Source organism: Dromaius novaehollandiae, chromosome 2, assembly GCF_036370855.1.
Source record: "Dromaius novaehollandiae isolate bDroNov1 chromosome 2, bDroNov1.hap1, whole genome shotgun sequence".
Classification (NCBI taxonomy): domain Eukaryota; kingdom Metazoa; phylum Chordata; class Aves; order Casuariiformes; family Dromaiidae; genus Dromaius; species Dromaius novaehollandiae.
The window spans coordinates 70747370-71035727 of NC_088099.1; the positions used below are offsets into that span (position 1 = coordinate 70747370).

Sequence of the window (288358 nt, forward strand, 5' to 3'; positions counted from 1 at the left end):
TAATCTCAGGAGACAATCATTTTAAATCTTAATTGGCTGCCTTTTAAATATCATTTAAGGTCTCGTTTTCCCAGCCTCTCTCTCTCTAGTTAAGAAGATGGTGTGTCAAAGTCTATTACCTTGCTGGACGTCTCCCCTTTAAGTTTTTTTTAAAAAATAGAACCATCAGCAGAGGTTTGAGAGGTCGATAAAGCTTTTAGATTTGGAGATGTTTTCAGGGAGCCCATTTCCTGCGGCTAAGAGTTGTTAATGGAGCTTAAGGAATTATCTTATGACTCGGGCTGGGAGAGCCGTATATTTCTTCGCTCCTGTTCCCTTGTCGAGGCTGAATATGCTGCTGTCAAACTCGCTTAATGAAAAGTAACGCGTCGCTGATTACAGTTTTATTTGGGCTCTATGTAAAAAGCACTGTTAATTTAGCATCCCCTCCTTTGTGTGTTTGAATTTGCCATGGCTGAATGATTTAGAGTCTCTCAGTTTCAAGCCCTTTCTCTATGATTTTTTTTTCTTTCTCCTCTCTTTCTTTCTCATTCTCCCTTTATATTTCTGTTTTGCACTGCCATGCAAGCTGTGTGGCTCTCCCTTTCAGCCCCGTAGCCTCCTCCAAAGCTGCCGAGCCTGATCTTTGACTTGTGCTATTGAATCAAATGGCAAAATTAATTTCTCACACTCTTTTGTTCATACTTTTAAAAAACCCTTTTGAAAGATCGCTGTGTTTGACTGCTGATCTATAGGCAAGGTTCTTGTACCAAAGCAAGAAACTATCTTCCCTCCCCCATAATTTATACAGCCTCATCTCCGTATAGATAATGTTTTGGTGCCTGTGAGTGCACACACACACACGCGGGCATACACGCATATCTAGAAGATTCAATATGCAGTCAGTCCGACAGTCCACGGGGATCTGGTCTTAAGACACAAACTTACTAAAACTTGTTTTATAATGATACAAAATAAAGAGATGGAGGTTTGATCCTATTTTTTTAGGGCTTACGATATTTCAGTGTGCCTGCATTTTACCCACAGTTTTATTACCTTAATTTGAAGTTCGCGGGGTGGAGGTGGGGATTTGCTCCCAAACCGTCGTGAAAGCCAATGCCGGTGAGCAGTGATTTATAACCGCGGGTGGCATCATCTGTAAAACGCCTGCCATCGGGCGGCGTGGAGGGGCTTAGTACCCCTCGGAGGTCAGGGCGCTTCAGGTTTTTGGCTGCTCGGCGGAGGAGCCCTCTCCTTACACCCAGGGAGGGCGATTCTTATTTGTGCGGCAGGTCCATGCCCGCTTTCGGAGCCCTGCTCGCTGCTCAGCGCCTCTCTCCCTGCTGGATGTGTCTCCCCATGCCTCCCCCACACGCACACGCACACACACACACACACACACACACTTAGCTATTACTGTGTTGGGAGCAAAAAAATGAAGTCCCCTCCCACGCCGCTGAGCCTCGGTTACATGGAGGTTGAAACCCTCAGGAAAACCCACCCTGTACTTTCACACATTGCACACACGCAGACCTCCCTTTGCTTTAAAACTACCACCGCAGCAGGCTGCTTCCCCCCCGCGCCCTTCCCCGGGGTCTCTCTTGCCTCCGCCTATGGTTTTAGGGTAGCCTAAACCCTCGCCTTTCCTCCCTTCCCTCTTCCTCACCTCTTTCCTCCCCACCTCCTTAGTTTGGCTGAAAATGATTTGCTTTGTTTAAAGGGTTTCAGAGGCAAAGCTCGCCGGCCGCCCCGGCTGCATTAAAATTCCTGCCGGCCCAGCCTTTAGCTGAGATCGCGGCTCCCCGGAGACTCCACTTTCGCTATTACTGTCAAGTACCCTTGACTCTTTATTTTTGCCCTTTTATCTATTACAACTAATTCGAGTTCTTTTGCCCTTTTCAGTTTAAGACGTGGCTTTCTGTAAAGCCTCCCCCCTGCCACCGAGCTCTCCGGGTGCAGAGCCTGTAGAAATTGAGGGGTTTACTGTCAAAATGAAAATTTCACTTCAAATTATCTTGGCTGATGCACGTTTTCCAGGCCGGGGGCTCCTGTCTGAGCCTTTTGACAGCCAGATCAGCAGAGGGGTTCAGTGATCTCGATAATATCATCCAAGAGAGCGAAAGTCAATACAATGACAGGGAATATGACTGGATACAATCCAATTACGGCTGCCCTCGGAGAGGGGAAGGGCTTGATCTGATCTCCGCACCCGAATTCCTGTATGCGGTCCTTGCACTAACAGGTCTCGCCAGAAACTTTGCGGGCTGGAGTGTGTTATATTTGAGCTGAGCGCTCTCTCGCTTGCGTTTGTCGTTGCCTTTGGAAAAATTATATATCGCCCGCGGATGTATTCTTATGTATTTATTTATGGAGGGGCCGGCGGGGAGCTGAAGGGACGGGGTAGCCGAGGAGGAAGGAAAGACTCTTCTTGTCCTGTGGCAGCTCGGTCCCAGCAGCGCCGGTCGCCGGGGTTTAGGCCGGCCACGGTCTGTGTCATTGCCTCGCAGCTCCTCTTCCAGCAGTTCTCCCTCTCTCCTGGTCCAAAGAACAGGAAAGTTTGTTCCCGTTCCGGGGAAGTATGGAAAATCTTTTAAACGCTTGTTATCTAAATGGTAAATTGGCTTCGAGTGCTTCTGAATCACACGGCGAGAGAGCTCTCTCTCTCTCTCTCGCTCTCTCTTTCTTTCTCGGCTGCACTCTATTTAATGTCAAAACGGTAAAGCATCTGTCCTGAAGTGCTGAAATATTCATGGAGGATCAGCGATTCTCCATACTGGCGGAGGAGCTGGAAGCTAAAACGGTTGTTTAAAAGATCAGATTTTCCATGTGAATCAATTGCTCAGCACACCGACGGAGAGCCGCGGCGGCAGCGCCCGGCTCTTGGGGGGCAGCCCCCAGCCGCCCGCCGGCGGCGGCTCCGCGGGCCCTTCGCTGCCGCTGGGCTCGGGCGCCCGCGCTTCCCCAGCGCTCCGCTCTCCCGGGGCACACTGCCCGCCCGGCCGCTGCTTAGCGCCTTGCCCGCCGGCACCCCCTGCCCGCCCCCGCCTCCAGACCTCCGCCGCTGGTTTGCAGGGTGCCCGCTCGGCTCCAGGGCTCCAGCTCCTGCTGTTCTTCCCCCTCACCCCCCGCCCCCTTTTCCATAGGTGACAACCGTCAAACCCCACAAAGGCAGTGACGAGCCGCCCTGCGCTTCCCCGGCGGGGGACGGCGCTCCGGAGCGCCGCGGCAGCTCCCGCAGGGCGGGCGTGGAGCCGCGGGCGCCCCGGGGCCGCCCCGCCGCGGAGCTCTCGGGCGCCCAGGGACCCGAAAGCGCGGAGAACAACGCGGGTATCCTGCAGCTTCGCCTGCTGGCAAGAGCGATCCCCGCTCCCGGCAGCCTGTTGACAGTCCTTTGAGTGACCGGGACAGCTCCGCTCGGGAATTTTAAGACCTTAAAATATGCTTGCTGTGCAATGCAAAACGCCACCACCGGTGTTACCTCTGAAACAGACAATTTATTGGAGTGAACATACCTTTTAACATATCTTTGTCAAGATAAATTTGTGCAGTAGGTGTAAACTTAGTAGAAGTGCTGTTTGTGAATTATATGCTAACAAGGAAATTAGAAGGAAAAACTCTCGAAAAGTCTTTATAACTAATGCTGGCATGCCTTAAATTAAATCTGAATTAAAATTTCTCTTTTGTAAACTTTGGGATGTAAACGTTTTAAGTAGGTCTACACTATAGTACGTGCTTTCGGACATGGAATTAAATAACTCTCACGACATTGATCCCTTAGAGTCATAGCCAGGAGAAATTCTTCAGAACAGCGATGGGTAAAGCAGTCTGTCCGTTGAACCGAGCAAACTGAACTTTAAATCCTTGTTTCTGTTGCTTAAAAAAAGTTTTATATTTAAATTTAAACTCTCGCCAGTCTCTTTTCAGTGTAGCTGACTCTTCAAGTGTTAGCAAGTCCTCTCGCCCGCGGTGGGCCGTTAGGAACAAAACATTTTGCTTCCTGATTTGGGAAATGCAACAAATTCTTTGCTTGAGTCCTGGTGGGCCAAGTTTGAGAGCTGCCCCTTGAGCGCGCTGGCGCCGCTGCCCACCGAGCGTCCCAAGGCTCCCGTTTCCAGGATGGCCCCTTTGGTGGTGGCCCAGGAAACGGTGGTGCTGCCCAAGGCTTGGTTCAAAGTACTGTGCCTGAAGAGGGGGTCGTGAAACACCCCATCCACCCAGTTCCTGAGGCTGGTGACCGGCGAGTCCTGGTGCCGGTCGATGACACCGAGCGGGGCAGAGACGGCGGAGGCGGCGGCCGCCCCTTGGCGCTTGAGCATGCAGGAGGGGTACTCGGCCTGGCTGAGGGAGGTGGCGGTGTGCGCCAGGGACCAGATCCGCGGCTTGGCCTCCAGCAGCTGCTGCCCCGGCTGGAAGCACGCCTTGGCCTCGCAGGCGCGCGGCCGGGCGCCCAGCAGCTCCGGCGCGCTGCCCTCCGCCGCCTTGAGGCAGCTCTTGGCCCGCTCGCCGTCCGGCTCCGGGGCAGCGGGCGGCAGCGGCGCCTTGGCGGGGGGCTCCCGGCGGGGGGCGGCCCGCAGCTGCTGGCCGCCGCCGCCCGGGGGCTGCGGCGCGAAGGGGACCTTCAGCTCGCACTCGGAGCTCTCCGACTCCAGCGCTTCCAGCTCCTCCAGGTCGCTGAGCTCCAGCTCCTTCTCCTCCTTGCCCGGGGGCTCTGCGGGGGAGAGGGACAGCAAGAACAGACACGCGGTCACTGCCGGCGCCGCGCTGCCCCGCGGCGGCCCCGGCCCGGCCCGGCCCGGCCCGCCCCGGGCGCCGGCTGGCTGCCCCAGCCCCGCCGCCCCCTCGCTAGGTGCTTGGGCTTAGCGGGTACCCTCGGCTTTCTCGCTCTTCAGCGCGTCTTCCTGCGAGCCCTCCTCCTCCTCCTCGTCCTCGTCCTCGTAGGGCCGCTTCTCGTCCGAGCACTTGTTCCGCGGCGGCCAGGTCATCTTGTTCTCCTTCTTGAGGCGCCGGCGGGCGTTGGCAAACCAGGTGGAGACCTGCGTGAGGGTCATCTTGGTGATGATGGCCAGCATGATCTTCTCGCCCTTGGTGGGGTAGGGGTTCTTGCGATGCTCCTGCAGCCAGGCCTTGAGGGTGCTGGTGGTCTCCCGGGTGGCGTTCTTCCGCCGCGTCCCGCCGTCCATCGTGCCGTACCTGCGGGCACCGAGAGCAGCCGCCGTGTGACACAGCTACCTCGCCCCCCACGGCCCCAAGGGCACCCCCCGCGGGGCCGAGGGCTCCCCGGGTCCCGGCACCGGGCGCTTACGGGCAGCATCCACTCGGGGACTGGACCAGAGAAGGGGGGAGATGGGCAAGGACAGCTCGGCTTTTAGAGCCGGCCTGGCTCCAGAGCCCAGGCCAGGGAGGAAGCAAGGACGGAGGAGGCCTGCTTAGCAAGGAGCAGCGCCGGGCAAGGCAAATTCCCACCGTGCACTGGCGTTCGGGTCGGAAAGAGGGGAGAAAACGCCTGCCTCTACTCACGACAAACTCTATCCCAACGTTTCGGGGAGCAGGAAAATCCCAATTAATAAGAACACATTTCCTCTTACTCCTTTGCTTAGTAAACTCGCCTACCCTTTTGTTCCTGAAATTGTAACGCAGATGACGCCGGGCTGCACCTGAATATTTAATGCACATCCTCCAGGAAAGGTCACCGGCGCCCAGTGGGCCTCAGAGGGGGAAATGGTGTAAGTGCTGCTTTAAAACTGACAAACATACCAAAGACACAAGCCCGACTCCGCGCGGGAAAAGCTACTTAAAGCACACGTCGGCCGGGACACAGCCTCCCCGCTCGTCCAGAAGGCCGCGGCCTTGCCCCGCTCATTTCCCCGGTAATCCCAGTTAACTCCCAGCCCGCCCTCCCCGACGGGCCTCGCCCGCTCACGGCGCGGGCCGCAGAGCCCCCCTCGCTGCCGAGGGGCGCGGCCCTGCGCGCCTCACCTGTCATACTGGTACTGGCCGAGGGTGTGATCGTAGGGATAGTAGGCAGCGGCCGGGGCGATGCCCGCATGCGCAGACCCGCTCCCCTCCTTGGCCTCGAAGCTGTTCTGCAAGAGAGACCCGCCGCGCCCTGAGCCGCGGGCCCGCGCCGCGTGACGCCACCGCCCCGCCGCCTGCGTCAGCGCCCGCCGCCGTGAGGTCAGACCGCCGCGGCTGGGCGCGGGGTGCAGGGGGGGACCCGGCGGCCCCGCTGCGCGGCGCTCGGCCCGAGCGAGCTGCCAGGGGGAGAAAAGGAGTTGAGTGTGATGCCTCGCCCCGGCCTCTGCGCAGCCGGCGAGATCAATAGGTGCATTAACTCGCGCTGTTATGATGCCCCCCCCCCCCCCAAAAAAAAAAAGAAAAGGAAAGGAAAAAAAGCTCATCGGGAAGAGCGCATCGATTATCGCGAGCCGGGGACGTGCCGCTGTGAGCCATCCACCCGGCTCGGTCCTTCGCGCTGAGTCGTCGCGCTGGCAGGCGCGACTTTTAGTTGCCTTGTCACGGGAATGGTAGCGGGCTTTAATACCGAGCAGCCACGGACCTCAGCGCGCCTCGGTTCGGCGCCCGCGGCCGGAAAGAGGCCGCCAGGGCGGGCGTTTGGAAACGGGGGCGAGCGGAGCCGTGCTGCCCGGCCGGCCGGAGGCTCCGGTTCCCACGGCCGCTCCGGTTTCGGGGTTTCTTACCAAAGAGTAGAAGGCGGAGGCTTCGGTGCCGTAGGCGACGTAGTTGCCGTAGCCCTGGGTGCCGGTGTAGGGGCTGCCGTAGACGCCCAGGGCGGCGGCCGAATTGAGCTCGTGGCGGGCGGTGGCCAGCAGCCGGCTTTCGTACACCGGGCAGTAGACGGGGGTCTGCGCCGGGGCGGCCGCCCCCGAGTCGGCCAGCGGCCGCCCGCCCGACTCGCAGCACGTCGTCAAGGAGTTGGTGGTCATCAGGAACTGCGGGGAGACACGGGGCGCTCAGGGGGGCCCCCGCGCCGCCGCCGGGTTCCCGGGCGGGAGCCTGCCCCCCCCCCCCCCCCCGGCCTCCCCTCCGGCTCTTGCTTCGGGTCCGAGAAACGCAGAGGCGCCAAGATTTGGTCACGTCGGTGGCCCCAGACCCTCGCTTTTTAAAAAAGTAACTTTTTGGGTGTATTCTTACGAGACTGGACTGACACCCTTTTTCTCCTCTTGCAGCGCAATGCTTCCCATCTGCGTTTTTAAACCTCTCTCTCGCTCTTTTTTTTTTTTTTCTAAATCACTCATGCATATTTATTTTGACTGCAGGTTTGTAACAGCCGTACGTGCATCTGTTATTAACCCGCTGTTTTAAATACATCCCATTGTGTGTCTACAGCTAAGACCTTAGTACTTTCCTGTTTAATTGGGTAAACAGTAATTTTAATCGGAAAAGAGAAAAGACTGCTCGGGGGGAGAGAGCGGGTGGGGGCTGGGAGATACCTTACTCTCCTTCTCACCTCCCTCGTCTCTGTCATCCTCCCCCACCCATCATTATCACCCAAAACACCCTAAATCCCGGGTGTTCCTTCCCATTTAAAAATATGTGCCCGAGATATAACTCAAGCATCTTGCAAACATGCTGAGTGAGTAACCGGTTTCACGCTTTCACATGCTAGAAAGGATCGCTGCAGCTTTTAGCACTGAACGGAAGTAATCAATAATGACTGAAATTCAATCAATTAACGTTTGTAGACAAAAGTCTTACCTGGGGTGCAGAGGAGTAAGGGTAGCCAAACTGAGGATATGACATGGTACAGAGGCTCCCAGTTATCTAGAAACAAGGCGAGACGTCTGATCTGCACGCTATTGCAGCCTTGCTCTGCTCTATTGTACCAATTGATTGGTAACCACAGGTCCCTAGATGCTTATAGGACGAAGCAGAAAGCCACATTTAATTTATTTACATGAAATCCTAAACTTTTTTTTTATCGAAGGAAAAAAAGATATATAGTGATTTTAGCACGTTCCCCTCTACAGCTACGAAACAGAAATAATTGTTACGTGTGGGCTCTGAGGCTGGCAAACGTGATGGCAGCAATACCTATTTTGCACCCACTGAAGAAGAAAGGGGGGAGCAAGGCGGGGGGGAGAAAAGTAGTTCAAATACATCAAGTCAGAAGCGCGTTGTTTTAAAAGTCGAGCCTCTGACGTCACGTAAAACCTATTCAAATTAACCTGCCTGTAAGTTTAACATGCATTTTCGGGAGCCTTTGTGTTGGCGTGGAAAATAGAGTACAGCATCTCTCTCTCTCTAACAGGAGCGAAAGTTTGAAAGCTCTCCGACACTGGCTGCGCCCGTTTGCAACATTTCTATACATTTCTGTGGGGAAGGAAATGAATGCTTTTAAGCTGAAGAATCAATGTTGTATCAGCTAAGATTCCCCCCTCCCTTCGTCACTGAAAGGCTGGTAAGCACTTTTAATTAGAAATTAATTAATGAGCAGCTGCTTCTTCCCACCGCACAGTAATAATTAGTCTCAATTACAAACAAGACATATGAAGGGACACACGACTGAGTCTTCATTTAAGATTTAATCAACAGTTAAAATCAGCACTAATGCTGACAATAAAGCACATGACATGCAATTCTGCTTTTCTTTTCAGCTTTTATTCCAGACGTGTGATTACAGGTAGAAAAACCCTACCAGCACATTCTGGGGAATGACTGAAGGACGTGACTTTTCACGTTAAAACGACTTTGATCCCATGGCAAACCTTTGCTGGAAAAGCCAGCCTTTCCCGGGGTGGAGGGCCGCACGCAGCCCGCTCGTGCTCCGAGGTGAGCACAGCTCGGGGGCGGCGGGGGGCGGGGGGGGAATGCTTACATGCAGGGGGGCGGCGGTGGCGGTCGGGTTGCAACCCAGCCGTGCCAAGTGCCATTTCTCACCCAACGGCAAACGCCTCCTGGCCGGTGGGGCTTTGGGGCACCCGGCCCCCTCCTCCCCAGAGCCCGGGCTGCGTTTGGGGGCGGTTTGAGGCGGTCGCAGGGAATGTTGCGGAGGGACCTGGGCAGCGTGCGGGGCCGCGGGCGGGCCGGGCCCCGCTGCCGGTACCGCCGCGCTGGGGTTTGGCCCGGCGAGGCCTGGGGCGGCGGGGCCGCAGGACTGCGCCCCCGGGGGGCCTCGGACGCGGCCCCGGCGCGTAGGCGCCGCCGTCGGGCTCTGCGCCGGCAGCCGAGCGAGCTCGGCGGGACCCCGGGTAGCGGTAGTAACCCCCCCTCCCCCGCAGCAGGCTGCGGCCCCCTGGGGGCCTCCCGCCCCGCGGAGGCCGCTGCAGCCCGCCAGCCGCCGGGGCAGCGCGGGCGCGGGGAGCGCGGGGCACCGCGGCCAGGCTGGGCTGGGGCGGCCGAGCGCTGCGCGGCAGTGTGCAGACTTGCTCAGAGAGATTCCTGGGTTCAGACATGTGAATAGCCCCAGGGTCACACTCTAATTAATGATGATGTTCTCTTCTTCTCCCCAGCTGGAAGACTGCCTCCCAGAAACGAATCTGCCCACACTGACAGCTCGATTGAGGGTGATTGATGACTATCTGGAGACCACGGTACACATAATATAATATCTGCTGCGTAATTGCTTTAATTTACAGATGAAAATACTAGTTCTCGGATTGAGTTAGACTACAGCGAGCAGCGTTTTATGGCGCTTTAGAGTATTTGCAAATAAAAGATATCAGATGCAGTACATGCAAATTATCCTGACAGCTTGGTATCTGTAGCCGGCAGAAATGTATAAAGAACAGGAATCAAATGACATTAATAATCGGATTTGAATTCTCTATTGATTTTGGGGGGAAGAAAGTGTTTATTCTTTTCTCACCTGAAAAGCTAATATCTTCTTTCAGGGAATATTAATAACTTAGCCATGGGGTTCTGTTACAGTCCTGAAACACTTCTCTATTTCTTCCGATACCCCAGCGCTTCCAGGATATAATGGCACTTTCAGCTACTATTTACAAGCAGCCTTCTTCTATGCAGCGTGATGACGGGCTCGACGCTTTTGTTTTGCATTGTTTTGGCAGAAAAAGCACCCAATGTTTACACAATGGTCCCCATGCAGGGTTTTGTACTGCTCCCTCTGCCTCCTATGCCGATTACACTGGGGATTGTTTATTTAAGCCCCGGAGTATAACTCCCCGGTGCTGGGGAGGAAAACAGTTGCACTTATCTCAAGAGTGGTTCCGTGTAAAGCACTATAATTAGTCGATACAGCTAGAGAACTGTCTTGAGAAGTCCTAGCAGGTTTCCAAGCCACAGTTTGGGAGATTTTTTTTTTTTTTTTAACTCTTGATACTACTGCAGATGTCAACCTCGCACTGGCCCCAGAACACTCCAGGTTTTGATATTTAGATGAGTCTATTAAACTTTAAAATACAAGGTGAAATTCAATATTTATAGTCCTTGTCTATTTATATATCGCAGTTGTCTTTCACTGTCCTGCACCATGCAAATACGCCGGTGCCCATTTTTGCATTGAACTTTCCTGTATCAATCATTGTAATTATTTGTCATTTTTCTTTGCAGCTTGCCTGATCTATTCCTTTACCAGTCAGCATTGTGCCAATTCCAATCTGTATTCCCTAGAAACAGTCATTGAGGGGGGGACCCTTAATATTTATAGCACAAAACAGTCAGTTTCTACAAGCTGACATTACATCTTCCCCAAACGTTCACGACTTGTTTCATTTACAATCTACAAATAACGGCCCTTTGTTAATAAAAAACTCGAAGTTGTATTTCGTCGTGAATTTCTGGTGCCAGAGCACAAACATGCAATAAGCCCCACAATGATTTAAAATAATCTTTGTGGTTCTCGCACATTAACAACGTAACACTGTTCAAATCCAAGTAAACACGCTTCATGCTGTGGGCTATATCCTTAAGCATTTGGAAAATGTAAGTATTTGCTGTGCAATAAAAATTGATCCTTGCCAAGCCCCTTGCCTGTGCAAAACAGTTAACAGCATTCGAGAAACATAAACAAGCAGTGCTTTCTCCAAAGTTTAAGAAAGTAAAACCCTCTCGATCAATAGGAAACACTGGAGAGTTTCCCTCGTGTAAGAGTAAGCTCGCACACACAGAAGAACAGCTATTCTGGAACCAAAGCCAAACTAAGTATATCTTCGAGGGTTATGTGTTCCTTCTCCGAGAAACTGGAGCCAACGTTCATACAAGTTTTATCATAAAAACATGAAACACGAAGGAAACATTGTGATACTGGAACAGGCCACAGCAGGTAAAACAGAAAACCTCTTCAGGACTAATGCTTTGATGGACGTCTTCAGGGACGTGATCTAGAGGCAGTTAACGCAGCTCCAGTTTTACTATCTGCATTTTCATCGCCTCCTCTTTTGGAGGGGTTATTGCCACTCCTGGAAATATTTCAGTGACGGAATTTGCTTATGGGCTAAACAGACTTTATCAAGCTCTTTCAGTCGAGTTTGCTTTGTTTCCACGTTAAAGACTTAAAGCAACCCTGACACTGCCTGACAAACGCTGTGAAGCTCTACACGTTGCCCATTTGGGATCTGACATGGAACTGGGGGCAGTCTGCAACATTTTCAAGTAGATTAGCTCCCATAAAGTCGGTATTGACAGTAAATACGATTTTTTCAAAGCTCATCTGAGGTGCAATTGCATATACTGCATTGTAAACCGAGGGACGGCCAGTTCCTATGGCGTACCTCCACAAACTTATGTGTGCCTTGTGATCACTAGAGCTATAATGACAAACATAACAGTTGCCTAACGCCGCTAATTAATTTACTCAGATTACAACTACACGTAAAACCAGTTGTTTAAAGCTAACCATTTGAACCCTTTCGTTTTGCGGACTTCAATCCTCTTCGCAAACATTCTAGATTAAAGCAGAAAGGCCTCACATGCTCATGCAGTTCTTTCTATTTATTAACTTTTAACACTTAGGAGCTGGTGTCAAAGCACACACACACACACACACACACACACACACACACACACAGACACACAGAGGAAACTTATCAGCATGAGAAGCAAATGCTGCGATCCGGGCAGCTGCTATATAGCCATACGGATAGACCCTGCAACACATTGACATCTACCTGCCCAGTGCTGAGAATACACCTACGCTTTCACTAGCAAAGGCAGCATTAAAAAAGGTTGCCTCTTCAGCTCCTGCACCCCAAACACCGCGGACTCGTAGACATTCAAATGCCCCCGGCTTTGGCAGCGGACAGCTTGAGCATACTTCTACGCGACGATAAAACTTTCCCACTTGCAAGGTCAAATCCTATTCCTTTTAAAGTTTGCCTTAAAATCCAGAAAGTCTGACTCGATACCTTACCTTAGCGCTCGCTGAGTATCATATCCACACCCCCTTCCCAAGAAATAACACATAAGTTAAATTACATCTGCCCTGTGTCCTAGGTAAAGACTGCACAAAGCCAAATGATTCATCATAGATAGTTTCTCTCCCCTCCAGCCGCTCGTTTTCAGCTGGCTTGCTGCTACAGCAGGCTCTGAAGGGGACCCCCCCACCGCTCCCTTTTCCTCCCCTCCCTTCCGTAGAGACACACTCGCACACACACAGGCATCATCATCAAAACAAGGAGAAAAATTTTACCTGCGATCACGCCAGGCTTCGACTAAAACCTTGCAGCGAGAGCTTTTCCATGGCAGGGGTTCTCTCCTCTTGTCCGCGCCGGCTCACTTGGCAGGGAGCTATGGAGAACTAATGTAGACATTTCTCAGTGTATAATACCTGCCTGGAGTGGTATAGTGCCTTCGGTCCCCAGGCGCCACAATCACTTCACTAACCCCTGTACTCGAGTGACGTCCAAGTGAATAGCTCCACTGATCACACTCTTTCCTACTGATTAACACTTTCCAACACGAGCAGACACTCAGGTCCCAACTTCTCTTTCCTTTTAAAACAGAAGCAGCCAGCGCTGCTTGCTTCCTTGGGTTATAAAAGCCGTCTGGGGCGTGGGGGACACCATAATTAATAGCAGATTAGGAAAATTAGTGCTGCCACCCCAGTTACTGTCCCTGTTGCGAACAATAATTGCTTTGATTTTGGAAGGACACGAGCGTCCTCCATTTAACCTAATGATCTGCGGGCTGTGAGGCAGCCCCGGCGCTGATTAACTGCTCGCGCCTCCGGACGGGCATTTCTCTCCACAAGTGCGGAGAGAGATACGCGAAACTTACAGACAACTCTGCCTGCCTCTGCGCTGCCTTTGCTCCCCCCCCGCTCGCGGAGGTGGGCTGGGATGCAGGCGCTGACAGGGCAAGCAGGGAGCGGGTACCTCCACCTGTCCGCCTATCGGCCTCGGCCGCCTCGCTGCGGCGGCCCCGGGCGGGAGGCAGCGCGGCGCGGCGCGGCGCGGCGCATCCGCGCCGGGGCCCCGCTCCGGCCGCGCCCCGGGGCCCCGCTCAGGCCCCGGCACCGGCGAGCGGCCACCGCGGGCAGCCCCGGCTAGGAGGGCCCGCTCCGCTCCCCCTGCCCGCGTCTGTCCGTCTGTCTGTCCCGCAGCGTCCCAGCCGCAGGCTGCCGCATGCTGAAAGCAGGCTCCTCGCTAGGCAGAAGTTGTCTGGGGCCGAGGCTGGGCGTGCTGGCAGCTTGATCCCCCTTATGTGAAATCCCTTTCCTCAAGGCTAGTGCCCCTCCGCTCCGGCAGCCCGGGGCCGGGGTGCGCCGGCCCCTTGCCGAAGGGCCGCTCAGCGCGCAGGCGGCTCCGCGGTGGCCTATTGTATGCTAAGTTTTACAGCTCTGTCTGTACTTTCTTTTCTTAATTGTTTGTTCAGCACTAAAGGGACAAATCGAGATTGACAGAAGGGAGAGGAGGGATCAATATCATCTCAGTTTAAAGGCATGAGCTTGGGTAGACGTCTCAGTAAGACGGAGGAGAAAAGGGGAATATTCTACCCTACCTAATTAAGTGAAGACAAAGAGGTGTGGGGAGAAAGGTTAGGGAGAGGTGGGGTGGAAAGGAGATTTTTTTAATCCGGTGTCTTGCCGCCGTAACCACGAGGGCTGAACAATAACGTTAATAGGGAACATCTGTACATCGACAGATTTACTCTTGCCAGGGCTTTTTCGTGCCTGTGTCATTTGCACGGACCCACGCTCGTAATGTTCGACACACGTTGCACCTTGTAGTGCAGTGACAGGGGAAAGCTGCTGAATGCTGAAACCGGGGAATCCTCTTCCTTTTCCCCCCTCTCCCTCATCGGGTTGCCCGGGCAGCTTCCAAGGCGGGGAAACCCGCGCGGAGAGAGAAAACGAGAGTCTTCTCCCCATTCGCACTTGTAAACAGAAAGCCAATCACGCGGCGAGCCTTTGCATTTTAAACCAGAGCACCAAATGGGGCTGCCCCCCGGCGAGTCTGCGGGCGCCGAGCAGCGCGCCGAAGCGCGGCCGCGGGCCACCCGGCTGCCGCCCAGCGAAGGTCCCGCAGCCGCGGGGCGCGCTGCCGGCGCGACAACGCCCTCCCGGGCAGCCGCTGCCCCCTCGGCTCCTGCCGGCGGAGGGGGCACACAGCCGGGGAGGGGGTGCTGTGGGCGCCGGGTCCCCCTTTCCCTCGTTTAGCGTATTAATAACCACCACCAGTACCAGCAGAGAGCGGCCCATCCAGGCAGGAGGGGGACCAAGCCGGGTCGAAGCCCACCACCGTGGCCTGAAGGACACATCTACTGACGCAATGATGGTCACCAATGAGTCCAGGAAGGGGCCTGCAGCCAGAGCTAAAGCTAAAGATTTTGGGGAGCGCTCCCGACATAGCAGGCGGCAAGGCTGGTGGGCCAGCGGGCAGCCTTACCGCATGCCTGATGTTGTTCATGATGTTCCAGATTTTCTCTCCCTCTCTTTTTTTCAGTGACCAACGATGATGAAGTTTGAAACACTTTTAATAGTTAAACTATTAAAAGGCGCTCTTTTCACAATAGAAATGGTGTTGGCCTTGTCTATCCAGGCATCCTTTACCATTTCTGTGAGTGGATCAATGCCCTTCCTGTTGTGAAAAGGCAATCATTTAATGATTCCAAGTGGTTAAAAACCTTAATTTTCCATGTCATTAGACAAACAGCACTGGTGCTAGCACCATATACTTCCATTTGAAAAGGGAATGTTATTTAATTGCCAGTGTCAGCTCCTGCAGCACAATGTCTGTTCTTTGAAGACCTACTTTCTGAGAGATCTGATAGGAGAAAACATCAGTTTGATTGCTTACTTTTTGGCCTTTATTTTACTATAGAGGTTATTAAATCACATTTAGTCGAGGAATAAAACACCAACCCTTGTCTCATAACTCATGCACACTATGAAGGTCCTAGAAACACGTTAACTTTATCATGAAACCCCTGAGACCATTTACATAACTGCAATAATTGCACAATAAAGACAATATAATTCAGAATGTAATAAATACATGGATAAGATTTTCATTGAAATTATTTTTGCCCTTGTCTGGTTTTGGTGCACAGTTTTATCTCAACCTCATAACAGCAAGGTTTATCTTTATGTGCAGGCATCTGTACAGGTACATTTCTTTTCATTTTCTCACATTAAATTCATCATGAAATGTTCAAAAGACTGATACACATTAGAAAATCTTTAGGCATTTCAGTGTAAAAGGAATGGGTTATTAAAAGGATGGGTTATTATTCTGAACAATGGCTTCAGTGTGTACATTTAAATGTGAAATGTTTATATGGTACTGACCTGCATTGGTCAGAATCTGTACTATCATACTTTTATTCAAAAATATGTGCCTAAACTGATAAAAAGCAGCCCTTTTTCAGATCCTGCATGGTCATTTGTAGGTCTCCCGTAGTTCATAAAGATATACATTTATAATTACCATTTCAATACTTTTCTAAGCAAGTGCTACAAAGGCGCCCTAGATTTTGAGAAGATATTTCATATGTATCTTTTGAGACGATATTGCTCTAGTAGGAAAAAAAATTGTTGATGTGGTCAGGGAAGCCATTAAGGCTCCCTTACTGTATTTAGTATATGAACAGGTGGAGAGAGTTACTTTTTAGCAGGGAAACAGCAGCGTTTTACATGCCTAAAAGCTTAGCCATTTCAGCTCTCCTTGAACACCCTTAGAAGGCAGAAGGTCTGAAAAGAGTCAGTGGCACCCAGCTCTCTTTGCTGCCCTGGAATCTTTGCCTGGGCAAGGAGGGCAGCCTGACCCCACAGACCTTGCTCAGGGGAGCAAGGTGGAGCTCCAGGGAAGCGGGGCAGGAGTAAGTTCCTGTCCCTGTATTACCAAGCTAAATGAGAAGTGCAACGTGGGTCCAATTGCACAGATCTTTCCCTGCTGTGTGAGCAGCTCCATAGGACGTTACTCATGTGAGCGATCACCTCTTGCACAAAGGGGAGAGCTGCATGCCTCAGAAAACAATGACACAATTAAAGAAACATTTATAGTTTTCCAGTTAGGGTTATCTTTCAATGAAGGATGAACCATCATTTTTTTTCCCTGCTAATTATTTTCATTAGCTGTTTTAACTCTTCCTCAGAGCTCTCAATAATTGCTTCGGAGAAGAATGTGTAAAACTGAAAATTATTTATGGCGCTGATTAGAACTATAGAATACTAATACGGGTAGTCAGGAATAATCTACCATAGCAGGAAAAGCATTATTTAATTGTTTAATATAGAAGTTTAATTGTGCTTGCATATAATTATCATGTAAATATCACTGTGATCACTTCAAGAGGTGATTTATAAGTGTGCCAAAATTCTGAAGCAATCTGAAAAGAATTAATTTTTTTTCTGTCTTCCTTCACAAGTCTCTCAAGAGCACTATATGTTTTAACTTAAACCAAAATATAGCCAAAGGCAGACAGGAGTTCCAACACTGACCAGTGTAATACTCAGTGCTTTTAATTACTGTAACAATAAATCACACAGGAATGTCCTCCAGGAACTAAATGATTTTCTAAAAACATTTGAGAATATTTTTGAAATTCAATTAATTGAAGGCACCAGATAAAAGGTACACACTCTTAATGGCTATAAAATAACCCTAAGGGATGTAACTGAGCTCCAAGCTTAACTTCAAAGTGTGACAGAAATACTTACTGTATTACTTTAAAAGTATTCAGATCAATGAATCAGTTAAAATTACTTATACGTTTACCAACCTTTTCATTTTCTTTCTCAATATGATAGAAAGAATTGCTCTCATTTCCCAGGATACAAAAAGCAGTTGAGACCTGTAAAAGAAATTGTAATTAAAGCCAGCCTTCAGTCAGAACTGGTATTATGAATTTTTAGTTGACACAAGATAAAGGGGCCAGGAAAACATAAAAGTGGCTTGATGAAACAGACATTTAGACGTTTTATACTCAAATTTAACAGGTTTGTATAAATATTTCAGGTTCTGGGATGAATCTGTCCCTAGTAAAGCCAGAAAGCATTTTTTTCTATTGACTGAAGTAGAACCAGAATTTCACCCTGCATGTTTTGCTTGCTTGTGTACCTGAACATTTATCTGATTACGACCCCAAATCTGTTTTCTTTCCTCTTTGGACTAGTCATGCTGACTTGAGCATGCTCATGGCTGTGCAAGGTGCTGGACATCCCACATCACACTATCACGCAGCTTTTGTGGGTAACAGTCTGGGGTGGCAGGCAAATTAATGGTCAGTAGGATCTGGCCCTTAGTATTTGGTTTGCAGCACATAGGCAAAAAAGGAAAAGTGGGTAAACCACCACAATTTTCTGATTTGCCAGGTGTTTTTATAAAGCTGCATGATGCACCAACACAAAAGTGTTACAAAATATGTAAAAGCTGAGCTGTCACTACCAATATGTTGTTTAACAGAGGTGCTCTGCTCTGAGCAGCTCTTCTCCCCTTATAGCCATGCTCGCGATTGTATACCCAGGCAATGAACCCAAATCATAGTTTTATAGAAGTCATGGAACTGTGGAGATAAGAGTTAACTTCCAAGCTTTGCAGAATGGCTACTTATCACAAATAGTGATTGATAAGAAATAACTAAACTACACATATATTATTTCTCTGTGCAGAAAGTTTAGAAATAGTTCAGTCAGAACTATGCACACATGTACATTCACGCACATCGATGTCTGTGCACTCGTGCACACACACACACACACACACACACACACACACACACACGTACATAGAGTAGAAAGGATGCAGAAATGTCTCTTCTATATAAAAAGATTATATTTCAAGAAAAGACTGAAAATACCTCATGGAAGATTAATTAGGGTATTTTCCAGTGGCTACCTACTTTCAATACTCACTGAGAAATTTCTCAGTAGCACATTAACGTTTTCTCTGTTTAAAATGCCTTAAACTGAGACAGTAGAAGACAACAATAATCCTGCATAAATAAGTGCATTTTTATCCCTTCCTCTCTCTTTTCCTTGATCATTCAAAATCATAAACATAATAAAAAACTTTAAGCATCTAATATTGATGTTATGTCATAAAAACGTAACCATTTTTTATAGCTGCATGCAGTAAACCTGCAGCCTGGAGGTGAGGAGTGAGTGGGAGGGTTACCGAAAATGGAAAGCACTGGAGTACATTACAGTCACAAAATCAGCTCATTGCAAATACATGTATTACATAATAAATATTTTAAAACTGCATATAATAAAATATCATATAAGACTAATAACACTAATGAGACTCAGGATTTGTCAAAACATTGCGGTCAAGAAAGGTAATAGTCTAGCCATGGTGCTCACTTCATCAAAGACTGTAGAAGACAGTTTGATAGATTTATTTTGATGGGCAAATACCGGTAATATTCACAACAGATTCATATCTACCAAATCATCACATCTGTGACCTGCAGCCATATTCAAATCAATTCTATAGAAAAAAGCCAGAACTTTCCATTAGATATGTGTTTCAATCATTACTCCAAACCATTGTTCACAAGCTTTTAAACACTATTTTTTCTGAGGACTTTGCAGTCAAAAGATCGTCTTTCTAGAATAGTTAGCTCATGTCTCTCAGAAGAGCTGTTTGTCTGATAAAGGAAAACAGGGATTTATGATTATGTCATATCTCCATAAATTCTGAGAAACTGTAGCACATTCCCGCATTTCTCCCTCTTGTCCTTTTTTGGGGAGGGAGAATCAATAAATATCTGAATTAGAAATGATTCTTTCTTTATTCTTTTTTAACTGTGATGAAACAGTTGAACTGCTGTAATATAGAAGAGCTGAAGTAAAAAACAACTCAGAATATTGGCTTCAGATTAAAGGTGGGTAAACCCGGGATAACTTGTCCAGAAAGTAGAATCATTTTGTTGAAAAATTCGGGCTAATACATGTCAGGCAAGGTGAACTATGATTAGCAAAGGAAAAATTACACTCATTTGTCTAATTTTTAGGTTTGCAAAAAGTCAGTTCAGTCAAGCTATGAAATGTAGTCATGTCTGTCATAATGTGATATGTCTCATCAGCATTAATGTTGAAGGAAGAGACGTTCTTGGGAGGAAACTCCCATTTCTTGTCTTTGCCCAGAGTCAACAGTGGAAGGTAAGAGATAAAGTGCAAAACCCTGCAGTGCCACTGTGTTGATAGTGAGCAAGTCCTGTCTGACATTTCAGCCAGCAGTGTTCACTAGTCCTGTGCTATCTTTCAGGTGGAAAAGGGGCAGAAGGGGATGACAGCTGCTAATGCTGGAACCAAGGAAACTTGCTCAAATCCACAGTGGCCGGGGATGCAGCAGGTCCAGCGGCGACACCAGTGAAGCAGTCCTGGGGCTGACCATGCCTAACCAAGGGGAAATTTCAGCTGGAACAGCACAATGGAACCAAAGGTTGATGGTGCCCCTTGGTACCACAGCCACCTTCAAAATACTCCAGCTCTCACCCAAGCTGCCAAAGGATGCCTGTTGCAAGTTTTGCCAGATGAAGCCCGTGGTCAGTCAAATTAACATGTCTGAGTGGGACAAATGTAGGACTACTTGTTCTTCCACAGCATCTCCATAATGCAGACAGTCCCTGGGCTTGTCTGGGTTCAACGGCAGGAGCTCAGCTGAAACCTTGCCTTTTTGCCCACTGTCACTTCTAGCTTCAACTAATAATGCAAACCTTGAGTTGTTGAATTTTTTTGTGCTTCTCCATGGGACCATTTTTGGCTTGCAGCTTTGCATGAACTTGTATTACCAAAAGGCATTTAGCCATCACTAATGCATAAAGAAAGATCTAACTTGGTCAGCTCCTGGGCCTCAGACAGGGCTTTCTAATCTCCCCCAGTGTTTGTGAGGAGAGCTTTCTGGAATCAGTCATCTCAGCTGACTGCTCTTAAAGATTTGAAGCAGAGTGGTGGAGTAAAACATGAGCTGCTATACAAAAAAAAAAAAAAAAAAAAAAAAAAAAAAAGCTACAGACAGCTGTGGAGGACTCCATAAATGTAAGTAAGACTTATGAGCCTGAATTTTTTCTTTTTAGACTATTTTATGTGAATTACACTGATTGCAGATGTAGGCACTGCAACTGCCCTTGAAAGTGGACTGGGCCACAGGTGCACCAAGAGGACAGCTTGTTTCTTTGGTCTGTGTTATGCTGGTCCATGCTGTAATGTGTGGCCTGACTTTGGGTTTTTTTTGGGCAAATTGTGAGTCATGTGACTCTAGTGGCTGACCTTTGTGTGAAATAAGAAAAAAACAAAGGCAAAATCTTTTTGCCCATTCACAGCAATGCATTTACTTTCAAGAAACCTAGATTAATCTGTGTTTCAGTAATCACTAATAAATTTATAAGGCTCTCTAACCTGTCCTTTTCTGGAATTATAAAATACTGTGGCTTGCTAGCTAGACAATACCCGGCAATGCTCACCTGCAGTTTAGAGTAATTTAAACCACTCAAACCAGCTTTGTAAGAGCACTTCAGGATTACCAAAAGAGACAGGTAGGGAGAACTGCTATAAATTTATAAAAGTGCAGTAATTAAAAGTGTAGTTTGGGAGCCCAGTCCCAATTCCCTCTTCATTTTCTTTCTTTCAGCACATCATATGAGTTTATTCTTGGCTTGCTGCAGACATATTAAAAAATCCGCACGAAATTCAGTCTGAGAAATGAAATACTGATAAAAACTTTCCTACTTTGAATGCCACCTTTCCTTGCTGCAGTTTTCTTGTTCTTTGTGGAAGCGCACGTGCCAAGGTAAATTTATAGTACAATTTACAATAGTACAATTTACAACTGAATATTTTATGGATAGAGCCAGGAGAAATGAAATCAATACAATACAAATGACAAACAAATCTTGTGTTACATACAAATCACGTAATTAGTGAATTCCATTCAGGATGGTAATTGTTCATTACCTCTGAAAGGTATTTTGAAATGCTCTGGAAAGTTGACTAAGAGGAAGGATACTGTTTATCTCTCAAATTAAGTTCAAAGAACTTACCTTCAAGCAAACGACAGCATCCCCAAGTAGATACCACACCACAGGGTAGATGCTAAGGGGAGCTAGACTTACAGCAACCTCAGAGAGAAGCTTGGCAGAACTAAAACATGGAACGAGTTTCTCAGAAGATGATTGGAAAAGAAGGTTAAGGGAGGAAAAAAGCAAGGTTGCTGAAGGCCTAGGACAACCACACCAGCACTTTTACTTCCACTTTTACATGTGCATTGCAGAACCATGTCCTAGTGCAGCTGAATCCCATCAAGGGTCCCATATAAGTCTAACTAATTTATTTCATTTCCTTCAGAAGAAAAGTTGATGCTAGTACCATATGGATCTGTATAAGCGGTATAGGTTCTGTGTAAATAATCATTTTCATTTTATTTTCTCTACTGTGCTGTAACTTCATAAATCATGTTTCCCCTGGACAAAGTGAGTAAAACTGTGTGGTAAAATTGCCTGCCTCAAAATACTTTTAAACACATAAATAGCAGCCTAGGTTTGATGCCTAAATACTTAGGAGCTTATTTTAGCAGGATTCCAAAAGAGAAAGGCAATTCTATGGGTAGATAAAATACTCAGCATCTTTCCTCCTCCTTTGTCTGCCCTTCAGATTTGCAAAGCCATAAACCACCATGTCTTAGGGCATGGGCAAACTGCTGAAAGTTGAACTGTTTTAGTACTTTTTTTTAGCCTTTCTCTGCAGCAGATGGTACTGGTCAGTCTTAGAAATAGGATACTTGATGGATAGACTGTACTTCTGTTTCACAATAGCCATTCCCATATTTCCTCCAGATTTGGCTTTTCTTTCTCCTTCCCTGACTGCCAAGCTTATCAGGGATATTTACCCCTGACACATCGCTCATGGTCTTGTTTTTAAAAGTTTCATTAAAGACAGATTTATTTGGACTTCTGTTAAGCAGTTTAGAGGAAATTGTCCTTCTGGCAGCAATACCTCCTTGGGAATCTGTCAGTGTTAATTCTTTCTTCAGCTTCAGAGCCAAACCAGGAGTCAAAATACATATTTAGGAACCTAAATAAGATTTTCAGAGTTTCTGAGCATCAGCAGCTTCCACCCTGGCCAGTAACAGCTGATGCTCAGCATCTCTTTGACTAGGTCACTTTTTGGAGAGCGCTCTTAACTCTTATGTATCAAGGCATGGAACTCATTTCCTCAAGCCAATGTTTGAAGAAAGTCACGTTTAGGAAGGAAATTTCATTTAAAGATTTAACAGTTGTCACAAAAATAAAGTAAGAATTGGTCTACTTACTGACAAAGACACAGGATTTAGAAACAAAAAACTCTTGCAGTATGTTCCCTGATGTGTATAAGTTAGTGCAATTTGCAATGAAAAATTCAGCTCTAAAGAAACAGAATAGGGATTTAAACTCAAGTCTCTTATGAGTCAGATTGAACACATGCAAATATTCCTCAGTCAAAACACTTGGATTGCATTTCCAAAATGGAAATTCTGGAAGCATTTCATTTTTGTGAACATAACATAAAATCTTGGGGATAGAGATGAAACAGAACGGCTCCCTTCAGTGAACTTTTTGTTTAAATCCATATACATGCAGCTTGATTTTCAATGGTTAAATTGAGCATGCAGGCACTCTGCAGACATCTATAGAGCCTGGAGATGGATGGAAGAATGGCAGGGGGTAGAGGAGTGTGGTGGAAAGGTTGTCTTTTCTGAAATCCAGGCACACTGAGAGATTTTATGTATATGTATACATATATGTATGTGTGGGAAAGACTAGTTTATGTTCCTTCTCTTTGAAAATATTGATCTAAAGGATTTAGAATACAACTGACTTGAAAACAGTTTAAATTTAACAACTTTTTATTGAAAGTCTCAGAAAAATTTTAATCTTTCCATGAAAATATAATCTGCCCAAAACTGGAAAAACAAACAAGCGTGGCTTGCAGCTCCTAAAAGCTGACATTGTTTAGCTGAAAATGCTTCAATACTGAGAAATACCTGGTAAGTAGCCATGAGCAAAAAGAAGAAAAATTTCAAATACTTCTTCTGAACCTTTAAGTTTTGAGCACCTAATCGATAACTTACTGGTAGTAGTGGGAATGGAAACAAATGAGATTATGTTAATAGTATGCATCTAACAAGAAGGCTGAAAAGTAGAAATTGGATTCTTGTCTCTTGTAACCCTTGACGCTTTTATGTTTTGTTTGTGCCCTCTAAATCTTTGTCATGAATCTGAATCCAATACTTTAGAGGGAGATCTATCATTTGCCCACTTCAGAGGTAATGGAGAACTCCTAGAAAGGAAGTTAAGAAAATCTCTTGACTGCTTACTGCAGTTTAGTTCATTTTCACATGCTATAGTATCATGGAAATAGATCTATACCGCTCTAACAAATAGAATAGGTAAAGGTGGAGTTTCTGACTACTTTCACTTCCACTCACATTCTTCAACTCAGGATTTGTACAAACAGTGGAGGCTCATTCTCAACCCCTGACCCAAGCATAGTTATGGGTCATTTGGTTATGTAGTTTGTGACCATTAGAACCTTAATTTCTCTAGACCCAGATATACTAATCTATAGATTCCAGTTTCTCTCAACAAGGAAATTCTGATTTCCATGGCTGTTTCTTTAATCTGCTTTTATTCACTGATGCTTTCCAAGCATATGTATTACATTACACCGTATATAATTTTCACAGTGCTATTTCGTCTTTTGCATGTTTATTAAGAGCTGTTAAACCATTTTTGCAGAAAGTAACATTCTACTTTAAGACTGCTAGAGAAAAGCAAAGCACGAGAAGGTTTAAATCCATCTAGATGTTTTTTCGAATTGCTATTCGAAAGATCTCATTAAGAATATCTAACATCAGGTTACCTAGCATCTATGTTTACAGCTTTAAAATAATATTTTATGAATGACTTTTCAAAGTTTATGTTACAACAAGACTATTTGGACCCTAAGAATCTAGCTGAGGAGTAGGCCAGATACATGGTCCTTTTTGGGTAAGGGCACATTCAGTTCCACTACTGGAATATGGCTTAGTATCTTCTCCAGAGCTGTTACCATCAAAAGAAGAAAGTCGTTCAATATGATTTGGATAAGCTATCCATAGAATTTTTGGCACTAAGTCTCTGCTCACTGAGTGAGATAAACAGTTCCCAAACCTGCTCTCAAGGTTTTGATAGGAAAAATACATTCCACTCTCACAGCCAAGGGATATTTTGTTGTTCACAACCAGACCAGACTTTGCAATCAAGACTTCCTTTTCATCAGAATTCTTAGATTCCCTACGATCCTGAGGAACATCAAACTAACCTGCTCCTGTTCACCACTCCCTTCCTGGTCAGACAGTCTCTGTCCTTTCTTTGGAAAGCTCAGTCTATAATTTCTAGGTTCTCACTGTCATTAGAAAAGACAACTCTGAAAACTACTTGCTAACATTCAGTCCTCCTGGTTAAGGACATGTTATGATCCCTTCTCACCTTTTGGATATCAAGAAACAGATTTTGAGATATTGGCATTATTAGCCAAGTAAGACATTAGAATTATCAACCTGGAAGCACAGAGCTGGTTCTGCTCTATTCTGGTTACTTTACTTTGTAGCAGAAGGTAAGTTTCAATGCCCTGGAGACCAGCAACCCCTCAAAAACAAAGTATGAAGTTTACCTTCTCTGTGAAAGTTCCCATACGAGCACAAATGACAGGCATTTGCTCAGCCTCAGGGTGCCAGGATTAAGCTGGACTCAAAACACACACTTGTCCCTCTCATTGAAGGACTGTTCCATTTAGGTTATGAAACAGTTGGGAGAAATATATTTAGAAATTGCCTTGATCCACTTTTCCTAGGAACAGTTCTGGAACACAAGAGTTATTTCTCTATGATTACTTCAGAGTATTCTCTGGAAGTGATTTTTCTTCCCCTACCTCCCGCAAGGCTTTCTGAAGACTTTCAAAAGGTGGCTGCTAAAATACCTACAAACATAAACATTCTGTGAGGGGAAGATGATGTTACACTAGAGATAACGTTCAGATACCACAGATAGCACAGCCTTTTCATTTTCTAATTATATAATGGAGATATTGGCTTTAGATATGGCTGCCTTGCTACTTACTGCTACTTTAGCTTAATGTAGCAGCTCATTAGTGTCATTTGTTTATTTTGGTGCCTGTTTGGGGCTGGGGAAAAGACATGTCTTTTTCTTTTTTCTTTTTTCTTTTTTTTTGAGGTAAGAAAGGTAAGAGAGGTCTTTAAATGAGAAGGTGCTTGCTAATCATCTTGTGGTAGTTACCTCCTGTTTCCCGTTCTACATCCCTTCCTCTTTCTTTTCCTTCCTCAGACCAGACAGTTGGTTTTGGACACTCTGGTCTGAAGGTGGTGGTTGTGGACTTGCTCTGGATAGACCTGAGAGTCATTTATATGCCCTCTCTCCTGACCCCTGGACTGTTATTTACCTAACGTGAGGAATAGGCAGGGCCTGTTTACAGATGGACTTCGGAAAGGAGGAGGAGATTATGACAGACGGAGTTAGCCATAAATAATTTTTTCCATAGAAAAGTACATACAGTCATCTCACTGAGTTACTAATCTGTTTACCTTAAAATAAAATGATACCTCTAGAGCCAGGGAATTTTTATACTGAAGTGTGAAAGAGCTGCCCTATGTGGCAATGTGATGGATAACTTCATTATACAACTTAAGAAGCTTTTCTTCCCTTTCTTGTAGCTTTTCACCCTCTAGTTAATCACCTCACCCTGGTTAATCCAACTGACTATTTCAGCATTAAAAATATGCAAAAATAACATTTCACTGCACCAGTACTAGATAAAGGGAGTCTTTTACAACTGGAAAAGGGAGAGACCTGTTTAAATAGTTTGGGCTGCTCTGTCTGATAGGTTGTCCAGTTGATGCTGCTCCCAGTCACAAGGAATAAAGCCATGCTCTCAACCTCTGTACCATCTCCATCTTCTTTCCTGATAACACTATAATATAAGGATGGCTGTACATGGCTGCGTGGCCCAACCAGATACCAGTGCCCACCCTGGGAACCTGCTGGCCTGCATGGCACCTGACATCTGATGGGCTGGGGTGAAATTCTTCTCTTTGAATTTATCCTTCGGAAGTTGATCCTTCCCTGGTATACCCCTTGGTTTTCATAGCTCCCACAGCCAGGATCTCCATAGGTCAACTATGAGTTATGAACCATCATCTCCATCAGTCAATTTTGACCCTGAGAGCTGCCTGTTTTGTCTAGTGTCTCTCAGCTCTTCTACTGAGAGAGACAGTGAGCAGTTGTCCTCTGTTCACCTTCTCCATGCCATTCAGTTATTTTATAGACATCTGTCATATCCTCTTTCTGCTTTCCTCTTTCCAGGTGAATTGTATCTAATATAGAATGACTTTGATGATCCTTTTATCTTGCTATGTACATTTTCTGTCTTTCTTGAGATGGAGAGCAGAATCAGACCTGGCCAGTGTTCAACATGTTGGTCCACTTTGGGTTTATACAGTGATATTACAAGATTTTTTGCTTATTTTTATTTCTTTTCTAATAAACCCTGTAAATAAAATTTTGGATCATTGCAAAACACTGATGCTTTCACAGAATATATATTATAACCTCAAAAGCTTATTCTTAAGTGATAACAGACACCACCAGACCCATTAATGACCTGTTGCTGTGGTATCTGAGCATTTCACAAAAAATGATAATGATAATTTTCAAAATCATCAAATGAATGGGAAAGCAATTTTATGGCAAAAATAGATAAACAGAACACCTAAATTCTGATGCTCCATACCTTCTGGGTACTTGGACTGCAATCTTAAAAGACATTATTTAAAAGGGTTAGTATACAGTATAATATATCTGCATGTAGAATACATTTGATTCTTTACTGCTTGATTAATAAATACTTATGAGAAATGGTATAAATCAATTCATTCCTATGCTTTTTATATCAGTTCTCCAAATTTTGTAGAAGTATCACATACCATAGGTGCAAGACTAAAATAAATCTTGAAATGTAAAATGAATACTAATTTTTGCCAATTTTTGTTTCTGTCTTATTGATTTTTAAAGATTAAGATATCAAATCATTATTAAAAATTATGTGCTTTTTGTGTACAAATAACTGGGTTTTCACTAGCCACATTTTGACCATTTCTATAACAATAAATTTCAGCACAGTTTTCAAGTTTAAAAGTATTAAAATTTGGAAAAATGGTCTGAAATGTAATTGTTCAATACTAGGTTATCAGAAAAGATTTCAAATGTGGATTGAACTGAAACATTTTCATAATTATAATTTTAAATTTGTGGTTTCATAAACCTGGGTGAAAATTGTTTTCTTCCTGGGGGCCTAAATCATGTATGAGCCATTTACAGAAATTGCTGCAATTTTTAATTAAAAAAAAAAAAAATCTGTTTGAGAAGCTGTTCCCAACCAATAAGAATGTCAGGCTTTCCAGTTTGTTGAAGTCTTCATTACAGCATAGATTTGTACCTATAAAAGCATGTGTATGTATAGGAGCAGATGCCTTTGCTGTAATGATATAGAGATGGAGTCTCCCATTGCAAAACTTTGTTGGGCAAAATTCACTCTATTTTCTCGTTGTAAGCAGTGCTTAGCATCTCTCCCTTAACTCTGGGATTCTGTTACCAGAAATAAGAAAAACTCTGCAGCACTGTTTTGAGATGATTGTTAAAAGACTCTTTTTCTTTTTTCTTTCGAAACAGAACATTTTCCTCAAAGCTCTTGCATGAACACTTCACAGCATGAAAAAGAAACCCAATATGACATCACATTTTGTCACCATCAATCATTTGCTATGCAAATTGAGATGCCTAGAGGACTTCAGAGCGTTCAAGGCCTGCTTGCACACAGGGCTTGTGCAAACAATTAAAGGTTTACAATCTGAGCAATAAGTACTTTCAGGAAGAAACCAAATAAATATCAAAATATAGTAGGATATGTATAGAAAAAGAGAAAAAGGTCAGTCTTGATCACAAAAGGAAAATAAAGGGACTAGTGGGCACATCTGGTTAAATGGATTTATCAAACACTTTTATTTGAAAAATAGAGCTTAAATTCTTTTGCCTGAAACTTGTGCTTACCTTCCAAATTCTGAGCCACTTTGAACAATTAAATGTTTCAAAAATAAACAACAGAGGTGTGGCAGGAGATCAAAGGTCCACCCTCATCTTGTTTCTGACAGGTTCACAGAGAATGCATATCCCAAAATAAAGCACCAGGGCAAGAATGCAGTGATGGTCTCCCAAGCTCCAGCAATTCTCAGGTCAGGGCCTGTGATAAGGGTATCATCTTTGCGTAAGTGGCTTTTGATGAATTTTTTCCTGCATGAATTTTTCTCATTGCTTTTTTAGCTGCTGTGAATTTTAGCACTGGCAGCATCCTGTGGCAAGGGGTTCCAATGCTTGTGCAATTGCCATATGAAGCATTATCTTCTTTTGTTTGTTTTGAACTTTCCACATGCTACTTTCATGCTGTGAGTCTTGCCTACGGGCTTTCATTAGAAAAGAACACTCAGTATCTAATAACAAAAGGATCAAGCTACTGTATCAGGACAAATCAAGATGGTAATATATTTTCTATCAAAACAGGATAGGCCAGACTGCAGTCATGTTAAATGGAAGTCCCAAAGCTGCCACACTGCCCCAAAGACAGAAAATGTCATTGCTCTTTCTGTTGGACTACTCCCCAGTGGCCTTCCCCAAAGCTGCTTCTGAAAGGATTTTTCAGCTCCTTTGAAGCCAATGTCAAGGTAAGATTATAGATAGACCTCAAGTGCAAAAATAGAAGAGGCTTTGGGTGCACAAGTATAGGTTGGGTTGAACATAGAAGATAATATCTGTTATCAATATTAGTGAATGGTATCCTGAGGGGAAAAAATACTCAAAATTACCTCCCATTTTAATGTCTGATATTGCAATCAGAGAAGCAGCATATGGCTTCTTTACAGGCAATTTCCTCCAGCCTTCTCTTCTGTTTTGCGTGCCTTGATGAGTCATAATGAATTCTATCCAGGCTTTGGACTGAGCAAAATCTGCAGGGAAAAAACTTACTTCCAATATTCAACCTATCACATGATGGGGGACTAAGAATTTAAGATGCCAGTCTCCAAGATATGTCTGTATGTGCAATCAATGGCATCAAATCATATCTGCAATCTCATATAAACAATAATAACAAAAAAGAGCATGTGAGACACTTTGTTATCTGAGATTGAAGTTTCTCCCTTAACTTTTAAGCCTCTGTTGTAGTAAGAACCTAAAGGTAGTGATGTAGGATAATCGGTTTCATTTTGACCCAGTCTTTGAAAAGAGATCTGCACCCAAATCCTTGATGGCAACATTAAATTAACTCTCCTTTTGGAAAAATAACTCTCATTTGCTGTCAGCAAACTGGGCACAATCATACAGTGTAGTATAATGAGCAATAAAGGCCAGCTCAGTTTTGAGCTACTCATACAGGGGTATAGTGGCAAACCCAAGAAATGACATATCATAGTACCTTGCTACTACAAGAGTAATCTATTTATGGAACCAGCCAGTACCTATCAAATTAGAGTATACCTGTAAGAGTAACCTACTTTGAAGGTAATTATTTATCTTAATTTCCATCAAACATTTGTTAGCTTATGCATTGGAGAATGTAGGTTTCTATCCTTAAGGAATTTTTATTCTATGGAGATGTCCTGAGTGTCCCAGTGGGTCTCTATCTGCCTTCAGAAAGGTGCATGTCTCCTGTAGGTTTTGTCGTATTTGCCACATGGACATCTTGTGATACTTTGGGGCATGTTAAATGACTATGTGCTGCATTTAGGCAGCTAAATTCCACCCTTCCATCCTGCTCATTTTTTGAGTCTTGCTATGCTGTTGGACTCAGTCGTATGCTGTCATGGTAAATTCTTCTGCTTCCCTTCCCATAATGAGAAAAAAGAAGTCATTTCATAGGTTGTTGATTTTCCTTTAATCTTATTGGCTGTTTCCTTGTTTTTCTGCTTTGAAGAAATGATTAAGAGTTTACAATTTCCTCTTCCTTTAGCATTCATTATTTTATTTGTCACTTAGGTGTTTCCTCTCTGAAGGAAAGAATCCTGATCTTTAAAAGCTTTCTTTTCATGAATATCTGTTGTTATTATATTTGCATTTATGTTCTGCGAATGCTTTCCATTTGTAATCTATTATTTATTTCAAATGACTAGAATTAAGCACAACATTCAAAATGAAAGCACACTACTGATCTGTAGTAGCGTGTGTGTTAATTTGTAGTGTGTTGGTGTCCATAAACCTCCAGACTGCACAAGGTTCCTTTTGGTTGTATACTGCATAAATGCAGAGCTTTTGCCCTGAAGATCTTACAGTCAAATTTTAAAACAGACATTAAAAGGTGAATAAATTATAGAAATGAGAATGGAACAGTGTGAAGGGAATAACATGGTTTATGAGCAGTTAACACAAGCCTCACTAATCTGATTACATAATGGCATTATATCATTTTTCAGGTATTATTTTAATCCAATTTTTTATATATTTTAGAATTTAGCCCCCAAATCCACAAATAATTAATAGATATCTTAATGGAGCTGCCAACAATGACTTGTTGTCTCCTGTTCCTAATTCCCAAATGCTTACAGTTCTCTTAGAGCTCATAAAGGTGTTCCAGCAGCTCAGACTCTATTGAGTGTTTTACCTTCCACTGTACATTAACATGCCTTTGTTAACATGGAGTTTTAACTGCAGTCAGACTGCACAGCTGTCTATCTTTTTAAGTGCCTCTGGAATTCCACACAATATTTCCTAGTTTTCAGTAACCTAAATTATTTTGACATCTGTGAATACGCCACCATGGCATTCACCTTTTTCCAAATAATTAATAGACACATTAATTAATCATTTTCCTACATTTTTAAAAATGTTCCAATATTAGCTCTGTTGTTTACTTGAGAAACACAATACAGAAATAATCACAGAGCCAACATGGTAACATGTTTCTTGTGTCATTGCCTTTAAAAAATAATCATCAGCCGATATTTTTTGAAATTAGAACTTCCTTCCTGAAATAGAAGGAAGTTACAGTCCCTGGTTATTCTAGGCCAACTGAGGATATTAATTCCAAAGTGAAGTTATCTTTGAAGAGAAAATGCTGACTGTACCTCTTCTGTTTTAAATTGAAAGTATCCACAGGTCTTAAATGCAGAATAATGCCCTGGGACAAGATATAGTGTCTCAGGTAGAAAAGACAGATTAGGGCTGCCCAGATGAAAAGAGATGCCTTAAGTTCCACCCAGAAGTAGACCCTGAAGCCCAATGACAAGAACAGGGATGGCATTTAAAAATAAATCTCTAAGCTGTGCGTTCATCTCAGCCTGAGGACAAGTTTTAAGACGTGGCTCTAGACAGAGTCTACTGCAATATTCTGGTCTAGAAATAACTCACAAAGTATCACAATCTTCATTTTAGAGGTAAGGTAGTTGCATCTCATACAAATATAGATAGGAAAGAAGGAAAAGACACGATAACTTCTTTTATGTAATCAAATTAGCAGAGAATATCTATTTCTGAAATAGCAAACTTGTCACACAAAAGGTGGTACCATACATTAGAATATGGGGTTCTTAGGACTTGCTGGGTTTTTCAAAAGCTTGTAGGTACTGAACTCTCAAGAAAAGCAATATGAGCATCTGTTTGCTTGTTTCTATTATCGAATACGGGCAGTGTCATATTCACTTCTGATCATGTGGATTTGGTTTCTAAGATATTTAGATGCGTTTTAAAATTTTACCTTTGATACTTTGCATATCACTGGGCAATGACTGAATACAGTCTTTTTGCCATGCCAGATAATTCCAGTTTTTGAGAGGGAAAGAAACTAAGGGAAACTGTGAAAGTTGTCTCAGCATAAAATAGAGATTAATTAATGGATTTCCCACAGACAGTAGATGCAAGTTGCTTTTAAGGCAATTTATTATTCTGAAGAATGACAATGAGTTTCTTATAGACCTTCCAAGTTTGGAAAGACAAAGATTCAAAGCACAAATAGTTGTAATACAGTTGGCACACCAGCTACTATTAGGCTTTTGCCACTTCATATTCCTGCATTTTGTTTTCTTCCCTGGAAGAGTTCCCAGTCATAAAGAACAGTTTACACAGCTTTTTTGGCCACAGCTGATATTGTTTCAGTTCTGAATTTCATACTACTAAAAAGACCCTGGGAGAAAATTAGAGAAGAACAACAAAAATAATCTGGATGGAGACAATGGGAGACAAAATTGGTTTTATGAGGAAGGAGTATAAAAGTAAGCACAGCTTTGTCAAGACGTAACTGTGGAGCAAAGGTGGTAAGGAAGACAGAGCAGTATGCTAACAGTATGTAGTGGTTGAAGGGTTTTTAATCTCAGGAAACTGGTGCTGGCTTAAGAAAGTTTAATTGTGAGTAATAAGAAGAAAGTGAGAAAAAAATTCAAATATAAAAAGATAACATCAAGATTCTTTAGGTTGTGAAGCAGTTTAGCAAATAGTTTCTCTTGGAACATTTGGAATTAAAAGTTAAAGTTAGACAGGAGACCATGCCTCCTAAGGAATAGCTATGGTACATGTGCTGGGTGAGGCTATGGGTGAGATTCAGCTCCAGATTCAGACAACTGAATGTCGATGCTTACTTGTGAGCTAGCATCTAAACTCCTATTAGAGTTAATGGGGCTCTAGGAAGTTGCGTAAATGTAACCATCTACTGTCATTGGAGTTGCTGTGGGCATTGTATTTATCTAATAGCATTGGCAGATCTAGAGCAGGTTGTAGAGGAGACTCGTGCCCTTCTGGAGCAGCAGCTGGAGGCCAGGCAGGTTACAGCAGTAGAAACCTACCCTGGGTCTCTAGACTCCATCGGCTGTATTGGCTAAATCTGCATTGACTCCAGGGGGATCCTAACCCCCTCCTCAGCTCACATATAGATGCCACTGCAAACACCTAAAGCTAAGTATCAGAATCCAGAGTTGAATCCCCCTTAGCTGCAATTTCCATTTAGTATTTCTAGGACAAGGTAACTTCTGCAGTTAAACCATAAAGTCTTCTACCAAATTATAAATACATAGAATGAAATAACCTCAGCTAAAAGGAACCGGAAATTAATTTTGATGCATAATTAAACCATATGCTGTCTTTTCTGCTATCATATTCTTGGAATAACATGATAAAATTTCAATATTTAATTAAATGAAACTTTAGCAGTTTTGAAAATGATTTGTGTGTTTCTGACTTCTTTTGTGAAATTTTTAGGAATTGTAAAAATCTAAGCAAAAGTATTCCAAATCCTTTCCTATTATCATCTCTGTTTACTTTCTTAATGTCACAAGTTCCTAGATTCTAAATAACTTAATTATTTAGCATTATCTGAATAATATGTAATAAAAAGAGACAAATCATCATGTTTTTTTCAGTAGCAAGTGCATCATACCTGAGTAAATGACCTGACTTTTCCATTAGAGATGACACAGTGTGCTCAGAGTACTCACACTCAAATGAAATGAAGATTTATTTTTAACAGTTTGATGAACATTTAGATACAGAAATGGTTCAGCAAATCTTTCCAACAGTTTTCCTCTTTTTGTATCTAGTTCACGTTATAAATACAAAGCACACAATTTTGACTTTAAAAAGTATTCTGATATTTTAACACTCAGAATATGTGTGTGCCTCAGAGATCAGTACATGCTATACTTCTGTCAAATAATCTTTCACTGCTATTATTTTTTATGGAAAAAAAGTTTTACTACAATTTTGAGACCTGGTGGGAAAAAAGCCAACAAAATCACACCTGGTTTACTTATTTTAAACATCCAAATACATTTTAATGAAATATGATTTGATATATTTTACAATCTAATTGACATGCAATTAAATCAATTCACTCTTTTCTTTAGAATTTAGTCTGTTTCCCTAAGTCATGAACAGCCATTATATAACAATACATTACCAGAAAAAGTCTTGCTTATGGCGAATCTTAGCAGCTGTTCATAAAACCACTGTTCAGAAAGATGATAAAACTGAGATAAACTATCATTCATAATGTAAAAATAAAGCAAAGAGTTCAAGCCTGAAAACCATATGTTTTATTGTTTGAAATGGAAAGAATTGACATGTTGTTAATACACTGCATTGTGCTTTGCTCTGTCCTTTATCTTCAACAAAGGATGGCAGTGTTACAAACTTCTGAAAGAGGTCAAGCACTGTCACTTTTATCAAATATGATATCAGCATTTTTCTTTAGTGGTTTTGGAACAATGCTAACTGCTCTACCTTCTTTTAGTTGACTACTTGGTTTAGTCAACTGCTTGGTTTGTATGAGCATTTTGATTCTCACAATTAATTTTGATGGAGCACGCAGGAAACCTATTAACATGCAGAAGATCGGGATAGGGTTAGTATAAAGTGAAAAGAGTCATTGACTTTGGATGTATTTTGTTATTTGGTTGCCTTGTTTATTAGTATATCCCATTTCCAAGCTCTGAATCACTGTGTAGGTTTTAACTCCACAGCTCCCAGAGCAATTCTTTAGTATTGGTAAAATGAAGGGCTAGCCTAGTAGATAAATAATAAGCCCGTATATTTGACTCTATGATAGATTACCCTCTATCTGAAGCTCTTCTTTAAGTTGCATGTAATATTACTGTTTAATGTAACTTGCTTGCCACTTAAAATAAAGATCTTAAGATGAAAAATTCATATATTGAATGATGAAGCCATAAATTCTGTCTGTATAACACCTGTCAATAAAGCAACCCTGTGAAGGAGGAATTATGTGTACATCCCAGCTATGTATACTAGCTGGGGATATACGACCTGTTTTTCTGTGATTAGGTAGCTGTCTTAATATAACTCATGTACAGTAAGTATCAGGCTTTGTTTTGCACAGAGATCTTTACAGCTAATTTCACATAGCAGCAAGATTATGCAGCTTGATGCATAGTAACAACATTGAAAAAAACGGGTCGGATTTTATTTTCTGATCTGTAGGTTAGAAGAGTAACAAATGTCTAAACATAGGACCCTATAATATATATTTCTGGAATATAAATGAATGTTGAATCTCTGGATATTTGTGGAAAATTCATTACAAAGCAAACTAAAAATGCTAGTAACCTTTGAATTATTGAGTGGTTTGATGGATGCAATTGACTGTCATATTCTTTTAAGTTCATATACAGACCCAGGAAAAACACCATAATTTGGTATATTACATTGTAAAACATAACTTTAGAGGTACTGGACTGATATATATTCTGATATAATGCTTCCAAAAGGGGAGACATGTTGCAGATGCAATCAGCCAAATAAATTTGTATTTTGTGCCAATGCACTAAGGAAGTCTCTAATGACTGTCAGTGAAAAAAAAATGTAAAAGAGCTTGTTTTACAGTGATTGTACCTATTAGGGGAACATAGTAGATTCGATTGGAAATAAGATACCCAAAGCACTTGTGTATTTAAGTTTGAAGACAGGCTTATGATGTGATGACTCCCCAAAGTCTTCATTTAGGTAAGCAGGAGCTGAATGAATAACAGCATAAGTGGGATGCCATGGGTTAAGCAGATTTTCAACTCAAAAATATTCAGCAAGTAAGAATTGGGGAAGCAATGATGAAGGTGGTGGGGGAGGGGAAAAAGTGCACGGGAAATTTAATGCTTCCTTTGATAGAACATACCCTCTTATTGATCAAAAAGTTGCAGATTTACTGGAGACACTCAGATGGAATTTTGGCTTACTATACAGTAAGAAGGAATGCAATTTCTTTTGCTTTTTAGACCATATATGTTTAAGTTTAGACCTTAAATCTGGTGCTCGTTCACAGGATTACTGACGTCAGGATATTTCAGGTAAGTAAGGCTATGATTCAGTTCTTCTTCTTCCCAAAACATTCATAAGAAAACAACAAAATCAATCTGTGCATTTGCAGCACAGAAACTGAGATTCAATAGCATAAAACTAGACACAGCAAGTGCAGTGGGAAGCAGAGTAGAAAAGGAAGCGTAGCTCTCTCAATCAATAGTCCTCCCTGTACCTATTGTACATGCTTCAGTAGTTCTCCTTCCATTCTTCTCTATTAAACCACTTTGTAGGATTAGGACAGATGAATGATTATAGCTAAAATCTAAACCCCACTGGGGCTGGGTCAAAACTTTCCTAATCTCTTTCTACTCCTTCAGTAACAATACTTCCTACCTTAGTGTTGCCTGGCATTTTTGCTTGAAGTATCCCAGGGCAGGGTTACAGATCTATACAGGTCTGCCATAGCTCTGTGTGTACCTGGGGCTCTATAGGCCCCACCTCAGCATATTCAACAAGATTGTTCCCTTATTTAATTGCTTATTCTTCACGGGGATTCTAGTAGGATTATAGCCACTCTAGCAACTTTGAAACAGCTGCACTTCTGGTGAGTGCTGGCCTTCGATATTTGAGCCAAGAACTCTGCAAATAATACTCATTAGTAGGACACAGTTTGGTTGCAAGCCATAGTCTGTAATATTTTTTTTTCCCACAGCCAGGATAATTTGAAAAGGTCTTTGTGCAAATAGAAAACATTCTATCTAAACACTTTTCAAAGGTAGATACAAAGAGAATATCTTGCAGCATATATTTGGTAGGTCACAGAAACGCTGGTCATCTAATACCAGATCCTGCTAACTCTTCTGTGTGTATAACACATCTTACACCATAGATAGTTCCAGTGATTTCAAATAAGTAATTATGTTTATTAATATAATTACGTTAGCACAAGAGCTCTCTCTAGTGGAGCCAATGATGCTTTACTGGTTGTGTTGCTCAAATACTGAAAAATAGTAGAAATACTTAATCCTGCTGTCTCCCAAATACACCTAATGCCAGAATGGCATTACAGTCAAACATCATCTCAAAAAGGAACTCTTTTGTTGTATATATGAGATACTTGAAAAAAATCATATACAAAAAGAGCTGGAATGAAATCCTTGACACTGACTGACATCATTGCCCTCAGCAGAGTTGGGATTTTGTGAAGGTCCTCATGGCCTGTTCAAGAAGAAGACGAGATTTCTTTTGAGCATCTAATTATATTTGTCAGGGCTTTTCTTCTGCTAGTCTTTTCTGAGCTGGGGCAGCTGGAACTGGGTGACATGGAGAATGCATTGATGCTGTGCCTGTTCCACAGGAAGACCATGGTATTACATTACCCTTCTGTTGCCCATCTTGCTCCTTTAAGAATAGCTCAAACCTTGCTGTTGTGGTGGGTGCAGCAGTTTTCAACAGAACATTTTAGCAGGTAGAGAAGTTCAGGAAGCAAATGGCCCATCTAAAGAGCCTTTCCCCCAACCATGTGGCTGGCTTTTATGTGAGAAGAAAGCAGGCACTGAGAGAAGACGCTTAGAGCTGTGTTCATCTAATAGCTCTTCTTGCATTAATTTAATACTGGTTATATAGACTTTCTGGTTGATTTGCACCTACTGGGTCTGGGTAAGGAGAAGAAAAGATTCAAGACAGTGCTCTTGGAGAGAACAAGCACTGATATATGTTATATGATCTCTCATTTCTTGTGAGTTTTCAGATTCTGGTGCGTTTTGCTTTTACAGCTGCAGGTATTCTTCCCTTAGCATTTCAGAGGTCCCTTACAAGCAGCTGCTAAAGAAAGAAACTAGTTGCACTACAAAAACTGTATTGCTTGGTTTGGAAAAGAGCTAAACAGACTAGTAAAAATAGCAACTTTCCATGACAGTGCAAGGTTAACAGGGAAGTGCCTCGGGGTTTTATTCAATGATCAGTGCTGTTTTAACACATTTGTTAATGTACTTAAGAGGCTGGTGAGTAGTCGAGTTAGTGAGGAGATGACAAAATTTGTATGAGACAATTATCTAGATTACTCAGCCTCAGAAAAGATTATGAAAACATAGGTAAGCTCTGAGGTGTAGAGCAGTGGAGGAAATTGAGGTAAACCACACTGGGAGGAATCTGAATGCTCCTATAGCTTGGCTACTCCATTATTTTCCTTTCAGAGTAAGCAAAGATATATGTCAGGATCCTAAAAGAGGTACAAATTTAAGGGGGAGCAGTTAAAAGAAGGTCTGCCGCATGTGTAAAGGAGATACTTACGGAGGCTGATGCTGAAGGCAGAAAATGTGGAGGACTGAGGGCCCTCTGGTGTCTTTGTGCCACCAGAAGTACTGGCAGATATTCCACAAAGGATTTGCAGCCTGGAAACCTGTCCTAAATGTCAGTACTCATGCCCTTTTCTTAAAAGCGGGCAATGCTTTTGTTTTAAAAGGTAGCAGAAAGAGCATCAGTCTTTCTAGGCAGTAGTCTGGTTAAAAACCAGGCACACTCAGAGAATGTGGGAGCCTGGAGTTCAGTTCCCTCCTTTCTTTCCAGAAGTCAAGCCTTTCGGAAGAGAAACTCTTCTCTCTCTCCCTTGTGGGTTCTCCCACATCCTCCTCATGTGCCTGCCCCATGATGGGACCTTCTCTGAAGCAGCCATGTAATAATGGCAAGCAATTTTCCTCAGGAGCCTGTCTGGGGTGGCATCACTGGTGAGTCTTTGAAAGTCTTAACGTATTCTGCAAAACGGTGTTTCCTTGTCTCCAGCTTCTGCCTGCTCCATGTTGTAGCTAATGATCTTTATTACTCTGTGTGCTTGTTTTTGATGGTCCTCCTGATTAGTCTTTTTCATTTCAAATCCTTCAGTGCTTGTTTTTGAATGAGTCATCCTGCTTGGATGTCATCAGTGGCAAATGGAGTGATATTTGCCTGATCAAACGTAAGCATCAGAGCTAGTCACCTTTGGCTCCTCTTACAGTTAAAGGAGAGAAATGGGCACCTCTAGGGGCTCAGACCATGTCCTTTAAAAATGACATAAAAAAAAGGGTCATGTGAATCATGCCCTAAAAATGCCTATTTTTCTTAGTTTGAGTATAGAAAGAAAAGGGAACTGACAGTCCACTATTATCTTCAGGACCAACACAAAAGTCTTCTTTCCTTTTATGTGTGATTGCTTCAAAAAGCAATTGACCCAAAGGCGTTACCAGGAATCTAAATAGAAAACAATTTGGGCAGCTGAAAAAATGTAACCGAGAGTAACTTGGAGCATTATGTTCAGGGAGAAAGGAGAAGAATGTGACCTGCCCATCCACCTCAGTTTGAATTTGGCAGGGCTGACAGGTGGAAGGTTGTATTTTTTTCTGTAAGACTGAACATGTTGATAAGATAGTCACTTAAAGATGAAACTTGAGGTGTCCAAATGATTATTTTTACACATTTGCTTCTTAAAATAGATGTTCATGTCAATTTTAAATATTTTTGTTGACATTTGAAGAAAAGCAAGCTTCCTTCTTTCCTTCCTTCTTTCCTTCCTTTTCTTCTTTGTTTGGTACAATACAGAATCACAGTCCCTAACAATGACAGATAAATTTCAAATTCTGGGTTGAGCAGGTCTCAGGTGTTTTATTCATGGGTACCATATGCAAAATGTGAGTAGTTTTTCCTATCATGGGAAAGTAATGTTATGTTCAGAACTGCCAAGGTTATTTGAATTTGACTTAGCTGTTTTTTCAGGTGAATCTAGAAATAAACGGAATGTTGAAAAAGGCAGCTACATGTTAAATACACAGAATACCTGCAGTTTTAATTCTTTTAGGTCAAAAAATATTCAAATGCATTCACAGTATTTTTGATTGAAAGAATTTGTAATTGGATTTCCAAACATGCTGCTTTCATCTTGGGCAGTACAATGTGCACTTTGATAATAACATGGCTATGTCATTAGAAAGAAGTCCATTTACTAGTTTAGGCATAAAATGAGATACAGAAGAAGACAATAAAATGCTTTCTAACATAATGCACCTTATTTTTTATTGTATTCAATAGAGGCATGATGAATAAGTAATCTTATAAGTGCATCAGAAGTACACCTTGGCTGATCTCTTAGAGGTGTGAGATTTCACTGCTATCAAGATTATTCATAATACCACATTAATTTCTAATAAAGTATATAAAACTTTATAATGGATCAAAATATGTGCCCACAAGCTGTTTAGATCATCTGCTAGAAGGGGCAAACTTCCACACTGTGAAAGTAATCTAAGATAGAAGGAAAAGAAATTATGTGAAGATGAAGAGTAACATTTTCAAAATGTCTTTTTTAAAATAAAGTCCTTAAATAATAATTTACTTACTTTCCGTATGCACACTCTTTTAGTGGTAGTTGAGCTATATATCTATAAGCTGTTCTGGGCATTAGTTACATTTTCTGCTGTTTAATGTTATCTCATGCAAATTAGATTTGCAGCAAACTAATCTGGTCCAGGTAGTAAACGTCACTGCTTGAGTTATTTTATTCATCCGTTCCTTTTTTTCTGTGGCATTTATGCAATTACCAGTGCTAGTGGGATTCTCCCCTCCCTCCCGCCATGAAATCAGAAAAAATTAAATGCAAGGAACCTAAATAAGGTTTACAATTTTTCTACCTTTTTCTTTTTTTCTAGGAGAAAGAGAAAAGAGATTTATTTGCTTTTAAGACATCCACAATTGAAAATTGAATATCAGAACATAAGTCATTTTCCTGATAATAACACTTATTATATACATAGGAAATTCTTGAAACTGGCTGATTTTTACAACCTCAATGACAATAATACCAGTTGGGTAGTTCTTTGTCAAAGCTTTGTGGCTCCATCTTTGGACACTAAGCATTTCACGGCAGCTCTGCAAAACTAGTAATAAAGACACTCTTTTGGCTACAAGAGTACCTAAACTGATTTCGTATGCTATTCCTCATACATTTTGTTGTTCACAAGGAGAAAAGGATGCTTTTGAATTGACCGTCATGTCTTTCTAAAAGTACACTTGAATAGTTCATTGGAAAAAAATTCACAAAACAAAACAAACCTGGCTATTATTCTTGTTCTTGAAAGGAGGCTTCTGTATTAATGTTTTTGATGTAAGTAATATTCTTTCTCTAGAACTGATAAAACATTGAAATTGATAGGGAATTCATTTTGTATACTGAGCCTTCATATTTTAAATCTCACTTCAGGTTCAAAATTGTACCTACTAAAATGCAGAGCTTTTTGAAAGCCACAGCTTCTCTTGAAAATAACTCTTTCAAAACCTTAAGGAGTCAGGCAGGGATTTGTTCTACCACCTATTGCCAAATATAGTCTCTGACAGCTTTTTTTTTGTTACGTAAAAAGCTAGATATGAGTCCAGTCTTAGAATACAAAGAAACCCATGCATGATGTATGACAAGAATTTAAAGAGGAAAATATCAGCTACTATCATGGCTCATTAATAGTAATTTATTACTCATAGCCAACATACATCATCAATGGATTTCAACGCCCTCACCCCAGTTGTTGCTATAGTGAGTTGGGTACTATTCAAACAGAGTGCCAGGGTTTTCCAACACACAACCCTTTTAAAGTAATAAAAAGTACCATAGATTTTGAGTCCAGTTTGGGGAATAATTATTATTCACAAAAATGATTTATTTAAAAATCAAAGGTGTCATTCCAATGCTTTCAGGAAAACTTTGTTTTCCATGTTCAAACCAGAAAATTGCCAAAACTGAATGAAAGAGAGGCAGTGAAGAGGTCATTAAAAACCTAACCAGCAGCATTGAACAATTAATTTAGAATCTGAAAGTTCTTCAGTAAAGTACATTTTTAACTAATGTTATGAAAGAAACAGAAATTTTATCCTTTTTTTATCTTGCTTTGTGGGTAAAGATAAATACATCTACAGTAGTTTGCAGGACCAGGACCAGTGCTGTTAGTAACTGACTAACTTTGCCATCGCAAGTAGCTTTCTCTATTTTTGCTAGTCTGCTCCTGATGTTGAAGTCAAACTTATGCGAACTGAGTCTTCTGCAGGGATCAGAATCTGAAGTATGTAAAACAGACGTAGACTGCAAGAAAGAGAAATAATCTGCAAGTAAGTTAGCTTTGTTTGGTTGCATTTATTTTCTATATTTTTTTAAAAAAATCTTAATTTATGATAGTAACATATTGACTATTGTGGCTCTGCTTCCATTTGTTAGAGGGAGAGAGAAGGAATCCAATAATCACTCATTTTGCTTTGTTCCTTTTTGTATTAGATCTGTGAAGCATGTTACTGAGAGGATGGACTTTTTTTTTTCCTCACCCGTTTCCATGGCAGATGACCTTACCTGTAGAAATAGTTCAGGCATTTTTTATAATATTGCTCATAGTTTGCTAGACTAAGTAAATTTTATTATGAAAACCAGCTTAGGTACTTTGATAGACCAGAGTATAAAAAATGATGCACTGTGACTTATGTTATGATCTGTAACCAAGAAGGGTAAAGATCTTCTGCCAAGGATAAAAATAAGATAATCCCATCAGACTGCCTGAACCTTCATGCAAGTGTCCTGAAAGCTCAAGCTAAGGAATTCTGTGCCCTAGCTTTGTTTGCTTCAAATACATTTTATACTACTGGGGAAAACTCCAGGACAAAAGAATGCTGCTCACGTTACATGGAGACTCTAAAAGGCCATGTGAGAAGGCCTGGGAAATGCTAGGCTGGATTTCATGCCATGATTAATTAAAAAAACACCCAGAGGAGGATCCACTTCATAAAAGACCAAAAAGGTAAGACTAGAATTAATACTGTCCAGCATGATTTCATGGAAAATAGATCTTTGTTAAACAAGCTTGCTTTCATTCTTTGATGATGATAAATTTGGCTGATATGCTAAAAGAGTAGATGTGGTACATTGAGACATTTAAAAAGCATTTGACTTTGTACAATGTTCTATTCTGACTTAAAAAACTAACACTATACCATGTCAATAAAACACATGTTAAATAGATTAAAATCTGGCTAGTTGACACGTAAGACAGGTAGTTGTCAATGGGGATTCATCACCAAGTGCAGGTGTTTCTCATGGGGTTCTGCAGGGACAGATACTGTGTTCAGCACACTACAGCACTTTGCTTGGTGTTCATGAAGTTAATATAAAATCATGGCTAATAGATTAACAGAACGGTAAATAATTATGAGGCCAATGCAGTCTTGTGTAGAGACTCTGCCCTTTGCCAAGCACTTCATCTTGATTTTTTTTCCCTCCACAGGGAGCTATGTATTTGAATTGTAGTGGGCTATGATATACACACATATTCACAGAAGGGCAGAGTAACTAATCAGTCAGGATCTTCTGGCCTTAAACTCTGTGAATCTAAAAACTGGTGGTGTCTCTCTGTGTTAGAAAATGTAGTGGAATAAGATTAATGGATTTGTGGGAAGATTTGGTGAAATTCACAGGGAAACTAAAGATTTTGATTTGTTGTTGTGGAACACAAAGGGTAGGAAAATGCTCACATTTATCATTGGGATAGGCTGGTTATACACCTGATTGAGTCAGATTGTGAAAAGTGTGGACTAGAGGGCAGATATCATGTCTATGTCATCAAGGGAATGTGATGTAGAGAGTGCTAAGCTGATGGCCTGAGTCATTGCTGTCCTCATGACGCAGAGGCAGCAGCACCTGGTGGAGTTCCTCACCTGGGTCTAGGTCCACCTTAGCCCAGCATTGCACCTTCCCAAGTTAACCTGCCTCAAACCAGTCAGTCCTGACTTTTGGTGGGTTTTATGTCATCCGTTCATACTGGGACCAGACACCATTTATATCAAACCAGCTCAGGGAACTCTGTGCTCCCAGTTTGGGTGTGAACACGGCAGGTCACATGTGGATACGACCAGAAGAGGCTTTCATGTTCACCAGACAGTTTATCTCTGAGATGAAGGAGACAGATCTGTGGCTCTTGCTGGGACATTTGTGGACTTTGCAAATATAATGACAAGAAATAAATTCTGATCAGAGACATCAACTGGCAATTATAGTCCTTTGGGCAAGACTTCACAGCGGTGGTCCTTACTTTTTAGTGTCCAAGATTGCTGCTGGACGAATAACATGCAACAGAGAGTATCAGACTTTGTTTCTTCTATTGGCCTTAATCTTAACCTTTTATTTCTCGGGACTGTGAACAATACCGGCAGGGCTTGTGGGCAACATCTTGCCCCTCTCCCCTCCAAAAGGCTAGACATCGTTACAGTGAAGCAGTATACTGACTGCACTCTTCCTATATCTGCACCATCATACACAAACCCATTTTGCAGTAAGGCTTCCAGTTTTCTACAGGATTAGTGTTAGCAAGTATAAGTCCTGCATTAGCTTCACTTATATAGAGATAGATAGATATACATAGCTACTTTAAAGGAAGATTTTACTAAATTAAAATAAAAGAATACAGGAATGTATTAAGTGTCAGTTCCTAGAAGGAGGAAGGATATACCCCTTAAGGCTTTGGGGTAGCTGAAATTGAACTTGCGAGCCAGCATACAGAAAAATTCAACCCCAAGGTATTTTCAAAACTCGATGCCAGTCTGATTCAAAATAGTTTCTTTTCTGGCAAAAAAAATCTGTTTTTGAGAAGGTAGTGGGGAACTAAAACATTCCCCTTATAGGAGGGGAACTTTTTGTTTGCTAATTTGAGGACTAGGAAATTTTTTTTTGTCTTACTTATTTCTTTGGAAATCTTTCCCTTGCCTGAAAGGGAGGGCAGTATTTTGCCTCTGCTGATATAGCTTTCACTATTACCAAAAGACACAGAAGCTTAGGAAAGACATTCTTTCACTCTAATATATTAATACATTTCAACATTTCAGATTTATGTTTATTTACTTACTCTATTTTCCTCTTTCACTGACACTTATCTAATACTTCATCCTATCTTTTTCCTGAAACAGAGCTCACTAAAGGCCATCAGGATATTCAGCACATACAACAGGTGTTTTTCAGCAAAATCTTATATGTCTAATTAAAAATGCAAAACCACAAAAGACATGAACTGGAGTATAGCTATGCATGTTTCCAAGCCATATCGACAGTTACTGATTCATGTTTCCTCGCTTTGTAGATACTGCAGCATTTATGTCTCCATTTATTTCTTGTTATATGTTATTCTTGGTGAACATAGGGTATGTCACATTACCTAAAAGACTGTCCTATCTGCTTTTTTTGAGTAGTTACAGTAGCAAATGAATTGTCTGTAAGCTCAGAAGTTATTGCTTCTATCAGATCACATTCATAATCTACTGTTAAGTTCTGCAACTCACTTTCCCTGCCAACGATGAACCTTCGGAAAGCTCACAAAGCGACATTTGAAAGCCTCTTGTCCCTGCAAATTCTATTTCCTGGTCAAAGGTGCAAAAGTGTATTACGCAGGTGCTCAGTGTGGGAAAAGAGAACAAATTCTGCTTGAAACATTCCTTGTGCTGTCCCACCAAAGTTTATGTGTTGAAGGAGGGTATTCAATCAAGGCAGCACCTTGTTCTGCTTGTCAGATTCAGACTGTGGACAAGCACTTGCATTAGGGGTACACTAATAAATGAATTTAGAAAAGATCAGCACAAACTGCTAGAATTTCTTGCAGGTAATCACTCTGTTTTCTAAAACATCAACAAAACCACCAATTTACCAAAAATATAAGATTTAAAAAAAATTTTTTTAGAAGGTTGAACAGATATACATCAAGAAATCCCAAAAGAGAGGCCATAGAAGATACCTTTGTTCAACAGTAAAAATTACCATTGATTCTCTCATTGTGCCATCCACTTTCTAACATATTTGGAGCAAGCTGAGAGGAGTCTACTTTCAGGAAGATTGTGGGTACAGTTGGACAGTAGACAAACAATTTGGAATTTTCCTTTTGGCAGGAATCACTGTTCATATCTGTAATGCTATGTGTGTATGTATAGACATTATTATGTGATTTTCTTGCTACTTACCTGTAGTTAAGCAGCCATTTCTTTGGATGGATGTATTGTTATGTTTATTAATGTCTAATTATCAGTGATTTTTTTGCTGTTGCTTTCCCAACATTTGTCTTATAGCAACAACATCATGGATTTAATTAATGACTAATGGATGTGTTTAAATATCTCCAGAGCCTTGTTCCATAAAACTTGTACCGACTGTAATTCATCAGAAGTCCCTGATATATAAAAAAATAGGTGTACCTATTAATGCTTGCTTTTAAGTTTTTTTTTTTTTTTTTTTTTTTTTTTTGTGAGAGCACAGAGTTTATTGAAGGAGTTAACCTTTACGCATTTTTGGAGCTAGTCACAAAACAAAAAGAAAGAGATAAGTTGCAGAAACAGAAAGGTAAAATCACTTGTTATATCTATTAGGTGTACATGGTTGCACTGAGAAAAATGATGCTAAAATAACAACATTTACAATAAATGCTAATAAAAAGGTCTGTCTTTTGTATCCAGTTGTGGCTTTTGTATCCATGTACTCTTATTTATATTTTTGGTTCAAAATCAAAAGCACCATGGAAAAGACAACAGAACTCCAATTTCCTTTCAATCCATTCATTTTCCATTGTGCTTTCCCCCCGGGACTATTTTCATATGTTCCTCTCACAGCATTAAAAGATGCCTGCAACAATCTCAAGTGATCTCAACAGTCACTTCTTACTCAGGAGTTAGTTCCTTGGATTTGTTAGTATGGGCTTAGACTTAGTTCCACCAGCTAAGCAGTTAAACATTTTGCATGCATACCAAATCTGAGCCTCCCTCTTAATATGTCAGAAAAAATGCTATTAGGTGAATAGGAACTTTGCCTACAAACATATAGGAAAAAAGCTTCCCAGTGCATAAAGGACTGGAGATTAAGCAAACAGGGCAAATAAGAGCCAGAAAGGTACTTAGAGGTGTCATTTCCATTGGTCTGCAGTCAGCATCCTGAGGAACGTGAGTGCTTTTGTGGGTCTGGCCCTAGGGTTCAGCCTGACAAAAGGACTCCTGTCCTTTGGGGCTCCTGGCTGTGATGCCCAGCACCAGGTTCCTGACTGGAGAAGTGGAATTTGATATGCAGAGTTGTGTATTAGGAGATGCCTCGTCCTAGAAAAAAAAAGAAAAATAAATCCAGCTGGTTTGTGTGTTTCAGTAGTGGCTGTGATATTGAGCACTAGAGTTAATGCTTCTAGCTTATGAGTACTGGTTTGAGAGACTAAAATTTTCTTCATTATTTTCACTGAGTGGTGTTTAGCAGCAGCATTTATCTCATAAAGTTCAGATTTCACCACAGTAATTTGCTGCCCTTGGACTCTGCTATGGAAGATCAGAGTTTGGACACAGTCATGGTGGAAGTCAGAAGTGCTTCCTCCCTCCCATGCCAGGCTGCAGACTTCAGCTGTTTTGGGGTTCAATGGCAGCTCAGATCCTCCCAGCTTCTCTTTCTGTCCACCTCTTGCATCCCTCGGGAGAGATGAGACAAATGCTAGGAGAGAAACTAGGCACGCAAGCTGACAGAAAAGCTTCCTTGTGGTAAAGACAAAGGAATAAACTGGCTGAGGAGGTTGTATGTAAAGATCTCCAATGATGAAAATGCCAGAGCCTAGACAATATTTGTCAGGAATGACATAAATGTAGTTGATTTTGCTTTAGGGAATGAGGCTGGACAAGATGACCTCTTGAGGTATTTTCCAGACCTTTGGCTCCGTAAACTGTATTTGAACTGACAAGGAAACTATAGGCAGAATGTTTTAAAAGAAACACATTATCTGACCTGTCTGGGGATCACGTGCCCCCTTGCTTATTTCCTGTAACAACTCTGGACTCATCTATATAAGATACTATGTTGTCTGCGCACTGATTGCCTGAGGCCAACCCATTTTATGCAGGGATACCTGGCATTCGTTGTAAGGTAGTTGACTCAACAGAGCTTTGATTTTTAACCATCTAAAAGCTAAAAGGTCTTACTTGAGGGTCTTGATGCTAGACCCTAATGTCCAAAGAGAATTTAGATTTACCAAACACTTTCAGGGGGGTTCAAATATCTCCTGCTTAAGGCACTGCTGAAACTTCATTAACAAGTGTTTGGACTGGAGTGGGTCATTAGGGATGGAAATTAAAATGTTCAGTAAAGTTTTGTAGATGTGCTGCAGGACAGGACAAAGCATATGTTTATAACCTGGGAAATAAAATGTGAAAGAAAATAAAGATTACAACAAGCCTGTCAGAAATACAAAGAATTTGTATCTGCAGTATTGTTTGTCCTGTGAAGGAAACCATGGCATGTATTTCTTAGTAATGTCAGCTGATGGAGCTGAGACCATAAAATGTTCCTTGCCACTAGCAGAACATTTCTATTGCTAGTTATTGATCATATTGCTAGTTATTGTGGAAACATATATTATAAATTGCATTCCTTTTTTTTTTGTTTTTCCTTATGTGGAAAAAGTTGCTCTGTGGTGATGCAGAGGAAGCTACTGCCACAGAAATTCTCTGGAGAAACAGGAGGGCACATTTCCTTTCCATAGCATATGTTTCATGTGCCAAATGACAGGCAGGCAAACAGGCTTGTCAAACGTCTTGCTTTTTCAAGAATCCTTGTTTGTATGTGATGACCCGCTTCTGGCTCATGGTCCGCAAGTCTCAGACCAGTTGAAATAGCATGCTATTCAATGATGGTGTGTTGGTACTGCAGATGATAGATGGGTGCATAAGGAAGTAGACAGAATTGCATATGCTTTGAAACAGTGTTCAAAATCACTGGCTAAACTCAACTGTTAACACGGCAGGGAAGACAGTCAGGCATTTAAAACTATCTTTAAGTGCACAGGAAAATAAAATCAGAAACTGGAAAATGCCAAGAGGTTGACAAAAGCTGGTCACGACTTGTCACAAATCAAAATGCTCCAGACACAAGAAGTCTTTGTCTTGCTTTTGATACTATGATAATTTAATTTGTAGCCTTCAGTTCCATAACACTTTATTTCTACATTTATACTCCTGATTGGGTTAAGTGATTGTTGTCGTTTTTGTTTTTTTTCAATCTGCAGGAGAAATAACAAAATGCCACCTCCACACCTCATCTCATCTGAGGGATGCATCTGGCCCCCAATTTTTATCATTGTAAGGGTCTTCCCTTCCTTTCAGCTCCCTGACTTTTGTTTTTTTAGTACAATAATGCAGAAACATTAATAATTCATGTTCTTGTCTTGCTTTCATTTTCCTCCTCCAAGGCTCTGTCACAGCTAAGCCATAAGCTCTGAGCAAAATGTTGTGCACGGTTCCATCGAGAGCCTTGATGCGTTCTTTGGTTTCTTTTCAAGGAGAAGCACCTTTGGAAGGGTTGGTGCAATGTTTCACCTGGCAGCCAGGTGTGGGTAGTCCAGGTGGCACACTAGGAGTGGGGGAGGTGGGATGTGTGGAGTCATTTCCCACCTGCTGCCTCCTTGGCCCCATATCGCAGGTCTTGCTGGCTTGAATGTGGCGGGGTGATGTGAAGCCTCCTCCTTGTGCAAGGGCCAAGAGCCAGGAAGGGGCTGTCAGTGCTCCATTTCCACTGCTGCTCAAAACTTCAGTTGTCATTTCTCCCCTCTCAAACACTTCTTGTAGCTACAAGTGTGACCATCATTCCTCAGTCCTTTGGAATTTCTCTTTTTTTTTGGTATCTGCAATTTATCACTTTTTCTTTTTGCCTTTCCCCACATGCACTCACTCTTTTTCTGTTCCATTTTTCAGCATTCATCCCATCACCCCAGCTCTGCCCAGTACCTTCTCCTGGGCCCTCCCATCGTTACCAGTTTCCCTTTTAGTCCTCCGTCATCACTACAGCAACACCTCTCTCATGCTCTCATCCAGCTTTTCCTGACTTTTGGACCTGTTGTTCAGTCATCTCTCTTACTGCAGGGATGTCCAGCTGCAGCTGGCTTCTTATTACAAACCTATTTGCTAACAGCGAATTCTTGCTACTGCATTGTCTCAGTGTGCTCTCTCTCGCCTCCTCTTTCTCTCTCGGCCGTCTGCCTTTTCCACTGACTTTTTTTGCAAAGACTTGTTGCTACAGTCTCTGTTCGTCAGTGGTCGTCCATCTCTATAGAAAAGCAAAATGCGACATTAAGATTACTGTTTTGTTTAGATAAGAGCATTTCAAGCACTGGTTTACACTACTGATTAAATGCTTTCCATACTGAAATACCAAAATATGCTTTCAAACTGGATGGCTTATATTTTAAATTAAAAAAAAAAACAAAAAACCACCCTTGTTTTTCCTCAAAACAGTAACAAGAGCTCAACAGCAGATATTACTGTTTATTATATGAAAATGTATTTTTTAATGTTTTCCAGCATAGGGCAGTAGTCAACTAGTATTCTCCCCCCCAAACAGATCAGACTGAAATTTCTTGAGCTTACTTTCTCCTGAATTTTGCTATAGTAATACAGATGGAGGACAAAAGGAGTTTTCTATTGAAATGCTTTCCTGGCAGAAAGCGAAGAGTCTGCAATATCACTGTATTAAATGGAAAGCATTCCATTTTGCAACAAAAGAAAAAATAATAATGGATTTTTTGTGGAAGTAAAATAAATATTCATTTTGAATCACTTTGCAGTATCTAATTTTGAGGGACCAGCCTGTAATGTTTCATTTCAATCACTTCAATATTGAGCTCTACTTCCCTATCCCAGTATCTTGTTCCTGCTACCTGCAGTTTCTACTGATAGAGTCTATGTGAAAATACAGTGTTCCTCTCCTCCACAGTACAGAGCTCCAGCAGTCTCCTGCAGTATAGTGGCTGTGCACTGTTAGCTTGCTGACTCTAAAGATATTTAAATATACAGAGAAGACACAGCTTTAAACAAGATTTTTAGTGGCTCTGTAACTGAGCAGTAAAAAGCTCTTTATAATCAGTGCATTTGATTTTAAATCTTAGTAGACTAAGAATATTTTGTTTTATTTTTGTTTTATTTTTGTTTTTCAAGATGCTTTCATTGTTCAGTTGTTTCTGAACAGAAAAAAATAAGGACATAGATATAGAAAGATAAATTTATCTATGAAAAAAAGACCCAGATCAGTGAAAGGTTAGGAAGCAAAGTCAAAGTTACAAAGCCTAAGGTTATTATACTTTACAAATTTCTCTTCTCCCTGAAGTATTGTATTTCATATACTGTATTTTAAGTGACTCCAAGAAGAGAATATTAAAAGATATGCTGACTAGAAAACTGTGCCAGTAATAAGTGATCTTGAATCCTGGAAGCCTTATACGTGATGATTTCCCCCTGTGCTGGGAACATTGTTCTGAAAATAAATGATTAGCCAAAATCTTTCTTTAGCTAGAATTTTGATTAGCATCTCAAATTTCTTCCAAGTAGCCTACAGACAGGGAAAGCATTAGAAGCTTCTTTTTCCTAGTTTTTAAATTGACCCTTCCTTCCAAGATGTATATTCGAGTCAAAGTAAATGTCTCTATTAAAGAGGTCAAAATGAATTGTTTCATGTTTGGGGAGTAAGCAGAACCAAATATGACGTTTGTTCTGTGTGCAGCTAACAGCATCTTCAATTTTGTCCAGTCTTTTGGCACTTCCATTCCACCCGCTCACTATCCAGCACCACTTCATTGATCTTCACCTGGTGCTTTGCAGCACTGAGAGAGCAGCTCTGCAGTCAACTGAGAGTACTGACAATCTCTTCCAGCCACAGATTGAACTCTGATAATACCCCAAATTTCCAACAGATATATTACTTGAAAGACATGTGCCTCTACTCAGTAGAATTAAAATCTTCCCACAGGATAATCGCCATTTACCCTCCCCCATGGCGTGCCCACTGCTCCACTCCAGTGTCACACTGTGCAAGCATGACTGTTCGGCTAAGCTTACTGGTGCCTCTCTCCCTGCTTGCGAGTAACCCTTGTTTACTTCTAGGGGTGCAGCACTGTGGGGTCCTTCCATGTCAGCCATTCACAGGGTAACTGAAACTATAGGTCTTAGAGGAAGTTTTATTTTTATTTTTAGCAATGGGAGATGCAAGTGGAATGTATGGAAGATAAAGCCATTGAGTGTTTTTGCATGCACCAGGTGCTCAGAGAGTATTCGGGGGAAGCCTCACTGCATACTTGACAATAAATGACTGTCATCAGAGGCTAGATCCTGCGTCACTCGTCGGACCCGTAGTCTGACTTAACACAGTCACTCTTTATGTTCCTGCTGTGTACACGGTTCACATGGTCTTTCTCAAGCAGCTACTGCCAGGAACAAGATGCTGGAATAAATGATGCTTTGGTCAGATCCAGCAGCAGGTTTCTTGCCTCAGAATATATATCATCACTCTTTTTGCTTTTGTTTCACTAGGAAACACTGGAAGCGTTATGATATTACACAGAATGGTGTATTTTCTGTCTTCTCCAACTTTTTTCCATTCTCTGTGTAACAGTCAGCTGCAATGTCTGAGACCTCACAAGACATTTTGAAGATACTTTTTTAAGCCTCACAGCAAAGTTTGCCTTCCTCCTCACATCAGGTAGCACTTTATTTTTATGCTTCCGGGCTTTCAGATTATTCCCCCTGTAGTAGAAATGTGTATGAAGTCAGGTACTGTTCACTGAGCTGTTATTTTGTTTTTTATTAGCAGAATATTATAAAGCCCTTTAAAAAAAAAAGCTGTAAAAATATCAGAAAGCTTTAACTTTGCAAAAATTATTGAGATTAATCATCTTCTATCTATTATTTTCAATGAACATGGGGTAATTAAACAAGTATGAAAAGGCATAAAGAAGATGGAGAATCTGGTCCCTCAGTTTTGACTCTCAGAATGGTCTGTCACAACAATGTAATCTCCTACCTTTAATGGTCAATTACACTGCCCTTTAAGCTGATTTTCATTTTTTCCAGCTTGTGCAAACAAAAGAGATGGGCTTCACAGTATCATGTCTATCTTGGTTATGATACAAAACCAAAATTAATCTTCTTGATTCTAGTTACTTACAAAATGCACCTTACATTAGAAACAGCAGCCAACTGCATGTTAAGTCATTTTTTGGGAAAAACGGCAAGTTTTTTACCAAGTGATGTATTTGTTTAATCCACCTTTCCATTAGGGCACCTGGATCTATAACTTCATGTGATAAAATAAGTGTTATTCATATATGAGTGAACATAGTATACTGTTCCTTCTTGTGGGACTTACCACTGTTACTAGGGGACTCTTTTCTTTTACTGGAAGCAGTTAGGAAAATCTCAGCAGGCCTTGGTACAATTATCGTGGCCTCTGGTTTCCATCTAGTGCACTTCCAGCTTTGCTCTTCCTAGCCAGTGGGAATTTAGCAAACTACTTGGAAGGAGATCTGGTCACTGAGGCATCAAAATCTACCTTCTTCTCGCACACAAGAAGGTCTGGACATGGCCTGAGAGCTGCACTGTGCCTTTTCACACAGTGATCTCATCAGGGAAAGAGTCCCAGGGATGGGACACGGCATCCAAAAATAAACACCTCTCAGTACTTTCATTGCAAGGGTTTATTCTCTTTTCTCCCTTTGTCTAGGCTCAGGAAATTGGGTAAGGTATCTTGCTTGCTTGGCCATGTTTAGGAAAAAGTGATAATTTTAATGGATGCTCCAAGTTTATTAACTTTTCCCTAGCTACCATGAGCAAAGGCAGGGAGCGAGCTCTTGAAACATCTCTCTTCCTAGTAGATCAAACCTACAGATGCCTGTGACAGAAATATTTGAAAGCATGATTAAATGAAGTCGTCTGAGCCAGGCGCATTTTGAAAAATAAGCACTATATTGCTTCAATTTGCTGTAAATAGTAATTTACTTTGGTTATTTCCTCTAATTACAGTGTTCCATCTTTACACAAGGCTGTATTTAGGAACAAAGGGACCAGTGTCACTGTAAGGTGTATGCTATAATAGACACATTTGTATTAGGCTTCAATAGAAGTCTACTGTGTATCCAGCAATTCTATGGCTCTTTTGACCACCGACCTGTTTCTGTTAATGTATTTTTTTAATACATGCTCATTTAGGCTGAATAGTTATCTTTCTGGTTCTGCTATGAAGTTCGTTAGACACTTCAGCTATTACCATACAGTCTTCTCACTGTTCTCATAAACAATATCATGATAAAACAGAATTAGAATAGCCTCTGCTCTGTTATGTAAAATTCTAGGGAAAACACTACAAAAGCAAATTTTTAACCTAACAAGCATTATAAATTAGCCAATTGTTCCAATTTTTTTTTTTATGAAGAAACAGGAAATAAAGTTATCTAGCAAACCTATTTATACACAGTAGGTAACCCTGGGTTGCAGGCAGTGCTAATAAACAAAGAGTGACAAGCTATTTCTTTTAATGACAAGCTGACATATTTATTTTTATTATTTCACAAAAGTATTCACCAGACTCATCTGTCACAATAAAACCTTATTCTCCCTCCCTGCAGCTTGTAACCTTACCAAGAGCCAGGTTGAGAAAAAAAACAAAACTAAACAAAACAAAAACCCTTTAAAACAACCTTCTTGGAATCAAAAAAGATATTTGAGGGCCTGCAGTTTACTGAAACAGAACACAAAATTTAAGATTTTTCCTTATGAATAAAGGTGCATATTGCTTGGTTTTGCAAAGTTAAATTACAGCCACATAAAGTGATTTTTATATTAAAAATCAACTTTATGTTATGCTGTAGTTACCTTTCTATTTCTCCAGGAATGGGAATGCTGATTTCTTTGGAATCTGACTGATCTTTTTACCTGAAAAAGACACTTCACAACTTATAAATCAAACAGTTCCTTTAGAAGTGATAGAGCCTCTCATAGTGTTTAAAAACTGCAATACTGTATTTTAGCTGTAAACTAAGTTACCATAAAATGGGCTTATTTTTCTGTATTTAGTGTGATGTTTTCCAGTAATAGTATTTTCTACAACAAAAATGAAAATTCAGTTTTGATCAAAGAAATAATTGTCTTAGTTTTGTTAAATGCATATTTTTGCTATTTGTCAATTGGGTAATGCTGACATGGCTGTATAAAATAATTTTGAATGGCATGAACTAGAATTTTGAGGAGTTACAGATCAAGGTTTTACTATCTAGAAAAGAGGTAGATTTCTGCTTTCTGAGACTGAGCATGCAGATATTGTGTATGCAAATGTCACACTGGAAAAGAATGAATATCTGTTTTGCAAGCCACTTAATGGAAAGCCTATTTATTAATTCAGTCCTCTAAATGAAATTGCATTAAACCATGGAACTATTTAGTTGACAAAAGATTTTCTTTTCGGTGTCCGTTTTTTTGGAATTATTTTACATAGGTGTTTGATACAGCGTATTCTGAACACTCAAAAAATCCCTAGAAATGTAATGGTAGTTTGAAATATGCAAGAAATTCAGGGCTAGATCTAAAAAGGGAAATAGAATGATAGTGTAATGTGACAAGAGTGAGGCTTTTGTATGTTCATGGGTATGTATTTGCTTTCTGCCACTTATAACAGTTGTTTGGTCATGGGAAATACGTTACTAAGAAAGGAAGTTTGATATTTATTGAAAGAATTATGTTGTAACAACTAGAGATACAATAAGGACTTTTAGCCTCATAAGGTTGTCATTGGTGTAACCACAAATTTATATACTATAAAAAAATTCAGTTGCAGTGAAGATAAATAGGAAAAATACTTCTTAAATGCTCCAAATCCCATGTATTAATTTCATTGTACAGCATAACCCATGAGCCACACAGTAAATAGATCTTTCAGTTTCACAGAAGAGCTGCTTACTTTGAAGAAGTATCCAACTGACTAAACGTTTAAGAGTCCTGGGGATTATATAACCTCAGCATTACATATAAGCCTTTCTGAGAGTTTATAACAATTTTGCTAACACAAAAGCAAAGGTAACCAATCCGTTTGAAAAATTATGACACCAACATCCATTTTATTAAATGCTTGAAAGCATTTTATATCATGTCCATACTACTTTCTTGAAAATGTGCTATTTTTGAATGTGAGCTAATATAAAAATACTGTCACAGTCTCTTGTGTGAAATCAAACTTTGTGGAAAATCCATTGTCTTCTTTTTGTCATTGCTTTTATTAAAAATAAAAAAACACACACTTTTTTAGATGTCCTGAATCCTGCCAGTTCCATGTGAAGTGTTTTATGATACCTGCATTTTATGGGTTAAAAAAAAAAAAAAAAACATAGTTTTTGCATTAACATGGATATACTAGAAAAGTGCTGTTGTTGAGTGAGCTACCTATTCCAGTCCATTCATGAATGAATAATGTTAGAATTAACATGAGCTATAGTGCATTATTTATTATTTCTCTGGATTTGATGCTTAACAGAGGTGTTAAAGGTCTAATGCCTTTTAAATGTAATTCATTTCCCTTCATTATGTATTTTGCTGACTGAAAGAGACCCTTCACTTTTCTATTCTTCTGCCTTTGTGGTTTTTTTCTTTTTTTGGAAATACTTCTTAAAATTAGAGCACTATTAACATTATTTTAAAGTTATTAGTTAAAGAATTAGAACAATTAGTTAAAAGCATGTGATTATTTACTTTAGTGAAGACCTGAAGTAAATTTGAAATGCAAGTATTTGGTTAGTGTCTGCAATTGCATCATTAAAGTGAAAAACAAAATTCTGCTCTTTTGCCGTGAATTCTATTTCTGAAAGTTCAAGACTAGCAGTAAAGCAACCAGGCTGAAAGCCTGGCACTATTGAAGTAATGGGAATTTCACTCACAGTAGCATAACCCCATTCAATGATTGTTTGTTCGTGTTTAAACAAGATTCTTATTTGTGTTGCTAAAGACTCATGATTAATATTTTATGATTCATAATACACAGTGCTGAAACTTGGTGAACCAGGCAGTAAAATAAGTATTTCCTAAGAAGCATTTTCAGTATGAGCAAAACTGTCTAAGTATTGCTCAGAAGAGGCTATTCAAATGCATTTGCACTCCAGAGGGATCCATATAGCAATTAAGAGTATCAGTTACATGCTGGGAAAACTCCCTTTTCAATTGTAAAAATCTAGGTATTGTTTATCGAGAGCAAATTGAACAGTGAAAGCCTCCAGATTTTTACAAGCTCTGTAAGAATGCTTTCTCACCTGTGGGTTTATCTGATTATCACTCTTAGAGCCATGAGGCTTTTGGCAAGACTTACAAATTCCTGCCATGACTTCTGTGTACTAAAAACAAACTGCTGGCAAGTACTCTTGGCAAGCTTCGCGTTCACAGTGAGTCTTCTGCAAAAAATGTTTCGGTCCTTAATCATTTTGGAGAACAATTGCTTCCCCAAGGCTTTTGTCTGCAATTTGAGTTGATGTGTCTCTTCTACAGAGATGCCCTGTGACAAGTCCCACTTCACTTTAATTTGGAATGAAGTATTCACTTAATCTCTAATTCTCAAAACACGTTTTCAAGAGTTTCCACAATTTCTCCGAAGTTCCTTATATATCTCTTTGTAACTCTCCAAATTATAGCTCTCCAGTATCCACACAATAGCCTGGAATCAGAGTCATAATCCTGAAAAGAAAACCCAAAGCAACCAAAACTACAGGTACCCAACCTGCAGGGGATAAGAAAAGGTGCAGAGTGAGAAGGAACTGTGAACTGTGAAGCTCTGTGCATATTTCTAAGACATGTGATGACAGGATAGAGCAAGACTAAGTACCACCAGGTACCCCAGGTTTTCCTTAGATATTGAGTTAATGGGTATTCTGGCTCACATTATGTTTCATATTATTATTGCCATTGACAAACATTCTGAATGCAAACAGGAATTGTGACATTTCAGGCCTTCTGTAGCAGTGGATGTTGCTGTGAAAAGACAGATTGCTAGGTAATGAGGCTGGCTGATGAGACTAACCAGGCTTCGTCTCCTGTTCTTCATTGTAAGCAAACTCTGGTACTGCAGCTAACTGTCATGGCTCTCCAAGCTCTGCTTGCAGTATTTGCTTTTGAAGCTTAGCTGGGCATTTTGCATCTTGAAATCTGTATTTCAGGATCTGAATACTCATTTTTGCTGTCTTATCAATATTAGAGGGTAGTGCATAAATTAATAGTTATTAAATCCACTGAAGGATCCATAGCAAGACTAATCTGAATCTTTCTTCTGCAACAGGAGGTACAAGAAGGCAAAGCACATTTCATAGTCATTTAATGTCTGCTAGCTTTGTATAGCTAACCTGAGGAGGAAGGATAAGGAGGGAAAAGAATAGGAGGAGCCACAACTCAGATTCAGACAGTTTCATTCCCCCTTTTTTATAGCAGACTAATGTTTAGATCTACATAGCTTTATTTAACACCTGTTTATTCTGATGGTAATTAAGAACACAAGTAGGAGCTAGACAATAAAGTTTATATCTTTAGGAAACTTGGTCTATGTGATTTGAATAGTATTGGGCTGCAACTTGTTTCCCTAACGCTTCTGAATGCCTTTCAGCTAAAACTGAAAGGTAAAATATGAAACTGTAAAAAATAAATGAGGTAATAAGCTAATTGAGCATTAATAAACTACTTAATTAATTAAAATTTGGGAAAATCCATACTAAAATCGCATTCCTTGCAATAGTAAGACTATTTACAGCTACTTTCTATTTTGTATGAAAACCATAAGCTGCTTTAATTTGGAAAATGCACTTCTCTTAAAGTGTTTTAATTGTGTTGCATTGGAATGATTGCACAGAACTGGAAAAACACAGTTTTTTTTGAAAACCTATGTGATGTTTTTGTGTGTTTGTGCATGTTTACGATTTTCTTTTTTCTTGTTTTCTGAAATATGGAGGTGCAGAGTGTGTTTCTGGAGATTACCAAAAATCCCAAGCAAAAAACCCCCAAGCAACCTCCAAAATGCTCCGAGTTAAAAAATAAATGGCCTTGTAGCTAACACCCATTAACAAAACAAACAAACAAACCAAGGACTAAGCAGCAGAGGGCTGGAGTCAGCATCCAAAAGCATATTTGCGTGCCCTGGATCTGGTCATGACTGATGCATTGCACTCATCTGGCATTTGACAAACACTCTTTTGCAGGTACTTAACGTGATGACAAATTAACAAATGGAATAAATGGATTACAAAGCATTTACACAGTCATTTATGCCTTTTCCACATGCAGTCTGGACTACTACAAAGTGATCTGAGGCTAGCTACTAAGAGATATACAAGCTATACGAGGTGCAGCATGCAGCAGAGTGATTAATGCAGAAAGATTAATGAAGAGAATTTTGAAACAGTACCTTTTGTCTTATGCTATTTCCCCATTTTGCTATTAATAGGCACTGAAATCATAACCCTTATTTTATAAATCCTCAAAGGGCTGGCACTGGACTGCCACAGATAGCATTCTCTAAGCATCTCTGAAACAGCCTCTGATAAACGGGGACAAAAGAGATGATCATCCCAGAGCAAACATCTAAGAAGCAGGGTAAATTAGCCTGCGTGATGGTCTACTCTTATCATGCAGCAGTGCTTGTGGCTTCTCCATATCTTACTGCTTTGGCACTGTGTAAATCTTGGTGGGCTATTGCTGACGTGGCCTCAGTCCTTAGTGGACTGTCTCCAAAAATATTCGTGGTGGGGAAATGACTAAAGTCATTTTTCATATAGGTTCTCCCTTGAGCAAGATGACTGCTAAGCAGTGAAGCTGCATTTGCAGACAGTGACCAAAATTGCTCCTTTCAGGGAGAGCCTGCATGCGATCTTGGTCTTTCTGCTAGCCTGCAGTGGCTTCTGCTTGGGTGTTGTGCTGTGAGCCACAGCACCCAGATGTTCCTCCATGGAGATGTTCCTCGCCTTGCAAGGGTGCCATGACTACACTGTGCTGCGCTGCTGCAGCTGCTGCCATGCTGCACTCTTGCAGTCTCTCTTATTCTGCGATAAACTTGTTAAAACTTGGTTTGTCCTCTCCACTTAACACCACAAAAGGCAGAGATCATGATCTGAAAAATACTGCATGGATGCTTTCCTTTGTCCTGTTTTGGGCAAGTAAACAGAAAGGCAATTTGTACCAAAAATGTACCGGGTTCATTCTTTCTATAAATTTCAATCTGATTATTTAAATGATGCATGGTAATTTGTGATGTGTAGTATTATAAGATAAAGAAAACCTTTGATCTTGCACATTCAGCTTCACATGCTACCACATGTCAGCTGAGCTGTGGTAACTACCCAATTTTGTGTTCTTTGCCTGTGGCAGCTATATAATGGTTCAATTTAGTTGGCCCTCAGAGAAAGCACCTGCAGAGCTTCAGTGTACCAAAGCCTGTCTCACCCCTTACAGGCATGCAAAACAGTGAGTTTCTGAGTTTGGCCACAGTTGACAGTGTACTTGTGCTACTACAGGGTATGCATTTGGGGGGGACATACTGAAAGCCAGCTCAAAGGCTCTCCCCAGATATGAAAGACTGAACACTGCTCACCTACCGGGAGAATGTATTCACCTCCACTGCCCATATAACTACTGGAATGGACCTTTTCTAGTGGTGGCCAGTTTGCACACTCGTGGTCCCTGAGGTGACAGGGTTGAAAGCCCAAGGCTGGAGAGCTGTGGAGGCAACTGGCATGAGCTATAGAATAATGAAGTCTGGCACTGCACACTCTCAATCCATTTCAGGAATGCGAAGATGCACTATTTTTGAAGGCATTTGCTATGGAAATGCACCACACCCTGTCTATGGTGCAAAGAGGGAAGAGAAAAGAGAGAGTGTGAAATACTAGATGAGGGAGTGACAGCAATTAAAGAATTGCAACAGAACCCTTGTGCCTTGGAGAGGCATGGGGGGCATGAAGAGGGCTGAGGAAGGGAAGGAAGGAGGGTTTAAAGGAGATGTATTAAGCTGTATGTAAGAGCTGTGATTCTTAGATTAAGCCAGCAGCTAAAAATTAATATGTTAAATGAAACTCAGCTACCAAGCCACTTGCACGCACTAAAATTTAGCAAAGATTCAGTAAAAATAATGATGAAATAATGCTAGTAATAACAACATGGTGCTTACATGTGACATATGTTCTAGAAAGCCAGCTCTGGTGGTCACAAAGTAGAAAATGGGAAAGTACATCTGTGTGGTCATCTCTTCCCATTTCAAGAAAATGTTTGGTAGAAAATGCAAAACAGATTGACAGATACAATCAGTCACAGAAAGAACTAAAGAAAATCTGGTTCATATAAGAACAGACACATAGACCAGTATTCAATGCATGTTGGGATCTCATGGTAGGATCATGACAACAGCAAGTGCTGTATACTTTGGAATTTGATTTTATTATGAGAACAAGCTCCTTCAGTAAGCAGAACTGATTAGCCCTCTAAAATAATGAAAAGTGAGAGTATTTTAAACTCACTGATGTACTGTATGTTAAATTCACTGTTGTACTACTGTGTTAGACTTCTGTTAATAATTGTGTTCTCCCCAAGATTATGTCTTGTGCTGAACAAAGTAGGAATTGCATTTTAAAATAGAACATTATTTGGAACTGGAAGTGGCAAACTAATTTACAAATTGAATACCATTTTTGAAATATGAAACTTAATAAAACATCTGATTTGCGGAATTAAGTAGCATTCAGAAGAATGTCACCTCTCTCTACCAGCAGAACTTTTAGGACATTGTTTCTTGCAAAGTGGCTTTCTACATGCCAGATTTCATCTGGGAAGTTATATATTCTGCAGGATTTAAAGATGGATTGTGAGGAAAAAAAGCCCTGTGTTAAAGGCAGCGATCTAGTTGATATACATAGGGATGAGGAAGGTGCATAACTATTCCTATTCCATTCATTTGGTGAGAAAATATATTAGACCTAGCTTCAGACTTGTGCTCAGTCTCTGCCCTTTCTTGGAGCACAGATGGGAGCTTTGGGTCTCCGCATCCCACATGCCTGGAAAGGGCTAGTTCTAGATAGGCCACCTCTTTTGACATGCTGGTTGTTTTGACTCATAGGCTGACACACCTAACACTCCCTGTGCATCACGTAGTTCTGGATGTCATTTGAGATGATGCAGCTATCCTGTGTTGCAATGATGACCTTTTACTTTCACACTGTCAAGGCTTTGAGGCCAGTGTTGACCAAACTATTCCCAGTCCAGGAAGTAGTATATCCATGCTAACCGAGAGGAAAAGGCATGTAGCCAGGGTGCAGAACTACACTTATGCTCTGTTGCTCTAATGCCCAAGCCAGAACATCCCATGCATGGTGCCTATGCTGCTTATAGCTTACATCTCTGTTCCCCCTATAGACTGAACATAAGTAGTTCAGTTAATTAACTTAATTAATTATAAAAAGCAGAGAAGCATTGCATTCAGTCAGAAGGAAAGAAGGAAAAAGAATGAAGGCTGTGAGACCTTCAAGAGCTTAGACTGGTGGCCCATGGGATTGCGTGGGTTTCCAGAGGAGGGGCCCTTGGATAGTTTCTGAGTTTACTGAAGCCTTTGAAAAGCTGCCTTGACCATACTGGAGTAATTAATGGGACTTGGCATTTCTGTCTATACTTAACTGCAGATTTATGCATAGTAAACTCACCACTGTCCAAATGTACCTGTAGGGCCTCAGTTTAAGCCTTTGAAGTCAATATCAGTTTTTCTACTGAAGTGAATGAGAGGTGGATCATGCCCTTAAACAAATACTTCTGGAAAGCCCACCATGCATATGGAGAAATATTTTCTTGCTAAGCTGACATTTTAAAATTAAATAAGTTTTGGCTCCAGGCCCTAAAGGAAATGGGACAACTTTCATTTTACTTATTATTTTTTAATGATGTAAAATTTTTTAAAGCTTCTTTTTATTATAAAGTGACTATGAATGGTTTTTTCAGACTTTTCTAAACAACCCACCCCAGCACCAAAAATACCCCAGACCCACTGATGGATGAGAAAGCATCAGAAATTATTGCTCTAAAATGTTTTTGAAAGGTATACGTTCAGAAAGTGAGGAATAAATGGAAACTCCTTTGCAATCACAATAACTTTTTTGCACTGTATGCCAGTCTGTGGGTGTTTGCATGTGTCAGAGCTTGTCAGATAGCTATTGGGATTATATTTTCCATCTATGCTTATGAATCACTCAGAAATGGATCCAGGTTTCTGCTATTGCTTTGTTATTTGTAAGCATAAATTGAATAATTTGGGTGATTAATTTTCAGACTACAGGATATCCATAAACCAATTGCTATACTGTGTCACTATTGGCTGCTCACATCAAGTGATTGATTAACTATATTACAGTGTAAGCTTTCAGCTTCCTCTTTGGAGAACGAAGACTTTCAAAAAGTCTGAATAATGAATATCAAATTAAGCCACTTCAGAATTTAATAATAGTTAAAGAATCTGACTTTCAATTCCTGTTGTTAGTCTTCATCTTGATGTAAGGAAGTAAGTGTTGCTAAGTTTTTGTAATGTGAATAGACTTTTGTTCATGTGAATTGTGCTACTGAATCAAAAAAAATCACTTCTGAGGAACTACTCACTATAACTCAAGCAGGACTCCTGTGAGTTTAGCACATAATGGTCAGAAGTCATTTTTTGGTACAATTTAGTTAATAAGTTATCTTGGATGTAGAATGAGAACCTCTGGAAGAACATGGGTGTTCCTCCTGCTATTATTCTGTTATAAGCAATTGTTGCTTGCCCAATAATACTATAACCAAATGGCACTATTAAAATATTTGGGCAATAGATACCAAAGGACCTTTGGAGTAGGTTCGTCTTTGCATGCCCGGCCTTTATGTATTGTTAACACCTGGGTGATGCCTGAGGCATGCCAGCCAATAATTATGTACCTTCATATTTCTTTCCTGACAGTCTGTCATCATTAGTTTTAACTATGAGTTAAAGAAAGATTCTTTATGTCTACCCATTCTCCCTGTCCCAAATTCTACAGTATCTTTTGAAAATCATATTTATTTCACCAGTAGATTACATAATGGGGTTTGTTACAACTCTTTTGCATACAAAAGAAAAATAACACAACACTGTATCCGTGACAGCTGCAGAACAGATTATCTGAGCAAATGTATTGCAGAAAGTCATTTGTAATTAAAATCTTTTAAACTAAATTCATAATGACCATTACATCAGTTATTTTGATCTTACTTTAAAACAGGACCATCATGGTTTGCACCTCAGCTAAAGGCAATAACATATCTTGAAACAGAGTTTACATGCAATTTATGTGTGGTCATATCAGCAGTGGGCCTTCTGTGGGAAGCAAGGAGGTATGGTGACACCCATGTGTCAGTACTGCATGAAAGGTGGGTCAGATGAGGGATTTTCAATCATCACATGAAACTCTAGAGTTGAAGGTCAGAAGGAATCATTAGATCATCTAGTCTGACCTCTTGTATAATGTGAGTGTCAACCATTCATCTCTGTAATGAGCTTAATCATTTGCTATTAATTGGTGCATATGTTGCATTTGACTTATGCAGAAAAAAATCCAATCTTTTTTCTGAAAGGCATCAAGATGTGAGGAAGCTACATGTTCATTGGTCATTGCTCCAATGATTAATCATACTTTTTCATACATTTTTTCCTGTTTTAATTTCTGTTTGCTTAGCTTTCACTCACTGTTTTTTGTTATGCCTTTCCTGATTTATTAAAATTAAAACATGGTCACTATTTTCTTACTATGTAGATATTTTGTATGTTGTAAGCAAACCAGCTCTCACTATTATTTTTGAAAAGCTGAGCAGATTCCTTGATTCTATCCATGCAAGACATTTTTTTGCGCTCTTAGATAATTGGGGTGACACTTCTTGTGCACCTTCAACATCTTGCTTAAAACAAGAACATCAAAGTTGGAGGAAGTGTTCCAGTACTAGTCTCACCAGTGCTACAGAGGGTAGCTAAAATCACCATGGCTCCTCCCCATTTATTGCTCTTTGTTCATATATCTGAGGATCATCAAAGCCTCTTTTGCTAGGTCATCATATGGAAACTTACCTTCACACATTCATGCACTTAGATGCCTTTACAGTATTTTTTTCCCTCTGGATACAATTCCCTGGTCTGTGGCTATGGATTCCTTTTTCCTAGATGTATGACTTTGCAAATGGCTGCATAGCTGATTACATCTAGAATTTAGCAGTGGATCTAGGGCGCCCTCTTCTCAACAACATTTGCCATTCTGCCAGGATCTGTGACAGATAAAGATCTGATTAAAATGCTTAGCATCAAGCTAAATACTGAGCCCACTAGAAATATCCTCAGCTGTAGTTGATTCCCAATTTTTTGAAATCTGTCTGTGAGCCATTATCCTCAAAGAATGAAATCAGATTTTTTGACAAGATGTACTTTCTAATATACTCTGATGACTGGCGACAGTGTTATTATTCTTATCCTTTAATTCTTTGTGACCTGAACTGTACATGACTTTTTCATTAATCTATCCTGGATTAATACCCGGATTCCTGATCTCTAGTTACACAGGGCTGTATGCTTGCCCTTCTACCAAGAACTGTCACAAAACTAATGCTCTCAAGGCATTGGAAATCTTTCTGCTATTGTAAGATGCAATGGAGATGAGTATCAGCAAGCAAGGAATTTCAACTAACTCTCAAAATTCTTGGCTGAAATTTTTTTGAATCTTCTGTTTTTAAGATATTTCTCTCTTGTGGGTGTTGTTCAACATCCTTCTTAATTACTAATGGACTGCAAAGTACTGCATTGTCCTGCAGTCTAATGCATCATCTTTTTTATTTTCCCAGTAGCTGCTTTTCTCAGTGACAAGGTCTTAGCTCTGGTCTAGGTACAAGAGCTGGTGACTGTAGTGAGCACTGCTCATTTGTTTCCATTCTGATTCACAAATACTGTGGGAACAGTCTGTCCCCTGACCAGCAGGTGTAACTGTCATTGACTTCAGAAGAACTTGTGGTAAAAGCAGTAAATGCGGAAAGAGTTGTAGAGGGGGATGCTACCCTTTATTTGATGAGTTGGCTGAATAAACGAGATCTCCACAAAACCTACTTCATTCTGATGGGACTTGCACGTATAGCCTGAACACAGCAGTCATTTCTTAAACATGTATTTTCTGAATGACTATATGTTGAGACATCACTGGTATGTGTATTATACTAGAGCCACTATAATCAGTGTCTTTCAGAAAGCTAGTCATGCACTACTTGGTCTTAATATTAATCTAACACAATTAAATGCGGTTCCTAAAATTAGATCTATACATGAGTTCAATGCGAAAAGAAAGATAGACTCAGTAATTATTACTGAAAACAGTCTGTAGCACATTCGGGAATGAACAGAGTAGTACAAGTTCATAGAAAAGTATTTTGTAGTACTACTTGTAATGTTTTTGTAATTTCTTTATAAGTCTAGAAGCATGCATGTTTTTCAAATGTCAGGTTATTTAGAAACAATTATGTCCAACTATTATAAACACTTTTTCTTGAAGTATATAGAAAGCTGTTAAATTAGTGTTTGTTGAAAAAATGATTCAACCAAAATGATAAGAATTAACATGAGTCTAGTTCCTATTTTGAATGCACTGGCAGTTAAAGACCTAGCAAATAGCCCGGAGTTATTCTTTGGAGGAAAGACACTTCACACAAGAATAGAAAAGGATATGAAGAAAACCCATGCAATTAAATGAAAGCCATATGAAAAATAATCTAGGTTAAGGCACCTTTCAAAGAAAGGATATGCTTTCTGGCTCTGAGTAAAACAGCGCTGACTCATCCAGGTTATGAAAAATATTGTACTAAAGCACCCTGTAATAGCAGGGCAACAGTGGTAACCATAGATGTGCACAAATATAAATAGATGAACTTCTGTATGTCCACATGTACAGAATGACAAACAATAGCAATCCTAAACACTACTAATTTCAGTGTACTCCCTGAAAAATATTTTGTCCAAGATGCACTGAAATTGGCTGGGCAACTTTATACTGATTATTTCCTGTACTGACATGTTTCACGAAAAAACACAGGAAATTGTATATATCTTCTTCATGCCTACAGTCAGAAAGGACAAAAGACTCAACTTGCAGCTTGAAAAACCTCAGAAATGTAGAATCAAATGACATTCCATCACCCATTATATACACTTTCTGTGCTGAACGGCCTATATTTGAAACAGCAGGTACTAGAAAATACTGGCATGTTATTTCTTTCTTGATAGATTTCAGAAAAGTTTTATGTAAGTATTTTACATAGGGCGATGAATAAGACTAAAATAGACCCTAATATGGTACCTTCTGGATTAAAAGTAATGTAGATTTGTTTGGATTATTTTTACTCCAGAATAAAATCATCCACTGTCAGTACCTAATATCTAGACATGTAAACAAAAGAGGTGTTTAAAAACGGTTGAACAGAAAATGAAATTTAAGAACACTACATTTCATAATCAAAGACAACTATATAAGTTATAAAGCAGAGTATAAATATGTTAGGAAAGAGAATTAAAAAAGTAAAATAAGTGATCACTATGAATATGAATGACAGAAAATTAATAATTAGAAACTCTTGATGTCATTGAAATATCTTTTGCCAGTTCCTTTAAGGAAAATAGAGAGGTTTGTTACGAGTTATACCAGAGTTTGAAAAAGCATAACAGTGGCCAAAAAATATGAACCCAGCTAATATCAGCCAATCAGTTGGATGTTAATCCTGGACAAAACATGACGATGGCTAAAATACCACTTAAGAAATGGGAATGTGAGGCAGTGACACTTAGTTAACTTCTAGAGACATCAAGGAATATGGTAATATTTTAATATTACCAGAAACAAGGTCGTACATCTAGAATATGACTACATTTGGTCCATGGCACCTTCCTCCCTTGGACAAGAGTTCCTAATACACCTGTAACTAGTCACTCATAAGGAGGGACATAGGGAAGATGTAGGATCCAGTATTTTTTCTGAAATCTAACTTCTAGTTCAGCCAGGACTTTTGGATCTGAAACAAGTAACATTAGGTAATTCGGGGTCTGATGTAAGTAACATGAGATAAAATTGTGTTACTTGCTCTATGCAGGCAGATAGACTAGAAAATCTAAGTGCTATGACAACCAATGTAAACGGTACCTAGCAGCAGCCATCCTTTCTGTTGTAACATTCATAAAATCTCCAGAACGTACCCCATGATAAAGAACATATCAGACTTGAACTTGCTTGTCAACGGCCACAGAACATCTCCCTGACTTTGAAGACAGGCTTTATCACCGATCAAAATCACTTAACTAGGACAAGATACTTTGTACAGAGAGATCTCTGATCTGCCAAGTGACCCATACCACATTAGAAGGTTTGAAAACAAATCCCCATACTCCCCTCTCCTGACCACTGTATGCCCCACCTCATTTGCCTTCCAGACCAGAAACAGCCAGTGGCCCCCCAGTTTGCTCAAATCGCTCATTGTGCCCAAGGAAGTTGTTTTTTTCTGTCCTGCCTGAGGGAGGTCTGCTGGTCTCCTCCTTGTGCCAAATCTTTCCTTCTTCAGCTGGCTTCCTTATGATGTCTCACCCTTCCTGCCCATACTCTGGAAGTGTTTTGTGGTGGGACATGTCCAGGAAGGGTCCAATTCTCCTTCCTCAAGGGGATCCCTAGCAGCCCAGAGACAGCAAGCAGGACAAGCTCAACAGCCTGCTTTCATTCTGCCTGCCCAGCCACAGTCTCTTTAACCAAAACATAATAAAGAGTACTCCCAGAATAAACAGAAAGCAAACTTGTTAAGTGCTTGCACCATTGTTCGCAATGACATTAAGAATTTTTTTAGAATGCTTCTTGGAATAATCCAACATTTAGCACTAATTATTTTGACAGGAATAAGACCCCATTGCTACGTCATGTATATAATATATTTCATAAAATTTTGTTCTGGCTGGCTGGACTTGCTGCATCATGTCTGATTCAGAATCCTGAGAAAAGATATTTCAGAAAGTCATGACTGCAAATGTTTCAGGCATTAAAGTGAAGAGGATGCAAGATAAAAGGTGAAAGTGTCCAGCAGAATCAACCAAATTAAAAAAACAGAGAACAAATATCGTAAGTGAAAATGAATCTAAACAAACAAATAAAAGGTCTCTGCAGCATATAGACTGAGGAAATATTGAAACCATTGTTTTAAAACCATTCATATTTTTTAATGTGAATTATTTTCTACATTGCATTGGCATTTTCTTAATATTCTAAAATATATGTTGAATAGCAATAATACTGACAAAATAGTGAACATTCACTGAAAATAAGACTCTAATTCATAATTGCCATTTTCACCCATAGAAGAAATATGGAGAAAAGTTACCTGAGAAAGATAAATCTATAGGGACTCTATAGGGAGTTTAGTGGAGTAGACTCCAAACCTGGGCACTTTGATGCTATGGGTAGGTCCTAAGGATACTCTCCACTCTTCCTGGCAGGAGTGGCTGCTTTCTGCTGTGCAAACTATGTATTACGTTGGTAGATGCATCCTTCTGCCAGACATGGTACTGTTTGTCAGAGACTCATTATAGTTGTCTTCTCCACAGCAGCTTTAAGGGAAGAGGAACGCTATAACTTCTCTGCCCTGTCCTTCTCTCAAGTTGAAAGGAAGATAAAACTGGATTTTAGATTTTATCATTTTTCTTCTTATGCATCCTGCATTGCACATACAAGAATTGCATTAGATTTCCATATTGCACTTCTGTGATTTATATTCAGTGAAAAACGAAATGTCCTACATGCTTCTGCTGATATGATAAATAGTTGCTGTTGCTTCTTTTTGGATGAGGAAGGGTGGAATTTGATCATTCAACTATCTATTAAAATTTCCCTGATATTCATAATACTAGGAATTCTTTCACTTGCATCCACAGCTGATTTTTACATTCTGAATGGCCAGATAAGACATGCAACTTTTGAATGTAGTAATCAAATATTAAGCACACCTTCATCTGTATTTTGCATAGACACTACCTGAGTTTTAAGAAAAATAGATTCAATGTATGGAAAAACTTATTCATCCCTTTCTGTTTTGGCATGATTCTGAGTTGTGAAGGAAAAAAGTAGTTAAAAAGCTCATCTGTGATTTGAACTTGCAGCCATCCTGCTTGGGCCATGACCTTACCCATGAGCAATGGGCATGTATAGCGGTCTAATTCACTTGACTGTGGCAAGAACGCCCCTCACTGTCGCTGTGAAAACTAATCATCCCCACAGGCAGAGAGAGGGCATTGCTCCATTTAGGCCATGTATTTCTGCCTAGCAAGTGGCTGGATAGGCATTCAATGTATACCAGGACAACACCTGTGCTAAGTGGCATTGGATGTTGGTTCATGGTGTGACACCTCTGAGGTCCTACCTGGCCAAAGGAGGGGAACCCCAATGGCATGAGCGCCAGCCCCTGCTAGGAGGTAAGTTTGTGGCAGGCTGGTGTGGGTGGATGGTGCCTTGTCCTTCACCGCAGCTGGAACAATGGGCACTTTGGGCAACTGCATGTTCACCGTCAAACTGGTGCCAGAAGATGCCTCCTTGCCGCCGCTGTCTGCTCCTAATCAGCCCAACGTCCTGGAGTGTCATTTGAGGCTACAGATTGCACACACCATACTCAGTGTGTGGAGGATAGAGGTTTGCCAAATATCTCTGCTAAAATAACCTCTGTAGTCACTGAAGGAATGGAGGTTGACTGGATGGTTGGCAAATTTAAATAGAAAGGTTAAAAATTATGTTTTGGTCTTAACAAGAAGCTAAGGCTAATGTTAGTGAGTATATAGCATTTAGTAGTAGAAAAGATTAGGTACAGCAAAGGAGTGCATAGACTGGAGGTAGAAAATTAACAGTAATAAAATTAATCATTTTTACTGTGTTGCACCAATGAAGGCAATTGAAAGTTTAATGCAGAAGGGATTCTCTAAAACTTTTAGCTGTTTTTGTGATGTTGGTGTTGCTCACTACATGCATATTGAAAACAATTAAAAACAAAGTCTGAATAATGCCTGTGTCCTGACCTCTGCAGTGTTTATAGGGAGTGTTGCAGATGTTATGAGGCATCAGCCATGGCAGACACTTAACAAACTCATTACAAGTTTAGAATTTTAAACTACAGGAGCAGTGAATCACCCCCTAGAATACCTCTGTCATTTTTCAAGACAGTTCTTAATTGTTTAAATAATGATGGGAAACCATTTTATTTCTAGAGACATAATGTGAGCCTGAGACATATTCTGTGACTATCACACTCTTTTAATTGTCCATTATTATTTCTAATACCAGGGTCTGCTCCAGAACAGCAAATGGGGTCTATTATTCCACTGAAAGAAATGGAATATATTTCAAAATAATGTTAATAGAATTATCCTCAAATAATTCTCGATCCATGAAAATTTCTTTACCATTCTGAAAGCTTGTGAATGTTCTCCTTTTCAATCCATGCTATATTGACTATCAAAGTTTTTAACCGGCATCTTCCTATGACATCTTGCTAACTGATTTGCCTCTCACTAACATAAAACAGCAAATGTACAGCATCTGTAAATGGTCATGAAGACCAAGTAGGTAGAAAAATGATCACTGCAATACTTCATTTCTCAGTACTTTCTCTGTGGATGACAGTCATGTTTGGAGGGGAAGAATGAGTTAAAGGCTTGTCTTTCTGTTAATTCTCGTGGCTCCATCCAGTGTGATAATAATGAACTATGGAATTTAATTGTCCAGAGAAAGACTTTAGCCACTGTCTGGTATGAACCGAATTCTTGCTGCAAAAATAAGTAAGGATTGGATCAATGAGGCAAATTTGGGATTAGGAAAATAATATTGTGCTTGATGGAGCATTAAGATATCTTTAGATTAATCGTGGATTAACACTGTAAAAACTGAATACCTGTTGTTGCTAATCTCTTTGAACTAGACTGAACATTCATGCCAACACTGAACAAAGTTTTCATGTGTGGAATGGGGCAGAAGTTTTCAAATTTTCTTTTACTAAAATGCAGATTGAAAAAAAAATGCTGCCAATGTATTTGTTCCAGCAAAGCTTTCCTCAGGGCTTGGGTAGAATTTCATGTCAAGGGAGGCAGAAGAAAAAAAAGAGTCCAACTCTGAGATAATCGAAGTGAGGGAATGCATCTGGAAAGTGGGCAGGAAGGTAACATTCTGTGCTTTTTACTGGGATAAAATATAGGGGATAGTGTAACGCCATCTGCTTAAACTGAGGTTGTATCCGCCCCTGAATATACTAGGCAAACAAACCTATATTTTGAAATTAATGGATAAATTGGTTTAGTGGAAGCACTGCATGCAAAACTTCATTTTTTTTTTCTGAAAGAGGGGTGAGAACTGAATTCTCTGACTCCTGAATTTTTTGCACTTTTATAGCACAAACACTGCTGATCGAATCACCAAATGACATTTAAAAAGCAGTGGCATTTAAGTAAAACAGTTTCACAATGAGAAATCACAATACATATATCCAGACTTTCTAATAGTACTGGGTCAATACAGTCAATAAAGTTGCTGCATGCAGCAGAAAGAAAGATGCTACAATTGTTCACTTAATAGGTACGTATAGCCTACTGACACAAGCTTTCCTACAGTCTAAACAATAATCATGTCAATTAGATACAACAACAATAATAACACAGCTGAGTTACAACCCATTTTTTGAACAGAGCCTATTTGCAAGAGATTTACTAATTTTGAATAATTTGCATGTTTCAAATATCCATATTATTCTGTTGTTTAAGTAAATTAGAACAAAGATAAGACCAAACTGAATGTACAGCTCTGGAAGCCCTCAGTTCTAACTCTAAGTGATTTATTTATTAAGTAAATCCACTAAACTGAAAGGAAGAAAGATAGGAACATAAAGATACCTCTGTCCTCCCCCCTTTTCCTTGTGACTCTGGATGGTAATCAGCAAGAATTATTAGTACTCTCAAACTCTCTCAGGTTCCTATTCTGTTAGAAGGACTCATTCAAAGTTCCTAATTTCTCCCATTGAATTTTTATGGCCAAAAATGATATCTGGCAGTAACCATGAGGACATAAACTACTATTTGAAAGGACTGGCAACCACAGATGTCAGAGTTAGGAAAGCGGTATGACAAGCCTGGAGGATGGAAATAGGAAGGAAGAAGTGAGATAATATCTTAGTAATAATTTGTAGTTGGAAATCACACACAGCTGTTTGCTTTTTTTTGCTTGTTTGGGTTTTTTTGTTATCTTCCTTATCTTTCTGCCTCATTTTACTAGGAATATTTTTCTTATAAAGTTGACCTACCTTGCCCCATGTACCATACACACCCACCCACCCACCCACACACGCACGCACACCCACACACAAGCATCTTAGAAAAGGTCTTTTTAAAAAGTAAATTATAGAAGCATAGTCTAGCAGTAATAACAGTTGTCACCCACAAACTGTGCATTGACTAAATCCTGGGCACAGAAGCCATCCAGCCCCTAGCCTCATGAGGAAAATGTCCCTGGGCTGCGCTATAGCAGTTTACTCCAGTGCTGCTTATTCCTATGCCTGGAAGCAGCGGAGATGAAAGACTAACCTTAAGACAATAGTGCTTGTCAATAGTAAGGGGCTGAATGAAGTGGGAGACACAGTGCTTACAGTCCCTGCTGGACAGCAGTCAGTACCAAACATCACACTTAAACCGTCACAATTTGACCTGACAATCCTTTTTCAGGAGGACCAGAAATAGAGCTAGCCAGGTTACCTTGCATTTCTAAAGAAGGTCATGTGCAGGTCATTGACAGATGGAAGTGTGTATTAAAGATGTCTAGTATGAGTATAAGCATGAATGTTTCTTGCCTGCATAAATACAAATATTAAGATGCAAAATGGATTGCTACTGCTTAGCTGGAACAGGAACTCACCTAAAAGACCTTTATAAGGAACAAAGAGAGATGTTTGCTCTGTTTGTGTGGAAAAAAAAAATACCAAAAGAAAAAAAGGAGACTTATATAGTCAGCAATATATGTTCTAAAAATGCAATTTCCGGATTAATAACAAAGATGCTGTTCTAGTTCACTAGTTCCTTTAGGACGTGCGCTTTTGACCCATGCAACATATTGCGCCCCATGGCTCTTAGCTGAACTGTGACTTAACTGTGCCTATTTTTTTTTAAATGTGTGATGTCTATTAAAACTAGCTGATGCTTGTACCAGTACCCCAGTGGAAATGAAAGAGATGTCTTGGTGGACTGTCCATTGGTTAAATATTAAAGGATCAAACTTTAATATTTAAGTGTGTATGTAGTATATTATATAAAACAAATTCCCATCTGAATATTTTAAGTTTTCTCTTTAATCTAGGGAAAGCCAGTATTTCCTCCCTCTAACTCTAATTAAACAGATAAAACTATTTCAAGGATATATCTCCTACAAAAAGAGTCAGGTTTTTCTGTGATTATATATATTTTTGCTCCAAGGCACTTATTAATTTGCTTAAAAGTCTGTGCATCATTTCACAGATTGTTTTAGCACTTGTCATCTTATCAGTATATGTCTGAGTAAGGCGCGCTTGAAAAAAATGGAGTGAAAGATTAAGTATTCCAGCATGCTCTACATTATAAATATAACTGTCTTTATTTTATAAATGAGTTACCAAAAAAATGGAGCAACAGAGTAGGGTGAGAGGTGATGGAGCACTGTGAAAGATGGCAAGTCTGGCAGATGCCACCAGGGGAGGGAACTGCAGGTGGTAGCAGGAGAGAGAGAGAGCAGGAAATCTTTTAGCCCTCTGCAGTAGTGATAATCCTCCACTCTGCTATTTTGCAGAGTTTGGCAAGGCCTGTGCCAGGGAGCTGCAACAGTAGGCTGCTTGGCAAGGGCTGTGGGTGGCAGCAGGACTGGCAGCCGTGGCGGCCCCACAGACACAGACTGCAGCCCTGCAGTACCTGAGCAAGAAGGGTGGAGCGGGTCTGGTGACAGCAACCAGGTTGAGCCAACAGTTCAAATCACTCAGGCAAGTCCATAGTGACAAGGCAGGTCCATGTTCATGATCAGGATGGCTGGTCAGAGGTCAAGATCAGGGTCTGGATCATCGAGCTACATGGTCAGGCATGGGCAGGGCTGCAATGCAGCTTGGGCAGGGACCAAAGGTAAGCATCTGACCTTAAATGTATCTCATGTACTAAATGCTCTTAAGTGAAGCAGTGGAGGCTCCCAGCAAGACTTCCCACAGCTCTTTTCCAGGGCGCGACAGATACCATTTGACTGGATGGATGTTTAAATCCTATCGTTGCCTAATCAGTGACCACAAGACAGCTTAAATGCTGGGGCCAACCACAAGATAACAGTGGCTTAGGCCCCTGCCACCACCTGTAACTGGATTCTCAAACTACCTCTGTTTTTGTCCAATGCTTCTCTCACTGACATATCCAGACTACACCTAAGCCAGGACTTGCAAAAAAGTCACGCAGCTACTCTGAGGCAAAGGCTTGAGTTTCACTCTCCTGCATGTCAAGCGGATTCTTTAATTGTGGGTTCTCTGCCATCCTCCCGTCAACATACAATAATTTGTTGACAGTGGAAGAGCTTCAGTGTGAAACCTGGTGGGTTGAAAAGAGTGGTACAGCTCTACAGACAGGTATGTAACTTGACTCTGGCAAATTGGGTCCAGAAACAACATACCTGCATCAGAGCTCCATTTCACTCAAATGAATTAGCCCTGTGTGCTGAGATGGCTGCACAGGTTCTGGCAGCTAACCGCCTTTTCGACTTATTGGTTCCTTTGGAGTCAGATCAGGCATATTTCAGTTATTGCTACACATACACAACTGTCTCTTCCCATTTATGCCCCCAAATAACCAGTATTTGGGTGGAGAGGACTGGCATTTAGGACACTTAGAGTCTAGGCAGAAGCAGATGACTATGCTTAGTCCTATTTCTCTGCTTCTCACTCATGGCTGACTTAGGCAGATCCTTGCTCACCTGATTTCTAATTTTTTTTTCCTTCAGCACTTCATTCTCGCCATTCATTGTCTGGGAAGTTGTCTCCAGGCTGAGAAATCCACAAGGTTACAGGGGGAATAAAAGTTAGCTTTGCAACATGTAAGTACCTTTGAGGATCCGGGCCCAAAGGCTCAATGCTACACCATCAAAGTCAATAGGAGCTTCCCCAAGTTAGAATGGGAAATTGAGGTAAGAATGTGAATATGTTCTTTTATCATTTCTTTTTTATAGTTTCTGTTGATAAAAAGCCTTGGAGTAGCAATTCTTCTTTGGTGCTTCTGCTGTAAAATCAGAGTTCAAAGGGGCTGGTTTGGATCTCTACTATACTCTGACATTTTATCCTTTTTCTTCAGCTGCACAATCATATGAGCAAATTGAGCAATAAAGTGAATTAACAAGAAGTGCTATGAAAATCTTATTAATTTTCCTGTCTGTTTTGCTTACCACTGAAAGTTAGCTAGCTGCAGAATCAGAATTTGTCAGTTTGAGCAAAGAAGGAGAGAAGGCAATTGCACTGTGCAGGCAGAGGTGTAGAGAGGCAGAAAAGGCAAAGTGTATAAAAAAAGGAAGCAGGTGGAAGAAATACAATGTAATAGTAGCTCTTTTCAGCAAAGAAGAAGGATGTTGATCTGAAAAAATCAGGATGAATATTCCTTTGTGATTTTTCCTAATGTAAATGAAATAACTATGTGTGATCTAATATGATGCTAGTTTGCCTAGAGCTAAAGGAGATAAACTCAAGCTATTAATGCAGTCTACTACCCTTTCTATGTACCTGTTTGAATTGCCAGATGATTCATAAAAACGTTCAGAAACTTTTACTATGGGTAATTACAAAATAATTTGTTGTTAGGAAAGTTTCATCCTGGTCTGACACTGGTGGATTAGATAACAGGCATTTAAACCCTGAACTGTAATCTGTCTAATGTAACTGGATGTTCATACTGTCTGTAAAAATGGCTGTACTTCTCTGTATTGCTCTAAGCTCTTGGTCTCAATGCTATCCTATTCCAAGGAGCACTATTCATGGAATATTTTCTGTATTTCTTTTTATCAGGTTTCAAATTGTTGCCTCCCAGGTTTATGGCAGTTCCCTTTACTCTTATATCAAGTTAACAACAATTTTGCCCACTTAACTATAGCAGAATTATACTACTGAGAGGTCAGGGAGTGACAGGGGCTAACAGTGAGACTCATTACTCACTCAGTTTGGTGAAATGGGTTCTGCCTGCAGACAGGTTGTCCCCAAAAGACATTTTGATTAAGCTACTTCTGCAGGTTTTCCTACTCGATTTTTGGAAAATATCTGCTTGAGCAGGTTTTTTTTTCCATGTGTCTGGAAAACAGGAATACCAAATTGCAGATTTTTAAAAAAATTGATTTTTTCACTGAAGAAGCAGATAGACCAGAGAGGAAAAATGGAACTAGAGAGATAATGGAAGGAAACATCAGATGGAAAAGAGAGAAAATGAAGAAAGCAGGAGCATCAGGATGAAGAACAGTAAGGGAGTCAGGGCTAAGAGAATTCATATGGCGTTGAATGGAAGACAGAGTCTCTATAGCTGAGAGAAATAAATGTCCCAAAGCACTAACAGAAGAGGCTTTTAATAGGCAAATTCCTAAAATTTCCTTATGGTCCCATTCAGTAGGACACATTTCCTGGCAATGAAGCAGAGCTGTTCCTTCTTTTTAGGTGTGGGCTAGGTGCTCAGAAAATGTGAGTTAGAAGCAGGGAGCTATCACACTAGAAAGCATGGGAATACACAATCTTGACACTACTGAGTTTTGCCTGACTCCTAGCCAATTATTTTCTACACTGTTCTTCTAGTGGAACAAGTTTCATTGCTAGTGATTGTTTTAAGGACTTAATACACAACATGAGCAATTCTTCCTGTGACAATGCCTAAAATTCCATCTGCTTGGGAGACTATGACTAAATTTGTATGGCGAAAAGTGCCCTAGACTTTTGTGTGAAATCTTGTCTTTTTTAGTTAATAAATGACCAGATTCTTCAAGAAGGGACATTTTTCCAGAAAATAGATGATGACGATACTTGTGTACTTCAGTCCAAACTATACTGTGGACTACACTGCACACAAGTGCTAACAGCAAATATGAAAGAGTGTAGCTCAGCCATGCTATCATCTTTAGGATTACTCTTTTACAAATGCTGAGCTGAGAAAACTTGCATTGTTAGGAGATAGGTCATATAAGAAAGGCTTTGAATAATTATACAGTTCAATACTAGCCCTTCAAGATTTATTAAAAGTACTGTTAACTTTCATCAAGATCATAATCCAACATAATAAAAATGTGGAATTCCTGTTTTGAGATATGGCACATGTTAAAAATATAAGGAACATGTCAAAGGTTTAAATTAAATTCTTTTGGAGAAAAAACATTTTTAAAATGCATTGTCTCAGACATTCAGTTGTGGTGCAAGATCAGTTCTTTGAAATTTTGGGACATATTGCTCTTGCGAAGACAGTGAGACATCAGACTGTAAGTATAAGCCGTGCTTCTTATTTATGAATTGAAGAGCTTCATCCCTTAACTAAATAATATATTATCAATATATTATAAATATTGAACTTTAATTTTGCCTTCCTGAACTTGTGATAACATTTCCAGAAGGAAAAAAGAAGAGAATTTTAATGAGACTTCCCAAGCTTTTCCATCAATAGGAAAAGTATCATTAGCAGATTAATAGCTGGAATGCAGTTGGAAGTTCCCTGTGTCCATCAGTAATTTAACTGGGATCCTTACTAATCTTTAGCAGTTTTAAACTACTATGTAGCCAATAGTACACAGCTAGAATTAGTAAGACCCACGAAGAAATTCCACACTGTGTGATACACATAATAAGCTTACACAGATTTGGCTTAGAATAAGTTGTTAATTGACAGCATATGACTGCCTAAAATCACACAGCTGCTTTGCAAACCATTCAGACAAGCAGTTCTAAATTAATACACATCTAATTCATTATTTATGTAACAAATTATCTCCTTTCACAGTTAACAATAAGGAACAGCATTTCCAAATGGGTCATCACCGTAGCTGGCCATGGACTTACGTGGGATGCCATTTTCAAGGACTGGAGAGAATTGGCAACTGCTTAGAAAACTGAGTTCATATTTGAGCTGGCCCTCATCTCACATCTCAAAAGGCAAGGAACATAAATAAATAAATATTTCTCCAACTGCTTAGCTATATTTATTTTCTGCTACCTCCCTGCCTACAGCAACACGGATGTCCCCAGAGCTCTTGAACCTGTTTATTTCCCATCCGCTACCTGTCCAATTGAAGCAGCACTAATTATCCCAGAAGGCTTTGCTCCTGTCAGTTACAGCAGAAAAAGCACTCAAAGCCTTCTGGAGATGCATCAGGGCCATGGCAGGCAACAGGTTGTGGAGCTCACAGTGAAACACATCTAAAACCTGGAGTCACAGCCTGGAGATCAGGAGGAGCATCCAAGTGGAGGAGCAGTAGTACTCAACAGACTTAATAAGCAGCTACCTCTGAGAGGATCATTATTACAGACATGTGCACTTTTGACCTAATTACAATTAGACTGATTTCTCTTCTACGTATATTGCTGTGTTCCTAGTGTTGCAAACCTAAAAGGAGGTACCCTCCCTAATAATTTGTACCTATCCCTGAAGATTGCTTTCTGCAGGTATGCTCTTTTATTAAGGCCTATTTCCATAGATGATAGGTTTTCCTGTTCTCTGCAGAAAGTCTTCCTAATCTGTAGTTTCGGAGAAGAATCCTGCAATTCGAATGGGAGCAGTTCAGATGTACAGTCACTCCGCGCTACGAAGGACCAGTCTGAGATCTCAGAGGTTGCTGGTGACAACGCACCCCCACTAGCGCTCTGAACAATAAATCAGATAATTTTAGAGGAATAGGCAAAAACATTTTACATAACAGAGAGGAAAAATAAAATAAAATAATAAAAGCCTCCTTCCCATTTAGGTATTCATGGAAATATAAAGGGTACTCCATTTACTCTCTCTGTAGCCACACAGAACCTATATATATCATAGCATGGAGTTCAGGCAAATGGGGCCCATGTGCCAAAGTTCATCCCACCCATGAGCTAAAACGTGAAGAATGAAGAAATCTTTCCATCTTCCCTACTTGACTGCAAGCACAGGGACAGGACGCATACAAAGTGGGTAATAAAACACTCCCACTATAACAATGTTGTATTTTTACCTCTTCTGGGCTTTGGAAAAAAAAAGGGGAAGAGCAGATGCGCTTATTGGGGCAGTCTAACTATGCAGCGACTCTGGGCCTTCGCTCTCAATCTGACAAGAACCAAATATGGAATGAAGTGTGTGACAAATGAGAGGCACAAAAGTATTCATGCAGTAAACTTGCAATGTTCTGGGATTCACTCCCTTCATATAAATAATTCATTCTGCAGCTAGAGACTCTGCTTATGACATGTGTAAGATTGGCACTAAAATATCAGACGGACCATGTGATTGTAGAGCTAGTTGGAAAATGAGAATTCAAGTTCAGGAAAAAAGAGGAAGATTTGGAAATTTGTTTTCATTCTGTGCTGGAACAATCAAGAGCTTTCATAACATTTTCCTTGGTAAAAATCCTACAGAACAGCTATCCTCAGAATAGCAATACCGGAAGCATTCATGTGAGATGAAATCCTTGCTCCACATTGCAATTCTTTCTGTCTGGTATAGACAAGAACTTAGATCTGTGGCTTCCACTTCTCAGCCCAACAGTCACTCAGGGACTAGCTTCTGCTTCTCTCTCTCTCACTTGGATCAGGAATTTAATTTCAAGTCCAAGGGAAAAATGTTGAAATGAAAACACTTCTGGAAGAAGTTTTGGTTGTGATGAATTTTGTATTTCTGAATGGAAAAAAAAAAAAGAATCTTTTGTTTATATTGCCTGTGCAACTCCACATGTGAGTTCAGTGCTCAGTCTAGCTCAAAGAGATTATTAACACTTGGTAACATCTGCTCCTAGGATAAAATTAATAATAAATTTAAGATTTTTTTCTTAGTTGTTGAAGTTGTTGTTTCGATAGTGCCATACTATTTTCCTTCCTCATGTGGGCTTTGTTTTAAATCCTATTTCTCAAAATCAAACTTGTACTAAATCTGGACAAAGGACTAGTGTTAAGAACAAGCCCTTTCAGAATTGTTTTGCTGTAGATGACTAGCTGTTAGAAAGTATATGGTGTCCTTAAAGGAATATTATGAATTCCTTACTCTGCCAGGTATATCTCTTCTAGTAAAGACAGGTTTTTTGATGTTGCCCACTGTATGATGCTGTGGTTCAGGTTTAATTTTCCAACCCATACAAAGCTTCGTCTTTACAACAAAATGAATACCACTTCACTAATGGTGTTGGACACTAAAGAAGTATAGAGGGAGATACTTTAGGTCTGGTATTTAAGATGCTACAGTGCTCCTCTGTCCATTCCACCTACCCTCTTTGTTCTATAAGAGGTGCAAAAAAATGGGAAATATGTTCACAGCTCAGCTGCCCCAGTTTACACTCTTAGCTCTGATCAGAGAGTTAAACTAATACCCTGGGCAGGATACAGAGGCATCCACAGCATCGGCCTTTGAACCTGATTCCACTACAGTGGTGACACCCTTGGCCAAGGGATGGACAGAAAAAAGGAGGAAGCTATCTGAGGAAGCTATCTGCAGGCAAAGGTATAGTAAATAGGAGATGGCTCCCTCCCATAGATCAGCAGGCCAAGGAACCAGTGCAGATTCCCAAGTGAAGGAAAAGTTATCCTACAGGATAGACTCATACATGCTGAGGAATGCCAGATATCTTCCATGACAAAGTGATGGGAAAATACACTTCAGTGCTGAATGTTGATAGTTACCTGACTGATACATGAGACGATCCTGCATGATTGCCTTGATACACTTGTCCAAAGCTTGACAATGCACAGGAGTACTCAGCCTTTTGTTACAAACATAGTTGTATGATGATCCATGCAGAATCAGTCTGTAATGCTGCATGATCTCCTTACCTGAACAAGTTGACAAATTGGTTCAGTCTGATGAAACACCGAGTTCTCTCTAGTATGTAGAATAAGGTAACAGTGACTGTAGTATCAGGATTTAGGATAGTAATGAAAAGTGAGTATTTAACAGGAAAACAGCCCTTAAAAACTGATCAGATTGGTGGTATTAGCATGGAAGGTGTTAGAGCACAAACTGTACTTGACTTCCAGGCAAAAATACAAGCAGAAATAGAGAAGTAAAGCACATTCTGAGTATAGAACAACCTTGACATTGGGGAATAAAGGTGTGATCATAAAGGAAAACTTTTCATTTTCTTGCTGAGAAGACAGTGAGAAAATTTTATCAGGAATAGTGTCTGAAACACTAGGACAGCTGATAAAAAAACCCTCTTTCCTGACAAGCACTGAAGCTCCACTGAGAATGAGAAATTAGAAAAATACTTTCTTTAAACCAAGAACCAAGATGCTGAAGATGGCACAGAAACTAATATCACAGAGCTGAGACTCACAGTACCCACATTTAACTTTGGAACCAGGGTTAAATAAAGACAGCGCCATATGTGAGACACACAATATCACCGTCCACTGGTAGGCAGTGAGCAATGCTAACGAGCAGATTTAGTTGGGGTATACTGCCAGAACCCATTCAGTATGAGTGAGAACCAGCTTTTTTTGTCCAGCATCCTGACAAGAGTATGAAATATCTTCAGGTCATCCCAAGAGCTATTCCAGTGTTACCTATATTTTTGGGAAGAATTATCACCTACAGCTGTCTGGGAATTTTTGGATAAAGTATTTTTAAGAATTCACCAAAATCAAAGCTGTCTTTGTGACCCCCCCCCCCCCCATTTGAAACACTTTTATGAGAATGAAGACTGAACTACAACAAACTGCTGCCTGGCTTCTCAGCTTCTAATCTAGCTTGTAGATCCAAGGTAACTCTATGGTGCAGACTCCCTTGAGACTGGATTGCCCACTGCATTTGGGCAATCTTGTCAAACTCTTCGGAGGGAAGGAACAGCAGAGCTTCAGAGTCTGCCATGACTGAGATATGCCCACCCTGGGAGTACAGATACTACCATAGCTTTTAGGGACTCTCAGTCAACTGGCTCAATGGGGATCCCTCTGCCTCCAGGGAACCTCCAAGGCTCATGCAGCCTTGGGGTTGCCTGGGAAGCTGCCCTCAGGACATGCTGTTGAAACTCCAGGACTGTGGTCTCACAGTATGGCACTGTTGAAGTTCACTAGCTAGCAGAAATTTGCTAGCAAAACCTGATTTCACTGAAAAATGCCTGTAATTTCTGCCTAAAACATCTCTGATTTGATAAACATTTCCTTATCAATGTCTTTATCAATAGCATGAGTACCAGAACATCCTGTGGTTGCATTTTTCTTTTATTCAACTGACTTATGTTCCTAAATTAGGCACTGTGATTGCCTCGTACACCCAGGTATTTCTCCTTCTCACTCATTTCTAAACCATCAGCTCCTAGGAGAAAGTCTTTATATTAGTTATTAAGAGACTCACTATGACTCTGCATTATTTAATTTCTTATGATTTTGTTAATGTAATTCTTCCTACAGAGAATCCTGATTCTCCTCTTTTTTGACAGTTCTTCCCCACATTTTGTCATCAGTACATCTAATTAGCTTACTCCTCCTTCTCTTGCTAAGACAATTAATGAAAATGCTGAGCAAATAGAAAAGACTATCCATAGTCCAATCCATAAAGAAATACTAATCCTTCCTCTAGCCAGATACATCTTCTTTCAATACTACTCACTGCATTCTTCCTCTTACTTAGTACTTTATTTAGTTTACAGTTTTCCTACCTACTGTTCTCTTTCCCCACACCCCTAATAGTTTCCCATGCTGAGATGTGCCAAACATTTTCTAGTAATCTGAATGAGCTGTAATGTATTTCATTCTCTTTTTCTTTTTTAAAAGATCAGCTCTCTAATTAAAGTAGACTATGTGGTTAACATGATACAGTCTACCTTTGCTAAATCCTTATAGCATTCTATACCTAGTCTGTTTATCTCCATATTGTTAATTGCTAGTTACTTCAAAAATCTGCTCTAATGCCTAATGCATTATGGCAATCACACTAATGGACATAGAGTTGTCTGGCCATTTTCCCCCTTCCTCAAACACAGACATTGCATATATTGTACTTCAAACATGGTATTATGCCAAACACACTTTGCTAGTGCAATTGTGAATTCTGAGTGCCATTTTTCTGAGAATAATCTCCACAGATGGAGATTTTCCAGTCATTTTTCTTCTTCTCCAATCTTGCCCCTGTTTGGAGTTCATTTAAATCTTTCAGGTTTTCTTCTACTTAAGATGAGATGATTTCAACTTCCACAACTCCCATTCCCTTTAGCCATCACCCTGTATTGTCAATTTTCACCATTTCTGAAAAACTAAGATAGACTGTTGATTTAGTTTGGAGCCATATCTCGGCTATGTTTAGTCTCTGCCTCACTGTCATTGCATTCAAGACCCCCTTCTTCTTTCCATCTTCATTTTTTTTATTCATATAGCTAAGGAATTTTTGTTTTGAATATTCTTTGCAAAATTCAGCTCAGTAAAATTTCTGGCAGTGATCATTTTATCCCGATAGTCTGGACCTCTAAAAGTCACCTTTCTTTCTTGATCAGTTTTCTTCTGTCACCTCCGCAGGATTATTCTTAACTGTTAACTCTGAACATATTTGGGAGAGTTGATTATTAGCCATTTCAGCAAGTCAGGAAATTATCTCTGAGTGTAAGATTGTACCAGTTCTGGATGGTACAAAATTCCAGGTGGTTTTGTCATCCCCACTTCTGATTCCTTGCTGCCAGCAAGCAAGCCAAGTGTTTCACAAAACATCACAATTTTCAGCATCACAATTGGCACTTATCGATGGTCTCTGTGGAGAAGACAATGACTGCATTGGCAAGGAAAATGAATTAATTTGTCATCCTGAGTGGATCTTCTGTAACAAGGCTAAAAAAAGTTGGCAGCTCATCATTTGAAATCTTGCTTTTCCCTGGCAGTACTCTATCCATACAGTGAATGATGCAAAGACTTCAGAGTTATCACTCTGGTGCCCATCACAAATTAGACACACAAAAATACTAGCCAAGAAATATCAGCTCAGTTAATGAGAAACAAAAAAACAGAATGTGAAGCACATTTGGACTTGGAATTTACCATTTCTTGAATAACTTTGTCATTTGTAGTTTGGAGAGAGCACTGTAATTGGAACAAGACTTTTAACATCAGCTCTCAATTGATTCTCGCAAGCGCAATGTTTGAACCAGCAATTTTATGGGTCAGAGGGAGATTTTGCCAGATGCACAGATTTCAGTGCTTTGTGAACAGTTACTAGGCTTAGAAATGTGGCAACAGATTTTTTTGACAGTATCAATTAGATCTTCTATCCATTGGGTCCTGCTGAGAAAGTCATCTAACAAGCACTGTCTATACAACAGGCACCATGGCAATTCCCTTTGGAGGCCATTTAGAGAAGATCGTAACCATTTTCTGTTACAGGCTGTTTACTTTCAGATTATTTTCTCAACTCTTTAAGCATTGCTAAACTACACATACATTTGTTCTGTAATTTCTACCAAAGCCAGTGCCAAGAGATGTGATATTTTTGTCTTAGGCTGTAATGGCAAATGGTGATTTTATTCCCTGCAGGACTGAAGTTTACATCGGAAGTTTTCTTATTTGGAAAACAAAATGACATCCTTGATCTTTTTAAATACAAATGTTGGGGACAATTGTCCTTTAAGAGAATTTTTCCTTTCTTTGTCTGTGTTATCTTCTACTTCTGGAGGGCAAAAGATTACATCTGAGGTACAGCTTATGCTGTTCGACATATTCATAAATGATCTACAAAAAGGTCACAATTTGGTGGCAAAGTTTGCTGCTGATATTGAGTTATTCATCATAGTGAAACCAAAAGTCAGCTGGAAAGAGACGCATAAGTATCTCACAGTACTGAATTACTAAACAAATGGAGATGATATTTAGCGTAGATGCATGTAAAATCCTAAGTTTGCGCATATGATAATGGCTCCTGAGTTGACCATTACTATCCAGAAACAAGATGTTGGGGTTTTGATGTATAGTTCTCTGAAAATGTGAACTTAACATACTCATTCAATAGCAGTCAAAAAAAGGCAAATTGAATGTTAGGGATTCTGAGCAAACTAATAGAAAACAAAAGAGAAAACTAACATCATTCTTTGATGCAGGCTTCAAGCTGTGGAAGAACCAGAAGATGGAGGTCAATTGGAGCAGGGGGAGAACACAGCAGATCAGATTCTGGCATACCTAGTGCTCCTGAGCACTTCTCCTGCATTACCTATTCTTGTGGCACACAGGAAATTCAGTGAAAGAGTTGCTGCCACCTCTCCATGCTGGTGGGCAGGTGACAGTGGGAACTAAGAAAAGTGTGGAGTATGTGCTCTGTTCTTTCAATGAGCTGAGTACCACTCCTACCCTGAAGAGATACGCCAGCTCCATGTAGAACCCAAGCAATTGTATTACTGGGAACATACGATGTATTTGACCAGAAGGCAGAAGCTGGTGATCTGTTATAATTTAGTGGACAGAAATGACAAGCTCATGCCTACACATTAGCTGCATGATTTGATTCTATTAAAGATCCTTACAAAGAGGAAGAGCAGCAGAAACAAGGATATGGTTAGATATTGTTATTTAATACTTGCAATTAAAAAAAACAAAGAAACCAGAAAAAGTTAATAAGTAAGAATATGAAGACTTGACCTGGAGAAGAAACACTTCTGAAACTATTTACTAACAAGAAAAACTATATCCAAGCATATGAGAATGATGAGAACACTTAGGATCAGTGAGCAGATCCTGCACTATTTAATGTTGGGACCAAAAGACTAGGATGTATAACTGTACAATTACACTGAGAAACGTTTAGCTTCCTAAGCAGCGCTATCGCATTTGATGTGAACTAGATGAAGAAAAAGCCAGTACTTAGTGTTGTGAAAGTAAAATCTTCTTTACCTGCCTGGCCACAGGCCCCCCAACCCCAACCCTGACTCGTAGGGTTTCTTTACTCTGGTACTTTCAGTCTAATTACCTGTACCTTTCAAACAAAACTTTAAGATCACTGTCCTACAATCTACAAAAGTACGAATGGCTGATCTCTTTGACATCACTGACTTCATTTGTTTGTGAAATGCTGCTCATTCACCCTTCAGATCCCCTCTCACCTTTCCTCAAAACCTTCCTGATTTCCATCCATGACTGTCAATATACTTGAGATCTCCAGTGTTGCTTTCTATTAGCATAACTTTTACTGCACTACCAATTATTGAAGTTATAAAAGAGGGTCCCAAATAAGGAGATAAAAGTGAGTCATTTCAGTGCCTTTGTTTTTGAATGCCTTTCTCATGGACACTTGCAAGACATCTCTGGCTGAAATAGTAAGTGACAGGAAAAGAAAAGCAGCCTCCATGCTGCTTCTAGAGGTCTCCATCTCATAGCTCCTTTAGCTTCATAATAAAATTTTAACCTTCTTGTTTTTTAAAAATATTTTTAAGGAATATTTGTGTCTTAAATATCCTTTGCTGGGACACTGAGTTTGACTCATGTGAGCTTAGCCACCATAATCTGGCCCCTTACTGCTAGTTGTCAGTAGATCTGCTGAATTTGGTTCTTGTTGAATTGCGTGCATTACTCAGGCTTAAGAAGCTCCTTTGGACATTTCTGAGCTTCTTTCCAAGAAGCCATTGCTTCAGAAGATCACAACATTTCCTTCTTAAAACTCTGTCCCTATGTAACGTTCTACCACTTAATGCACGATTAGGTGAAACCATTTGATATGGAATGGCATTTAAAACTTATTGTCAGAAAATACATTGGGGATTAGTTCTGTTTCCAAGAGCCATTACTGGTGATGAGATCAGGAGTGTGAAATGGCTGCAAGGGCAAAGAAGAAAGCACAACAGCAACCAACTTCTTAATCTTTCTTATTACTGCAAACTCTTCTTCCTTTAAGTGATTCCTTCCTACTTTTTCAAATGTGAGGAATACCAAGAGGGGGGGAACAAGATGCAAAGGACTGCCCTTATCCTCCTGCCTTTCTACCTGCATGGGCTGCACCACAAGATGGGGTACAGGATGGTAGGATTAAGATATGTTGTAATGAGGGGAACATCTATTCCCCACCTGACACAATTTCTTGAAAAAAATCCTGCCTCCCTGTGGCACAATTCCTCCCTAAGATCCACAGAGGTTGGGGGTAGGGGAGAAGAGCACCCAAGTGAAACTATACCTAATGGGGCAACCAAGCACACTCACAGCAGGAGTTACATAAATACGTAAGACAAAATAAAGTAACATGTAGGAAGACAGCAAGTGTTAGCTCTTCTCTTAGCTGGAAGAATGTGTGCATATAAGATTTTTTGGAAGATGTTCAAAGGGTCTCTTTGTTTTTTGAAACACACACGTTGCTTCACATTATTCAGGAATGTTTCTTTTCTTGGGCCAATTTCTTCTCTGCATGAGATGAGTATAGAAAAACCTCCAGGAAAGGTGTTTAAAGTGATGAAAGCACAGAACTCAAAACAATTTTTATGGTGCTTTCATATATTTTTCTATCGTTTTAACCTACTTAAGCACTGGTTTGAGAGGAACTCTTAAAACATTTGCTTTACACATCTTGCAAAAGATTTATTGTAATGTTAAATGTTGTTCTGTGATATTTCCAGATGAACAAGTACAAATGCATTCCTGTAATACATTTATTTCTTTGTTTCTCAGGTAAAGAATAAAAATGACTTAAAAACATATTTTCAGTTTAATTACATGTAATGTTTCCCCAATGCAGTTTTCCCTGAAGGGAGATAAAAATAATCCTTACTTGACTGGCTTTTCTTTAACCTACAGTTAAGCCCATGGCTTTGTGATTGCCTTGTCTCCTCTTCACTTCCCTTCCTCTTCCTCTGTACTTTTCCCTTTATTCTGATGCCTTTCCTCTTGAATCACTCCATTTTCTCTTCCGTTCTCTACTTTTGCCTCTTTCTTGCACTTCAATATCAAACTCCCAAATTTTGTTTTTCACAAGCATCAGTTCTTTATTTCTTTTTCCTGCATCACTGAATAAGTCCCATGACCTTCCTAGATTTCCTCCACTACAAAGTAATTTCCTCCTCCAGCAGGCATCTTTATTTCTTAACCAAAAGTACTACTTCTCTACAGAAGTTGTTGATAAGTTCTCAGCCTAAGCAGTTGAGTAGTTGAGAATTTCTCAGTACTGAAGATATCCTTAGATATTCTTAGAATTTTTGTAGCCTACTTTCACTCTCTGAACCTTCTCCATTCAGATAAGCCCTACATTTCCTGGATTTTAGCAACCACTTCTAAAAGACCAGTAAAGTCTCTATAATTTATATCCACTTACTTTATTTATATTTATATTCACTTACTTCCCTCTGTTGTCTTTTCCCTAACACCTTCTTCTCCTTCTCAATATTTTCTCTATCTGCCCTGATAAACCTGTTTTCCTCTCTTTCCCAGTTTTCCTTGTTCACATTGAACTAGAATTTTGAATTAGATACTGATTCATTTAACTTAGTTGAGATGTGTACATCAGAGTGAGATGAATTGTACCACAGAATTGCCTCCTTCTTTTTATCGCCATGCACCATAAAGGCATTCTGGATGACTAGTTCAGATACAGGTATCTACCAAGTTAGAAGAAACTTATTCCACTTTTTTGCCTGAAAAAAATCCAGAAAGTGGTAAAAACTCCATCTATGGGACGGACCTGTTTCAGACCAGTCCTGAATGTGCCGCTACTTCACAATTCATCACTCTACCAAATGTAGACTGGCCTGGACTGAGGGAGAGGAGGCAAATGGGATGAACTGGTTAGGTAGCAATGTCAGGCTGTTGCAAGGAAAGGCAAACATCTCATTGGCATGACAAACTGTGCCAAGATACATAAGTAAACCTGCTGTTCTATTAACATGTACAAAGTATCAGCAAGAATAAGTTGTCAAGTCTTTAGTACTAAGGAATATCAGCTCTGAGGATTGCTGAATGATCTGGGGTCATTTATTCTTAAAGAATAAATGTCTGAAGGGGAATATGACAGTAACCTTCAAATACATAAAGTACTGATGGTGCATAGGGCAAGATGCAAAGAGTTTCAGTTGCAACAAGAAATGTGATTTAGAGCCTTTTTTATATTTCTGTAACTGTTGTCGGAATCAAAAATACCTTACACTTTGTCTGTGTGTATGTGTGTGTGTACATGTATATATTTAAAATGCCTTTCACAGGAAAGCCAGCTGGTGAGTGCAAAGCTGTAAACTGAGGCTCAGGTTTCACTGACCCATGTCTAGGGAATAAGAAGAGTACTGTTTTTCTCATTCATAAAAGTGGCGTGTTTGTCACCACCTTTATTTTCATTTTGTTTATAGAGGTACTGGGCACAGCTTGGGGCTATCAACTGAGAAAACAAGAACAAGCCTTTAAATCATAAAGTTCACATAGTTAAGTGAAAAGTCAGAGGCTGACTTTTTTGGAGGAAGGACTGGCATCTCCACCATGTAATTGTTTCAGGCTTTTATTTCATTTCATTGGGAATTCAAATGCATGCATTTATATCAGGTCAGTTTTTGAACACCTTCTCATCTGTATGTGGCTTCCACATCACAGAGATATAAGAGTCCCATAGAAATATGAGAGAGTGCGATATTAGAGAAGTGAAAGTTTCAAAATGAGAAATGAACTTTTTCTCTTCTAGCACATTCAACAATGTACAGATACAACTAGCAGGGGAGACATACTGAGGTGGATCAAAAGTGACAGAAAGACAGCTGTGCATACCTGGCACACCTTTGGTGGAAACATATAACATCTGTATATAATAAACCCTGCAGATTTTGTGTTTGGGAAGGATTCACTTTTCCAAGTTTTATTGTTTATTTCTTAGGGGTGATTCTAAGATGCAGTGGCTGGCAAATCAGTTTATTTCTGAGCTGGCAGCCTTCTTTAATGGATAATGCTTATTCTCATCCTGGAGAGAATTGGTTTAGGTCTCTACTTCTTAAATATTACACAGTCATTTCTTCTGCCTCCTGTTCAGCCTAATTCAATGAAGCATAAGTAAAAAAGGTTGACATTTAATGTGGCATGACACACCTTGAAATAAAGAGGTGGACAGCACTGACCACAGTAGGAAAAATATCTGCTCTTTATAATAATGAACACAAAAGGTTGTATTCTTTGATAATGTCAATCAGTACAGCTGCAGTGATTTACAATGATTATTTAGACAATATTCTGAACATTGGACAGAAGGAGTATATTCTTTAATGCATCTTACCAAGAAGTGAAGTGTTATTGAAACTGAAGACTCAAGAGTCATGTTTTCTATGCAAATTCTCCATCATTATTTATTCTCCACTATTATTCCCATCAGCATATTTTTTTAACTTGAGACAGGACAATATGTACAAGTTTTTGGGAGGCCTCAATAGTGATGAGTTAATTATTAAGAAAAATAATGAAAAACACCATCAATGCTTTGATTTCTTAAAAAATGGTCTCTGTCATATATACACATATATCTGTTTAGAACATACATGCATATATGTATATGTACATACAGTTTTTTTCAGGGCTTATGACCCTTCCCAGGCATTTATTTCAATAGTGATATATTACTTATAGATGCAGTCTTGCAATGTGAATACCATCATCTTGACATCAATAGAAGTTGAGGGTAGCTATAAACTTACATTTAAGGTGTGATCCTTTGCAAATGGTAAATTTTACGACTTAAACTGCTCATTGTCCTGTTGCCACCACAAATACCAGTTTCTGAATAATAGGGATGCTACTGACCATCAGCAAAGGAAAAGAAATTACTACTGGGAGTAACAGCAATTATACAAAATGTCAAGAAATCAAGTTTCTCCTTCTTATAAAGTAATCATTCTGTTTTTTCTTCAAAACAACATTTTTTTTTTACTTACTCCTATGAATTTAGTAATGGATTTCCTTACTCATGGCACAAAGCACCAAACTTTCATGTCAAATTAATTATCATGTTCTACTTGGCAGAATAACATGATTTAGTTAAACCTCACACGGGTTAGGATGCTTCTGAAGTTTTTATGAACAAATCCATAAAATAAGATTCTGTCTCCCATGCTCCATGAATGCTGAATGGTCATTACAAAAGTTTGAAAAACTTGTTTAATGATATGGTGACTGGGTTAATGACTCCATAATGAGTTGGACAGCATACTGCCTGGGAAGCAGGACCCAGTTTACAATGTCAGTCAACTAAATATTTCTCATAGGTGTGGAACAACTACCACTGGAGTAGCTGAGGAAACCTTATGCCAATGCATCACACAGCTTTGTGACTACGGTATTTCCTGAGAAGGTTGAAAAATGTGATATGAGAATGCTCCAAACAAGGTTTAAAAGGAAGTGACTGCTGTCCCCATTTATGGAAATATCATTCCTGTTGGGGTGACAAGTAAGGTCTGCCTTAGCCTACCAGAGTGGACCCTAAATAGCATTAGGCAGAGGGACACAATAAGGAGTAGCTAAACTCTACAAGAGTTTACAATAGGATTTGGTAAAAAGCTGCTTTTTTCTAATATACATTTTTTAAAAACTAAAAGATTTCGTATTGACTACAGAATGTCAAACAAGATATGTACTCAGTCAAATCAGAGAGAATGCTTTGCAGCCTTTCAAAAAGTTGAATGGGAATATTTGTGACAGCAGCTGGTTATAAGACCAAGGAGAAGAGACTTGCGGCTAACATTTTAATTTCATCCAGATGATTTTGATACAAGCTGCAAAAATTTTGGTTGTTCCGTAGAAGAAATATTTTGTCCTGAACAATTTTGTCTGAGGTAGGAGAAGAATAATAGTAATAATGATAACAGTGCCATTGTGCCCCCCCTTTCCCCTGGTGAAATGAATCACAATAGACATAGGAGTAGCTTCAGTAAAAAAATCAGCAATGGGACAGTGATCTAAATTCTGCATTTACTTCTTGTAAATATCCTTGCAAATAATATGGAAAACTTTGAAGAGAACACCACTCATGTAGGTGTCTGCTGTCTTGTCAAAATATGTGTTCAACTGCCCCCAGCTTCAGGGGCATGTTAACAACCTATCTGACATCAGAGCTGTGTTTGCGATCTTGCTGAACCTTTATCTGGAGTCTTCACTTTTAACTAAGGACACGGGTAGGAGGATTGAAGAGTGGCTGGTTGTGGAGGTCAGTATGTGGGAGAAACAGCAGTTCTTTAACTCACCTTTAGTCAATTTAATGGCAAGACAAACTCAGGATGATGAGAACTGTGCCAGTCGCATATGTGTGCTGACATGCTGCAGAATGCGTTTCATGATTCATCAGCCACACTGTGATTGATTGGCCCAGCATCTTGGCAGAGCTCAGAAAATTTTTACTTGTCTCTGAATGTATTTTGTGGTTCTTCAGGCAACCTCTGATTGATTGGCATGTGGCAGAGTCTAGATTCTTTTTCCATGCCCTCAAATATTTGTTTGATGATTCATCATATACAGTTTCTTGATTGGCACATTGGCAGAGTCCAAAGTTTCTTTATATCACAAAATACTGTTTTATGATTTGTCAAGTAAATTGACTGTTTCCTGCCAATGCTAGTAGCTAAATTCTGCTAGCATGAACTGAAGGGAAGAATATGACCTTCAGGTTAGAGCTAGTTAGGGCTGAGTTGCACGATGGGATCATACTGTCTGGCCATGGAGAACAGCAGTTCCTTTCGCTTGAATGCACAGTTGGTCATTGAAAATTTTAAACAGCTGAAATAAAACCTTACTTTGAAGAGACAGTCTTAGAAAATGCACAGTGAGGAGGTTAATTTTACACATTAATTCTTGTTAATATCAATCTGATAACTACACTGAATCCAAGCATGACTAAGGACACAAAGACCTCATTTCAGTCTGTAAAGAGAGTAGGTTTTTAATGACACTGTTGCTGCCACTTGCCTTGCACCACCAAATCATACCACTGTTCTCTAATTGGTTTTTAACCACATACACATTACCTGAAAGTCAAAGGGGAGGATGTTTAAAGCTAGCAACAGCTTTAGCAGGATCCAATGGCACTATAAAATGGCAGTGACAGATCAGTTTCTGATTTGCACACTTGTAACACAATTATTCTTAGGTCACCTCTTTTTCCCCCCATAAATGAATAACATTTGTCCAGGGTGATGGACTTACAACTTCTTATTCAAAAAATGATTTATTTAGGATTAGCTGTCACTGTGCAAGAACCCACTCCATGATAAAAGTTTCTGGGAAGTCGATCTTTTGTCTAGGAAGATGAATGTACTTTATGAAGTGAGGCTTCCTCCCACAGAGGAAACACAGAGATCATTACTGAAAATATAGACATTATGAACTAGGAAAACCAGTTCATAGTATATTTCCATATGTTCTGTGCACCTTTTCCCAATCCATCCCCCACTACTATGTTTCCATATCGATGGGAAAATATTTTTTAACCTATTTGGAGTCCATGCAGCATCTCTTTCAGGAAAACTGAAACATGAGAAATGGAGCCTAAACTGTAGTTGTGACTCTCATTATTCCAAGAGATCAGTATGGGGTTTTTTTTGTTTTCAACCTCTCTGCCCCCATAATTATCCTATTTTTCTAGGTCTGCTCTAGAAATAAAGAAGAAAATAGATTAAATAAGGTTTTACATGTATCAGATGACACAAATTGTTGCTCCTTGAGTAATTTCAAGGAACGTATGGAAAATGAGAGCAGAAGGACACATGGCTTTTGAAATGCAGAGGAATGGAAAAAGGAACTTGACTCCCTTCTGGCAGGCAGGTAAAATAAAGGCATTAGGATTAAAATTATATTATGAGCAGAGAAATTATAGAAAAGCAATGAAAATTATGGAAGAATTGAAGAGGACACCTTTTGATGAAAGACGTGCTAGATAGTTTAGGCTTTATATCAGGAACAAATGGTGAAGGCAACATTTTCTAACTAGAGAGGGGCTAAGGTGGCCTCCTAGATTAAGAGACACAAGTTCTGCTGACTGAAGGAGAAGGGGGTTCTTCTTTTTTCCCTTCTTCTCCTTTTTGTGCAAGATTTCCTCCTCTGGGCATGCGTCTCTAGGCATCTCTATCACTGGAAAGGGCCACCTCATTCTATAGTTCAAATTTCAAAGAAGAGCTCACCAAGTGAGTTAAAACTTCTCTTACTAGGCAGGTATCCAACTTCCTCCACAGTAAATTTGCACTTCTTGTGGTTTGATGCAGCTAAGACATCGCACATTGTCATGGACTTCTGTAGGTCTCTTACATTATTGTGGAGTGCTCATTTCAGCTCTTTTACAGTTCCTTTTACTTTCTTCATAAAAAGGTTGGTATTGACACTTTCTCAGTTCTCCTAACCTTATCCACATGAGAGAAGTTTATTTATATAGCCAGATTTGTTAAGAAAGATTATTAGAAAAGTCCCTGTTTCCTCGTTGGTTGAGGTTCTCTTCTTTGGATTTTGGCTTAGACTGACTCATCTTAGCTGATAAGAAAGACTCCTTACATCTTAAATTACACTGCACAAGAGATTTCATCAATTTATTAATTTTTTAAAAAGATCGAGTTAAATGGGAACAGTTTCTTTTTTTATTTTTTCTTCCTACAGGAAAGATCTCGCTTGGTTTAAGATTGTGTTTTCCCTGCTTCTTGGCTTATTTTAATATGTAGCAATAAATTCAAACCAAATAATATAATCCACATGAGAGGAAAGTTGATGGGAATGAAAGCAGAGAACTTGGTTGTGCATTTTTGAAATAACTGGGCTTCAGTTTACGCCAAAGCCATCATATTTTTTACCACATTAGGAACTCAGCCCTGAGAAGCTATTTATGAGTCTTTAGAAACTGAGCAGAAAAACAGCCATTGTGTTGGGGCCCCAGGACGTGCTCATGTTGCCTATGAACTGGTCTAAAAAGACAATGTGTAATGTGTAATGCGCACTGACTTGCATCTTGTGAAGTCACTTACGCACTTGCCAAGAGCAAAATGCTCATGTGTAAACACTTTAATTTTACTTGGTGTATTTTACTGTCATTTTGCACATTTTGTGGCCATTTGTGAGTGTTCAAACAGTAGAAAATTGTCCTCATAAAACCAGGGGAAAGTTTGGGTCAGACTTGTCATAAAATCCAAAGCAGATAAAATGGGGGTCAATGGGGTAAATTTAAAGATTTTGCTCACTAAGAAAACACTCAGCTAATTTCTCACTAAAGTCTTCTGAGAATTAGAGGGAGAGATGTCAGCATGCAACTTGTACGAAGTGCATATCATTTGCCTACTATGGTTTATTCTTTTCTAAAAAATATTATTTTGTATTCAAGTCTTTTGCCAATTTTTGGGTTAAAAACATAAACAGTTTAGAAAACACTTGTATGTTTTCATTAAACAATACTTTCATATCAGTTTACACTTTTGCATTTTAACATTAAAGTAGAATAAACTGCAGAAAAATATGTACCACAAAGATGGCTGTACTTGTAAAAAAAGCTGAAAACAATCCTGACTCCCCATACTAAGCATTACTAGTGCTGTGAATTGTATATTTAAAAATGGGAAGATAATGGAAGAAGATGCAAATAGAGGCAAATTATGGCAATTAGCTACACTGCAATCTACTGTTTCTGTTGTGGGCCGATACTGATGAGCTACAGAATAACTCTTGTGGGATCCTTTCCGGTTCCTTGGAGCAATAGCAGCCCCCATTTCATGAGAAGGAGAGCTAGCAGCAGGGCCTTTTGCCCTTTACTGGATGAGAGTGGCATCATGGAGATCTCCCATATTTAGGTTAGCAACAGCTGGGAAGGAGAAAGAGTGGACTACACCCTCTCCACATGCACCTGCATTTCTGTACATGCTTATATACGTCCTGATCTCAGAAAACAATAAATTATCTGAGGTGTAATTATACGTAGAGAAGGAAAAAGGGATAAGCTGGTAAGAAAAGAAAAGAAAATCAAGATATTCTTATGCAATAAAATGTGCCCTGACATTGTTGATAGCTACTGGAGAAGAGTCAGACAAAATTATTTCTTGAGAGTCTCAAGTGTGTAACATTTTGCATGCTTTGTGCTGTACGATCGTCCATGATCAGGAGTCCTAGCAGCAGTACTGGTACTAGTTAGCATATTCACAGGTGTGAGGAAAGCACAGGCCTGGTGTATTACTCCTTTTACTGCCCCGTGGATACCATCAGGTTTGTGAATTGTTTTGTGTACTGAGGGCCTGTTATTTCCACCTCCCAGGCCATCAGTTTGGAGTTTCTCCTTTACCAACCTTTTCCAAGTAATTATTACATTATCATAAGAATTCTTATGAAGTCCCATATCAGACTGGGCTTTCATTGAAGGCTGGCTATAATTCACAGCTTAGTCTTTTATGCAGAATAATACATCTATCTGTCTGCCTAGAGAGAAAAATATTTGTAAATAGCAAATGAAGTAGCACTTTCTTAAGGGAGCCTAGTTTATGGTACCTTTACAGTAAATACTAGAATATACTGAATACAGGAGTATGTTTCCAGTTACATGTAATTAGTGGCAAAATCCAACAGGTGGCACAAAAGTATTTGAATTTTATATTGATTTAAATCATATGCAGTTAAATTACCACATAAAATACAAGGGTATTTTTGTTAAAAAAAAAATAAAAAAAGGCACGAAAAGAAAGGAAGTAAGGAGGAATGCCCATTCTGTGAGTGCTGGGAGTCTCTGCCCGGTACCGAGCAGGGCGGGCCAGTGCCTGCCCCTCGGGGCGGCTCGCTGTATTTGCAGAGCGCCGAGCACCGCGTCAGCAAATCCCGCTCCGCACCGTGCGCCTGGCAGGGGCGGACGGCGGCTCCGCCGGGCGCGGCCGTTCCGCGGCGAGCGGAGGCGAGCGCGCCCCTGCGCGCCCCGCGACCGCCGCCCCTCGGCCCCTCCGGCCGCGCGGGGCTGCGCGGGGGCTGGTGCGGCTGATGCCGCCGCGCCGGGCGGCCGGCGCGGAGGAGCGGGGCGGGCGCCCTCCGCTGGCAGCCGCGCAGATTTCAGCCGCGGCCCGACGCCGCCCCGGGGTAAGCGCAGCGCTCGGCGGCTGCCCCGGCGCCGCCTTAAGTTAATGCTGGGGGGCACCACTAGCGGTGGGGTTTGGGGCACATCGGTTGTGGAAATGGATGTTAAAATGTTAATCTAGGCCTTATGAGCAGATTAGCAATGAATATGTAACATAAGTTGTGTGATTATTTTCTTACTGATTTATTAGTAAATTATTTAAGTGGGCCAGGCGAAACTTTGCTGGGACTTCATTTGCAAACGTGAACGTAAGAGATATATGAGGAATGGCTGACATCTTTATGAAACAGTACACCTAAACCTGGAATTTGAGCATAAGTCAAAGGCATATCCAAAATGATGAATGGTATGTAAAGAAATTTACTGAGTGTTGAATTAACTAAGAGTGAGGCAGAGAAAGGGAAGTGAGAGAGAAGCTGGAGAACTGTCTTTGGAATTAAAAAGGGAGCTCCAGTTTGGCATAAGCAAAAATGGAGCAGCACTTAAATGTCTGTAGCAAAGGTCTGTAAGAATCGTGCACTTGTGGTAAAATTAATTCATGCCATTTTACTTTATATGTTTATTTGTAATTAAGCAAGGGTATGTGAGCCCATCATCTGTGACTTGTAATAAACCCAGCCTACAGATATATAAATGTGAGCCACCTTCTTAGTGAAAAGAGCCTGTGCAGATGTCTGAAATAGGATCCATTTTCCAAGGAGCAGACTAGTGATTTGTGTTCCTGTAGGACCAAACTGGAACAAATCATGGTAGTAAATGGTAAACGTGCTGCCGTTGACCAGAAAGGAGCTTCAGTTTAGACTCAAGGAACGAACAATCGCACCACCAAGGAAATGAAGGATCTGTGGGCGGAAGTAGAAGCTGCTTGTTAGGATGTGGGGTTGGGCAAGCACTGTTCTTGGGTTGGAACAGACATCTGTAATATGTGCTTTTCTTTGTTTGCAACCCATGAAGGGTTCAGAAGGAGGTCAGTCTGGTAAAAGATTGAGGAAAAACATCATAGTTCATTTATCTCAGTTCAATATCCTATTTTCTAAATGGTTGGAATAAGTGAGTGTAAAGACTTGAGCTGGAAGAATGGAGTGTTTTCCTGGCAATTGACTTGCCTGGCCAAACTCTGTGCGTACTGCAGAACATATCCTTCGAAAGATACTGGGCTACCCATGGCCTGTTAAAGTCTGTGCAGTATCCTTCAGAACCAGACCCAATAAAAACAAGCCCAAGAGCTATTGCCAATATTTTAGCAATAATAAAAAATTAAGAAAAAAAACGTTCAGTTATTTGGTGGTCCTACCAAACAACCCCCCAAACCTGGCCACAAAACATTACACCTATAATTTCGGTCAGAGCTGACAGTCACAAATGTCTTTTATGAAAGTCATTGACCATTGAGAGAAATAGAAGGATATAAAGAAGAAGCAACAAATAAAGAACAGAGCAAACCTAAAATTTTAGTTCCAGTCCAGGCAGTTGAAGAGCAATAACATAGGTTTGGCTGCGAATCTTTAAATGGTGCATAAAGTGCATTGGAATGGTGACTATTTGGTCAAGCTAAATTGTTAGTACATGTGATGAATATGAAATACAAATATTAAGTATGTAGGAAATAAATAGAAATTACAAAATGCCATGGCCCTGAGTATACCAGTAGGCCATAACCTGACCAGCTTTGCATGGGGCCTTGCCCCCATCCCCTGCCCATGGACCCATTTAAGGTCATGTCTGGGGCTTTAGGCTTGGTCTGAACGATGCTGTAGGTGTGCCTGTTTGTGATCCTGCTGCTGGGATGGACCTCAGATCTGTGTCGTAGGTAGCTTGTCTCCAGGATGGACTCTCAAATGTACATTATTGCAAGACATCTCCAGGCTTTGTCTCCTGAATGTACTTTGGACCCATGTTGTCTCCAGTCCTTTCTCTGGTCCTGTCTCATTTTGCTCTCGACTGGGCTCCCTGCAAGGACCCTAGACCTGATTCATTGCTTTGCTTGGTCTGGGACTGTCAGTGGACCTTGTTACTGCTAAGTACCCTCCTCCTCTTGCTGTGTTCGGATGCTGTGGGAGTGTGCCCTGGTCAGTGGGGGCACTGCCTTCACTGGGATCACCCCTGGCTTGCCTTGTCTTGGAGAGCAGCTGGCCCTTGCTGCTCCCTGATCCACAGTGAACCCTTCTAATCAGTTAGACCAGGACTGATAAACATGCGCTTACCCAAAACTGAGAGAACTGAGCCCACAGATTTGGCCTCTGAAAGTTGAAGAAGAAACCTTGAAAACCAAACTAATGGATGAAATAATAGTTGGATTTTATTCCAGTATGATAAATAATTGTGTAATAGGGCGCAGGAACAGCGTTCTAAAAATTTCATCTGCGGAAGTTCCCCATAAAGATGTAGGTTGGGTGAGGCAAATTGCATGAAAGCAATATGTTTTCACAGTTGTTTTTTCAGTGAACAAAGTTTCCTGGTTCCAGGGATAGAAACACAATAGCAGCTACATGTAATGAACAGGAGCTCAGTGAAGAGGAGGGAGTTGTTGAGTCTTGTCTTGAAACTTTCTTAATGGAATGAAATTAGCACAATTTTTCGAAATAGAAACAGTGCCCGTCGGTTTTGCCAAATCTCTTTCAAACAGCAAATACTCAACAAAAGGAAGTGTTCCTGCAGCTGCGTAGGGTGAAGCTGTGGATTTGGTAAAAGTGGGAGTGGAAAAAGAAAAGCAACGGGGAAAGGAAAGCACCTGTTCCAGGATGCTGGTGTTATTTTTTTTAAAGGAAGGTGACTGACTAATAAACCCCTACAATGGAAGAAGGCTCAGAGGATATGGGCAAGGGTAAGATGCTCATGAAGCTCAGCAATAGCGCAGAGTGTGACCGACCAAAGCTGACTTTATCTCAATGCAAAGGGGACCAGAAGGTGGCCTTAATTTTAGATAAACAGCTGTGTCAGTTGAGAGGATCAGCTGACTACATCCTGGTTGAGTGGGTCAACTGGTGTAAATATTTCTCCCCGAGTTCATCAAAAGAGTGTGAATGCTCCCTGAGTTAGCCAGAACAACAAGGGGGGAAGTGTATACGTGGCTTAGCCCAACATGGAGTATAAAACCTTAGCAACTAACAGAAGAATTTCCAAGAGAGCAACGGGCTTGAGCTGGCTTCAACCCACGTATTCCTTCCCAGCAACAGGGGATGCCCAGCATCGTGACAGTGAGTGTATCATAGAGACCAGTAACGTGGATCACATTGGTATTGTGACTGAACTGTGTATTGCAATTGCTATATTTTCTGAAGTGTAACTTATCCTTGTACTGTGATTTCAGTATATTGCTGTATCACTCTGCTAAATCAAAAATCCCATGTAACATCAAACATCTGGAAAGAAGTAAATTATTATATTTAACATTACACCCTCCATGCGTGGACTGTCTGAAAGAACCTGGTCAGAGAGTATTGGACTCTGACAAGGAAGAAAAGAAAAACTCAAGATAGATGTAGTGGACTAGTGTAGCACCAGTTGTATTGTGAAGAACACTGATCCATTCAATAATCATCTGACCAGAATCAGAGAAGGAACAATTACGGAAGAGTATTCAAGAAATATATCAAGAAACATGGTCGTTCACTATTACTATTTCCTATTTGTATTTTTTTCAGGATTTTGGATTGCAAACTGCATGAACAGCAAGCTGTAAAATAATAAAGAAGATACTGTGTTGCATACATGTTTCAGTATTTATAGCATATGGAGATGAGGTCATGGTGTAGGGTAAAAATTTCTGGAATTGAAACATTTACTAATCTGTGATAAGTGGATGACCAAAAATCTGAAATTAAGCCCAAATAAACCAGAGCTGCTTCCAAAACAAGTTGTATTCTTTGGGCCTACAGTCAAGGAGGAGGAATTTCCACTAACAATGACAACATAAATTACACAGGGATTACTGGCACTGCAAGTACTCCCAGATGTGTGGGGTTTTACAATATTTAAAAACAGCTGCTTTTGTGTAAGGGGAAGGAAATCCATTTGAGTGTGACTTGGCATTGACATGGTTAAAAACAGCTGCATTGGTCTTCATGGGTTTCAAAACAGATTCTTGCATGCATAGGCTTGGAGGATGGTCTTAAACAAAAAAACGCTACAAGATAATGGCTTATAAAGAATATCAGAGCTATATACAGAGAGAAGTAAGTGTAACAGTGCCCACTGGATAAGTTTAAGGAGTTTTTTCACTACTCAGTTGTGCATGATGAGCTTCTGAAGGTATGACATGCTTTAGAGGCAAGAATCCTGGTGGTGAGACTCTTGACTGATTGGAAAAACTGATGATTTCATGATCAGACAGATGTGGCACTGCTGAAGTCTGAGCTGCAGTGGACTGCGGGGAAAAGCTGATACCAGGTTTTGCTCTGAGTTGGAAAGAGGGGAGAAGTTTGCTATTCATAGCTTGCAGTAAGTGTACGTAGTTCTTTGCTGGAAGATTATATGATTGCAGGTGATGTAGACACAAGTGAAATACCTTTACTTAAGTAACTGGTAAGTGTGGCTGTGATAGCACAGAGCACAGTTTAATTTCTAAAACTCAAATGAATCTATCTATAAACCTAAATTAAGATACAACTGCCCAAGCTGAACTAAGATATGTAATGCTGGGGTACCTGAGTTGGCTGTTTGAAAACTAATGTTTGTCTACATGAGCTGTGGTTGTATGTTTAGTTTGCAATGTACATAGAGGCTAAAAGAAATAGAAAAGCCTTAGAAAAGAATTACCAGAAGTCCTGTTTAAAAAAATGGACGGTATACCTTGCACAACTTAGAAGGTCATATCTCCTCAGAATTTCAAACTAAAAAGTTGATATAATCAAAAAGCTTGTATTTTAACCTTATAGTTTAAATAATTGTTTAAAGAACTAGGAACAGTTACTGATTGATTAGGATACTCACTGGCACAATGGAAAAGGAGTCTCCAAGTTGGTCTTGGAGGTGGTGGAGACCACCACCAGCCTTTTATCTCCTACAGAGGAATATCAGTAGCTCATATGAATCATGACTGATTTATGGCTTTCTCTGATCTGAAATGGGTTGCATGTTTTGTATCAGGCTGTTAGGGCTATTTCTTGAGCCTGATGAGTTCAAATAACTACAGAGATTCTGCAATATTAGAGATTGCAGAGGTGCTGAACAACTGTCAGCTTTGACTGAAGCAAGTCAAAGACTTTTTGAATCTTACATACCAAAATTAAACACCGGAACTCTCAGGCAGCTCTTGAAAATACTGGTGCAATGTTCATGTAAGCTTGTGAAGGGAAAATTCACTGTTTCGTGTAAGCTGAAGTTCAGAGATGCAGTCTGTTGTGATGTGACCTCAGAAGGTACAATAATGTGTAACTATTTACCTTAACTGGAATTTTGTAAGATGATGAAGCTATGTGCTGTGTTAGCAGAATGAAGTTACGTAAATACTCCTGTCTTAGTGACAAGCGATAGACTGAAACTCTAAATGGTAGGCATTTTGGAAAGATACTCTTTGTTATGTTATTACTCTTTTGTTACAGCCATCCCACCTGTCCTTGCTTTGTGCAAAAATACAACTCCAATAATGTACGCTTTGAATTTTTTCTCCATTTCTGTTAGATTATGGGTTAAAGCTATTCTTTAAGAAAGCCTTAATTAGGGGATTTAGTGCTACCTTGGTGGCTTTCAGTTGTCAGACTTAGAAAAGCTGTTGAATAATCCTTGCAGAGATATTCTATGCAGATGCGGTATGACCAGCTGACATTACACTTACCCAAAGTAATCTGTCCACAGGATCATCCTCTCAAAATTTAATAATTTCATATAGAATCACTCCAAAATGTCACATTTTTTGTTAGTAACTTCCATGGTTAAAACCTCCACTGGACCTGTTTCCTCATGGCTGTAAGAGTCCAGTTTGGCTTGAAGGGTTTGAAAAGATCATCAGACAAATGATGAGCGAGAACATAGGACAAGAAAGAAGAACGTCAAAAGGTCTCGTTTTAAAAAAATAATAGTAATATTTTTTTAAAGGTGGGTGTATTCTTGAGTTGTTTAGTGAGTCTCCTGAGTGTATCCAATCCTGTCAAGTTCGAAGGTCTGCTGAATAAGTTGGCTAAATGGGTGCAAATGATCTGTAAGCACAAATCCAGTTGTTTCTGCTGCTGTTTTAGCTTAGTAAGACCCCAACCTCATGGGAGAGCTTTAAAAATAGTGGTAGCAAAAATGGAATTTAAGGAGGGTTAACAAGCATCACATTATATGGGAAAAATGGTGAACATGTATGGTGAAGAGAGTTATCATTGAACTCACCAGTTCACTAACGTAGTAACACAAGATTTTTTTATGGAAGAAAAGAAAGATGAATAAGCCCAAGCATATATATAACAGTGCTCAACCAGGCAAGAAACTGGGATGGATAGGATTATTCAAGTACATCTAGACTATTGGATCAATGTGTTAAACCTCTTAGATGACAATGGTAAGAAGGAATAAGCAGGAGGAAATTTAAAGTCTTAATTACATGATCACAACTATGGTTTATTTGAAATAGAAAACAGGTGATATGACATGATGGAAAAGATAATAGTTATTCCCCCCCAAAAAAACTCCGTCAGGAGACTGTATAACAAAGAGGTAAATTCTCATATTCTGAGATCCAGCCTGCTGAGGTTTTTGTCAGTGATGCGGAAAAATCAAAGACCACTATAATAATAGCAGTTCATGAAAAGCTACCAAACCAGAGAGACCAGCTGCATAGGAGTTTTTGCTAGCAACTTGCAGAATCATCCAGGACATAGAATTTAGTGATAATAGAATATTTTAACTGTCTAGATGTCTGTTGGGAAAAGAATATAGCAGAACACAGACATTTAACAGGTCTTTGAAATGCACTGGTGAATTTTTTTAACATAGATGAGGTAAAAAACAAGTAGAGGTGAAAGTATTCTAGATTTTATTTCCTTTATTAGGAATGAATGGAGAATGTTAAGGTAGAAAGTGACTTTGATGACAGCGATCAGGAAGTGATAGCTAGGAGGACTAATGGCAAAATAAAAATGGTTGATTTTAGGGAAGTAGACTTCAATAAACTCCAACATCTGGAAGTTATAATTTTCTGGGAAACTTGTCAGAGAGATAAGGGAGCTAAAGGGAAGCAGAGATTCCTTAAATACATGAGTAGTAAGAACATAAATAATATTCTATTTTGGATGAAAGATAAGCATAGTAAGATAGCAGCTTGTTTAAATTAAGAATTCTTCATTTACCTCAGGTGAAAGAAGGATTCAAGCAGGAAAAAGAAAAAAGAACAGGTTATTCTGAGCAGCACAGTAAAAACAGGATGATAATGGCACAAAATAGGCAGTAACTTGCAAGAATAACAAGAAATAATTCTCCTTGTGCACTAAAAAAAAAGTCAAGGAAATTGTCACTCAGTGGAGGAAGACTACTTTGGACAAATGACACCTAGGAGGCAGATGTTATTAATGTGTTTTTTTGTTATCAATCTTCAGTAAAATGATCAGCTGCAAGCGGTAGCTAGTTCATTGCATTCTGGTGAGACAATAGGGGAAGCACTGTTGGAGACAGGACAATAGGAGAAGTCACATATTGCCAAACTGGCTGAACCTGAGGTACTCCCTCCAAGGGAAACTGGAGAAATACCTGCCACAGTCAACAGACACTGTAGCCAGACCTGGGATAGGAGTATTGCTCATGGTTTTGTGGTGCCTGAACTTTGTATTGGTAACTGAAATGGTATATGAAGCCATTTTCTTTTTTACTGTTTTGGCAATGGAGAGTGACATAGCTTCCTGTCAAACCTTCCTACAAAATCTTTCCAGTTTCCCACCTGTAATTGAATTCAATGAAGTCTCCTCCCAAGGAACTTAGGATATTGAGCTGCCAAGCCAAAGGGTTTTAGACTGGTGTGCATGGAGGAATGAGGTTTTATACTAAGTTTTGCCATTTCCCCCTGAGGAAGTCCAAAGAATGATTTTCTCAGGGAGTGAGAAGGAACGAAGGTGTTTACGTATTTTTGACCTGTGTGAGAGAAGCAGAGTTTATAATAAGTTCTTGAACCATTTCATGCAGCCTGTTTCCACCTGTAGCATGTTATATTTCTAAGCTTGCATGTTCATGGATTTAAATAGTGTGTCCCTGGGTAGGTTTTGCTTGCGGTAATTGCTACTCTAAAAGTAATTGCTCAATTTTAGGGCTTGCTTGGGTTGTTGGTTTAACTTTCATCTTGGAAGGTAGGCAAAATATCATAGGTGTTCATGTAAAGGCTGCCTCATGCCAGGTTTGTGGCAAGTGATAGAATAACCCTAATTCAAGTTTAAAACAAGCTGTCTGTTTAGTTAAAATCATGTCAAAAGTAGGAGTCACTGAAGTAGTAAATTTTTCTGGGTAATGAATTATGCTCTGTGGAAAGTAAATTACTTAAGTCTTATTTTTATGGATTTACAAATCAATATTTCAGAGCTATATTTTCACAACACAACTGCACTGTACTGGAGGTCTACAAATTTTGGGTAAAAACGCTGCTAAATTATGGGAGGTTTGTATAATGTATTGAGATAAAAAATAGGTATATGTATGATCTAAAGGGCTCTATGCAGAGATGCTGTGCAGATGTATGACACACACACACACATACATGCTTATTCATACTCAAAAAAAAGTCCCTTTTACATACCAAAACCCTATCAATAAGGAGAACGCAATCCCTTAGATATACATGTAATCCAAACACAGAGGTAATGAGAAATAAAGCTGTTAGGAAAAAGCATTTAAATAGGCATATATAATGTGTATATATATATGTATGTGCACACACTCCCACTGCTCCCCCAAAAGCCATTTTTGTCTCTCAGTCCTGATGCCAGTGTGCAATAGATCCAGCCTCTGGAACCAGTATTACTATGACCTGCTGACCAACCTGAAACATAAGTTAGAAAGACCTCCTGGAGATGACTCCGTTACTTGCAGAGCTGTGGAGAATGGACTGTGTGTGACTGCAGCACCTCCCATTAGAGTCTGCAGTTATTGAACAACTTCGTGTGGTTGGAGAGAAGTGCTGAAATTGCTTTTTTGTCTCTGGTAGTACAAAATTACTTTGTGTACGATAAGAATCTTGTCACTTTTTTTTGATCACATGAACTAAAGATTAAATAGCTATTAGTACAGTAATTACTGAGACAGGAATCTACCAGTGTGGATGTTGAAAGTGTCTTAGAGTATCTTTGAGTGAGAAGTGTCTATAATCACTTTTAGCTGAGTGAAGTACAGGCTGCTGCTGCTGATACATGTGGTCTGTCCTGCCCCCCTTCCTCTTGCATACATTTCTGCCCCATCCCTTGTGCTGTTAAAATATTTCATGTAGCAGCAATGTGAGCTGAATTTGTGTTGTGACCTGAGTGAAAAGTAACCTGGAAGTAAAAAAGAAAAGAAAAAGGAGAGATCTGATCCTGATCTGACTTGCATTACAGCTGTATCAATACTTGGACTTGAACTGGGTAGATTGCAGGAATGTGTGGCTGAGGGGCAAAGTCAGCATGCAGGACTTCCCTCTTGGCAGCCGGCCACCCTTCGTTTCTGAATTCAGGGCTGGAATAATCACTCTTCAAGTGAGATTGGTAAATTTGCTCTTAATGTTATTCTAACTGGTGACACAGATATAAAAAAAAAATGTAAAAACAGACTGCAGAAATGGGAATTCTCTCTCTGAGGGTAAAATATAGCTTGAAATGAATATTTATTACCGATGAGTCTGTTTTGCCTGGTTGCATCTTCTTGGCAGTATCAAGACCTAAAAGCAAAAATAATTCAAACTCATTTGTAACATATCCTTCATGTGCATAAAACCTGAATAAGTGACATTCTTTCTTCAGTATATGTTCCATGAATTGACATTTAAAGTTTCCTGATGACTAGTTTTTAAAATAAATGTTAGTATACAATAATGAAAAATTTCATAAATATTAGGGATACTTACTGAGCAGATTCTGTGAGAATTCAGACTTCCAGCTCAGGATAAAAATGAGGTGCTACAGAGTAGGTGGAGTTTAGCAGAAAGCACATTGTAATATGAAAATAAAGAGCTCAGTTCCAGAGAATGAAGGTACAAGTATATTTTAGCTTCTGCAAATGTTCTATGCTATGCTTTATTATATCATAACCAGCAGTCCTGCAAAAATCCGTGGTGATTTCATTGGCAATGTTGCCAAAAGAAATAGTGCAATGCCAGGTTCTTAGGGACTACTTCTCCATTGTCTTGCATGTTGTAAAACTGGTCAAGATGTGGCAAGAAAATGAAGCATGTCTTTAAGACTGCTAAAACAGTACCGTATAACCTGATACTACACTGTATACTGATAAATGCGTTTATAGTTTTATAGAATGCAGTAAGTATTTACATGAAGAAATTTTACAAGTAATCATGAGCATCAGGCTTCTGATTTACTCACATGAGCAAGATATTACGAACAGAGAAAGAAGCAATGCATGAGTTTGGTGGGATTATTTTCCAAATCAGGAAAAGTGATGGTATTTGGTAACAAGTTGCAAACCATGTATTCCTGTATTTGTTGCCCTGTGGCTTCAGTTGCTTCGCTATGTTGCACGGCATGAAAGTATAATTCTAATAGTAATAGGAGTACTTTTTAAAAGGAGTATTATTATAATATTGAATTGTAACAGAAGTATTTGTGCACTAATGCACAAAACTGGAGCTCATTACACAGGCTGTATACACAAACAGTTGAAATTTTATTTACAGGCTGGTTTATGCCGCAAATCGAGATCTCTGTTATAATCCAGAGTTCTTCATTAACATACTTTCTTCATGAGTCCTTAACAGATTCCCAGACTTGCAAGGGAATGCCAGGTCTGGCCAGAGTTCTGCAGCAAAAGAGAAAGTGATGCAATTTGCCTTTTCTTAGAAATGCTCAAAATTTACATAAATAGCTGTTTGTATATGCTGAAGAGGTGCTTAGAGGTACATTTCATCACAAATGAGGATGCTATCATTTGGCACAGTCTGTTCACAGCCTACACTGCAGAATATGACAGTGTCAACACTACAATATAGAGATGTAATTGTAATTTGCATAGAAATATACAAGCTAGCTTATATTTGACTACTTCAGGTGACATCGTACCAGTTCCAGGACCTACCTGAAAGGTCAAAGCCTGGTGGTCCTGGGTTTAGAGATTTCCCAAGAATGGACCTGTCTCCATGATCATATGAAGCAGAAGGAGATTTTTCTCATTTTGCCTGGAAGTTGTTTTCATTACTGATGCAACTTCTGTGCTTGCTTCTGCTGTGTATGCCTCTGCTCAGTTATGCCTTGAGTGAACTTTTGGATGCCAACAGGGTTGAGGCCTGTCAACCCTTTGTATAGAAAACTGATCGAATGGGTCCTTTAAGGGATGCAGCCTCTTGATATTCTCAGATTTCTCAGTTTGTACTGTTATTAGGTTGGGGCATATTCTTGTTGATGGTTTAAGACATTTGCTTTTTATGAATACTGACTCCAACATTTATTGTCAGAGATGTGCTACCTTAAAGAGCTGCCTCAAGCTTACTAGTAAGTGATAGTACAGGAGTTTGGTGTGAAGAAATTTCTCAGTAGAGCTGAATTAGGTCTGAAGTATGCATAGATTGAAGTATGTTTTGAATCAAACATGATTCAAAATGTTGGTGAACTGTTGAGATTCCCAGAGTTTGCACCTCTGTAGTTCTGTGTGGTCATGGAAATGCACAGTTAGAGTTGTGTGGCATGTCCTAATCCTTGAGTTTATGAAATGGCAAAAAAACCCCAAACCCCAAACAAAATTAGAACACTCTTTATGGAAAGGCATAGACCTGAGCAACCATATTGTACCACAGATCAAAGCTCAACCTTTTGAGCCTCTTCCCAACTTTTCTGCTTTTGTGTGTGGCTGAATTCAGTGGGAGTGGTGTATATGTGAGGATGGAATTCTTCATCTATCAGCAATATTCTCTTTTTGTCAGGAAACCAGAGGGAGGAGGTTGCAGTCTCCTTTTTATATGTGCTTGTATTGCCATGAAGAAGTTTGGATCTTTCCCACTTAAGACTGCTAAGCACTTTGAATTTTGATTTTCACCTCATTTGTGGTAATTTCTATTCTGTATTCCTGCTTGTGCTATCCATGCTGCTTTTGTTCCAGCATCAGTGTCATCAAAATCTGTTTGAAAACAGATGCAAAATACTAATTCAGCTTTTGGGCCAATTTCAACTGTCATTTATCTTTGCCCATCTTCACCAAATAGTGATCTGTCTGTTTTGCTTTGCTGTACCATGGTAGAAAAAGCTTGTCAAGTTCCATTCAATCTGTCTGTTGTCATAGAGATTAAAGGAACCTGATAATCCTCCTTGCATTTTTTGGTTCTTTGCTTAGAATTAGTAGCCTCTTTGAGTTGGTTATTCATTCGTTCATTATCTAGAGTCCCCTCCTAATATCTGGAATACAGATTTGCAGTTATGTGTTCTCCTGCCACAACATTATTTCTTTTTAACCCACTGCTGTATCATCATTTGCCCTATTTTCTGTGTCTTCTGACTAGTGTGTCGAGATCATCTATCATTCCTCAGTTTAAAACTGCTCTTAACAGTGATGTCAGCTTTGATCCCAGATAGCTATTTCCTTGGGTATTCAACTGGAATCCATATTTTGAAAAGTGACTTCTGTCAGTAACGTATCCCAGTAGTCCCAGGACCTTCCTTATAGCGCTCATCCTTTAGCTGCCAGTTAAAGTTTATTCTCTTATTAGACTTTTTACACCTTTCTCTAGAAATGGGAAGTCCATTAGGTTCATAAAAATATCTACTGCTTCAAGATTCTTCTCCAAATTAGTTAGTGCTTAATAGTTTCTTTTTTTTTTTCCCAGTGGGAACCAGGCAGTACTATTTGTTGTTTTTTTCCAGATGTCTTATGATGCTTCTTAGCTGCAAGTCCAGCTGCCTTTTCATGTGTTGTAGTGAATCTCTAGCCTTCTCCTCCATGTTTCATTTTCATGAACTTTCAGAGCTAGCATCCCTTTTCTTCACCCTTGCTACCCTTACTTCTCCTTTTCTTTGCCAGGGGACCAAACCCCTCTCAGTTCTGTTTCACATTCCCAAGTCAGTCCAGTACTTTGACTTGTCCTTCTGTTTTGCCTCCATCGGCTACCATCCTCACCTGGCAATGCTTTTCATCTCCTCATATTCAGTATATTTCTGAAATCTTTGGCTGTATGCACACGATCTTTTATCCTGTCTTCCCTTTCATCCCTAAAGACACGCTAGCTCTAACATCATCAATTGAATTCTCAGTATTTATGAGCCAGCTCTTTGTATATCTTTCAGATACCCACACAAGGATAATGCAAGTTCCACTATTTCATTATCCTGTATCCTTATTCTACTACGCTTTAGGGATGACCATGCTGCTTTACTGCAGTCTCATTGCCAGGATCTATCCACCCCTGCCATGGAGTAGCAACCAGAAAAGCTGATTGCTTTTCTGACATCCAGTCTCTATTTATTGTCTATTTATTGAACTACTTCAGAATGCTGAGTCGAACCCAGATTATCTGCTGTTCTCAGAAATGATATAATCATTGTCCTGTAAGTTATTTGTGCCTTGTAACTTCATTATGTCTCTTGGTAAAGCTATTCCATGTTGTGTAAGCTACTGTAATTTTAACTGAGGCAGGGACAAGAACTGAAATTACCTCCTCCCTTGAAGTGCCCTGACCACTTATATATGCATAGTCATTGTATGGTCCAGCTGGTATTAACTATGGAGAATCTTTACTATTCTGAAAAGCAGGTGACTTGGCAAGTTAAATACTAGTCTTCTACTTCAGTTGTTCCTCTGTTGGTGCCTCCACAAGAATTTTTGTTTAGTACATATATGACTAAACTATCTTTTATTTTGTTCTGTCTGTAAAGAAATTTACAATGAAAGATCTCAGTACTATATCTAGAGCATATACATTTATAGCAACTGTGACTGCACTGTAGAAATACAGATTTTCATTAATCTGAGCAATGATGCAGTCCTAAATATTTCAGTTAACAACATGTGAATGTGTTTTATGAAAACAGGAAAGAACAGTTTCAGCAAGAGGCTATAAGTCTGAAAGGTGGGAGAGTGGTCTCTAAACCAGAAGGAGAAAGGCCTCCTGGATACTCTGAGCACGGTTTCAGAATATGAGCTGTGTGTGAAGGAAGTCCATCCACCTTTTTCTCTGTGTTTTGTGAAAATTTTTACATGTTTGGAACATATCTGGTAAATCAGATCTCACAAATGTTAAACATCTCTTTCGTGTGGATTTTAGATGTTAATTGTGAGTCTGCCAAGGTAGTGGTACTTGGATTTGAATAGAGTTCTTAGGGATTTTATCATCAGGAACTTGGGCATTTATGGGCAAGATGTTATCTAGCCTGCGGTTTTGAGAATGCCATAGTACCTAAATGTTGGGTGGGTATACAGATAGCTTGGACCTGTATCCATGGGTCAGCTGATTCATTGATTAACTACAGTTTCTATGTATGTGGGGTTAACCTCTGTTCTAACATTCTGATACTGTTGAACTTTGGAATTTATAATTAAAAAATCCTCTCTGGTTAGTAAATGTCTCTCAGTAGAAGTACTTTCTGACTGTAACTAGCTCCCCTCTTACTCATATCTTGGACACATGAACTTAGATTGAGTGTTTTTAGTCATTTATTACAAGGCAGGTTTTCCATCATTGTAACTGTTCAGAACCCCTTCCAATTTTCCAAAATCATTTGAAACTGTAGACACCAGAATCAATGACTGTCTTAAAAATAACTAAAGTTAGTTGCTTTCCATGTGTCTGGGACTTACAGGTTGGTCTTCTGCCACTTTGCCATTCTGCATTTGGCAAAATACTTGCTCCTCTCTCTCATTCTTTCTTTTATAGAATGGGGACTGTGACTTTGTGTAAAGTAATGAAAAACATTGTGTAAGATTGAGCTTATTATTTACTATTGCACTATTTTTGTCATTTGCAGATATTATTTTGCTTTTTTTGTTCTTTAGTAGTGCACAGCAGGACAAACCTCTAGCCCCCTCCCCCACCCCCCTTTCGTTTTTGTACAAAGGGATAGAGCATACATAGCTGAAGCTCTCAGCATAGTTATTTCAGAATCAGTTGAGGAACTGCTGCTCTTTGCCAGTCATACAACTCCTTTCTTCCCTTCTCTGACATCTTCTGCTCTTTGCTGTCAAAAGTCCCCCAAAATACTATAGTTTAATGGTTGTTAATAGGTTGCTAGATGCAAAGACTTGTGGAGGGTGCAGAACTGTCAATTGTGGCTGAAGGAGATAGTAATAGCAGTGCAAGAATAAAATGGAGAATCTATTCATTAGAACCAGGTGAACAGCACTTCTGTGGACCTGAAGATGTTAATGAATGTAAGATAAAGTTGCCAAACAAATTTGACCAGAAAAAACTTGGATTTAGAAAGAAAGGCAGGTTGTAGTTTACTTTTTTGGTAGCTTCTAGTAGGTGCTCACCAAAGATATATGTAGGCCAAGTTCATTTTTCTCTCTAATGGAGGTGTGAGGCTGTGAAGCTGTTTCATGAAAATAGTGCTAGCTATTATGGAGAACTGGAACACTAGAAGAAACTCTCACAAGAGCCAGCTGCAACCTGTGCTTGAGTACAGTTTACACGGTGCTAAGCAGAGTCTGAAGGAAGCAAACTTCGTCACATTCCTTGACTCTGGCCCAAACAGTAAAATGTGCAAAGAATGCTCCCTTACCAGAAGGATGGAGTACCTGGGAGCCTCATTAAAACTCAAAATGAGTAAAAACATAAAAGAAGGAATAAACAGTGGTTCACTTTAACTGCAGGAACCAGGGAAAAAAAGGAGGAGAAAAAAAAAGGAAAACAGTAAAAATAAAGAGTTTTGACTCTATTAGAATTTTTTAATGCTTTTTGATTAAATATGTCTAGAATAATTCTTATGCTATATGGCAAAGAAAGCTTAGATTCAAATCAAATTGACCAGCTAAATGTGGCAAGAATTAGGATAAAATCTATATAGATTGAAATTTTAGGTCCAATAGGACAAGTATAGTATTAGCTATATTATGAAATATGTAATCATTATAACGGAAATCAGAAATCCTGTGATGATAGGAAATATAACGATAATGGATGACTTCAATTAGCTCCACATTGACTGAGTGAATGTCAGACTTGATTGTGAAGATACCATAGGTGACTGCTTGTTAGGAAATTTATGGGAGGAAAAGCAACTTGTGACTTGTCCTGAATTGTGCGTAGAACATGTTCATAATAATACTGATGAGGAGCCAGTCTATGAGGATGACCACAATGTGCTTATGTTCAAAATGGGTATGGGGAAAATTCTGTATCCTTGCACTTAATTAAAAGGTAAAATAACAAACTATGTGAATGTGAGGAGATTAATTATTATTAAAAAGATACTAAAGGTGTAGCTAAAAGAGTAAGACTTTTCCAGGTGGAATAGTTATTAAAAAAAAAAGCATACTAGCAACTTAGAGCAAATGCATGCTGTCTCTGGAAAAAAGGTCTTGGAAGAACAAAGGAAAGCTGCCATGGGTAAAAAACAGAGTAAGAAAGGATTCTTAAAATATAAAGAGTTCCTTAAAGCTAAAACTGTATTAAATGAGGATAGAAAGGATCATCACCTCTGGCAGTTAAAGTGCAAAAAACATGATAAGGGCGGTCAAAAAAGATTGAAGAGGCATAAAAATGAATAATAAATCACTTTTTGAACACATCAGGAAAGGTAAGGTTGCTGAAGATCTGTAAGCCCAAGACGTGGTCAACATAGAGAGGAGAGAATATAGCTGAAAACTAATTGTTTTCTTGTATCTAGGTTCACTCTGGAAGAATTTAGTCAGTTTTCCAATTGATAATCCTTTCCAATGGAGGTAACACTGGAGGAGATTTTTAAATAAAGTTATTGACGAATGAAGTTTTTGAGCAAATGGTCAAAAAGGACAAGAATAAATCTCTGGATACAGATGATTTTCACTTGAGAGCACTAAAGAAACTCAGAGATGAAAGAGCTGAATTACTGAGGTATATAACTAGTCCTTTAAATCTGTCTTGGTACGAAAGGACTGGTAGGTTGCTAATGTGATGGCAATTCTTAAAACAGACCCTCCAGGGAATATCCAAGGAACTACATGTCAGTAAATCTGGTATCAGATAAGCTGATACAAACTATTCTGAAGACTATCAGTATTAGATGGGCATATGGAAAATACATACTAGGATGAGCCATCATGTTTTACAAAACAATATCAAGTCTGTCAGTGTTCTCTGAATTCAATAAACACATGGATGACCAGATTTCTCACCAAAATCTTCTAAGAAACTAAGCCTGTTGTAGAACAACAGGGAAAGTTGTCATATGGAACTGTGGAAAATGAGAGCTTGGATAAAAGGTTGTTTGTCATTGTAGAAGGAATTCACCAATGGAGGCTACCAGTTTAGGCTGGAATGTGCCTTTATAGCATATTCATAAATGACCTGAAAGAGTGAATAGTGAAGCAACAAAGTTTGCTGAAAATACTATCTACAGATGGTGAAGAGCTACAAAGCAATCTCAGAATGCTATGATAAAATAGTGGATGAATTCAGTGTCAATTAATAGATAATGATGCCCTTAAGGAAAAAAGAACAGTCCCAATTTTGTATGTGCTAGGGTGGGTTGTGTGTTGACTATTACCACTCATAATGAGATTTAGGATTATAATAGATAGCTTTATGGAACCACGAGAACAGTGCTCAGCGGCAGCAAAAATCAAATGGAATATTATGAGTTATTGTGAAAGCAGCAGTGAACAAAACGGAGAACCTCATTATGCAACTTTGCAAATCCATCATGTACCTTCATTGTGAATATAGTGTGGCATGCTAGTTTCTCAAATTAAAAAGAGTATTATTAAATGAGAAGAGGCTTGAAAAATGGAGAGGGGGATAATGTAAGAGTGAAGAATCTGACTTCTGTTTTTTTTTAACAGAAAGTACAAGAAAATAAAAGATGTAATTATTTGCATGTGTGATGTGGCTGAAAAGCTATCCTCTTATTTGTATGTGGCTACAGCCTTGCTAAGTGATCCGCTTATGGGTGATATGTGAAACAAAGCATCAAGAAAGAGGCTGCTGTGTATCCCAGAACTAACTCTTGACAAAATTGAATTTTTTTCTGTCAAAGAAGCAAGTTCAGACATATGCATGTGGCGTGCAGATACTGTCCTTCAACCCTGGAGACATGATGGACTACCCAAAATATTACAAGAATGCAAGAAAAATACAGAACTGAAATCCAGGGTCCATCCAAAAATGAAAAAGACATGTGGAGATGATCATGCGGCACCTCCAGAAACCAAAAAAAGCAGTTTGGGAAGAGACAATAATTGTAGCGGAACTGCATCACTTTGCAAGAGTTCACAAGACCTCGAAGTATATCCAAGTATGGACTAAGAGGATGGCAACACTGCTGCTAGATTAGAATAATTCTTGATAAAGGCAATGTATAACATTACAGTACCAATCTGAAGTCACATGGGCTATTTATTAATTTTAAGTTGGGCACTGGCACATAAGTCAATGTGATGCCAGGGACAAGCATTAAAATAGAAGACATGGGTGACCAGAAGAAGGTGGGTAAAATTCTGAGTGAAGACTTCTGAACATGATATCACTGAGGGAATGTGGTAAATAAAAGTATAGGTAAACAAATGATGCAAACATATATAAAAGGATCAGAATGAAAAGAAAATAGTGGCAAACCCTTTTTAGAAGGAGAGGGCACTCATAGGAGGAGTGAAGAAGCTTGAATATTTAAGAGCATCATTCTGGAAACAAGGAAGCTTTTAGCAAGCACAGGCAGAGCTGAATGCATTCAGTTCTTTCATGTCTTATGTCCCGCAGCAGAGCTTGATACGTGTGTTTCTCTGGAGAGCTTAGAGCAAGTGACTGTACCCACAGAGCGGGTACAGTTGCTGTTCTTTGTAGGGGAAAAAAACCCCAAACCCCAAACCAGTAAAGCTCTTTCCAAATTCATACATCTTTATGTGTATGTAAAAAAGGGAATGTTTTCAATACTTCAGGTGGAAATATCCAATAAGAGATGGTTGATGCCCAATTTTTTTTCATTCTTGATGCAGTGACAGAAGTCTGGCAAGTGTCCTGAGAGAAGCAGGAGGTGTGTAAACATATCTGTACATATATTGCAGAGAGAAGCAGGAGGTGTGTAAACATATCTGTACATATATTGCAATCCTTTTGGGAAATATCATTGTCTCAGATTGCTCTATTCATTATGACTGGCACCGAATTCATTTCACAACCAAAAGTGATAGAAAGTTAGTCCTGCAGTGAGCACTAAGATCCATATACATAACCTTTTGATTTAGGGAAAAACTCTAGGAAAGTATGACCACAAGATACAAAGGAGACTTCGAAAAGAGCCTAAGCTATGAGCTGAAGTGAAACAAGGAAAAATGTAAACTGTCTCATATTAACAGCATTCCTTGGAAGAGCCAAATATGTTTTAAATTGACTTCAGATAAACCCTGATATTGAAGATGCTATTGCAGCTTGTACCATAGGAAGATGTATAAGAATAATGCTTCAGAAATGTGCCAAAATACAGGCAAGCAAATTACAAAAAAGCCTATTTGGGGAGCACAGGGAAAAAAAGATCGTTGCCCATCTGTTCTTCCACTCTGAGAAAGCCATCTCCAGATATGCTGTCACTGAAACAGTCACCATGAAATCAAATCTGTTTTGGCTAGACATTGTCTACTTTAATAATATCTATCTGTGAAACAAAGTTGAACAGTCAGGAGATTAGACTGCAATGAAGTATGGGTACAGATATGTGACCACAGGGTTGTGAAGATCGTAAAGTCCTTCCTGAAGAAGAATGTGCACTCTGATCATGAGTTAGTATACCTAAGCTATAGAGGGGCAAAGTGAAGCTTGGTTTGCTGCCTGCTACCATTTTCTTTTAACAGAGGGCTGAAAATATGTGTGTTTGCACAATTAGAAAGTTATGCTACAACTGCTAGATGCTTGCAGGTGTGTACAAACAGAGCAAAGCAAAAACCCCAGGGTTATGGCATCCAGGAGAGACCCATAGTTCCTAAAAGTAATGCTATGCTATGATGTTATGGTGCTGAATGATTCTGTAATGGGAAAAATAGTTGGAAACAAAGTTGCGTTGAAAAAGATAGCCGTCTTGTTATACCAACATGTACTACAGAGAAGTAGGCATCTTCTTCCCTTTGTTCAAGCGGTGGTTACTCAGCCAGCTATTTTGCTCAGGAAACTGTTAGTCACTGAGCAGCTACAGTGGGTGGACTATTGGCATAGGAAGGTACCTGCTGGTTAGAGCTGAGTCCCATGGACTCTACAGCCATTTTGTAGTGTCCTTTTCTTGACCTGATACATAATGCTGACTTTACCACTGTTTGATAATATCACAGGACACCTCAGAGCATGAGGTGGGAGGTTATTTAATTGTTTCCTAGGCAAGGAAGATATAAGGAGCCTTGTATCTTCCTTATGCCTTGTATCCACCTTATGCTGCCCTTGCAAGAGATATTTGGAAATGGCTGTTGGGTGGTGTAGAAGCTCATAGAAAGCCAATACAGCCAATCAGTTAGACATTAAACGAAACATGCTTTTGCCAGGCTCCTTGGCTCTGAACATTATAGAGCTCAAGACACAGAATACTTTGTTGTATTTGTCTCAGTGAATATTTCAGATTGGAATTGCTAAAACGGGAAAAGTTGCAGCGAAACCCAGTAGAAGTGCCAAGAACTTAGTGTTACAGGCATTCTGTGAGGAGCAGTTAGTCAGTTCAGATCTCCACAGGTTGAAGGTGGTTTGGTAGAGATAATCAGGTGTCTGTTGTAAACTTGGAGCTCTTTGGAGAGAAAGGTGACACCTCCTTGGTTTTGTGGCTAACTCTAGCTCTCCATTCCATTGTTTTTCTCCTTTTTGCAGAACCCATGGTAGAAAGAAAGTGTTTCATGTCAGAGAAAATGAAATATTTTATTTTGACCTAAAATGAAAATAGTTTTGTTTTTTTTCATTTTGGTGAGGAGAAAACAAATGTTTTCCTATGGACTAGTATCAAATTGACTTTCTAATTTTGCTTTTTCAGGGTTTTCTGTTTGTTCTCTAACCAGAACCCAACTGTTCACTCATAAAGCCCTGCTTTGTCTGTTAGTGATCAGCTGCTCCCCGACTTGTTTTCAGGATGAAGGGTTGAGCCCTTAAGATGTGCACTGAGCCCTTGCGTGCCAGAGGGGAAGGGATTTGGGCCATTTGCATGATGCTGACCCCGGTGCAGTTTAAAGCAGTGTCCACCTCTGTGTAGACACTTGCTTGTAGGGAGACAGGGTAGAGGGTGAAAGGAATAACCCAGTGCTTTAAGTGTAACTGAAATGTTATTTTATCAGCTAAAATGAAATAAGCCACATATAGGCTGAAATAAGTGCATTCATGAAGCCTTCAGTACTGGTTAATAGAAGTCATGTCATATCTTTGGTAAAAATGACACAGTTCTGACTGGAATTAAGTCATGAATCTTACAGTAAAACTGCAAAACTTTTTGCACACTTAGAATGTGCTACCAGGAAGGGTAGGTTAAATGTGGAGAATGCTGTATCTTACAGTAGATGGTTAATCAGTATTCAGCTTCTGTCAGAGGATGTGCCTTAGAATGTTACTGTTGCAACATGGGGGTACTGGTTACCTTTTTTTTTCTATATTCAACCCATGTTATACAGGTGACTTTGGAATGTGTCTCATTTTGGGCAAGGATAAATTGCAGTTTGATTAAATAAGGCTGTTTTGGCACTTCCACAGAATAACTGATTTTATGTTAGAAAGGACCATTACATCATGTAGTTCAAGCTGCTAAGGTAACAATCTGTATAGATCACTACATGCATAGAGCTTAACAATTGATAACCTGTAATAATTTTTCAGAAAGGTGGGCAACCTAAATTTCAAGGCTGTAAGAGATGATTCATTTATTCTATCGCACTGTTAAAAACTTGTGACTTATTTCTACTTGAATTTGTGTAGTGTTTTCTGTGAGCTACTGGTTCTGCTTTTACTGTTCTCCACCAGATTAAAGAGCCTTTTAACACCTGGTGTTTTGTTCCAGGGAATATACTTGTTCACTATAATGCAATCACTGCTTGATCTTCTTTTGATAAACTAAACAGATTGAACTTCTTAATTCACTTGCTGTAAGGCTTTTGCCTTGATCTTCACATCATTTTTGCATTTCCTCCTTGAACCTTTTTAGCTTCTCAGTATCCTTTTTTATTTTGCTGATGTTAGAACTGCAGCACCTGTACTGTAGTTCTCAATGACAGAATGAGGTGAAATAATCCTAGTACTCTTACATACTGCTAGTCTATTTATATATGCAAGATCTACATTATCCGTTTGTGTGGCAGAGGCATGCCAAGAATTTGTGTTCAGTTGTTTGAAACTCCTAAACCATTTTCAGTTTAGCGATATGACTGGTATTCCTTTCTTCTATACCCATGACTGCATTTGGCTGTATTAAGGCACATGTTATAAGATGGGGCTTAAACTTATTAGATCACTTGTCAGATCACTTTGCATAGCTGCCCTCTCCTCTTTACTACCTATTTTGCTAAATTTTGGCTAATCTACAAATTGCATAATGAATCTTAATTTCACATCACTTATGAAATACTGAAAAGCATCAGCCTGTGGAACATACAAAATCATTATCACTCGATGATCCTCAGTCACAATTACCATTTAAGTTCCATCAGTTATCCATTTCTTTACTCATGTGATGTTTCTGAGTGACTGTGCAGCATGCTAGATTTTTTGCTGCTTTGGTAAAATTATTTTAGAGACTGCTTGTCTACTGTTGACATCTGTCTTGTGTGGTCACTTGAATGAAGTTTTAAACACCTTAAATCAAATGTTGCAGTTCCTACCTGTTATTTTTGAGATATTTATGATATATGAGTGGCAGGCCTCTTTGTTTGTAATTACAGAATCACAGAATCATTGAGATTGGAAAGGACCTCTGGAGATTGCCTCGTCCAAACTCTGTGCTCAAAGCAGGGTCAGCTAGAGCAGGTTTCTCCTGACCTAACGTAGTCCAGCCAGGTTTTGAATATCTCCAAGAAGAGAGACTCTACAGCCTCTCTAAGCAACCTGTTCCAGTGTTGGACTGTCCTCACAGTGAAAAACTGCATTCTTATGTTTAAATGGAATTTCTTGTGTTTCAGTTTCTGCTCATCGCCTCTTGTCCTATCATTGGATGCCACTGAGAAGAATCTCTCTCTGTCGTCTTTATTATCTCCTATCAGATATTTATACACATTGATAAGCCCCCCCCCACCCCCCCGAGCCTTTTCTTCTTCAGGCTAAACAGTCCCAGCTCTCTCACTTCTCCTCATATGAGAGATGCTCCAGTCCCTTCATCATCTTTGTGGCCCTTTGCTGAACTCGCTGCAGTAACTCCATGTATTTCTTGTACTGAGGAGCCCAGAACTGGACACAGTACTCCAGATGTGGACTCTAGTGCAGGGGAAGGATCACCTCCCTTGACCTACTGACAACTGGATTTCCATTGCAGCCCAGGCTGCTGTTGGCTTTCTTTACTGCAAGGGCACATTGCTGGCCTAAGTTCAACTTGTCCACCAAGACCCCCAGGTCCTTTCATACAAAGCTGCTTTCCAGCCAGTTGTCCCCCAGTGTGTGCTGGTGCAAGGGGTTATTCCTCCCTAGGGGCAGGACTTGGCATTTTCCTTTGAACTTCAGGAGATTTCTCTTGGCCCATTTCCACAACCTGTTAAGGCCCCTCTGAATGGCAGCACAACTATCAGCCACTCCTCACAATTTTGTATTGTCTGTAAACGTGTTGATGGTGCACTCTGTCTCATCATCCAGATCGTTAATGAAGATGTTAAATAGTACTAGACCTAGTATCGACCCCTGGGGGACACCACTAGTGACTGGCCTCCGGCTGGACTTTGTGCCCTTGACCACAACCCTTTGAGCCTGGCAGTTCAGCTGATTTTCAGTCCAGCATCAACTGCTATCCCTTTGTCCCCCAAGCTAGTCATTTAGTTGTAGAAGGCTATTGGTTGGTCAGGCAGGATTTCCCCTTCATAAATCCATGCTGACTACTCCCAGTCACGTCCCTGTCATTAATGTATTTGGAAATTGCTTCCAGGCAGATTTGCTCCATCACCTTCCCAGGGATAAAGGTGAGGCTGATTGGCCTGTAGTTTCCTGGATCCTCCTCCTCACTCTTCTTGAAGACAGCTGTGACATTTGATTTCTCCTAGTCCTCTGGAACCTTCCCTGAGTGCCATGACCTTCCCAAGATAACCAAGAGTGTCCTTACAAAGACATCAGCCAGCTCTCTCAGCACTCATGCATGCATCCAATCAGGTTCTATGGACTTGTGTATGTCCAATTTATTTAAATGTTCCCTAGCTTGATTCTCCTCTACTGGCAATAAGTCTTCCTTGCTCCAGACATGCTCATTGGACTTAGGGGCCTAGGATTCCTGAAGGCAAATCTTGCCAGTAAAGACTGAAGCTAAGAAGGCATTGAGTACCTCAGCCTTTTCCATTTCCTTTACCATTAAGTCCCCTGCCCCATTCAGCAGCAGTCCCATATTTTGTCAGTCTTCCTTTTGTGCTTATGTATCTGTAGAAGCTCTTCTTGTTGTCCTTCATGTCCCTCACAAGATTCAGCTCCAGATGGACTTTGGCTTTCCTAAATCCACCCCTGCATGCTCAGATAGTGTCTCTGTATTCCTTCTGGGTGACCTGACCTTGCTTCCATGTCCTATATGCTGCTGTTTTTTAGTTTGAGTTTGGTTGGGAGCTCTTTGTTCACCCATGCACTTCTCCTGCTGCCTTTTGCTTGACTTTCTGCATGTGAAAATGGACTATTCTTGACCTTAGAGGATGTGGTCCTTGAAAATGAACCATTCTGAAAGCATTTATAAATTTGGCTGCACACAGTAAAGCAGAGTCTTGGAACTGCAAATAGTACAGGAATAAAACTGCTTTAAAGTTAGGTGTTGTCAGTTTGTGGGTTAAATGGAAATATTTTTCTGCTTTCATTTCTGTCTGCACATGGAAAAATGTAAAAAATGTGAAAAATGTAAAATGAAAGGATTCAGAGAATCAAATCTAAACTCATCTGTGAAGTTTTGGCTCTGAACAAAAACCATGCAAGTATGGGGTAGCTGGTCATGCAAATAAACTGTATAGAATCATCTTTGATTTTACTAAGTTACTCCAGGTATGATATAATTCCTCACAGGCCTCCGAGTCAATGAATGTGTCTTCAATTCAAACAAATCCAGCTTTCTAAGATACATGATAACTTCGGCATTGTGTAGTGACATAGTTGATGCTTCTGATTGCCATTGTCTCCTATCAAACAATCATTTTTCGTTTTGCACATCTAAATAAGACAGCATGCAAAACTGCTTTTTACCTTGCATGAATAGGAAAGATAACACACTTTACATGTTGCTGTATTTTCAGAGATACATGGGAAGAATAACCTCTAACATTCTGCCTTCTTATGATGGTCCTCAGTGCTCAGCTTTTGAAGTTTGAGAAGGGAGATTTCTCTATATATATTTTTTTAATTAGACCCCACTGTTATTTGATATCACTTCCATGGAAACAGATTAGAAATATCAAATATTCTAGACCTGTAATATGTCAAGGAAAACAAACAGAGGCCTTTAGAAGAAAAAAAAAGTACTCTTTCTATGTTAATATTTCAATTCTTATAAATAATTGGTTTCAGTAAAGAAACCTGAAAATAGAGATACGTATAAAAGTATGTTATATTTAGATATGTATCAGTATTTAGATATGTATTTAGTATGCTTCAGTGAAAATGTTAGGAGTCTGAAAGATTTGAATACATGAGGTGGTTCATTCTGGGTATGCTGTTTCAGCTTAGACTCACTCTTTGGTCTAAGGTTTGTGCTTGTAGAAAATTTTTCATATTTGTATTTTCCATTATATTCCACTCTTGTAAGTGCATTGGCTTTGGAATAATGATGGCTAGAAGACAGCCAGCTCTATCATTATTCACATATGAAAGTTGCATAAGGAATACAAGATACGCCAGTAAGAGAAGGTAATGGTCTGTTTTGTTTTATCTGATTGTTTTAGCACCTTGCAATTTCCTCAGCCATCAGACTAACCAAAAAAGTGTGAGTCTGAAAATCAGAAAAAGATGGGGAAGTAATTTGATGCTCTCAGCCTTATATATTTTGGCAACAGACTGCGAAAATGTGCAAGAATGTTTGCAAGTGATTTGAATGAGTACGTGGAAAGATGTGGATCTGAGGTACCTTTTTAAAAACAAAATAAAACACTCTTAACACAAGAAGAGCTTTTTATGTTTCCCTGGTGTGGAAATTATAAGCAGCTACAGGCAGTCCCCATCTGGGAATTTGGAGCCTACTGTCTGGTCTTTCAATCAGATTAGTTGGTGATACTAGAAGGAACTAATGATACTTGGAGGAACTGTGCTTAGCTTATGACAACAAAAGACTCAATCGGCAGCATGTGGCTAACAGATCACAGACATCTGGAGCAAGCTGTTTTCCCATGGAATTAATTTTTGTTGAATTTATATCCCAAATCTTCACCTCTCTAACGTAGGACTTGCAGGAAATTAGAGGAGGAAAAAATAAATACTGTATCAAAGTTTCAAATTTAAGTTGACTGGAAAGGAAAAAATACTAGGTTTATGCCATTTCAATTTTTCTTTGTAATGTCTTAAGAAGGACTGATGATCTATTGGTTCTGGACCTTTTTGTGGGGTGGTGGTGATGAGAGGGATTTGACTTTTCCTGCTTTATTTTTATTCTTAGATGTATCAGGGATGTTATGGTGTGATCAACTGATGTGATCCAACAGCTTTGTGTTGCTCCTGGGTGGTGAAGCAACTAGAAATCTGGTAAAAATGCTTGGTGGACAGTTTTCCCTTGGCAGTCAATTTTTCCAATGGTGCAGAGCTATCACAGTATTTCCAGTACTATCTTCTTGTTGCTGGGGTTTGAAAAAGTGGAAGAAGACAGACAGAAAAGCATATGCAGGTACCCCTGTATCATGTTCAGTCATTGACTATTGGAACAGTCCCTTGTGAAGATGGTTGTAACTTACAGTACATGGAATGGACAAAGAATTTCACTTCTCTCCTTCACTTTGCTAGTGCTTTCCCTAGGACGATACAGAGCAATGATACAGAGCTTGGGATTTTTCCAGTCTGTAATTGAAGGGATGGGAAAGTTAAATATTTAACAAAAGAATTTTCTTTTAGGTGCTAGTAATAAACTTGTTCTGATGGTGAGCAATTGTTTTCTGCTTCTGTTTCAGACATGAAAAGGACTTGTTTTGCTGGAGAGGTTGTCTGGATTTTAAAATCATCAGCTGATGTCATTAAAAATATTTCCGTTTCTTACGTATCTTACCTCCAATATTGATTGTTCATTGAGTTAGTAGAGAAATGCATAAATAAAAGAGAGAAAGCTTTGGAACAGCCTGGGTAATGCACTAGGACCTATCCACATGTCCATTTTTAGCTGTAGTTGTGCTGGCCTGAGAGGTTACCTCTAGCAGAGTGTGGCTGTCCTCTAGTAGAGTTCACCACCCTCTCTGATCATCCGGCTGAGCTGTGTGTGCCTGTTCCCTAACTTGTTCTTTAATGAAAAGCATATGGGCTATGTTAAATAGTAGTCTTGAAATGGTGATTTTTGCTATCCGGCTCATTTTACTCATGCAGTAGCTCACACAAATATCTTAAATGGCAGATCAGAGAAGCCAGTGATCTCTGAGCATGTCTATACAGTCAGATGTAGTCAAAGCCTGTCCTTGATTGTATTTCTAGTTGTCAGCTTGCATTCGGCCAGAGCCATTTAGACATGACATTGTGCTTATGTCTAGCTGTATTTGTCTTCTGCCCAGCTGGGAGGCAACACGTACTAGCGGAGGCAGAGTGCCACAGTTACCCAACTTCCACGGGTCTTTTTCTTTTAACTGTTGTTCTTTCAGCAAGTGACCAGTCAACGTGGAAGGAGCTATTGAATTTCAAGTCCTATGTGCGGTTTCAATTTAGCATGCAAACTGGTGTTTGCTTTGCCTACTCTTTTACTTAAGGTTTCTAAAGCTTTGTGATGTCTTTGTTTGCTGTTAAACGTAGTTCTTCCTTGAGAGGTACTCAGAATTCCAAAGTTATCAGTCAAAGATATAACATCATAACTCTTTTTAATCCTTTTAGGTGTTTAATATAACATCCACTAGTACCTATGTGTATAAGCATTTGAAGGATCAGGGTGTCTCTGCCTCTCTGCCTGTTCCATTGTTATGTGAAATCAGTACATTATTCCCCTAACTCATCATTTGAAGAAACATAGGGTAGGAGCCAGCTGGTTAAACATAGGCTTTTAGTTCCAGTTTTGATGCATTGGGCAGCTGACTTCCAGTTGTTTCTCCAGAGAGGGATGGACCACCCCAATCTCTGGGCTGTATCTGCCATGTGGCTGTCTCAGATGCCTGAAATGTCTGAACCAGTGTTGGCTGCCACTGACTTCTAGCGCTGTTTAGCAACAGTCTCCCACCCATGATATCAGTGCCTTCAGAGGTAAATGAGAAGCCTCAGTATTCAATAAACTTTTTCTCTGAAAAAGAAAAAGGTCTTCATGAAGATCTACTTAAAAGTCTGAAATGATATATTTATATTAGTTTAAGTGGTAAGCTGGGAATGAACTAAATAATAATGTAGAAAATCAGGAAAAAAATAGGGTCAGACAAAGAAAAAGTGAAATGGGCAAAGAATTTAAGTAAAACATAGAAAGGAATTTAAAAAGTCATTCATAAACCTCAAGGGAAAAGTCCTGCAGAAAAAATAGGCTATTAGAAATCAGGAAGAGGATTAAATTAATGACGACTCATAAATGACATAAATTCTGGAAATTTTAAAAACTCTGTCTTTAATAAGAAGAATAAAAAATTTGCCTCATTAGAAATTGCATAACTTGAGATTTGTATTAGGAGAATAATGTAATTAAAATCACCCAAACATGCAGAAGACTATACAATTTTAACTGGTTTTCTCCATCTCTTAATTCTATGAATCTATAACCAGAAATAAAAATTATTGATAAAAGGCAAGAAAATGTTGGGAAATATATGCACATATAATCTGCTGCTCTAGATAGTCAGGACATACCACATCTTAAGTAGTTAGCAAATAAACCCATTACATAAACCTCTGATAATGATTTCTGAAGCCAAAGAGGCTGCAGATAAGCTGAAAACAAACCCAGTATAATGTTGGTCTTCAGCAAAATGTATCCTGAGGAAGTTCATCAGTGATGTGGAAAGCATTGGGCCTCGCACAGCTAAAATAACCTCTTCAGATAGCTCGGTTTCCTGCTAACTGATGTTCTGTCACAGAGGACTTCAGCTTGGCTTGAGACCCTTGCTCTGCTGAAGTGAGCTGTCCAAGTCCATGCTGATTCCTTCCACACACCTTGTCTGCTCCTGCTCAACTTAGACAAAGACACTATCCTTTGCAAGCAGTTACACAAGCAAAGAACACCCCCAGAAACAGGAATGATCTCTTTCACCTGAGGCAGGGACTTGCAATAGCAGAAACTGCTAAGGTCATGATGCAATGTACTATGGTCTGCTGTAGATTTAAAAACCTGCACTGGCAGAGAGATGACCTGGAGAAATAGAAAGCATTTTTATTATGGACTTGGAGGATTATGTGAACCAAGAGGTAGCATCTACAGTGGAAAATAAAAGGGAAGCAATATTGAGTGAAAAAAGCAAAACACTTAGTTTCTGGGGTCAGGGAATGCAAAGGCCTCTTCTGTTGCTTCCTGGCTAGTGGTGCTGTGCAGCCCCAGATAGTGCAAGCACATATGCTGAGCTACTTCAGTGTGCTCACTGGCATCTTATGACCTCTTTTGCAGAGATTTCATATTTTTCACTTTGAAGTTGCATTTTTGATGCTTTAATAGCTGGCAGCTATGAGTTCCCAGACCATTCCCTTGTATTGCTACCACGATATCTTCCTGGTAGCAAAATTGCAGTTCAGCTCCTTGCAGATGTTCACCAACACTGCAGCCTCTACCAGCCCACAGTTTGCTTTGTATTACCATTTGAAATCATTATCGTTTTTTTTTTTTTTTGTTAATAAATTGGATGGTCAACCCATGAGAAGGCTGCCTTGCGGCTCAACAGACTGGGATATTACAGCATGCCATCGAGGAGATGTTATGTTTCTGCAAGGTGTTTTGGAGTTTATGAAGTTGCGAAGACAGTGCTGCAGGATTGTCTTAAATAGAGGAATGAAATATAGCACAGTTCATAACCATATTGTCTGTATCTCTTTTGTACATCTTTGTTTAAGGGAGTTGTGTGGTTTATTCCACACTGGAGCTCAGGAATGAACCACTATGCATGTGATGAAGCTGACAGTGGGATTAGGCGATTCCAGCAAAAAAGGGAGTAAACCAAATTGTCACTGGTGTGCTTTTTTCTTTTAATTTTTTTTTAGCTTACCTGTGAATTTGGGCCTATGTCTAAATAAATAAATGACAAGAGCAGCAGTTATGCTGTTGTCCACGGTGTGCTCTAACTTCTATTGAAATAGAATTTAGAGTGAAGAAATGAAGTTTTCTCCTTTGACTATCAGTTAAGGGTGCAGATTAGTAAAAGATCCCTACTCCTCCTTTTACGGAACTAAAGCACTAGAAAATAGTGAACTGATGAGTTAAGAAAGTGATAAATTATCCTATATTTATACACAAAAATACTTCTCAGGCAATATAAAGATATGCTTCGACTCAAGTTGCATCATGATGCATTTTTTTTTAATTTTACTTCTATTTTTGTCTTTGGGAAGATGACTTTTAATTACTTTCTTCTACAGAAAACAATTACATCAGAAATGTCAAGCCACATGTTTTCTAAATACTGTAACTTTATGGAATCCCTTATAAAAATGTTTTTGAGAACAATTGTGAGTAATAATTTAATAGGAAAGGTGAATAACTTTAGCAGTGATGTGTGAATATGCACTTGCAATTAGACTGATCAATGTTTATTATGAATAAGCATGTAAATAGGCAAATTTCTTCTCTGACTTTAATATGCCCAAAGAGAGCAAAAATCTTTACCCTTAATATGGAAAATAAATGGCATGTGATTATAGCTTTTAAGGTAAACTCCCTCAAATGAGATTTGTGCTTTTATTTTCATGAATATTGATCATTGCTTTCATTTGAATATGCAAAGGAAACAGGATAAGAAATATCACCACCTAAACCTTTCAGTTTGCCTTTCTACTAATAAATGCCCTCCACCTCCCTAGAAGAAATTTGCATGAAATATGAACAGTAATTAGTTACATGTCAAACAATCTTTCCTTCTCTTCTTCTCCCATCTTCTTTGCTTTAGCTCCCTGCTGTACTTCCTCGCAGACTGTAAGCTTCTGGATGCCAAGGACGTGTGTGCGTGTGTGTGAACGGTGCCTGACAGAACAAAACAAGAGTTTTTGGCTAGGATAGGGGACTGTGCCAAAAAAACAGCAAGTAAATATTTTGTCTTAAAGAAAAAAATCTCTGTCACAGAGCTTGAAATTTTTTTATTGTCTGCTGTCTAGATACCCAAGTCTTCATTTTCTGATTTCAGAAGGTGTTCCAAAAGTCTCTGAACGGCATTTGTTCCCATCAAGTTAGTCAAATAAGTCATCACATTATTTGCAAAAGCTCCTGTGATCACCAGAAATATAACTATTAGCATGTGAACTTTCTAGTGATGATGAACATATCACTGTCACTAATGTCATCCTTGTTTGTCTGGGGCCCATATCATATGCTTACCTGTCTCACTGATTCCTCTCTTTTTTTTCTATGTTGTGTGTTATGTGCATGGGTGAATTAGCTATTTCTCTTCCTCTACATGCAGAAATCTTAGAAAAATAGTAGAGTCTGCAAAGGTCACTTGCCTTTCCTACACAATATACCAAAGTTAATGCAAGCAATTGGTACATTATTAACTGTCATACTAAAGTTATTAAGAACCAGCCTTAGGATGAGGAAAGTACATATAAACTATAATGTACTTTAAATGAAATAAAATTGCAGCTACAGCTTAATAAAATTCTCAAGTTTTGAACAGTCCCTGATCTGAGAGCATAGCACAACAATTAAGTCTTACAGTCACATTGGCCTAAGCATATGTAACTAACTAGACACAAAGCATTTCAACAGAACATTAATAAAATCTTAGTAATAAAAAAATATAGAATGGAAAGACCTCGTGGTGACATAAATACAGAATGTAAGAGACTACAGATCATGTCTTTCCCAAAAAAGCCATGTCTTTGGAAAGTGGAGCCACCAATACAGATGCTGTGTATGCTCACCAAAAGCCTAGCGAAAAAGAGAGAGGCAATAGCTTCAAGTGGGAGAAGGAAAAAGGGGATGTCCGACAGTCTGGAGGGAAATAACCAAAAGGTGATGTCTCAGATATGACTTCCTGTATTTGTCTCATCCAGATCCCTAGATAAAATGATCTTTCATTTCCTGTTTCCGGACCAAATTTTAACATTTGAAATTTTACACTTTTATTGAAAAAAAGTCCATTTTAGTTTGGGAGCAAAAATAGAAGTAAATGTCATTCAGCACAACTCCAAATTAAAAAAAAAAGTCTGGAAATTGATTGCCCCAAATCCATAAATATCAACAAAATTATTTCATTGTGGTTCATTTTTATACAGTTCATAATAAGTTTGAGACATACAGAATTGCATAACTTTTTTATTTCAAAATTTATATATTTCATGCAAGAAGCTGTTTTTAGTATTATCATTTAAAAGTGTATTGAGAAGAAATAATTATCCTGAAAAAAATTTGGTATTTAATATTATGTCACATCTGGACTTTAATGAAATATTAATGATAAGTTATGATAAGAAAAGTACCTCTCTCTTATCTCTTTCTTTTATCTAAATTGTTTAATATTTAATACTTTATAATAGAGAGATACACAGTAGACCAAAGTGCAGTTTCATAGCATTTTATTATGCATGATTTTATTACTAGATAAGAGTATTTAAAAATGTTTAGAATATTACAGGATCAGATATAGAATATTTAAAGCTATGTAACGCATTCTGTAATAGAGCCAGAAACCCAAGAACTTCCTTGCCAAAGGAGACTGTGGATATTAAAAACAAAATCACAAATAGTTCACATTCTATTTGATAGGGGAACCATCGTTAATGGAAATATCTACATTCACTTAATTACTGCCATAAATATAATGAGGTTTTCTTTTGTTAGAAAAGGTGATACAATGGATTGCATGTCAAAAATAGAGTGTAGCATAAAGAAGTCTAGATTGAGCCTTATCAAAATATTAGAAGAATATAGCATCTAAAACCTCATGAAGTGTATGATTGACAGTGACATAGAGACAGCTTCATATATGAAGTGATCCTACTAACTGTATCTGTTAAGTGAAGAGGGTAATCAGATGCTAAGATAAAAATTGTATTTAGTTGTCATTATACAATTTCATTTAATCGATGTATCCTGTTGGACTTTACTAATGATGTTATTCTTCATTGCAAAGCAAAAACATGTAACTGCTAAAAAAAGACAGTACTAAAATATCACAGGATTCAAAGAGGTGTTAATAGACATTCTTTTCCACATCAAAATGGATATTTATAAGTATTGAAAAATACTGGGAGAGCATGCAATTTGGAAAAGAACATTGAAACATGTGATGTGACCACAGGCACACTTCAAGGGAGCAGAAAGGTTTTTCTGAATCAGATTGCTAAATGGAATTTAGCCACCAAATGTTTGGCAGTTGCTATTTCAACATATTTTAGGTACTCTGACATAATGACATGTAATACTAGTTTGACACAGGAGCTTTGCCCCTGAAGATTTGTGGACTTCTAAGTTCTTGGAACAGGAATCAGAAGTAACCATGCAAAAACAAATTGTAATCACGCAGAAGCAAATTTGTGACAAACCAGTGACCTCATTGTTCCCTTTGAAATAGCGCAGGGTACGTAACTTGTATTCAGTCTGGACACTGCAGATCTTTGACAGAAGCATGTGTTTCTTTTATTTGGTTCACATCTACCTTTCCAGAAAGAATGATTATGCTACACAACCCACCAGTAACTATTTGTGTAGTTTAACTCTGGCAGACCAATGTTTCATTGTCTTTCTGTATTTCTCTCTCTGTCTGCTTCCTCTGCTTTCTGCTGCTGGATTCTTAGATTGCAGCCCCTTGGGGACAAGAACCAATGTGTTGTTTTGGCTGTTTCTCTGTTCAAAGCAAGTCAACAAGACCTGGCATAACAGAGGGCTTATCATTGATTTGGGCTCAAAAAACTATAATTCACTCTTCAGGTGAATCTTTGCAGTTGAAAAAAGTGGACAAGAGTGATAAAGATAACCCCAGATGGTGACTGGACATTGTTTCTTCTTTGGAAAACCGTCATATTTGTCAGAGACAAATATCCTGTTAACTTTCCTATTTGCATCCTAACCAGAGTCGTGTGAGCGAGAGGGACAAAAATACAAGTGACAAAATTCCTCTTTAACGAAAAGTTTGATTTTCTATCACTGAAAGTAGATGTTGCAAATCTAAACTGAGTTGATGAAAACATCTTTATATTACTTACATGATAAAATTTACATGATAAAACCACTTTTGTACATGTATTTTATTAAATCAAGTGACAAATAGATTATTTAAAATCATTGTTCCTTCAAAAAGTATCTGACGTAGTTAACCCATTGCCTATACACTTTATTAAAAAGCAGATTTCAAGTTCTAAAGAAAATAAAAGCTGGCTAGACAAGTGCCTAGTGGGATTTTCAGAAGTGCTAAAACAAAGTACATGAGAAACATGTTGAATCATCTAGACCAAACCTTTCAGTATAACCACAGGCGAATAGGTAATTGAGAGCACAGAGTTAGAGAAACTCGGGATTCTAAGTTTAATAGTATTTTAACTGAAAGTTATATCTATGTAGTAAGAAAGACAGCTAAAACAAGTCTGTCATGTTGCTGGGATTAGCATTAAGTGGTGTGAACCAGTCTAGAATTTCTCTTTTGCGATCTGGAGGAGTCTGCAACCTTTTGTAGAAAAAGGGAGGAAGAAGCTTTGAGTTATTTCCTAAATTAATATTTCTACTCTTATTTTAAACATTTGGTTCAAGAAGTGTAAGATCTCACTGTATGGGCAGCTGTAGGTTCCCTGAAAAGTCAGAAATGGCTAGTTGAGTCCTGCGCATGCTAGCTCAGCTCCTCTGACTACCTTTAGTTTAACTACAAAAAATAAATAATTGTACGGTGGCAATTGTACGGTTGACTCTTGCTATGCTAGCTGATTGATAGAGAACCTCTCTGAGAAGAAGACAGTCTGGGTTCTAGGTTATTCACAGCCTGGGGGAGTTTGAATCCACAGGCGAGACCGATACTGATTTTGATGGTACAAAATACTTATTCAGATGTATTATAAAACTGCAGATGAAAATGCCCCCAAATGCCCTCATAGTCAAGAATTCTCATTAAAATAGTCTTGCCCTGACCTGTCTACTGAAACAAGAAAAAAGGGCAGTCTGGTTATGATGCTAAAATCAAAGACTCCAGAACTTCATAAAAAAGAAACAGGCAAAGAAAGAATGGAGAACCATTACTTGCTTCCTTGCAGCAAGTTGCAGTATTGGGTCATTCAGCAATCAATAATGAAATGGGTAGCACCCTCAATTGCACGTATTTCACTCTTTGTGTATGCTCTGTCATCTTTCTTTGGGATTAATAGTTATCTTGCAGCAATCAAATGCTTTTTCACATGAACCTTTCTTCTGGTGCCTTCAGAGTTACATGTGCTGGCTGATTGGCTTTAGTCTTCAGAAACTGGGAACAGAAAAAGAATGTCCCGTTAAAGGCTAAAATCCCTAAGTTGCTTTATGTCTTTTATACTGAGTTTTCCTGGTGTGTATGCCTAAGATTAATGACTTTCTGATGATTTGGCTAAACTCATAAAACAATATGGTAATTTCTGCTATAAATACTGCTTGAGGCAATAATAGAATAAAGTAGGATGTAACATTTTGTAAGATTAAATATTTATCTTCTCATAGAAATAAAAACAAGTATTTAAAACACTGGATGAAAGACTATGCTTGGAAGACTAGCAGTCTCAGTGTTCTCTGTACCTTTCTACCTCTTTAGCTTTGTATCTCCAATTAATTGTGAGCAAGGATTTTGAAAGGGGAATATGAGGTATTTGACATTTGTGTTATAGGTGACATAATTCTTAACTATAAAATGTGACACACTGGAACACTAACAGCATTTTTTGCTTTTATAAATACTGAACTCATCATGATATGCTGACAAAATGGCTAATAATCCTTAGGTATGAACACAGAAGATCAATGAGTAGGAGAACAGAGGTGATTTTTATCTTTTTAAACCAAGCCAGAGAGACAGATATTGAAAAACTGAATACAGTTCTGTTCCCTGCATTCTGGCAGTGGTCATATTTTAAAAGTGGGGCCAGTGGATAAATGAACTGCAAAAATGATGTAAAGGATTTCCAAGGGCAGCCTTAGAAACCTCCAACTGTTCAGGTGAGAGAAGAAAAAATAAAAGGATGTGGTAACTTGATTGCCGTGTGTAAGTATTTTTGTTGTGAGAAAATGCTGGCTATTGGAGAGATCTTCACTTTAGCTGGAAAGGCATACGGAGAGTGACTCTGGAGGTGATGCCACATATTGAGAATGGTCAAGCATTGAAAGGTACTACAGGCTAAATGGTGGATTCTCCACCATTCTCTTTTTAGATTCTCTTAAAATCTAAGACGAGTGTTTCCGTGAAAAACAATTGTTAGCCAGATATAACTTGAGCTTTAGCCAAATTCAAGTCTTTCAGTTCAATGCAGAGTAACTGAAAGATACTTCATGCCTGCTGCTCACAGATTGGATGTTTCAGGCCTTAAACTGTGATTATATTTCTGTAAGGACTTTCTTCTTTCTACATTTTAACTCTTAGACTTCAACCTTGTGTCCCCCAAAGACTTAGTCACAGACTGTGGTTCTATTTCTGCCTTCATCTTATGTGGCTAGTTTAGAATTGGAGACTGTTGTCTTTGGAACCAGAATATCCTCTTTCTGCCTGCTCTTATGGATATGTTTTCCTAAAAAAACCCTCCCTGAGACAAGTGTCTTTACTGTTTCCTCCTTGAACTGTTGGGGGGGAGGGTGAGTTCACATGACAGACTTTTTTTTTCACCTTACTGCTGTAATGCTTTCCCAGTGTAGAACATTTTTCAGAGAAAAGGACCTGATTTTCTTTAGCAGACTCCTGTGAGGAGTCTTCCTCTTTTTAAGGTGATCAAGTCTGTGCTGCTTTTCTTTTGCTACTTAATCTGTTTTCTGAATGAAAGATGTGAAAAACTAGAATATTTTTTATTGGCCATCATACACTATGGTAAAGAGGTTTAGAATAATGGAGAGCGATATTTGTCTTAGAAATTGGAAATGCTGTTGCCAAGCCTTTAGCTGAATCCCATGACTGGATAGTTTGGAAAGAAAAATAAATCCTGTTCAGAGACAGAAACTTAATTTAGAAAACTTGTGGGATTAAGGAAAGTCTAATGTGGTGGTGGTTTTTGTTTCCTTGTTAAAAGAACATCCCTTCAAACATCCCTTGGAAAACATCCAAGACAGTGTTCTCAGGAATGTCTAACAGTGGCGTGACAGTCTGCTTTCTTTCCCCTAGTTGTTGAATCCTCTGAGGGAGAAAAAAATCTCATCTGGGTGGTGCAAAATGACTGAGCCTGGAATCTATAATTGTGAGCTTCTCTCACTAAAGAAGCAGTTCATCAGCTGATGACCAGATGCTATGCACCGTACGCACTGTTAGAAGAAGTCAGAAAAATCTCTCATAGACTTTCAACAATAACAGTTGCATCTTACAACTGTGGAGAACAAGAGGAAAATATCAGATAAATGCATAATTGTCATGTATTACCAAACAATATTGTCTTCGTCAATCGTTACTGCTGGTAGATGACAGGGATACAGTCTTTTCCCCATCAGCATGCCTTCTGTCCCCTTACAGTTGACTTTCTCCAAACCCTGACTCCTGACCTTTCACCTCAGCCCATGGTTAGTGCAGATGATGGATGAGCCTTGTTAGGCTCATAAGATGAGCTGATGTGAAGGAAAAATGCCAACGGGCATGTTGTATTTATGTGCCTCACATTTTCATAAGAATTACTTAGCTTTAAAGCAGACAAATAGCTTCACAGGCTGAGCAAAAGGATTTTGCAATGAATGTTCTGGTCCTTTGCCATTCTGTGTCGAATATTGATGTCACATGGCAGATGGGGAAAAGTGAACAAGGCAGGAGACTCTGAAGGAAGGAGGAGATCTGTTGGAGTAGTAAAGGAACAGGCATTTAAATTTACTGCTTGAATATGAGGTCAGGGAACACAGAGCAGCCTATTTCAGGAAGAGAATAAAAATTCAGTCCTTACCATCATATTCCATACAGCTGCCCATGTTGTGGATCACATACCAAAAGTGGAAAAGTAAAACATTAAAATTGAAAGATCAGTATACTGTGATTTTTTTTTCCAAGCAGTTTGAACATAAATTTAGTCTGAACTTGTTTCTAATTGGTATTGTTTCTAAGTGGTATGAATTTTACATATAAAAATTTAGGAGCAGACATGTGTAGTTGAGATTTTTCTACTGCTTTAAGAACCATCAGGCAAAAAGATTCTTGTTTAAAAACATTCTTTCAATGCTTTGTGGGAAAACAGAAGAAAGAAAAGAGATCACTTTGCTCTTTAGTTGGCAGGGAGGAAAACAGGTTCCTAAGGAAAGAGTAATAGGGAAGATAGTCTCCTGCTAACACAGTAGATAAGATCTAAGAGCTATGGTTCCATGAAACAATTTTTAAATCTAGAATCCAGAAATAGATAAATAAAATGAATCGAGTGGTAGAGCTCTTAGTGGAATTTATCCAAGACTCCATTGGCTGGAACTGTTGTGTTTGAATTTTAAATTCCAAGTAATAAACAGCCCATACAATGTCCACAAACACAATTTTTTTGTATTTTTCAGATCTCACAAGCAAGAACAAAACAGTATATTTTGGAAACAGGATATTTTCCAGCAAGGCTTGTTCTTTGCTGCATATTTTCATCTATCAGATATAGCTGTTTATTCAGAAGAGATGTGCTCTGCTCATGCAGTGGCTGTCCACTGTGCTCCCAGGACTGTCACCTCTTTCTAAAAGTCGTAATTGGCTTCAGGGCCTTTAAGTTGCTATAGGATGGCTTCTTAAGTTGTGCTTATTTCAATATGATTTTACTTGGCTTGAAAAACAAGCAAACAGTGAAGGCCCAGATTCTCTTTATGAAATTTTGTTTACCACTGAAATGCCTTTTCATGAAGAGATCATGGAAAGACAGTTGTTTTCATATTTTGCCAAGCGAGCAAAATTGGCTTTAAGCCTTCTCAAATATCTGCTTTTTAATCAGCTCATGGTTCAAAATATATGTGCTGCCTTTTCATCATTAAGAAGTTCCAGTTCAGCACTAGCACCAACAACTGACCACACAGTATAAAAATTCCATGGCTCAATGAGGTCCTCTTCTGTGCTAAAAGCTCCACTTGTGACTTTGGCTGCGATCCTCTTTCCTCTCTCCTCTTACCTCTCTCCTCTTCTCCAACACAGAAGCATTTTGCTATGGTTCATGGCATGGATATGTTCTAAACTTAGGAAGCTTGCAAAGGGGGACGTGCTGTCAGTAAAAGAGGCTTTACTGAGTTTAATGCAGCCATTATTTGAATGAATTGCTAATTTACTGAATATCCATAGGGAAAATATAGACTATCTGGGGATAAAATGCATTTTAATTACTTTTGCTAATTACATTTTTGTGTTTTGAATAAATATTTCAGAGACTGAGAAAAGGAGAAAACAGAACAAAAACCCCATAACAAAAAAGAAGGTACAAATAAAACGAAACTGCAAAATATCCGGCAACTGGTGAAGAGTAGGTGTCAAAAGTCAAGACTGCTATTTACCTTTACAGTGAGGCCCAGAATTGGCCTGCTACTTATACTATACTTTCTTCCCTAAACAAGATTCTTGTGACCATCCTGTGAAGATGAAATAGGAGGTTTCTTTTTTTTTTTTCAGCATTGCTTCTCACTTAATGAAAATAAAAGCATGCAAAATGGCCAAGCAAATGAAAAAAAGCATGCCAAATTTAAAATAGAGAAATATCAATGTTTGGTAAAGAATAATGATTTTACAGTGGCTTGAATTGTGCTTCATTATTAGTTCATACCTGGTAGATGTCTAAATCCCTAATGACAGTAGCACTGAGTTGAAATCTTGTGAACTGTGGAAGTGATGCCAATGCATCTCTGGGCAGCAGTGTGTGCACTCTAGATCCACATGAATAGCAAACCCTTGCAGTTCTAGAGTTATAGAGCATGAAGCAAAATTGGAAGAGGTGAAGAAGAGAGCCACAAAAATAACTTGTATGCTGAAGAAAGTGAGTTACAATGAGAGTTTTAAAGAATTCAATCTATTCATTCTGTTTAAAAAAAGATTAGAATATAACTTGATTATAAAACCCAAGTACCTTCAGGAGGAGGAAATAGTGGCCTCTGTATTTTAAGACAGAAAGACTGACTAACACTGATGGCAGGAAGTCAAAGGCATACAAATTTCAAAAAGAAATTAGGCCTAATTTTTAACACTGAGGGCATGGAAACATTAGCATAGATTACCAATGCGATTGATGATTTCTATACCTTATGAAGTCTTAAAATCCATGCTGAATGTCTCTCTGAAAGATCTGATTTATCCAAAGAGATTTCAGGACTACAAATAAGAGGAGCTGCATGAAAGTTAAAGACTTCTGTTATACAAGACACAGTAAATGAAGTAATGGTCCTTCTGACCTTAATTTTTCTGAATTTATTAAAGAGAAATGTTAGATGACAGATGAATCACTATTCTGAACTGCCTGTTATTTCTATTCTAATATTTGGCACTTCATATGGCTACTATTTGCTTATGATCTTCAGTGGGAAAATTAAACTTTGTTATATCATCTAGCATATTTATTAAAAATGGTTATATAATTTTAATACTCCTTTTCTTTTTCATGGAACAGAATTTAAATGTCATATTTCTCCAATATTTTCTGATCTGTTTGACCTACCTTGATCAATCTCTGATTTTCCAGAAGCAGAATATGGCCATTTTGGAAAGAAAGCTCTTCTAAGTCACTGCAGAGAAACAAGATACTTTTCCTACCACCCAGGGAGGTGACTGCATGGTCACTGGTGATGACCAGTGAGTCACCTCCCTTAGGTGAGGAATGAAACATCTTTTGTTCACTGGGCTACAGGCACTTCCCTTTTGCTGTGGACTCCGACTCCCCTTCTGCCTGACCCTACCAGGACGTTTTAATGTACAATCAGTCTGAGGGACAAACAGGGGTTGTTAAATACAGATTGTATAAATATTTCCTTTAAATATTCTGAGTATGATAAAATACCATTTCTCTTTCTGATAAATATCACTATGCACACATTCCAGCATTTTGTAGGCACTGGGGTTGTTTTTCTCTTAATATTAGTGTGTTTGATTCTGTGGGTTTTGACATCTCTATTCTTTTGTCTGACAAATCTGTGCACTGACTTGTAAAAAAAATCAATATTGTTTTCCCTGGCACTTTCTCTGCAGTTGAGTTGATTTATTATCACAGTTCCCTTTCTCCTCTTTTTATCAGTGTGTTTCTATTGCTTTAGGGTTGAGTACCTGATAACATCACAGGGTAGAAGACACACAGAGAGTTTCCATGACCTTATCCCCTATGTGATCTTGTCCAGAGTGACGGTGAGCCATGGCTATAAAGTGAACAGTGATATTATCCAGTCTGTGTGATCAGATTTATGTTCCATTATGTTTGAAATAAAGACAAACTAGATCCAATGAACAAAATTTAGATTTGTGTTTAAACTGTACTTGACTGATTTCTTGGTGACTAAAGGGAGACTAAACCTCCACTGAGTAAAACTTAATTTGCCTGCAAAGAGGTATGTGTTGGCAGAGTGGTGCAGGCCATAAGCATTGCAGGATTAAAACCAAGTGTAAATGTGAGCTTGTTGTTGCTCATTAAAAATGTAACTTACTGTTGCTTCCATCAGCTACCTATATCGAGGTAGTGCTTAAGAACCCTAGCAAAGGCTTGGAGCTACATTGTCCTAGACACTGTATGGACACAGAAGAAAAAAGCAAAGAAAATCACAGTCAGCATTTCTGGACGGATACAACTGAAGGCTGCAACAGGTGAATGTGCTGTGAGCATGTTGACAAGCGTGAACGCGCTAATGCAAACAGAAGCCATGTTCACACAAGGGCACTTGGGGAGAACGAGTCAACTAAGTTTATTAAATCCATGTCTAGGGTGGCTACAGCAAATTAAAGCCCCTTTATTCATGGAAGAGAGCATCCTCTTGTTACCACTTCTGTTGTTGACATTGCTTCTCTCCCTACCACACTGGTAATCTCAGACCACTCCTTGCATTGCCAGTGGGGGGTTGCTACCTTGCCCCACCATTTAGATGACCAATATTGGCTGAATTACTTGAGAAGATGCCACTCCCCCTGATTCTGCATGTCTCTATGTGACTTACATTATATTAATATCATGTAGGCACTCAATCTTTGCAGTCTGAAATACCCATTTTTCAGTATGTTCACAATCATGTATAACACTTCTCATTTGATTTAGGACCAAACCCCCAAACCTATAATCTGTGAATAAAATTGACAGTTTTGAAACAATAAGTGTGTGACAATTTTCATATTTTTCTAACACAGAACTGTTTTTTGACAATGTTAATAGAAAACTGTGGGTGTTATTTGCCTTTTATTGTCACAGCCTGCCTCCCCTACCAGAATGACAGTAAATGTCTTCCTCTTTCATAACTGGCAAAAGGATGAATTTTTGTCTGCTCTTGCCTGTGATACAATTTTTCAGATAGCTCTCGTGTCTGCAGCCTTGAAGTGTATGAATAGAAAATTCAAACAGTTCAGTTGAAAGTTCTGTGAAATTTGAAAGTCCTCAGCAAAAACTGAATATCTAGATAAACAAAACTGATAGCTAATAATGAAAAATGGATTCCGCAAGGCTTCCAGAAGTAAGCTGTTCTGAATTTTGAGAATATCACTGAAATTATGGTAGATTTTACAAACCTTCTGATGCTTCTTTTAAAATCTGCTCTGACTACTGACCTCTAATAAATTGACCCGCTTGAGCATGCCACACTTGGTTATGAAAGCTAAACTACAGTTAATTTTACAAGATCTCTTCTCTTTACTGAACTTTTTTCCTAATATCATCTCCTGATGCGAGGCAGGTGCAGATACAACAGATACAAGTTCTAAAGATATTCAAATAAGAAAACATAAAGATTTGAATTATTGGGGTCATTCTGAGGGTGCAGAACTCTTCTTTTTCATGTTAAATACTGCCACTGTCTCCTAGGTAGTGGTTTTCAGTTCCATTTGTGAAGACAAGGTCTTCATGAATATGGCTTCAGTTTTAGTTTGGCTTTGTTTGCCTTTTGTGGTAGTGGATCTGTCAGCTGATTGTATCTGTCAGCTGAGATAACTTACTGTTTTGTGAAAGAGGGATGTTAGGTAGAAGGCTTATAATTTACAGAGTTTTGTCTGAGTTCAGTTTATCAAATGTTAAAAAACACCTTAGTATTTCTTTATTTCCTTTGATCTTATGTTTTCTTCATACAACCTCATGAGTCTTTGGGGTCACAGCAATGCTTTTTTTTTCTTTTAGTGTTTGCGATTAGCCACACTACATTGCTGCACAGCAATTGATGAACAATTATTAATATTAAACACAACTCCTGAATTTCTTCCCTGATCTATTGAAAAGTAACATGTAACAACCATTTGCCTGTGATCTTAATCTAAGAGTCAAAATTAGATGCTTATGAGTGTTGCATGCATGTTTTCACAAAACTGTAGGTAAGCTATGTATGAACTATATGCCACATATATTTGTCTTCTGTGTATGATATCATGCATTATTGTCTTCTTTATTGCTGGTCTTTGGTACTCTGGGTGACAGACAGAGGGAGAGATCATGAAAAGAAGACTCCTTAGACCCGTAGTGAAAATCAAAGTAGCTTCTGCATGGGTTTGAGTGCATATTTTCCTAGTTTGATTTTATTTTTCACATTTGGTTGTTTTAGTGCTAAATAGTAATGATATAAAAGGCTGTTAGTGTGAATTGTTACTTGAAATAACAATTTGAAATAAAACTCTTTGGAATAACTAGGAATATTGCCTCTTGATCCTCCAGTGCAATTATGTGGATTTCTGACCATACTGTAGGAGGTAGCTCCTGTAAAAGGGCTGGCTTTTGTCTAGCATCCCAAATCCCAAAAGTTTCCACATGCTGTGGTGGAAGTGCAAGGGCACATGAGGTAGGTAGAGCTCATGGGCTAACTATTTGAATGGTCCAGAAGCAAGAATGCAAGCTCTGACACGAATACACATCTCCTAATGGTGTAAATATGTTCATTCACTATTGGTGTCACGCGTTCCTCTGCAAGTAGGATCCACCTAGGCAGTAACAGAGCTGACGGCTGAAGCAGAGGATGTTGGTGATGCGAATGTAGGAGAAATTGATTTTAAACTTTCTGAGACATAATGAGAGGCCAAAGGACAAAATTTGCTGTTGACTGAATAAAAATTAGCCTAAGAAGTCAAGACTGGAATATCAGAAAATTTGAATGCTGTGCCTCTGTTTGCCTTCCTGTTGTGTTTTGGTTGATGGAGCTATCCCTTTAAAACTTACTGTGGCAAAGAGAGTGCGTCTTACCTGAGGAAAGAGCAGTGTGTGTTTTGCCTGTGAAACAAGACAGCAGAAGAGTCTGAAAAATTTCAGAAGGCCAGAAAAACTACATTTCCAGGAAGCAAAAATAATTTTTCCTTTTGCATTCAGAGGGATTGAATGTCTCAAGTCATTGAGTCATTGCTAATTTACCTCTTATATATCAGCAGTCTGAATACAGTTTAGTTCAGCAGGAAGTAAGAGGTGTTCCCATCTAATGCAGAGTTAGTAGTCACTATATTAAATGAGTTTGGTGAGTCCTAGTTCTTACCCATGCAACACATTTATTATGGTGCATCTCTTCCTAGGCATGTTAAGGATGATAGGACAACATAATAGCACCCTAATTTTTCTCGGTCTTCTGCCACTAACTCCCAGGGTGTGGGCTGCAATCACCAATACTTGCAAGAGGTTTTAAAAGCTGGCAAAATGCATTATCACAAGGATGTTAAACCAAAGGAATTTAAAAAAAGTCTGATGATAGTGAATAGTTGAGTTTTACCTCTTTACGTAAATTAAGACATTTCTCATAATCTCATGACTTTTGACTTCTGAAGTTTCTCTTCTGTACCATGATGATGCTTTCCTTTCCTTAGTTATTTTTCTTTTTTCAAAACTGGTAGACAGGAAATTGCACAATGATTACTTTGGGCATACATCAGTAATGATGGTTCATTTCACTCCTGAAATGTTGTGGCCAACCTATGGCAGAAGTGCAGCACAAGGTGGCTGTAGTATAAAATAGGACCTCTGTTTTGTTAATTAAATTTGTGTGAAGAAATATGCTAATGCAGGCTTAGATATTTTTCGATAAAAGGTCACAAAGAGTATGGCATTCATCCTCTATTTCTTCTCTTGTGATTCAGGACTGGGATTCATTCTTGAAGTGAGCTGTTAAGAGTGTCTGTGCTATCCTGTGGATTACTGCAGTTTAAAACATGGTGCAGTTTCCTATATTTAAATGAGTTTACAAACAATGCTGCATTTTATATCTAACAGAAGTAAAGGCTCTTGAATGGAGAGGGGACAAGATGCCAGAGATGTAATCAACTATACTGTATGGACTTATAAGAAAATGAAGAAGAAAAACCTATGATTCATAAAAGAGGTATAAAGGTTGTTGGATGATTTAAGGCCAGATTAACAAATCACTACAATGCAATTTATGGCTTTAGATAATGGGAGGTCAAACATGTATTACCAGCTGACTTAAATTTGATTTGACTGAAAGATAAAACTCTGCTACATGAACCATATTAACTGAAAACCTCTGCTTTACATTTCTCACTGATGGCACCCTGGGGAGGCAACTTTCTTGGCATTTCACATCCAATTTAAGCACATCATTGATGAAAAGATGGCTAAATTGGTGCGTCATTTTGTAATAAAATATTTCACAAATTGTTTATCTGATCAATGGAGAATGCAGTCTCAAGCTGTTCAGGGCTAATGTGCTCGTTGCACTAAAATAGTAAGCTATTGACTGTCAGAGGGACCTGGGAATTTGTAAACTCACTTCAGATTTCCTGAATGAGAGTAACATATTGTATCAGAATAGTAGGTTGTAAGAGATTAACTCTGCTAGCTGAATTCTCACTGAAATGAAATAGATGAGAGTAGAAGGCACTAAGCACTTAGCAAGGAATATTCAGCTTCTCATATGATCAGGTTGCAGGAGAGAAAGGGGTCTTATTCTTATATTATGGCTTTACACCACACTAATTCCATTGACTTTATTTAACAACATCCCGCAGCGCAAGAGGGAAAGCTGAGCCATATGTACGTTATATATCAAGTGTTATTTTCAAAACCGTAGCAAGACATTTTGGTGCCTGGGGTAGGGTGGGACCGCTCCTTTCCAGCTGTGCAGCGTCTGGGGGATGTCAGGACTGGAGCCATGTGGTTCCTCCCTGGGGAGATGGTTCCTCTTCAGCCAGCCCTGGGGGAAGCTGAACAGATGTGGTGCAGAGAGGACAGGCAGCGTTCCTGGGAAGGACCAAGGTAGAGACATAGGCCAGATGTGCCTTTCCCCTCCAGGCCTGTCAGCTATTTTTTCCTAGAGCTGATGCCCGCTTTGCATGCCTAGGATGTGCTGTGAAATTCCTAGAGTTTGGTTGACCTTCATCCTGGCCTCACAGAAATGCAGCGTTGCAATGCTTATGCACCCTTTCTCCCAGCCATCCACCTGGCATACCTTGTTACCCCATTTTTCACTATCATTTTCTGACAAAATGAAGTTGTTATGAATGATTAAGAATGAAAAACCTGCATAAAAATAAAGGTTGGCATATTGGTCTGTGAATGGCTGCTCAGAGCCATTAGCGAGCAAAGCTCCTGTCTCTAGAAGTCCTGCCATGTTCACTTTTGATGTGGGAGAGAATGGATCATTTGGTACTTTCCTGTTTGGTTGTTTTTCTGCTATAAACGTTCAATCTACCACCAAAATGTCTCAGAGCATTTGCAAGCAGAAACAAATGCAAAACAAAGTGGTTGGTGGTTATTTTTAGTGGGAGCAGAGGGCTCCTTTCCCAAGATGGGGACAGGAAGGGGATTTTACTTTGCTGCCCATGGCAGTAAGACTCTAGAAAGCTGGATTATATCCAAGGTTGTAATTTCATTCTATTTGGCTGGAACTTTCTTTTTTTCTTTTCTTTTCTTTTTTTTTCTGTTGGCTTGTTTAGGTTTGATTTTCTCCAATGTTGTTAACAGGATAAAAACCATAGTTTCAGGAGGAGACAGGGTTCCCTTATGCTTAAAGCAGCTAACTGTGACATAGTAAACTCAGTCTGATCCCCACCAACCATCTTCAGTGATACAGGCCAGAGTGCACTCCTTTTTCTTGTCTGATTTTTGGAAGTTAAACAGTCCTAGGCCTGCCGACTACTTGAATGAGAGACCTAGGAAATCACAGATAGCAGAGGAACAAACCAAAGAATCCTGTCTGTCCCTTGGCAAATAGTAAATCAAAGAAGAACCAATAGAAATACTTCATTTTGACATATCATTATGGCTAGGAGGGGAGAAAGGTGTTGCCCAAGCACTGCCTGTGATTCCAAGCAAGTGTCCCAAAGCATAGCTTTGGCAGATGGGCACCAGTTTTAATTTTTTTTCCCTCCATTTTGAGGACATTTACCTTCAGAAGTCCCGAGGACTCCTGGCTGCACATAAATGCTGATGGTTTCTTTGAGATCACAGTCATCAGTGGGTAGTGCAAAATCAAAAAATGTTAGAAAACCTCCTCAAAGAAATTGCACATTAGAAATATCTTACTGATTTATTTTTTAGTTAAATGAGTGCTAAGTGAGTGCCTTTTATTTGTCAAAGTGAGAAACAGGTAGTCTGAATTTATGTTTTTCCTGGATCTCAAAGACTGCTAACCTGATGACTCCACTTTAAAGATGTTAATTTTGGTATTTACTGTCAGCAGAGAAAGGATACTGATGAAAAAAATTGCACTGAGCAAAATAAAGGAAAATGAAAGAAGATATTCCTGATGAGAGCAAGCCCTTTGTTTTGCTGTATTTTCATCATCCTTAAAGTAATGGTCCCTATTTATTTGAAAAATACACAAATCTGTAGATGATGGCAAAAGAAAAAAAGTCCTGTATTTCACCAGGTTTTACTCAAATATACTTTCTTCGTGGGTCTTGCATTTTCCTGTATTTTGCTCATTTTGGCTTTGTGGAAATGAGTGAAGAGCTCTTTATATATTACACAAAATTATTCTAGTTTCTTACTAATCTTGTGATACAAGTTGTTCTTATGAAGTCACTTCTAAGAACTCTTGAACATTCATTTCTAGTATTACAGACTTTATTTAAAATAATATTTTTAAATGCACAGCAAGGAATACTAATTTCCTACGTAAGTACCAGTAAAAGATAAATAAATATTACTTTTACATTAAAGCTAGTATGTTGACTATGACCTCATAATCAAACAAAGAAAAGAGTCGTTTAGAAAGAAATACATCCTTATGTCGTATTAGATTAGAAAAATCACATTCTTAAAACAAAAATAGCTAGATTCAGACCAACACTTTTCTCATTAAAAAACATGGGTGTTGAACAACAGGATGGTTTTCTGAGTCAGCCAGATGACATCTTCAGAATATTTTCCTTTCCCCAAATTATTAAAGCAATACCTAAAGCACATACCTGGATAGCCCAAGGGACTGATGGTTGTGTCATTGTCATTATTACATGATGTGGTAGCACCTGCATACCCAGTTGAGATTCTAGTTCTTTTGATGAAATTGGAATTAGGAACTTAAATGTATGAGCTATCAGATCAAATCTAACCCTCATCACTACTGATTCTTCCCTTGTCCTAGGGTATATTTCCTGTCCATTAACAAAGTCATTATTGGGCAGCTATGGGTTTACCAGATGGGACAATGGTGACTCTTGAACTACCACTCTGTCCTTCCCACACATTAAAACTACCTGGTTTTCCAGTATGTGGCATAGTAAGTGATAACACAAATACTCAGCTCCCCTCTCCCACAGTCATATTTTTGGCTGTCTGCTTTTACAGAGTTGTGGAGAGACCATTCGATGCTCAGTAATTGTGTCAGTTTGATGCCTTCCTCACCCCTTTTGATAATCCTGCCTTTTGAATGAGATTTTTTGAAACAAAAGTGAGACAAACATTCCCCATTTGGTGTCCCTTTGGCCCAGCTCTGGCTATGTTCTGCTCTGCTTTGAGGAACAGCCTTTCCACAACTACCAGAAAGAAAACTGTGGTTTTGGATACTACTTTTCTTCAGAGTTTATTTCTAAAAATGAGAGAGAATGTGTGTATGATACATAGCCCGTTTCGTCAACAGCTTTTGGAGCTCATCTTTAATTATGGGTTACTGTGACTATATTTGATTCTTTTTTCTGACAAACTTCTTTTCTAAGTTGTAGACATACTTAATTTTTGGAATGCTGAAAATCTTAAGGTGTGTAGATTGGATAGAATATGAGTTCTTAGAAAATTGATGCCTTCAAAAATATTTTGGCATATATCCTGTCCTCAGGAAAGTTAGTGGAAATGTTGGCACCTATTGAAATTGTAGTCGACCTTTTAACACCAACCTCCTGGCACCGAACATCTTTTCTAGTGGTTTTTCTATGGACAATGGAGAGTTATACCGAGAATTTGTAAATAAAAAATAAGTAAATTAATCAATGAGACATGACTGGACATATTTCATAACGAGATAACCGTAGACCTTCAGGACATGGTGAACTAGTAGAGGTGCAGTGTTATCTCATTACAACACATGCTCAGGCGCATCTTACTAAAGAATAGCATGCTCTAAGGCATGTAGTTATACTGCAATACATTCATGCCTCAGGCATATTGTGAAGCATAAGGCCAAAGGACAAGTGTCTTTAAAACTTGAATAGATGCATTTTACTCTAGCTGCACATATAACATGCAGTTATACTGAATGGTTTGAGTGTGTTAATTGCAAGCAATAAGGCTGAAGAATGTGTGTTATTATGAATAGCTTTTCATATTTATTTATTTTTATTGCTAATACCATTCAAAATAGTGTTTTCAGAAAGGCAGAAAGGAGACTGAAATTCCAAAGAAAGGAATGCCTAATGCATTTGTGCACTGTTGTGCATTACAACAATGCAAGTTGTTTAGAAGTTGCTGCTGGTAGTATTATAGGATACTTGATTAGTCAGAGCAGCAGCTAAATGTTGCTAGCACTCTGCTTATGGCAAGAGAATTTAGTGCATATGACAACTGCCCAATCTATTTCTTCTCCACTAAGGAGAAATCTGTGGCAAAGAAACCATCTCTTGTAAAAATGAACTGTTTAAAGCACTGGTCTGATTTTCCTTGCTTCTAGTGTAGTATAAATCTCGGATGGCCCCAGTGAAGTTATTGGACTGACATATAGTAAAAGTTAAGTGCTATGACAGGGAAATCAGACTTGCAAGGTGCAACTTTTCCTCCGTTGATATCAATGGGAATTTTGAGATTGATCTTAGTATTGGCAAGATTTCACTACAGATGTTTTATTAGAAACAATAATGAGTTTGCAATGTGGTACAGAGGTAACTTTCAAGGTCAGTGATCAAGGGTTCACTGCGAAAGAGATCTTGCATGCTTCATCAAGCACAAAAGTGAACAGAATATTATCTAAACATTAAAATGATGTAAAGTAGGAGAGTAAGAATAATGAATGACTAATAATGATTCAAAGAAGTGAAATCTGGTAGAAGGGGAATGTAAAACTAAAGATTATTTATTATTATTTCTATGTTTTTATTGTACTGACATGAGATGGCCCAAAACATGTTGCTAGAAGAAATTTAGTGTCCTGAAGAACTTCAGGCCTATGCTAAAGCAAAGGTCCAGCTGCAGGCCTGACAGGTGGAATGATAAGGATAGAAGCATGTAAGAATCGTAACATTAAAGTTAAGATTGTTGTACTGGCCTTTCCATAGATAAGTGTTGTGTAGCTCAGGGCTCGCCTGACTATAGGACACTGACAGCACTGTGCTGAAAAATGTGAAGGATGGTTTGCCAAAAATAATGTATATGTAATAAGCAGTAATTTGGTAGAGGAATTTCTGCTTTGCTTTGGGAGGGACATTCCTCGTTGCTACTCATAGGAGGAGTTCAAATTTCTTAAGGAGAGAAAATATAAGAACTTGAGACTATAGGAGACTTCCTACCTTACCAAGTCCAAATCCTAGCCTACATGCCCTATGCTGTATAATTCTTTCAAGCTTAAACTTAAAAAGTGTTAGTTAGGCTTTTTTTGCCTCCATTGGAAACATTGGAAGTATGATCTGAAACCTGCCTAGTCTAATGCTTCAGAACTTGTTTTCATTTTCCAGCTTAAATTTTTTCATGGCCGATACATCAACAATATTACTGTATCAGTATTGTCCTTTAGCCTAAATACTGCTTCTCCTTCTCTGGTGTTTACCTCACTGATATGTTTTTACCTATATATTATACCCCTTTTAGCCTTCATTTCATAGGATAAAGAAATGAAACTCTCTAGTGTGTTCTGGTCATGTACAACAACACTAAATATTTCCCTGTCTCTGCTGGCAGTAGTTTATAAGATACTGCCTCAGATCATGTTGGTGGTTCACAGAATTTATTTTCTGATCTGTATTATTTCTAACTTAAAAGACTATTAAAACTGTAACTCATTATGTTTCTGTTGTGTCCAGTCTGGTGGCATCAATTCGTGGTAGCTATCTTGCCCTTACCTTTAGAGTTAATATTTTATCTCCATTTCCAATAAGGATGGTAATATTCATTTAATTTGGAACCACATCTAGATTGCCCTTAATTTCTGCATCAACATCATTGTGATCTGGCTTCATTCCTTCTTTTCCTTTTTTTTTATATGTCTGAAAAGTCTTTTGCTATTTGTTTTCATTGACATTGCAGCACCTCACCTCTTTTGACAGTAATTTTCACTCTATGAAAACTTTTTTTGACCTCTGAGACACCTCACTCTTCATTGACCAGTCCTTTTTTCCCTTTACTTACAGGCTTCCCACACTGCAGATATAACAAACCTCAAAGAACAATGAAAATCATCACAGCTGAAGTTCATTCTTCAGAAGTATCCTGGAAGATAAGGGAGGGACATGAGTGTCAGAGAAACAACGTGAGAAAACATAAAAACCAGAGATAAGTTTCTTGTTGAGATTCTTCCACTATTAGAAGCAAGCCATCATGAAGGAAAGAGTTGGAAATAAGTGCTGTCAAAGGACTGTATGAGTATAGATACAATTCAATTTCAAATATTCTCCAGTGATCCACAAACTATCGTATTGCTTATGGCTACTTCCTTCAGTATTTACAGTTGGCTGAAAGTTTTTTGAGAGCTGTTTTTCTATTGAAAACAGTGCTGAATCAAAAACAAAACTGAGAAAGGGTGTCTTGAAAAATTATTTATTTAATGTGGGGAAAAAGGCATATGTCACACTTGCCTTTTGGGGATTTTTAGAAACAAAATTCCAGTTGAGATATTCATTTCAAAATTCTGAAATTTAAGTTTGTTATACTAAAGAAATAAATTGTCTGATTCAAACTTTGATTAATACAGCATTATTTTTCCTCAGTTTTATGGCTTGCTACATTTTCTGTATTTTGACTTTCTTCCTAATTTTCAACTCCTTGTCTCACCTGTATCAGGTATTATGTAGCTGCTTTCTTCTAGCTGGAGGGGGGAGCGGAAGACAAAGGGTGGAAAAGCGATGGCACATTTTCTGTGATTCCCAGCTTTTTCCTCCAAGAATATTTTGTTACTGCATTAAATAGAAAGAATCTCAGTATTAAGTCAGAGGTCTAGAGAAAAAAAAAAAACCGAGAAAACTGATTTTTTAAAATCAATACTTGTGAAAAATGTGATAATTTGAAGAAAAAATTCAGATAGAACGGTATTCATATGTGATGGTCTTATTCTGGCTGAAGAGTCTCTTATATTGACAATGACAACCTCTGGAATAGAAACAGTGTCTACACAAGGGACTAACGCTGTTTAATTGCATCAATTGAAAGTGATTCAATTTTTTTTTTGGCAGAGATAAACACAGGGAGACAGAAAAAAAATGGCTATTTTTCTGTGGTGAAATAAAAGGGAGGAAGCAAAGCAAACAACTTATGGCCCTGAAATGCCATACTATTATATCTAGGAAAGCATGACCAAAAGATGCTAATTTGTCTCAACTCGCTCACTGTGAGGGCTCCCTTTGATCCTCCTGCCTTTCTTCGAGTGTGATGTTCTCACATTTTAATGCAGCATCTTTTGACGTTGAGATGCAGGGAAAATTGTCCAGTAAACAGCTTTCTTGTACTGATTCAGAGCTTGTGGGAAAGATTATAGCATGAGCTGCAGCCTGCCACAAGAGAAATGGATTATTACTCTGGGAACACTTACATCAAGGAGGGCCCTTTTGCAGAGGAAAGAGGCAACCTTTTGCAAAGAGCTGTGTTCTGCAAACTTCTTGTCAGCTCGCTGCAAGTGCTAACTCACTTACTGTGCGCAGGTCCTCCCTCCCTAGAAACATGGGAGAAATGCTGCAGCGTGCTGTTTGTGACTTCTTCTTCGTGGACATAAAGATGTTTTCTAAAAAAAATTGATGTGCCATCAAAGAAAATTTAAAAAAACCAGATGTAATGAGACAGTTAGGGAGGCAGGAGAAAGCGGGGTGGCTTAAAAGCCATCATGCTACATTCCCCATAGTTCAAGCTTTCAACGAACCAGCCTGCATGGTTCAGATAAAATGGGAGTGGTGGCATTTTCCACACAATATCCAGTTCTGAGAAAACTTGGAGCTGGCTAACAAGGTCTCCCTGAATTTCTCCACTCCTAAAATCCTACTTTTCTTCCTAGCAGTTTCCATGTTACGATAAAATTAAAAGCCTTACAAGGGAACATTTCTAATTTTGTTTTTGAAAGTATTTTTTTTTTTTAAGTCAAAGAGGACTATAGAATAAATTATTACAAGGACATTAAAAGGATTTCATTTCCTTGAGCGTACATATGCATTCTGTGGCAGCATGTCCTCTCCCTCCCAGTGTAGCCATTGATCCACAGCTTTTATAATGAACTCTAATAACAACTCTATTACTGCAAGCCTCCTGATTGGCTCCGGCACCCACAAAATTAGCTACAAAGAAGCCAGCTTGTCAATATTAATTCCGCCACAGAGATTACTTGTTATGGTAGAACAAAGGTGTTTTGGCTTCAGCCGAACAACTTAACTCCTTGTCTCATAAAATTTAAGCCGCTATTGATCGCCTTTTTCTGTTGTGCTGAAGGAAAAAAAAAAAAAACCCACGGGCGCGCATGCACATGCAGACAGACAGGAGGATGCTGAATCACTCCGGTGCCTTTGCCTACTCCACCAGCCGCCCCCCTCCCTCTCCGCTCCCTGGCTGCTAAGAATCATTCAGTAACATGAAGCAAATTAAATCAATGAATTCATCCTAGCAGATGGGTGCTTTAACAGTCAGTTAGCCTTTAGATAATTGAGGCGTTGACTCCGGAATCATAAAATGGATGGCTCGTTTGTACATTTTACTGAAATAGATCACCGAGGTTAAATAAATGAAATCCCATTTGTCAGGCGGTAATAAATGGCCTCCCCTTCTGCAAACAGCTCTGTTTGGCCTAATAAATACAGGGATGTTACAGTGCTCCTCCCTTGATAGGGTTATGGCTTAATGAAATGGTCTTTCCTCTGCTTGTTTTTGCCTCCTCCTGCACTGTGTGATAAGTAGCGAACCAACGAAGCTTGTAATTACAATCTTACAGAGAACCCAGCCAATCTGTATATAAATCTCACCATCCAATTACAAGATGTAATAATTTTGCAGTCAAGCTGGTAATGAGGTCTAATACTCATGCATGTGATAATCCCCCCTGGATGCTGACTCTATCAGATGTTAGCTTTGTAATTATACTGGCAGAAAATCATTATTTCATGTTCAGCAGAAAAATGAGGTTGGTGGGAAGTTAATTTTCTCTATGCTCTGTGAAGCATAGACAAAATTTTAATGATTTAATCATTATGGTCATCCCTTTTGCAATTGACCCGCGTTACTTCTGTAGAAACATTGGCACATTTAAAAGTCCCTGTTACCCGATAAAGCTTGCCAGGTATGCAGCTTTTAATGTAAGAATAACCGTATACAATTAAACTATTAACCTGCTTGATAGGGGAAAAATCCATAGTTTTTATGTTTTCATTATTTACACATAGGATCCAAAGGAATGTTTATGTCCAGTCTACACTGCAATAAAAAAAGACTCTTAAATAAGGAAAGAAGAAAAATGCTATAATTAGGATGTAAACCCTCAGAACAAAACAGCAGGTTCACAATGTTCACAATGATATTTTAGCAGCCCAGTAATCTTTTGTTCCTTTCCAGTATAGGAGACATTCATGAGATGTGATACCTCTACACAAAGAGCTTATTATGCATAATCAGCGTTTTTCACAAGAAATAGTTTAAACATACTGCTTCGGATACGTACTTCTCATTGTTCTTTTCTGTTCTCGAAATTTTCTGGTTATTTGTGTTTGCCCAGCAGGCCAAAGGGAAGGTCACGAACTAAGAGACAAGTCACAACACTGAGAAGGGAGAGTGAGAAAATAGACAGCAGCACAACCAAACACTACAGGAAAGTAGGCAGACAAGGCAAAAAGCCAAACATACTGTAAATGGTAGCAACTGCAATATTTATAAATGAATGACTTCAAAGGATTCAAGGTAGGAATAACTGAAACAATTGTGCTCAAGCCTTTCTCTTTGTCTCTGCCCCTTTATTTTAGGAGTGAAACCCTAGGTCTGTTAAAGTTAATGAAAATGTCATCAAATTCTTTTGGGCTGAGATTGCACATAAAGACTGTAAGATAGGTACTTAAATAGTACTTAAACACTTCCAAAAACTGTTAGATTTGTAAAATTAATTCTGCTATTCCTAACTTATGATTTTGTGGCCTTAATGTTCTTTTACTGGCTTACATAATATGTATTTATTATGTTTTATATATATATATAAATACATATATTCTCTCTCTCTCTCTCTCTCTCTAAAAATATATGTGCATATATATGTTCTATTTCTCTAAGACAAACATTTTAAAAAAGACAACTGGACTTTTATCTTCTGGAAATATATTTACACGTCCTCTTGGATAAGCAGCAGGATTAGGACCCATACTGTACTTCTGCTGCTGAGTTCTGTGTGGGCCCGACTGGTATGCCAGGAGGCTTACCAAACCAGAACCCAGTTTGTATATGAGGTATGTAAAAGATAACCTCAGATTTGATGCCTGCTAGACTTAAGTATAAGGTGGACATGGAGCAACTCGTCATCTCAAGACCAAAGCAGTTACAGATAATTTCTGGAAAATGAGCTACAGTTAGGTAAAACTTCCAAGCCCTTAGGTGCGATTCAGTCCATCTAACTTTAGAGTTGGATATCTATACCTGTGCTAGTCATCTAGGGCCCCTTTACAGTCACAGAGCACACCTAGGCTGCAATCCACTTAAACTTCCTTTAGGCATCTACCTTTAGATGAGGTGAACTGTATTCTAGGAGTGCCTTTTAGCCCACTGACTATAAAAAGTAATAGGAGAACAGTTCAGAAGTTGAGGACTACTTTGTAGGCCTCGAAAATTAGATGAAATAAATTCCACCCTTAATTCTTTTGTGGATCCAACCCAAAGTGGCTCTGGAGAAGGCCTGGGATCCATTGTGTATAATGTATTAAACTCCTAATCTAGTGATATAGCAAAAGACAACCTGACAGACATGAGTGAGTCCTGACCTAGTTATGGTTCTCAGCCTTAAAAAAGGATTATTTTTTAATGACTCATGTAACTCAAAGCATATATATATTTAGACAATTCATCAAACGTCTTAAGAAGAAAATCCTGATATTAGTTATGGTGGTTCCATTAGTACTCCATACTTTTTCATCCTGGAAAAGAAGCAGGATAGTGATGAGAAATGCAAATGACAAAATTAATTAGGTTATTATGGAGCAGAGAAGACTAAGGGCCTTGTAGAGAGACATAATGAACTAGTCAAATGGACAGTCCTTTGCTAACAAACCTATGGTGTTCAGTGCATATTGGATGGAGTTGTTTGAAGCACTTACTGCCTTACTGGATACAAAATACATTTAATTGTCTCAGGAAAAAGACCTGCATATTATTATGGACAGTCGAGGCAAAGTAATAGAAAATGTAAATAAATATTGGGCTAAGAATGATATGAAAAATAACGCATGAAATGCAATTTAAGTTAAAGGCACTTCCTTTCCCAGGATAATATATTCCTTTCATGCCATGTCAGTCAGAGTTGCCAGCTCTTACAGATTTTATCATGAGTTTGCCATATTCCATTGTTTTTATAGATGTCACACATTTGGGTGATCTTTCTACGTTTCCTAAAAAAAGCAAAAAACAAAAAACACTGTCAGTTTGTTCCATAAACAGTAACTGTTGGAATGTGTTTTCCTAAGTATTAGTGTCCTACACTTTTTAAAATTCTTTTCAACACTGCAGTGACCCTCCTTTGCTGAATAACCCTCATCTGCTTGATCTGCTTATCCATTTGGTGGGCAAATAACAGAGTGCACAACAGCTAGTCTGCAACACTCTGTTTGCTGACTGGATGGCCAGTGTGTCTGTTGTCAAGCCACCTATTTCTAATCCAGAATGGATATTTCCATAACCAAAATGCATATGGATGCTATTGTTTACCTGCTTTTTCCTGGGAGAGGACTTTGGCCAAAAAATGGAATACTCAAAACTGATACAATTGGCTTTTGTGTTTGAAATATGCTTGACCTGTTGCATGTGTACTTTGGCAAAACACTGAGATGTAGAGCTGAATCTGTCATCTTTAACTGACATCCTGAAAAGATCTTAGCTTTTTACTTAATCAGACAATGTGCTTCTCCCCAAATTAGAATTAGGATTAAAAGTCAAGTGAGCTCTACTGCTGACTAGAGAATAGCTGCACAATGTTGTATTTATGTACCATGAATTAAGTCATAGGCTGCAGGAAGAGAAAGGCTGGAGATCTTGGATTAAGACATTGGACTTGCAACCAGTGGAATACTTCAGGTGTTGCATAGGTGCTGTGATGTTCTAGATAGCAGATATTAATTACACTTTCCTTATTTTCTGTGTGAAGTATTGAAGATCTGAGCTTTTCTTACAGGGCTGTTACTAAGCAGATCTTTGCTACTCAGGGAGTTGCTGTAAAAAAACAAGAATGGTAGCTGAATTCACCCAACTTCAGCAGACACTTTATATTTCATGTTGCCCTCTCTGGAAATAACAGAGGAGGCAAGCAGATACTGGCTGTGTCTAAGCAGCAGCACATCTGTGGTTGTTGGTACAGCTTGCCGTAATGGTCGTTCTCCAGTACTGCCATTGTATCTCTCTCCAGAACATCAGCTGGCTGGGATCTCTAAGCTGAAGGGCTTCCCTTAGTCACATCCAGCAGTACTCACCTTTATTCGAATAGGTATTTTTCCTGCAGAACAGTGGGGAACAAGTCTGTAAGGCTGCGACCGTACTTCTGAGGGAGCTATACCTACAGCATCTCCCTGGACTTTGCCTCACACATCCACCTTGTCTTCATTGTATGAGTCTCTTGTCCTAACTACAGCCAAGCAATGGAGATGGAAACTTGACAGATGGATAACATCCTGGAAACTGTCTGTGAAGCAGCCTTTGATTTCTGTATGGGTTTACAAGAGATCAGCACAATTCTATTTGAGCATAGTCAGGATTACTTATTTCAGTGAACAAATCAAATCCTTAAAAGAATTTTCATGCTCAACTTTGATTTCACTGGACAACTTTTGACAACTGAACCCCCTTGAAAATGAAAATAAAATTCCTAGGGTTTTTTGGGGTAGAAATTAGGAAATTCTTTCGTAATGTAAGATGTTGTTGAAGCAGCATATGAAGGGGTTAATTTATAAAAAAGGCACTAGCTCTTAGTAGTTGCTAGGTAACATTGACCTTTTCCCAAAGGCTATGTTCAGCCAATGAGGGTGTTTCAGGAGAGGTAATGATTCTGTCTGTGATTTACTCAATGAGTTTGCAGTAACCTATCCTGCAGCGAAGTTAAGAGGATACGGTTTTGGAATAACTGTCACCTTCCAGCTCTCCTGCTCTTCCATTCAAATTTCTCTCCCTTCCTTAAAAATAATAAAAAAAAAGGAAATACTTTCTCGAATTTGCCCATGAAACAATTTCACTATAGTTCCAACTGCTATCTGGTCCTCCCCTGGAAATAGGACACTAAAAATGGTGAATGACTATTTTGTGCTTGAGACTATAGGAAGTTTGAGATTCTAGTTGTGAAGCCTTCTCTTCAAAATAGTCAAAAAATGAAATATGTCTGTTTTCAGGGTGATTATTGCAACCTCTTTTGTTTAGAATGAGTAAGAACTTCATAAAACAATGAAGTAAGATTTATTTTTTCTCTAATTATATATCAGCATTCTATCTTTTGAATTAGGAACATTGCTTGGAAGAGTTAATTCTTTCTTACTTCTGTGGTGGTTCATGGCTTTTCTAACAGAAAATAAAAAAAATAGATTGCACTAAAATCTGTATATTTTCTAGGTATACAGTCAAATGCCTTGTAAGTTGACAGGAAGACAGACCTAATGACAGGCAGCATATTTAGCTCCATGAATAAAAAATTATGGTTAGTTTTTAAAAAATAAACATTTTTATACAAAAAAAGGTGCATAGACTTCATCCTTATGGGCCAGGGTAACTTACATGACAACTTGTTAAATCGATTTTTATGCTTCTTTCAGATCTGCTATTCAATTTTTTAAAGTGCAGATACCATGGCAACCCCCTCTCTCATATGGAACGTATGCTGCTTTAGAGATAAAGGGCAAGTACATGCAAAGATGGAACAGGATGGCATGTAAACTTTTTTTTATATTCACACTTCTTTGTATGAAAAAATGTGCCACACAAACATCTTTTCTCTCAACTGTAATGTATTTTATTAAACAATCACATTTTGTAAAATGCAATTAGTTCATCTTTAACTTGTTTCATAAATAATACAGAAGGCAATTGCACCCTATGCTTTTCTGATATGTGCTCATGCATGTATGTTTATACATGCATACACGTAGCCAAAGAATTAGCCATATATCTACATTTGTTTCAGTCTATAATAAACTCCTTAAAAACTGACACTAGTGTCTATATCATTATTGATTTTCTTATCTTTCCTTATCTTAACACTGTGAGGTTTTTTTTTTTTTTAATGATGGAGCTGCTCCTTAATGCACAGCTGTTGGGATTAATTTATTTTTAAAATACAAGAGAAAACACAGTGAAACATCAGTTCTGAGAAAAAAAAAGTACTTGCCTATCTGGCTGGTTATTTCAATTGTCTAGATCAGAATTTTCAAAAGCAGGATAGTATATTAAATTCCTCAATTAGCAAATTAGTTTTTAAAATAATTGACTTTGGAGGAGTCTGTTGGGGCACAGCATTATTGAAAATCTGGTGTCTTATTCAGCTTTCTTTAGAAAGATTTGCATTCGGGTTCTGAGGTATTGTTCAGATCCCAAACAAGACAATTGATCAAGGCAGCTACCATTTCTTATCATCAAAACCTTGTTTTCTTCTGTATTCCATACCCTGCTTAAAGATAGGTTATGTTTGAAATTTCAACATCTTACTGTTCTTTCTATTTTTGCCTGCAAACCATGTACTGCAATGAAGCCAAGACCAGCAATGTTAGTAATGTGCCTACTAATACAAGCTGTGTATTCATTTCACATTCCTGAATGAGTTATTTTAAGAAAGGAGTTAAAACATTTTCAGTATTTTGAAGTACACCACTTAAACTGAAACCCTTGCTTTTCTGAATCTCAGTTTCATCATCCCCACCTATAAACTCCAGCAATTTAACCTCTTATGGAATCATCCTGTTGATGATACAGATGATCTTGATATGCTTGAAACACTGGAGGAAGGCAGGGTATAGAGCGTATAGTGCTTTTTCAGATTAAACATCATTAGCATAGGCCTTTGTATATTTTTAAAATGTGACTATTTAAAACAAGCAAACAGGCGTGCATCATCCTTCTCATACTTAAAGACTTAGTTTTGCTATACTGTTGATGCATGCACTCCTGTTTGGCTGCTGTTACCTGTTTCCGTCTATCTGTTTTCTGGTCGCTATTTTCCCTTGTTGGCAGTAAGTTTTGCCAATTTAGTTGCGGTTCTTGTCACAGACTTCGGTAGGTTGGAAAGTTTAGTTTGTTTTTGCTAAGCTCACAAAAGCCCAAAGTTGGTGCACCAAAATATGCTGATAGCTGCAAATCTCACTGGAACTCCCATGAGTTCCCATGAGACTCCCATGAGAAACTGACTGCAAATAATAAATGGAAATATAGCTGTTCTTTCTTTTTCTTCCCAATTTTATGCTGGCAGTTTCTGAACCAGCTCACATTAAAATTGAGAATCCCACTGAAGGTAGGAGGATGTATACCAGACATCCAAGCATCCCAGGAATTAACAGTGGAAACTCCAAAATCAGGAAAATTGCTATTGAAAAGGTAATTGCCCATCTTTGAATCATAAATAAGTCCCTGTTCATTTTTAAGGGTCTTGCTCAGGATGGTTTTCCTTTATGGAGATCAATTTGCTTGTACCTCCCACTTATGCTTTAACACGGAAGTCATGTGATAGTGAGAAACAGCATGGTGCGCTGGGATCTTCTTCCGCGTGCTCTTCCCTGAGGCAGCTGCTGGGGAGTGCTGAAGGGAGGCTAACTCAACATTGCCTACATTTTTTTTTTCCCTGAGACCAAACATGTAACCTCTGTGATGCAAATTATATTTAAGGGGCTCTGGGGACTGAATATGGATTGGTGTTTTGCTGCATTATGCGTGACTTGTTTATAAATAAAACAGTGAGTTTGCTTTATAATCCTTAATGACAGATTGGAATTAATTTGTTTTCTACTTCAGCTTAGTTTTGCCAAAATGATTACTTTCAAAGTGTGCAGCAGTAGCAGCACTGAAAACCAAGGTAACTGAAAAGTGCATTTCCCAACTCATTCTGAAAAGTTCATATTGAAGGGTTAAATTCAATCAAAATACAGTCATTAAAATATGCACCAAATAAGCACGTTTATAAAAGTAGTTAGTGTATCTTCTAGCTTCCAAGCTCTGAGTTCATCACTGAGTAGAAGTATTAAAAAGTATGTTTTGCAAATGCTTTCCAATAATGATACCTTCAGGACAAGAAATGAATTACAAAAATCCACAGGTCCCAAAGGTCTATTTGTCAGGTATCAGCAATTATTATGAGTGAATTTTCTAATGCAGCTATTAGGAGCGCTAAATAGACTCTAAATGGTATTCGAGATGTATTTGTTATTCAGACATTTTAGTGAATATTCAGAAAATAACAGTAACATTAAGGTATATATATAAAGAGATGGTAGATATATTTTACTTCAAAAAACTTTTCCCTGACTTTAATTTTCATTTGTGGAAAAATAGTGTTATTACAGTTATTGCATAAATTAAAAAATAGATATATTACTGACAACTTAATTTTCCAAATATTAGGTTTTTCATTATTGTTTTAATAACCATTTTCTTGACAATATTTTATTCACTTAATTGGTTTTAAAGAAATTTCTTTCATTTGTGTTTACAGAATTTACTTATGCTTTAAATAAATACTTTTTCAAATTAGATCATGGTTCCCTCTTCATTCAGAAATCCCAAATAACAAACTAAATAAGCTCCCAGCTCCATTTTTGAGGCAAACAATTCAGTGCATACATTTCAAGTAAAAAATATTACTGAAAATTGCATGGTGGGCTTGGCTTATTTTCCCCTTGTCCATATTACTAAACCTGATATGACTGCATTTTATTTTGAGGAAAGACACGGAAGTAAAAAATAATAATTAAAGAAAGAAAGAAAAACAGGTGGTCTGGTTCTGTGTAGTAGTACTGGAGAAGTTTTGCATTAAGGTGCATTCAGCACATAGGCTAATGTTAATATTTCTTTATTTCAATGAGGCTTCTATGTGGGAGGGGGAAAAGAAGAAAGAGCACCTAGCATAAAAGGTAGAAATTCTCTTAAAATAACTACCAAAGAAAGTAAATTTTGTCAGAACATACCCAGTGCAAGGCTCCTTTAACTTGTTCTTTGCCTCTGTCTGTTGTTTTCTAAAATGTAGTTCTCACTAATGCCAATTACAGGTTATCATTAATACGTTCAGTCTGCCTATTGATTTGGTCTATTAAATGTAAAATGTTTCAGCTGAATATGGAACATGTCAAAAACAATAATTTAATTATCCAACATACTGTATTTTTTAACAACAGAAAGAAATAGTAATTCAAAGTATTTTTTTTCTTTCAAAGATAAGCATTACTTTAAAATAAAAACTTAAATAAGCAGCTGATTTAGGAAATGAGCATGGAAAACCTTTCAAAAAATGTACAAGTTCCCATTAACCATCATTTAAATGTTGTCAATCAAATCTGTTTGCATCTGGCACTGATGCCATGTGAAATTTATTTATTTAAACTTTCAGTCACACATGGAAAGTTTTGCAGATGGTGTCTCTTCTCATTTATTTTTTCCATTTTTCCCCCCAAACTCCGGGCCTTACTCTCTCGACCCCCCAATTTGATTCCTCTTTCTTCTAAAAAAAAACAGATCTAATCAGCAGCATGTTAAACAAGAGGGGATCTTTTATGTATTCTGTGTTAGGACAAGGAAAGCATTGCTGTAGATCACTAGAATAAACAACTCAGGCTGATTCAATTACAATGCCTGGGCCAGGCTTTTATCTGCTGGTGACATCATTTCAATCAAAATGTAAAATAATACAATCCAATAGATGCAAGAGGGAGAGATAGGACACAGACTGCTGCACTTAGTCATTTAATAAAAAAAAGTGGAAGAAAGCTCTTTCTGACAGGCTGCTAGGACTTCCATTTCCAAAACTCTATTACCTTGTATAATAGTATTCAAAAGAACTGAATGCAGGAAATTGTCTATTACTTTTTATTAGTAGAAGCTGTTATGTAGCATACAGCATACTGCACTGTTTTTTCTTTGTTCGTTTAATTAACAAAAGCATGAAATCCTTCTATTGGCAAGCACTCATTCCAAAGCTTCTGTTGCCTTCTGTTTTTACTGAAAAGGTATTTCTTTCTTTTCTCTTTTCTTTTCTTTTCTTTTCTTTTCTTTTCCTTTCTTTTCCTTTCTTTTCCTTTCCTTTCCTTTCTTTTCTTTTCTTTTCTTTTCTTTTCTTTTCTTTTCTTTTCTTTTCTTTTCTTTTCTTTTCTTTTCTTTTCTTTTCTTTTCTTTTCTTTTTTCTCTGAATGTCTTTTTTTTAGACTAAAAATGTATTTTTTTTTCCAAGTCACTGTAATCTAAAGTCTATCAGTCACCTTAATGGTCTAGGAGAGGGGAGAATGCAGATACATTTCTATAGTCAGGGAACCAATTTTGCAAGAAAGTTTCACATTTGAGGAGTGTTGGAGAGTCAGATTGTGATTATGTAGTGTTTTGTACCAGTCTGCTGACCATTTCACTTACCAGTTGTAATTTGCTTTTGTTACTTAATTTATTATGATAGAAAAAAAACAAACTGATACATATGGATTTGGTAGATGCATAGCACAAAGAAACATATTCTTTCGTCAGACCGTATCCTTGATCATATTTGGTTGTCTGTGACAGCATGGGACAGGACTTAGTAAATACCAGCAAGCTGGTCATTCTATGCAATCCTCTTAAACTATACCAGACTAAAATTAGTAGACCTGATTTCAATGCAGCGTCATTACACTGATGCCTACATTCCTGTGTATAATACTCTGGAAAAGTGGTGTAAAGGGTAGGACACTAATGTAACCTAGGAGAGAATATGTTTAATTGATTTTAATGATTAATTACATATATAATTCAAGTTCACTCTTATTAAGCTTATAAGGATCTCAATAACTTTATTTAATAATAACTTCCACAGCTAAATTGTGAAAATGGGTGGTGAATAGGATCTCGCCAAGGGCAATCAATGACCACTATTGTGGTTACTAGTATTCTCCCCTTGTGCTTATCATTTTAGGATGCATTATGACAAAGTGGATTGAGTCAAATGGTGAACTGCAGATGTAGGCCAAAGAGAGGGAACTCCTTAAGCTGATTTTATTATCATTTCCTTTACTAATGCAATAACTTTTTTTTTCTTTTGCATTTACCAAGAACAAATAGATAGATATGAAGAGATTTGAGGTCTTTTGTCATCTTGATGCTCTTTACAGAGATGTTGCCTTTGTGTCTTCTCTTGCCAAGAAAAAAATCTTTGCCATACAGGATGATATTATTATTCCAACTAGATGGTAAGCTTGTTCTGATGTTTTCAGAAAAGGATATGCATGAGGATGAAGTAATAAACTATCATTTTGGGAATGAAACAACAACCATTGCAATCACTGAATAACTTTAATTCCCCCTTTCACAACCATCAGGGTTTGTAATTTTTCAAATCAGTATTTGAAATATACTACTTTTTAAAGATTTCTATGATGCTTATCAGCATTCATGTACTCTTGCAGAGTATTTAACAAGAGTATTTAAGAACATATGAACTAGTTATCTAAACTCCCTCTCTACCTATCCAATTAAGAGATAACAGCCTCTAATAGGCTCACTGGATGAAGGATGCTTAAAGCTAGATGTTGGGATGCATGGGACAAAGAGGTTTGTCGGAAGTACTACTGTCCCTGTAATTGATGTGCCTGAGCCCAAGCTCATATTAAGTTATTTGGCCCATCTTTTCCTTCCTGACAGTGGTCTAGCTTCCCCAGGTAGGGTGAAAGGTGGACCAGTCCTGACCTTATCAATATCTAAGAGGTGAGGGTCTTTTCCAGGAAGGTGAGAGCTATGGATTTCATCTCCAGCAAACTGAGGAGGATCTAGGCCTTGTGTTCCTCAGCTCCTAGGTGGGTGAGCTATCTAGTAGGCTGTTATTGGAAAAGAAGTGTATTTTGCCATGTCTGCGATGGTGCTTTTGAAATAGTGCCAAGTTGGGCTGAATTTGTCATTGTCTGAGTGCGTTAGGAAAGATCTAAGTATGCATGATGGATCAGAGTGTTATGTGCTTCTCCAGCCATCTCAGTCTCACTGGAGAGTTATTTTTCAGTTATAGCCCTTAATAGGTCTGAAGCTTTTCCACGGTTCTGCTTTAACACATCTGATGGAACAAAAAATACAGCAATTTAGATAATTAATTGTGTTTAAACCTTTTTTTTCACTAGAACAGAAACCTATGCCAAAATAGCAAAATTCGGACTGTTGATCTAGTCACCTGATGGCCTGTTTATAAGTTTTGGTGTTTCTATAGATTTCTGTGATAGATGATGTGCAGTCTCCTGGGTAAAATACGATGTACAGAATGCATCAGCCTTCTCTCAAAATTTGAGTTTTGTGAATAGGTTTACAAAGTGTTAATCTTATTTAATGAGGGAGCAAGCAAGTGCAGGGTGTTCTTTACAGATTTCACATTGTACACTCAGTCTGCATGTAAATTAGGGTAGACTATATTATGTTCTTTGGAGGTTATATAGTTCCAGTTGTTGGCCCTCCATTTCACCATTATCTTAACCTAAGTCATGCTCCATTGCACATACATGTTTTGTGAACAGGCTGTGTGGTCAGAAAGATTTATCAGAGAAAGAATATGCAGAGCTGTCCCTATTCTGTAAGCATCTTGTGACATGCTTCTCCTACTATATAATGTGTACATATTAGACCAGTACATGAGTGTACCTATTGGTCTGCTGCTTAATGAGTACATTGCAAATGATTAGGTTTATGTAGCACTTTATGCTATCCATATAAGATAGACTTAGGCACCTAAAGAGAGATTTAGAATGTATTTAAGCCTGCCAAAACAGAGATTTGTATAAACTGTGGCCCATCTGCTGCCTACTCTCTAAGCATATTAGCTCCCAGGCATCTAGCTTTCCTTTACTCATCCAGGATTGCCGTAGTCTTGATTGATCAGAGCAGTGTAGATAATCTGAGAACAAGAAAATAGGTGTTCCATTAACACTGAAATCTGTAAAAAATCTTAGTCCAGGAAATGTTTGGAGACTGTGCATAATAGTGACTCCTGGGACTGGGCACATTCTGCTCAAGTCATAGGAAGGTCAGATCCAAATATCTTTGCTGCCTATGGGGCTCGCTGCAGTAATAGGCAAAGTGGGTTGCTGCCTAGAGCAGCAAAGTGGCAGTAGATGGGTTGGGTGCTATTGCTGCCGCTAAATCAAGGGTGGAGAAGCCATTGCTTCTGGAGGGGATTTTTACCCAGTCATTGCTGCTATGTGTCCCCTTCAATGCTGTCTGCTGAGGGACTGAGCTGGAATCGCTTTTCTCCCTTCCTATTAAAACTGCACTGCAGTGTGTAGAACAGTTAGAGAGAGAGAGAAATTTTACAATTTAGTGGTTGCAGTTTCCACCTGGGAGGGGAAGATGAGGGGTCCATTTGTTGTGTCCAGGACTGTTTATTCAAAACAGCCAAGGAAACAAAAAAGCAGAAAAGGAAAGAGGAAATCAAATGAAAGAGATAACAGCAAACATCAAAACAGCTCACAATGACAGGAGCACTTGATTCAGCAAATTCCATTGAATTGGTTACTTTTTGATAATTTAGTGTGAAAAGACAAAAAAGAGATTTTGACTGTGAATGCAGTTTCTTCCTCTTTTTCACTAACACAGTGAATTTCTTATAAAGACAACTGGTCTTAAATATGCATTCTTTCACCTTCAAGCTGTTCCAGATGGGAAATGATATAGTTTATAGAGGAGCTGGATCAATAATCTTCCTAAATAGAAAAGCACCTAGGCAGAGGACTACTCAGAAGCCAAACTTTTTGTAAGGCTTCCTCTGAGTAGTTGGAACTGGGTAGTTTTAGAAAGTAGTCTCAGGTTCAGGGCTTTCAGTAGAACACTCAGATAAAACACCATGATGTCTGTGAATTATTGTTACATGGGATAAAAGGGTTCTGGCAGCAATGGAAGGGTACGTTATCGCTGTCTTTACATTGATATAGCCATATTCAAAATGTAAACACTCAGATTTAACAAGTATCTTGATTATGACACATTTATCTCCAGCATGTTGAGATTATTTAAGCGATTTTCAAGAGCATTCAGGTAAATAGTAAGCTACTTTGAATTTTAAATTCAATTACTTATAGAAGAATCTATATTAAGATGCATTTGACTTGATAAGAATAATGCCAAAATGATCAATAATGGCATGACTAAAGCAGGACATTTATCCTTTCAGTTACACATATGAAGAAATCTTCAAGCACCACGAAATAAACTGCTTGCCGCTTTATCTGCTGATGCTGCTAAGGGGAACTGAAACCCTGCATGAAACTGGATCTGTCCCTTGGCAGTTATCCCAGTTAAGCAGGCGTGTCATTTATCAATGTGCCAATAAAACTGATTCTATGATTTTTTCCTCCTAGAATTTTGCATTGATAAAAGACTTCTTCAACCAATAATCTTGCTTAATATCATATCATAGAATAAAACTATCTCTACTTCACTCTGGGCTTCTTGCTTTGTACAGCTGGAAATACTAGAACAGATCATTGAGGAATTAACCATTTTTGTGACCGAGTCAAACTTATTTGTTAAAGGATAAGCTACTAAGTATATTTTATTACATTTCAAGCAAAATGTAGTTTCCATTTTGTATTGACTGTTATGTGATGTCTTAATAGAAGAAAACCCTCAGCTGTAACTTCTGATTTATAGTTGGGCTCTAACTTCCTTGAAAGCAAATGTGAAATCCTTATTTCAGCTATGACCAGCAGATGGGCCTGAGTTAAGAAAGGTGATTTAATCAGTCTAAATCTCATGCTCTAGTTTGGTTTTACCATAGTCAGTATTCTATTGCAAATTGTCATGCAGATGTTCAAAAATGAACATCTTAGAACTCAATTTAGGCCTATAATTTTCTCCAACTTCTTTTTCTTAGGGAAGACAGTGGAAGCATATTGCTTTTCTCATTTCACTTCTTTATTGTAGTTGCTTTCAATGAAACCAGGCAATGCAATTCCATGGTGCAGTTTCCATTGCGCTGTTATCAGGACATAGTTTGTATTTATAGACTTGAATGTCACGTAAACACTGAACAGTATTAACATGTCTGGTAGCATCTTGTTGCTTTTCTTTGACAGTTAAACTGAACTATTTGAAGGAAAAAAGTACTGGGCTGAACGTAAATTTTGTAAAATATAATGTAACAGCCAGATAATGTAAAACATAATGTATTGCAGCCAGATGGTGACTCTCAGGTAAAGAAAGTTAGACTAGTTAGACATCTGTTCCTCAAATTGGTTCATCTTTCTAAAAAGTGATTCATTCGGTATTGTGTATATCTGCACAATAGAAGCAAAAAATATATATATTAACCCTGGCTATCACTAGAAATTGAGGCAAGAGCTCTAACAGGAGCTAGATGCTGTCTTGTGTTCTCACTAATTTAGCTTAACAGAAAAAGATGATCGCCAAGTGCTCAATATCAGTTCCGAAAAACTATTCCTTAAACATGCCATTTTATACCTCGATTCAGGTAATTTATATCCATTAATTTTGTAGTCCATATTCATGCAGTTATCTTCACTCAGTTGGCTAAACATTTATCCTCAGACACACGTCTTCTATATTAACATAAATGCTTTACTGTTGTTACTGTTTTATTCCAACCTTCTATTAAGTTGTGCACCAAAACAATACTGTAACTTTTTATGGACACATTCCAAACTAACAAATAATTATGTCTTTAAACTCTACTCCACAATTGATACCAGGTCAAGCCCTAGTGTCCTAATAACTCAAAGCTCATTATGGGTAAAAAGCAAATTACCATATGCATTGTTTTACTTGTACATTAATAAAAGCTTCTAGTTAATTAGGCCTTTAAGTGGCCTTCATTCTACTTGCACTGTTCAATACTTTGATCATATTATTATATTTCTGTAGTACAACTCAGACCAAAACTAAATGCTTTATCCTTTTCTTTTCAGTTTTGGTTAATTTTTAAACAAAGATGCCTGTTTCAGAACAAAAGTTGAATAAGTTTTTTTTTTCAAAGTATAGAAGCAGCATTCTCAGAAATGAACACTCACTTTGAAAAATGTTAACATGAAATGAAATGATATTTTAAAAATTTTCCTCTCTCCCTTTTTTAAGTATTTACCAAATTTTCTTGAAACCCATGAAAAACATTGTTCTTGAAAATTCTTTTCTATGGCAAATATATTTCTTTTTTAAAAATATTTTTCCCAGCTCTAGTTCCATGATTCTAATGGGAAAGATAATTATATCTTTATTTAGTACCAAATGCTATATATGTTGTTTAGAGCCGGTGATACTATGAATTATTATAAAATATTTTAAAATATTAATATTAACTGTTCTTAAGCATAGAACATTTATGAAGGAATTTGATAATCTTCCAGTGTACTTGCAATCCGTTATTATCCACTCATATATTTGGAAGGATAGTCATTATTTGTGACATCATGTTTTTGCTATTTCCTACTCATAATGAATATGGGTTTGTTCACTTTAGTCACAAGATGTTGTTGGCTTTAATTGTATTCCGACTTCTAGTGAGGAAAAAACAGGTTAATGAAATGCAAATAAAGAACTTTTTTTTTTTAGTTGCATGTATAAGGTTTTCAGAATGTGCATGAATACTCGTTGAACTCTTGAAAGATTACCAAAAAACACTCTCTTTTGTGAACTGCATGCATTTGGCATTTTTATTATTCCAGTATTTTCTAAACTGTCCTTTTTCTGATTTACCAGCTCATGAAAATTATGTAGGTGTCATAATGCACCTTATGAATCTTTGCTAATATCAGGTGGGAAAAACGTGTTTGAAAAATGATTTATGCAAATCAGTGACTGCTCCATAATTCTGTCCACTTCCATTACCTTTTAATTGTGTCCTGCTGCTCATGTATCCAGATATTTAGCATTATATTGGTTTTATTGAGGTTAGTGTTTATTTATAAGGCTAACTGCAAGGGTTGATGGGTAAAATGAAAAAGAAAGGTGGGATCGTGTTTTCCTCTTGTCTCTCTCAGTCACTGTCCCCCTCTTTTCTAAACAAGCTAAGAGTTTTTATAATTCATCACCTGGCTGACAGATGAGTTCTGCTGGAGAATATTAGAAAATGTCTCAAATCTCATATATATGCTAATGGTATGCTGAGACTGGTTGGTGGTATGCCGGAGTTTTTAATCTGTCTCGACCAGTGTGGAAAGTGGAGGAGACAAGTCATTGCACTCGACAATTTATGATCAAACAACTGAATTGTAAAGGAAGAAGGACATGCAGAAAAGGAGAGTAATTTTCTGATTTAACAGCGTTGTTACTACAAATAAAGAAATCTTGATTTTGACTGCACTCGACATTAAATGAGTTTCCTGTGCCCTGCTCTGAATTTTTCATTTTCAGATTTGTATAAAGCACCCTGCTTAGATACAAGTGACAGATAAGGAGACGATTGCATATGGAAATCAAATGTGTATAATAAAGCCATCTTCTGTTTATTAAATAAACACATGTCAATGACTTCCATGGAGAATGCACTGATAATTCTTCATTGTGTTCTAGTTTTTTTGCAAGTCACAAAGAATCTTATTTAACAACCACAAAAGACTAGATGTAAGCTTTTCTGTTTATTACCTTATAACAAACCAGGCAGTCTAATATATGGCATTTATAAACATTTTATTTTGATTCTTTAGTCTAAGCTTTAGCTGTAACAGTACAATATATTAGTGTTCATGCTATTGGAATTTTGGAAGCTGCATCATTGCATTAATATTTTTTGAATATTATGTTTCCATTATAGAAATGGTAAAGGTTAGCGAGAGAATGAGTACATTATTGTAAAATGGAGCTACAAGAGAAGTATAACATATAGCACTTATTAGTCTACAGATAAAAAATTATAATGTTGCATAATCAAAACTAAGAAAAGACCATAGAGTCTGCAGACAGCTTGGCAATGATTTCTGATTCAGTGATTTAAGCATTTTAGTTTCAGATGTAAAAAACACTTGAAGTTCACCAAGGGATATATTTTCCATTTCTGTTTTCCACTTCTGTTTTTTTTTGCAGATATAGTCTTCCTACAAATTATTATAATATATGGCAGTGTCAGATACCATCATGAATACAGGCTGCTTTTCCTGAAAGGTCTGCTATATTGCAATTGAAGTGTTTGTAGGAATTTTAAGGTAAAGCAAAAGACAAATTTTTCACTTTCTACCTCAGAGGAGTTAAGTTCAAATTTAGATTATGGTTCACATTTTTATTTTGAGAATAAAAAGAGGTGGAAGGGGAATCAGTAATGTCCAGCAACTAATGAAGTGTATTTAGTGAACATTATTGGTCGTGTCAGGAGAGGTTTATAGTCAAAGCTCACTGACATGGTTGAAAGGGCCATGATATTGTTTAAGCTCTTCTCTGTCTTGATCAATATCAGCAGCTGCATTTGGAAGTTTTGAGGTTTTTGAATGTTGGTATTTTTGTCCCAAATTTTCAGCAGCATGACCCTTCTGTTTTTGCTTGAATTCTGCTTTGATGTTTTTCTTTGGGGGGGAAGGAAGCAAAGCATGCCCACCTCCTGCCATGCGTTTACTGTTAAATGAGAGCAAAGTCCTGAAATACACATTCAGACTTCCAAAACACCAGGTAGCTTCTCTGCCTGGGGTAACTGTAATGGGAGCTTTGGCATAAATGCATTGGAAAACCCACATGGGTTTCTTACTATGATTGGAAGTGATTTCTGTGCATGGAAGTGCACAACTGGTTCAAACAGGACCAGATAAGCTGTGCTGCAAAGCCATATGGCTTAGTTTAAACAGCGTAGAGAGGAAGTCTTTGATCATGGCCTTTGATCATAGTTAATGCTGAACAAAGTGGTGGGCTAATGTAGGTAAAAAGGTGTCAGAACCAGAGCAACTAGAGACTGGTAGGAGTCTAGTAAAAGAGGATTTTGAGGGGACCCTGGTCTGTGGATTGCTTTTTGGAAAAAAGACTAGCAGCTTGGCACCAGTGGAGAAGACCAAAACATGGCAGAAACTATGAAGATGACTAGATGCAGAAGCTGTGAGGTGTATGTTATCCTTCAGTGAGTTTCTGACAGAATTTACATATGCATGAAGGGTCATCTCATAATGTTCATGAAAAAAAAGGTATGAGAGCCTGAAATGTAGCTAGAAATGAGGGTAGAATATAGAAATGCATTTGAAGATGACAGATGAGATGAAAGGAAAGAGCATACATATAACTGGAGTTGCAGATGGGCTGATTGGCAGATCCCCAGATAAAAAGGAGACCTGTAGAAGCATATGAAAATGAGGACAAGGCAGAGGAAAATACCAGCATGTGAAGAAAGAGAAATCTGTGGAAGGAGTTTGTTCCATGGAAGAAGTGATAAGATGCAACAGTTAGAAAATTGAGCAGCAAGAAAGAAGAGATGATGCAAATGATAGGAGCAGGGGCTAGCATCTGCAGTACAACAGAAGAGAGGTTTGGTAGGTGGAAAGCAGACTGGGAGCAAAAAGGCCAGAGTTTCACAGAAGCCTCAGGTGTCTCTGAAAGGTGATTTTTTTGATCAGTATTAAGATACTGGTCATCAGAATGGATCTAGAAAACCACCTGGTGTGAAGTCCCTCCCAGTGTAATGATGTGAGTGGTGCACATGAGTGTGAAAAACATTTTGAAGAGATTGGGGAAGAATCTTTTGACTGTCATGGTGTCATTTAACCCTAAGAATAAATAGCATTACCAGACTCCTGCTAGAGTGAATCAAAGAGGATTGTGCCAGATGGGGGGAAGATGTTCAAAGATCTTTTTGGCAATTCTTCTGTTTCCTAGACTTAGAAGGCAAATGTTTGGGAAGATAATGAGTATCATCAGGATTGGTGCTATATGCAAAATATGGGGATGTTTGTTCCTGCACTCTGAGGAATTAGCCTTCTGGGATTTGGGTTAACCTGACTGATGGTCAGTAAAGAGGGAGTAAACACAATGAGAATAATAGTGAAGTAAAAATAGGAGTGTTTAATCTGGATAGCAAGATGCAACTGGAAACTGTTTTAATAATTCACAAGAGCCTGCACAACAAAATGGAGGAAGTCAAACAAAAGGTCAGATGTGAAATAATGTTACAAGAAAACCAAAACCAAACTGGAATAGCTGTTACGGCTAGAAAAGAGGTATTGGATGAGCTTAACTATTCAAGAAATCTGGCCTGGTACATTCTGCCATGTAATGGCCTCTAAGGAAGTAAGAGGAAAGAGCGCGGATGAGCTAGAATCCAAATGAAAATTTGTTTGGGGAAGGCAGTGAAGTAACTTTTGCTGTGAACATGCTGGAAACCAGACACTGACCTCCAGTGCCTTACCGTGATAAAAACCTCTATTGTCCCTGCAATGAATAAGGACTCTCTAAGATTTTTTTGCTTTCTCCAGTATAGCCTGAAGTACAAGTGTTGCTAAGAGTGATAACATGCAAATGCTCATCTGACCTCTTCAATAAGTAGTCTTCGAATTAGCAAAAGATAATATTTAACTTTGATTTTGGACAGAATACTGTTCAGCAAGATTCCACACTCTTTCCCGCTTCCCTCCACCACCATCCTCTCTCGTTCTTGCTCTTCATCTCATTGGCATACTACAGGACCAAGGCACTAGCAACAGCTCACTACCAATTGCCATCAACTGCTGTTGCCAGGAGCAGCTTCTGACCTGTTCTTTCTATCCTGAATATGGAGGAGGTGGTATTTATAAAGGTATTTAAGTAGCATTTTAGGAACCAGGTAAGACTGATCTGTATACTTTTGTGGAAAATTCACAGGAGCAGACTGGTAATTACCAGTATGATGTTGGTAATATACTCCTAAACCTGAGACCTACAAGTTAGGTTCTTGGAGCTGCTTGACATTAATACAAATACAACTGGCACAAAGTGAAGGGAAAAATAGGTACTTTTGAAAGTCTCACACTCGTTATTTTATGAAATACTTAGCTGTCTCTTTTGTTTTTAATTTACATGTTCTCCAAAATGATAGTTGCATAAAGTATCAATGTTAAAAAAGCAAAATAGACACAGAAATCCCAAAGGAAAAAACAAAGACATACTTTGAATATAGAAACGTGAGTTAATAAACATGCTGCTTTTTTGTCCCACATGCACACAACAAAAGCTCTCTATATCACTGTGCTTGACTGCCCGGTTATTCTGTAAAGGCAACCCCATGAATAAATAAAACCAAAAGTGTGAAACAGCTTGGAGTAGCAACGTGCCCTCAGCAGGGCATAACAACAACTTTATTGAACCAATATGCCTCTGAACAATTCTTCATTCAATTGTGCCAGCAGATGGCACTCTTTATATTAAGTAACTTGCATGAGAAAGTCATATTTGTTTATTTATTTGTTTATTAAATATTGGGAGGTACCATATTGTGTTTGTAATGCTTCTCCCTAAAATGATAAACCAATGTGCACAAAGCTTCGAACAACTGTATTTATGGTGGTGGGCATAAACTGATATTTCTAATCCACCCTCTTCTCAATATATGAGAAAAATACGGAAAAGAAATACAGCATGGCTGACCAGTGAGTGCTCCTGAGCTTTGGGAAATGAAGGTGAAAGGAGCAGGTGTCTAGGAACATTTTGCAGCTCCTCCATGTTTCTAGTGGTTAGGCATTTTCAGGCTGAACATCAGATGCTTAAAGGAATTTAGCCAAATAATTCTCTTTGGCTTTTGAAGGCTGGCAGCAGATGCCCCCTCCAGTTCCAGTGCAGAGTGCTGCAGGAAGCTGGACATCTAGAGGAGATGGTATCCATGGTGCAAGGCAACAGAGAAGACTGGGGAGAAATGAGAAGTACTGCAGATCATGGCAGCCTGATCATGCACGAGATGTTCAGGACTAACAAAAGGAGCTGCCTGCCAGCAGAAAGCTGCATTTCTTCCTCCTCCCAGGATGTAGCCAGGAAGCCTCTCCAGGAAGGCACTGTGCAGAGGAGGTGATGGGGTGCATCCACATGTCCAAGCCACGGGAAGCGCTGGTGGAGCAAGGAGCACGCCAGAAGCTTGGTTTCCCTCGGCCAGCACAGAGCAAAGCTGCTCTGATGCCTCTGGTGCCTCCATGATCCTGGCAGCACTTGTAGCTGACTAACAGCCAGGCGACACTAGCAAACTTTTCACTGGTAATCTCCCATCCCCAAAATAAATTATATTCACTTTGTGAGCCATAGCATAAAATCCTATGTTTTGCAAATGAAGGGGAAGAAGAGAAACAGATTCCCATAACCAGTAAAAACTTCCGTAGCTAGTAATATGCTAGGTTACTGATGGACACGAGGGACATAGCCCCTGGGGGAAAATAGAAAGCCTTCAATTTTTCCAGCTACAGTAGAGACCTCTGCTGAAGTGGAGCCTCTTTCTCTGAGAAAGCAAGTGGAAATAGCTTCTGCTGAGCTGGAAAGATACACTCAATTACTTGCTGTGCTCTTAGATAATCAAGGACACAGTGGAAATACCACATAGCATGTGACCAGCTTTGATGTATCCCAGGAAACCTCTCTCAGCCTCCGAATGCACTGGAAACAGCTGCTTCACAAACTCTTCATTTTTTTCTCTCTCTGGTTAAAAAATAAAGAAGGTTTACTGGATGTTGCACCACTGCATCATTTCCGGTCCTTGCATGAAATTAGAACATGAAACAAGGATGACTTCAGATAAAATTGTTTCTTGGGTGAAGTCTTCTGCAAGGTTTCAATTACTGACTCAAACCTGTTTAAAATACTTGCCCCATTAATCATATTCTGTGATACACTATTTAGATTTCTGGCTATTTTGCTACTCTAGCATAGAATTATACACCTCTCTGCCTTCTAGAAACTCCTGAGAGTGTAATTTTATTTTTATAAAATTATTTTATTGTGCCTTTTTTTCCTCACCATATAAATCTTTACAGCTACTACGTCAATCCAATGATTTTCATACCCTCAACTGTCCTCAGCTTTCCAACTTTGACAACTCTCGATAACAATATCAAACTTTCAGTGAAGGTAATTTCTGGCTACCTCTGTAATATCTTTTCTCAATAAAAATATAAAAGCTTCATGATAAAAGACTTCTACAGCTAATGCCCTCTTCTAAATATATTCACTCTTTATTCTCCATCTTAATTTTCTATTGGCAACTCTGGGCTATTCTGTTCTGTTCTGTTCTATATTCACTCCTTTGGTCTAACGGTCTGTGTAACCTGGAAAGCTAAAACCTACAAGTGCAATGTCCAGATATTCACTGTACTTCTCCCTTCACATGACTTCTTCCTGCATTTTTCTTCCTGCTTATTTTCCCTCCTACTTAACATCTTTGAATCCCCTTGATGCCCTTTGTTATGCAACTCTTGTGCAGGCATTTAGAATTTCTTAACTTGCTTATTAGAAACTTTCTATCAACTCTTGCCTTATTCCTTTAAATCTACCGAAAATGCTGTCACATCAAAATAAGCTATTTCACTTACAAAGTGTCTTTGCTGTCATCTTGGAAGCTCTTTGGGTTTAGCAATCACTCAGATACTCAGAAAACAAAGAAACAGAAGATATCATGGAAATAGTGAAAATGTATTTACTCTCTCCAAAGAAATGATGTCAGCATTACTCTGTCCAAACTCTTACATTTATTTTAAGTGAATGCAATGTTTTTGAAGGCATAAGAGACTGTATATTTGCATTAGTCCTCAGAAAAATACCAGATACTAAAGCAGCATAGGCCTGGCCCACAGTTTGCCCATTCTGACTTCCTGGCTACCTTCTGTCCAGATTTAATCCTGAAGTTAGTTCCCACCGTGTGGTTTTTAGCATGCTGCTCCTTCTCTCACATAGCATCTGCCCTTCTCCTGGGCACAATTCCTATTCCCTCTTATACCTTACCACTATTTTGTTTCGTTAAATTATTACTGGATGTGGATGTGAGACACACAGGTCTTTCTGCTGGGTTGGGAGAATGGCACCTGGAAAGGGGACAAAAAGTTTCTTAGTATTCTGTACTGGAGATAAAATCCACAAACACATAAACACTTTTTTTCTCATTTCTCATTTTTTGCATTTCTATATTGCAAAGACATAACTGCAAATCCTTTATGATGTATTTGAGCAACTTCAGGATAGCTTATGAGAATACCAGTAGCATTATAAGCAGTACAGCATGGACTCCAGCACCAAGGTGAAGGCCATCATATTCATCTAGCTTCTAATCTGGGGTGTGTGTGTGTGTATGTGTAAAGCGCTGGTGACCCTTAATGTCTGGGTCAAACCAAACATCTATTTAGCCTCTACTGGGCAGTAGAAACAACTGAAGCTTGTATTATTAAGTAGAAAAATAAATAGTGATGCTTCCCTTGACACAAGCTATCGGCTTCTAACGTTCACTGGTTTAGGGTTGGTTAAATTTATGATGCAGGTGTTACATCCAGAATGTCCTTTGCTATAGATCTTGTGTTTAATAAACACATCTTCCATTAACTTTTCCAATCCTTTATTAATTTGTGTATGCTTTGGCCTTTAAATTAGCCCATGGCAATGAGTGTCAGGATTTAGTTGTCTTTCTTCTTGTTTTTCCAGACCTTTTATAATTCTTTTTCTTTCTGTTTTTCTCCCCCCCCCCCCCCATTTGGATGTGAGGGGGTAAGGTAGAGACAAGTCTTCAGGGTATGAACTTCACATGAGTCTTCAGGGTATGAACTCACAAAATATTAATGGAGGTATAATGATGTTTCTTTGTTTTACTGTCTATATTTCTTGAATACTTCCTAATAGTGCATTTGCCTTGTTGCCTGCCACAGAACCCTGAACTGATGTTCCAAGATCAACAGAGATCTCTTCACAAGTGAAAATAGATAAAGTAGTGTCCAAAATTGTGTTGTTTGAGTATTTTTCTTGTATGTATTCCTTTTATTTGTTGGCACTGCATTTCTGCTGACATTTTATCATGCTGTTAGCCAGTATCATGCAGGTTCTTTTGCAATGATTTTAGACAGTTTTAGTTTTGACTATCTTGAGTAACTTTTTACCTCATCAAACTTTGCTGCCTCAGTATTTTCCTTCTTTTCAACATTATTTATAAGTATAGTGAAAGACACAGATGCTAATGTAGATTCTCATGGCACAACCCTGGTAACCTTCCTTCTGCCCATCAGCATGAAAACAAACCATTCATTCACACTCCTTACTTTCCATCTTTCTATATCCCTGTAAGTAGCTTCTTTTTTATCCCATAGTGCCTTGTGTTCTCTAGAAGCCATTGGTAAGGGACTCAGGGTAAAACCCCCAGAATTCACTTCTAGGTATGACATTTTTCTATATAAAATCCTTCCAACAGCTATTGAAAATTCTAATTTCTATAAACTTGTGATTTTTTTTCCAAATATGCTTCAGCTTTATTATTCACAGAACAGATCTCATCTCTTTCAGTTCTAGCAGTGACTTGTGGAGAGGGGATTTTGATCATTCATGGATAGCTGGTAGATAAATGGTCAGGGGATTCCTTAAGTATATATATGAATGTAACAGAATGCTAGTAATCAGCATTCTTGACACCAAGTTGCATTATAATTCATACAAGTTGTAAACTCCTGGTGTTTCGTTTGAAAGATGGGCAGTGAGCGGGTGTTGCCACTTTAGATGTCAAGGTTCTCTTCCCAGATCTACCTGAATTAATATCATACAAAGTCCTAGTTATAGGAAGAAATGATAAATCTTATTGTCACTTGTAATATATCATTCCATATGCATATCATATGCAAAATGATTCCAACTACCAGTACAGCATTAGAACACTAGAGCAAAGTATAATATTACTAGAGAGAAACATGGCTTAGCTGGGAGAGTTACTGGGGGGAGTTCAGTTCTCAGGTGAGATGGAGTAAGGATCAATGCTGTCTCCCATATGTTAGGGGATATCCCATATCTTCCAGCATAATATTGATTCCTTACTAGCCTAATGCTGTGATTCCAGCTGGAAGATCACGCACATTGTTGGTGCATAGTTGAGGATTGTACAGTTACAGTTGGTGGTTGGTTCACAGGCTTTTCTTGCATTCTTCTGGGCTGCCCTAGATGCAGCTGAACTTTCACCAGGTTTCTACTAGCTATTGCTTAGGATTTAAGGGAATGAAATAGGCAATGCAACAGCCATAGCTGTTCCCTTCCTCACCCCAAAATGGGCTTATATGGGGATACGGAAAATCAGAGAAAGAAGAGTCGTGGCTCAGAACACATCCAGTTTGAACTGGGCTGTTGCTGCCCCCTCACAGCTGTGCTCCAGGGCCACTGCACAGACTGCCTCCTAACGACATATTACACACTGCTAATTTAAATCACTCTTGCACACTAGGCTGTTAATGTTTCTTTATACAGAGAGAAATTCAAACTAGGCAGTACATCATTTACTTACCCATAGATCCATACAGGAAAAATTCAGAGGGCTATGTGGATCTTTATTTATATGTGGTAATCTATATCATACATACTCACAGATATGCAAATTGCAGCTTTACATCAGAAATTCACAGGAAAGCCTCAGGCTGATGTTAATTCTGTCATTTAAATAAAGAATTTCCCATTGTTACAGGGGCCTTGGAGTGCTTCTATGGTCTTTCTATTTACATAGTGATTTTCTCAGTTGAACCAAATGTATAGTGATACAGGCTGGTGATACTCTTACCAGTTATATACTGAGTTATTCATCATTACAGGAGATTTCAACCAACACTGGTTAATCATTTCTCTTCTAAATACCATTTTTGTTAGAAAGCTTCCACTAATTCTGTTCTTTTGCCATTATACATGATTTCTATCTGTTATCTGGGTTGGTTTTCAATCTGGTATTTAAAAAGTACCAGAAATGTCTAAAGGCTATTCAGTGAAACAGACTTTGGAAAGATATACTGTCAAGGGCAGAGTATTGAACAAGGCAGCAAGAAAGAAAAGAAAAACGCAGACAACATGATGATTCAGTTATAGTGATTACACTTGTAGTAAGCATCACTTTCCTGGAGAAATGGATGGATGGCCCACTTCCAGAATAAAAATAGTTCCTATTCCATATCCCCCACAATCTTCTCTCAGTGTCTTTTATGTTAAGGCATGTTTCTTCATATTGTTTTAAAGAATATTTTGTGAAAGAGCTACCAAAGCTCTTTCATTTGTGCTTGTGGGTTATCAGTCCAAAATTATGACAAAGATCTGTCTATATGATCCTGTGAACCAGGGCGGGGAGTAACTTCTAACTTCCAGGCCAGCTGGAATGGGATGCTGTTCAAGACATCATTGTCCAGGCAGGCACTGTCTAGAAGGGGACTGCTCATGTCCTCATGGCATGTCACTCAGTGAGGAGGCTGACTCAGTATCTTGGACTTTGAGTAATCTTCCTTTTGTTGAGAGGAGTACAGAAATAAAGCTCTGGTTCTTGATTGTTTGCAATGGCTCTGTGATTTAGTGTGGCCGTTTTGTATTCTGAGGCAACCAACAGTGGATCCAGGACTTGGGGATGGAGAGGGTAACATCAGAGGCCCTCTCCTGTTACCACCACCAACTGGAGCCTGAAAATTCACCTCTACCAGTAGGTGGGCAGCCAGTTTGGTGTAAGGAAGCCTACCATGGTCATGAGGTAGAGGTTTCTAACGCCTTTGCCATGATTGTATATCTATATGTGCCCTGCATGGACAACATCTCACAGGTCATGAGGGCCATCAGCGTGTGTGGATTGTGCAAGTGCAGGGGAAGGAAGATGACTGATGAGATTTGCATTACTGTTTGTTGCTTTCACCCTTCACCGCAGATCCTGTGTTTGTAACAGCCACAAGGGCCACCACTCCATCATTTTGAGACCTTCGCAGGGAAGATTCATGGATACAATAACTCACTATGCTGTCTGTTTGCATGACTCTCTGATTTTCCACCAGGATCAGGCCCTTTTCCTGAAGAGATACGAGTTTCTACTGAGTCAATTGACATGATCACTGACACTGCACTTCCAAACTTTAGGTCTGTATGTAAGGAATACATGCCATAGCAAACTATCCTCTGAACCCTACAGAGTTTCCTCTTAGCAGGAACTGGCTGCCTCACTCCTACGTGGAATCTGGGAAGAGATGAGCACTTATGGCATGAAGGTGATCTGGCTCCTGTGATGCAAGAGGGAATTTGACAAGGCAGACACAGACACATCCCAAGATCTGGAAAAACCCTCGATTAGACTGTTTAGCCATGTTTGTAACTATTGCTTCCACCTACATTCGTAAAAGTGTAGATCCACTCGTATCTATTTGTGATTCTATTTTCAGTCTCTAAGCCCATTCTTCAGGAGCATTTGCCTCCTAGAAGATTAAAACTTGATTAAAAAGTTCTTTGTTAGAGGCCTGATTTCTGAAGTGCCTGTTAAAATCCAGTTCTCATACATCTGTGAAAAATACTCCTCCACATGTTTTTTTTCCCCCGTCATACCTTCTGTTTATTTATATCTATATACATGTAAAATTGTGTTACGTCCAAGCAGCAGTCAATAGATGTAAATGAGTGTACTCAGTGTGAGGAAATATGCAATGACCAAATTGGATGTTTTTTCCCTAAACTCTCTCTTCATTGCCACTTGGAGTTGGAAATTCAATTAATGCATTAATATCCAAAGAGAAGAAAATGGAACAACCAGTTTATTAAATGTTTTTCTTCTAAAACTACAAAAAACTAATCAGTGGCATTAAAAATTATGACTAGCTAAGAAAGAATATATAAATATTCTATAATATAAATAGCTAAGAAAGAATTATGTAATGTAACAGAGGAAGCTTGAAAATTAAGGAATACCCCCCCAACAAACTTTATCTGATTTTTGAAAGCTTCATTTTAAAACACTCAGTTTGAAGCATCTCAAGTTAGACTCCCTTTCTGAAAAAGCGGGTATTGAATGGCAGATCAAAAACTAATATACAAAACTAAATCTGAATGTGAATTTATGGAGCAACAATTGGATTGAATGTATTCCTAAGTACCAAATTTGTGGTACTTTTCTGTTGCATTATATAGATTTCCATTGATGCAGGCAAGCAAAATAATTTGGATTAAAAGGGCTGCTCTCTGTTTTATGTGTTTTTAGAGCATAAGATCTTTGTTGCAGAATAAATATTCTCTTTTCACAGAGGATTCACTTTATAGAGTAGATCTAGAACACATCACACATTCCTTTCTGATTTTGGCCAATAAAGTTATCATGTAATTATCATCAACTAGTATTTAATAATTAATTCCTCCCTCTAGGGCTGTCTGTGGACAAAGTATGATATCTCATCTGAAAGAAGTGGCTGAATTTGTCAGTGAGGTGTGGGGGCAGATAATCAGTGTCATCATGAATAATAGAGTTTTCATAATTTTCGCTGCATTGAGAAACCATTTCCCTTCTTATAACATAGCCAAAGTGCCTGCAGCTCAGGAGTTGATGATACTTTTCTCATAGTATTTGAAATTCTGAGTAAAAATCTACATGGCTTCTTTAAAACACAGCAGCTTAGGCAGAACTGACCTGGCACTCTGTCAAATGAGGCCAACAGTTTCTGCATTTGCAATTTGAGGGGTGAACTTGGGACTCCCCAGTTGCTTTTTCATTAGCTTCTGCATGCAGACATGCCTGGTTTTTAAACCCAAAGAATGTTATAGTCCTTAAATGAACCCTTTTGGTGAATTTAGTGTTTTATACATTGCAGTGCAACATAAAAACCTTGTACCTGGAGCAGAATCCAGAACACAAAGTTAGGCATTGAAGCTCCATATGCAATAAGAGAGAAGAAATGGGTGCCTTCAAGTTGGTGTTTTGTCTGAATCCCTCAATTTGCTAGGCTCTAAATTCATGCTCCCTTTTATGCTTGCTGCTCTTGCTTTTCCCACCACCTTTGCATTCCTTTCTTCATGGTGGTCCTGCACCAACAGGCTAAATGGAGAATGTCTCCCCATTTTTTGCTGGTATGGCACTTTAAGATTTTGTGGTAACACTCCAGTGGGGGAAATAGAGGGGTCTCACACACCCTGTGGAAAAACACATTTAGACACTTATTACTGCCTTAGGTGGGACAGCTTCCAGATTTGAGGAATGTAGAAAAATGACTTAGTTTGGGAGATGTGGCAAGGTTTTTTTCTGCCAGCCTCATAGCAGAAGATGGAATCACCAGAACTGATTGTCTCTACCAAGACAGTAAATAAGTTGGGATCAGAGATATGGGCAAATTTCTCCTGCAGTGTGAAATGAAGCCTGCATCAGCAAGGCTCAAGGTCAGAGCAATCTCTCCATCCCACTACACTGGAACTCTCTTGGATGTTCCCAGGCGACAGCACAGTGCACAGCAACTGCAGGGCAGATGAGGGTAATACCATTTTCAAAGTCTTGCTCACTTTCCACATGAACATCTCCAGCAGTGAGTGAGTCTAACCTAGGCTTCCTCTCACAGTGGTGTAGTTCGGCTTTGGGGAGCTTTGCCTTCAGGAGGCTGAGCATAGATGGAAGGTATGGTGTGAAGCTAGACATTGTCAAGGTCTGGCTGTGTTCACTGTCTGCCATCACAGGCACTTCAGAGGAGAGTTTTGTTCTAGCTATACTACTTTCCTTTAGCCTGTTGCAAAGGGTTTTTAGGTAATGCATGCTCAAGGGAAATGCACTACACGCAGAAACCTGACCTCTACTAACTGATATAGCCAAAGTGACCTTTATTTTATTTTATGAATATTGGCTCTCTTGTAACTGAAGATTCACCTTTACTTCATTTTATGGCTGGAGCGGTCTTTACAAATATGAGCATATGTATATTTTATAATAGACCTATATCTGGTCCTATCTGGTCCTGGCCACTGTCTTGGTTCCTGGGTGCTTTAAACAGTGAAAATGGATGGCCAGTGTGCCGTCATTGCCCTTATGCAGAGAGAGCAAGGCACAGCAGACTTCACTGACTCTCCCTTCCAGGGTCCAGTCTGTCTCAGAGGTCCTTCCTGTGTGGGATCAGCCATATGAATGAACCTTTTGCCTTGACCTTGCAGGAGTTCTGGGCCTAGTTACAGAGCAGTTGTGGTCCTTGATTGTTTGAAATAGCTCTTTGATTCAGGGTAGTAGATAGCATTTGGTATGCCCTATGATGTGAACTGGAGTCCTGACTTTCTGTAGTCTATTGTTTCCTGAAGGAAGATGACCCTGAGATGCAGACAATGTGTGTGCTGTAAAATCAGTAGTGCAGCTGGTCATGTTCATCATTCTCTTGACACAGTCACCGTTCCTGCAGCTATGGTTATAAGACTGATGTGAGGGGCAGATGAATCTCGTCACCTGTGTTCCCATGGCGGGAAAATTCATGTTGAGTGAAGGCCCACATGACATTGGAAGATACAGTCAATAAGGACTGTACAGAAGCAAAATATCTTCAGGGATGCACTGCAGACCCCAGCTGCTTTTCAGCTGCTTCTGGTAGACTTACCTGGTGTACTATCAGTATGATAGACTGTATGGGATTGTCCAGGTTGAGGTGCCAGGGTCCTAAGAGAAGTGGCAACTTTCCAGATGGGTGTGGGTGTAGGAATTACTACTTTGGTGCTGAAGAGAAGGTATTAACTTCCAACAGAGAGCCTTAAATTGTAAAACTCAAGCTCCATTGCTGGTCATCCAATGTCCATAGGACAGAGCAGTCTCTTCGGTGGGTCTTAGCCACCCTAGCTCAAAACCTCTTCCTGGCAGAAAGGACCCTGGCTTGGAATATGGTCATGGCTTAAGCCACCATCAGAGGGTCAAAGTATTGGTAAAGGTTCTGACGAGCATCTATGCTGTTTCCTGTCAGTCTAGGACAATTCACAGACCAGTGCACACCATGTGTCCTAGCACACTTCATCACAAAGACAAGGATCAGCTTATCCATCATGATGTTATGCTCCTTACTTCTGTGTGTGGCAGAAGCGATCTTTATGGGAAAGTAAGATTTGTAAGTCTAGTCCTTGTGTGATCTGTCTTCTGCTAACAGTGATTACTTCCACCACACTTAAGGGAAAACATTTTAAAGCTCTGTTGTTTAGATATTTTAAAAATTGAAAATAATATGAAACACAATAATCATTAATATTAATTTCCAGTCAGGGTCTGTGCCTCCCTTTGTATCTGAAAAGTAACTGTCACACGGTAAATTCCAATTATAACCATAAACTTAAGAAAAGCCATAACAATAACAATGACAAAGGAGGGAAACTGAGGAATAGCATAACTCACCAACAACTTGCTAATTTTCTCAGATATGTGTGGTTTGGATTTATATTTTGATTCCTTCCTATCTGTTTCTCTGTTTAATCAAAATAATAATTTCATATGGACTACAACTAGGCTTAGTTTCCCTTTAAGCACATTCAATAATTCACATTAATGACCCAATGAGCAACAGAGGCTCTTTTGGAGCCATGAGGGTACATTTTCCCAGATGTTTTAATTCATGGTTATTTATTACAGCAGTGGAGTCTTTAGACATTTAAGTACAGATTGTTTGTTTTTCATTCTATTTGATTAAAGGAAGGCCCATTGCTCTTTGTAAAAAAAAAAAAAAAAAAAAAAAAAAGTAAAGAATTATTTTTCACCAAATCCCAGGTAAAGAACATCAGGACTTATAAATAATGTGTGGAGCTTTTCTTAACCTTATTTGAAACAAATTCTGTAGAAATAATCTGTGGAAGGATATACATTACAAAACCCATATCAATTTCTTCAAACTCTTTCTTTGTGCAGTTTAGGGAGCTATCCTTACAAGGATACAATATGTCCTTTATCAGCCCATTTACTGGGCTGCTTCTCAGGCCTGCATGGGCACATTACATACATGCATATTCTGACTATAGCTGCCTCTAAAATTATTCTCAGAAATAAAATTAAATACTTGTGAATTGACCCCGTTCTTTTAAGGATAACAGAGACAGGGTGTGACATCCCTTATATATTTAAAAGCAGCCAATAAATTAACAGAAACCAAAGAAACTCTCAAAACTATTAATTAAGTTTTAATCTGTACCATATTTTATAAATATATGTGATACAAGGGCAAGAAAGAACCATTAGATCATGTAGCTTTATTTCCTGAGTGCAATGACTGTGTTTGACAAAAGCCTATCTCCCAGGCACACTTCCAGTCTATGCTTTGAATATATTAAGTAGTGAAGAATCCACCACTTCCCTTGGTAGTTAGTGTCACTGTAAAAATGTGTACCTTAGTACTAATATGAATTTGTCTGTTTTCACTTCCAGCCATTTATTCTCTTTGTGCTTTCCTTGCTAGATGAGAAAGAATGCTAGTATGCAATATTTTTTCTCTGTAAGTGTACCTATACAACCAGAATCAAGTCACCTTGATCTTTTTTCCTCTTTCTTCTTATTTTTTTATTTTCTGATTAGCTAAACAGCTTAAATTCCTTTAATCTCTTACCTAATGGCAATTTCTATAGCACACGGATCATTGCTATGGTTCCTTTCCATACCCTCTTCAGTTTTTCAGCTTTCTGTTAAAAGGTGGCACACCGAAACAGAATTGATTCAGCATCACTTCGGTGAAGCTGTTTGCAGAAGTAGATTAGCCTCCTGGCTCCCTTATTACCCACCCCTCTCCATTTACATGCATTTTACCACTGTATTTTACTGGTAGTTCATGTCCAGTTGCTTCTCAACCATGACCCCAAGATATTTCTCAGAGTCATTTCTCTGCAGGGTACAGTGCCTCATTCTAGCAGTTTGACCTCCATGTATTATTGCTAGATGTACACATAGCTTTATGTTGTGCTATTTTAAAGGACAATTGGTTTACAAAGGGCTATTTTAACAAACAGTCTAGATAATTCTGTAGGACTGCTCTGACCTCCCTGTTACTTAGCTTTGCTCTAATCTTTGTATCACACACAAATTTGATGGATTTCATGATCCATATGGTTACTGAAATAATTTGATGGAATGGGTCTGAGCGTTGGCTGCTGAAGAACCTCCCCCCAAACCCCTCACGCAGACGCAATTCCTCATTAAAATTTCTCTCTTGAGAGATATCACATGCTGTCATTTTTGTACTATTTTTTATTTGCCGTGTTGTGTAGCATTAGGACAATGCTTATTATCTCTACATCTATGCTGTTGTCACACTTTATTTTAAAAAGCTCTCTTTCTTTTTACAAGATGATACTTGTTGCATGTGTGGAAGGGAAAGGGAGGCAGTGGGAGGTAAAAGCTTGCGAGAATGTCATCAAAGCAGAGCATGTCATCATCTGTTTTACAAAATGGCTTGCCTTAAAACAAAAGGTTGCCTACTTTGCTGAATATCCTGAAGTAAATGTTTTCTTTCAACCAGTTCATTCAACATTTGAGGTACAGAGGTCCTCTTTATGAGGTATATTTAGGGCTAGACTTACTCTAGTCTCTAAAAGCTCAAATTTCTGTTAACAGTGGAGGTTTTTCAAGACCACCATTAAAAAGCAAGATGAGGAAGAGAAATACTTAGACTGTTAATGAAATGTCTTTACTTATGTTAAATATTAAAGTACTTTCTCAAAGAAAAAAAAGGTCTGTACCCCTCCCACCAAATGAAAAAATGGTAGAAACAACCCTGCTTAAAACTAAGAAATTGGTCTGGAACACAGTATGGACTGAAGAGGAAAATCTTGGCTTAGTAAGTAGGTGGACTCTATAATTTAAGATTCACATTTTTAGCGTCAGATTCTCTTTACTTTTCCAACAACGTAAATCTGTAATAAACCCAGTGAGGTCAGTAGATTACTCTAGGTATGTATATGTATAATGGAGAATGGAATTTTGGCTCAGCCTTGGCTGGATTAAAATAAATATTATTCTCCTGACAGATTTGCCAGCATGATAAAATCAAAAAATTAATACATAATAAAACTCAGACAATATTCTTTTTAAGATAAAAATGGGAAGAAGGAGTGAAACAGGGTGTGAAAATAACTGGCTCATTCATCTTAGGTTGATCTATAAACCGTGGCATTTACTGATCTCTACCACACTGTGCATTCTCAAAGACAAAAGTGGATAGTTAAATACATTCTAACTCATTTTTTTTCTTCTCAGATTTGTTTTTTTTTTTCCTGTTCGGAGAATCACGAAAGTAGAAACGTTTTGTCTGCATTATGATACAGATGCCTTTCATGGGACAAGAAAAGGAAATTTTCCTGATCATCCATTTTCTGATTTCTGAGCCATTTCCCATCCTACTAAATTGCTTAATACTCCCTGTAGCTGGACCTGTGACCTGGAATCTTTATGCAAGATTAATGGGAAAGCAAATGGGAATTAGTATCTGGGCAGGTTGCTGCACAGCTCTTGCTTTTATCTAGCACTCCACCTGTTTTTTTTACAATTATGCTTTCATCAGTTTCTGAAGCCAGCGATCCTAAAAGACCTTCCCATTTCTTCTCCATATCTTCCCTCCCCCCTAGTCAATTCTCTCTGTCTCTTATCCCAAAATTATCAAACTCACTCTGCTTGTAACTGACATGCTGACAGGAAATTATTACACGTCATTACACTTCTTAAAACACAATTTACCCAGCCTTCGCAAATTATTCTTCAGCAAGTGTGAGGGGGTAATGGAAACTGTCTATTCCACTTACAGTTGTCACTCATGCTTTCTTCTGTACAATGAACAATTTATGTTTTCTCTCTCTCCAAAAAGGGCTGTGCTTGAAATGTGTAAAAGCAACTTATCATGGAAGAGGAAAATAAAACTCCTGCTCAAGTTCCCTTATTCCATGTTGTTATGAAGCGGATCCATTTTCCACTGTAACCTCATTAGCCCCCACCCAGGCGGGGTGCAGGCTGATGTTTATTTAGTGGGAGCAGACCTCCTCCTGACTTCTGGCCTGCCAATTGCACTTGACACTCTTGTAAAAGAAAAGCCATCTTGTGTGACTGTAGTACCCAAAATTGATAATTCACAGTCATAATCGGCCTATTGCTTGCCTGACACTTTTATTCTTCTTCAGATAGCTACTGTGAAAGAATGGCTGGTATCCTTTTTCCCTCCTGTTTCTGCATCTTGTTTTTTTGACTCTGGAATCCACTTCTCTGCCTTTTCATTTTGTCTTATATACATTCAAACTACCAAATCTGCAAACGAGTGGGTTTGTTTATTTAAAAGACTAAGAAACAAACAAACAAAAAATTGTGAAGAGCTCTGGCCCTCAACTTGATCATATTGATTAGCTTTCAGGCATTCTCCTGTCAGATTCATTCTGCCTCAATGGGAGAAGGATGATGAATTGTCTGCCTCCGAGAGGCGGGGAGAAAGAAATGCTAAGCCTGGGTCTGGGAATTGGCTAAGTACTTCTGTGGAGCCTCAGCCTCTCAATTGCTCTCAGCAACTTGGTCTCCTTGATTTATAAACTGGAATGGTGATTAATGATCTTTTAAGTGGACAAGGCAGGCCAAATCTTCACAAATTGGACCACTCAAACATGACTACTACTTGTAGAAGAATAACAGCCGTTACACAGAGGTAACTGAGACTGCTTCGGAGGATCTGGTAGTCTGCTTTAGCAGAAATAAATCAGCCAGGCGGGCCTATTTTTGAAATTGGTCCTTCTCCTCACATCTCCTCAGGTCTGCACGTGGAGCTGGGTATGCAGTGGGTTAGCAGACGTACTTTGGGGCAGAAAAAGGCATGCTGAGTAGCCTCTGTGCTCAGAGAGAAAAGAGCAGTACATCTGGGTCTCCTGCTGCAGTTTCTCAGTGGAAAAGCTAAGTGGGATCTCACCTTTGTGCATGTGTTAAGCTTCAGACAAATGGGGCCTGCCCCACAGGTGAGGTGCTTAATTCCTCTCCCTTTCACACTTATCCCACACTTGTCTTGCTGCAACCTCCACCTGGCCTGCCCACGACTAACTGCCTGTCAGCGTGCATTTTATTCAACTGCTCATGGCCAGGTTTGCCGCACTTCAATGCCGAATCAGGCTCCCTACTTCCTAGGCTGTGCTGAGCTCAAAATGTTTTAATGAACGCTCAGAAATTGGAAGCCTCAGCTCCTCCTGGATGCCCAATGGCAATTAATTTAAGCAGACAGAAACACCGTCAGTAAGTGCTCTGCGCGCAGCACATTGTGTGATCCACTCCTTTTCTCCAAAATCTGGCTCCTCAGGCGAGTACTTAGTTTGCCCATCCTTAAGGCCAGCCCTGCAGACAAGTGATCTCCCTTGAAGGGACTAGTGAATTTTAAATTGACTATAGTGATTGTATGCAGTCTAAGACAAAAGTCTTTTCCTACTGTGCTTGTAAGACTGAGGACAGAAGTCATGGGGCTCAAAAAATGCATAATGAATATTTATCACGGAAATTATAATTGGACTCTGCAATACTGACAATCAGTAAATAAAGGGGGAGGGATAGAGCAGTTTAGTGTTATGCGGTAAAAGGATTGATAGTGTAAAGCTAACTCCTGGTAAAAAGGAGCTGTTGTCCTTCTCTATGGGAGATTTCCAAAGGAGTTTCAATCTGGTCTCCCCTCCAGGGAAAACTCCAGTGTGTCTGAAAGGGGAAAATCACAAACCTAATTTCTGAAACTCAGTTATAACAAACAGAGCCGTTTGCTGAAAGATTGGTAATATCTTTTCCAGTAGCCTTCCCAAAGCAGAAGAGTTGCAGCTTGCTGAATTATCCTCAGACTCAGGCTATCCATGGATAACATCATTAGTCTGTTTCCATGAGTCCTGCAGCTGTGGGCTTTTATAAAATCTAACCCCAAATTGTGGTTTCTCACAAGAGGACTGGAGAGAAGGTTAAAAAACAACAACACTACAAAATTCTCTCTAGAGGAACTGTCCTGTCTGTTTTGCCATTACTAAAATGTTGCTTTTAATGGAAGGGGTGTAGGAATCAAAGGATGCACAGCTGCACCCTATTACCTCCTTGAAGGTGACTTCCCTGCTTTGCTGTATTTCATTTTGCTCCTGTAAAAACTGTATATAACAGCATAAGACTCACAGAGGTATTGTGAAAACAAGTTTTAGATATCTGGAAATCCTCAGGTGTAAGAGCAAAGGATTATATTGATCGATCAATCCATCTAGCCATATACATACTTATATATATCTATATAGATATACACATACATCATACACATATATCTATGTCTATATAGATATACACATATACACCTATTCTCAGGTGCTCATGGTTTCTCCTCTGAAGTACTTGAACTTATTCTTCTGACAGGACCTGCTTTGAGGCTAGTGACATAGGCATTATTTTAAAAGTTTTTCTTCTTCTTTTTCTTCTTCTTCTTCTTATTTTAAGACAGCAAAAGAAGAGTGGGATGCAAAAGATAATTCAGTGCAGAGATCCTGTGCACTGGAAATCCCTATGTCTCCCTTGTCCTTTCTGTGATGCCTATTTCGCTATGAATGGAAGTAGTAGTTTCTGATGGACAGAATAAAATTATTAGAAATGCAATTAGAAATGCAAATACTGTTATTCTTATTCAGTCACATTCACACTAAGATAATCTGTTTTAGGCATCAACAGTTTTTTAATTTTTATGCAGACAAACTATTGAGGATTTCTGCTAATATTTTATACACTATGGCATGCTGAGCTCTGGGGGCCAACTAGATAGCTTTTTGATAATTACTTAATGTTGTGGATTGCACTTATTTATGTATTCAGATTCTTTTCACTCTTGAAATTATCCTCTTCTCACACAACTAGCCAGTTTCAAAGGTTATTTGTTAATAATCAGCAGCCAAATCATATACAATCCTATTACTTGCTAGCAAAGCTTTTGGGAAAATCCTAATACAGATATCCTGTTCCAGTGCATTGAGATAGATCTTAAAATAAAACTAGAACATTCATCCAGGTGTGCTTGTGTATATATAGGTGTGGAATTTGAAGGCAGTTGTTCAGTGAACCTTTGGATATAGCTAGTCACTCAATTTGGGGGTCATATCCAGCAGAAGAAAAGAATCTTTAATAATAAACACAAGTTGCAGGACTTGATCTGAGCTCGATCTGTGGCAGTAGTAATTGCCATATGCAAAGGAATTATTTCACTCTTCCATTCTTGAAAAGCTCTAGTGTGTTTTCCTCAGAGAATAAAAGTGTTGCAACTAGAAGCTTGGAGAAGACTGAAAAGTTCTAGTCCCTGTCAGATTAGGATGTTGATGTGAAACTGAAACTTGAATGGCAACCAAAACAGAGCAAGCATCATCAGTCATGCTTTGTCTTCCAGCCTGTTGCACAGCATGCTATAAGGACTCTTTCATTTTGATATTAACTGGAGAAAAATAACCTCCGCCTGAGGTGATTAAAGAATAGAGTGCACCATGGCAAGACAAAAGTAAGGGAATAACTGTGGCCTCCAAATGGCTTATGAAAGCATTTTTAGACTCAGATTTTAGCTGGATACTGCCCATGGTACAGGTTTCATTAGAATGTGAAGACATATTACCTGATCCTTCTTGGGAAAAAAAACATTTCCCCTTTAATAACACTCCTTCTGTCATTTTACAACTGGCCATTTTTAATTCCATTCTCATTTTCCTAGAATCTGAGGTAGCATGGGGACAGTGCCTTATCTGCTGCTGAAAGGAGATATGGAGCTGGACCTCCTCAGTGCGCAGCTCCCTGTATATCACAGTTACCCCTGCAGCTCCCCATGCTGCCCAAAACTACCGCATGTGTGTGCGTGTGTGCGTGTGTATGTGTTGCAGACTTGTGTGAAGACTCATCTAGTAAATCTGCCAGAAGGCTGTCTGAATTTTTACAGGTTCTAAACAATATTTTTCTTCACCGAAAAGTTGCAGCCAGCATGAGGTAACTCTGTTTTGAAATTCTTTATGATAACATAATCATTGAACTCAAAAAAGCTGTTTACTTGGATGTGAATGACCTGTCTAGTTTCAGTACAGACGAGTGGGAGATCACTCCAACCAATAATATGTGGGGGTCACAACAAAACCAACCAACCAACCAACCAGCCAACCGAACAAGCAAACAAAAAAGAAACAGAAGAAAACAACATAAAACAAAATAAAAAAACCCAAAGAGTTTCCTAGAACTGATAAAATAATTAATTTTATTTAGATACATCTGGGTTATAGTCACAAAATGTGAATAAGATAGAGAATGACATAAAAGGCTGTTAAAATAATATTTTCCGTCAAGAAACAAGATGTGTTTTGTTTAAATCTGCCCAGATTTGGTTGCAGTCAGCTCAACAAATGGATAGAAAGGTGAGACAGACAGCAAACAATGCAGATCAGGCATTATGAAGAGAAGACTAGTAAAGGAAGCCCAATACTGCTATGAAATATCCATAAGCAATGGCTCTATATGGAAATGAGGTAAATCAAATATAACACCTATCTTTTACCATTGACAAAAACGGTCAAAGGAAATGGTGGACAACCTCCCACTGACCGCCTTTATAGAAGTTATGCACTAACCAAATCAACCTGTTAGGTTAAATATAGGGAAAATACGCAACAGCCTCTCATACAAAGGAATGAGTGTTATTCTGCATGTCCACCAGTGATCTGTGCTGAGACCAAATGATCTAATGTTAGCCATTTGGTTTGGAAATTTATGTCTTCCTATGGTCCATTGGAGGGCTTCTGGGAGATTATCTCTGTCATTAATTGTCATGGTATTTTCTGCTGACTTCCACTGTCAAAGTAGGTGTACACTTGATTTCCACCTGTAGTGCCATGGAGTTTGTTCTTGTGTTCATAAATTTTATCTGAGAGTGGTTTAATTCAGTCAAATATCTGTAATGAAGCAGCCGCTCTTCTATTTTTTACATTCTGATCCATCCCTAACGTCCTTTCTACTGTAAATATTTCACCTTTCACCCAGGAGTTCAAATGAATGCAAGTCTGTAAATGTTGACCTATTCATTCAGATTCTTGAGTTTAAAGCCAAAATCTAACTTCCTGTGTTGCAATCTAGCTCTAGAAATGGTATAAGTAGAATGCAGCACTCGCTGATATTTTTCATATGACCAGTTCCCACTATCAGCCATTTACAAGCTGTCCTGACTCCCTTCTCTTTCTTTCTCAGCATTTTCAGTCTTTATAAATACAGAGCAATTTACTATGTCTTGGAAAGCAAGTCAGCACACACAAGAACAATAACTGTATTTTATGGCACAAAATCCAACTGCTTAGAGCAACTGGCTTCTAGTTTTTTATGACCATTTAATAAGATTCCACATCTGCCACAGACAGAATATGCTCAGAAAAACTGTTATACTGTCATGGCAAAAGTTTATTTTGCTATGGGTTGTTTCATCTCCAACCAGTTGCAATATTGATCTCTCTCAGTGGATTAATTATCAATGGCAGTTTCAGTCTTCCTTGCAATGGGCGGAAGGGAAAATGATGTTTTTATTTCAAGGAGGTCTATTGACAATTGTGCCTGGGCTTCCCTTGGGTCCTAAAGTCAATGAAGTTAGAAGACCCATGTCATGAAAGTACTGTGCAGGAAATTATTTATTTTATCTATGGAGGTAGTATCGTGTGCATGCAATGATGACTCTTCAATTTGCAAAAACCTGGCTTCATGCTTTTTCTATGATATTGTAATTGTAAAAGCAACACTGAAATGGGAAAAATATCAAATGATAGGAGAGTATACAAAAAGTATATATAAACACATATTTATATATGTATTATGTTCTACATATAGCTGTCACAATGCATAGACAGTTATGGGTTATGTATTCATTATTACTTTGAAAAGAGTGCTTTAAATGATTTATTAAAGTTCTATTTCAAACTTTAGCTTGGTTACCACATAAACAAGAAGTGAAAAGTGTGGCAAAGAATACTGTTATTGTTTTCATTGCACTGTTTTGTCTTTAAATGGATGCAAGATTGATGATGCAAATTTCCACAAAATAATGTAAGATGATATGGTTGGGATACACTCTCCGGCATGTTGCAAAGCAAATTATATAGCCTGGTTTCAATATCTGATTCTTCTAAGCTGGAGATCAGTTATTTTACTGAGATTATTTTCCAGCTATGTAGGCTAATTGGTTTGCATATCTGGAACACACTCCACCATTTTTGTTACTTTCAGGACATAGGCTGGTTTTGTAGGAGTGCAACTGAGAAAGATATATTTACTCATTGAAGAGCTAATTTGATAAGGAATCAAGCAAGAATACAAAACTTGGTGATAACATTCACAGCAACACTGTTGAATTTACTCTGTAAATTTGAAAAGCTTGCAAAATATTTCCCTCAGCTGTTTCGTCCCTCAGCTTTCTGCAGAGGTAAACAAAGAAGGAAAACATCATTTAAATATCTTTCTTATCTCCAGCACTTTACAAGATGATTATTTCTCTAATCACCATAGCCCAAGGTACCACAAAAGCCCAGGAAGACATCTCCTAAGCCTAACAAATAAAGCCTCTTTTAAATAGAATGGGAAAAGGACTGGTGGGCAGCTAGTGGCAGTGGCTCCTGTGGATTTTTGGCAAAGTGACCTTATTCAGCATTCTCCTGATTCATTTCCAATCAGAGATTCTGAACTGATCAGCCAGCGCTCAGCTATACTATAGTTTCTATGTAGTTACATTGCAAATCCCATTTTCGTTATGAGTGGTCACTAATTCTCAGCAGCTGTATAAGTAGTCATATAGCTTTACTTACATTCAACACAAACATAATGAGGCAATTTGTTGAGAACCGAGCTACAGCGGGAGTTCCAAGCAGATGGGATTTTTTTTTTAAAGTAGATGTGAAATAGTCTTATACGTCAGAGGAATCTATTTCTTGTTCTCTAGCCAGATGCCCTAAATATTTGGAAAAGTTGTAGAACACCACTAAGGAGGGAGCTTCACTCTTTAGAATGTTTTGTGTAAAGGAGCCAATGACATCATTTCCTTATCAGAATTGCGATTCCAATGGAAAAATTTTGTTGAAGACTAGTCCCAACAGAAAGTGTCTGCAGTTTTTAGTCTTCCTCTTGGACAGATACACGATTTGTGAAAACATCCTTTGACGACTACACATAAATTTTAATTGATATAAAAATCATAAGTTTTGGAGAGTTGAAAGTACTAATTGACCAGTTTCCATCTGCATGTGACTTTTTACAATAATACAATGACAAATACTATTAATTTAATAAACATACGTATTGCAAAAAAGTATGCCACATAAGAAAATTAACATCAGTATGTTGTAGCAAGCAAAACAAAAAAACCAAAGAAACCACAATAAAGCTAAAACAAATGAGTGAAGCAGATGTGCTTTTCCATTCTTGACCATGGCAGGACCATGGCAGTGCTGGGATTGGCTTAAGCCGCTACAGATAAAGCACATCAGGAATTCCTCAAAAACCTGTAATGTGCATGTTCGTTTAGATATTACCATTCAGCATCCTGTTCCTTCCCTTGTAATTAAAATACCTGATTTAGAAATTAATCACATGTATTTACCACAAAAGTAGCTCACAAAAAGGCTTCTTTGGAGTTCTAAACACAATCCACATGGCCACATGTGCTGACTTTCCGTGCTGGCTGGAGAACAGAAACGTAGAGTTTTGGCATTGTCGCTTTTCTCTCTCTGTTACAGGCATAGCCTTTATCCTTGAAAGCCGGGGTATAGATGCCTTTGGGGTCTTTTATTTCTTTATTTATTAGCTTATTTTCAGATAAGGTTCCCAGAAGCTTCCATTCACTGTTCAGTTCTGAGGAAGCTGTGTGGATTTGTCTAAGTTTTAGACTTTCATACTAAAATTACTCATTTTTATATGTAGCGGCACATATATAAGTGTGCAATATATAAAAATATAGTCTCTATCTTCAAAGCACCTTCATGAAAAAGATGAAGGAAAGCTAAGTACACTTTTTCTCAGTGCGGAAACATGTAATAGAGTTGTAGAGTACAACAAAAAATTGACAACTATCAGCTTAGATTTATCAAAACATAGAAGTTTACTTTGAAATGAGCTGTATATTGGCTACACAAGAAAGTGTAGATAAGTATATATATTGTGAAACTGAAGCATGATAGAGCAGTAGAAAGAAACTGAAAAGTGTATATGCTGAAAAGCAAGCTCAGTCCTGTAATTAAACATCTGATCTAAGAATTTTTGAGAAATGCTTTCATCAAAACCCATAAAATATTTATAATTTTAATGTGAGTATCCAAGATTTAAAAAAGAGAGAGAAAGAGAGATTTTTCCAGTTATGTTCATGAAGGGAAGTTATATATAAAGTAATCAGAACAGTATGTGGGCTACACATTAATTACAATATAATTATGCTGTGGTTATGCAGCTGCATTATGAACTTCAGTACTTCAATACAAACTTCAGATACTGCAACACCTAAAAGAGGCAGTACAAAAAATGCAATCTGCTCTATTGGTTTAAAATCCTGGAGAGAGAGGTATGTGCAAACACATGCTATAAATATATACACAAAAACATATTTTTAAAGTTGCAATGATTTAAAGACAAAGCATTTAGAATTTTCTCAGTATTCCACCAAGAATAGATACAACAAAGGACATTTGTATTACATTTTTAAAATAGCTACAGTCACTCTACAGATAACACTGAGGGGCAGATGCACTGAAATTGTGTGCAGCCATCTCACATGGAAGTCGGTGCACATAGATCTGCTGACAAAGACCCTTCCCTTCCCTTCCCTTCCCTTCCCTTCCCTTCCCTTCCCTTCCCTTCCCTTCCCTTCCCTTCCCTTCCCTTCCCTTCCCTTCCCTTCCCTTCCCTTCCCTTCCCTTCCCTTCCCTTCCCTTCCCTTCCCTTCCCTTCCCTTCCCTTCCCTTCCCTTCCCTTCCCTTCCCTTCCCTTCCCTTCCCTTCCCTTCCCTTCCCTTCCCTTCCCTTCCCTTCCCTTCCCTTCCCTTCCCTTCCCTTCCCTTCCCTTCCCTTCCCTTCCCTTCCCTTCCCTTCCCTTCCCTTCCCTTCCCTTCCCTTCCCTTCCCTTCCCTTCCCTTCCCTTCCCTTCCCTTCCCTTCCCTTCCCTTCCCTTCCCTTCCCTTCCCTTCCCTTCCCTTCCCTTCCCTTCCCTTCCCTTCCCTTCCCTTCCCTTCCCTTCCCTTCCCTTCCCTTCCCTTCCCTTCCCTTCCCTTCCCTTCCCTTCCCTTCCCTTCCCTTCCCTTCCCTTCCCTTCCCTTTTTATCAAATTTAGCCGATGAGCTGGAAGGGCTGTGGCAAAGGCCCATATGACACATCCTGACCCTGAGTTGGCAAGACAAATTTCACTCCCCCAGCCTTCACTCCTGTAGTTCCTGTACATAAAGACCAATTATGCAGACGAGAAGAATTTCACCCAGAATAAATTGCATGTTCCATCTGATTATGGGTAATAGATTATTCCAGACCTATACTGTCCTCAGGTGGAATTGAAGGGTGCTTTATAACATCAAGGAGTATATTCATAACTATTATCCTCTTAACCCTTTGATGTGAAAAGATTGCTATAAAATTTACTAAATTCATCTAAAATGGCTTTTCAATCTCCAATCACTTTGTTCTCTGCATTAATAATACTAGGACTAATCCTGCATGACTTGTGAGATTTAAGATGAGCAGCTAATAGCTTTTGAATCAAGGGTGCCTTTCAAGGGTGCCTCTAAGCAGTATCTAAAATTGTGCGCATGCAATTTGTCTTATCCAAATTGGTGCATATTCAGAAAGCTATGTAACCTATATACAAACTGCATTTTCATTCAAGATGTATGTAGACCATGATCTTCCTAACTCATATGCATATATGTCTGAAGATTAACGGTGGATTTTTTTCACAAAGAATAGAAAAGAATTACACATGAATTTTTATAGCTACTTTTGAAAACTTATCTCTATTTATGCAACTAGCAACTGTGGGGGTTTGATTGCTCTTCGTCTGGTCCTGGATCCTAGGTATTTTTTGCTTTTCGCCCTGGTTCCAGGATTTCATCAGCATCACACTAGTTTAAGGCTAACACCCTTGGACTGACATTTTTCCCCTTCTGTTCTCCACTCCTTATCCATCGTCCTTTGGCCTTCAGGCACAAAATAAAGAGTCAGAGACATTGGTCAGTGGGCACAGCTGAAGACACAGTGAATGCATGGGTCTTTCTGTATTCAGAGGCTATTGCAATCTCTTCATTATGCTGGCTCTCTACTTTATCTGATGTTCTTCCTCCAGAGTCTCTGTATCCAAAGTTCATTCTTACCTGATTCATTTACTCTTCTTTTCTGCTATTCTGACTCACTCAACTCCAGTATTGTCTTCCTTTTTTTCTCTTCATGTAATGCCAAGTAACCTTCTAGCTCTTTCTTTGACCTTCTTCCCTCCCTCCTACCCTCCCTCTTTCCCTACCTCCAAAAAAGATATAACGGTATGTTCTGCCACTTCTTTCTTGTCTTTTTAGAGGATAAAGTTTTGAGAACAAAAACTCTATGCAACTCTCTCTGCATACAGTGCCTAGCACAAGAGGACCCCAATTGAGAATGTGACAGCAGCTCTCGTTTGAAGTCCTGAAAGGGTTTTTCAGAATCACATGACTTTTCATATTCTATTGCAAATGAAATAATCCTATTTTTATGAACAGAGGCAAAACAAATTTTCAGAAAGTTTTTTTCCATCTATCCCAACTGATGAAATTACAACCTATTCAAGATACCATATAGTCTATCTGTGATCTTGGAAAGCATTATAGGACACTACTCATATTTGTGCAAGTGTAATTTGGGCATTTAAATGATGCCTGACAGATGTTTGTCTGTAACATGGCTACTTCAGGTGTAAGTTAGACCATTATCACCAAGGGCTTTCAAGATCAGAAGGCCCTGTGTGTTGAGCTGGCCATTTAAAAACATGGAATCAGCACCAGTCTGATGCATCCTCTTTTCTTTTTTTCTCCCATAATGCAATGAATTGTCTAGTTCTGAGCAAAATGAAATACCTTTACTGTCTCCATCAGGATAGGAGGAAAGGAGAAAATAAGAACATTCCAGTTTGACAGTTACAAAAACAAGTATTGCTGTGGTTGTGGACAGACCCTCCTGCACCCAGGAGAATAAGTTTCCCTATGATCTGAAGGGGAAAGAAAGATTTCTCATGTATCCTGCTGCTTGAGTATCCAGAACTAATTACAAGAACTGTAGAATTTGATGACACAGTAGGATCTTCTTGCGTTTTATTCTTGTTTGAGCTCAGTTTGTGTCAGCAGCCCATGGCCCTGCTTTGAGCAGCAGGTTGGACAAGAGAACCTTCCAACCTAAATTTTTCTATGATTCTTTCTTCAGGGTCAGATTTTGAGAGACATTGTTACATATCTATGTCTTACCTACAGAGCCCAGGTGCACCCCAAAGCCATGTCTGACCTCCATTTTGAAATGAGTGCTGTGGACACTCCACTTCCTTCCCTCCTTCTTTCCCTTTCTCCTTCCCATCTCTCCTTCCCCAGTAGCCCACGAGGAGGACACTTGTGTGGACAGTCAGAAAGGGTGCATGCTCTGGGCACATATCTGGGGTGGATGATAAGGAGACCCAGGTCTGACCTGGATGATCAGGAGATGGCAGAGAGCACCACACCTGCAGTTTTGCTGCAGCTTCTCTGTGTATAGTGATCCCCAACCAGTGAGAGGAGAGAGGTAAACTCCTTCAGGTCTTGAAAAATACGTAGCATCTCACAAGAGTCCACTTCTTCAGAGTATACTGAGGAGCAGAAAAGGCAGTGATAACTTTGGAACTCAGCTTGTGAGGACTGTTTTTTCCTGTCAAGAAGTACCTAGTTTTCTTATTTATGTAAGGGAAACATGGGTTCACAATACCAGTAAAACTGTGTTTTGTGCATGCTACCAGACACTCTGCTGTGAAGTGAAATACCGCTGTTTTCAAGTAAGTAAAACTACAGTGGTTTATACCATCTGAAGATATGACACAGAAATAGCATTTAATAGCATTTGATGAATTAGCTTTGCTAGTAAAGTTGTACTACCCAGAAATAACTTGTTAAAACTAAACATGACATTTCTTCATGTTTTCCAACAGACTAAGGTCTGTCAACTACTTTTTGATTTAGAGAATGTCCTGATATTTTAAATAACCTTCCACAGAAAAGGTTCTCTTTAAAGTTATCTGTATATATCTCTTTATAACTGTAAAGAGGTTCCACAATGTCCTTGCAGTTATACATATCTACTCTAAAACACCAAATATACATTTTTATTAATCTATTATATTTTCACTCCCCCAAATAGATTTTTCACTAATATAATTCTTCTTTCTCCACAACAAAATAAAAAGAAAATACTAAATAGTGCAGTTGACAAAACCAAAGTTGGCTGAATTCTCCAAGGCTATTTTTTTTTCTATCAAATAATGGTTTGTTATGAAAATAGTTATTGAATGTTATAGCGTTTATTCTTCTATATCTTTGCTTTGTCACTAATTTACACTTTTCCTCATTTTCTGACTATGTGTTATGATTGGAGTATTTTGTATTAGGATTTTACAATTGTTTGCTTATGTTGGTGTTCAGATTCTCCGGGCCTATGATTTCCTGAAAGGAAGTAACTAATGATACATTCTAATTAATGTCAATTTTATAACACTTTAACTCTGCCTGAGGGATACAAGTTAAAAATCAATCACTGTCTCTTAATTCTCAAATCAATTCAAGAATATATGAAAAGAAACATCACAAAAGGCACTTACGTGGAAGATATAAACTGATGGGAGGCTGTTTGATGTATTATACAACAGATAAGATCTGCATGATACAGCTTCCTGATGGTTTATGAGCCTATGAAATCTTTCTAATGAAGGTTATTCTTGAATTCATAAAATTTCATATTGCAGTCTGTACTCTATCATCAGCCTGTAAAGCTAGACTTGAATTGATAAACAAATTAATTATAAAAAGAATTCTTCTGTTGATCTAATGCTCTTTGAATAGAAGACACAAAAATGGAGCTAACTTCTGCCACAACATATTTACAAGGGAGCAGTAAAACTGACCACTTGTTTCCTATTATCTTTTAACTTAAAACATAGGGGGAAGACAAGACTTCACAGATCCTTTTACACATCATTATTTCAGAGCAGTAGCATCAATATTTCCTTGAAAACATTGTCTTGGTTTGTGGGTAAGTGTGGATTTTGAGTTTGCTGTTCATCTGGTTCTCTAAGAAATCAATGGGTAAAACAGTGAATGTCAATAAATTAGGTATGCCAAGCGTATGTGTCGATATTGCAATTATTTGCTCCGCTGGATAGTGAGTTCTGCAGGAGCTATACATGTACATATATACACACACACATATATGTACATAGATTTAAATTTCTGACTTAATTGCGGATTTAGCCTATAAGCCTCTGTTGTTTCCATAATGAGCTAGGTTTGACTGAACAGATGCAATTCGTGGTAGGAGGCAAGATGCATGGACACATCAGACAGCACTGCATTAATGAAAATTACCCTGGAAGAGACCAGGACTGTTCACATGCTCACTTGCCTTTTCAGCTGAGAAACTCTAACAGCTTTCTGAGAGACAGTGGCTTCTCTAGCCACCTCTCAGCTATAACTGATGTGTTCATTGATTCAGTGGAAACTTCTCCTGGTAATGTCAGAGGACATTTGCACTACTTTATCTGTTCTAGCCATGATCATTCCTCACAAACATTGATTGTGCTATGTAGTTACTTTCCTCATTTTTAATACTTTTCATTTTCAAGATGAAATAAGACTAATAGAGCGAGGCTTGTATTTTCACATTAGGTCCCATGTAAAGAAAGCATTTTAGCATGTGTTTCAATTCAACCCTATTGAAAACAGCACATATGCATATTTTTAACTTTAACGTAGAAATGTCCCAATAGGGATGATTTCCTGAGTGGGAGCTTTAATCTCTACCAAGTATTTAGCAGAGCTCAAAACAAGATGAACATGTGTCACTTTTATTTTACATCAATATTTTGCATAATAAAGGATAAACTGACAAAAGAAATGACTTAAACCAAAAATGGGTTAGCTGAATAATTGACATTTCTCCTTAGTGTGCAGATGAGAGAAAGCATATGTGAAAGACCCTTTTGGATCTCTGTAAAACCAAGGACCATATGAATAATCAGCTGATGTTTTGGTTCTTATATACTCCAAATTTTCAGGAATGCATTCACACGCGTTCATAAACTTTATTGTCCTTCTATGGAGCAATCAGAAGGCTTCCACAGTGGAAAAGAAAGGGTTTTATCAATTACTTATCATTTTCCATTTCCTTATTTATGATCCTGTGGCTACTAAGCATCAACAATTCCTGTTTTGCTGCAGTGTCACCGGGAAGATTGATTGTGCATGTCACCTTGATATGAAGACATTTAAATGGAAAACATACACTTCTGACTCCACCAAATTAACTTTTGCAAAAATAAGCAACTCACTTATATTTTTAAAAATATAAATTTTAAGGTGCCTCACATCTCTTTTCAGCTGAAAGCCCTATATTTTCCTTCAGTATTTTTATTGACATTGTAAAATTAATAACTATAACTACAGACATAGCAAGCACTGTGCTAAAAATATATTGTTATTGATAAAAGTCAAGCACTTGTAAGATGGGAAATGTCAAGATCTAGTTTCCACAGATAACTCTAAATCTGTGCATATAAATAGTGATACAGTTAATTAGATACTCAGTATAAGGTTACCTGAATCCAACGGACCCTTGTTTCATTCAATGGGTAGAGTAGAGAGTGCTTGGTTAGGGAGGAACTGTTCAGTAATTGATATTCAGAATTTTTCAAAGTCTGTTCCAAAAGCAGCCATCCCCATTCTCATGAGAAAGGTGCCTATCTATTTCTTACATATTTGTGTCTAACATCTTAGGCACTGAGTTGCCACTTGTTTCTGGAGATACTGTAGTCATCTTAGTGTTGGTATTGTCACTGAGTACCACGTGCAGAACAGAACTTTGGTACTGTGGATACTCCCATTTAAGCCTGAAACAGGGTTCTTGGACTGCTCTGGAAAATGCCTGTTTCACAAGTGGGGTGCCGTCTTTCAGGTATGCTTAATGCACATAAGAAAAAAAAAAAAAAACTGCCAGTCAATTAGGAGGTGATCCTTGTGCGTCCTCTGTTGTGGGCAGGTCTCACTTGTGATGTGCAGGACTAAAAGCTCATGCCTGGTCCAGGAAAGGTCTGAGCCTCAATCTCCTAGACACTGCACTAAGGAACCTGTTTGTTTTTCTTGTGGCCCAGTAAATACTGGTTTTATGCAAGGATGAGACCAAAGAAATCAAGGCTTAGGGATACTCCAAGGAGTCAGGTTCCACCGACCCTACTGCTGAGGGTTACTTGCAGCAAGAAGAGGAAGGCCAAAGAAAGATCATCAAAAACTGAGGTTCAACCCCAGCATCAGATGAGGCTTTTAGTGAAATGGTGACTACAGGAACAGCAAGCCAGACAGCCTCTGCTGTTCTCTCTGGAGCTCAGTTACAGCCTAGAAAAAAGAACTACTTGACTCAACCTCTTCTCATGTCACAATAAGATCAGAAAGAAAAAGAGTACAGCCACTGGTATTTAGGTTATTCTGGCTTGATTGACAAGTAATGCACACCACAAGGTGTCCTAGGCACTTACAAGTAGGAAAGGTTTTAACGTTTTTGGGATGAGGAACAAACTTTGGAGAAAGCCGTGTATAGGATGATATTAATTCACAACACACAGATTCTTTGCACAGTCGATGCTTTGTTTTCTCACAGAATAGACTTTTTCAGTGTATTCTGTTCTGTACAATAGTACTATATAGTACTATTCTATGGTATGTTATTTTGTGTAAGTAAGTCACGTTAATCCTCACCCTGGAGATACAATACACTGTGCTGCATTACTCATATAGCGGTGCCTGTTATTGACACATTATATTCTTTATCTTCTTAGGAAAATAATTTAACCTAAACAAAGCCGTCTACCTGTTTCATCATCTTTCCCTCTCCTTCCCTTTTCTTGCAGTCCTTCTCCCCTCTTTCTGTCCCAAATATAGATAAAGGTCATACACTCTTTTATTGCAAAATGAATGAATCTTGGTACAATGTAATCCTGAATATAGAATCTTGACCCTGTTGTTTTATGAGAGCTGAGGCCTCCTTTCAGGTCTGGTTTTCCACTGACTTCTTTGACACGCTTCACTAGACCTAATAGCTCCCTATTACCGGTTACAATTTAGCATCTGAGCCAGGAGCTGGAGGAAAAAGGGAAAAAGGAGTCTAAATTATACAGAGTTGCGGTGAACAAAGGTTTTATTTCTCCTGAGCACAACCCTTTGATAGGAAAACGGGGGAGACAAATGTGTTGCTAATTTAATTAAGTAGTATGAGATGGTAAGGTCCGCAGATGCCATTTAGGACTGGATTAATCAAGAGCAGGTGATGAAAATGAATAGTCACACATAATGTTAGCATTTTTAACAATCCGACACAGTCTAATGGAATCAAGTGCTATTTAACAACAGGGCTCAGTTTTGCTTGCTAATCCAAATTTATCTACACTTTTGTCTGCTCACCCTGCACATTCATGTGGATCAAGAACCCTGTTCTCTCTCATTAATTTTCTGGGGCATTTTTAGTTATTTAACGTTTTGCACAACATGATTATTTCCCCTTGTGCCACACATGGAAAGAAGCATAGTGAGGGCTGTGAAAGCATTGGATTCTTGCTGCTGAAAAAGTTTTACACAGAGAAGTTAAACACCTCTCAGAAACTGAGAGGTCACACTTACAGATCTGCAACATTTCCTCCTTAAATTCCTTGGTAAAAGTACAGAAAAAATCCTGATCAGTTGTTTTCCTATCAAATCAAAACATGAAAATATTTTTATTAATAAATTTGCAATCACTTGCAGCTATTTAGTGCAATTTTTCCAATGTGGCTTTATCTTTCCAGACAATAGCTGAGGAATGGAAGTTAGTAAAATTTTGAGTCTACTCAGCAGTAAAAGAGTTGTTAGACGAAGATCAAAATCTATTGCAGTTGGGAAGCAAATTTCACTGCGTATGAAACTGTCCTTTCCCAATTAACAGTTTTCAGCTAGAATAAATTTTCTGCCCATAATTTGACTGACTGCAAAGGCCTACAATGTATCTTTGCAAGTCTGAACTGTGTCCAGTTGGGTTCTTACACCTGCAAACAGGTTGTGGACTCTGCAAATATGCTAGCTTTGTAGAGCAGTCGCCGTCTAGCTCATTCCTCTATGCTTCTGACAGCCTTTGACACAGAGGAGAGCATGCAGGAAAGTGGTATGACATCTGTTTTTCATCCAGTTGTGCAGAGGGGGTATAAAGACTGTCACCTATGCAAGGGCCCTGAAAGCTTTATAACCTATTTCTTCTTTATGTGGTGCCATGAAAGCAAACCAAGTCCTATCTAACACAAGACTGACAGAGCATTCTGCAGTATTCCCAGTTTTCAAAGTCCCCTTACCCTTTTAATGGATTTATTGCACTTCAGAGTGCAATTTCCCATTAGTTGTTATCAGGACTGAGGGGAGCTTTTTTGTCAAAAAAATGCTATCACAGGGAGAGTATTTACTCCATCTAAACTACTCCATTAGGTGCTGGACTCTTTGTTGCATTTGTAGAGCCTTTCCAAGCTTGCTTTCTAAACCTTATGAAAACCAATTACAAAGAGACAATAACTGATATATATATAAGGCGCGTTGCAGTTAATGCCTTTCAATGTGGCTATTCGCCAATATCTAGAGTCTGTTTAGAACAGCAGAACTACTATGTGCCATCAAAATATTTGTGGTATTTGGTAACTCTGAGGTAACTCACAGTTTAGCAAATTCAGTGTGGAAAAAAACAAAAACAAAAACAAAGAAACATATGCATTTCCTTCCAGTGAGCATCCTCGGGATGATCAACCTAATTCTGCATAATGTTCTTTGGCTCCTTGTTTTTTCAGGTGAACAGCTACTTAATCAAATTACCACTGAGAGTAAATCTGGTACCAGCAGTGGAAAGACACTCCAGCTTTCTCACACCTCACAGAAAAAGAACCCTAAAACTGAAAGCCAGTGTGTTTTTAATAACAATGTGGTTTTATACCAAAGAAAAAGTCATCACAAAGAATTTCTGGATTTTTTGCTGACTGTTTCTGAAAATAACATCATGAGATTAAAAACCCTGGGAAACATGCTGCAAGGCATTTATTTAGCAGTAGCCAATAGGGGATGTGAGAGGATTCCTCTAAAGTGGGGATTGCAGGGTAGCAAATGCACTATAGCTCTCAGATGGTTAAGACTCACAGGTTTGGATAATAATCACTTAAGCTGTCACTGATCTCAGTGCCTTCATACTTCTTTTGCCCCCTGCTACAAGAGTGGCAACTCCTTAAGTTGCTCCAGCTATACCTGTCAGAGCTTGTCTGCAATATCCATGAACTTTGGTGCATTAATGAACTGCGGTCACAGCTGATGAAGTTACCACATCTCCATGATCACCACTGACCCCCAGCTGAGACATCACAACTCACAGAGCAAGTACTCAGAGACTCTTCCAGACTGCTCCAACTAGCTGCAGCTCCAGGATTTTACTTAGCTCATCACTTTTACTTTGCACTGCTGCACACTAGAGCATGCTCATGCAGTCATTGATGTAGGGTAGCAATGTCTGAAGCTGCCACAGCTGCTTTGCATGTATGTTAATGACCTGAGATTAGAAGATTATCTAATCTCCTCCTCCTAGGAAAAGCAGAAATGGAGGAAGACTCAAATGAAAATGGTGTGATCTGCTAAAGAGACAGCATTATTTGGCTTTAAAAACCTTCATCTAGAGCTCATAGTTCAGTATTAGGATTTAGGAGAAGTGAGTGATGAAGGAGGAATTGCTATAAGTCTGTCTTGGGGATTCAGGCTGCAGTGGAAAGAGAAGATGTTTTGAGGTTGGGGAGGTGGAAGGGATTATAGCAGTATTTGGTGCCTCTTGCTCTAATCATATATATTTCTTTCCAGTGCTCATGCTTTCTTGAATATATTAACTTTTTGGAGATAAGATCTTGTATGGTTTATCCCTGTTTGAAGATAGGGTTACATTTTTGAGGTATATGTGGGTCTTTTAATTAAAAATGCCAAGTAAAATATTTAGAGTAAACTTCTAAATTATGGAATATTTTTGTTTTGTAAAGGGAAAAGTATAACCAAAAGTCTAATTATATCTTATATTAAAATCAGTGTTACATTGTAATAGTGTAAAAAAATTAAAAGAATTGCAGTCTGAATTTCTGTATATATGTTGAATGCTGTCAGTTAATCTAGGTTGAAATGTATATATATATATTCTAATAAGGAGTTAAAATTAGTTCTGAGACAGCTCATTTGGCAGCCATGAATATGTTATAATAAAGTGTAATTAAACCTCTCAAAAGCTTTTACCTGTGTACTTTCTTTGGCTGAATTTATAGGAATTTAGAGGCAGGTTCAAGGACACATTTCTAAGGGAAAGATTATAGTTCCATAGAAATGCACAAGAAAATACTTTTAAAAGTGTTTTTACTCTCTGAAAAAGAAAGGGTAAGACAGTTAGTGTTTTCAGTTTTGGGGACTGTCTGTAACTGTTTTATCTGTTACAAAAATCTGCAAGTTATCACCCAGACTTAACCAGGTAGGTGTACAACAGGATGGCTGAAAAACTGATAAAATGGTCAAGCTCAGAAGGTAGTGGTTAATGGGTCATGCTTTATCTGGAGGGCGGTAACAAGCAGGGTGCTGCAAAGGTCTGTGCTAGGACATGTCATGTTTCATGTCTTTAGTAATGATTTGGAGGAGGTGATGGATTGCACTCTTCAAGTGGTTGCTGGTCACACCAAATTGTAGGGACTGCTTGATATACTCAAGGATAAACTGCTATTCAGAGGGATCCAGAAAGGCAATCTGACTTTATAAGAGTTACTACTCATCAAGTGCTAACATTTGTTTTGGTGCCTGGATTAGTAGATGACTCTTAGTAAATGTGGTAGTGTTCAACTCTTGCTGAGCTGCCTGGGCTTCCACAGCTCTCATGGCCAGGTTTGCCATGAGGAAATTGCTGTGTTCCCACAGGGCAACCAGCACAATCACTCTTAGACTTCTGTTGCTTTTTGGTCTTCCTTGTGAAGTAAGGTAGCTCTGCTAGCTCCCCTCAAAGATAATTAAATAGCACAGTTCTTCCCATTCCACATAGCAACTAGGAAATTCACAATGAATACACCTGACATCTGCAAACATCAATGAATGGTGAACACTGATAAAATGATTATTGTGACATCTCATCCTCTTGACATTCTGGAAATTGGGTTTCTGTCTTTTTATTATTTTAATTGTGTAGCTTTATCATTGCATCAACATTGGCCCAAACTAATGTTGACTCATGGTCCAAAATTCTCAAGAGATTCAATTCATCCCTAGGATGAGACCAAGCTGGACTGATCAGTTGCAGTTCCAGGTGAATTTTCAAATACCCAGAGGGGTGAAACAACAGCTAATATTTATAGCAGTCCTCTTCTTTACCATTTGCCTCACATGATTACTTCAAAATGGAGCTGGACTGCAAGTAAAGGCATCAAGGAGAGAATGGAGGAGTGACGGGAGGCTCCCACCTTCATATTGTGCACAAGATGTTGAAGAAAGCAATAGGGATCAAACAGACAAAAAGGTGGAAGTGTGCCAGAGAGGAAAACTGAGTGAGTGAATGCTAATGCAGGAAAGAAATGGAGGGGGGATGACAAAGAAAAGGCTCTAAAAAGATAACTGAAGCAGGATGACAATGTAGATAATAGCATGACAGATTCCTGATTTTCTTCAGCTGAAGATATTTTCAGAAATGAGATCTATCTACTGGAATTGAGCATAAGGTAAATCACAAAAATTCCATCAATATATAATAACTCAGTCTCCAGAATACCTTTTCTTATCCATTCCTGGCTAGTCCATCTTTTGTACATTTAATTTCTGAGTTGTTGATTTCAGATATTGGAACATGTTAAGTTTCAGAATATTCTGACAATGGTGTTTGATAATAAGCAAAGCAGCACAGAGTTGCAGCTGGGAGAGAAACACTACTGCAATAAACTACAACTGAAAGCTTGTTTTAATTGGGTGAACTGTATATGTATTTCCTGAGAAGGTATCTAGCCATGAATTTAACTTTTTCTCCTGCCTAATGAAAATATTCTTCTGCTGCAAACATCATAATGGAGGACCTCCCATCCAAGAAGTGAGTCAGGGGACCTTATGGATGTTCCCTTATAAAGAAATAAAATACTTTTAAGAATAGATTATAGAAATGAAGGAAACACAGAATGGAGCTTATACCTCTAGGTTCAGTACCAGGTTTTGGGAACCCTAATGGCAATGAACTCTGCAGTCAGATACTTCACCTCACCACTGGAACAGATATTACAAATACCAAGCAGCCAAGTACTTAGTATGTGGCAAACCTGGAATGGATGGCAGGAACAGGTATTGTCTTCTTATGAGAGATTGATACAGCTCACAAGTTTTCAACATCCTTTAAAGCACATAGTCACTAGAACTGTACACAGTATTCCAGTACCACTTTCATTAACACTGAGGTAAAAGTTTCATTTTTCTCCTTATCTGTTTACATATACAAATGCTATTCCTGTTCTAGTGCGTTAAGGGTCTGTCTGTGGCAAAGAGGCTGTTATACTGTCTGAGTGCCACGAAAGTGCTCTGTATCATGTCAGGCTTTATTGATTTCTGTGCCTGTGTATTTCTAGATCAGTGGAGATCTGCCATAACAGTAGCAGAACACTCCATAAATGCCTGTGCTGAAAGGACGTGCCTCCTTTGTTGCAGAGACCTTGCTGAACAAACCTTGAAGTGGAATGGATGAAAGCTTCCAAGGAGCATCCCTTCATCTCCTTTTTGCAGCTAAGAGGCTGGCTGTTCCAGGTACAGGTCCAAGCACACCCAAGGTTTTTTTAGAAATTGGAATTAAAATTTGATTTAAAGTGCAAACTAGAGCACCTATGTAGACGCACAAACAGTTCTGTAGGTACGTAAGGAAAAATCTGTCTTTGGGCTCCTGTATGGCTTCATGGCACATCTTTTCTCATAGTTAATTAAGAAGTGTATATAAATGTATCTGAGGCCTGTTAGGAATCAGTAGAGACACAAAAATCCCATTGAGGAGTTTTCTTTCATAGCTTTAGCAGTTGCATAATTATGCAATTGTTATGTTTCTTTGTTTAGCATGTTCACTGTGGTCTCATTAATCTGTGCTGTGATTTCCGCCAGTGCGATAAGACATTTTAGCTATGACATTCATACAGATAAATTGGTTATTTTACAAAGTCTTAACGGGTGAAAGCTTGGGGTTTTTATTTTGAAGGTTGTCACATGATCTCGCCGCATGACATCGCAAATCTCCCATCTCTGCTTTGTCGGCCTATATGCATGAATAATTTTCCCAGTGCTTGTTTGTAACAGAGCAGGAGAAAGAGAGAATTACCGCCGCACAATCTCTTGTTGTCCTCTATCAGCATTCCGTTGGTCTGAGCTGGCTTACAACAGTGTAAAGACATCAGTGGCATGTGTTATAATATATTGAGCATTGTACTCCTGAAGAACGCACGAAAGAAAGAACATTGTTCTACTAGGGAGCAATTCATTGGGTTTTTCCCAGAGACTCTTGGGTCAAGTTTTTATAGGCCTATTTGATTTTCAAATTCTTTTTCCCCTTTTTCCTCTCAGTGAGCCATAGTGTCCAAACTTGTCTACATTTACTTCCCATGTTTTGTGCATGGTAGATGTCCTTTAAAAAGAGTATCTCAAATAAGTCTTTATTCTTGTTTTGTTGGCTCTTATTCTGTGTTTTCATGAACTCTGGCCCTGGCCATGGCAACTGCAAGAAAAATGTTAACATTGATTGACAGGATTAAGAAAGCCTCCATGCCTATCCGCATTTCAAACACTTTGGGAACAATGGCGTTTGGTGTGATTGAATTAATGAGATATCGTGGACTGTCAAAAGAGCACACATACTTTACATAAACCTGATTATCTTTGCATGGCAGAAATGAAAAAAAAGAGGAGGGAACAGAGGTTTGGCTTTCACTCATACCTCCAAAGGAGCCATCAAAGTGTGTGCCCTGGCTCAGAGAGTGATGTGCCTGCTCAACTGGCCTGCCCTCCCTTTCTCTCCACATACTGCCTGGCTCTGCTTAGCATACATCAGCCATGGGCTTTAACAAGTCTATTCAGGCAACTGGACCCAAAATAACACTCTTTTCACAGCTCAGCACCTCTGTGCTGATTTTTTTTCCCTAGGGATCTATTGTTTAACTTGAACTAAGCATACATTTCAACAATTAGACCTGAACTGGCTCCTACTGCCCTAGCTTAACCCCAAAGAATGACATCAGTCATGATATAAGATACATTTTAAGAGGTGAGCCACAGCTGGCTCACACACAGTAGAATTACTGGAGATAGAAGAAAGTTTCATAGAGAACCTCTTCCCACTTAGGGTCTTAAATGATATTTTGATCCTCTGGGAAATGTTCCAACAGGCACAATAATATGGTGCATAAATACAATTCCTTGAAGTAGCACTGTATTTTAGCATAAGCTATTTTTTTTCACAGGAGCACATCATGGATTAAGAAATGTAAGCCAAAAGCTGAAAGAATTCTACCTACCTACATACCTGCCTGTCTATCTGTCTACTTACCTGCCCTGCTACCTCTCTAATCTTTTACACGGTCCTTATTACCACAAATGAGCGTTGCTTCCTCAAATGTATGCAATGCTGGCTTACTGAAAATCATGAATTTAAGGGAGGTGGCATTTGATAACTTACAGTTCATATCGGGGCTTTCAAACTTTTTCAAGCAGATAGTCACTTTTTTTATTGAATTAAAGTCCTTAAATTTAAGAATCTACCTGAATGTTTTCACTCCAAACATGGCTTATATGCAAATTTTCCCCTGAAAGTTATTCTATTTCTCTTGTGTGCAGAATTCAGCTGAAAAAATGCAGAAATGGTTATTAGTCCAGTGAACTCTAATTAGGAAGTCATGTATGGCAGTGTTTCTAGCTTTACTGGAGTAAAGATAAACTGGGAAATCCTGAAAAACTTGTTCTCATGAGAATTTCCAGCCTGTTTCTGCGTACATATGTAGCATGGATAATCTGAATGCAGTTTAAATAAGTGATCAAACTTTGCAAGTTTAGTTGCATCTAGGAGCCTCCCAAGCTCCTCCTATCGCTACTTTACCCCACACCCTCCAAGAAAATGCAGCTGTTTTGTAAACATGAAAGATAATGCTCACTGCTTTTTTTAGGATCCTTAACTCGCCACCTGTGGATTTTTGCTTTAAATCATAGTTTAGGTCTCAATAAATAAATGAGATATACTCTTTCTCTGTACAATTTCAGTGAAAATGAAGCTGCCTTGAAAATTATCGGACTTGATGGCCAGATAGAGTGTTTCTACCCTTGCCACTTTATGGATTACTATGTTAAAATCATACTCCCACGAGCTTTGGTGATTCTGTGTTATGATAAATGATTAATTTTTACTAAGGATTTTGAAGAACACTGTAAATATACAGAAGTTTAAAATCACCTGGTGGCACGTGTTGAGGGTTGCTTAGTAAAACTTTAAACAATTTATGGCAAAGCTCATTTTGTCATGTGCGCATATTTTCTGAGGCCATGGATTTGTGACAGGCCTATTGTAAGAGATTAATGATTCACATCAAAGAAAAGGGGTAGAGCACTGCATTGGGAAGTTACAAAACAAAATATTTTCCCCCAAAGCTCAACCAGTAGATGTCTCTGTTTCACAAACCCTGTTAGGAAATCAGCGGCCACATCCTCCCAGTTACATCTATTGCATCCTCCTCATCTGCATAAATGCACATTTGTGTAAGAACTGCAAGAGGATGCGAGGAAGGTGCCATTTTGAAGCCTATATAGAGTTGTTGAAATTCAGATGTGCAGATATAATAAGCACTACAGATAGAGACAGCTAGTGAGTCAGAGACTCATCCTGCTGCTGTGCACTACATGACAGGTTCTTGGTGTTACCATCCTTTGCCCCTTTTCATGAATAGAGCACAACCAAGATTTATGGGACCTGGAACAGTAGGTAGGGATGCCACCACAGGTCTCCCTAGCTTCCTTTGTTTCCCCCATTTTGTTATCTATTTTTCATGTGCTTTCCCCTCCATGTGGTACACACTCATCTACTCCTTCTGGACTCTTTCTCCTTCAGTGCCATGACACAGGCTTAAGCAGGTGGAGCTCCTCCAGGGCAGAGCAGCTTTCCTTCTCTAGTCTCAAGAACCTGTGGGTCTAAAAAAGAAAATCTGTGCAAAAAGAAGCCGGACAAAGAGAGAGACAGGGAAGGAAGTCTAAGTATGATGACAGGACCCTGCAGTCTCTTTTGCCCTTGAACTGCTGCCAATCTACACTGTCTTGTGCACAACACCCAGCGCTATGCAGCCTGAAGAAGCTCACTGTCAAATTTACCTTCCCCAAAGTGCTCTGGGTCTCCTTTCTCTCCCAGAGATGAGCAAGAAATGGCAGTACTGCTTCTCCTGCTGAGAGCTCTGCCAACGAGTTAAAAAATGTTTTCAAGCAGTCCTTTACATTCACAGGAGCAATTACATGTCTATGAGAATAGCAACATAAAAGAAGCGAGCATGAAAGATGGCAACAGCAATTTCTGTTTTTTGCTAATACAGGTGTTGTTGATCTTTATGCAGACTTTAAAATGTCTTTTCTGCTCACTTAAGAGCAAACATTCATCCTACCCTATAATTTTCTTTCAGCTTTTTAAATGACTGTTACTCGCTTTTCCTTTTATTAGACTACTTGTGGTAATGTGATGCTTTTCATTTATTAAAACCATTAAAAGCTGAAATGTTAACTACTTTATTCTTGATATAAACAGAACATAGGCTTTTTCCTCATTAAATAACCAATTTCAATTTGGGTAAAGCCTGAGGCTGAGGATTTGCAATTGCTTTAAGCTAACCGAAGTATGGTCTGCTGTCAAAACAGGTGATTCCAGTCTTTTTTCTGCTCTGTCTCACCACACTTTTCTGGTGCTTCCTTTGCATCAGGGCTAGCACATGTGCATGCCCACGGTGAGCCAGGTCCCTGTGGCGGACAGATGAATGAATTTTTTGCCTTAAACATTTCCTGGTGCATGGGGTGCAGGCAGGCCACAACCCCGAACAAGCCATCTGTCCCTGGCGGAAACAGGACTGGGCTGCTGTGACCCCCCCGAGATGGTCTCCCTGCGACCACCCAGGACACACTGAGCCTGCACTGAACGAGACCACAATCAGGCAGAGACTTTGGGATCTGGACTGTAAATTATTGTCTGTTTTTAGCACAACTTCTATAAAACGTGCTTGGCATGAGTGGCTAAATTTGCTGAAGCTTTAGGCCGCACTCCCTAGTTCAGTGAGAAAGGGCCCCAGAGCTGGTGCAGGCGGGAATGATAAGGGAGTTACCAGCAATTTGCATTCCTGTGCACTGCTGAAACAGTGCTAATTGCTGGAGTTACCACCTTCTTTGTCAGGATCTTGAGAGCTAATGGCTGGACCCAAGAATGGAGACACACCTCTCAGCAGAAACAGCAACAGTAAACGGCCTACCTAGGGACAGTGATGAGACCCAATAAGGAGCAGGAGACCCCAGACCCAAATATTACTATTGGTCTGAACTACCACGTGAGGGGTGGGAAAACTTAATTTGAAAAAGCTATAATTGCCGAGGGATTTCTTTGTTTGGCCCCCCCTCTCGCTCCCTCTCTCGTCCCTCGTCCCTAGCTCCTCGTCCCTTGTCGGAGGCACCCAGCTTGAGCTGTGATTCGAACGGACTCAGCGGAACATCATCGGCCTCGGAGTGGTGGTAGCTAGCTTCCTCTCTCCTTTTCCAACTTTCTCTATCTTTTCCCCTTACCCTTGTTCTGTTCCCCTCTTCCCTTCGCCTCCCCTTCGCTTTTCCCCCACCTTTTCTCTCCACTTCGTGGAAAGTAAAGTTAAAAGGTTGTACAGTATTTGACCAGTTTTAGCATCTTAATCTCGTCCTTGGGATCGTAATGAAACCCTCCCGATATTGGATCGGGACAGTCCCCTCCCCCACCTGCTTCACCCCATGACTAAAGTTAGCTCAGAAGAGGCAAGAGGAACACCTGGCTGGAGGGTTGATGAAGGTGGGTTTCCACCTTTTAATTTTTGTTAGATGAGCTTAATGCAATAGTGAAACCTCAGCCTCAGACAGGAAGTCTTTGAATGTTGCAAAGGCACTAATTTAAAGACATGTAATTTAGCAGCTGTAATAGGTGTCATTTCATGCATGCAGAAACACTTTTCCCTTTTCTGCCATCTTTTTTCTAGCTTTTTTAGTAAAAGAGAGAATAATTTCCCTTTTACGTCTTGGATAACAAAAAGAATGGTGCTGTAGTACAGATGGTGTTATCATACATACTTTATCCAAGACATGGCCCAAATTCAGAAGCATCATCAACTAGAAAGGGTTGGTTTTTGTACTGGCTGAATATTCTTATTATTACTATACAATAAATGTATGTAATCAGCCACAGAAAAAGCATTGACAAGTAGCTAGAAAAGCAAGTAGCAAAAACATGCAAAAAGTGTGAGAGAAATGAAGACGACAAACATCATCTTCTGAGTTTGTGGTGTCTGCTTTTCTTTCATCTTCGTCCCACTTTAGATCTTGCATGGCAGGTTAATTTCTTTATCCTGATTCAATATCACACACATAAAACAACTTACCAATGAGATGCTTATGCTCCTCAACACTACCATTGTATCTGGGTCTCTTTTTGGGGTAAGTAAGCCAAATTCTTGCAGCCTATGTGTTGCTCCAAGTACATTCAGAGCATGAAGGACTTCCACAGGCAGACCATGCAGTCTTTTTCCATGAGTATCATTCCTGCTGGTATTGAGGTCCCCTCTGTCCTCTTTCATGACCAGGCAAACATGCTTGCACTTATCCTGACAAATATTTGTAAAACCTTCTCCCCCACGTGAGTTTAGTTAAGGCCTAAATACAGGAAGGAGTTGAGTTCAAGGTAAGCTTACATTTACTGTGTGATCCTCCTACCTTCACTCTTGAGTAGGAGTGTCAGTATCTTGCACTAATACTTAGGTGGCTGAGTAAAGATTACTACCAATGAGTTTCAACTGCCACCAACAAACGTGGTAAAGACCTTAAAAACCTCACCAGCAGGCACTGAGTAATACTTTAAAACATATCAATTAAAATGTGATGACTAAGATATTTTAAAGCATCACTTATTTTCCTAATCCTTGCAGACCCTTTAAGCCTCATCTCCAGTAATATCCTGACCCAACTGAAGTTCAGCAACAAAAATTCCATTTACCTCAGGGCACTCACAATTTCATTAGCCTGTCTAGGAAAAGGCAGAGAGCACTCCTAACAGCAAGGTCTCCCTGCCACTTCTCCATTGTTCTTATTACGAAATCAGCTAGCTCAGAGTTAAGTGCTATGGATGAACAGCATTTGTTAGATTTTGCATAATTTTGCGGTAGTATTATAAATATTCCAGTTCAAAGGGCATAAGTCCTGTACTGCCACATGCTTAGTGTCCTCCTTCTTAAGAAAACAAATGCGATCTAAATCACAGAAGAGAAAATTAAAAGACTGAAAGTGAAACTGGAAAACAGTATACTAGTTTCCCTTAAATAACCATACATCTGCATGTTGCAGATGGCGTTCATTTGTAGTTATACCACCCTAATGATGTCTCACATTTTCAATTTCTGAGCAAACATTGCTGTAAGATTTTAAAAGAAAGTCATCTTGTGATAAACCTTATTGTCTTTACAAAACTCTGTACTAAATGTATTTTCCTCCAATCACAGTGTATGTAAAACTACTTACTAAACATATTATACATTTGTTGATTTAGATTATGACTTCCAGACCATATTTCTGTCTAGTTTGAATGTAGCAGTCTTCATTTTAAATCTGGCAGCATTTAGAGGTTAGGAGTTTTTCTTAATAGTGATGGTTGCACTTCCTTTTCAACTTTAAGAAGTGCATTCTTTGCACTGCAGATTCAGTATTCTTGAGTAACCGGAAATCATTAATAAATATAATTATCACTAGCAGCACTGGAACAGGGAAAGCTTTGAGATTAGTACTATGCCCTGGCAAAACATGTTTGACTGGATGAAAAAGTTTATGGAGATTAACACCCACAGAGCTGGCCCACTGGTAGGTTGTTGCAGGTTAATGGAAATGTGTGGCAACAGGCAGCAACATTAGCAGGGTCTTTATCTTTAGGTCTCATAAATATTCTTTTTAACCCCTGCTAACATCCATGTTTCAGGCTTTTCCAGAAAGAATTAGGACAGCTAACGCCATGCTTACTGTAAGGATTAGGCATATTCAGTTCAGGGTTTTCCCCTCCTCATTCTCAGTTAAGAATTGCCTGGCTTTCTGGACACTTATTTTTAGCCTGTATCAAATGTTGTGATGTGATTGCTGCCTCTTGTCCCTTTACTAAAGCAAGGGAAATTAACAGCAAATACCTAGGTTGCAGAGAGTTGACCTTAGAAGATTTTATTTGAAATGTAATGCTCTGTTAAATAAAGCTGTGAAATATTGAACTGAAGGTTCATGCCTTACTGTGCTGAAAAGCTAGTTTGGTCATTAAGCTAAATTCAAAAGGACAATGAGCTTCTTGTAATCATATACAAGTTTATTGCTCTTTTCAGGTCTTTGTCGGTTTCTTCGTATATTAAACCACAGAGACTTTTATTCTTTAGTAGATGGAAAATGGAGCTGGGAAGGGGTTAAGGATCTTCGTTGACTGCAATTTCTCAATCAGCCTCAGGAAGCCTCAGGTCAACTTTGCTCATAAAACTCTGCACAAATATTTCTTTTTCTATCAGAGGAATTCTAATTCCACACACAGAGCAGTGCCACTCAGATTATTACACATTATTAAAAATTAATTTTAAGAAATGGTTTGGTCCCTGTAACCTGCTGTAGAACTGTGAGAACTCAAGCTTTGGAAAAAATCACTCCCATAATAATAAAATAAATACTAAATACAGTCATTTTTTCCTGTTGTGCTTACTATTTCTGTTATCGCTTACTTTTGAAATCTTTGCTCTTTTTCATCCTTGTATTGTACAAATGAAGATTTTACCTCTAGCTACAAGACCATCCTTACGAAAAAAAAACATATAGAACTTAACAGGGATAAAAACTAGTATGGAGATTAATAGCTTTCCATAGGAATTACTCTAAAAACCATATAATTTAATAGAAACTTCAATAGAAAATGTGAAAAATCACTCCCTCCTATGGTAAAACCTGTAAGAGGTGGACTCAGGAGAAAAATACATCTGTCACAAGAAGACCATTTGGATGAAGGATTTGTCTGTCCCCCCATGGAATAGTCCTGTAACCAAAACTATTCTGGTTGTCTTGGCAGTTGGCAAGGAAAACCCCTCATGCCCTTCTGCTCCTGGGCAGCAGGAGCCAGGCCACGAAGAGGTTGGTCCTTCCCTTGCACCCGGGTACTGGTCTTTGTTCACAACTCCTCAGGACAACGTTAACTGTGTTCGCCAAGTGCCGTGTGCCCAGCCATGTGATGGACAGGAGGAGGTTTTTTTTTAAATGGTGGTATGAGCACTGTGTCCTGGGTGGCATGCAGCAGGAGAGGTGGCATCTTCCTGCGGAACAATGGGGTGCCGCAGACAGGAGTGGTTTCAAAAGTGCCTGGTGGGATGGGTAGGATTATTAGGGGGAGACATTCTTTTTACCAAACTGTGTGTTTTTTGAAAGTAGGAAGATTGCAATTCTCTGCTAAATTCCACAGAAATCGTGTGTGTGTGAAAAGGAGTTAATGTCTAACTTAGTACATTGGCTGCCAAGTAGAGGAAAGTCCCTTATCTGTCTGAAGGGATGTTTACTCACTTATTTCTATGTGTTAATAAGCTTATTAAATTGGGATATGGACACCATTTGTTATTAACGATGCCTGACAGTTCTTCTAATAAAGGTAACAGTTACTGACAACTTTATCAAATGTTAACTTTTTAAACAAAAATTTCCTCTGCTAGTTTATCATCTGACACGTCCATAGGTATAAAAAAATGGGGACTTATTTAGGTTAAAAAATTCTGACAGCAATTTCTTTTGAAAGCAAGGTGTGTTCCCAGCAGCCTTAGCCCTTAGAGAAAGCTTTTCCTGCAGTGGAATATGATAAAAACGTTGAGATGACAGATTTCTTACTGAACTTCATATTAAATGCTGATGGAGGGATCATTGTGCTAATCTGAATGCTCATCAGGGCAACTTGCACTGCAGACCAAGAGAATCAAAAGGATCAGACAGAATAAAGCCATCAAGTGTGCAAAAGGGAGGGGGAATATGCTGTCTGGAAGAAGTCTGGGAAAGCACCAGAAATATGTAATGTACTAGCAGAACTACTGGAAAGAAGTTGCAAAGATAATATTGGAAACTAGGCAACAAGCTCAGAACTAAAATCTGGCTGGATCACTGTGCAATGGTAAATTATCTATTCCAATTAAAGAAAGTGAACATAACAGAAAGCTACAACAAATCCCTGTGATGAAGTTTTATTTTAAAAAGAACAATTTATATGAAGCAAGCAATAAAAATAGAATCATCACCAAAAGAAGGTGGCTTCAGAGAGGAACAAGGCACACACAATCAAATCGTAATCTGACACACTGAAAAATGCACAAATGGGATGATCTGTGGATCAGCTATATGACTGATCATTTACAATCATTGATAACTTTCAAAATGTTGATGTTTGAAGGATGCTGGCAGAAAGTCCAAATCGAAAGCATCTCATGAAGCTTCTATGTCAACAACTGACCACATAGTAATCAGCAGCTTGTGACAGTGAATAGATTTTCATTTGTCAGGGTGCATCCTTATCTGCTGGACTTTTCAACGTGTACACAGACTGTAGTATAAAACAAGTCCTCTGAGGATTCAAAAAGTGGACGGAAGAGGTGGATACACCTTAAGTAATGTCAGATATGTTGACAGCTCAGCTCTATTTTTTGCTACAGTTTCTGATGCAATACACTGAACAGCACAGTGATAAATCAGGCGAGGCAGGGAGACCATCCCTAAAAGAAGCAAATCTAAAATACATACATACATAGGATGTCTCAGTTAACAGAGATAGGATAATGCCACTATAAATGGTCATATTGTGAAAGTAGCAAATAAATTCAAATCAACTATGTTCAACAGTTGGGATATTTCAAAGAAATTGCAATAAAATTAGGAATGACTGACTCAGACACTCATTCATTCACTAAAGGCTTGGAAAAGGATTGAATCCAAGAATGTATGCAAGAATGTAATTCTTCCATAGCAACTTCTGGGCGTGAAGTCATGAAAAATGCATGTTGCTTATTGGGACACTATAGGGGACTTTCAAAAGTGGTGCTGATGATGACTTACATATTTCCTGTGTAAAAAAGAAGACGGGTTATCAAGACGGGAATACAGCACAAACATATGTACTTTGATCATATTAGATGTAGGGATAGAAATTACCTTGAAATTGTTAGTGCATATGAAAGGGATCACAAGAGATCACCCCTGCAGAGGATGACTGGCGAGAAGATGGTGTTGGCAGATGATGGGGAGTCAGTTACTTATAACTCAAACATGAAATGGATTGAGGAGGCTTCCAAATATTTCAATAAGGTGTTACCAATATTTTACACGGATTTTACCTTGCTTAAGGGAAGATTAATGTCCCTCATATCTCATGTAGCTCATTTCTGATGTTATTTTGAATTTCTGATTGGTTAGAATTCTTGTTGCACACGGAACCTTTCCAGGCAAGTGGGAATAAAGGTCATTTCTCTCTATACACGTAAGTGTAAGCTTGGAACATTATATGTAAAATAACTCGATCTGATATTCCCATGTATTTTGAACTCTCAAACTTGAAATGATGATCACTGGCTCAGAGAAGAGAACAAATATTCAAGCAGACATAAAAGGGACCATACTTTTAACCAATGATTGGAATTGTTAGATGGAAATACATATAATCTCAGAGCTATCATTTGTTGTAACTTTTTTCAGAGAACATTTCATCATTTTGGATAATTCGCTGTTAAGATTGAACGTTTATTATTACTAGTAACAACAGCTACAGAGAAAGGAGGAGTCATGACAACCTTTCTCCCTTCCTTTCTTCCCTAACTCTGCAGGTAGAAGGGTCAGGCAGTAGATATAGTGTAGCTTGTTGTGTGCATATAGCAAACTTTCATTGCTTTCACCAATGTTTTTGAAGTTTATATAAACTAGATATGTTATTTGCATTTAATATTGCCCCGAACTGGCTTAGTGGTAAATTAATAATCAAACAGCCAAAGAAGCAAAACCTTTTGGGTTCATTTTTTCAGAGAACATTACGTGAGCTTATTTTGTGTGAAAAAAAGGAAGCACGGATATGTAACTGCAAATAGTGATATTTAGGAAAATACGTGGTATTTTTTCAGTATTAAATGCATTTGTGCATTAAAAAATATGCGATACTTGTTTCTAAAGTGATTGCCTAGCCACCATATTTATGCACAAAAATATGCATGAGGAATGCTACAGTAAACAGGTGAATATACATTTTACTCAGCCAGCAATGCATTCCTTGCATTGTATTCCTTGTTTTATTACTCAGGGAGAGGGCACAGGTTTTAAAATGTGAAACTACAGAGCTAAATTTAATGCTCAAAGTCAGTTTTCCTTCTCCTGCAGGATAAGGAAATTCACTAAAATTTTATATGTAATTTTCTCTCTTTTCCTCACTCTAAATTCTTTTGCACTTGTCTCCTGAAAAAATATTATGTTTTTATTGACTTATTCAGGCTATGCTCCTTTCTATAAAAGCCATCTAGTGAAGTATGATTTTTTACTTAGGCGACCATAGGCAGATCTTTAGCTCAAGTAAATTATCCTAGTTTCATTAGCTTCCATAGTGCTCTGGAAATTTGCCCCAGCTGAAGATGTTTGTCCTCCAAGTATCCAGTTCTAAACTTCAAACAACCACTGGGTTTCCTCTTTGTTTTTTATTCTATAGGTCACTGAGCAGTAATGAGTGAAAAGTCTTATATATTTTAATATCTTAAACTTAAAAATATTAAGTCTTTAAGATCTTAAATCTTAATAATCTTATACATAAAAATGCAATGGAAAAGCTAGATGGAAAAAACCCAAAGATTTCTACCAAGTATACATATCAAAAGTACAATTGTTCAGGTAATTAAAATGCATTTTTTTTGAAGTGAATGTTTTGGAAGAAAATATTCAATTTTGAATTACACTTTTCTACCCAAGGGGGTACAGAACCATGGAAAATTAGTTTATCCATCATTAGTAAAAAATCTCAAATGAGGATACAGTTTTTAATTAGTGATAGGAAAGCCACCTTGGGTAAAATAAGAATGTACCTAAACTTACATCTAAAACAAAAACAGAATTTTTGAAAGCTTTCTAATATAGTTCAGTATTAAACTAATTATAGTATAGAGGTTTTTTTATGCAGAAGCTCTAAATTTTACTTATTTCAAAGAGAGATTAGGGAGAAGGTTCCTGAAAATCTTGATTGCTCACACAGAATCCCACAGCAATAAGATCTAGCTTGGGCTCCTCCGCTGAACTGAGCTTCCTAAAAAAATGAACTAGCATTTTTCATGGTGAATACCAGAAAGCCCAATACATCTCTTGTTCCGTCTTGGTGTAGAAAAAAATAGGAAAGTTGATGCTTCTTGTGAAAGGGAAAACAAAAAAAGTGAAAAAAATATTTTAAAAAATCCAAACATTTTGTTACTGGCATTTCTGGAATGGCTGCATCTCCCAGGGCTTCTTGGCTTCCACTTTCCTCTTTGATGAGAATGAAGAGAAGGGAGACAATCCAGGTGCTTCAGAGCCCTCTTTCCTTGAACTGAGACTGCAAACCTGGAAATCATGGCTTGCTCACGTCTCACAAGACTTCTGGGCCTGTCAGACACCCTCCAGACTTCAACCAGTCAAGGATGGCTCCAAACAGTAGATCTCACAAGACTTGTGGCTTGCCAAAACTCTCAAAGGAAATTTGGGACAAATGAGGGTGACAGTAATGTTTTCCAATGTACATCTAATGTGGCTCTTAGCATGAGTCCAGGAATTAGTAATAGTTATTATTATTTATTGTCACCACTTAAGAATAATATGACTGGAGACAATGTGCTGCTTATCCTTGAGAAGGGTAAGAAGAGCTATGAGCAACTGAAGGCTTGTTAATCAGAATGCAGTACTATACAGATTTTTTGAACATATTTTGAAGAAAAAAATAGTTAAAGACAGGAACTTTGTGAATTGACATCTCTTTCCAATCATCAAAGGAAAATCCTCTTGCTCCATGGGATTTCCCATTCGATATATTCACTAAGTCTTTTCCATCCCCCCATAATCCCCAAATCCTCTTCCTAAAGCTGTTCCAATGCTCCTTACTACAGGTATATGGCTGCTCTCTGCAAGGTCACCTGAGAGCACTCTTCTTTTAGATTCACAGGAACGTCTGCACTTTTGCAGCTCTCTCTCCAGATTTCCCAGAAAGGTATGTTTCTGGGGTTCCAGGGCCTACAGGTCTTTCTGGGAGATGCTGGGATGTCTCTTCCAGGAGTTGCTGTACCTTGCTGAAGATCAGATCCATGTATTGCATGTCAATGCAATGCCCAGATAGGAAAAAAATGGAGGAGGAAAATATTAGCCATTAAGTTGTCTTCCCAATGCCAGCTCTACTGTGTCCCCTTATTCTAGATCCAATTTCCTTACTCTTGACTCAGAGATCCTTATTGCCCCAGTCATAGTCACTGCTTCTTTCAGTTGTCAGGCCTGAAATACACAACTGCTTGTTGGAAAAATTGTTTAAATTTTCGACAGGCCTTTTCCATTGTTTTCCTCCATTTTCATATTTTTGAAGGCCTTGAACTGTCTCTTACCAAAAAAAAAAAAAAAAAAAAAAGGAGGGGGGGAATAAATGACTAGTTGTGGGTGAACCTCTAAATGAGACCCCTAAAGGGCATTTAAGTGGGCCATTCCTCTTGTCCTTGTATTTTACTCCAGGAATAAGGCCTCTTCTCATGTACAGTGTCACTGTATATTGAGCGTGTGGCTGTTGTTTCTGGTGAAGGGGACACCATGCCTCTCCGCAGCTTAAGTGTTATGTTGCCATCGATGACTGGGTTCCAATAAGATGGTACAGCTTGCCTTTCTTCAGAAGGACTCATCTCCCCCAAAGTCAGGTGATGGATTCATCTGATTTGAAGTTAACTATCTATATCTGAGCTAATAGTTTGCTTACAGTCATAGGTGAGGGAAAGTTACTTTTGTACCATGGTTCTTCTGTTATCATTTTCTATATGGTAATATGGAACGATCCCTAAAGGTATCTATTTCCTTCCACTGACTATAATTGCAAGCCAACTATGCCTAGCTCTGAGGAGATATTTCTCACCTGGTGAGTCTGACAGGCCTGGGAGACCTGAGAGATACTTCCCCATTTGGAATGGCATTGCAAAAAGTCCCTGCTATGACCTCCCCTAGAGTATACTGCAAATTTTGGTAATTTATTTAGACAAAAGATGAATTCAAACTGGTGCGTTCGGAGAAGATATTCTGGAATGATCAAGAAAACAAAGATTTATCCTACAAGAGGAGAATAAAAGATAAAAGGAAACAAAATTGCTCTTCATAAATATCTTACAGGAGTAAACGTTGGAGAGGGGGAAAAAGTGAAGGTCAAACCTGTCTGACTAAGACATTCAATCTAGGAAGTAGGTCTAACAGAAGACCTACTAGCTAGTGGGTCTATCAGCTATCAGAAGACTGAAGTTTTGGAACAGACTTACAGTCAGAAACAAAGGGTGCAAAAGACCAAACTGCTTTTAAGTTGGATTAAGGTAAATTTAAAAATGGAACTATAAAAATGTAGTTTGCCTGTAAGGGTTTATGACAGTTTATGCTATTTATAAGTTCTCAGGAGTGTTAGCCAACAACAGGTTGCAGAACAAACATGCTGTGAGATTCTAGTCTTTCATTTCTGATCCTGGAGACAGCATAAAATGCAGAAAACCTAAAATATTTCCTAAAATAGAAACATATTCTCTTTCTGCATATTTTCTACTCTCCATCAGTATCCCATCTGCAGAATCTTGGACAGCAGATTTATCACAGATTCTAAATGATCTATATTACCTGATTTGTAACCATTCACTGGCTGAATTCCCTTCACCAGATAAATGATAGGCTCACTTTCATGCCATACTTTTGTCTATTAGCCATTCCTGGGATGTTTGGAAGTGAAATTAATTTTATTCCCCTCACCCCAATTTTGAATGTATCTATATTGCTTTCTTACACTCCTTTTAATCTCAATCCCATCCTTTCTATACACTGTCCCTATTTCTTTTCTATTCTCTTATTATTGGTATGGGTGAAGTGTCTTCTGCTGTTTGTTTTAATTTCCTAATTCAGATGTAATACAATTCAGTTGCAGACCTTAGACCTTAAGCCTAAAAGCCAGGTTGACTTTCATTAATTCTCATTTGCTCCCTCTCCATATCCGAATTAAATCTGGGTGCTCTTATGAGAGACCTTGCATAAACTTAACACCTATTTTACAATTCCTTTACAAAGTGATTCTCCCTCAGACCTAGTAAAATCCTCAAATCCACTTGCCGATATCAGCAATGGTGCTGATGAAGCGGCTGTATATTTAAAAGGGAAGTTTACATGTAGAAATATAGAAGAAACACAGAAGATGATTGCTTCAGCTTTTGGCACTGTAGTCAGAGCAATTACTGAGAAGAGAGTGGCCTCTGAAATCCAGTTGGTGCTTCCTCAACCCATGGTGTATGACATCTTTGATTACCTTGAGAAATACACATTTCCTTCCAAATTAAAGAAAGAGATGGAAAAGCTAAGTGTCGTATGGAATTGGAAAGATGGAAACAACTATAAAAAATACATTCATTGAAAATGTAGTTTTTAAAATAATGTTGTGAAGTTTGAAAATACTAAGCCTTTATACTGTTATGCTTAAAAAGAAGTAGATATATTTTTATCTGTAATACCTGTCACTCTGTTTCCCATTATGGGATAGAAAATTCAGGATAATGTCACTGAATTAAGTAAAATTGCTCTGGATTTACTGAAGGAATTCAGAAAAAACTTGTGCCACTTTGAAAAACATGACTGTGTTTGAGATCAATTTGCACCTCATCTGTGGGGTTCTTGTGGAGTTTCTTCTTATGGATGATAACACTTTTGGCTCTAATCCTTAGAGTATTTAGAAACCTAAAGTAAGTCCACTTGCATCAACTCTTTATACTGCATTTACATGTTTCACTCCTTTGTGCCTACCTATCAATGTATTTAGCAAGTAAATACTTTATACATATATGTATACACACACACACATACACATACATATATGCCTATATATACATATAAATATACAAATATATATACACTTCTTAGCAAAATGGGTCTTCCAGGGTCAATTAAATTGTCTAGCTATACAAAATAATCATAATTAAAAATAATTAAAAATAATAACATAACATTAGTGAGTTAACCTATCTCCTTTCTTTTTTTGTGACAAGGATCAAGGATAAAGAGTATAGTGATATTTATTCTAGTACTACTGAAATTGTATTTTGAAGTTTGTTGCATGGTCTCAAGTACTACTAATAATAAAAAGAGTGCAGTGCAAATAGTATCAGGGATTTTTTAAGCTTAATTTCTCATTTATCACTTTTTATATAGGGCCTACATGACCAATGTTAAAAATACAGAACAACTATTTAAAATTGTTTTCTATACAAGAAAGCAGCAATGGAAGGAGGAAAGGGATAAAATTAAAGTCCCAATACATGTAAAAATAAAATGTTTCCTTTTGAAGATTACTTGTTTAAGGAAAAAAACCCTCATATTTTCAGTTAAGCAGTTCTTTGTACCCAGGGAGCCTTTCTTTCGCTCAAAGAATGCTTGTTAGTAACAATTTCTTGTTGGTAAAAGTTAAATGTCTTCTCTTTTTGATCTTAAAAGTTTAATTCTTCTATATTAATCCTACTCTTAATCAGAGAGATTTACCAAGACTTAAGAAGGACACATGTATGCACACAGCGGGGAACAGAGAAGAAAGGAAAAAAAAAAAAAAGACAACTCCTATTTATGGTTAAGCTTTGGAAAGATATAATTAATTCAGAGCCCAGATTATTCAGGATTTGAGGGATGGTAGCTTTCTTTTGCTATCAGTGCAGATTTTAGCCGTAGACCCTTGGAAGGTAATCTGTTTTCTTTTTTTTTTTTTTTTTGATAGAAATTCTGGAACCTTCACTTCCCCTCCTCAAAGGCCTCCTGGACCAAATAAAAGTGAGTTGCATATCATTCTGGCACCTCATCAAGGAAGTTCTTCGTTCTGTTGGCAGAGTAGGTGCTGCAAGCCAACAAAACTACAAGTCCGTGCAGTTTAACATTAAGAAGCATAAGAAATATGAGGGGCAATGAGAGAAAACAGATGGGGGTGTGTGAGCGAATGCAATGGTACAACTTTCTGTCAAGCAAGGAGGCTTTGCATCAGACAGAGTTTCCATCAGATGGTCATTCATTGATCTGAGTTACAGCGAAAGCACTGAAGGAGCACTCATTTTAATTTACTTTTTGGCAAATTTGTTGATTGTTTAATGTAATGCTTTATTTTATGGTTCAGCGGTTGATTTTAACACAATCAGTATATCTAGCTCAGTGTTGCAGGCCGTGGCCAACCTCAGCTACCATTGACCAGTCTCAGAAGCTAGGAGAAATGTGTAAAATTGTGAAAGGAGTTCTCTTCCATGAAATATGCTCGGTCATCTATTGAAACCATTTGGACTTCCAACATGTGTAACATCCTGAGTCCAAGAAAAACACTGCTGAGTGAAAAAATATATGCTTTGTTTGCTTTCAGCTTACTAGTCACATTTGTGACACTGTAATTCTTGTATTGAAAGAGAGTGAAAAAATATTCCATTTTTATCTTCTGTGAGGCACTCATGGTTTTAATGGACATCTACCATTCCCTCATTTCCACCTCTGGCATGTTCTTTCCAGGCTGACTAGTCCTTTCTTTCAGTTGGTCCTCAAAGGGAAGCCATTTACCTTTGATCATCTATGCTGTCTTTCTCTCTGGGTTTCCTAGTATCTGCTTCCGAATAATTTTTGAGAGGGCAAGAGACCAGTATTTAAGATGCAGCATATCATTTATTAAGTAGCATAATTATGTTTTGTTTCACTTATTACTAATTTCTAATATTCATTTTTCTTTTTCATGACCACAGTAGAAATTCAGCCTATTTGTTTTTCTGTTCCAATGTGATTTTTATGTTTTTTAACCAATTGTTTTCTTGTTTTTTTTTAAGAAGTTTTTATTGTCTCACAATCTGGTTTCTTGTTTATATCAGAACACAAACCAGAAATGTAACATAGGAACAAAAAAAAGTTCAGATCAGCAAAGCACAAATTCTATGGTTTACTATGTGAGAATGATTCCTCTCAGCAAAACTTTTGACAAAGTGTCCTTTTATGATTAGTAATGACTAAGGCACTGCTCTTGTAAAGAGAGACATAATCAAAACATGAAAGTAATAAAACTTTTTGTTGAGCAGCTGCAAAAGGACAACATAAATTAGGAATATTTTCCATTCTCCTTAGAGACAGAATTGGAAAACTAGTTTATAACAAATAATTTACAATATTTCTCCACTTTTTATTACTTCCCTGAAAAAAATCTTCTCTCAAATACTGATTTTTTATTAGAAATAAATATGATTGAAAAATCCCCCCCTCCCCAATTTTATTTTCTATTGAAAAATATCTGTTTTTCAAAATTGACAAGTTCTGTGGCAATTATAAATTATATTTTTTTTTTTTTAAGGAAAAAAGTCACATCAGGCCAAAAATGAAAAGGTTTTTGATGTTTTCTTTCAAAATAACACTGGATTTAAATGCATATATTGCCTGGAATTTTCATTGTCTCATGGACTGCATGGACATGGTCCATTCTGACCTAATGTTGTCTCCAAAATTTCCACATCTACTTCAGGCTCTCTTTTTGTACTTAGAGTGATCATGCTTACTTTTGCATGTTTCATTTGACCTGCCACTGGGTTTTAATATACAAAGTTCTTTAACAGTATAGTTTATGGCAGGTTTTGGATTTTTTCTTCCCAGTGACTTTTGTACTGTTGCCTTTGATGGTGCTCTAACATCTTGAGCACGTTTCTGCTGTGAAGGGAATTGTTTTCTCCACAGCTCAGGTTTCCACTGATCGTTCCAAGGAGAAGTTAAATTTGGATTTAATCTCTGCTCTTCTACTGAAGTATGGTGACAAGATTATTTTGCTATAGTTAGAGGGTAAGAGAATTTCAATTTTTTTCCTGCAACTTAATTAACAGGGGAAACAGTGGTCCTTTCGTTTTCCTTGGCTATATGCTGCATGTTTTAACATAGATTGAATTTCTTCTACTGTACTTTGCTTTGAAGATGGGGGAGGCAGTTCTGAAACATTAAAAACCCTCCCATCAGTCTGTGGAAAGTTGCCTGACACAGCTTTGAGATGCTGTTTTCAAACCAGGGATTCTGCAAGTAGTTCATGTAGGGCAGAAAGTCTTTGTCTTTATATACTCACCCTTTTTTAATATATGCTGTCTCTACAAGGAGCAGTCATATGTAGCGACTCCTCTCTCTATGCTTGTAGTTAAATTTCTTAACCAAAACAGCACTGAAACAAACTCCTGTCTCTCTATTTCTGCAGGGATATCTACCTCAGTATTGGCAGTGGCACTTCAAGGGTTAATTCCCAGTGGACCTAGAAAAAGCAAACAGTCAGGGTGCTAGTCTGTAAAACGAATTTTCAATGTGTAGCCCACAGACTATCATTGATTGTGGTAAATAAATAAAACCACTCCTGACTTTTATTGTTGTAGGGAGTAATTATAATTCACAGGGCCAGACCCTTTGTGCCACAGAATGCTTCATTTGTGGTTTGCATGAGCAGATACATTAACTTCTGTGAGCTCTTTTCATTAGAACGCTATTACTCATTGAGGACTGATCAATATATCATCTATACAACATCTTGAATGTGGATGTCTGGACCCATTGTGGGCTTGCTGATAATGACTTCTTTATTCAAGCCAGCTTGTAGGAACAAGGAGATAAAGAAAAGGAAAGAGAATTATAGCATATGCTCATGAAAGTATTCTAAAGGTTATAAACAGAAAGCAGGAGTAAAGCTAGAGGGTAGGGAAAGCTATCATAGGGAGAAAAAAGAGTGGAAAGGAACTGAAAGTTAAAAAGGAAAAAAGGTTAGAGTTTCACTGTATTTCTTTTTTTGACATTATGCAAAGCAAGCTAAGTATTAATAAACCTTCTTTTGAAACTAGTCCTCCCCTTTGGGATTATATTGCCCTTTAGGTTTTCATATCCTAATGTGCTGCTCATCTTGTGAGGCATTTAAGTATTCCCAATGAAAGCAGAGCACCGTTTTCCTTCCCCCTCACAATCTTTTATTTATCTTTTGTTCTCCTCCTTTCTCACCTCCCTCCTTCCTCCCCAAATAAGCTCTCTGAGGCTCAGAGGTTTTATTTCTTCCATTGTTTTGATTTCTTATTATATTTACCATTTTCTTCTGTTTCAAGCCTTCCTTATACTCTTTATCAAATTTTGTGTAATTTCATTAAAATTTTAATACACAGTGTGACAGAATACAGCTTGATTCAGGATCACTGCCCTCTCCATATCTGGGGTACATTTTGGAAAAGGGGACTGAATGGAAAATGGTATATCCACAAAATACTCTATTCATTAATGTGAGATTGCTTTTTCCTTGCTGCTCTAGTTTGGCTTCTGTTTTTCTGATGGCAAAAGAAACGAGGAATTGTAGTCTGTTCTGCAGATTGGAGTAGAGATGTGCAGTTAGGAAATACAGAAAGGGTTAGAATCATTTCCAAGGACTGGGAAAAAGAATTTATGAAAGAATGCATAACAAAAGAGCCATCCCAAGCTACAGTGTTGGTGTGGGAAGAAGTAGTTTTTTTTCTGAAAGAAAACAAAATCAGATTCCTGAGAAAGCAGGTCTTCATGTAGTAAATATATTAAGCTCATTTCCACCAAAAAGAGAGGGCAGGAGGAGAACGAGCACATCTTTAGTAGGACTACTTATTCGGTAGTATATTTAAGTAAGTATATAAAGTATATTAGTATATAGTATATTTAAGTAAGTATATTAAGTAGTATTTAAGTACCTGTGTAATGTGTACATGAAAATGAAAAACTGTGGACTTTATTCTGACTAACTGAACAGTTCAGGAGGACGTTGCAGAGGTCCTACACTCAGTGACAGCAGGTCAGCCTCTGGAAGTCAGTAAGATGTTCAGGTAATGGGGATGTGCACTCCAGTTTTCGGGAACTGAATGAAAATATGTAATCAGAGATCTTTAGTCACACTTCTAGAAAGAGCTCAGAATAGGAAGTAAGCTGTTTTGACATCAACCCAGCAGCCTGAAGGTGCTAAACGTTCACAGAAATTGGGGTCTGGATGTTCCCTTCCCAGAAAAAGAAAGATATGCAGCATTGCAGACTGCTAGCAGAATGATTGAAATACTGCCTGGTATAGATTCGTCAGGGTAGCAGGAACAGAGATGATGAGCAAATGCTTGGGTTTTTTACTTGGGAAGTATATATGGAAGATTTCTAATAAGCTGAGGGGTGAGAAAACATTTTGCCCCCAAAAACTTTGCTTTTGATTTGATCTTAAAAATAACCAGATACTTCCACCTGAGACCTAAAAGTCTCCACTGGAATGGAAACATTCCATTTTCGGTTCTACTGGCTGCATTTGTCAAGACAGATCAAATATTATTCTGTGGGGCAGGTACCAACAATTCTGTCTTCTTCAGCTTCCTCAGTTCTTCATGGAAGTTGTAGCTCAGGGGTGTCACTGGTGTCCCTGTGACGATCTGTCTGGCAGCAGTGCAAAAGTCACAGGACAGTTAATCTGCCACGATGCATGCAGGAGGAAGGTGATCAATTGCTCCCAAACTACCGCTTCCCTGGGACACAAGAAAATGCAGTTCAGTACTGAACTCTGTCTAAATGAAACATTTCAGTTTGGAAATCCATTCATTTGTTTTAACAGATGAAGCAGTATTTGGTGAGGCACTGCTGCCTGAATTGCCTGGTGTGCCTTCCATAAGGATGTGGCAGTCCCAAGGAAGGGTCAAATAAGCTTTTACCCTGGACAGCATGGAAACCTTGCCTGCTTGCTGGGGAGCTTCTTTAAAGGCTCAGTGTGAGTGTGACGTTCAGTAAAGCCAGGACAGCAAACCTAGAACTTGCAACCAGAGTAATTCTTTATTTACAGACTGGGCTCATATTTTAGTGCACACATGTTGTTTCTGTAAGAAAACCTGCTCCTTAAGCAAAGCCCCCAATGAAAAATGCTGTTTTGCAGAAATTTCAGACCAGACCTCATTCCTGTTTTGTTAGGAACAGTTCTCTGCCTCTGCTGCCCTCTGTACTCTGTAGAATAACAGCAAAATGCAGATGCTCTCCAGCTGTCCCTAGAAAAGTCTGTGAGCACTACGGATTTGAAACCCTGCAAACTCCCTTAGCTCTGCGTTCACTTCTGGGCTGCAAGATCTTGCCTAGTGACTTCAGACAACAATTCTGCATATTTATAATTGCTTTTGCTGCTGAAGGATGTTCAGCTGAGCTTTAATAAACCAGTTTATTTTATACTTTGATTCTGCTTTCTCTTACTTCTGCTAGACCTCTCAAGCCTCTCGTCTTTTTCTTGATATGCCTAAAGTTGCTACTGCGGACTTTTGTTGTGCTTGTATGAAGCAGTTTTCCTCTTGCATGCTGAGCTAGGCTGTTCCAACAGTATTATGTAAAGTAGTGCTGTGCTCGAGTGGGAGAATCCATTAAAGGTGCTTTATTGAACCTAGAAATGTTTGGACTTGTTGGTAATATATAGCAGGTCTTGTTGTAAATTTCCATGGAGCTTGTTCCAGCTTGTCTTGGGAACTGGGAACCAGAAGGTCTCTTCTTGCTAGCAGTGCAAAGGATAGCAGCCCTGCAGAGCAGTCAGTCCCTAGGGTTTGGCCAGTCCCAACCTACAGCCACAAGTGAGAAGCCCAACAGCCCAAATTCCTGCCCTTCTTCCCCACTGGTGAGCATTCTTGGGTAATGTATTTCTCAGCACCGTAATGCTTTGCTTAGCTTCAATTGGTTGAGTATCACTGAATGGACCGCATAATCTGAGAGCTACGATTAGCTTCCTCGCATATCCTGTGCTCTACCTAACACAAAACAGAAATTCAAACCTCTTCTCTCTTTTTCTCTCTCCTCTGCTCCTTTCAGTGCCTCTCTGTTCTGTATTTCTTATCACAATACTACCAAGCTGAATGTGTGTACTCCTTTCTATAGTGCCTACCTTTTGGATCAGCTGAAACTTCTCTGCCTCGCAAGCCTCCTTTCTTTTTGTGACTTGGAAATTAAATGAAATTGGCAAAAAGATCAAGAATTTATGTTCTCCATCCTTTTGCTATTTTCCAGATGATTCAGTACTCTCACTTATTCTTTAAATACTATCTTTACACTCTCTTTTTCTGATAAGTGCAGTGTAGGTTCTTCTTTGCATGGAGTTCTTGGGTCAAGTTTATATTAAAGGTACTATGTAAAATACACTGCAACACAATATGCTGTAAAAAAAGAATTATACTTAGATATTTCGCTATAAAAAAAAGTGTAGAGTAGTCATGAAGCTGTATCGAAGAGCAGTTACCGATGGTTTCATCTCAGCACTGAGGTTCTCCAGACATCTGTGCTGAGTCCAGTTTTATTCAGTATTTTAATTAATAGTCTGGTTTTCATAACAGAGAATAAGGTCATTAAATATGTGGCTGAGGGGCTGTGAATATGTTTAAAGACAGGATAAAAATTCAGAAAAATCTCGGCATTGAAAAATACAATATGACAACACTCTAGCTTTCAGACAGGAAGGTTTTATACTTAGGTAGGCATGATCAACTGTGCAAACACAGAATGGGTAGTAGGTAGCTTTTCTTTAGGAAATGTTTCAAGAGTTTTAATCTGCTGAAACCTGAACCAAGGAAACATCGTCATGGGGCTGCAAACACCATACTGAGAGGAATCAAGCATCAATATAACTGCAAGATGCGTGAAGTAATCCTTTTACTTCTTTGGGAGCATAGAAGGCCCACAACTTTGTTATCAGTTTTGGACACTGCACCAAAGAAAGATGAAGGGCAATTGCAGTAAGTCCAAAGGACAGTGACAGGAATGATTAGATGAGAACACAAGCTGAATGGGGGAAGGTCGAAGCAATTGGGGTTAGTTAAGTTGGAGGAGAGAAGATGGAAGGCACAGTAATAAACTGAAGCATGTGAAAAGCAGCTGTAAGGTGAAACACAGAATCTGCTGTCCAGGTCCTTGGTGGGTGGGACAAGAAAAAATGAGCTTATATTGCAGTCAGAAAGATTCAGGACACCCTCCTTGCTTTCCAGCAGGATAGTAAGCAAGCACTAGACAAGATTTTGGGGGAGGTTACGGTGACTGGAGAGAACTGTATAAAAACTGGATTTGACAGGATCTCCCTCCTATTCCCATCTCCGCACTGAGACAATCAATTCTGCCAATGCCAATTACCCCAGATATTTGTCTAACTTGTTCTGGGAGATCTCCACATATCCCCAGGCAGTCAATTTTAGTTCTTCATTAGAATTCCCATTAGGGGCCATTTTTAATGTCTACCTTGCCTTTATTGGTGATGAAAAGAGAAGAATCTTTATATGTTTTGCAAGCAATATGCTTCTGTATCCACCCCTGTATAATACCTTTTGCCTCACATGGAGTTCCTTAAAAAGAGATATGACAGGAATAGCTGCAGCAGATATTATCATGAGGTAGGCAGCTGGCCTAGATTCCTGCTTAACGTTCTTCCACCCTTTTTAGGTTTTCTAGAATTGCCAACCATGCACCCATAAGACAGGAGAGAGTAATTTGTACTTTTACTAAGAGTACAGGTGTGCAGGAATCCAAAGATGAGGCCAAAGCGCACATCAGTGAAACCAAGCTACATTCATATTTCACATGGAATTCAGTTGTCAAGTATTTATGCAGAATCCTGGGTGGAATTGGGCAGCTTGTGCTAAAATCCTGGCTGCTTTGAAAAACATGTTGCTGGTTTTCCAAATTGTCTCTACACAAGCTGTAAGCATATCCTTGAATTTCAGCGTTGTGACATATCTGTTGGAGAGTTTTGGGATCAAGATATTGTAATCAAAAAAGCAGTCTTGGCTGTCTGGCTGTCTAGAGCCTGTTCTGCTTTGCTATGAATTTGCATATGAGAAATTTACCCTCTGTGAAATATTTGTGAATTAGATCAGGCAGAAATTTTGCATGAAACATCATTCCTCTGTATAATTGAAAAAAATATATATATATTTTTTCGCGTTCTTAACTTCTTTCTGAATGTCCTGTGAGTACCAGGGTCATGATTTTTAGAAGAATTACATTATTCAAAATGATAAATCAGTATGCTTATTGAACCATATGAGTGAATCTTCAGTAGCCACTTGTTCTGAGGGCCTGATGAGGTTGACAGTGTGGTGCAACCTTTTCCAGTTAGGGATGCTCTCGTATTCCGGTAAGCAGCTCTATATGTATATCAGGTTTTATTTCCCGATCAATATTTAGAGTATATGAAGTGTGCATTCATGCACTTAGTAGAGACCCTTATGACTACATGAGAACATGTCCTAAAAGATCTTATAGAATGTGAAAGGAAGGCGAATGATGTACCTCAATGGTACCAGACATGTAATTTGAGGTTGCTGGGATGTCATTTTTTTCCTGGTTAAGCTTCAGTTTTTGCAGGTGTGATTTATGCAGTATGTATAGTGTATGGATATATTTCAGCATTAAACCTGGAAGCATTTATGTAACTTTCCTCACTTTACGCAGAAAATTCTTTGGTGACTGCTCAGGTGGATAAATTTAAGCATGTGTCTAAGTGTTTGAGTTAGTAGAGCCTCAGTTATTATCATTCTTTGGAAAATGAAGCAAGGCCACAAAGGGGTCACGTATAAATTAAAAATGAAGCAAAATGAAAAAGTAAATAAGTCAGGAAAAGTAATTAGGAGACATAGGTTAATTTTTTTTTAAATACTTGTTCGTGGAACATTGTGGAACAAAGTGTAATTAAGTCCTTAGTGAACACATGGTATGCAAATAGTAATGCAGGTTATTAGTATGTATTCAACAGAATATACAGGAAGTTCATCCACATATACATATAAAAGAAACTGAAAACTGGAATGTGAGAATGAGAACAGTATAGTGATGATAAACGTTCATTCTGCCAATATTTTTTGTTTTGGAGCAACCCAGCAAAATAGAACCACTGTAAAGGACACAAATCATTTTCATTTTTTAATGAGGGTGTGGGTCTAAGATGACGGGTAGGAGAAACTAGCTATGTTAAGCTAATTAAACCCACCCTCTTTTTTTGCAGTTTTCTAACACTGAGTACTGAATTAGCTATAACCACTTTTAACAGTTCTGGTTTCAGTTTTCAGTACTCCCAATCATGCTGGAACTGTTCTTTTTTCTGTTTCTGCCTTTTATGAGGGATTTCTCTTGGAGGTTTCATTCCAAGACCTGACTAGTTGCTTTCAGGGGGAGATTTTGAAGTGCTCTAAAAACTACACATAGAATTTATTTAACATTGTGGTCAAATTAGCATTAACTAAAGCAACAGAAATAAACAGCAAGGTATTAACTTATAAGGCTAATGTAAGTATAATGTATTTTTAAACAGTGGGACAGAACGTGGTCAAAAAGCCAGACAGTCCTTGTGTTATCTGGTCAAGACTTCCTAACATGAACCTCTCATAACATTTTTTATTGAGCAGAAATAGTGAGATAGGATGAGTGAAGGAGAGAATACAGAACAACAAAAGTTAATTTGGATTTGCACAGTACAGTGCTAGTTGGAGAGTGTGAATCAGGGCCTCTGACTTTCTGACAATCTTTATTCCTCACAGCTGTGCTGTCTCTGTGACCACTCAGAGTGCGTCAATTTAAGCACATAAAACATGTGTGCAAGATCTGGGTCTCAGATCACAGGCAAGGGTTTAATTCTACCATTTTTTTGCACCAGAAAGCTCAACAGGTAGGATCCAAAGCTGACAAGATTGTAGGGGTCTACAGAAGCAAATTAATAGCAAATCTTATCGTGACCAAAATATTTTACATCCATGCAAAGAAGAAAGCCCACTGCACCTATACTATTTAAGAATAATGTCTGTATGGTGGGCCAGTTGTAGTAATGCATGTCTCTTGACCAAAATACAGCTATAGCAACATATACAAGCTGAAGCCTTGGCTTGATGCATTTCTGTATGAAACAAACAAAAAAAAATTGTTGTTACATTTATGGACTGTGAATGTGTAAGTTATTTATTTTGCTGTTTTACATTCTATGTTTCTTCCATGACCTTCACTATGAAATATTGGGAAGAGACCTGACTGACTTTTTATGAGATGGACCTAGAGACTGTCTTTTTAAAGCAAAGTCATAGGAGGTCTTTTGTCAAAAGAGTCAGTAATGTGTGATGCATTAAGGAGCTAGTTTGAAGAACAAAGATTAAAGCAGCAGAATAACTGCTGAATATTGTTTCAGGATGGGTTCAGATAGTGACAGAGAGTAGGGGGTGGTTTCTTAACAGTTTTAGACTATAAAATATTTCTCTACATTGATGAAAATAAAAAGTATTTGCTTTCTTGCTGCAATTCTGGCACCTACAATTTTGACAAAGTTTAGCCACTGAACATTAGTAGAACACCAGCAAAATGAAAGGGTAGTTTAAGACACAGAAGAAGGTCAAGCCTCGTTTTTGCCTCAGGTGGTATGAAATCTACAGATGGTCAGTACAGTAGCGATTCTGCTGATACAAATCCCATTCAAGCCAACAGAGAATTACACCTGATTTACCAGCAGCATAAGACCCTTTTACTTGTAAATCTTCATCCTGGGAACAATAGTATACTGATATCCTCGTATTTTGCAAATGAGAAGACAATACATTTATATAACTGCATTATAATATGTCTCTCCTACTTTGAAAGCAGCAGCTACTCATAAGACTCTTAAGCCTGACTGAGGTGAGTTCCTGCCACTGGACAATTTCACAGCTTTACAGTCCCTTTTCTAGTGTTTCGTGGTCTCTGTACAGAATTTCTTCAGTACACTAAAGCTGTCTGGCCCACCATCTTTAATTGGATACAGTGTAGTCTATCCTTCTATATGAACATCATTATTTACTGTAAGATTAAAGATTGATTTTAAAAACTACAGTATAATTAGGGTACTTTTTATTTTTAAGAAAACAATTCTTAATCGTGTTATAACGTCACATAAAATGAAATACTTCATTTTTTTAATGATGGTCATGTCTTTACTAAAGCTGAGGCAACTCCACAAGTTATGATTTTATTAACTTTTTTCATATGTTTAACGGAAAATAACTTTTCTCTTATTCATATGTGTTCAATTCATGACATCCTCTCAAAGAGGTTTTTATTAAATAGGTAATACATCATACACATACCATACAAATAATACCATACAAATACAAAATTGGTCTAATTGAATATTCTTTATAGATCATTAATTTTAGGATGGACACTTTGTACATCACAAAGTATATTATTTTTAGATGCAACAATATGAGGCTCATCTTTTTTTCATCAAAGTCTTCCACAGACTTTAAAGTTGATAGTTTGGCTTGAAATGAGATCGTTACATTTTGTAGAACTTCACGTGAAATATGCATATTTTTCAGTGCAATAGATATTTCTCAGATGTCACACTAGCTGATATCTGAATTGTGGCTGACACATTTAATCTGGATTACATAATGGAGATTTTGAGTATATATTGCATGTGTTTAGAAAAGGTTCTTTTTTCTTGGTATTCTTTGGAAGAAAACATGTAATAGCACTCAAGGTGTTATTGGCAGAAGTTTCCTTTAATTTGGGCTTTCCAGATCCAAATGAAATCTTTTGGTTTCAGTATCAGGTGCTGACCTACAGTTCTTTTCTTCTTGTGGGTCTTCAAAAGGCTCATTTCCTTTATTTTAAATAAAAGATTTTCCAGTTCTACAACTTTGCGTGTGTTTACAAGAGAAAGGGATGGCAAAATAAAATAGGAGATTCAGAATGCTGTCATTCAACAACACTAGCTGACACTTGTAAAATTAAGTAGAATGCTAAATTAGTATTTCTTTATGGTATTTTGGAACTGTTTCCATACTATATAAATGTTATTATAAGCTGCCATATTTTTCTGTAGCTGTAGGGAACTAAAGACACAGAAAGAAAAGGTTTGTAAGTAGAAGCTGTATCTTTTGAGAGACTTATTGGTAAGATTAGGAAAAATTGGACTAGCTTTCAGCTGCACAAGACCTTCTTCAGGTTTGTCTTCAAGGCCGGAAGAAGGGCTGCTATGCCCAAAAGCTTGTATCGATTTTCCAGCTATATCAGTTAGGCAAATAAAAGATATTATACCATTCAATAAACCTGTCCTGTTTACTGTGAAGAGTGAATTTTTAAAATCAATCTTTAATCTTATGGTAGAAGAGTGATTGTTTTCATATAGAAAGAACAGAAAGTCTAGACACTGTGCACAATGAGACACAAAAAACCCTGTCCTTATCTGCAAGCCATGTTCAGCTCTGATGTTGTCATTTTACCATTCAGCTCTGAATTCTAATTTGCTATTATTACTAGTCATTATTTATGGTGTTCCTTTTCTAAAGAAAAGCAGAAAGGATCAGGGAGAGGCAGTATCTTTTGTTAAACCACTTGATATAGCTGGAAAAAAAAAGCAGATTTCAGATATTCTGATCCTTCCTCAGCGGTAGAAGGATACATCCCCATGTGGTGTGCTTGACTAGCTTGCAGTTGAATGGCAGACATAAGACAAAGCCAGAAAACTATCTAATTTACATATGTCCCACAATGCATCTGAAGTAGCTTACACCTATTCACACCAATTATGATTCCCAAAAACTTCGATGTGTTCAATATACAGTCCGGAGGGATTATGTCAGAGCCAAATGGGAGACAGACAGTATCAGAGCTGAACATGACTTGCAGATAATGGAGAGGATATGTATTTCATGCTTCTCAACCAGAGTGCAAACATGTATAAAGTTCAGATGCTACAGGCTGAAAAGCACTTAAAGAAAGCACTAATCCAACAGTTCTGCTATGTAAGTGCTATATTTGATTTCCACTAGACAACAAGTTTTAAGGAATATGATTCCTTAGAATAAGCTGGATTCATATGTGACCTTTAATAGGATCCTCATAGCTTTGTATGAACATTAAAGGCTGTGGATTAAAGTCAGAGACTAAAGGGACAACATTAAAAATGTATGGGAATGTTTTCATGCATGATGGCCATTTTGAAGAACTGCATCTAGAAAAAATCCGAGAGGCAAATCTCAGCAGTTTGCAAAAGTAAATTTTCTTCAGTCAAAACACAAATGTTTCCTGGAGAAGCCGGCAGGAAAATTCCATGTCTAGGTAGGACCAAAACCTTTGAAGTGGGCATGGGAAAATGGTGTTGCTCAGACATGATGCTCTCCTGCCAGTGTAAGGCATGTAGAGCCTCTGGCATCTGCAGTGGACTCTGGCATGTAAAATTAAGCATGTAGCAAGCTGATGCCCTTCGTAGTGAGGGGATTAAGCCCTGCTTTTAGAAGTATCTCTCTAGGCTGTCCTGTACACAAAACCTGCTGATTATATACTCTTTGTAATGGGGAAGAAAGACAGGAATCCTCTATACGGCTCACAGAGATCTTGAGACATCTCAGACTTGTTACTCGATGTGCTTCTCAAGGTTCAGATAAAACTATTCTTTGAAGTTTTGCATTTACATCAGTCAGAAAATTGTTTGGACTCAAGAATTGTCAACTCAGCTCTCAGAAAAATTTCTCTTTTGTTTTTCTTTAATAAGTAGCATACAATCCAAAAGCAATAGTCTTCCCATGCTTGCTATGTTTCTTGGCCTATTTGGTCAAGAAGAGCTAGAAACCAGTGGCAACTCTGAAGTGTTATGTCACAATTTATTCACTGGAAACTGGCCTGACACCTACAAACTCATGTAAAATGGACAACCAATACTTGTCATTTGATGTCTTCATGGGCCAAATTTTAATTTCCCAGATGCATATCCCATTATTCATTCCCTGAGAAGTCCAGTCCTCAAACTTCTCTTTGCATAGAGAAGACTAAAGAAAATTTGTATGCCTGTGGTTTTATTTGACAGGGTTTAAAAAGAGAAAAGTGTGTATTTTATTCTGTAACACTCTTCTGTATTATTTACCTGATTCCAGGGAATTCCAAGGGCAGGACATATCCTTTAATAAGGCAATGAACTGTATATCACAACTAAGACTAGTAATAAACTCTAATATGGATGTTATAAAAGCCTTCTTAAAGCAAGGTTAATAACATAACAATAGTAAACACCCCAGTCAGCATAAAATGAAATGAAGCCTACAGTACGTTAAATGCATGGGTCCTGTGAAAAAGGATACCAAGGAAAGACCTTTTGTTCATGAGCTTCTAGACATAAAAAATTAAGTTTTCTGCTTGTGTCTCAGCTGAAGGTCATCTGTACATGAGTGAAAGAAGGAAAAACAAGTACCACACTTAGCTGCAAAATGCTGGAGTTATACAGCTAGCATTTAAAATCTGGCAAATGCAATACTTTAATTGAAGAGCGTAGTTGAACATTATTTCTGAAATTAGAGGAGTTCCATAAATAATCAGACATGTATTTTATTTATTTTTATTTATCTTTTTTAATTTCCCTTTTTTTCTATTGAAAATTATTTGTAGAAAGTGCCAGAAATACTTTTCCTCTACTTCAGCCCTAGGACAGTACTAAAATAATCATGTAAAAATGTCAGCTGGCAAATTTCTGAAGAAGCACTTTCAGTAGATGGTCATCACTGGGTCCTTGATTCAAAAAGAAGAAACAGAAGGATATATATGTTCAGGGTGAAATTTTTATCTTTATAGGGTCTGCAACTGCTGGTCAGAATTAAGGATGCTTTCTGAAATTGCCTCAGTCTCCAGTTGCTTTTTCCATTCCGAAGGCATTTTCCAGTGAGTGAATGCAGAATATTTGAACTAAAAAAACAAAACAAAACCCCACCACCCATTTTCCGAAGAAAAATCCCTTTAGTTGTTCCCAGGAAAAAACTCCAATTTCTTCCATTTGTCAAAGGTATAAAGAACATTCTGAGGTTTTCGACACCATTTTTCTTCTCCGAGAAGGCAGAGAAGAGGAATCACCATGCCCCTCATCAGATAGTGGCCATCATTTGCCTTCCTTATTTCTAGAAGTGCCTAGAACCAGGGTGATTCTGATGAAAACTCATGAAATATATTGAAAAGCTGTGGAATAGAATTCAAAGTGTTTCCTTAACCTTCTGATATGGGTTTTCTTCTGCTTCTTTGTTTTTCAATGATGTTCTCAGTTTTTTTCTGACTTGGAAAACTCTGCTGATCACTAATCTCCTTTCCTCACAGAAAACCTTGAGTTTCATGATATTGTAAAACAAACATGCAAAACCTGATTTAGTAGGAAGAATTTCCATTGAAAGTAGTTTAAACCTATGTATTACAAATGTTTACAAGATGGTCAGAAGAGAAGAAGTTATATTACAGATCATACCATAAGCCTTTCTTCAAAAAGTTAAGAAGGTTCTTCAACTGGTTCCTTGGTGTTTCAAGACAATTTCCCTTTTTACTTCAGATCATCTTAAAAAAAATAATATTGCTCTTAAAATCTTTTATGTGTAATCATTTTATTTTATAAAGTTGGTTCTTATTCAAAATATCTTTCTGGACATGAAAATTCAGTTAATACTAAAGAATAAGCACCAACACACCACCTGTTAAACATTTTTATTACCCATCGTTCTTAAAACTCATCAGCTATAGAAATGAAGAAAATTGTTAGGACATTATTAATGACAGTTTGGTATAGTAGAAGATTATAAACTCTCAAGCAAAGGATAGATTACCCTTACAAGTGAAAAGCTAAATAAAAGACAGACAGCAATACTTCCATTTATAAAGATGTGACCTGTTTATTATTTTTAAAAATTTTACTTCTTTTCTAACAAATTTTCCACTGATAATTAATTAGCTTTCTGTGGATCGTTGTAAGATATAAAACCTTCTTACCCTCTTGTATGATTACTAATGTAATGGATTCATTTTTTTTCCCTCAGTCTAGTTTTCATTTACCTACTCTACATATTCAGCTCTTAACTAAAAGGACTAATGTAACCCCTAGAGGTATAAAGAAGAAAATGTGAAATGTAAGTTGAAAGGTTGTATTATCTCTGCATGTAGCACCAGTGGTTCTACCTTTGGAAAACTGTCCCCACTTCTGTGTCCAGAGTCCAAAGTAGCTGTTGATAACATTGCAAATGTTCACAGAGAAGCCCCAAGCACAACCTAAAAACATCTTACTCTGTCAAAAAGATTTTCAGAAGTTGTCAGGTTGACATGTCCATGGGTATTTTAAGGAAAATATTGGTAATGGGTTCTTCAGTTAGCTCACAGAGGTGTAATATGATTTAATGAATGGAAATTGAAGCTGGAACATATCAAACACAAGATGAGTTGTATCCATTGAGGTGGGGATTAATTTCTTGGACAACTCTTCAAATCCTGCTGTGGAGAGAATCCACTTACAAAGACAAGCTCTTGGTTTTTGGTTTGCTTTTTGGTTTGTTTTTTATCCGAAATCCATCTCATGGTTCAAATAGTTATTGAATTCCATACAGTCCTACAGCTTGTCTTACCCAGGCAGACTGCGCAATCACAGCTATTGCTTTCAGAATCTTTCCTTGTACTTTAGTCCCTCCAAAGTGATGCTTATTTTTGTTGCTCTTCTGTGGTCTCACTCTAGTTTGTCAATGAGATGTCCTCAACATGATATTCCACTTGTATGGATTTCTCCACTCTGAGGTCTGTCAGCATCTGTGTAGGCAGATCAAGATCACTGTGAACATTTTTGCTGCCGGTTCATATTTCACTGAGGAACTTTCAACAACACTGTAGTCTGCATTTCCTTTTGCTACCAGCTATGTGTTTTGCTTTGCACTTTTGCAAGTGAGCTTCATTAATTTTCATTTGTAGTCATCTACCTATAACTTAACATCTGAAAACATCTATAGCTATTGTCTTTTTTTCACTGGAGGTCACAACTTCTCCCACCATAGGGTTGGAGACAGTGCTAGCAGAACGTGCTACAGAAAGCTCTAGACCTTGCCATACTGCCCAGGTATCAGACTTTGTGCTTCTACAGTGCAAAAATGACAGTCTGTGATACCAATCCTTGCACTGGAAACCCCAGAGAAGTCAAGTGAAGGTCATGGCACAGCCCTTCGTGGACTATCTGCTGGAGGGTCAGAGATCCTGCACTGTGCCACCTTGGAGAGTCTGACATTTAAAAGTATGCATCAGGCACTTTGCACACTTTGCACTGTTGTTCAACAGCAGCTTAAAGGTGCAATAACTTTCACTAACAAATGTTGTCATCCCATCCAGAAGGCACAAAATGTAGGGCATACATCCCGCAAGTAAACGGAGATCATTCCCATGACCTGCCTAAGTGCTATGTGAACTTACCAGCTGAGGTCTGGATGCAATGCTGTCACAGAGGACTTATTAGCTTAGTACAGGATTGCTCAAACCTGGTTAGAATTCAAGTGGACCCATGCTTGGTTTTGTATACACACTAGCTTTTTAATTGTTTGAAAAGTATATATCTCTCTTCTGATGTGAATACTTGCATTTTAGGGATTAAAGAAGACCTGCTAACTACATTAGAGAGCCTAGGGAATGGATATCAGATGACAAACTGGCCAGCCCTCAGGAGCAGCTCTGGAGACAGACTGTAATATGTCATTAAGGGGGGAATGATTTTGTTCTGTCAGTTGTGGCTCCAGCCAATGCTCCTCCTTAAGGAACCTCTCTAGCATCAGTCAGTAAGGAAAGTTTGCAGTTCCACTTCCCACACTCTCCTTCTGTGGTAGGAAGGCATATATTTGCAGGGTTGTAACTCCAAAAGTGTACCAGGACATGAAGCAATCCAAAAAACATCCAAAGCGATGACATATTATATAAAAGTATCTCTGTTTTTCCAGAATATATGGTGGGAAATAGTCCAAAATGTAACCATGAGACTTTGAAATTAATTGGAGCCTTCCATTCTGTAATTTTTTTGTTCTGTCATCTAAATCAGGAGTCCATTCCTAACGCCTCATAAAAGCAACTTTAGGACACTAAGCCTCAGTCTGGGGCGGCTGACTCTCACCTGCACGAAGACTGTTCTCGCGTGCCACCTATCTTGCCTACACCATTAATGAGTCCAGGAAAGTGGTGTGGCATGCAGAAACTCTAGCCCTCACTTCAAAGTAAGAAATAAAACTCCTAAAGGCAGGCCTCTACCTGGAGCTCAGGTATAGCAGTGCAGAGAACTGAAGACATGACTTGCTTTAGTTCAGACAAAATTTCTCCACACGTACCATGAAATGTATTTTTAATTTATAAAAGATAAGAGCTTAAAAAAAAAAAAAGATTTTGTAGAGTGACTCTTTAATAATGTTTGGAACAAAGCAGTCATTTCTCTGATATATTAAAAAATTGAAATGACAGCAGGCAAAAGGTCTGAGCAGGGGATTAAAGAGAAACTCTCATTCTGCTGTTTGCTTTAACAATCTAAAATAAAAAGTTGTATTCACATACATAACCTCCAGCTTTTCAACTCACCTGGAGAGCTCCCCTACCCACAATGCACTAAGTGGATGATTAAAAAGAAATGGGGGCTTAACTGAGGGGTAAGCATGGGGTCTCTGGAGCTTTGCAAAGCACTGAACCATGCAGCTACAGCTGTCCTCCAAACAAGCCCAACATTCTTTATTTATTTGTTATGAAATATTTATGGATGTTATGAAAGGTTTAAAATAATGTGTCTGTCTCTCTCTCTCTCCTCTCTTATTTTTGCCCTGGCACAGTGTTTTCTAATGCATAAATAATTCTGGCCTGTGGACAGTGGGACAGCACATTAGGTGGGATGTATCCGCTGTATCACATTCTTTCTGCCTGAGAGAAAATATCATTCCTAGTAATTTTCTACACTTATACAATCTGCGTTGACAGTAAATAATTGATGTATGAATTTAGGACTAAACTCCAACACAATATGACTTTATGTCAAGGGTTACTCCCAGCAGATTTTGAGCTAAATCATCTTGCAAAATGGGTTCTTTCAGTGGAAAAAGGAAAAAAAAAGCTTTTTGAAATTATTTTAATGGAAAGATGGGACCTCTGCGTAGTGCTTCTTTTGATGAGGTCTTGCTTTGCATGGCTGGTAATAAAACCAAGCAATCTACCCATTATGAGATTGGAAATGTTTCATTTGTGATCACAAATGGATTTTTTTAGAGTGACACAAGCTGTTTTTTCTTTCTTTCATTCTTTCCCTTCTTCCCTTCCCTTCCCTTCCCTTCCCTTCCCTTCCCTTCCCTTCCCTTCCCTTCCCTTCCCTTCCCTTCCCTTCCCTTCCCTTTCCTTCCCTTCCCTTCCCTTCCCTTCCCTTCCCTTCCCTTCCCTTCCCTTCTCTCTCTTCTCTTCTCTTCTCTTCTCTTCTCTTCTCTTCTCTTCTCTTCTCTTCTCTTCTCTTCTCTTCTCTTCTCTTCTCTTCTCTTCTCTTCTCTTCTCTTCTCTTCTCTTCTCTTCTCTTCTCTTCTCCTCTCTTCTCTTCTCTTCTCTTTCTCTTTCTCTTTCTCTTTTTCTTTCTCTTTCTCTTTCTCTTTCTCTTTCTTCTTTTTCTTTTTCTTTTTCTTTTTCATTGTGATAGGAGAGTTAGCATGTGATAGGGTGCCCTCTGCTTTTCATCCCTGTATTTTCCATACAAAGTACAATTATATTTTAAATTACAAGCTGGATATATCTGCAACTTAAAGATACATAACAGGAAGAAAGACTTCACATAAAGGATTACAAATTTACTCCTAGTGTCTCAATTAAAATCCTTTTCATCATGAGAAAGTGGTTACCATCAGACAAAAAGGAAACAAGGAAACAAATGGAACAGAGCAGAAAGCTTTTATGATAGAGATTGGACTGAAATACTCAATACCTTTATATATCTTATTAAAGACTAGACAGAAAGATCAAAGAAAAATCATTATATAAATAACCCATCATGAAATGCTCTTATTTAGAGGGAGAGAATTAACAGTGGGGGTTATTTGTTTATTTTTCATTCTTTTTTATTTAATGATTTAATGCACAGCACAAAAAAAAAATTAATGTTATGTATGTCCCCTTATACTAAATATTTGCATCGCTGCTGATGCAGCAGGCATATACAGTTTATTTTAAATTAAAACATCATCACAGTCTTTGAACAAATATCAATATCGTTATCTCTGTCAGTGATTCCATCTCTGCTTAAAATCGTAATGACACTTGTTTACTTATGTTAAACCTCCTGTTCCAGAAAATTACCAAATTTGTTGTGACACATAAACTGGATAGGAAGTGTTTTTTTGTTAAAGGGACAAAACTGTCTCTTGGGACAACACGGACAAAACTCTCATTTCTCAACATTCAAGTAAATATCTACTAGTGACTGTTCTATAGATGGCACTCATGCCTCTAAGCAAGAAGCACAGATCTAAGTTCGAGTGAAGAATATTAAAAAGAAATACTTTGATCCAAAGGAAATTTCCTAAAACAGATCGACAACTGGCTGAGAAATATGAAGGCATTTTTTCTTCTCATTTATAGATTTGGGATATAGGACTGTAAAACAGCAACAAAAATATGTCTGCAATAGAGAAGAAATGGTGGGTAATAAACTATTTTATGTGCCTTTGCTTCAAACAGTTATATATACTGTAAGGTCTGCCATAATTTTCTGGAATAATGAGAGAGAAAGTGTGAAGAAAGGGTTGCAAGCAGTCATATTTTTAGTCAGTGAAGCTGCAGTAGAGCCAGATAACATAACAGAGTCTGTCATAATTTGTGCTGGTTGGTCAAATTGTTCTTAGGCTTGCTGGCTTGTAGTAGTGCTGTTCTGATACAAGCTTAACAGCAATTTCTTGCATTTTCCTAGAATATACAGTGCCTATAACTTTTGCAAGAGAGAAGTTTAAACCAAAACACTAAATGTGCATTTAATGTTTTAGCAAAAACTGAAAGCTGTTTTTCACTGAAAGCAGCTAGGAGAAATTCTCTCATCCGAAAACCATCTTAATAGGATGTCTGAATAGAAAAGCGTCCAGCAGGTATCTGTCATCTTCAGTAATAAGAATATCTTTGGCTGAGTTTTGACTGTTTATTATATAATTAAAAGAATAACAATGTGCAACATGCAGATTTGAGAGAAAGCCATGAAATTTTCCCAGCAGGCTGCTCTGCAAATCTAAAAGATCAGGAGTGCTCTTCAGACTATTTCAACTTAAAAATAAAAGTCCTAACTGCTACATCTCAGTACAAATGGGGTCATATATCACATATCAAATATCTCAGCACAATCCCTGTAGAAATAAACCTGTCTTAGGGCTCTTCTGAAGTGATGAAGCTGAAAAGGCCTCTGCAAAGACAAACCCTTGGGTCTTGGAGCACCTGGTCTTAACTGGCTGTGTTTCAAACACAGTCATGAGGAGTGAAGATCCTCCCTAACAAAAGTATTACCAGGAGACTGTATATGATGTAAGATGTGTTTAGGCATTTGAATTGTTCATACCACTTTATGTGGTGTAAACTTAGATCTGAGAAAGACAATTGCTTTCTGCAAGATAAAGGGGAAAAAGTGAGTCTACTATTCCATTGACTTCAAAAGAAACTAGGCTTTGTTCAGAAACCCTGAATTAGGCCCATAAATATAAATTGAAATATGCTAAAGCAGGACAAAGTGAAGCAAAAAGATTAAAGCATTAACACTCACAGTTACAAAACCCACAAAGGCGGCAGAAGCTGCTCACATTGTTCTGTCTCTAGCAGTAGCAGTTGCAAATGCTGTAAAAAGGAATAAGAAACCAAAGCAAGTACAGCTTGCTCCTTCCTTCAAAATAGCCTCTTTACCTCTGGGGATCAGTGAGTTAGGGTCTTCCTAAGACAGAAGTTACAACCATGATGTGTCTTCTTGTTTTTGAAGCCATACATGCCTTTAGCATCCACAACAAGTAGTGGCACGTGAATTCTATATATTATTGTATATGCTTTTTCTATGCAAAGTAATTATGCAGTCTTTGAAAAATAATGTATTTTTTTTGCTTTTGAGAATTCTCCCTGGTTGTTGCACTGGGAACCCTCTAGTTCTTCTGTGTTATTAGAAACAATAAACAACCTTTCTCTCATCATGTTATTGACACCTCTCAATATACCCACTCACCTTCTTTCTTCTCTTTTTTTTTTCTCCAGATTGTAGAATCCAAGCATATTCAATCCCACCCCATATGGAAGTAATTTTGGATCTCTGCTCATCCTTATCTCCCTTGTTCTGTTACATAATTTTTCAGATTGAGTAGTCAATATTGTGGTCAATACTGAAGATATGAGTTCTTAGTGGTTTTATATAGGGCTTGATGTTTTGTTCTTTATTCCTTTCCAAATAATTCATTATGTTCTACTTCTCTTTTGCCTGGTGCTGAGAACTGAGCTGGTGTTTTCAGAAAATGACCCACAAAGACTCCAGGATTACTTTTCTGCATTGAAATAGCTAATTGAAAGCCCACAGCTCTATATATTTATGAGTAGAGCCATATTCTTCATGTGCATTACTTTGCATTCATCAATAGTGAGTTTCATCTGCCATTTTAATTCCCAGTCATTTGGTATCGTGAACACTTTCTCCAGATCCTCGGCCAACTATAGTTCTGAGTGTCCTGAATAGTATTGTGCGACCAGTAAGCTTTCTGATTTCATTTGTGAGGCTATTGAAGGGATTTCTATAGAAATCAGACAGTATAGAAGGAAACTGGTGCTGAAAGATGTGGTAAATACATAGTCACATGTTGAAAATACTATCAGAAGGTCATGGTCAAAGACTCCTACAAATCTAACAATTTTATCATTTGCAAGTGTGCCCCATTGTCTATTCATGTCATGTTGCCCCATTCTCAGCCATTCTCAGGTCTTCATAGGTGCTTTTCTCGTTACTCCTACTGGCTAGGTCTATACATTGTTGTAGAACTCCTTTTAGGAAAACAAACAAACAAAAAAGTGCAATGGGGAAAAATAAATAATAAAAGCATTTCTTGGCTCTATAGGTGCTGACGATAAATCCTATTTCCTTCCCCCAGAACAAAAAATGATACTTCATGGAATAGCCAAAAGTCAACAACAGAATTTGCCACCAAGTGGGGGTGAATTTGCCAGCAAAGAGAGATGAATCTGATGGACTGGTGGAATGACCATGGTGGACAGGAATAATTGCTTTGAGTTTTGGATAGCAATAATGTTTCATAGGCACCTCCAAAAAAATTCTGGTTATGGTGTCTACCCTTCTCTGAGATTGAAACTGAACTAAGATTCATAGGTATGTACACTGAGGAGATCATAATATATATTGCAAAAATGGTTGTATCTTGCACCATTCACTAGTGCTTCTAGATCTGTATTGGGAAGCACAACTTAGTAATCCTCAGAGGAAGAAGCGAGGTGCAAGGAAGAAAGGAAGCATGTTGCTCTACTCTGAATAACAGTGAATACTTGAGCAATCCCAGTTCAGAGTTTGAAAAGCCAGATCCTTATATAAAATCTCATGAAAAGATACGTACTATGGTGAAGAGATTGAAGCAGGAGGAAGGGTGTCTGAGAGCATCCGAGGCAGAAGTTTTACAGAAAAATTGATAGACATAGTATCAGGAAAAATATTGTGTTTGTTATTCTAATGTATTCCTGGTTTTGTACTTTTACTGTAAGATTTCAGCTTGTTAAGGGTTTCTCATATGTTGCTGACATCACATAGTCAGAAACTGAGCGTGACACTTGAAAATGTGAAAGTACTTCAAGTGCTGTGAACTGTCTGTTTCTCTTCCTTTACTGACCTTCTGGATGTTTTAAACCTATGTGATTATTTCAGACTCAAAACTCAGGCCTAACTATAGATACAAAGGCCAGCTTCATAGATGTCTGCATGTTGGAGGACTACAGTTATTCTTTTTTGTTCCTGGGGTGATAGAAATTCAGATAGCTACACAGAAAGTTAGAATTAAGGAAGCTACACCTTTCCCCTGCTTTTATTTCCTTTTGCTCCTTGGTTCCTACAGTCCAGTGACTCCACATCATCTCTGTTGATGATACCTGCCAAGGGCTATACAGCTGTAGACATGAATGGTCACGGTCAATAAAGCCTTTCAGAGTCATGGCATGGGTAGGACAGGGAAGTGGTACAAAAGTATTCATACATAGCTGCATGCAGTAGTGAGAAAAGGTATATGACGTGATAGTGGATGTTTCAGGTTGTTGGAGATGTGACTGTTCAGGTATAATTGCAGCCTGTATACCAGTGACCAGCAGATGATCCTGACCATTAGTATTAGGAGTGTGAAGGCTGCTTGTCTTGGTTTACAGCAATGTGGGGAGCAAGCACCAACTTGCATTTCCTGGTCTATGTCAGTGCTCTTTCCTGCTTGGGTTTCTATGGGCAATCAGCAGCCTTCAGGGTGGAATAGCTGAAGTCGGGCTTTACACCGGTGTATCTACAAGTTGTAGGTGAAACTCCAGCTCCTGCAAGCTGATCCAAATGAGTGAGACTCTGGCCTAGGCAGACATAAAAGGGCTGCACTTAGGCCAGCTTTGTGTTAGATTTGCAATACCCAGTAGTTTTAACTTTCTTTGTTTCCTAACTCTTCCCTCTCCTTTCTGCCTACACAGGCTCATTCCTTGCTCTTCAGAAGGCTAGCACCTTTTTTCCCTGTCACGGGATGACTGAGAGACTCTCTGGGAGCTACAAGAGCATTCTGGATTCTGCCATGCATAAACCAGTGGTGAAATGTTAACTTGTGGCAGCTTTACTTCCACCTGCAAAAGTTAAAAGAGTGGGTCAAGAGCTCCTTTCCCAACCCTTTTCCTTCCCAACCGTTCTTGTGTGGCAGCAGCCTGACGTCCTTAAAGCGAGAGAGGAAAAGAAAGCAAAAAGGGAGGAAAAAAACCTAGGCTGGAAACTCAATCCATATTAAAATGCAACTGGAAGGAAAAAACATCAAAGAACAGAATTTGGAGATTTAGCAATGCTGTTGCGATGTTTGCTTACCCATAAAAGGCCTTTATACGTGCAAGTGAATTGTGTAAGCATTTAAAACAGTCCTTTCTGGAAAGAAATGCTCATCAAGTTTTTTCAGCAGAGGCAAAACGTCCTAATATGAGTTAGCTTTAGATAGGATATTCTGTGATGATGATGATATGGAGTCGTAGACAGTCACATTCCTCTTCAGTTTTTTCTAACACTAAATGAGCAGCTTTATTACTACTGTTATGAAAATGATATTATCTTCTAAAGATGTCAGCTCCTGTTTTTCTTGCTCTCTTAGCTTCCTCTTACAGCTTTTCACCAATATATTTTACAGGCCTGTCTTTCTTGATTAGTCCCTTTTATATATTTAAATCTTTGGGATAGAAATTCTTTAATCTGTAGTTCCAGTCTTTGTGATACAAAATTTCTTTTTTGCCACGGAAGACAGATTCCTCAGGTTTACTCTTACTGTGTTAGCAGTGTGTCCCAGCAGAATACAGCTGGACAGTTTTTCCCTATTCTCCTCAAGGTAAGCCTTCTGAAATTTTGTTCTTTCTATATGAAATTTGGATTTTTGGAGGTCATGTTCAAAAGTTCTATTTCCACTGCTGCATGGGTGTTACAATTTGAATATCTCTAGTACCCATGCTCAGCAATTGGCCACTTCTTATCTGAAATGTATTTTCCATGATGTATCTGGTGAGGTTGGTACATCATGGTTCATCTGCGAACCCCAATATATAGAGAAGAGTGGAGGCTCAGGGAACATGTCTGTTCAGTTTCCTCTATCTTCGCCAAAATATTTTCTTTTTCAGATATTTTCTTTCTTTTCTAGAGAAAGAAAAAGGCAAATATTTTCAGTGCAAAGGCAGGCAGCCAGAGAAAATCAAATTTCAACCCCAGCCTCGAGTATACATTTAAGCAGAAAACGAAAACAAAGAACCTTCAAAAAACAGTTGCATGACTTTCAAGCAAATCATGTTATCCATGGAAGACCAACTCATTTTTTTGCAATATTTTGTTGTACACTGAATTGAGATGACTAACTTTTTTCTATGTAATGAGCAGTATTGACTGAGACAATATTTTATCAAAAGACTCCCTCCAGTGCTTTCTAAGAGTGCTATACTGCATTAAGTGAAATGTTAGATATAACTTTGGGTCAGAAAGCTGTTTTGACTAGTGTCAAAAAATTTGTTTTGAAGTCTTCACTCCTGCATGTGTAAGAGATTAGGGGAGGAGAGCATGTTCAAACTGGGAAGATAACATGGAAAACAAGAATCTGATGCTATGAAAATTTAAACCAGCATAACTAATATTTAGGGGAATATTTACATGTTAGGAAAAAAAATTAGCAATTACTCAAAAGGCACCTATTTAAATCACTGTCCTTTCAAGAGGTTAGATCAGCATATGCTGTCAAGAGGCTTGTGTTGTGGTTTTTGTAGTACTCTTAGCCTAATTAACAAATGCATTACTGGCATAAGTGAGCCTCGAACAATTGCCAGTCAGAACACTCAGACTGAAGCCACCAGGGAACACTGGATAGCAATAAAAAGCCATGGCTGCTTATTTTTAATTCTTTGGAGGGCCAATTCAAACAGCAAATGTAATTACAATTCTGTAAATAAAACACCCGAAAGCACTCCTTCTGGCATTAGTATGCATATCTTTGATATTTGTTTAACAAATGATCAAGTAGCCCTTTTTCTGTGTTGCTTCCTATTTAAGGGTTTTGCAAATTTGAAAAGCAGTGCTGAAAATACCATAGAGGTGTTTAGGCTTTCTTTTTTAAATGCATTGGAAAATAGTTCATTTGTTTTGTGGTAGAGCCTGAATGTGATTTTCTACTTCAAGTACATTAAGCAAAAGAGGCAGTTTTGGGTCCACATCACTATGTTTTAAGACCAGCTTTTTCCTGATTATGTGGAAGCATGATAAAGTCAAAATTATTTTAAAGGGAGATGATAACATTTGATCATCAATATGTTAAACTAAATGATCACTGCTCCTGCTATCTTTTTGCTTACCACAAACACAAGAGTCAAAAAGAAAGCAGAAAACTTTTGCTGTCCTTCAGATGCGATGTACTTTCCCATTACCTGACATACAGAGTGTCTCAGCAGGATGTTATCCTACTTTGTAGTATTCTGTGCAGGAGGCAGGCTTGCTGTGGTAGGTTAATTTAGAGAAAGAGGGAAAGTGGCTAAAGCACAGCAAGATGTGATCATAAATTGATAATGTTCAATGGACTGTGACTGTGAGAGCTGCTATTGGTGTTTCAGGTCAGCATAATCCCTAGACTTGGTTTAATTTCAAAAATGGCAGCCATATATGTCGGGTGCAAGTGGAAGAACACAAAAGTCTTGGGGGGGAGAGAAAGCTCTTGGAGAGATGAAGGCAGAAAAGAGAAAAGGGGAGAAAGAATTCCATAATAAGGCAAAAGTGGGGTAAATTGTCCTCCATCTGAACATGATTAAGTAATAGCACAATAACATTAATAATATAATCAATTCCTGTATTAGAGATGAACATTATGAATTTTTCAAATTTTTACTGAGGCATTCCTGTTTTTGCTCCAACTTTGAGACTTAACTGACAACTTTTTTCTACCAGCTGAATAGGTGGTTGAAAAATGGGATCAGCTCTCATTAAGATGAAGAACAGATACATGTTGAAAAGCTCTTTTTGTCCTCCTCCTGATCTCTGCACCCAGTCTGTTTTCATAGTTTTGGTTTGTTTTTAAAAAAACAGAAGCCTCCTGTTGGGCTACCAAAATCCATATTTATCGACTCTTTTAATTTCAACATTGCTGAACAGCCAGTGCTTCACATCTACTTTAAAAGTCACCCTACATTCTCAATACCTCAAATCATACCAAACTGCAAATTTGTGCAGCAGGCACAAATATTTTTCTTGTATTTCTTGGTTTTTTTTTAAAATCAGTCTTACTGCTGGAACATATTTACATTTCTGAATTTATGACTGAGGGAAGCTCTGTAATTTGTCTGCTTACAGTTTTCTTTTACTTGCTCTTTTGAAGTGGCCTGGTGGGGCAGAAGGAAGGCTGGCTGCTTGTTTATCCTGTCCTGGCTGGTTTGCTTTACATCTGTTAGAGTCTTCCTAGGAAGGTGAAGGACTGCTCTTCCATTACGAGAAGCAGCCTGCTCGGTCAGGGGTGCTTTGGAAATGCAGTGTGGGACAAGGCAAGAGAGTGGCCTCACAGAATTCCCCCTTTTGGTACACGGGAAGCCAGTGGCAGGGTTTACTTCCTTTGCCTTTGCTCTATGGTCATGCTGCATATGGTAGCTCTCATCAATTTTTTTATGTTGCAAATCAGCCCACTGAACTTGATGTGAATTAAAAATAACCTTAAAAAAGGGTTATTTGTAACTCGAATCATTTCAGAGAATTGATTTACAGTATGGCCTCTGAAACAGTCTGGACAGTGCTGAATGGACAGTGAACTAGTGTGTGAGAACAACTGTTTGTGAGAAAAAGCCATTTAATTTGACTTTGCTGCCAAGGTTGATGTATCTGGTACTCCTGCCCTGAGACAGACAGCAAGCAGGGTACTCAAGCATGAGAACTGGCAGGGGTGCCTCTGAAAGGAGCAGGAGTCCTGCCTGTAGCGGAGAGCAAACCCAAAGGGGATGGACGGAAAGTGGCTTTTCTTGGGACCCTCAGGGACTGTGTAGGACTGCTGCAACTGGAGAAGCCAGTGAAAAGACTGGAGAGAAAGGTCAATTCTGCAGAAAGACAGTGCATGGACTTATTTTTTCAAACCTTTATCTCACCTGTTTTGTTTTTCCCAGTGGATATGAATGTTCCCTGCTGGAGAGAGCAGCTTATTCTGGTTTCATTCGCTGATAGCCTCAGGACTGGGAGGCCTGTGGTATGCTCACGGCAGGGCGGACCAGGGGGCAGGTCACACCGCCCAATTTTGATTGGTGTGAGATCTCCTCATAGGGGGCTGCAAGAGTTCATGAAGGCTAAATGTTAAGGTAACACACAGAAAAAACTAATCTAGACACACGCAGAAGTATGTCTTCCTCTCAGCAGGTGGGTGGTGGTAGGGAGGAACTAGATCTTGGTGGTGGAGACACCACTGATCGGCTGAGCTCACTCCAGACCAAGAATTAATGTATCTGTACCGGGGCAGCACTGAATCTGTGAAGTAATATTATTTTAGTTGCAAAGCTAACACAGCAAGACCCCTGGGTTAAGGCTGACATCAGAGACTTGCCCTCTGGTGTTTACCATCCAGGGATCTTGAAGTTAGGGGAATTGATATAAAAAGCATCTAACTCCTCATCTAACTTTTGGATCTTATCTTTAAGCTCTGCTGAAACTCAGACTATGTATTCTCTAACTTACCTTGATTATTGCTGTAGCCGAAGCTGCTGTGTGATATTATTGTGGTGTCTTCTGACTTTGTATCCAAGCCCCCAGTGCATGTCACAGCTGGAAAAGAAGGTGGTGGTCAGAGACTGTCAGTCAATATATCTGTGGTGAAAGCCGTCACCCGGCGTGTGAAAGACTGGGAGTCGATTCTGCCTTGAAAGTATTTGAGCCTGCATGTTCAGCTCTCATATAAATGATTTAACTACTGTACAGGAGATACTCTAGAGATTTTGAGATGTTTATTTTAATATTTACCATCTGTTCCATTTTGCATAAAGTAATAAATCCTTATTGGGTGTAATTCTACAGAGCAGTGGTTACAGCAGATAACGCGGTTCTACTTCCTGCTTCAATGACCGATGCACGATACTTTCACTGACAAGTGGGAAGTACAACAGCTAAGTGCCTACACTCTACTCATTCACTCAGATATTGCCCTTTTTGTCAAAATCCCACATCAGCCAGAGTTTGCTTCAGATCTTACTATAGCTCCTCCTTGAAGTAAGCACACACCAGTAGGTTTTGTGAGAGCTAGAACTAGGTTTTGTCAGAGTACAAGGTAAAGCAATGAACATTTTAGAAATAGAGACATACAGAAATGCAGACTGGGTGGGTGAAAAAGAACAAGAAACTACAAGGGATTAAAAAAGAAATCTCTTCCTCTGTCTACAGTATCTTGTCAGGGCATCTCCTCTCCTTTCTGTCCCTAGGAAAAGTCTTCCCCCATAGTCTACCTATGTGTCTGATGCTTGAGCTCTCTCTGTATGTGTCCCTTAACCTCTTAAAAATGCTTTTCTGTATTTATACTTTCAGAAGTTTTCTCTCATCCAGGATGCTGCAAATAGACAGCCTTACCCTTTTCTGCCCAATCATGGCCTTTAAAAGTTGCTTAAGGGAACATCTAGAGAGCAACAAACAGATAATCAATTCCCCTGTCTTATAGCTGCTTTTGATTTTTTTGCTATGGCAGAAATGATTTCTTCAAAAGGTGAAATTACTTTTTCCCCCAGGCATGTGATCTGGCTACGGATCTACTTACTACTCTTTTTCAACCTAACTTGATTTTCTGGATAGTAGAGCTGGTTCTCTGTATCTCTTCTCTTGTTTACCTCAGTCACCACAGAAGGAAAAAAGAAAGGTAAAGCCTAAGTGCCTGTCCTGTTTCTCATTTTCTAGAAGCACCAGGAAAGTTAGTTGCCCCCTCTTCTTCCAGGGGCCCAGATATATGCTCTGGAGTTCAGCATAAGCTGGAAAAGCCAGCTGAGAAACATCTGATTCTAAACTTAATACTACCAGTATCTGAGCCTCTTAGTTCACAGCTAGATTGCTTGGATATATTCAGAAGCTTAGCCATGATCAGATATTTGATGTGATTCTGTGTTTTAGTTTTATAGGTTTATAGTTTTATATTTTCAATTTATTTCCTGAAGTTTTGTTTTAGGACTTTTGCCTCTCTTCTGTAGTGTCACAGAATCACAGAATCACAGAATGGTTAAGGCTGGAAGAGACTTCTGGAGATCATCCAGTCCAATCCCCTTGCTCAAGCAGGGTCACCTAGAGCATGTTACCCAGGACCCTGTCCAAATGGCTTTTGAATAGCTCCAAGGATGGAGACTCCACAGCCTCTCTGGGCAGCCTGTTCCAGTGCTCAGACCTTTCTGCATTTCGATTTGTGCCCATTGCCTCCCATCCTATCTCTGGGCACCATGGAAAAGAGTCCGGCCCCATCGTCTTTATGTCCTCCCTTCAGATACTTATACACACCACCTCAGTCTTCTCCTCTCCAGGCTGAACAGGCCCAGCTCTCTCAGCCTTTCCTCATAGGAGAGGTGCTCCAGTCCCTTCATCATTCTAGTAGCTCTTTGCTGGACTTACTCCAGTAGCTCCATATCTCTCTTGTATTGAGGAGCCTAGAACCAGACACAGTACTCCAGATGTGGCCTCATCAGGGCTGAGGAGAAGGGGAGGATTATCTCTCTTGACCTACTGGCAATGCTCTGCCTAATGCAGCCCAGGATACAATTGGCCTTCTTGGCCACAAGTGCATACTGGTGGCTCATGGTCAACTTGTCCACCAGGACTCCCAGGTCCTTCCCTGCAGAGTTGCTTTTCAGCAGGTCAGTCCCCAGCCTGTACTGATGCATATTCCTTCCCAGGTGCTGGGCTCTGCACTTCCCTTTATTGAACTTTGTAAGGTTCTCCTCTGCCCATCTCTCCAGCCTGTCAAGGTCCTTCTGAATGGCAGCACAGCCCTTTGGTGTATCAGCCATTCATCCCAGTTTTGAATCATCAGCAAACTTGCTGAGGATGCATGCTGTCCCTTCATCCAGGTCACTGATGAATAAGTTGAACAGGATTGGACCCAATATTAACCCCTGGGGTACGCTTGCTAGCTACAGGCTTCCCACTAGACTTTGAGCCACTGGGCACAACCCTCTGAGCTCAGCCATTCAGCTAGCTCTCAATCCACCTCACTGTCCACTTATCTAGCCTGCGCTGCCTCAGCTTCCTATAAGGAGACAGTGTCAAAAGCCTTCCTGAAGTCAAGGTAGACAACATGCACTGCTCTCTCTTCATCTACCCAGCCAGTCATTCCATCAGAGAAGGCTATCAGCTTGATTAAGCATGATTTCCCCTTTGTGAATCCATGCTGACTACTCCTGATTATCTTCTTGTCCTTCATGTGCTTGGAAATGGTATGTGGGATGAGCAGTTCTTTCACCTTCCCAGGGATTGGGGTGAGGCTGACTGGCCTGTAGTTCCCTGGGTCTTCCTTCTTGCCCTTTTTTGAAGTCTGGAGTGACATCTGCTTTCTTCCAGTCCTTCCAGGCACCTCTCCTGACTGCCATGACCTTTCAAAGATGATCAAAAGTGGCCTTGCAATGACATTAGCCAGCTCCCTCAGCACTTGTGAGTGGGTGTTCTCCATCAGAGCCCATGGACTTGTGTATGTGGACATAGTGGGCACACTTTAAAAGTTTAAAAGTTTTATCAAGTTTGTAAGAGAGAAAATTTTCAGAATTCCAAGCAAGGACTTCCCTTGAACTCATTTCTTAAAAACAAGATAGAACTTTCTAACTCTTAGATTCACTTTCAACAGTTTTACCCATGATGACTGAATATGAAAAGTGATGATTTTCATTATTTCTGTTAAAATAAGGTATGAAATAACTGTTACAAAAGTTAAAAAGCCTTGGTAAATATTCAGATAAGCAGTCTACTTAATCTGAAAGATGTGTTATCTGAGAAATAATATGTAATGTTCAGATGCTGATTGTGCATTTCATTTATCAAAATATGAGTAGGAGTAAATATAAGAACAAGTATGTTAAGAAACAGTTTTGCTCCATTTCAGTATATCCACTATTTTTTGTTTTATATAAAAGCACAGTTACATAGTTAGATGTTTATGAACAACCCCATAGATTCACAGCACAGTATTTTATGCTGACCTTTTACATTTTTTTTTCTCTGAGGAGAAATGTGACAAGTATGTGATGTCAGGTAATAAATTCGTTTTTACAGAGCAGCAGCTTAATTTGCAGATGTGACACATTTGACACTTGCTCGGAATGAACTGTAAGCTTTTCTTTATAGGGGCTTTATGGCAGGCAAAAGAATGGCAAAAGAATCTCTTAGATTCTTTTGGAAATTATTCTATCAGTTTAGAACTTGAGTTGCTGGGATGACGTAAACTGGAGTTAAAATAAATTGTTTCAAATATAGTTCTTTGGGTCTTCCAGTAAGCACAAAAAGACTTTGGAGCAAGTCTGCACGACATCCTTTTGGAATTAGGTCAGAAAATGATGGTCTTCTGTACTTCATTTTTGACCATTACAATTTAAAAAGTTAAACTATAGATTTGTCATCCCAAAGATTGTGTTCCTGGCTTCATTGTGGACACTTTCATCTGTGAGGTTTTATTTGTATACATGTTCTATTGAACACTTTTTCCCCTAAAAAACATTGAATATAACTATGTGCAGACATTGAAGATATCTAAGCATCTTTGGCTTTCTGAGTCCAGTGAAAGAGGATTTATATTTTTTTTCTTACTTATTTCCTCATTTCAAAAGTTTAGAGTTGTATATAAACATTCCCAGAAGCAGGATGTTTAATTGCTAGCTTTCACAGAGAAGACAACTTATGCAAACTGAGCAAGTGCAGATGGCTGAGGAATTAGCGGTGTGGTGGGTTTATAAGGAAGCATACAGAGTCACACCTCTATCCCTGCTGTGTTGAATGGCTCTGTTTATGTGGAGCAGATCCACACTCCCACAGAGGAAGAGACACTGATGATCCCATCAAAGTATTGATGGTGATTCCTCACTAGTATTGCAGAAGCCATGGGTGCATTGCTGTGCACCAAAAGGCACATATAAATAGAAAGCTGGCAATTACCAGGGACCATCCTCTTCTCTTTCTCTCAGGGATCACTGGATATCCCCCCATTAAGACAGTTGCACTCTATACTGCTATTGTAGGGGATTATAAAAACTGTGAAAATTTACCCAGCTAATGTAATCAGACACATACAGCCTCCATGGAAACATAGACTGAGTTTTCTTTTCTATTTTAATGACTCCTCACGTGTTTTTGTGCATCCTTAACATGCACCAAAGTCAATGATCTAATTTGCAAAGTGCTCAACACATCCTCTAGTTAATTACCAAGGCTATCTTTGAATTACTTGTTCTATACCAGAAGGCAAGGTGCTTTTTTTTTCTTTGTGTGGTCTCTGTTCATAGCAATAAAAATCATGAGTTGGCTCTGCAAGGATTGCAAGATTGTTTTAAGAACAGTGACTTTGAATGCTTTTTTTTACGTTTAATTTTTTCATTTTTCTATGTATTTGGATTTTTGAGCTTTTTAAAAGCTTTCCTTCTGATCAGAATTTTTTCATCATCCCATAGCTAGAAGCTGGAATGCTAAATATCATGAGACACAGCATAAAATCACAAGAACTGGCAAAACCAAAGCTTTCTTTTTCCTCAGGACTATGTTGATCCTGCATAGGCTCACTTTTACAAACAGTGATTTGCGGAGGAATTGGGAAGACAGGAAAATTCATATAAACAAATACTTTCTTTTTCTCTTCTACATTTCTTTACTTGTTTCCCTAGGCAGTCTTCACAGGTATCTGATAAGAAAAAGATCTTTCCTACACAGAAATAAAGCATTTAAGTACAACCTCTGAGAAAGATGAGAGAAAACAATTGGTACTTGAAGCATCTGACTGTATTGTGCTTGAAAGCACAAAATTACAGATAACACTGAAAAGTGAAGAAACACTACTGATAGCAGGGTATGGAGTCAGTATGCCCAATGGTGGTTACCTCTTGAGCCACATGAAGCAGGTGGAGAGGAAACTGTTCACTGTCTCTTATTCAAGACCTGGGGGGCATCAAATAAAACAAGCAGGTAGCTGGTTCAGAACAGACAAGAGGAGGTTTTTTTTTTTTTTTTGCAATGCATAGCTAATAGTAGAACTGATTGCCACAGAACACTGCAGATGCTAAATTCACACATGGATTCAAGAAGTAGTTAGACAAACTCATGGCAGAAAAAAATCCATCAAGAATAAACGTAGACAAGGTTCCTCCTGTGGGTTAGGAAATCCCTGACCCCTAGATCTCAAGAGCATGGGAAGCCCATAGCTCCCAGATCTCTTTTTTTATGCTGGGCCTATGGTCTTACAGAAGGATAAAACTGACTTTGTTGGGGATGACTGGGATAGATGGGTCTTTCATGTGACCTAGTATGGTCATTCTTACATTGTTAGTAGAATTCTTATCAAACTTTTCATTATCTAACCTAGGCCAAAGACCCATGACTGAGACTGACTGTTCTTTCTGCTCTTTCAGGGCCAGATTTTCTTGTCATTACATTTTCTTCTTACTCAGCTTTTCAAAATAGAAGGCTTACTGTGCCAGCCAACCTGAAATTGCCTCTCTCATTGACTAGCAGGGGACTTCTGGTCTGTGCAAAGACAAAGTTGCCCCTAAATCTCATCACTTCTCACACATACAGCATATAGCAGCTCTCCTGTTCTGCTGTTGTTGCCAGATGTAGGTGATATGACAGGAGGAAATCAGGGAGACACGCACAGAAATGGACTACTTGAGAGCATAAGATATCTAGCTCATTCTTCCCCCACAAGAATGGGAAAGGCTGGCATTTGGAAAGAATATTGTGAAATCTCTAGCTATGTTTTCCTATATCTGTGTGTGCATGGTTATTTAAAAGAAGTGAGAAATCCTCTATTCGAGATGCAAAAATACAATTCCATATAGGATGCTACTGCTCTGAGTGGCAGAATGGAAGGAATAGGGAGGAAATAGGAAGAAGAATATGGACTACATGGTATAATTATATGAAGTTTATTTTTGTCTATTTTTGTCTATTAATCTGCAGGAACTTGGCATAACTTCCCAGTTACTCTGCTGCTTGGTTCCAAGGCCAGCTAGCAGAAATGAAAGAAAACTTGAACCATAGATCAGTCTCACAGCTACAGTACTTGGATAAACACAAAGAAAATGAAGGGATGGAAGTGGTTTTTCTTGTATGTGCTGGTTAAATTGATTTATATCTGTCTGCCACTGAAAGTCTGTTTTAAAACTAATGATTGTGGCTTCACATAGAATAGTTGATATTCTGACCCACATCCTAAGGGCCTCCTTCAGTCCTTAGCAAACAGAAATAAAAACGACCCCAGGAGCTAGCAGCCTCCACTGAGGTGCTGAATCAATGACACCTTCTTTGTCCAATTCTTTTTCTTTTTTAAAAAAAGGTGTTTGAGCTTTTTTTCCCCTTTTTCCTTCTTTTTTTTTTTTCAAATAATGCTTGAGGGCAAACTGTTCTACCTCTTCCCCTTTTGAATGTTGCTGATGTACCAGGTTCTTTCCAAGCTCCAATAACAGGCCACTACAGTATAACTGTCTGGGCTTGGCTGCCAATCTATAATGTTCTTGGCCATGATTAATCTGATAAATAATAAATATATCAATCTAGTCTTTTAGACAAGGACAAATTCTTATCAGCGGGGAGGCACGAGGCCTCTTTTACAGCTGCCTGTAGTGCTGGAATTAATTATTTAATGCTTAATTCTTCAGGAAATGAGAAAGTTTTGATTAATGTTGTCCAGTGTCATTTCTTGCTTGTTTGATATGTGTCAGATAATTTTTCCTCGGCAGTTGCTCTGAAGAAGCCAGAGGCTACTGTCACTGGGATCAGACACTGAATTTCTAGAGATTAATTGAAGTGAAAATTTAGAGAAATGCACCATAAGTGCTTGCCCAAGATAACCTTTCACAGGCTAAATTTAGCTTCCTTTGGTAATGTTAGCCTCCTATTGCCCTGGTGTAAAACATTTATTTTTAATGCTGTGAGAAACCTATTTTATTTCCTGGGATTTTTTTCGCCCTTTTTTCTTAACACCAGTTATGTCAGCATGATTAAAACATTTAGGGCTTGAATCTCCTCCCCTTCACACCACTATAATTCTGTGGCTGCCATGGAGTTCACTATAATGTTTATTGGTTTAGGACAGAAGGGAATGGGCAACTAAAGCTGAGCTGTAAAATTAAAATCAGCACCATCTCCAGGCTGTGTTAGTTCTGGCTCTATGACAGAGGAAGCCTAAATGCTAGATGCTTGTTTCTCATGTTATTCAAGGTAATTCAGCTAGCCTCATCAGGCTAGCTTGTATTAGTGTGAATTAGATAGACATCACTTCTATATTCACCAGATGTTTTGTGCAAGATGGGATTTTCATTCAAATATCTAGATGTTTGGGGAAATTCTTCCAGTGCCTGTAGACAGTTACACTATTCTTTTTAAATCTGACTTTTAGTTTATCAGAAGAATATTTCTTTGTATACTCCAGAAAGCCTATTTCTCTTCCTTCCTGCAAATCTATCAGTGCAATGTAGTTAGCCTTAAAGAAAGACTCTCATCAAGCCAGAGGGTCTTATGAGGTTGTGATGGTTGCAAGCGTTAAAATAAAGAGGGCCACATATTGTTTTATATGTCACACTCTCAGCATATGGACTGGATATTCACATGGTTGTTTTCTCTCTATGACAGCTCCCACCAAAACTTTTTTTTTTTTTTTTTAACATTGATCTTTCCTATTCTTTAATTTGTGTCCATTACTATCTTCCTTTGCTGGTAAATAAGGGCTGAATTGTACCTAGCTGTCCCTCTTACTACTTTTTAAAATTTTGTAGATGCTAATGTGCATTAAATTCTTCTTTGAAGATTAACTTGCTTAAATCCTAACACGTTTTATCAGATTTCCTCTCACAAAAGTATAGGTACATGTAGGGATTCTTATGGACACATTTTTTTAAAATGTAATAATTCTGGGCTAGTAACATGTGACTACACATTTGGCTGGCAATTGTATACCACTGCTAGTGGTAAAAGCATTGCTCTAATCTAACTTCTTGATTCATTATTCATTACAGAAACAGGTTTTTGGTATGATTTAAGAGTTTTCATTAGAGATGTTGGGACAATTTCACGAACTCTTACTTATCATTTGGTTCTAAGAAGTAGAGTGGAGGAGTAAAACTATTACATTTGAAATATACCCATAAATAATCTACAAGATCTCTCCTAGATGTAGAAAAGTACTGAACTGAAATGTGCTGACCTAGGCTTTTTCACAGCTTTTGCCCAAATGTGCAGAGCTCTTGTGTCTGGCCTGGCAGGGAAAGCAAATGATAAAATTTTAAAGTTTGCTTACTTGCCTACAAGAAAAGGCTCAAACGTGAATGTTGCTGGTCTTTTTCCTCCAGAAAAGGTAACTGCTACAAGGAATTTTAGTTTAAGAGTAGAATTTTAAAAAATCTTTTCAGATTTGTTGCTGTATTTATTTTTTTTTCCAATGCCAGCTGTATCTTAGAATTCTAGGAAGGCTGATCACTAAGCAGGTGACATAATTGTAAGTATATGAATAATTGTGTAAGGTTCTTAAAAATATACTTTCCAGTTCTTCAGTTTATCGCATGGAACTCATGTGCACATGCACATATACACAGGGACTTGCCTACATTGAATATAAACAGCCTATATGAGAATTGGTAAATTATACAGATATTTTAAATTTGTGAAGAGATATTAATCATCATTTTATGTGGATTCCTTTTATACCTAAATACAGTCTGAGCCTTTGAAACACAGGCGGTGTCAGAAAACCTTCACATAAAAACCTCCTTGCATTTTTCTGACTAGTTTTTTGAATCTTGGGGGAATCTGATCTTTTTTTAAAATTTATTTGCAAAACCAAGCAAAAAAAAATGGCTTGAACTAATGAAAAATATGAAAATGGAAAACTATAAGAACTTGGGCTAAATCTTGGCTCATGAAAAAATAACTTATCCATCCTAAGTTAAATATGAGGCACAAGAAAAAGGTTTTCCAATATGCGAACGCAGCTTCAGAAGTTGAATTTGTTTAGGGAATTTGTATTTTCTGCTTCTTTCTTCAGGAACCTATTTGCATTTTAAATAATTAAAACATTAAAACTGAAAAATTTATAAATGAGAGCTGCAAAGAGAATCCTGCTTGGCAGACAATAGAAAAGAAATTATTACCCTGCTAGGTTTGCTTTAATGTCATATCTGTCACTCTCCCTAAGGTAGGTTCATTACCATACCAAGTGCACCTCCTGCCAGCCCCCCTCTGCACATACGTACTCTTTTTCTTCCACTCCCTGCCACTTAAGGACTTGGGATCTCCAGGGGACTTTGATCTCATTGTACACACTAACCCAAACAGAACCTCTGCTGTTCTCAATAATTTTTTCTTTCTTTTTTTCCTTTTTTTTAAAATAGGCGTGTGCGGGGGGGGGGGGGGGGGGGGAGGGGAGTGACTTTGTGTGAAGAGTGACAGAACGCTTTGTCCAGCGCAGCTTTGGCTGGTTGTAACAAGCGTCAGGACATTAGACACAACAAAAGCTGGATTGGCAGTATCATCAATCACAGGTCTGACAGTCGACTTCAGTTTGTTTGTTCCACTCTGCATAATAAGTGATTGGATCAGGTTTAATTAGATATTGGGTAATCAATCATTGCCAACAAGGCAACCCGGCTTGAGATCTAGATGTTGCAAAGGGGCGGGGGGGGGGGGGGGGAAGCAAATCTCATCCAGGGCGCATAAATACTCAAACATATAAGCACATAGGGTGAAGTTTTAGAGGAAAGGTATAAAGATGTCTGCAAGATGGCACATAATAGAATCGTTCACATCTGTACTACTTGTTACCAGACATCTGCAGTTTGACATTTTACTTTCGCTGCATAATTACTTTTCAAAATAATATAATATACTCACCTGAGGGAGAAAGACAAAGCAATTAAATTATACATAAGGTCCTTTTCTTCCCAACTCTTACCAAAAAGACCAGAAAAAAACAAAAAGAGAAAGAGAGAAAGAAAGAATAAGGATTAACATTCTTATGGCTATTTAAAGAAAAGGACAGAAAATTCCTCTTCCTGACCTCTGCTATGATGGTGAGTTCCACTACACATCTTGTCAAATCAGCTGCTCTGAGATTACAGTAAATGATACTGTCTATCTTATTTTGTAGTGTATACCTATAGATTAAGTCCCACACAATGAAGTGGGAGGAGTGATAGATGGAGCAAATTAATCCCATTAACATTAATTAATCCCATAAATTGAGACAAGAATTTTAAGAATTCTTTTAGAAGACCCGAAGGGAGGTGTGCTTGCATTTTTTATAAATAGGTAATGCTGATATAAATTAACACGGGGTGTGATGTATCCCTCATTAGCAAGGACCTCATTATCAGAGGCCATTTTAATGTGCCAAGTCTGGTATACACAAGGTAGATGCAAGTGATGCAATGCCTAACTCTAATGCTTTCTGCTGACTTAGAGTGCACAATGCTAAGGCAGATGAATTACGTTTCTGTACAATATGTGGGGTGAGGTATTTAAAAAAGAGGATTCAGATAAGCTGGCAAACTGAGAGAAGAGTCACCCACGCTCAGCAGCAGGAAACACTGAGACTTGAAACCCCTGAAAACTCAGCAGAACCAGGACATCCAAGAAAGAATTCGACCTGCTGGTATCTAGTGTTGTTTCCATTCTTTCTTTCTTTTGATGAATAACTGGCTATCTTGTGTGAACTGAAAAAGCTGCAGCTGGAGAGTTTGCTATTCACCCTGGCATATTCCAAGGTTCCCATCATAGGGCATGCTGTGAGGAGAGACATCTATTTGGGATAAAATCTCGGCTTCAAATTAGGATCAGGAAGGATTTCAGCCTGTATCTCCTGCATCCAAGGTGAATACTTCAGCTGAGGGTTCTGACAGCTTAGCATCTCACACATGGTTATGGCCTCAGGCCTTGAGACTCTTTCTGGTAGATACTGTCAAAGATCATGTTGAAAGAACTAAACCATTGACAGGATGTGACAATAACTGTTTCCTTTAAACCTTTAAACCAGAGCTGGAGGAGAAGCCTACCAGAGCATGGCGACTAAGGCCTCGTATAGCAAAAGAGCCAGTTTCCATTCCCTTTTCTGCAGCTCTTATTTCCAAAGTTTTGGGCTTTGAGGTAGCAGTGGAGAAGAGGTAGAAGGCATGGCCAGAGACCCTACCTCTCTATTAAAGCTGTGTCAATCTGGGGACAAGAATTCAAGGCTTGTTGATCCTAAAAACAACCAAGAGCAGTCACAGAGAGGCAACCTGTTTGATTTGATTTGAATATTTGTGGTCTGGTCTGGAATTCGCAGATGTTGTCTGGGCAGGGTGGAAAAAATATCTGATATATTATGGAACTGGTTATGAAATGGAAGGAAAATGAAGGCTGCAATAAACTCTTTCCTCTGCTCAGCCATGATGTGCTGCATTGGACGTTTCATATTTGATACACACTTTAATCTGACACCAGTGTAGTGATAGTCCACCGTTTTTTGTCCACTGGAGAAAGCTTTTGTCTTGATTTGTTGTGTAATGTATTGTACGTTTCATGATGTATCTGGATCAACTGCTGTGATTCCTAGACGTGGGAGCAGCCATCAAATTATCAGAACCAGCCATCATGTCATGCTAAAGAGATAGCCTCCCCAGACTCCTGTTCAGCCTCCTCAGCTGTAAATCTGGAATGGCCCAAGCTTTTTTCCTATGCAGTGAATGCCAAATTTATTTTCTTGCTGGTCAGACTAGTGAGATTGGACTCCTCTGTAATATTTAGAATGTAACTTTCTATTATCTGAGGCCCCTTTAATCTGTTTCTGTTGTCTCCCTACAAATTCACAGTTTGAAGCCAGAGCCACTAGATTTGCTAGTCTGATCTTCTTTTATCATAGAGCATTATATCTCACAGAGCTGACCTGTACTGAGTCTATAGCTTCCAGAAAAATAGTCAGACAGCTTTGATTTGAAGATGCGAAGAAACAGAAAGTTAATCATTCTGATAATCAAGTGGTTGTTCACTGCCAGTGTTTACAAAAATCTGTGCCTGCTTGTGTTTGTATCGTCTGCCTTCAGACTCACCCACAAAAGAGGTGACAAAAATATCTGAAATATGCCCTGGTCCCTTCTTGGAACTATAGATATACAAGGGCCTGTTTTTTTTTTTTGTTTTGTTTTGTTTTGTTTTTTTTAACATTAATGTTTATTGGCATATAAGGCATAGAAGGTTGTTCTCAGGTTGCCACATCTGGTCCCCTGCTCCAGCAAGCCATCAGGTTGCAGAATTGCACTCAGGTACAGAGTTTATCTGACCTCTGGCACCACCAAAACCATGTACCAAAACACTGTCCAGCATCTCTGCCTACCAAACAGGGAACGTGTTTTTTTCATTCCTGGGATATTAGCTAGCTCAGCACGTGCACAGTTCTATGAGCATATGAAACTTTTAACAGTTGTTTGTCTAAACGCATGATGATGTTCATGAAGTCACTTAAATTATGACCAAAAATAGCTAAAAGGTCTGTGATTTTGTTTCGTACTGATCTTTCTATTTCAGACTGATTTTCCAATCGCATTTAAATGTAGCTGTTCAGCTGTCCTCACCTCCCTAATTTTGTCAAAAAAAATCAAAGAAGAACATTTTGGTAGTTTTGAAACAAAGATTTCCTCAAAATTTCTTATAGCCAGTTTTATATCACACACATATTAATGGACTTTCACCAGTGTTTATGTGCAGTGCTAGATTTTAAACTCCTGGGATTGATTTGCAAAGTGTTTTATGTGATTTGGAAAGCTACGAGGAGCTAAGAACAAGAGCCAGTGTGTTGGGAGCCCAAATGCAATCTGCTTGGCAGTCCTAGAGATCTTTTGAATATCATGACAGGAAACTGCTTGCCAAACTGTGCAGGAGCTGAAGATGCTGGGATTTTTGGCTGTCAATCCCCGTTGGACTGACACTCAGGCTTCTGGGGAGTCAGACGGATAAGCAGGCACGAGACCTGACTAAACTGGGTTGCAACCTCATTTAATTTAAAATGTGAAATGCTTACACTGTAATGAGTGCAAGAGATCCAGCAGTCAAAGGGAAACACATTCTTTTGAAGAGCTTTCCAAAAGCTCGTTTTATTAGCACTACCATTACTACTTGTGCAACAAGTACTATACCGTTTGTATCCCAGGGCTCAAATAAAGACCAGCACTCCATTTTGTTAGGCTGTAGGCATATCTGGTAGCTCACAGACTGCCTCTTTCACTCTCTCACAGTAACTTTGGGGAGTTCATATATAGTACCACTGGTAATTGGGTCTCTAATCCGTCTGTTAACTGTTCAAATGACTTTGCTTTACTCAGGAATTCTGTGACAAAATAGTCTGTTATCTCCTCCTAGACTCCCTTTATTCCTTGGCACTGTATAGAGAAGGCTTCTTTTTCTCTCATTGCTGCTCCACTGCGAGTAATCATACAGCATGTGAAAGGAGCTCTGCCCACAGTCTTCTCCGGTTCTTATTCCTTTTCCCTGAAAAGCACTTTCACAGCTGCAAACTCTGAAATGGCACTTTCATCGACACTTCTCTGGCAGTATCTACTTCCAAAGCTTGGAAAAGAAAAAGCATTCATGAAAGATCTCCTTGAAGCTGATGTCATTGTCTTAGTGAGAGAAAGAATAAATGAAACGGTGTTTGGACAAAGCAGTGACTGCTTGTTAAATGGAAAACAAAAACACAGTGTGAAAAAAGAAATATTTTGATAATATATTTACTAATTTGGCTCAGTTAGAAGTTACTTGAAATTGAATTATAGCATGTTTTTTTCAGAGAGGAAATAGTTTTTAAGTTGGCAGTGTCTCGCAAGATGATCTTACAATAAAATCATGACGATTTCACAGGACTTGAATAACCAGTTATTTGGTTGTCAAGTTTTTATAAATCTGTTCCTGCTTTCTTTAGCAAAGAACTCTTCTGAGTGCTGTACTTCAGGTTTATTTTACAGTGAAGTATGTGTGATCCCAGGCATACTACATATTTGTGATCCCCTTAACTACATTCTTTTTCCTATTTGAATTTATGTATGTCTTGCCTGTGTACAAATCCTGAAAAAATAACCTGAGTTGGCAGTTTGAACACTTCCAAAAGAGTCCCACTTTAACTATCTTCCCTCTGGGTCATATGGTTTAAAGATATTTCTGACTGTCCTCAGAGCTCATTTTCTTTAATCCTGGATTAGCCTTGTTGCCCTCCTTTACCTTTCCAAGTACTGCAAAGTCCTCTGCGCTCCTCCTCCCTCCCCCAGTGTAGTAAGGACAAAAGAACATAATACTCAAAATGATTTAAATTTTGACCAGAGCAATTCATAATCTCAGCATATCCTCCCTCGATTTATAAACTTGCCTAATATTTCATTGGCCTATGCAGGAGAACACTTTTTCTACAGCATCTTGAGATTCTTAGAGAGCAGATGACAATTGTGTCAAGGGCCTTATGGTGTCTCCAGCAATCTTGTCTTCTCTTGAATGTTCTTGCATATGGACTTGAGCTAATATCCAGTGACCACCTATATCATGAAAATAACTGCAGTAAATTCCTTAAGACAGTCATTTACTAATTGTAACAACTGCTCGCCACTACTGAGCTGTAGGTTGTGTAGGTATAATATTCAGAAGGCATTTGGGCATTTGCAAAGATGATAATGAAACAAGGTCTCTGACAGTATTGTTTTGGGTCCAGAAAAATACATAATTATATAGTAAAGAGGCTTCAAATTGAGAAGCTGTGTTACATAATATCTTGTGAATAACAGATATAATAAGTGGAATTTCTAGGTTTTTATACTTCTTTTTCTAATCTAGAATAGTAACAAGAGGATTAAAGACTGCTTCCATAACACCTGCTTGTCACATTGACTTGAAAAATACCATTAAAAAAGCATTCATCTTCTCCCTGCAAGTGCAGAATTGCTGAATATTAACAACACATTCAACAGATATAAACAACACATTCAAATTATGTGGCTTCAACTTCATAATGAAGACCCTCAGACCACGAAAATAAGTGGCAAAACAGAAATCACACTTTTTCACAACCATGAAAATAACCTTCAGTAAGTCTGCAGTGACACTGATGGCTTAAGCAATTGTTACCTAACAGAAGAGGGTAAACACCTTCCATGCACCTGCACGTTGGTAATATTCTTAGCACTGAATACCATCTTATAAACAAATATTATGTTTCTACAAAATATTAAAAAACAGAGCAAAAATAACAGCATTTAAACCAAAAGAACCAGTCAGGACAAACAACCAACCAAACTTATGTGTAACACATAGAACATGCCTTCGTGTCTGCTATTACCTGTGTATATGAAATTACAGTTAGTGTTTACACATATTTTAATGTCTTGAGACATCGACCCCAAGTTTAGTAAAGAATATTTCATAAGGTGGTTTGGTCTCGTTACTAACTCTCTTCCCCACCTAATTAGTGGAAGGATTTCCTGATGCAAAAGAGGAAAGCAGGGCCCTGAAGTGGACGTAAGCGAGCCAGAGAGAGATGTGAAGAAGATGAAGCTGGGTGAGAATTTGCACTCTGGCCACTGAGCCAGCAGCCGGTGCAGATGAGACAGTGTTACAAGTTTACAACAGCTGCCAACTAATGTTTGATCAGGGATAAAATATGCCAAGGTGACAACATCTTGCTCCCCTGCATTTCAGGGACTGTCATTAAAAATGCAGCAAGGCTCGTACAGGCCCAGAAGGTCCTATGTTCTCTCAAGATACAAGGGAGAGAGACAAGTTCACAAGATGTCAAGAACAATATCCATTTGTGTTTACTATGCAAACCCGCTGAGTAACCTTTCTATGCATGTTTGTACTAAGGACCACTGAGAATTTAGGGGGAAGAAAAAAAAGCTACTTACGATGTGGAGGGAGAAGCAGCAGGGGAGACATACACGTATTTGGGAAATGGAAAGATGCGTCTTCATGGCTTCTCTGATAAAGAAATGCAGGATTAAATGAGATATATACATACACACACACACACACACACACAGACACACACACACAGACACGTATAGACACAGAGAACCAGAAAAGCTGCAGTACTGCTACAAGTTTGTGTCTGTGTCCTCTTCCCTCCTCCCCTTTTAATAATATATTGATGTAAGCAGCTTGCGCATGCCAAACAAATTCTCTGCACAAAAAGTCAACTGTCGGAACGAGGCTCATCAATCTGGCAAAGCGCGCTCAGGTAGAAACGCCTCTCGGGGAGCCAGCCCCAGCAGCCGTGCTGCTTGACAGAAAGGGACTGCTCCGTTTCACAGGCTCATAAATGTTTATTGAAGAGCCTTTCTGCCAGTTTACAGAAAAAGCAGCTGTTCAGCAGGAACGCTGGTAGTTCATTTCCCAGTGATATTACAGAAGGCTTTTGTGGATAATTGAACTGTGGGAAGTTTTGTTGTTGAAATGGCACAGACAGCTAGCCAAATTCACTCAATCAGCGCCTCTTTACCAGTATAGCAACCACAGCAAATCCAGTGGTGTTCAGTTTGAATTTCTTTGCTGTAGTTCTCTGTGAGGCATGTTGTGCATTGCTTTCCCACATTTCTTACATTGCCTCATCATTTTCTCTTCTCTGAGGTGGAGGGAGAAGAGAAAATGTATTTATTTTTCTGCTGCAGAAATGACTTTCCCATGGAGAACAAAGATAGATACACATTTTTAGCGGTGCTATGCAATGTTTTCAAGCAACCACAAAAGGTATCCCTAACAGTTGAATTGGGAAACATATTTTGTAGCTTTAAATATGATTCAGGAGCAAAAGTCACATGCCTTATTCGTTGTGGGTTCAGCCTGTCTTCTCCTGAGGCTACTGGTGAAGGTTCTATATGTTTCCTGTACAGAAGATATGGGATGAATTAACTAGATATAGTTTTTTCCTAATTGCTGCAATCATATAGAAATTGAGGTGTGTGCTTTTGTTTTAGCATTGTAAAGGTTGTAGTAGTAATTTATAGTAAAAAAAGGCTTCTTTTACACACTATCAGATACCAGTGGCAACATTTCGTGTTAACTTTCATGGTTTGCAGTGACTTGCTCTGCAACAGGGATGACTGTGAAATAGAAAAAAAAAATTTAGTGCTAAGTGTAGGACCAGCAAAATTGTGTGTGCTGTGAAGAACAACCTCTTAGATTAAAATAGTGTGATGAGATCTTATTTACTTTTTTAATTAACTGCTTAAAATTAATGTAAACATTTTCATACATTAAAAAACATATTGGTTTGCTTAGTAAACTAGTTAGACAAAGATTGCAAGTCTGCAGGAATATTTTACTATCTAAATTTTAGGGAATGAAGTAAATGTATTTACATCTGACTTCTAAAAATCACTAGTATAAATGAAAGAATACTTCTGTCTTAAGATGTTAATTGTAAGAAATTATGGTTGTTCAGCAAGAGGGCTAATACAACCGTTCTTAAGGAAAAAAATATCTTGATTTCAGTAGAGTTGCACTGATTCATGCTAGGACAGAAGATGGCCAAAGGATGAGAGTCTTTAGAAACTATTTCAGGATATTAGATTTCCAAAGAAGAGTAAAGAGTCTGCCAAGATGAAGGTCAGCCATTTTGCTATACCACAGTGATTTTCTGCTCTGAAGTCAGAAAAGGGATCCCTTTGGCACCTTACTAGTGCAAAGAGTGATTGGATAAACTGGAATTTTCTAAGACTGTATCCACAAAGTATGATTTTATGTTTAGATGGGTTGACTACTGAAAAAACTGTACAAATGCTTTGCTTCTGCTTAAATATATTTTTTTTCAATTTGGATATAATTGCCTACAAAGTGACTTGAAAAAAAAGTTTTGTTTAAAACAAGTAAGAACAGCATCCATGCATTCTTTTCTGCTGGTTTAGCTGAGTCACCTTTTAAACCAACATGACTTCTACCTGCCATGGAAACACCTTGGATATTGTGATGTCACAAATGCCTGCCATTATGATCCAATGTTTTACGAAGAAAATTATCTTGACAATGGTATTAATGGAAAACACACGCTGAAAATTCCCAGCAAGTTCCGTTAGCCCTGGGGGTAACGCATGACACGCTTCCTGGGGACTTGGTTTGCCTCCTGTTTTCCCCTTCTATTTTTCTCATACAGAAAGAATAAAACTTCTGTTTTAGCCTATAAAAAAAATTAACTCAGGTTAAGGCAAACAATTAAAAAATATTAATGGAGAAGCTGGCATACATTTGGACCATATCTGAAGTCAGCAGTCAACAAACTTCTCTCACATTGGAATTTTAAGGCAGTGGTCCCATTTTCTGCATTATTTAGAATAAAGGAATCTACTGACATTTAAAGTAGCCACCAACAGGACGGGTTGGCCTAATGCAGAACTATCTGCTTCCTTCAACTTCCCTTTGAGGAGAAGAGGACAGAGATTAGTCAGCTAGCCCAAATTTAAAGTCCCTAATAGAAAATGTGAGGTAGAGTGACATAGGTGGAGTATGGGCCTAAAGTGGCCTGCTGAGCTGGGCCTACTAGTTCTCTAACAACAGTAAAATAATTCCAACAGCAGGAATCAACCTTTTCATGAGGGATTAGCCCTATGTAGCAAGCACAAGGCTGACCTAAACTAACTCTCTTATTTTTTTCCTTTTCTTCTGTTCATTTGGGGTGTAAATGCACATTTTATTTACTTTCCTCTTATTGACTATTTTCTAACTGTTGATCTGTGGAATGTAATCTTTATGAAAATACTACTTATTGATTTCAGTCCAGACTAGATATTTTGAGGCAGCAAATTGCTGATGCCTATGCAATGAATACACCAGATGGGACAAACGTTTATCCAGGTTGCATCTAGGTTTAGTTATAAAGGTGTTGGATTCAGTGGCTAAACCTCTGAAACTATGTTCACAGTGCGGCAGAAAATCTTGTGACTAAACAAATTAGTAAAGTTGATGGGAAATGGAATGACATCATCTTACCCCTACATGGATATCTAAAAACCAGCCATTGCCAAATTGTTAAAGCTGCTGGGGATCAAAACAAAAGAAAAAACTTCCCAGCTGTCTTGCTTTCCTTTACTATACCCATGTCTCTAAACAATATTGGTATTATTAGATTCAGTGTAAAAAAGTATTAACCTACAATTAAAATATATGTACTCTGAAAAAATGACTTCACTCTATTAGAGTGCTCTGCTAATTTGAAAGACAGTGTGCTACTTTTAAAAGAAAGTCTAAACTTTTTATGCTACAGTGGCACAAGCATTCCTACAGGAGTCAGAGAAAACTCAAGTAAACTTGCAAACTATTTAGGTTTTTATTAAAAAAAAGGATTCTGAGAATTTTTGCTAGGGCTTCACTTCTATTTTCTTCAAAATACCAGATCCAATCCATACATTGTATGAAGGTACAGCTTAACTTCCAGCAAAAGGAGATAAAATAGATAAAAAATGAAATTTAGAATATTATCATAACAAACTTTCCAAGTCCTAAGAGTTAATACTTTAAAAGAGCAACTTCAGCAGTGGAAAGTATTTGTATAATTTCAATAAACTTTGGTTACTTGTTAAAGTTTTCCTTACATCCTTTTATCAAGTTTGCAGACGAAGAAATTGTGTATTACAGGTAGTTACATTTTTTTTTCTGGCTGAAAATATTCTTCCAATTATTTGAATGATTTCATAGTCCAAGATTTGCAATATGACAGTTACCGCCTATGATGAAGAATTTTAATGATGCTGACAATAGTGTGACATCATTGAAAATAATTAACATCAACAGTTAGTAATTATAAGATGGAAGTTTATATTTCTACAAAAATATCCCAGTAACTAACAAAACCCAAATTCACGGCTCATTAAGTTTGGAGCATACCTGTATGTGGCATACAAGCATTAATTGCATCATTGTGTGAATGTGAAAATAATTGTTCTCCTCTCACTTCTGACTATCTGTCAGAGGGTGTTTTTTTTGCTTCTTTACCCCCTGCGCACTTTCCTTTCAGAGTTAGTATCATCCTCATAATTCAGCTATCCTGACTTTTACTCTACTCTCTCCCCCTATCATCTGACATGCACTTTTCTGTTGACTTCATTTTCACAATTTCCTTTTGAAATTACTCTATTCCAGAAGGTAAACACTGTAGAAATTATAAGAAATAAACTAGACAAAATAAATAAAGTACATTATTATACTTATGTTATGTTATGTTATGTTATTATATTATTCAATAGTTGACCACATCAGAACAATAGTTTGGATTTATGGCAAGCACAGTCTCAGATCTGGTATTTTTGTTAGATTAGATGGTGGAGTTACGCCATGAATACTGTGCTTGTGCTGGTGAGACTGAGAACATTAGAAAACACTAAAGCATTAAAAATGTTTAAGGAATGTGAAATAGTAACAAGTGAGGTGAAAATTAAAATTGAGCTACAGGGTTGTCAATTTTTGTAAGATTTTTCAGAAGTGTTTACTAAACACCTCGCCTCCTGGAGCCTGTTGATAGCGTCAGAATCTCAGCATTCATTCATAAAAATGAAAATGTTAAAAGATTCATTCTCATAGAGAAAAAAAATCCAATCCTGACTATGTAATTTGAAGCATTACAGAGACTTCAAATGAAGACAGAAAGGCAAACTGAAGAACGCTGTAAGTTTTTTTTTAAACTTCATATATTAATCACTCTCAGGATTTAGGATACCTTAAGTCATAGTCTCCCTAAGTTTGGTGCAGTGGCAACAGTGGGATGTGATATTATTTTAATCACAGTCACAACACTGTCCACTGTCAGTTTTCTCAGGACCCATATTCACTCTTGCTGCTTCTTGCTTCTTCTCCATATTGTTCATATGCACAACAGTTATTATTTTATTTTGCCCTTTTCAGCACCATTTTGACTTTCTCTTGCACCATTCCTTTCAACTTTTCAGCATTGTTTGGAGAGTCTTCTGTCAGCCATACAGTAGGATATTGGCATTTTACCTGTCGATATAAATGTCTGGATGTCTACGCTTCAACATGCTGCACTGTTTAACACTTAGCATTAACTTACCTCGTGTATGAACACCACCTCCAGTTGGTGTCGGGGGGACGTACATGGTTATGGCATCCACACGTAGAGAAGCGAAGAGGATTCAAAAAGAAGGTTTGGCCTGCAGGTCCGTAACACAATTGTGCTGCTTTTAGGGGGTGGATGTACTCTTGATTTCCAGCCCCCTTTATTGTAGAAACAGCATTCAGGACTGGTCTGGTCCTGCCATGTGCTGAAGTTCGGCACCGAAAGGCATCCTGCTGAGATTGTCAGGAGCAGGGGTAAGTCCCAGCTGTTTTTTTGTTACCTTTTCCAACCCATCAGAAATAGCTGGACTGGCCTCTGGGCCCTGACTGAAATCAGATGATTTTTTAAATAAGACGTTTTAGTTTTATTTCTGTTATTTGTTGCTGTTTTATTTTTAACCCCAACTTTCAAGTGAGCTGTGGTTTTTAATTAGCCTGTACTAGAGCAGTATGACAAACTTGGGGAACCTAGAGTTTTTTAAAGGAGAGCTTCCTCCTCATGTGGAGTTTTCGATGCTCACTTGTCTCTACTAATTAGAAGTGCTTATAAATTAATTATAAGCCTGCTTTACAAATCAGTAGAAGAAAAACTATGTGCTCTGCTGGATATGATTAAGATATAAGAGCCAAGAAATTGAGAGCAAGCAAAGAAAGAATTTTTATTGACTGGCCTGTCTTTTAGCCTTTTTCTTGTGAAAATCATTTTCTTTTATAAGAAGACCTCCTGCTCTCTGCTGAAAAAGCTATAAGCTTCATATGGAAATGCAGCTATAAGTGTTTTAAAACAGCATTGCAATGAAAGCCTGAAATAAATATAAGAACAGGAGAAAATATAATATGCAAATGCACACATGCTTTTCTTGAAACCTAGAGAAGAAGCAAATAGTATCAGAAACAGTCGTTACATAGACTCAGGAAGGGCTGTATCTCTCCCTGGAAACTATTCCTTTTTACTCTAGTGTGATAGAAGGAATGCTATACTGTCATATAGGATTTGACAACTATCCATCTCTATCTCAGTCCTGTCTCTTTACCAATTTGCCATAGAGCCTGAACTGTAACACCAACCAGTTTGTATTAATCCTTCCTTTACCTATCCAAGGAGTGGATTTTATAGTACAGACCTGAAATTCTTCTTTCTCTCCCTGGTTACAGTAACAGGTGCTTGGCAGTCTTATCTCAGTTACAAATAAAACTATAGGAAAGGTGTGAATGGAGGACAAAAGGTCAGAATAGTGAAAAGAAAAAAATAAAAAGGTCCATTTATGTGTGTAATATTACTATTGTATTGAGATTTTCTGTCATAAAACAGGGAATGCGAGGCCAAAAACCTGCAAATAAAAAAAAGCATGTTATGGTAAGATGAAAGCAGGATGGATAATTATGTTCAGTTGTCTCTTTTAGTTTAGTTTTGTTTTTAAGAATAGAAGAAAGTGAACAACCAAAGAACTTGCTGCAAAAGGGAAAAATCAGTGGGTTTCTGCTTTGTTATGCCACTCTGCCTCTCATTTATGACACTGGTGGGTCACTGCATTGTTAATGCATCATTGGTGTCTCTGAACCAGCTTGAACATGCAAGGTTCCTTTCTGCGTCCCTTTCCTTTCCTTGTTATCTTTTGGGTAGCTTCTCCATCTGATTCTTAGCTTTCCCCCTAATCCAGAGACCAGCTGTATCAAGGGCCACCGGCTCAGTGACACTGTTTAAATCTGTGATGCCTGAGCCAGACTAGACAACGACTCAGCCCAGTGAAGTGAGCCAGAGCACAGCACAAGAGCTGTATCGCTGACCTTGCTCCATGAAAAGCATCTGTCTCTGACTGTCCAGCTACCTTGTATGCTGAGAATGTCAACAAAAAAACACATATTCCCCATCTCTACTATCCTTTTTCTCTTTTGGGACTTGATGTATTTTGTCACATTTAGAAGTGAATGACAGAAATAACCTTTTCCTCCCACCAAGAATGATAGCTTGACACAGAAAATTGACCTGAAATCTTCTGTCTGAAGAAAGGACTTATTGATGAAAAAGGGACAGTTTCAAAATACTTTGTGCCATTTTAATCTTTCAATTCTGTTTCTTAGTCTCTGCATTTCCAAACTTTCACATGAATTTTTCAAACGTTTGACATGTTACTGATGAGCTGAGGTTTCTAAACTTGAAAACTTGAAATGTGTTTAACTGTTTATTGCTGTACACTGGCAGGTCACATTATACACCTCCAACTCTCTGGTCCTCAAACTCATTGAAATGAAAGAAAAACAAAAAATCTATTTGTGCTCGCCAAGAAGATGTGAGAGACAGTCATATTATGTTGCACGCTGCTGCCAGAACCTTTCCTCCTCCACAGATATGCTGCAATCTGGAAAGGACTGGAGAAATCAAGGTTTTAAGGGATGATGAGTGTTTTCAAGAGTCACCTTCTGCCATGGACTAAAATTATGGGCCATGGTTGGCAATATTTCACATGAAACTTGGGATCAGAGCACTCACTCAGGACGTTGTTTGAATATGTAAGATTTCTTTTCAAATTAACATTTTTGGCAAGAGGTTGGTGTTGGTGGAAATGTCCACCTAATTGTATAAGTGCTCTTCACCAGGTCTTGCTCAGTGATCCCTGAGGGTTTATGGCAATTGGTATTGCTTTTATGTTTTTTATCTGCACTGTCTTCAATCCCAATTCAGGAGTTTATATCTCTGTCAAATGTATATTCTTTGGACCATCAAAGCCTACGGTATTGACTGATTTTTTTTAAAATTAAAATCTTGAGTCCTTTTCAATTCTTAAGATACCTGTTTTTCTGTTTTTCATACATCTTTCCAGCTGCCAGGTAAAATCTCAAAATGCTTTCATGATGTCATTTTATGTTTAGGAAGAAAATTTTTGCTCCCTGGAGAGATGATGTGGCCACACAGTGAGTCACTGCTTACTTATTTTTGTCCTAACTGGACTAAATTGTGTGCATATCACACAGTAGCTGGCAATATTCACATGTTGCATACTTTGTATTTTGACTGAATGTGGTTTTGGGTTTTCCAAACATAGTTTGCCTGACAGTTTGAGTGAAGAGCACACTGTAATGAAGGCTTCATATGCCAATTTTAACTGAGCTGCTGTCAGGTGCTTGTAAAAATTTTCATTAGTTTCCTTAAGATTTTTTGTATATTTTCCTGAGGGGGTATTCTCTCCTATCTGTTAATATAGTTGTTCTGTTCTGCTTTGGTTTTCTTTATGTACTTTTTTTTTTTTTTTTCATTTCTCCACATTCTACTAATGTTTTCTGTGTTTAGATGTTGTATATTTACTTCCAAGTCCTTTCAAAGACTGAATGAGATTTACGCTCTTGTTTTTCTTTAAGAGTTTCCTTTTCTTGTATGCTATAATCATGCTATTTTCATTTCTTTCTAGAGAAGGTAGTGATGTTTTGTCTTATATTCCTCTGTGACTCTTTTTCATTTCAGCAATGAACTTCAGCTGGCTTTATCTGTCTTGTAGGGAAAGAATCTTTTCTGAATTTTCTTCATCTGCAAACACTGCTGATGGTTTTAGGGATATTTGGAAAAGAAAATGATGACTTCTGCTCTTAGCATTTTAAAAACCTCTGTGTACCAGCTGATACTACTTATAGTTTTTGATACTAGTTATTGTTACTCATACATTTCATCGTATTTGTTTATAGGTTTGCATATGAATTAGATACTCATTGAAGTACGTTTTAATTATGGAACATTAATCTACTTTCTCTTAGCCATCTTTATTGTGATTCTTTGAACAGTTTCTTCCAACACTGACATTGTTCTTCATCAAGAATGTCAAGTGAAGGCATCGTTTTTAGTCTTGAGAATATTGACCTTTGTCTCCTGTTTTGTGCAGTCTTTTATCTGGAAATTTTCTTGCTATTGCTATCATATAAGGCTGAATGTGTGGTTTGTTTACCTTGTTCAAGTGCTTTGGTTTTAATTTCTTCAGTTTGTGAGTATGCATGTACAGACAGGGATGCAGTATTTCAATATGTATATCCAACAGATAAATGTATGGTCTAGGCTTTTGATTAGACTTACATAAGTATAACTGCCAAATATTATTAATTTCTTTCTTGAGAATCTTTGTTTTAAAATACATTTCTCACGTGTTTAGCTCAGCAGAATCACAGAGATGCAAATGCCAGATGAAAGATTAAAATATCCCAAATATATGACAGTTTCCATCTCAGAACTTTACTTGGAGGGAGGGTAGGGTTGGGAGACTTCTTAATTTGGAGTATTTAGCTTTTGTAATAATAATTACAGGTTTCAGTAACAGTTGTGCCCGACGTTCATGTACATGCATATCTACAGGTACATATGCCCGTATGCCTCATTATGTCTTTGCTTGGGCATCAGGGACTTTTATCCACCAAATTTAAGTACAACATTCTTTCTGCAGCCCTTTCTAGTAATGAGGGTTCCACAGAAACCAGCAATCTTGTAATTCTACTCATAATTTATAATTTCAGAAAACCCTAGGTGTGATCCTACATTCCAAATATCCTCATTTAAAAATGGACTACTGTAATTATATGATCATTTCATTTCAAATCTGCAGGGGACAGTAACTCAATATAAAGCATGAAAAAATTAATGAGAAGCTTAATTATAATAATATCATTAAATCCTAATAAGAGAAAAAGTCTGACTTTGCTTTATTTTAGTTTGAACAGCTAATATAATTTTATTACAGTACAGTAGCAATAGTTTCTGGAATTTTAAGAGAAACTAATAATGTAACTGCAAAGGTTGTACAATTTTGATTTGCCTTTTCCCTTTTTTCCTTTAAATATAATAGAAAAAGTAAAAAGAAAACCTCTTCACAGTGCATAAGGACATGAAAAAGTTATAATATCATTTAACTAATATCAAGCATAGATTTCCTACCAACATTTAGCACTTCATGGATGTAATATGCATGCTTCTACAGAATTTTGGCAGCCATTGCAGGACTTTTCACAGACATATAACCATTCTTCTGCAATTCAGGGGCTAAATACCTCCATTCAAAGAGACACAATACAGGATCTTTGAGGTGAATTACTTTCAAGAGCAATGTACAAATGATAATGGTCAAACTTCACTAACCAGGACTACAAAATGGAGGATGGCACAGTTTTATTCATGATACATTAATATTTAGCAAATATCGTAAGTTCTCTATTGTTCCATGGTTGCAATCCAGATACTTTACAGAAGTTATTTGTAAAGAACACAACATTCCTGAACACACAGCCCTGCTGGTGACAAATGTTTAAATATGGAGTGCATTAGTGCGGCATCAGACATTGTCAATAATGCATGCTCACCACCATTTAATTATTTTGAAAACATCTGTTGAAGTAAAATATGTTCCAGAGGGGAATAAGGAAGTCAAGTGCATTAGTGACTGTGTTAACCACATTTCACTCTGTAACATAGAAAACCCTAAAGGGAAGACCAGAATTCAAGGACATCAGAAGAATTTTAAAAAGTTATCTTCAGTTTTAGTCTTTGCAGTTAAATAAGGAAGTGGTTCATCTACAACATTTGCGTAGGGCTGGTTTCCTAAGAGTTTTTAAAATAGCATCAAAATATTGTGTCAGAAAATGGCATGATTTTTCCATCCCCTTATCTTTTATTTTCCCCCTAGTACATCCAAGTGTATGCCATGTGTCCTCAGGGAGATCCTAGATAACTGCCAATACGGTGTGATGTCATCGTACTGGTAAAGATTACTCTCCTCATGCCTCTCAGTGAGGGAGACTTGGTAAGCTTCAGCTCCTTAGTTCTTCCAATTTCCTTTCTCAGAGAATTTTGTTGCCCTCTAAAAGGAAATGGCTTATTTCCCTTTCAGCTTTGTTTTTTCCTATCTTGCTCCAACTGCTGGAAACAATTTCAAAAAGAAATCCTTCCATGGACGTTTTCAGAGCTTGATGTAAATAAGTTTGTGTATGAATATTTAAAAAGTATCCAATTACTAACATTTCATCATACCAATTTTCATATAGATCATTTAGAGAAGAAATGCAGGATGCTTATTGAGAAGCTATCTGACATATTCCACTTGAATAATTCTCGTCATGCACTTTTTTAAACTAACATCAACAATCACCATCAAGTTAAACTCAGTGTGTCATAATTAGGCATACAAGCAGCTAATAGACTTCCAGTCAGGGTGTGCCAGTACAGATATGCCACAGGCAATATGAGGCAGCAGCCTGATATGATGGAGCCATGAATTTAGAAGCAGACTGCATGGTCCTCCAGCCACTGCACAGAGAGGAGGGGAGTGAAATAGTGAAGGAAACAGCACTGCAGCTCGCACTTAGCAAGTAAAGTTCCCTGTAAATCCTTGAACCTTGTCGGTAGAGATAGCTTGGACCCTCTGAAGAGCAATGTAGAAGGCCCAAGTAAGGTCTGACCAGAAAGTCAACCACAGGACCCCAGCAGGCAACAGTGAACACTGAGCTGAAGCTGCATGCAGCTGAAAATGCTACCGGTGTGGAAAAGATAGCCAGAATAGAACAGCAGTAAAGGGTCATTTTGGGAAAAGAACAGGTCATAGGGAGACCCTGCTGCCCTGATGGGGCAAGTATGAAGTCCCAGGGAAGAGGCGAATTCAGGCTGAAGTCTGTAAAAAGAAAGAAAAGGAGGGCAGGAAGCTGAGCTGCAGAGGTGCTCCTGAGATGCAGGAGGAGGCAGAGCCCTGTGTTTAGGCAGTTGATGATGAGCCCAGCTCCCCATCCTTGGCTCCTTGGGCTCAGTGGGAAGAGATAGATTTTTCCAACAGTGTTTGAGTGCACTTAAGATGTGATTAATTCTCCAGAGGGTACTCATATCTGTCTATTGACTGTAAGGGAAACATGGTTGGTGAGATTCCTAACCGAGGCCCCATCATTAAATGTTCAAAGTTTGGCAAGATGAATCCAGGCTGGGAGTATATGGGGTTAATGGTCCCGTATCTTTATCTCAGCAGGCAGCCAGTACTAGTGTTAATAGTGGGAACTCTCTGAAAGCCATTAGAGGAATTCTGGGGAGCTCTACAGCTTCATGGTCCCTTTCATCAGCCTCTTTAGTATAACAAATAGCTTGAGGCTGCCTACCAGCCAGTTATTTTTAAAGGTGTGTGAAAGTGGTTAGAAACATCTGTTCAAAGCCACCATCTTAAAATGTCTTTTCAATGATGTGGAAAAAAAATCTATTTTAAGCTGAAAATACATAACTACATTTCCACCAATACATTATTTCTACTTCTCGATTCTTCAGTTGAAAAACTCATTTGTTCATATAAACGAGATCTCCATGCAACAAAAGAACACTATGATGAAAACTAAGCTTTCTGTGTATATAGGTCTGGACTTCACAGATGATAATCTTTTGTCAGCCTGAGTTACCAATGAAAAATATCACTAAGCTGTTTTACCAAATTTTTTAAAATATGAGAAGTAGCTTTGGAATAGAATTTTTACTTTCTCCCTATTCTGCTCTGAAGATAGGTGAGGAGAGGACAGATATTTCACTGCAACCTTCTGACCATCATAAATGAGTCAGTACCAGAGATCGTTTATGCTGAGGATAAAAACTCCACAGAAAGATAGTAGCAGGGTCTCCTGGGATGTCACAACCACAAATTCAGTGCAACGAGCAAAGTCTTAGTTTGTCCTGAGAGAACATTTCTAAGAAAAAGCTTTCATAATGTGCAGTCACAAAGGAAGTAAAGAAAGTACTATTGCATCTGCATAGTTGTGGAGATCATGTAATAATGTTAGCAATACTGCAGTTCCAGAGTTCCTTTTGGTTTTTTTTCCCCCCAATCTCAGGACATTGTTTTCAGAAATCAAATTCATTATACGTTTTGTTATACATACTATAAATGTTGCAGTCACATATTTATATGATACAGCTGTTTATTTTCAGCCGTTTGTTCATTCTTTTTTGTGTTATTCCAACATGTGGTTTTTTTCAGTGCCATTTGGAATATGATGGGTTAGAAATAGTTACAATAGAGAATTGACTTCATATAATGTTTTTTCCTCCTACTTCATATTGAAAACATACTGTTTGTTATTTAGTGACAAATTTTGAGTTCTTTTAAATGAATCAGTCAGAGAACAAAAAAAAAGTTTCTGCCAGTGAATTCTTTCCATAAAGAGTCAATAAAAAAAAAAAAAAAAGAAAAAAAAAGATGTCTGCATATTTAACATAATTTAACATCTCTACAGCCTGAGCAATTATCCTAATAGCAGGGAACCAAGGCCTACTGGTAAGTTCTATCCTCCCTTTGTCAGGCTTGTTTCTTTGATATTAGTATCTAGATGCATACCACAGGGTGAAACTAGGCTTTATTAAAGGAGGGTCAGCGTTCTGTTAATCTAATTTAAAAGCATTAAAGGGAGTAGAGGAGAATTAATTGATTTGTTGGGAGGGTTCTGACTTCAGCCAACCTGATCTTACTGTTTACCACTCTCTCTTCATTTTGACTGTATTAAAGAAAAGATGACTCAAGCAGTAATTTAATATACATTGTATTTTCTCTCTCTAGTGGGAGAAAAGAATTTTCTATAGCATGTTGACACATATGTATATTACACAGATGCATGCCTTTACCAATAAAGTGATTGATGATCTAAAACACTGCAACTTTCAATAAGCAATTCAATAATGAATTGAATTTAACATGGAAGTGAAGAACTTGTCTTTAACATGAAGAAATTAAACTGTTTCAGTAGCACAGAGTAGGCTGCTCCCAGAAAGGAGAGTGATGAGCTATAGAACTGTAGTAATACCAGCACAATCTTGAAACAAATGAGAAAGA

At 38.8% G+C, this 288358-nt stretch overlaps 1 protein-coding gene and 4 long non-coding RNA genes across 14 annotated transcripts; 3 read left to right on the top strand and 2 right to left on the bottom strand.

The window, feature by feature from the left end:
- Window positions 1–3453: 3453 nt before the first annotated feature.
- IRX4 (iroquois homeobox 4) lies at window positions 3454–13803 on the bottom strand. 5 transcript variants are annotated; one of them, XM_064506749.1, is made up of 7 exons: window positions 13174–13803; window positions 12587–12694; window positions 7696–7854; window positions 6678–6929; window positions 5956–6062; window positions 4847–5169; window positions 3454–4687 (listed from the first exon to the last, which is right to left on the bottom strand). In XM_064506749.1, exons 3-7 carry the CDS (start codon window positions 7738–7740, stop codon window positions 3954–3956), a joined length of 1461 nt encoding a protein of 486 aa, XP_064362819.1. In that variant the 5' UTR covers window positions 7741–7854; window positions 12587–12694; window positions 13174–13803; the 3' UTR covers window positions 3454–3953. The 5 variants fall into 5 exon arrangements, with proteins under 5 accessions (XP_064362819.1, XP_064362820.1, XP_064362818.1 ...); XM_064506750.1 differs by lacking the exon at window positions 13174–13803 and adding an exon at window positions 12781–13167; XM_064506748.1 differs by lacking the exon at window positions 13174–13803 and having other exon boundaries at window positions 7696–7761; window positions 12587–13167.
- LOC112979592 (uncharacterized) lies at window positions 6020–11866 on the top strand. 3 transcript variants are annotated; one of them, XR_010387727.1, is made up of 5 exons: window positions 6020–6153; window positions 8249–8398; window positions 8595–8769; window positions 9450–9530; window positions 10510–11866. It is a non-coding gene; the product is annotated as an uncharacterized LOC112979592 (long non-coding RNA). The 3 variants fall into 3 exon arrangements; XR_010387728.1 differs by lacking the exon at window positions 6020–6153 and adding an exon at window positions 6178–6301; XR_010387726.1 differs by lacking the exon at window positions 6020–6153 and having other exon boundaries at window positions 8159–8398.
- A 22288-nt stretch (window positions 13804–36091) lies between the features above and the next one.
- On the top strand, window positions 36092–88955 carry LOC112979590 (uncharacterized). The gene is made up of 8 exons (XR_003258215.2): window positions 36092–36260; window positions 38782–38939; window positions 42227–42336; window positions 42500–43013; window positions 45172–49347; window positions 76116–76298; window positions 79127–79278; window positions 86379–88955. It is a non-coding gene; the product is annotated as an uncharacterized LOC112979590 (long non-coding RNA).
- An 8997-nt stretch (window positions 88956–97952) lies between these two features.
- LOC112979589 (uncharacterized) lies at window positions 97953–151479 on the top strand. Its single transcript, XR_003258214.2, has 2 exons — window positions 97953–98292; window positions 150929–151479. It is a non-coding gene; the product is annotated as an uncharacterized LOC112979589 (long non-coding RNA).
- Window positions 151480–248191: 96712 nt separating this feature from the next.
- On the bottom strand, window positions 248192–274662 carry LOC112979578 (uncharacterized). 4 transcript variants are annotated; one of them, XR_003258210.2, is made up of 6 exons: window positions 274382–274662; window positions 257994–258080; window positions 257414–257589; window positions 253638–254447; window positions 250326–250396; window positions 248192–248268 (listed from the first exon to the last, which is right to left on the bottom strand). It is a non-coding gene; the product is annotated as an uncharacterized LOC112979578 (long non-coding RNA). The 4 variants fall into 4 exon arrangements; XR_010387729.1 differs by lacking the exon at window positions 250326–250396 and having other exon boundaries at window positions 274382–274661; XR_003258208.2 differs by lacking the exon at window positions 253638–254447 and having other exon boundaries at window positions 274382–274569.
- Between the last annotated feature and the right edge of the window lie 13696 nt (window positions 274663–288358).

Excerpts from the sequence above, each read along its gene's own strand:
- IRX4 (XM_064506749.1), bottom strand. The coding sequence starts at position 7,740 with ATGTCATATCCTCAGTTTGGCTACCCTTACTCCTCTGCACCCCAG. Across the intron at positions 6,930-7,695 it reads CTTACTCCTCTGCACCCCAG|TTCCTGATGACCACCAACTC; the intron begins GTAAGACTTTTG and ends GTCTCCCCGCAG. Across the intron at positions 4,688-4,846 it reads GAAGAGCGAGAAAGCCGAGG|AGCCCCCGGGCAAGGAGGAG; the intron begins GTACCCGCTAAG and ends TCTCCCCCGCAG.